Here is a 229954-nt window from a genome sequence, read left to right as displayed (position 1 = left end):
GGAGTTTGAGACCAGCATGGCCAACATGGTGAAACTTAAGTCTCTACTAAATATACAAAATTAGCCGAGCATGGTGGTGGGCTCCTGTAATCCCAGCTACTGGAGAGGCTGAGGCAGGGAGAACTTGAACCTGGGAGCTGGAGGATGCAGTGAGCTGAGATTGCGCCATTGCACTCCAGCCTGGGTGACAGGGCAAGATTGTCTAAAAAAATAATAATAAAAAATAATGTAATCTCTCATTTTTATAGCTAACTGGCATATTCATTAAGAAACGAACTGGAATATTTGTGTTTCTCCGGTCTGTTACTAATATTTTGAAGGAATCAATGATCTAGGTGTGTTCCAACTAAACAGAAATTAGTTTCTGCTCTATGGGAAAGTTCTACTGCATTATATAGTCTCCATGAAATATAAAGTATCTGAGAACCCAATTTAGCTCTTTGGGTACTTCTAGTTTCAAATGCGAATCCATCATTGAACCACTTCAGTTCCATCACAGATTCCCTCCCAAGACTATAAGTCATAATAAAACCACTAAGACAATTTTAAAATTGACGTATACTACATGCATATGAAATGATAAAAACTCCTGACCTAGTGCAAAGAATGTGGGCAGTAAATTTACAGAAAAATATACCCCACAGAAGAACAGTAACCGTAGACAAATAGCCCTTGTCCTAAGACTGAGTAAGGTATTTTTGTTTTATTAGAATCAGAAAGACTGAAAATAATCTATGGCTACAGATTGTTCATTAACCTAATTTACTATAGCCATTTATCTGACTCCAGATTTTCAGCTTAAATAATTTATTCTGGCAAGCTATTTTACATTAGGGGATAGTTTTAACACAAATTCCCTCATTTCTATAGGTTCCTGGGTGTTAGACAGTAACGGCTTGCTAACAAGATCTCTCAAATATGGAGTAAAGGAATCTTGTATCTTTCAGTTTCGTCAGAATCTTAATCTTGTTAAATCCCAACAAATAACTTAGTTTATACGGGCAGTTTACCTTTAGTGGCATAAACACATTTATTTATTTAGAAAACTTTGTTATAAATCTCATGCTTTTTGGTTAATCTGGCAGTCTTTAAAAAGGGGGGAAAACAGGCTGACACATAAACTATCACCCAGCATAATACCTGGCATACTGTAGGTACAGTGTAGGTATTGGGATATGTTTAGAAATTAGAGAAGATAATGGTCAAAATCAGAACGTGAAAACTGAATATCTTCAAGGCAATCCAAATTTTCCTAAACGACAATCTACATTCAAGTAATTAATCATTAAATGCGTTATGTTTTGCATTGCCTCACTTGAAGCATGAAACTGTATTGCATTACTTGAACCATAAAAACTAGTTTAATAGCTTATTGTAAAAGTAACAATGCAGTACATGATAATCACTATATAAAATAATTACATGCTTATAATGTAATGATTTTGTTCTGATCATTTTCTTATAATGACTGGATGCTAAAGGCACAGTCACTGAAAAAAACTTACCTATTATATACTCCCCTTGACTTAGTGTTTAGCAGTGAAGACAAAATAGCTTCCATATAATTAGGGAAAAAATTTACAAATGCATAAAATACAAACCAAGGTAAATTCTCATGCTGGTAATCAAATAAAGGCTTTTTACTTAACCCAAACAAAGAAGGTGCTTCCTCAAATTATAGAAACCAAATATTACAAAGCATAAAATTGTAAGTTTCTGGTGATATATTTTAAAGAATCTTTATCTTGAACTGTATAAAAGGTCTTAAAGTTTCCATATTGGAAACTGTTTAAAAACAATGAATATCAAAGTAACTCACCATTAACAGCAGATGCATTACAGGTCAATTTATAGTTATTTTCAACATTGACAGCAAGAGAAAACAGCCTTAAAACACACAATGTTTAGGCAATTGAAATATTTAAGAAATATATATACATATTTATAAAGATTTATAGCATAATTCTTTTTTACAATTTAATGTCAGTAAGAATTATGCACTGGTTATAAAATGAATAAGAAGAGAACAATTATAATAACAACCATATGACAAAATGGCACTGCAACAAATAAATAACTTAACAGGTTTCTCTGATGTTCCTTGACCATACAGATTAATCTAAAAATCATAATAATGGAACAACCTTCAAACTAGGAAACATTTTACAAAATAAATATTTATGCTTCACTTTTAAACACCAATAATCGTATATTATTTACACCATCTTATCATGAAGGCCCTGTCTACATATAAAATAAGTAAAATGAGGAACTGAAATACTGTTTTTAACTGTAGCTAAGTACACTGCCTCTCCACCTGCCACCCAACACCAAAAAAGTGTGTATGTGTGACTTACGAGTTTTAATTTCTACCCTAGGGGAAAGTAATTAAAACCACAAACCAGAAAATAGCTTTAACTAGGTTTTTTGGTTTGTATTCATTTTTAAGTGTTATAAAAACTAGATAGATTAGGAAACAAAGCATCCTTCTTATTGACATATTTGGAATAAAAACTGTATGGCGAGTTGGAGGTTTATATTAGCTATTCAAACTCTTTGATAATTGATCCTTCGATTGCTATGGATAATCCTAAAGAATTCAACCAAAGACAAAGAAATGCCTTGTTTAAGGTTCTTAAATATTTCCAGTTAAAGTAATACTTTAATTTGCTAGTTATATTAGTGTATGGATTGAAAAAGACATGACGGAATAAGAAAAGTACACTAAGATTATTTAATTTTTCTTTGGTAATAGGAGATGTATTATTTCTATCAAATCTCTTCTGTTATTTTTCTTAAAAGTTATGAATAATTTAATATTTAAGGGTGAGAATATGACAACAGCTGATACCTGCTTTGCATATTAAGAAAAATGTGGTTAATTAAAACATTCTACTTCCCATAATGATTTACCTTTCATAATGATTTACTTTTGTGGAAACTGAGCTATTACCTCATTTATAATTGATAATGGATTAAAGACATCAGACATTTTTTTCCATTTTTTCTTTTGTGGGAGTATAAATACGGGGATATGACTATGGGAATATATATCTTCACATTGTTAGTAGGTAATTTGTTACTTTTAGGTATTCTTTGTCTTTTAGCACCATTATTAAAGTTAAAAAATAAAAGAAACCTAAGTAAAGAGTTTATAGAAGGATACATAGAAACACAGGACTTAGATCTTTGAGTGGTGACATTAGAATGGGTTTTTCATTTTGTTCTTTTTACTTTATTTATACATTGCTTATATAACAGATATCATTCAAGAAGAATGAAGATAACAGTATAATGCTATGGTGCCAACTTACCTTAGCATACAACCATCCTGATAATAAATAATGGTCAAATGGCCAAACTTACCAATCCACAGAGATCATTTAAATACCTAAAATGATTATGGATCCAACATACAGAATACCAAACATAAGATAGAGAAAAACAACAACAACAACAACAAAAATTTCCCACTATTAAAGCCAAGGCTTTTAAAGGAGACACACTTTCTTAGGTATTTTCAACCATACGTTATCAACCCCAAAAGTGTTTAAACTCATGGAATGTCCACGGATTCCAGAAAATTTGTGCAATTCTGCTTTTTTTTTTTTTTTTGAGATGGGGGTCTTGTTATATGGCCCAGGCTGGCTGAACACCACCCGATTCTCCCACCTTAGCCTCCCTTGTAACTAGGATTACAGGCACATACCACTGTGTCCAGCTTAATTCTGTTTTTCATATAATACTCCCCAACTAGGCATAATCTAACTGCAGTGTGGGTCATCTTAACATAAATCAGTAATCTAATAAATCTTAAACAACTAATTTGGTGCCATCCTAGAAAAGCATGCATAGAAAAACAACCCCCACCCAGAATATATGTCTCTCATTTATATAACAAAATTTAACCAACTAGCTTTTCTACTTAATGCTTTAAAATAAAATGGGGGATAATTTGAAAATTGAATAAATCTGGAAAAACGGTGGCATTCTATATGTAATCCTAATTTACAAAAATAGTGAGTAAAAAAGTTTTTACTTTTATATACCGTGCTACCATATCTAAATAAAATCCATACAACCATTTTGAGAGCATTTCAATGAGGTTTATGAAGTATGTATATCAAGAAAATGAGAAACTATCACCCATTTTGACTAGTAAGCTTTAACAAAAAGTTTTTTTTAGCCTAAATGTCCGTAAAATTCCTTTATGTTGATATCATAAATTTTAATAGGCCAAGAAGCTAACTAGTTTGTTCAAAGTGATGATGAAAAGATTAGTGAAACAAAAGTCACCAATAGCAGCTTTTAAAGAAGCTTCTCTTTGTTCAAGGTAACATTTTAATGTCCAATGTAAGGAGAATTTTCTTCCTTTTCTAGTCTTAGAGTGTTTCTTATGGCAAAGTCCATATTTTCTTGAAACTCTTTATATGTATTGGTAATCGGAATTGCTAAAGAGTTATTACACTTGTTTCCAACAGGAAAATCCATATGCAGGCACTCAATTGAAGGAGTGGGTTTAAATCCAGCTGGAGGAATGGAATTGCAACCAGTTGCAAAAATCAGAATGTCTTCCATTGTTGTTGTAGATTTGCCATCTGAAAAGTTTACCAGTAAAAGAGAAAAAGAAAGAAAAGTAAATCCATGTTACATATTGCTATCATCATAGATTCTTCTCCAAATAGACTTGGAATACTGAAAGGCACAGACACCACATTTGTGTTGGGCAAACTAAATCACCAAGTCAGGTGTAGTAACAGGCAAACAGTACACTCAATAAATGAATCTCAAAACACAAGGACTAATACAATTACTTATTGTATATTTGACCACTTCTAGGTCATCACTATTTGTTATACTAGTTCAATAAATACAGACAGAAAAACTAAATTGGTAAAAAAACCAAAAATCCAGCTAAATAAAATTTGAACTATTAAGTTAAATTCTCTTCAACTTTATTAAGCAGAATGAGTTTACACTGGTAATGCTCAATGATAATCATTGTTATAGCCCTAACAAATGGATAAAGAATAATTTAGTTTAACTCAAATTAAAAATGATGAAATAGATGATTAGGATTAAGACTGTTCTATGGTGTGACATTAATGTTTTCTATAAAGAATGCCTTTCACCTCAACTTATATACAGAAAAAAATTTGCAAAACATAAATTTACTCTGTAACCTTTTTTATTTTTAACTCAGTCATATACATTTGCTTTGAAATAACTTTCATTTGTAAATAGAGTTAGCATCTTAATATTAATAACAAATGGCAAAACACACACATAAACCCCCAACAAATATGCCGAAACAAATATTCTGAGATCGTTAAAAATAAAATAAAATACATACATACCTTCAACAGCTTGTAAGTAACTGTTCCAAAATCCCAAAGCTTTTACATCAGGTAATGTGTGTACTGTAAAAAGATCACTAAGGACTTTTGCAGAAAGACTGTCAGGTTTATGGCACAGGATACTACAAAATGCTTCTGGGTAAGCCTGAATTTTCTCCAAAACACCAAGGGCTTTCAGACCCTGCTTAAAACTGAACAGAAGAAAAATAATGAGCCAACATTCATACATGTGTGTTTGGTATTATATTAGGGAATGAACATTTCCAGCTAACATTATCTGGCATATTTTTCAAAACAGCTAATGATTTTCAAAAAACAACAACAAAAGAATCCCAAATGAGAAAATCATATTTTCAGATGTGAGGAAAAAGAGAAGATATGGATATACTATACATGATATAATACTTTCAAATCCATAACAAGCAACTACATTAATACAAAATGAATATTTTATATGCCTACATTGTTTGGCTTTACAGTTTCAAAACTAACAAGTTTTTATTAATAAGAAAGAAGAAAACATCTCAAGTGTTTTATACTCAAGCCTCAGTGGTGTCCATGTGGGTGCTAATTTTGCAGGCATACACAATGCAAGAACTGTGGGGGCATGGCTACCTCCACCTAGATTTCAAAGGATTCCATGGATAACCTGGGGGTCCAGGCAGAAATCTGCCACAGGGCTGAAGCTGTCACACAATGTCCACACTAAAAAAAGCAATGCTTAGCAGAGCTATGGGAGTAGGGCAGCCCCTGAAAAATTGTAGGGCTGCCAGCATGCAACTCCAGCCTGGAAAAGCTGCAGGTATAAGACTCCAACCTGAGAGAAATGAACCATGGACTGAGCACAGCAAAGCCACAGAAGCAGCAGTGCTTGAGACATTGGGGCTCAATCCTGCCCCAATGTGCCCAGGATGTATGATACGGAGTCAAAAGAGATTATTCTGGAGGTTGAAGACGTAATGTTGTTTTCTTTGTTGGATTTAGGACTTTACTTATAAAAGTTACCCTTTACTTCTTGCATATTCCTTTTTGGAGTAGAAACGTCTATCTTATGCCCGCCTCACCGCTGTATTTTATTAATAGAAGTACTTTTTTTTTTAATTTTGAAAGCTCCCAGCTAGACAAAATTTGCCTCAGGATGAATTTCCCTTGAGTCTTACCCACATTTGATTCAAATGAGACTCTAGATTTTGGACTTTTGAGTAGATGCTGTAACTAGTTAAGACTTTTAAAGCAACTGAGGTGGAATGAATGGATTTTGTATGTGAGTGGGATATGAGTTTTGGAGTGCCAGGAGCAGAATGTTATGATTTGAACATCTCCTTAGAAACTCATGTTGAAATTTAAAGGCCAGTATAACAGTATTGGGAGATAGGGTCCTTAAGAAGTGATTAGGTCACAAGGGCTCTGCCTTCATGGGTAGATTAATGTCATTATTGTGGGAGTGAGCTCCTGATAAAAAGGGATGAGTTCAGCCTGATTTCCAGGGTACATCTCTGTTTTGTGTGCTCACTTGCTCTTCCACAATGCTATGACACAGCAAGACAGCTCTCACCAGGTGCTGAGCAGATGCTGGCACTACACCTTTGGACTTCCCAGCCTCCAGAACTATTTCCTTTCTTTATAAAGTACCAAGTCTCAGGTATTGTTATAGCAGCATAAAATGAGCTTAAAACACACATATGTTTATCTGTTATCATTAAAAAGAAAAGCAAATAATAAAAGAATAAACCACAAACAAACTATCAAAATGGTTACTTCATAAAGGGTTGAATGGTGGCATAGTTAAGGATGAAAGCTATACTTCTTTGAATATATTTTAAATATATTCTTATTACAGATTTGACTTTGGAACTAAACAAAACCTTTTATATAATTTTAAAATAAAATCAAACTTTAACAAAAATTAATCACTAAAAATAAAAATAAAATTTATGGCCAATTTATAGCAACACAGAAAATATTCCAGTGACTTATAAGCACAGTAATTTGATAATTTTAGTGTTGTTTATTCTGATACTATTGGTAATGAAATGTGGAATAAATCACATGAATAGTTACTTCAAATTCAAATTTTCCAGTGTCCTTAAGAACTGGAATTCTCAGTATAGCACAAAGAAAAAGTTAAGTAAAAATCATGCAATGGGGAATCTGAATTAGAAGTATCAATATACACTCATAATGTACCTTTAAAAAAATTAAACCAAAACAAATAAATTAAAAAATCCTTTATTTTCTAATTTAGGTTCACTGAGAGGGCCTAGGTACCATGACCAACTCAGCAAAACTAAGCATCTCTAACATCCAGACTGTGGTTGTGAACTACCATTTCTCATTAAAAATAACAAAGGTTCCTTAGGCTAAAATGTACAAATAAGTCTGAAAGACTTTGTGATACCAGCCGGGCGCGGTGGCTCAAGCCTGTAATCCCAGCACTTTGGGAGGCCGAGGCGGGTGGATCACGAGGTCGAGAGATCGAGACCATCCTGGTCAACATGGTGAAACCCCGTCTCTACTAAAAAAACACAAAAAAGTAGCTGGGCATGGTGGCGCTTGCCTGTAATCCCAACTAGTCAGGAGGCTGAGGCAGGAGAATTGCTTGAACCCAGGAGGCGGAGGTTGCGGTGAGCCGAGATCGCGCCATTGCACTCCAGCCTGGGTAACAAGAGCGAAACTCCGTCTCAGAAAAAAAAAAAAAAAAAGACTTTGTGATACCTTATAGCAAAAAAAGCTTACAAAGACCATTAAGGCCACATCAAAGGAATCAACAACAACATCAAAAAGAGACTTATACTGGTCCAAGATATATATGTTCACACTTCAGTAATAAAAGTAACTATAAAGATTTTAAACACATCAAATATATTTACATATATGGATTACTGATACTACTTTTTTTTTTAAATGAATTGATGATGTTTGGGACGATATCTGATATCTGGTTTAAAATAATAATGGAGTCAATAACAAGGGTAGGATATAGATGAACAGACAGACACAGGTTAATAAGTGGTAGATCTGGATGGTAATTACAGGCTACTTTCATATGGATATTTCCATTATTTAAAAAAATTGTAAGAGTGTAAGGAGATACTTAAGTTTTCTAACTTAGACCAGTGTTCTAAACTAAAGGAGAACAAGAATCATATACACGTTGTTAATCAAAGAATAGTCAGTATATATATTACCCAGCAGATAAAAGGTACCCAATAAATAGTTATTAAATGAATACACAGAGACAGAATAGTTGGCTCATGTGGTAAGAGTTTTAAAAATAATATTTTTTAGAAAAAATATCATAATCTGAAGTAGTGATTATTCCTACAAAAGCATCATACATTTACACTATTATTTTTTTTATTTTGAGAGGGAGTCTTGCTCTGTCACCTAGGCTGAAGTGCAGTGGCGCAATCTCAGCTCACTGCATATTATTTTTTTTATTTTGAGAGGGAGTCTTGCTCTGTCACCTAGGCTGGAGTGCAGTGGCGCAATCTCAGCTCACTGCAACCTCTACCTCTCAGGTTCAAGCAATTCTCCTGCCTCAGCCTCCCAAGTAGCTGAGACTATAGGCATCTGCCACAATGCCTGGCTAATTTTTGTATTTTAGTAGAGATGCGGTTTCATCATGTTGGTCAGGCTGGTCTCGAACCCCTGATCTCAAATGATCTGCCTTCCTTGGCCTCCCAAAGTGCTGGGTTTACAGGTATGAGACACTGTGCCTGGTATAGAATGCTTATTAAATAATTAGAACAGCAATCATCCTAAAAAGGCTTAAAGTATTGGTTAAAAATAGCATTTAGAATTTTTTTGGAGATAAACATCTCATTTATTACCAAATATATCTCACATTACAAAATAACCACTTTAAACATGTAATTTAAGAGAACCATATAATAGTAACAACTTACCTTTCGAAGGGTTCTTGGACTCTCTGAATTACATGGTAGACAAGTATGTCTTTTGCTAACATATATTTATCACTTAATGATGTTATAAGTCTGAGACATCCAATAAACTCAAGGTAGTTAGAGCATTCATTTACTACCGATTTCAAGTCAGCTACAGTTGTTGTAGTATTTATCTGTAACGAAGGAGAAAATACAGCCACTTTATCCATTTACTTTTGAGTGTCATGCACATTTCAAATGGTACTTAATTTATAATCAAATTTCTGAGTACATATGGGTACAGTGAAAGTAAACCAAGAACTATTTTTCTAGAATAAAATGTCTGATGATCCAGTTCAACAAATATGTGTATTTCTGCCTTCAAGAAATCCAGAGTATAATGCCACTTTTCTACATGAAACTACAAAAAAGGAAATAACTGACATTGAAAAATTATATAGCACTATGTAAGACTAGCTACTAGGGAGGCTAAGGTGGGAGGCTTGCTTGAGGTCAGAAGTTCAAGAACAGCCTGGACAACACAGCTAGTACCCTTCTCTAAAGAACTTTTAAAACAACAACAACAAACAAGGCCTGGTGTGGGTGGTATGCACTGTAGTCCTAGCTGCTTGGGAAGCTGAGGCAGAAGGATTTTGAGCCCAGGAGTTGGAGGTTCACTGAGCTATGAACACACCAATATACTCCACGCTGAGTGACAGACTGAGATCTTATCTCTTAAAAAGAAAAGAAAAAAAAAAAAGAGGAAAGTTACCTAGCACTAGATAGGCAAGAAAGATGACCTGATAATTCATGAAAAAGAGTATCAGCTGTGAATTAAAAGATGGACAGAATTTTATTGTGTATTTTAGTGAACAGCATAAAAAAAGAAATACTTGGCCATTTATGTGCCACTTTCATATAGGTTAGCTCTTAAAGGTACAGAGGGAGAAAGATAAAAATAGAGAGCAATCAATCCATTAACAGAAAATTTACTTGCAATTTCTTTTTCCTAAAACATTCTTAGAGATTTGCCTGACTTTCTTTCATTCATTCCAAAATTCTGCTGTAATCTCATAAGTTTTTCTTAACTATTCTGCTCAAAATACTACCTTTACACCCTGTCAGAGTAATAATTGGGCATATGTTGCCTCATCCCTGCAAACCCTCAAGCATGCAGTCTTTTTTAAATAAATGAACAAACGCTGGATAAAAAGTACAGAAATTGGAGTAGATAAAGCCATGAAGATAGCTGAAGGTCTTAAGTGCCCTAATGAAGAGCTTAAACTTTGTTCAACAGGCAATGAGAAGCCATAGAGGAGACCTGAGGAAGAAAACAATATGGTCAAAACTGTATTTCTGGAAGAATTGTATTAGAACAATATTCTAATTGTCTAAGCCTAGGGAAAATTTGAGTTTGGTAAAATAGGCATACTAGAAATAGGAAAGAAAGGTTGATGATAAATCGGTCTTAGATGACTTGACATGTAACTGGAAAATGGAGGAGTAAGGAAAAATGGGAACAACTCTTTCTCCAGGACAGCTTGTAAATAAGACATCTCTTGGAAAGAAAAGGCAGACAAGCAAAAACAAAACATAAAAACAATCACACAAAAAATTCTGGGAAAAATATTAGTTTTATCTTAAACATGTTGGACTCAATGTGCTAGCAAGACCCAGGCCTTATATGTAGATAAAACTCCGGGGGCTCAAAACTAGAGGTCTGTGAATCATTTTAGAATGATTATGAGAGAGAAGAAGCTCTCTAAACAATAAAGAATAAGGACTGTTAAGACAACACTGAAAAATGTTAAGTTTCAGGGGTAAAAAGTAAGAAGCATTAAAGACGACAGAATCATCAAAGGTAGGAGGAAGTACATTAAATAAAATATTGCAGAGAAATTCTAAGTGGTAATTGCAGAAGTCACAGCAGATGGAAAATTAGAAAAGGCCTTTAGACATGGATATTTAGATACCTGGATATAAACTATGAACTCGATAACTTGAGACTGGTAGTAGGGACAGAAGCCTGATTACAAGAAATAAATAGAAAATAGGAAGTAGAAACAACGAAGCTTAAGTACACTTTTTTTTTTTTTTTTTTAAGTAAAGAGGACACAAAAGGAAAAACAAAGAATTAAAGGGTCAATTTAAAATATGATGTTAAGATAAACAGTCTTAGGGCAAATAAACAGAATTGTTATAATACAGTATAGCAACTCACACTTCAATAGTGCTTACTCTGTCATTTAGAAACTGAGGTTTAGTAAGATTAAGATGCCCAAAGTGACATAGCATATAGTATTATAACAGTTGGCATTCAAACTAAAATCTGACTTCTGAGCCTATGCTTTTTTTTTTTTTTTTTTTTTTTTTTGAGACTGAGTTTCCCTCTGTTGCCCACATTGAATGTGATCTTGGCTCACTGCAACCTTCGCCTGCTGGGTTCAAGCTATTCTCGTGCCTCAACCCCCTCAGTAGCTGGGATTACAGGCACAGACCATCTCACCCAGCTAGGGCCTATGCTTTTAATCATTAAACAATACTGCCTGTTAATGGAGACAATGGATACAGTATGCATAAGGAGGAGGAAGATTAAGGAAGAAAAGTTAAATGGCTTACATTGTTTCAGTTTCTAAAGCAGTAACAACATGTTGGCAATGACATTTATTCACATTATTATAAATGAGTGTACATGTGACATGTTTAGTATAGGACCCACTGTAAGTGCTTAATAAATGGTAACTATTTCTAGGTGGACGCATGAAGTCCTCCCCGACCCCTACCACTTGTTTCCTTTCGGAAGAAATTCAGCCTTGTCTTTCTCTCCACCTATCATTCATACCTCCCTATAGAAGGAAGGATAAGTATTCTAACTGGTAAGCCAAATACTTCCTCTCTTCAAATCCACCAGCATGCAATGAAGTGCACTTTCATCTGCTTTCTAGCATGCAATATGGAACCTGCCTTACATTGTCTCTAGCAAGGCAGGCAAACCCACGTATTTCTGAGGAGCATTCACAAGCCATGCTGAACACAGATCAAAATCACATTAGCCCACTGGTTTTACCAACATTAAACATGGCACTTTAATCTCTAGCCATCTGACTTTTACAACTATCTCTTAAATGGTTCAGAACTCCACTGGTAAACAGAAATAAATGTTTACAACCCCTAACTCCTCCATAGAGAGTATTATTATTTTATTGCAGATCAGTCATTGCCATTAAAAGATACCTAGAATGTAGTGTGTATTTTAATAAACAGGTACATTTCTTACCCTGATTATAATCTGTGCCACATCAAAGTCTGAAACATCATCTAAAATTGGCTGGGTATTTTCTGGTCCATAAACAAGACAGTTAAACAGGGTTTTAGAAAAGAAACCAGGTGAAGGACCACCATGAACTAAAGAAATGGCAAGCATTCTGCCAGCTTCATAGTAAAGATTCTCTTTCAGAGCTGTAAATACAGATGAAAATACATCAAATACATTTCTATTAGTATAAGATAACCATTATTTTTAATACATATATATTAAAAATTAGTCTAAAAATCTAAGCATTAGATAAACCTAATTCTTAGAAGCTATTACATAGAAAACATAGATCTTACCTAAAATATATAAAAAAAGACATTTTTCTGAATATAAAGTAAAAATCTATTGTAGAAAACATAAAACACAATACACCTACCACCATAACAGCCACTGTAAACACTTTGGTGTACAGTCATGCACCATATAAGGATGTTTCGGTCAAGAATGCACCAAATATACTAAGGTGGTCCCTAAGATTATAATGAAGCTGAAAAACTCTTATGGCCTAGTGATGTTATACTGTCATGCATTACCTTTTGTATATTTAGATACACATATACTTACCATTGTGTTACAATTGCCTACAATATTCAATACAGTAACATGTTGTACAGGTTTGTAGTGCAGAACCAATAAGCTATACCATGTAGCCTCGGCTACACCAACTACGTTTGCATTAAGTTACACTTTATGACCTTTGTACAATGATAAAATTGTCTAATGCCACATTTCTCAGAACACACCCCTGTTAAGTGACAAATGACTGTATATGTACCACTTTGAGTATATAAATATACAAACATTTTGACTTATGCTTTATCCACTTACATTGTAAACTTTTTATTATACTACTTAAAATTACTCAAATCTACTGTTAATAAATGCATTTAGACTAACTTAGAGATGTACTATAATGCAAACCATCTCCCTATTACTGGCTCTCCTGGCTAAGTGACATTTCCAATTATATGAGACATAATGTTACAGTCAACATCTACTTACATATTCTTGTTTATATTTATTTGATTAGGATTCCTACATGTGGTATTAGTGGGTCAAAGGATAGAATCATTTTTTTTTTAAACAAGTTTATTAGGAAAATAAAGGAATAAAGAATGGCTACTCCATAGGCAGAGCAGCAGCTTCAGGATAGGAACATTTTTAACGTTCTTGATCTGTATCACTAATCTTTCCCAAAGGCACAAATTTACTCCCAACAGTATATGCTGTCGTACCTTACTGTCAGAGCTTGAATTAAAAATTGTTGTTTAAAATGTATTATCAACTTTGATGTGCCAAAAAAATCAAGTAAAATTTTCCTTAATTTTTAAATTAATTGTTGAAAGCAACTTACTAATAAGTAACATTAACTATACCTGTACAATAACCTTACAAGCTACATATTCAGTCACATTTTGTAGATAAAGAAACTGAGATCCAGAGAAAGTAAGCAATTAATCTAAGGATGTAAAGAACTAGATGTGTACAACGTTGAATTCAGATTTTGTGATTTAAATTGACATACACTCCACCATACCAAAGCTGCCTTGAGCTAACATTACTATTTGTAAAGGTTTTATTTATTTTATTCTACTTAATTTTAAAGGGAGTTTAGAATTAGACTATATAAACTATACAGAGTAAAAATGATGTTTTAGGCAATGGTGAGGATGTTTACAGAAAATATAGTAGGAAATTCAAATGAAACAAAATGTCTTCTCTTTCTTTAGAATTTCCTGTTGCAGCAAAAGTGGTATATAAGCCTCAAAAGAGAATGCTAGAATTACCCACTGCTTTTTGAAATGCCTGTTTTAATTACCTTAAGTTCTCACCAATAGTAAAGACAGAAAACTATCATATACATAACTGTGCAAAAAAACTCCAAAATTCTTGCAAACAAAAGTACACTGAAAAATTGATTACAGGAAGCTATGTTACAAAAACTCTGTGTTAACTGCAAATTCCAAATATACAAACAAGAAAAATTCAAATAATCACCCCCATTTGGCCACTCTATTAAAATGAAATTAGAGTGAAGATAAAGTTACACTTAATTATGGATTAATTTTAAGGAGAATACTGCTATAAAGAATGTATATTCTTAAAAAAAGTTTCACCACAAAATTTACTTTTTAAACTATCACTCCCCCTTCCCACTTTCCTGTAATTCTATCAGTGGTTTATTAATAAAGTAAACTGTATATTTAAAGCACAGGTATTAAATATCAATTCTAACCAGCTCTCTCACTCTCTTTTTCTATACATGTGATATTTGGTATATATAACAGTAAATAAAATAATTACCTTGAGAATTTAGAGACAAGTTCTTTGACAAGGACCCTTCGAACAATGATGAGTTCTCAAGATGTTGCATTAAGAGACTCAGAAATTCTTGCTTTGATCCAGGTTGCTCACTTCCAAAATTATCATTTTCAATAACATATGCTACTTCAATTGCATATAAAGGATTAAAGTTTTTATTTCTGAATCCATCTAAGGCACTATTCCAGATATTGGCTTTGTTGATATATAATCTTTTAGTTTTTTTTTTAATTTGGAATCCTAACTCTATTAATAGTGTTGATACATTTCTTCTAAATTTGCTGCCTTGCCTATAAAACATGAATTTAAACAAAGAGATAAGTACTTTAAAGTACTTTGCGTGAAACAGCAGTTATATAGCCAATAAAAACAAGACAAGGAAAAGAAAGAGTAACAGGATATTCTTCCCCAACTCCTACCCAAAATCTTAATACTGGCTGCTACCAGAACCAAATAACTACTAGTTATTTGATAAACTTCGTTTTAAATTCTTAATTCCTCACCTCAATCTTTTACCAAATTAGAATCATTTGCAAGAATGTTGATAGATAATCATCTCAAATTTGACCAACCAGTAAATTTAGGTTTATTAAGAATCAGAAGCTCAAATTCTCACCTTCCTTGCTAATGGCTATAATAAACTTCCTTAATTGTAGTTTACTTCACATTTACTATATCCTTTTTTTAAAAAAAGCAAATGTAATTTCTGCTTACTATATAAGAAACTTAGGCTTTGAGAGATTACACAGTGTATTTTAAATCATAAAGTCATAATTAATAGTAGAGCTAATATTATAAATGGAATTTACAATTCCTCAAATAGTACCCTGTAGTCTAGACAGTAAGTCACGAAGTGTGGTCCTAGACCAGCAGCAGCATCACCTGGGAACTTGTTAGAAATGCAAATTATTGAGCCCTACAGCATATCCACAGAATCAGAATCCCTGGGCAGGAAGCCCAGCAGTCTGTTTTAACAATCCAAGTGACTATATAAACCAGCTCAATCACTCCTTCCCTCAGTTTCTCCATCTATAATTGGAATTAATTTTCTCAAAAATAATCTTGTTTTGGGCAATGCCCATTGATCATTTTCCATACCAAGTATGAATCTGTCCTACCCCAAGACATTAGAGTGTCCTAGTGTGGGCCAGGTTTTGCTTTTTCTTTTTTCATATGATCCTATCTTCATTAACTCATGATGAATAAAGGCCAAATTCCTTTGGAAGTAAGATAATTCTTTAGAAACATATCTTTTTATAGCAGGTTGATTCCTTGCTCCTGCCTGGATCAGGGGAATGCTGATGCTATTCTTCTAGAATATGACTGCATATTAAAGCAGGAGCAAGGAGTCAAGCTTCCCTGGTGTAACATCTTCAGAAATCTAAATATTAAAATTATTTTAAAATAATGTGAACATCTATTGATACTGAAACAGATTTTTCAGTCGAGTGGCACATTAAAGCAGATACTCTCCATATTTTGAAGAGTACTTAATATTCTACGTGTCTGCAAATCTAGTTATCAAATGTTTTCACAAAAATTCTCTTCAGTATCTTGTAAGGTTTTAAACTTGAAACTTTTTTTTTAAGAGATGAAATCTTGGTGTGTCACTCAGGTGGCAGTGTAGTGGCATTACCATAGCTCACTGCAGCTTGACCTCCTGGGCTCAAGCGATCATCCCACCTTAGCCTCTTGAGTAGCTAGGACTACAGGTGTACCCCACTATACCTGGCTATTTTCTTAAAAATATTTTTGTTGAAACAGTCTTGCAGAATTGCCCAGGCTGATTTCGAACTCCAGGGCTCAAATGATCCTCCCACCTTAGCCTCTCAAAGTGTTGGGATTACAGGTATGAGCCACCATGCTCACTCAAACTATTTTTAACAAGAAAGTATATCATCATGCTTAGCTACTGATTTTCTACTTCTTCCCTTTTGGGTAAAGCAAGGTTCTAAAAACTCTTTTGCAAATCTATATAAACTTAAAAATCTTAACTACAAGCTGAACAAACACCTGACATTATAAAGATGTAATTCCAGTCTTATTTAAATGTTTAAGATTTTGAAAGTAAATTATTTTGCTATCTTATGGAAACAGAAATTAGTATGATAATAGTATGCATGCCTTAAACTTTCTAAAGGGAAGAGCTGACATTTACATTCCAGACATTGACAGTAAACAAGCAAACAATGATTATAACATCAAAAAATGGTAAGGCATAGTGGCTCACACCTGTAATCTCAACATTTCGGGAGGCCAGGAGTTTAAGACCAGTCTGGGCAACACAGCAAGATTCCATCTCTAGAAAAATTTAAAAATTAGCCAAGCATGGTGACAAGCCTTTGTAGTCCCAGCCACTTGGCAGGCTCAGGTGGGAGGATCACTTATGCCCAGGAGGTTGAGGCTGCAGTGAGCCATGATCATGACACTGTACTCCAACCTGGGTAACAGAGTGAGACTTCATTTCTAAAAAAAAAATTCACAGAAAAAAAAATTTCTATATTAAATAGGATTCTTTTATTTTAATAAAGTGACATAGTACACTTGACATTTTAATTTCCTGCCTCACTCTATAATCACATAACATTTTAAGCACATTTTCCAGGTCAGTGTTTTTCAAACTATTTTGAAAGTGATCTATAATAAAAAATATATTTTACATCATTACTCGGTACACAAAAAATAATTAGGATAGATACACTTTTCCTAAGTATGATGCATTTTGGTATTTGGTATTCTATTCTATCCCATTTCATTTTCTTTAAAATGCTAGTTGTACTGATTTCATGATCAAATGTTGGGTCCTGAAGGTTGAAAAATACTCTTCCAGACTATTATGTGATCACCTAATATTCTAAGTGTACATGGCATTTCCCATCATACTTTTCTCCAAATATGTTTTTATGTAGGTTTTCTCCAATTAAAAATACATACCTCAGTAGATCTTTACTCTGGGATCCAGGTGACTGTCTGGGTAATTTTGGTGATGACTCTTCCAACAAACAATCTGTAATCCCCACATTATTGGAGCTGGGTAAAACATGTTTTTTGGCTTTTCGGAACTCTCCTACAGATTTAAATTTCAGTGTTAGCATAATTGAGATAAAGGTAAAAACTTTTAAACATACATTTGAATAAAAACTGTATTGAAAATTACAAAATATTACCTGAATTGTAGATAATACCCCTACATTCCAAACACTCCCAATTTTGTTCCCATGACTGTAGTGAAGAGCAGGCTAAATGTGTGCCACTGGAGCCACAACACTGACAGAGCTTTATTTCCCATTTGCTGAGGACATAAAGAAAAGCAGATACTAATGTTTTGTGATTATTCTAGTTTCAACCACTAGCAATGTCCACAGGCCCTACCTTCTTACACACACACACACACACACACACACACACACACACACGCACACGTTTACTAAACGAGGAAAAAGATTATCTGCTCCAATAAATATCTCTAATGTAAAAACCAAAACTAAAACTTATCACACTCATATGCACATACACAAAGAATATAAACATCAGAAAAAATAAAAACGGAGAAAATAAATTATCTTTTCTATTTCAAGATAATTATGCTTAAAGGAAGATTGCTGTGTCAGTGTGTCTGATATGCATGAAATATTCAATACATTTCAAGGTGAGAAATATTTCCTAAAATAAGCCTGTTCAAACACCTCAGGTATTGTGCAGTTAAACAGAATCTGGACCTCCTACCTGGCTCATATTTATATTCTCTGTCATCATTCCCAGCTCCATGTTTCCCCACTATGTTATGTGATATATGCCAGTCCATATTCATATTTTCTCCATGACTATGGGTATAAGCTATAGTGTGGGGCTCCAGATTTTTTTGGGTATGACTACACCTTCTCATTTAGAAGCAGAGTTAGCTACCCGTGTGTGTGAAAAGTGTCAGTGGCAAGAGAGGTAACTAGATATCATCCCTCTGTGTAGGTGTGCATATTTTTGTGTGTTTCCTCTGTGTGTGTGTGTGTGTGTGTGTGTGTGTGTGTGTCTACCCACTGACAACGACAAGGAGGAAGCAGCAGCTAACCTAAGTGCTTATTATGCTCCAGGTCCAGTTCTCACTGTGTTCATAGGAAAAGTATAATCTTCACAATTGTAGAAGATAGAGAGAACCACTGTCACTTCCATTTTAAAGGCATAGAGGGGTCAATAACATGCCCTCTCAATTTCACACTAGCCAAGTCTCAGAGTAAGGTTTCCAACTCAGTTTATCTAGCTTCAGACACATGCTCTTAAGCATTAACCATGCTGCCTTTCACTAAAACTGCCTTCCTCTTACTAGGATGAGAGGTCATGAGATTACAAAGCAGTCATTCAGTTAGATAGCATCTTTGTCCTTAAAAGAAGAGTTGTAGCTACAGATTGAGAGACCAATGGTATATAAGAAATATATATAAGTTAAATAAGAAGAGCCTAAAATAAATTTGAAAAATATCATGAATGTATTGCTTCTTAAAATCCTATATACATTACTATATCTGTGCCTTAGCACAACTCTTGAGGGAGGTATTATGAGTGTTAACAAATGAATAATCAGGGTCACTAGATCAAGTAACACAAACAAGAATACATGTTACTTGACACTTTCAATGAGATCTCTGCCTTTTAAGAATTTTTGGTTTAATAGCATTAATTTAAATAATGCCAACTATATTGTAACAAGCACAATGAAGGGAACCCCTAGCCCAGAGTAGGGAATCAGGAGTGAGGAGAGCTGCTTATGGGAAACTTTCTAGAGCAGGCTAGACCTCAGCTGAGTCTTCACAATTAAGTAGTAGCTGACCCAACCAAATCACTTTTTATGAGAAACAAGGCTCCCAATATTCTGCTCTACATGCTGAGCTTACTATGTTAAGTAAGATTACGTAACAGTGATAACAATTTATTGACATTTCCTACATAGGTTTTGTAAACTGGATGTTACTTTTTATCCTACATCTTAAAAAATGAAGACACTTTTGGTTCCTACTATCTAACAGAGTATAGTGTACCTAAAATGCACAAAATAACTGTTGAAGAGCTGTATCCACTGACATTACAAAAGAATAATGAATATATTTCAAATGCCAAACCCTTTTTATAGTGGTCTAAAAGAAACAGTGCCAAATGAATCTAATTAAATTATCCTCCAGAACAGTGCTGTCCAACAGAAATACAATGTAAACCAAATATGTAATTTAAAACTTTCTAGTAGCCACATTAAAAATATAAAAAAGTAAAATTAGTAACATATTTTATTTCCAAAATATCATTTTGTTCAATATGTAATCTACGTAAAAATTATTAACAATAAAGTTCTTTGGTCATGTAAGTTCTTTAACTCTTATTAAAATAATATGACTATGGGCTGAAATGTGTCTCCCCCACTTCATATGTTGAAGAGGTAATTACAGTAAAATAAGGTCATATGGGTGGGCCCTAAACCAATATGACTGGTGTTCTTAATAAAAAGAGATCAGGACATAGACAACACACTGACAGAGGGACCACTCGTGTGAGGACATAGCTAGAATACAGCAAACTGCAAGCAAAGGAGAGAGGCCTCAGAAGAAATCAAACCTGTCAATACCTTGATCTTGAACTTCCTGCCTCTAGAATTATGAGAAAATAGTACTATTTTGTTAATGGCAGCCCTAGTGAACTAAGCCTTTGGTATGTATTTACAGCACCCTCGCAATTTGGAAAAAAGAAATTTCAAGCGCTCAATAGCCATATGTGGCTAGTGACTACCAGATAGGATAGTGTGACTCTAGAAAATAGAGTCTCGTGATAATAATACACCAGAGAAAGAGGTTACAACTATACTAACTGCAAACATTTCTCTGTAAACAGACGTAAATGTGCGTTAGAACATATCCCTCATCTCAATTTAAACTTCTAACATCCTAAGAGCAAAACCACATTTCACTAACTAGAAAACCTACTTTCTAAGCAGAAGGGTTAAACAAGGAACCAGTAAGCACAACTGAACTTTCAGAAATACCTGTCAGGTGCATTATAGTCTCGCCCTTCTTTGCAACGACATCTTCGAACATCACAACGCTCATGGTGCTGCAAAAGGTCTTGATAAGCATTTTCCTCTAATTCCCAGGATGCATCTCTATAAAAGAAGCAAGATATAAAATATGCTTTGACTTATAAATAATGTTATATAAGAGGATCAGGAATGAATCTAAAAATAAAAACTTTTATATACTTAGGAAAAAATTAGTAACACTTGTCCTATTCAGGATTCTCTTTAAGATATAAAGCCATTAGTGTCATTTTATCATACAGTTAATTAGTCTCACAATGAAATGCTAAATGAAAAATTAACAAGAACTTTTCTACAACACATTTTTCCTAATATTTCACTTTCCATTTTTAAGTTCACTATCATTATTTCTGGATTCCTGTGTTTAAATGTTAAGAAAATTCTTACACATTTTAAAGCACATCTTGATTCTCTTAATTTATACACACTATTTTGAAGCCTATTATAACTGTGTATAAAATCAATCAACTAAAATTGGACATAGCTGAGCTACGTATTAAGAAATTAAAAATCAACGAATGAGACATTTATGACACAGTCCCTGCTTTCCAAGAACTGGCAATCTAGGGGAGGGGGAGGTTTTGCATTTCAGCATTTGAAATGACTACCAGTCCATGCTCACTGAATCAGATGTAAGTGATCATTTCCATTGCTATTAAATCCTACCTTTAAAATCTCTCTCTCTCTCTTTCTCTCTCTTTATTTTTTGGTCAAAGGGCTAAATGTTACTCACTTTTCAGGAATATGAATTCCCATTCTCAACATCTCTTTCTGAAAGATGTCACTATTATTGCATATTGTACACCTAAAAAAAAACACTCCCGCATTTATTGCTTGAACCTATAGTGGAAAATAGAAAGTCTACTGTTAATGATTTAAGTCTGTCATCAGGTTATGTATTATATAACTAACAGAACATGTCCTATTTTTAACAATATATTATGAAAACATTTTCTATGTTAGTGGGTTCTCAAACTTTGTCCTTATAAACTAAGTTATCCTACTGCTAAAATCTAGAATTCTTATTTTCCTCAATGGTTAAAAAAAAGCCAATTAATAGACTGTTCTTAGCTTTACATCACCCATATATTTTTCTCAATCTTACTGTGTAATGTCATTCGTTGCTAAATATTGTGTTGTCCTCCAAAATGTGAGAAAAAATTGAAACTCTTGAGTTACTTCATCTAGAAATGGTATTTAAATGTTACATAAAAATCATTACTGTTTCTCTTTTTAACTCAATCTATAAGATAGCTTTCTTCCCCAAACGGGAGAAGTGTAAAACCTATCCTCACTGCTACAGCAAATACAGATACAGAAGCACCAGACAGAGAATACTCAGAAGGAAACAGGAAACTGTAAGCCTACTGGAAAGACTAGCCAGTCCCCAGTAAAAACTACTACCATACATTTATTTAACAGACAGTTAATTCCTGCTTTATAGATGCCAAACGCCACACTATGCACCAAAAATACAAACAACATTTGGTATTATATACCGAAAATCAAAATACGACAGATTCAACTTGAAGGAATTCTACTGAGTTAGGTATACAGGTATAAAACTACAATACTGTGTGTATTTTAAGTATATACATGAAAGAAACAGGAAGAAGTACCTAAGACTACACTGATAAATATGTCAGAGGGTTAGTAAAGCAAAAGCTAAGTTTAAAAGAATAGAGGTTTGCCAGGAAAATAGGACAGAAGACATTCCAAGGATGGGGAAAAATATATATGAAGTTTCCCTGGCAAGAGAGAGAATGTGTGATTAGTAAAGTACGATTAATAATATACTTAAGGATTACATTCTTACCAAACTGGACTAAGGAGAGGCTAGATAGGTAAGTTAAAGCCAGTAGTATGAAGAATAATTTTTTTTTTTTTTTTTTTGAGATGAATTCTTGCTCTATTGCCCAGGATGGAGTGCAGTGGTACAATCTTGGCTCACTGCAACCTCTGCCTCCCTGGTTCAAGTGATTCTCCTTCCTCAGCTGCATGAGTAGCTGGGACTACAGGTGCATGTCACCGGCTAATTTTTTGTATTTTTAGTAGAGATGGGGTTTCATATGTTAGCCAGGATGGTGTCGATCTCCTGATCTTGTTATCTGCCCACCTCGCCCTCCCAAAATGCTGGGATAATAGGCGTGAGGCACTGTGCCTGGCCAAGAATAAACTGATAGGGAATAAGGCAACAGAGAAAGACCAACTAGAGAGTAGGATTACAATAAAAAGGATACACAGAATATACTAAGTAGACTTCATCGCACCTGGGGAATGATTTATGGATGGTGAAGAGAGAAGCTAATAAAGAGGATTCCAGGTTCAGACAATTAGCAAGTGACACAAACACACTCATTCACACACACACACACACACACACACAAACACACTCTCTCTCTGTCTCTCTCACTCAAATACAGGAGGGAAGCAACAAGTTACTGAAATCAAGTGACACAAACACACACACTCTCTCTCTCTCTCTCTCTCTCTCTCACTCAATCAAGTATGGGAGGGAAGCAACAGGTCACTGAAATCTCTGAACCTAAAGGATATTTGAGCAACTGCAGACAGATGCCAAGATCTTACTAAATATGGTACAAAATACAAGGAAGTATCTGGTACAGAGGGGAAAAAAAACAGTATAAGACACATGGAAGATATCAAGAAGACTAGGGTAATGATAGAGAAATCCAAAGCTGAACAAGAATAGTGACAATTCTCTAGACACAGAATGGAAAGTTTTTAACCAATTTCTGATATTAATCTCTAGTCTGTTCTCCTAGAATCCCAATGTATAGCATTTGTAGTGGTTACAAGTAATGACATTTGTTTAACCACATACAGCTATCTAGATTGGGTAGACTTCATATACTGTTTCAGTTAAGACTGATAACAGAGTACAAAAGTTACTGGAACTCCTTTAGAGAGAGTGACTCAAGAATTAGCCCCATCTTAGTATGCGCTAATCAAGTATAATAATTGCTTATTGATATTATATCCTAGACAGGTGTCCATGTGAGTGAGATATGAAATTATATTTGCATGAAGTAGACCTACTTTTTTATTCGTAATATTATTTCTACTTTTTTAATGACAAAATTAAAAACTCAGTATTTTCAGTGTTCACAAAAGGCCTTAATACTAGGTCAAGTTTGAGAACCTTTCTTTAATGCTTAATTATTAACATATAAATGAGAAAAATCTTATGAAAAATAATATTCTGTTACGAAACTAACAAGATGACACATTTGGCAGCAATTATATTCATCCAAATACAAACCCTTAATTAAGACAAATTATGCTTTTTAAAGATTCTCATACAATATGAACTTCTTCCTCAATAGGTAAGGATAATACTTCATGATGTTGTTTATTAACTGCACTCTCTAGGATCCTTTTATAAATACCTCTTTGTAAGTATTAACAGAATTTCTAATATTTCCCCAACAAAACAGACTTCATCCTGCACTTTTCTTTTTTAAGACAGATTTTTGCTCTGTCACCCAGACTGGAGTGCAGTGGTGCTATCTAGGCACACTGCAACCTCTATCTCCTGGGTTCAAGCAATTCTCCTGCCTCAGCCTTCTGAGTAGATAGGATCACAGGTATGCACCACCACACCCGGCTAAATTTTTTTGTAGTAAAGACAGGGTTTCACCATTTTGGCCACGCTGTACTCAAACTCCTGACCTCAGGTGATCTGCCTGTCTCGGCCTCCCAAAATGCTGGGATTATAGGCATGAGCCACTGCGCCTGGCCTTCATCCTGCACTTTTAACTAATAATCCTAAATTTAAAATTCAAGGCCCATACAAAAAATAATAATAATAATCAGTCAAGCTTTACTACTTTTAGTACTGTTAGTATTTTTAAGATTTTACTGAAATAGGAGAATTTATGTTTTCGAACTTTTAAAAATATGTCTGTGAACAATTAGTAATAATAACTTTTCATTTCATTAAACAATAATAAACTTAAAAAAAACAGTATTAGGCTGGGCACAGTGGCTCACGCCTGTAATCCCAGAACTTTGGGAGGCCAAGGCAGGCAGATCACGAGGTCAAGAGATTGAGACCATCCTGGCCAACATGGTGAAACCCTGTCTCTACTAAAAAATACAAAAATTAGCTGGGTGTGGTGGTGCACACCTGCAGTCCCAGCTACTTGGGAGGCTGAGGCAGGAGAATTGCTTGAACCCGGGAGGCAGAGGTTGCAGTGAGCCGAGATTGTGCCACTGCACTCCAGCCTGGTGCCTGGCGATAGAGAGAGATTCTGTCTCAAAAAAAAAAAAAACAAAAAAACAAACAAACAGTATTAAACTTAAGAAAATCTTTTGTTATTTGGCATTTTACTATCAACTAGCACTTTCACATATACATATTACATATTTGATGTTACTAGTAACTGAAATCTTTTTAAAATTTTCAAGTATTTTCAGAATCCAAGAAATACTAAATTGTTTAGTGTTGTGTGTTTTATTTGCTTGAAAAGTAGTAATCAGGTTTGAAGCATAAGATGACTCCAAAGAACCAATATTTTTAATTAATTGACAGTAATTAGCTCCCTGTTAAGAAGTTGTAAAGTGTTTACCATAGGGGAAAAAAGTCTACTAACATTTACATCTTAACTTGCTATCAAGCTTTTTATCATTTCAAATATCCTGGTTTTCAGCTTAAAATGTAAATGGAACTTAGGAACTAAAATCTAGTTTATTCATTGTGAAAGCAAACAAAATCCTTAGGTAAAAACAACAAAATTCTGTAAGTATAAATATACATTAAAAGGTTTCATCTAAAGTATGCATGTATGTATTTATTTATTTTGAGATGGAGTTTTGCTCTTGTTGCCCAGGCTGGATCTGGGCAATGGCGTGATCTCAGCTCACTACAACCTCTGCCTCCCAGATTCAAGTGATTCTCCTGCCTCAGCCTCCCAGGTAGCTGGGATTACAGGCATGTGCCACCCTGCCTGGCTAACTTTATATTTTTAGTAGAGATGGGGTTTCTCTGTGTTGGTCAGGCTGGTCTCAAACTCCCAACCTCAGGTGATCCCCCTGCCTCAGCCTCCCAAAGTGCTTGGATTACAGGGGCGAGCTATTGCGTCCAGCTAAAGTATTTACTGAATCTGAATTGTACAATTAAGGTAAATTTTATATGTAAAATGTGCTTCAAATTAAATGCTTTAAAGCTGTTTTTACAAGGTAACAGGTAGTAAGAGCTAACACACACGTTAATTCTTTCTTATTTAAAATTTATATCACCAAGCCATAATTTTACATCAATCAGAGAAAGCTTACAGAATGTGTGTCTTACCTGTAAACAGTCTCTATGAAACCAAGCGTTCTTACAACAAGGACTTCGTAATATGTTATAACTTGGAATAGGCTGAATAAATTCCAAGCAAATGGTGCATGTTAAGGAGTCTTTATAATTATTAGATGTAATTTGAACAGGTCGATGGTTCCAACAAAATGACCTAAAAATGTAAATTATTTTTTAAAAATCGAATGAACTGCAAAGCAAAACTAGGACAGCACCATATAAAAGAAAATTCATTTGTGTCTGTGTCATAATTCACCTACAACAGACTGGAACCTTGGCACTAAAAATTAAGTCTCACAATCTATGACCAAGGAGAGAACTGGACATTCAAAATCTGAACTTTTCTGGTAATGAGACTTACTTACACAGAATTTCAGAAACTAATTATTATGTTGAGAATCCTATATAATATTGTTAGCAATGCAGTGTACACATTATTGTACTCAACAAGTGGGTACATGCTATTGTGCTCAAAATCATATGAAATTAAAGGAGGCAGGAACTTACACCTAAAAATTACTTTAGTCATATAACACATAAAATGCAATTAATAACCTATTCCCAATTCACTTTATTTCCATTTGTATTTTCTAAACTGTAATTTTTTAACATGATAACAATCCATTAAATAGGCCAAAAACACAAATACTAAAAGAAGTAGAATACTCATGATAACAAATGCCAAAATTCAAAACATTCTGATGTTTAAAGTTGTATGCAGGAAGCAAATATTTTCAGGGACATCCTAGGGCATAATATTTGTTTTGTGGACTCGAATTTATATGTCTTTGATTTACTCAGTGAGAAATGCATACAGCCCTGTGAAGGATAAGTCGACAATAATTCTAAAGAGTGATATAAAAATCCAGAATTATGTAAGATGGAGATTGTCATTAAACTATAAATAAATTAACAATTTCATGTTATATCCAAAAGCTGAAAACTGAAGGTGAGTACTAATCATTAGGTCCATCCTAGACATGGTAATTTGCAAGATTTGGCACATAGAAATGACCCTGTAAGGGTGGGCAAGAGGGTAATATATATATATAAAATGTTATGACAACCCTGCTGCTCCAAAAAGAAAATTTACAGGAGTATTGTATCATTGGGATATCTATTTTTCACTATCCTTTAACAGTTGACTTTCATATTTAGTAGCTAAATAACTCACGCAAAATTGCCAGTAAACTGGAAAATACATTCTCTCTGAAGTCCACAGGGGAAATGATAACTTCGTTTACATCGGGGTGCAACACATCCAATTGAAGCACCATTTTTCTTGCAAATACAGCATTTCTAGAAGAATATATGAAAATAGGGATCACAACATAAAACAAAAAACTGAGTACTATAATATGATCAAGATATAAATAAATACTCCTTGTGGGAAATCTGAAAATTATTTCATCATGTAACAGCTGTGATAATGGTATATTAAATATCCTGAAAAAACTGTTCTACCCCGAAACAATCTCAAGACACTGAAGATTCACTCCTGTAACATTTTTGATAAATTAAACATTTCTAGCCTAATATGTGAATAAGACAGAAAGGCTCTTTTCCTCCCCACTAAAATGTTTTAAACTGAAGCATTTATAAACATAAAAGCTATATACTTGAACAGCTCATTGAAATCTCAAGAGAAAGTACATAAATTAGGCAATACTCACCAAAAAGAATAGGAAAATATTATAGACCAATTTGTAAAAAAAATGGCTAAGATCACTCTTTTCGGATCAAATGAAAAGATGTTAAACACCTGTAGAGAATCAGAGTAGCCCACCCCCTCTGGGTGGGGTCAGCAGCAAGGCTGCTGTGAACTTCGGATGAACTCCAAAGAAGCGAAACCATAATAGGGGCATGAGCATGTCTCAGAGAAGAGCAGTCAGACCTAGCGAAAGATAACCAGCTTTCACTGACTTTGTTCTAAGATTAACTGAAGTATGAGAATTATAACTACAGGCTGTTCTGAGTAACTGCACTCTCCCTCTGCTGTGTGCTTTGTAACATACAAAATAAAGTACTCTGAGGCAGAACGGGGCCAGAGAAATTGATACTTTCACTTTCCCGGACAACCTGGCCCCACTTTTCTCTACGTCTGTCTTTGTGCCTTTCTTCATTTCTCTACCATTCCCTCTTGTCTTTGAACCCTTGTGCAGTGTAGGACACGGCACACGCTAGGGACACCTATAGTTGATTTAGAGTCTTCAAAAAATTATGCTCAGGTCCCAACTCCCAGTACCTATGAATGTGAACTTATTTGGATATAGGGTGTTTGCAGATATAATTAAGTTAAGGATATTGAGATGAGATCATCTTGGATTTAGGTAGTCCTTTAATCAAATAATTGATGTCTTTACAAGAGAAAAAAGAGAGATTTAAGACAGGCATATACAGAGAAAGGTTCATGATGACAGAAACAGATTGGAATACCTGCCACCAGCCAAGGTACTCCAAAGGCTGCCAGCAGCCATCAGAAGCTGGGAGAGAGGCAGGGAATCAATTCTCTCTCAGTGCCTCTAGAAGGAACCAACCTTTCTGACACTTGGATTTAGAATTCCAGCCTTCGGAGCGGTGAGGGAATAAATTATTTTAAAGCAGCAAATTTGTTATGGCAGCCCTAGGAAATGAATATACTAGCAGTGCCTCTAACTGAAAAATAATAGTGGTACATAAACACAAAGATTATTATATGAATCAATCATTAGCAAAATATAGAACAGTACATAAAATGCCTAGGAATCCTTAAAATGGCTATTAAAATGGTCACTGATTCAGGGATTACAGAGTTACTGCTGACCCCTTTGAGTACCACCTAGGTCACTGGAGAATACATGGACAGCCTGAAACTCTCCCAACGAACTGACACAAGGAATTCTAGTTTGAGTTCACAACCACGGCTCTTCTTTTCAAGGGTTCACAATATACATGGAGAGGATTCAGATGTTTTACCAAAACAGGTACAGGTTGAATATCCCTAATCCCAAATTCTAAGATCGAAAGTCCTTCAAAATCAGAAACTCTTTGAATGCCAACATGATGCTCAAAGGAAATGCTCACTGGAATGTTTTGGGTTTTGGATTTTCAGATTAGAGGTGCTCAACTGGTAAGCAAATATTCCTAAATCTGGAAAAAACAAAAACAAAAACAAACAAACCTCAAATCTAAAAGCTTCTGGTTCCAAGCATTTTAGATAGGAGATATTCAATCTGTAGTTCCAAACCATAGGGGGACCTTTAGAGACCACCTTTTACCACAAACTCACCTATCACCAGGAAGTTGAGGAATTACAATATTAATATCTTACATTTAATATCTTGTGCAGTCCTTAGATTCATGCTTTCTCCCAGGGTTTTTCTTTGTGCCCTAGAACCTCTCTTTTCACCATTAACTCTCCTACCTTCTTGATACTGTCAAAAGTAAGTGCCTGCACTTCTTTGCCTCAACTAAAATAAATGTTCCTATGTGCTTTCCTTTTAGACCTTCTTGAATAAAGCTGCTTATTTTTCCATCCTCCTTAATTTCCAGACTTGGTATGGGGTGGGACATGGACAGGGCAGGAAAGGGGACAAAGAACATTATTTTAGTTCTCTGTTCAATACTATAGGCCACTACTCAATTTTCACACTTTGAAAAATCTGGACCTTTAAGCCGAATGACATTTACCCATCTGTTATCTGCTAACTTCCTAGTCACTCCTCCACCTCACGACTTTGGCACCAGTTGAAACAAAGTCTAAACAACTCCAGCATTTATGGGACAATCTTTGACTTTAACTATAACGTGTTGATGCCCTTCATTTCTCCCCCAGTGTAATGATTAATCCCCTCAATATCACCCAAAATGCTCCCCAATAAAAATAATCAATTCTGGTATCACATTCTCTGAACAGAACTCCGTATACTTCCAATAGTCTCATTCTCTCTCATTATTTTTACTCAGACCTTACGGAGACCTTTCCCTGCATATAGCATAGTGGTTATTACATAGAAGATGGCCAAAGTTTAGAATGCCTATCCTAGAAAATAGAAAGGGGCACCGAATATAACCATACAATGTCAGAGAAGTGTCATGAGATATAGAGATCATGAATTACCAGTCTGCATAGCTGTGTAATTTCTAACTCAATCCAGTATTACAACGTAAGCAACTGAGGTATAAGAATAAAAAAGGCCAGGCGCGGTGGCTCACGCCTGTAATCCCAACACATTGGGAGGCTGAGGCAGGCTGATCATCTGAGGGCAGAGGTTCGAGACCAGCCTGGCTAACATGGTAAAACCCCATTTCTACTAAAAATACAAAAAATTAGCAGCACATGGTGGCATGTGCCTGTAATCCCAACTGCTTGAGAGGCTGAGGCAGGAGAATCACTTGAACCTGAGAGGCAGAGGGTGCAGTGAGCCCAGATGGCACCACCATATTCCAGCTTGGGTAACAAGAGCGAAATTCTGTCTCAAAACAACAAAAATACCACCACCACCACCACCACCACCACCACCACCAAAGAATAAAAAAGCAAATGGTTGGGTGGACTCAGGATTGAAGGTTCAAAGGTTTGCAGAACAGCAGAGTGGAGTTACAATCATAATTCTGATAGAGAAGACTGACCATCAGATCTTAATTCTGATGGACAAGTTGAAATAAGATAAAGAAGTGAAGCCAGTATTGTCACATGTATTATCCAGTATTGTCACATGTATTATCCACGTTCAATTAAGCTTTCTTTCAGGGGCAAAAATAGAAACTGTTCTCTTAAGTTTTAAATGACAAAAATATGCACTGACACATATAGTCATAAATTTCTAGTACAGAAACTGACAGAAAATACTTCCCAAGTACTGACAATATTTATGGCATTTAATGTAATAATAAAATAATTTACTTACCAGTTTAGAAGCTCTATTTACTTCCTTCCTGATATCTTCTATTAGAAAACCATAAACTCCTTCTTCTTCTTTACCTCTCTGCCAAATTCCACTTGACATCAACTATGAATATATTCTCAATTAGAAAATAAACTCTATGAAACTAGTTAGGAATTGAAAATACATGTCCATACTATTCAGCCTAATAAAAAATAGATACAAAATGGCCCAAATTTCAAGTAGCTCTCTATAGCAGTTATTTTTCATGGTCAAAGTAAGAGGCTACTCACATTGTTTGATTTAGAAGGCACTATATATTATCAGTTTGTATATCCTAGTTTCTAAAAGTATTGCAGGAAGTAACAAAAAAGAAAGAAAAAGAAAAGAAGATAGGAAGGAAGGAAGGCAGTGAGTGGTTAGGTGGGCTAAATGAAGAAAAAAAGAAAGAACACCTACAATGAAGCTTACAAAGAAGTGGTAAATACAGATGGAGACGATTCAGATTAATTCAGTGATATTTCAGGCTAACTTTAAATCTAGCTAAATTCTGAATCATTAAGGCTAATTTACGAGAAAACCTATTGAATTCTAGTTAACATAAACATATGATTTAAAACAATTTTGTCCTTAATCCCCACTGTGACAGTAATATATGTTTGACTTTTAAAAAATTTGACTTAAGCTTCATTGTTTATATATGTTAAGGAAGCCTGAATCAAGAAAAAATGTAGAATGTGAATAAGAAATCCTGGCTTGCAAATCAGGCTCTGTTGAAACTTCTGAAACGCAAGGCAAATAATTTAAATCTCAGACCTTAAACATGAAAATAAGAACAATGGATTAGATTGTATCTAAGTCCCTTTCTGCTCAAGTATTCTATTACCATTTGTAATATCACTATACTTTTCTGTTCATAATGAAATAGAATATTAAAAGAGTTAAGTCTGGGGTCAGTACTTTTTGAAAAAAGTATTACTGTCATTGAATAAGACAGAACATAATGGAAATTTTGATAGATCAAAATGTATTACGTAATTCAAAAACACTTTGTAAAGCAAATTTGTGATTAGAATTTTAACCAGTATACTGTAGAGAGAAATAAGTGATATACACTAAGAATTTGTTATGAAGCCATGACCTGCAGACAGATAAAATGGCTCTCCTAATTCTACTGCATAAAAAGTATAATAATATAATCTTCCTTTTGTGATTGAAAAAAAGTAAAACAGACTTAGAAAAATGAAAAGATTTTCGTTTTACTGCAAAAGATAATTAGACTCTAACTTATAAACAAATTTGGAATGACAACTTTATGTTCTCTTATAAACAAGCTCCCAGGCCAGTTTACTATTCTATTAACCTATGAGGTACTGAGGCACAAGACTGTAGTCTCAGAGGACCAAGGAATACTTTAGTTGGTTTCTCAAAGAACCATTAAAATAATTATAACATAAATGGTGGTAGATTTAAAAATATGTCCACAATTTGTTGATACTCCTTCAAGAAGTGAGGCTTAATAGCCCTCGAGTGTGGGCCAGACTTAATGATTTGTTTCCAACAGAATTAAGCAAATGTGACATTAGTGTGTGGCTGTGATGACTAGGTCATTTAGTTCCATCATGATTTCTCTCTCTCTTTCTCTCTCTCATCACTTGCTTTCGGGGAAGCCAGATGTCATGTCATGAGTAGTCTTACTAAGAGGCCCAGGAGGTTGAGGTTTCTGGACAACAGCTAGAACAAATCGAGGCCAAAAGCCACATGAGTGTGCCATCAGAGGTAGATGGATCGTCCAGCTTCGTAAAGTCTTCAGCTGTAATCTGACTGACATCTCAACAATAATCTCATGAGACTCTAAGCCCGAACTATCCAGCTCAGCCAAATTCCTGACCCTCAGATACTGTGTGAGATGACAAACATTTGCTAAATTTCACAATAATTTGTTAAGCAGAAGTAGATAACTATATAGCATCAAGAAACACTGTTTGTACTAAAGCAAGCCTGGCATGATAAGGTAATAATGTGCCACTAATACTAAGGCACAGATTCGGTGAGGTGAGAAACTGGAGGAGGGAATGGGGAATAGGGGAGGGACTAATTCTGCATATGAAATCACTCTTTTGCTTTCTTCTGGTAACCCATAAAGTTTCCTTTTGCATAAATCTTTATTACCTTTAGCCAAAACCTTTCTTTCCAGGTTCTATGTGAAATGAAATACTTTTATTCTACTCCCTGAAACTTCAAACAAGTCTTTCCTCAGATTTATCACTGGCAACAAATGAAATAAGAAAGTGGCAATAGAAATGCCTTCCTTATAGACCTAATCATTTTCTTTTTTCACTTAGGCCTTACAGATAAAAAAAAAAAAAAAAAAAAGTAATGATGATAGGTTTTTATATGTACCAAGTAATTTCAGAATCTTAGAATCCAATACACACACAAAAAAATTTTCTATTTTTATAATAGGCAAAATGAGATCAGGAGAAGCTAAATGACTTATCCAGTTCTCAGAAGTCAGTGTTAGAATCTTATTATCTTCTTTAGAACACCAAATATCTAAAATTTAATTATAAATTATACTCACCAAACAATAGTAATGTACAGTGAGATTCCATTTCTCATTAGTTTTCTTTTCTCCATATTTATTAGGACAGTCATCATTTTTTCGACAGAAAACACAAGCTAACAGTGAAAAAGTAAATAGATATAAAAATATATTTAAATTTTCAAAAAAAACTATGGAATTGGTGCTTCTCTCAATTTCTGTGTTAAATTCTTTCTGAGAGAGCAAATCATACTATGTTGATATCAGTAACTTAAAATTTCCAATACCTATTTCTGAAACATTAATATGACTTTATGTTTTTCACCAATTTTTAATGACGAATTCCAGTGTGTAGTTAAAACGGCAATTTGTAAAGTAACATCACTGAAAATAACTGGTTGGGGAACTACAAAACTCCATTCTTTCACTAAAGCAATGATTAAACTGCTAAAAACTGTTAGAATTTACTTTTTAGAAGCTCTGGAATCTAATAAAAAACTTACAAAAATTAGGAGAATGCTTAATGAAGAAACAAAACTACTAATTTTGATGAGAACATTTAACTTACCCACCTACCATTCCCCACTGCCCAGCTGGGCAGTGGTCTTAGGGTGGCCCATGTTCCTGATGCAGATTACTGGTCCAAGAAGGGTAAAATGAAATGGACCTTGTTCTAAAAAAAAAAGTGATTGTTTTGACCTGTATGATGGCTCCCTGAGGGATAAGCTCAGATGCTGCCTTTCTTTTGCCTGCCTCAGAATTCTCTCAGGGCTGGAGCCTCTGCTGTTTGTCAAAAAACTTTTAAAACAAATATACTAGCTGTAGCAACCTAGGGCAAGGGATAACATATAGAGAAAGCAGCAGACAGACTGAAAAGTGAAGAAAAGAAGAAACTGGGAAAAGAGGGTACATAAGGGAATAAAAGTTTGGAAAAGTGCCTACATAATACTGAAGAATCTAGAAGGTCACCTGTATGCCCAAGGGTGTACACATGGTCAGAAACAACCCAAGAAATCCTAAGCTTTCACTTCTGGCTGATCTTTAGGCTCATGCAAGCCTATGTTACAAAAAAAAAAAAAAAAAAAAAAAAAAAAAATCTCAAATCAATAACCTAATTTTATACTTTAAAGAACTAGAAAAAAGAAAAAAACTATAGAGGGAATAAAAAAAAAGTTGGTTCTTTTTAAAGATCAACAAAATTGACAAATCTTTAACTAGACTGACCAAAAAAAAAGGGGAGAAGATTAAAAACTTAAAACAAAACTACAGTAAGCAAAACAGTGTGGTACTGACATAAGGATAAATATATAGATCAGTGAAAAAGAAGAGTCCAGAAACAAATTTATACACCTATGGTCAAATGATTTTCAACAACAGTGCCAAGACCATTCGATGGGGAAAGAATAGTCAATTCAATAAATAGTGCTGGGACAACTAGCTAGTTACATGCAAAAGAACATAGATGAACCCTTACCTCACACCACATATACAAATTAATTCAAAACCAGTCAAGGACCTAAACATAAGAGCCAAACAATAAAATTCTTAGAAAAAAGAATAAGGGTAAATCTTTGTGACTTTAGATTTGGCAATGGTTTCTCAGAGTTCACATGACACTAAAAGCAAAGGTAACAAAAGAAAAAAAAGTGATTAACTGGGACTTCATTAAAATTTAAAACTTTTGTGACTTACAGGACACTACTGACCGATGTGGTGGCTCACACCTGTAATCCCAGCACTTTGGAAGGCTGAAGTGGGCAGATCACAGGGTCAGGAGGTTGAAACCAGCATGGCCCACATAGTGAAACCCTGTCTCTAATAAAAAAATATATATACAAAAATTAGCTGGGCATGGTGGCACGTGCCTGTAATCCACAGCTACTCAGGAGGCTAAGGCAGGAGAATTGCTTGAACTTGGGAGGCGGAGGTTGCAGTGAGCTGAGATCATGCCACTGCACTCCAGCCTGGGCAACAGAGCAAGAAAGACTCCATCTCAACAACATCAACAACAACAACAACAAAAAAAAAAAAAAAAAAAAAAAGAAAGAAAAAGAAAAAAGAAAAAGGACAGACACTCTACAGCATGCAGAAAATGTTTGAAAACTATGTATCTCCCAAGGGTCTAGTAACCAGAATACATTAAAAAACTACTCAACAACAAAATCACCAATGATCCAATTTAAAAATAGGCAAAGGATTTGAATAGACATTTCTCTAAAGAAGATACAAAGAGCGATTAAACACATTAAAAGATGCTTGATAACACTGGTTATCACTTAGAGAAATAAGAAATGTAAATAAAAACCACAGTGAGATACCACTTTACACTCATGAGGATAGCTATAATCAAAATGCCTGACAATAACAAGTGCTAACAAAGATCTGAAAATAAAAAAACATCACACACTGCTGGTGGAAATATAAAATAGTGAAGCGCTTTGGCAAATAGTCCAGTGGGTCCTCAAATTTTAAACAGAGTTACCATATAACACAGCAATTCTATTCCTGGATATACATACCAAATAACTGAAAATAGATGTTCACACAAATACTTATAAACTAATGTTCATAGCAGCACTGTTCACAACAGCCAAGTAGAAACAAACCAAATGTCCATCAAAGGATGGACAAATGGATAAACAAAATATGGTATGCCCATATGACAAAATATTATTCAGCAATAAAAAGGATGAAAGTAGTAATATACATGCTACAGGATGGATAAACCTAGAAATACTATGCTAAGTGAAAGAAGTCAAGCACAAGGAGTCACAATATTACTCAATTTACTTATTTGAGTGGTAATTACTTATGGATTACAGTATCTAAAATAAGTAAATCCACAGGGACATACAAAAAACAGACTAGTGGTTACCAGGGGCTGAGGACAGGGAAAATGAGGAGTGACTACCTAATAGGTACAGGGTTTCCTTTGAGGGTGATTAAAATGTTTTAGAACCAGATGGTGGTGATGGTTTTACAACACTGTAAATGTACTAAATGCCATCAAATTGTACATCTCAAAATAGTTAAAGTGTGAATTTTTTATATCTATTTTATCCACCCCTCCCAACACACACAAATACAACTTGTAGAGTCAGAGAGATCTGAGTTAAGATTCAACTAATGCTTTTTTAGAAAACTGTATATACTTAAAATGTATAACATGATGTTCTGAAATATGTACATATTGTGGACAGCTAAATAGAGCTAATTGTCATATGCATTACTTAAATATTTACCATTTACTTGTGGTGAGAATACTTAAAAACTACTCTTACTAATTTTCAAGTATACAATACATTGTTATTAACTATCGTCACCATGTTGCATAACAGATCTCTTGAACTTATTCTGCCAGTCTATTATAAAATTTTGTATCCCCTGACCAACATCTCCCAACCTTCCCAGCCGTTGGTAACCATCATTATACTCTGTTCTCACCATGTTGCTTAACAGATCTCTTGAACTTATTCTGCCAGTTTATTATAAAATTTTGTATCCCCTGACCAACATCTCCCAACCTTCCCAGCTGTTGGTAACCATCATTATACTCTGTTCTATAAGTCTGACTTTTTTTATATTCCACACATAAGTGAGATTATGCAGTATTGTCTTTCTGGGACTAGCTTATTTCACTAGTGCTTTATGATTCAATTTCCTCATCATAAAAATGAGGATAATAGTACCTGCCTGAAACTATGCATTAGTGAGGACTAAGACAGTGTATATTAAAATAATTAACAGGATATGACATACAGATAGAACTGAATGTTAGTATAATAACAACTAATCTTTTCTGTTATATGTTTATTTGTACAGAAAAGTTAAGATGCTAATGAAACAAGTAGAAAATCACTAGCTGAAAAGAAAAGACAGGACTCCTAAGCAGCAGATCCCTACAGGATGAAGGGTGCCTGCATCTCTAAATGATTACATGCAGCAAACTCCCTAACTGCCCCGTCTTCCTTAACCCAGGAACACTGGACTGTAACCTGACCAAGTAATAAACTTTTATTGTTTTAAATCATTAAGACTTCAGCATTTACCAGTTATGGAAACTAGTATTATTTATCTTAAATAATTCATGTAATCAAGAATGGATGTTACATGTTAAAAGGTGCTATATTTGTTAACAGGCTGCTCACCAAATAAATTCTGGAACTGAAAAGAAATAGCATGATCTTGTATTTAATAGAGTGAAATATCCTAACTATTCTGCCCTCCTTTACTCCAGTTTAAAGGGATAAATCATAACTCAAAGTCTCTCTCCTAACCCTTTAAAAGATATCAGCTCCTCTTCCTTCCCTTCCATACAAGAGAGCTGTTCACATTAACTCCAATAAATTGACATTTGCTCTGGACATCCTACTCCAGCAGCTCCACCTTAACTCCATCCACAATACCTACACTTTTACCTATTAGTGTGCATAAAACTCAAGAGAAACAGGATTATGTAGAATTAGCTGATTCCACAAAAGAGGAGTCCTTGTGAATTGGCTGAAACTATACAAGAGGGGAAATTCTTGCCATGAACCCTGGATGGAGGTGCACCTGCTGTATGCTGTGGACCTGTGGTTTTCCATTTGTTGCTCTCTTACCCTGTCTCCCTCTATCCACTATGGAGGGCACTGAATGTAGAACAGAGTAGGTTTCAAGCATGTATTTTTATAAGTAGATTATTTTTATATTCATTTGCACCTTGCTGCTTTTAAGTTTTAACGTTTAAAATTTAGAATTGTGCTCATTTCATTATATTTAAGATTCCCATCTAGAGTAGTAATCGACACTGGTTTCTATAATGAAGTAAAAGTTTCCACCTTAAATACACTAATGTAAGCAAAGTAACAGCCAATCTTAGGAAAAAGTATCAATAGTAGGTGAGTATTTGCATTCGGCAAATGCATAGAGATAGCCCATGAAGTACTAGAAGTTTCAGAACTACTAGCAATAATTGATAGAAGTCTGGAGGTAGAAGCAGGGAAGGAAAGTAGAAGAGGTTTAGGAGCACAAATTTCCTTGTACAACGTAATCTGGTGTTAAGACACTCTAAAAATAATGGTCAAGATACAGTTTTAAGTTTAATATTTCAATTTTAGAGGGAATCAAAAAAGCTCTAAAATACAGTGGATGAAGGCAAAGTAGTGGCAGAAGAGTATAAAGTAATCATTTAAATTCTTCATCTTTCATGGTAGCAAGTCAATGGATACTGTTTATAACTAACAAATGAAGAAAACAACAACTAAAAGCAAAGGTCAAAAGGGACTGCATCTACTGGGAGAGACTGTTATGGGCAGGTAGAAGTGTTTTCCTCTCCTTCTCCCTCTGTCCCTCTCTCCCTTCCCTCTTGCTCTGTTGCTTAGGCTGAAGTGCAGTGGTGTGATCTCTGCTCACTGCAACCTCTGCCTCCTGGGTTCAAGCGATTCTCTTGCCTCAGCCTACCAAGTAGCTGCGCCTCCTGGCTAATTTTTCTATTTTTAGTAGTGATGAGGTTTGTCACATTGGCCAGGCTGGTCTCAAACTACTGACCTCAAGTGATTTGCCTGCTTTAGCCTCTCTAAAGTGCTGGGATTACAGGTGTGAACCACCACACCTGGCCAGTTTTCCTTTTCATGTTAAGCTTTTATGCATTATTTAAATTGTTCTCACCTGCATTTTTTCCTTTAAGTAATTATTTTATTCAGATATAAACCATATCTGATAAACATATATATAATAGAAATAAAATTTGGCAAATAAATTGCCTTCTGATAGGATTTTGTTGAAATTCATATATGCAGTATTACGCTTTAGTACGTGGACATACAAACTAAGGATGTGCCAGGGAATTCATTCCTCTTCATTCCTATTGTTTGAGTAACGTCCTAAAAAGACTTAAATTGTAATAAAATTATTTTAAATACAGTTACTTACCAAGGTTCTGTGAGTCACCAGGTTTATTTTCATTCATTTTACTATAAAAAAATAACATAATACAGTCACCTTAATTGTAGAAGTCTCAAATTAACACCTTTTATTAAATGCATTCAATGCATAATGACAAGTAAGTCATATAATACTCCAGTACTTAAATTTTCTTACCTTTAATACATCTAAGACCAGTAGTTCTCGATGAGGGTGTTAGAGTCTGGGAACATTTTTTAAATTGAAGGGAATGTTTTTCAGTTGTCAAAACAATTAAGATGACGACCGGTATTTAGTGGAAAGAGACCAGGATTACAGGTCATCTTGCAATGCACCAAATAGTCCTACATGACAAATGATAGTCTAGACTTTCAAATTTCCATCTGGACAGTCAAGTAGGTCAAAAAAATCTACTTGTAATTATCTTAACCTAGAATTTAAGCCCATTTTATACATTAACAAATTGTATTTCCAGAACTACAACTCCTATTTTAATCAAGGAATTTCTATTTAATTTTTACCCAAAGCTTTACCCAGAATTGTTCATCATTTAGGGGGGAGAAACAAGCACATCATCAATAGCAATGTCATTTGCATTTGTATAGCCTATAAAACAATCCTTTATTAGTCTACACCATGTTTGTGGCTGTTGCATTTACTGAGATTCTATACAGGTCTGCAAGCACTTGACTGTCTCATTACCTTTTCTAGTACAGTAGTGCTCAACCACTTACATGCTTTTGAAAGACACTGGTCCCTATCTCCTCCCTCCCCACTAGTTAAACAAATAAAACTACTTAAAATCATTGCTTTTTTCTAAAAGATCAAATAAAGGAAGACCAACATCTTAATAACATCAAGGTTTCACTTCACCAAGGGTGTATGAACAGCCTACTAGACATGTTAATGAGATTTAAGTAAAATGTACATGCCGTCTCTTGGAATTTAAGCAGAAAAGAATAAACATAATAATGCAACTAGGTAAATATAATCTCATTAATAGCTGCAAAAACTACTTTTCAGAAAGGTTAAACACCTGTCCAAGGTCACAGAGTTAAGTAGGAATAGGCTAACCCATAACCGAGTGATTACAGGCTATACCATGGGCACTTCACATGAAAATAATGAAAGAGCACACAAAAAAAATACAGAATATTATATATCAAAGAGCAAAAACTACAAATAAAAATTGCTGTCAGATTTCGTCAAACCTAAGACACCACAAAATGTAGGGCATAGATTATTTCATGAAGACTGATTAACCAAATTAAACTTATACAATGCTTCCTTACAATTAGAATTTATCTTTCATATTATTAAAGATGTTTTGGATTTAAACATAAGATTTGCTCATACACATTTCTGTGCTTTCCTAAAGTCACAGTCCAAACCTCTTTAACGGTTCTGACTTTAAACCTTGAACATTTTGTTTATTCCTTACAAAATCATATTGCATGCCATCAAGATTGGTATTCTTAAAAAATATATATATAACAACTAAGAGCCTAGTTTTAAGGGGGCTTTGTAATTAAGTAGGTCTAGACTACTATTTTTCCTAGCTCCTCTTCACAACCATCAATGTAGGGTTAAAGGAACACTCCTATATTGTCTCTTGGATTTTTTTTTTTTCTTTACTTTTCTTTCTTTTGGAGGCACTGTTATTACTCTACAGGTATATGATGGCACTTCTGATATTTATACATGCTCAAACAATAACTACAGAACTGCCTTAAGTGAACAAATTGATTGAGATCACAACCTACAGAACATAGTTTTAAACATACTGATACATCTGAGATCACTAGTTCTCAATAAAACTCAGAAACAGATTCATATTTTTCCAGTCATTTTCAACAAAGACAATAAAGCAATTCAACAAGGGAAAATAAAATATTTTAAACAAATGGTACTAGAAAAACTGAATATCCATATGGTAAGAAGTGTGTGTGTAGAAGGGGTGAGTCCATCTTAAAATTGACAAAATAGAAGATAAAATGCCTCTTCTTAAAGGACTTCTCTACAATTCAGCCTGTGGTGATGAATTCAACATATCATAAATCCATCCATATACATGCATTCATTGCAGAAAATTCCATAAATACATAATAAATAGCACTTCACTTAGAGTAAACATAAAGAATTTAATGTATAAGTGAATGGATATGGATACTTGTCAAAAGGTATTCTGAGCATCCTCCACGGCTTACTTCTAACTGATCAGTCAGTAATACTCACAGTTTGACACTTCTCCCTTCAGAAGGTAGACAGAAGGTAGAGCCTCCCCCTCTCCTTTATTGTAGATGTGCTCAGTGCTTGCTAACTTGCATCAACCAAAAAGACTGTAGCAGAAATGACAACGTCATAAAAGGCACTGTGACTTATTCCTCACTTACCATGGATTACATGCTATGGAGGAAGTCAGTTGCCATGCCATAAAAATTTTCAATATACACCATAGAGACACCCAGTTGGTAAGGAATGGAGGTATTCTACCCTCTGTCATGTGAATAAGCCATGTTAGAAGTGAATCCTCCAGCCCCAATCAAGTCTTCATATAACTGCAACTTGGCTAACAGCCTAACAGCAATTTTATAGGAGATCCTAAGCCAGAACCACACAGCTAAGCTGCTCGCAAATCCCTGACCAACAGAAACTATCAGTAATTAGATGTTTATTGTTTAAAAACAGCAAGTTCTGGAGTTATTTGCCACACAGCATCAGAACACTAATACAAGAAAGTAAGTCAAATTCCTTCTCATTCCAGCTGGTGGCTAACATTTGAATAAATAAATGGGTTCTAACCATCCAACATTTTCTAAAGTGCCTAATCTTACTGAAATAAAAGGTGACATTGAATACAGAGAAAACATGCTGGAATCAGTAACTTGAAAGAGAAATAGATTTTTTTAATCTAGCATTTAAAAAAATGAATATTCTTGCTATAGAAATGACTTGATTTAAATCACTAATCGGAAAGGTTCAACTTAGTCTATGCATTATTCGATGTACTCTAAATTCTTTCTCTTTACAATTCAGAAATGTTATCTTTGGATGCCCTATATATAGTAAAGAATTAATTTATCTGATTCAGCACTGCATAATAAAACATGATGTTTGTCAGATGCATAGTTTGCAAAAATATTTTCTCCCATTCTGCAGGTTGTCTGTTTACTCTGTTGGTAGTTTCTTTTGCTGTGCAGAAGCTCTTAAGTTTAATTAGATCCCACTTGTCAATTTTTGCTTTTGTTGTGATTGGTTTTGGAGTCTTTGTCATGAAATCTTTGCCCATGTCTATGTCCAGGATGATATCACCTAGGTAGTCTTCCAGGGTTTTTATAGTTTTGGGTTTTACATTTGTCTTTAATCCGTCTTGAGTTGGTTTTTGTGTATGGTGTTAAGGAAGGTATCCAGCTTCAATTTTCTGCATATGGGCTAGCAAGTTATCCCAGCATCATTTAATAAATAGGGAGTTTTTCCCTATTGCTTTTTTGTCAGCTTTGTCGAAGGTCAGAAAGTTGCAGATGTGCGGTCTCATTTCTGGATTCTCTATTCTGTTCTGCTGGTCTATGTGCCTGTTTTTGTGCCAGTACCATGCTGTTTTGGTTACTGTAGCCTTGTAGTATAGTTTAAAGACAGGTAATGGGATGCCTCCAGCTTTGTTCTTTTTGCTTAGGATTGCCTTGGCTGTTTGGGCTCTTTTTTGGTTCCATATGAATTTTAAAATAGCTTTTTCTAGTTTTGTGAAGAATGTTGCTGGTAGTTTGATAGGAATAGCAGTGAATCTGTAAATTGTTTTGGGCAGTATAGCCATTTTGATATTGATTCTTCGTATCCATGAGCATGGGATGTTTTTCCATTTGTTTATGTTTTCTCTGATTTCTTTGAGCAGTGCTTTTTAATTCTCATTGTAGAAATCTTTCACCTCCCTGGTTAGCTGTATTCCTAGGTATTTTATTCTTTTTGTGGCCATTGTGAATGGGAGTCACCTTTCTGATTTGGCTCTCAGTTTAGCTGTTTTGGGTGTATAGGAATGCTAGTGATTTTTCTATGTTGATTTTGCATCTTGCAACTTTGATGAAGTTGTTTATCAGCGGGAAAAGCTTTTAGACCAAGACTAAAGGGTTTACTAGATATAGAATCATGTCATCTACAAAGAGATAGTTTGACTTTCTCTCTTTCTATTTGGATGCCCTTTATTTCTTTCTTTTGCCTGATTGCTCTGGCTAGGCCTTCCAATACTATGTTGAATAGTAGTGACAGAGGGTATCTTTGTCTTGTGTTGGTTTTCAAGAGGAATGCTTCTAGCTTTTACCCATTCAGTATAATGTTGGCTGCTGGTTTGACACATGTGGCTCCTATTATATTGAGGTTTGTTCCTTCAATACCTAGTTTGTTGAGAATAGCATGAAAAGATGTTGAATTTTATCAAAACCATTTATAATGAACTTTAATGTACAAGAGAAAAATAAACCTCCCCATTAAAAAGTGGCCAAAGGGCGTAAACAGACACTTCTCACTAAGATATTGGCCAACAAGCATATGAAAAAAAGCTCAATGTCACTAAATATTAGAGAAATGCAAATCAAAACCACAATGAGATACCATCTCATGCCAGTCAGAATGCCTATTATCACAAAGTTAAAAAAAAATAACAGGTGCGAGTAAGATCGTGAAAAAAAAAGGAAACATATGCTGTTGGTGGGAGTGTAAATTAGTTTAACCATTGTGGAAAGCAGTAAAAACCATTTTACCCAGCAATCCTGTTACTGGGTATATAGCCAGAGGACTCTAAATCATTATACCATAAAGACACATGCAGACGTATGGTCACTGCAGCACTATTCACAATAGCAAAGACATGGAATCAGCCTAAATGCCCATCAATGACAGACTGGATAAAGAAAATGTGGTACATACACACCATAAAATATTGTGCAGCCATAAAAAAGAATAAGATCATGTTTTTTGCAGGAACATGGATGGAGGCGGAGGCTAATATCCTTAGCAAACTAACGCAAGAACAGAAAACCAAATACCGCATGTTCTCACTCAGAAGTGAGAGCTAAATGATAACTTATGAACACAAGAAGGAAACAACAGACACTGGGGTTTACTCGACAGGGGAGGGTGGGAGGAAGGAGAGGAGCAGAAAAGATAACTACTGGCTACCGAGCTTAATACGTGGGTGATGAAATAGTATGTACAACAAACCCCTGTGACACGTTTACCTATGTAACAAACCTTCACATGTACCCCCAAACCTAAAAAAAAGTTAAAAAAATATTTAAAATAAAAGATGAACTATCTTTTATTTACTAAAAGTGCATGAAGGATCCTGGACTGTATCCTGCACTGGAGAATAAAACTGCTCCAAAGAACATCATTGAGGCAATTGACAGAAACAATATATAACTGAAAGTATTATATTTATGCTAAGTTTCCTGAATTTGCTATCTACACTTAGATTATTTAATAGACTATCATTGTTCTTAGGAAACACTGAAGTATTAAGGGGTAGGAAAACCAGATATATGCAACCTACTCTCCAATGGTTCAGAAAAGGGAAATTACATGCAAATGTACAATACCACAGAATGATAAAGTGAATGTGGCAAATACTAAAAAGTGGTTAATCTAGGTAAGGGCATATGTAGTTCTTTGTATTTTTCTTTCAACTTTCCTGTAACTTGGCAATTATTTCAAAATTTAAAAAGGCTTAAAAATAATTGAATTAAAAGTAATATAAAACATTCCCCAAAAATTCAAGATCAAGACTAAGTGTGATGGTTAATTTTATATACTACCTTTACCAGGCCACAGGATGCCCAGATAACTGGTTAAACTTATGTCTGGGTATGCCTGTGGACTGTTTCCAGAAAAGATCAGCATTTGAACTTGTGAACTGAGTAAAGCAGATGGCCATCCCCTGTGTGGGTGGATATTATCTAGTCCACTGAGAGCTTGAATAAAACTGAAGGTAGGAAAAGGTTAAACTTGCTCTCTGACTGCTTGAGGTAGGACATCAGTCTTCTGCCCTTGGTGTTTCTTGTTCTCAGGCCTTCAAATCAGGACTGGAATCTACACCATTAGCTCTTTGGCTCTCAGGCATTCAAACCACACTGCTGCGCTTTCCTGGGTCTCCAGATTGCAGACAGATAATGGGACTGTTCACACTACGTAACCATGTGAGTCAATACCTTGTAATAAATTAATCAATCCTCCCCTCTCTTTCTCGCCACACACACACACACACACACACACACACACACACACGTATGTATATCCTACTGGTTGTTTCTCTGGAGAACCGTGACTAATACACCCACGCTACCTCAGACTAGTTATTACACTTTATGTGCTCCTACAAATTTGGAGAGAAAAAGATATACTCTTAAAGATTTGCTAGTTACTTTGGTTCACAGCAACAGCAAAGATAAAATGAGAAGATGTTCAATGGTAGAGGTTAAAAGTTATTAGAACTTATTTTTACGAATCAATTATTTACATTCTAGGAAGTAATATACATATCTCAAAAATGTACACAGTGGTGTGCACCTGTAGTCCCAGTTACTTGACAGGCTGAGGCAGGAGGCTTGCTTGAGCCCAGGAATCTAAGTACACCTTGAGCAACAAAGTGAGACGTCCCATCAAAAAAAAAAAAAAAAGTAAATGAAACATCAGTATGAGCTTCAATACTCTTTAACTATAAATTATTACAAAAAGTAGTGTGGCATAGTAGAAAGAGTAATAGGGGTATTGAAGGTTTCCTACATGTTCTATGTTTTTTCCTGAGACCTCAACCTCAATTTTATCATCCTCAAACCAGAATAGCTAATTACAAGTTATTGTAAGAATTAGAAACAACACATAAATGCCACAAGAGTACCTGGCATATTTAGGCAATCATTGGTAGTTTTCATTTAATTAAAAAAACTAACTAAAATAAAAAGGATAATGTATCTTAACTGAGTTTATTTCAAGAATGTTAAGATTGGATATCATCTGAAAACTAATTAAAGTAATATACCATGTTAATAAAATAAAGGGGAAAAAATGTATGACCATCTCAGTAGATGCAGAAAGAGCATTTGACAAAATCTGACAGCCATTCATGATAAAACTAAAACCAGAAACAAATGGGAATTTTCTCAACCTAATAAAGAGCATCTACAAATGTGCATTAATTTCAACATTGTACTGCAAGGTAATCTCAACAGATACAAATGTCAATATCGATTCATAACAAAACAGTAAAGCAAACTGTGGGTAGAATAAATTTTTTCAACCTAGCAAAGGGAATCTACAAACGCTCCCCTTAATCTCTGATTCAACAGTCTACTCCAAGGGAAAAGAAGACAAAATTGTGAAGGATGAAGTAAAACTGTTTCCACATATGGTCATCTACATTAAAAATCCCACCAAAACATTTATAAAAACAAGTGACTTTAGCAAGTTCTAATGATACAAGGCAAATATACAAAAACCATCTGTATAACAGCAAGAATTACTCAGAAAATTAGAGAACAATTCTATTCACAATATGTAAGAACTTAGTGAAAGATATACAAAAAGACTATAATTTGAAAAGCTATAAAACATTGCTGAGAGAAATGAAAGATCGAAATAAATGAAGAGATAGACAATGCTCATGGACTTACTATTGTTAAGATGTCAATTTAACACAATCCCAACCAAAATTCCCAGTACTTTTTTTTTTTTTTTTAAGAAATTTGCAGGCTGATTCTAAAACATATATAAAAATGCAAAGGCTCTGTAATAGCAAAAGACATTTTTAAAAAGAAAAGTCAGTGGTCTCCAATTATGAGATTTCATGACTTCTTTTAGAGCTCTATCAATCAAGATAGATATAGGAATAAAGACAGACATATAGCTCACTAGGACATAATGGAAAAGCCAGAAACAGACCCAGACAACTGCTTTTCAACAAAGGTACCAATGTAATTCATGGTATTCAAATGGTAGTCTATTCAATAAATAGTACTGAAATAATTGAATGTGTTGGGTGGAAGGTGGGGGGAAGAACATTGACCTCAGATATAAAACTTAATTCAAAATTGGTCACAGGAAAAAAACCTTCTAGAAGAAAACATAGGAAATAATCTTCATGATCTTGGGTTTGACAAAGATTTCTTAGATAGGACACTGAATTATAAAAAACTCTGATGAACTAAACATCAAAATGAAGATCTTTCTAATCAACAGACATTGCTAAGAAAAGAAAAAGGCAAAATACTGATTGGGAATAAACACTGGCAAAACATACACCTGACAAAGGATTTATATCCATAATGTATAAAGAATGCTTACAACTCAAATAAAAGGCATCACAGTAAAATAAACAAAATGGACAAGAGATTTGACTAGACACTTAAAAAGATATAACATAGATGGCAAACAAAAGAAAATATGAACATCATTCACCATAAAGAAAATGCAAATTAAAATAGCAAAAAAAACTACACTACAACACCCACGAGAATACTTTAGTCTCAAAAAAAGGAACTTGAACTGAATTACAGCTCTAAATACAAAATGTAAAGCTACAAAATTTCTAGAAAAAACACATGAGAAAATTTCTGTGACCTTATGTTACATTAAGATTTCTTAGATACAATACCAAAAGCACAAGACAAAAAAAAAAAAAAAATGATAAACTGCACTTAAAGTTAGTATCTCCTGCTCTTCATTTTTTTTTTTTTTTTTTGAGACTGAGCCTTGCTCTGTCATCCAGGCTGGAGGGCAGTAGCATGATCTTGGCTCACTGCAACCTCTGCCTCCTGGGTTTAAGCAATTCTCCTGTCTCAAGCAATTCAAGGGCAATGGCAGAAAAACCATTACACTTGAATCATACATTTCTGTGTTTGAACTCCTGACTCTGCCTTGTGTCCAATGGAGATAATACTTACCTATTAGGGTTCTTATATGCAAAGTAGAAGTAGTAATTTGAAAGAGAGAGGAAAGCTAAAAAGAATTCAGAAAGATCAGAGGTTTCTGAGATCAAGAAAGACCATGAAGTTTCTAGGTCCCTCCCAACTAGCTAGAATTACAGGCGCACGCCACCACGCCTGGCTGATTTTTGTATTTTTTTAGTAGAGACAGGGTTTCATGATGTTGGCCAGGCTGGTCTCAAACTCCTGACCTCAGGTAATCCACCCGCCTCGGCCTCCCAAAGTGCTGGGATTACAGGCATGAGCCATGGTGCCCAGCCTTCTTCTGCTCTTCAAAAGTAACTGTTAAGGAAACAAGCCTTAAACTGAGAAAGCATCTGCAAATCATAATCTGATAAGGGACTTAAATCCATAATTTATTTTCTGAAAAACTCTTAAAACTCAGTAATACAGGCCAGGCATGGTGGCTCATGCCTGTAATCCCAGCACTTTGGGAGGCCAAGGCAGGTGGATCATGAGGTCAAGAGATCGAGACCATCCTGGCCAACATGGTGAAACCCCGTCTCTCCTAAAAAAATACAAAAATTAGCTGGGCGTAGTGGCACGCGCCTGTAGTCCCAGCTACTCGAGAGGCTGAGGCAGAAGAACTGCTTGAACCCGGGAGGTGGAGGTTGCAGTGAGCCAAGACTGCACCACTGCACTCCAGCCTGTCACCTGGCGACAGAGTGAAACTCTGCATCAAAAACAAAAAACAAAAAACCTCAATAATACAGAACACATCAGTAAAAGTGGGGGAGCAAGGAGCTCTGTGTACCTCCCCAGAAACACAAAAAAACCTGGCAAAAAACTCACAGTCAACAATGTCTCAACAGAGAATGTCAATAAAGAAATAGAAATGATAAAAAGGAAACAAATTCTGCAGCTGAAAAGTACAACTGAAATAATAAATTCATTACAGAGCTTTAACAGCACGTTTGAGCTGGCAGAAGAAAGAATCGAACTTGAAGACAGGTTAGTCGAACTTGAAGACAGATTAGTTGAAATTATCCAGTCTCAAGAGAAGAAAGGAAAAAAATGAAAAAGAAACAAGAGCCCAAGAGACTATGAGACACTATCAAACATAACAATATATGCTTTATAGGAAGTGCAGACCAGAGAAAGTGGAACAGAAAGAATGTTTGAAGAAGTAATGGCCAAAAACTTCCCAAATTTCACGAAAGACTGAAATCTATACATTTTAAGAAGCTCAAAGTCTTTAATCAGGACAAATTCTAGGAGATCCACATTGAGACACAGTATAGTCAAACTAACAAAAGCAAAGAGAGAAAGAATCTTGAAAGCGGCAAGAGAGAAGTGACTAACACATACAAGAGATCCCCAATAAGATTAAAAGCCAATTCCTCATTAGAAACCATAGAGTGCAAGAAGGCAGTAAGATGATATATTTAAAGTGCTGAAAGACCGAAAAAACCCAAACCTGTCAGCAAAGAATCCTATATGCAGAAAACTATGTTTCAAAAGTGACGATCAGTACGCATACTCACATGGGAGGCAGGCAAATAAACAAATATTTCACACACATGCAGTGTAGCCTCATAGGGGTGGTGACATTATAACATAATTGTGAAGGATACATAGCAGAAAAAGTATTTCAAGTACAGTGTGTGTAAAGGCACAGCAGTGTGTGAAAGCATGGTATGTTTGGGGAATGTCAGGAATTTATTCTGGAAATTGCTCTTGCTGATTCTGCTTTTTGGTTAGATTATATAAATCTCCTTGAATTAGATAATCAGATAATAATATAATCCCCCCCTTCAACAGCTGGTCCTAACCCTGCCTCAGTGGGCAGGTCTTATTCCAGTCCTAGCCCCTTCCACTGACCAAGTCAGGCTCTAAATAATTAGCCCAATCCAAACCACCCTTCTTAAAGCAAATGGCATCTTTTTACCAAAGTTCAGGCAATAAAGGCTCTTCTGTCACAGTACCCACAGGACCAAGTCTTCTCCTGTCTAAAAAAGAAGGCCTTAATTATATTTCAACAGGACAATTTATCTGCTACCTTATGTGACACAGCAATTAAACTCTAAGATTCTAGACAGGACCCAGGCAGAGGAACATGGCAGAAAGAACATTACACTTGAATCATACATTTCTGTGTCTGAACTCCTGACTCTGCCTTGTGTCCAATGGAGATATTAATATTTACCTATTAGGGCTCTTATATGCAAAGTAGAAGAAGTAATTCGAGGGAGAGAAGGAAGGGCGAAAATAGAAAGATCAGAGGTTTCTGAGATCAAAAAAGACCATAAAGGTTCTAGGTCCCTAACTGTTAACTGTGGTTATCCCTGGAGAGAGAGAATGGGGTAGGTAGGGGCTTTTTCTTTTAATTTCTGATAAATGTTGGCATTGTTTGATTTCTTTTTTTTACAATGAACATGATTTTCTACCTAAAATATATTTGGCATATATATTATACCTCAATAAAAAGTTTCTTAAAAACTTATATTCTTTGGAAAATCATCCAGGAGACAGATAAGAATGGTTGTTTCTCAGAAGTACTGGTAGACCTGAAGTCTAGAGTGAAAGGAAGACTTAGTAGATCTGCCCTACTAGAGATGCTAATGGGACACCAGACAGTGACTCAAAGCCATATAAGGAAACAAAAACACCAGTAAAGGCAACTACAGAAGTAAATATAAATAGTGTTATTGCATTTTTGGTAATTCCCTTTTTCTTATATGATTTAAAAGAAAAACTCATAAGATAATTATAAAGCAAAGTTATCGGGCATATTATACATAAATGTAAAATTAGCACAAAATATAAATATGTAAATTGACACAATAACATTTAGAAGAAGGATGAGATATATGGAAGTGTAATTTTTGTAAACGATAAGAGCTAAATGGGTATTAATTCAAACTAGGTTGTTACAAGATATTAATTGTAATCCCCAAGATAGCCACTAAGAATATTACTAACAAATATGTACAGAAAAGGTAATGAGAAGGGAATCAAAATGGTACGCTATACAAGTCAATTAAACAAAAGGGAGTAATGAAGGAAATGAGGAACAGAAAAGATATGACATACAGCAAACAAATACTAAAATGGCAGAAACCCTTTCTTAACAGTAATTAAATATAAATGAATTACACTCTCCAATTAAAAGACAAAGGTTGACCGAATGGATTTTTTAAAAATCGATACATATACTACCTACTAGAGTCAAGCTATAGATCCCAAAACACAAACAGACGGAAAGCAAAAGGACAGAATAAGATACTTCATACAAACAGTAATCAAAAGTAAGCTTGGGTATTTATACTAGTATCAGACAAAATAGGCTCTAAGTTGAAGACTGCTATAGGACTCAAAGAAGGACATTAAAGACAAAAAAGCTCAATCCATCAAGAAGACAAGACAATTACAGACACAAACCCACCTAATAAGAGCCCTAAAATATATGAGGCAAAATTTTACAGAAATGAAAGAGAAATACATTAGACTTAACAGACATATACTGAACACTCCACCCTACAACAACAGAATGAAGCACTCTTCTCAAATGCATTTAGAACAATATCCATGGATAGACCACATTTAGACCACAAAACAATACACTTTAAAAGACTGAAATCACACAAAATATCTTCTCCAGAGACTATGGAATGAAATTAGAAATCAATAACAGAAAACTGGAAAATTAAAAAACATGAAGAGATTAAATAACAACTTTAAACAGACAAAAGGTTAAAAAAGAAATCACAAAGGAAATTAGAAAATACTACAAATAAAATCAAGCCCCCAAAACAGTAACCCAATTTTATGTCCAAAGAAACCAGAAAAAGAGCAAACTAAACCCAAAGCTAGCAGAAGGAAGGAAATAATTTAGAGTGCAGATAATGTAATAAAAAACTTTTTTAAAATTGAGAATCAATGAAATAAAAATTGCTTCTTTGAGACGATCAACAAAATTGAAAACATTAAGTTAGATGACCCAGAGAAAAAGACAGGACTCAAATTACTAAATCAGAAGAAATGAAAGTGGGACACTGCTACATACCTAATAGAAATAAAGAGAATTAAATGGAACTATCATGGACAATTGTATGGTAAGAAGTTAAATAGTTAATAAATTAAACAATAAGTTAAATAAATAACAAGTGACTCAAGAAGAAATAGAAAATTTCAACATATCTACAGACAAGAGATTGAATCACTAATGAAGAACCTCCCAGCAAATAAAAGTCCTAGCACAGATGGCTGCACTGGTGAATCCTACTAAATATTTAAAGAAAAATTGGCACCAATCTTTCTCAAACCCCTCCAAAAGATACAAGGGGACACTTCCTAACTCATTTTATAAAGTCAGCAATACCCTGATACCAAAGCCAGATAAACACATCACAGAAAATAAAATTATAAGCCAATCTCTCTTACAAAAATAAATGCATATATCCTTAACAAACTACCAGCAAACTGAATTCTGATTAAGAAAATTTTGTACCATGACCAAGTGGGATTTATCCCAGGAATGCAAAGTTGTTTCAACATATGGTAATCAATTAACGTAATATACCTTATTAGTAGAGAAAAAAGAAAAAGGACACATGCTCATCTCAATAGATGCAGAAAAAGCATTTGACAAAATTCGTTGATGATGAAAACACTCACATTTAGGAATATAAGGGAACTTCCTCAGCATCTATGGAAAAACCTTTAATTAACATAGGGATTGGTGAAAGACTGCACAATTTCCACCTAAGATCTGGAACAAAACAAAGATACGTACTTGCACCACTGCTACTCACCACTGAACCAGAAGGTCTATTCAGAGCAATAAAGCAAGAAAAGGGATAAAAGGCACCCAAATCGAAAGCAAGAAGTAACTCTATTCACAGAAGGCATAATCTTATATGTAGAATTTTCTAGAGAATTCACAAAAAAACTGTTAGAGCTACTAAACGAATTCAGGTAAGTAACAGGATGTAAACTCAATACACAAATATCAGTTGGATTTCTATGCAACAATGAAGAATCCAAAAAAAATTAAGTGAATAATTCCATTTACAATAGCATACAAATTACTTAGTAATAAATGTAACCATGGCGATAAAAGAATTGTGCACTGAAAAGTACAAAACAGTGCTGAAAGAAATTTAAAAACCCTAAATAAATGGAAAGACACTTTGTATCCGTGGGTTGAAAGTCTTTATCATTAAGATGGTTATACTCCCCAAAGCAATTTATAGATTTGATACAATTCCAATCATAATCCCAATGGCCTTTTTTGCAGGACTGGAAAAGCTGGGCCTAAGGTGCAAGAAATCCTGAATAGTCAAAAGGATCCCCAAAAAGAAAAAGCGGATTCAAATTTTCCAATTCCAAACTTACTACAAATCCATAGTAATCAAGACAATGTGGTACTGGCACAAGGACAGACATATACATCATGGAAAAGAAGAGTCAATAAATAAACTCACATTTTTTATAGTAAACTGATTTTTCAATAAGGGTGCCAAGACCATTAAATGGGAAGAAAACAGTCTCTTCAACAAATGGTCTTAGGACAACCGGATAGCCATGTAAAAAGGAATGAAGTTGAACCCCTACCTCAAATGCTATTCAAAAAAAATCAACTTGAAATGGATCAAAGACCTAAATGTAAAAGAGAACTATAAATCTTCTAAGTAAAAATGCAGGAGTCAATTTTCATGACTTTGTATTTGGCAATGGTTTCTGAGATATGACATCAAAAGCACAAGCAACAAGAAAACAATAAATTGAACTTTACCAAAATCTAAAACTTGTGCATCAAATGACAATCCACAGAATCGAGAAAATATTTGGAAATCATATAACCTGATAAGGGTCTAGTATCTAGAATACATCAGAAATGCAATGCAACAATAAAAAGACAAGTAATCCAATTTAAAAATGGACAAAAGGTCTGAAAAGACATTTCTCCAAAGAAAATATTCAATTGGTCAACAAGCACATGAAAAAATGCTCATCATTACTATTAGGGATAAGTAAATTAAAGCCATAATGAGATTCCACTTCATGTCCACTAGGATAGCTATAATAATTATGTGTTAAAAGTAAAGAGTAAGTGTTAATGATGATATGGAGAAATTAGAACCTTAACATATTGCGAATGGGAAAGTAAATGATGCAGCAAAGGAGGAAAAGAGTTTGGCAATTCCACAACATATTAAACAAGGCTACCATATTACCCAGCAATTCCCCTGGATATATACCCAAAAGAATTGAAATACTTCAATTCAAACAAAAACTTGTATACATATGTTCATAGCCACACTATTTAGAAAAAATATCACTAAATCACTACATCACAAAGGATCTAATTATACATCATTGGTAAATGGCTATACAAAAAAAGTGGTATAGCTATACAACGATCACGTGGCTATAAAAAGGAATAATGTACTGATATATGCTGTAACATAGTCACTACATCACAAAGAAACAATCTAATTATACACCATTGATAAATGGCCATACAAAAAATGTGGTATAGCTATACAATTATGTGGCTATAAAGAGGAATAAAGTACTGTTTTTATGCCCAAACATAGATAAACCTAGAAAATATTAAGTGAGAAGTCAGACATAAAAGGTTACATATATTTTGGAAATAGGTAGAGGTGACGGTTGAATAACATTGGGAATGTACTAGAAGTCACTGAAATGTCCACTTTAAAATGGCTAATTTTTGACCGGGCATGGGGGCTCACACCTGTAATTCCAGCACTTTGGGAGGCTGAGGTGTAAGGATTGCTTGAGGCCAGGAGTTTGAGACCAACCTGGGCAACACAGTGATATCCCGTCTCTCCAAAAAAAAAAAAAAAAAAAAAATTTAATTAGCCAGTCTCGGTGGCACATGCCTGTAGTCCTAGCTGCCCTGGAAGCTGAGGTGGGAGGACTGCTGGAGCCCAGGAGTTGGAGGCTGCAGTGAAGTATGATTGTGCAACTGCAACTCCGGCCTTAGGTGACAGAGTGAGACTTTAATTTATAAACTTAATAAAAATAAAACAAATTTTATAAAATGGCTAATTTTATAAACGTGAATTTTACCTCAAAAAAAGGCCAAATGTACACCTATCATATGATGCAGCAAAGAGAAATAAGACATATGTCCATTGTACACAAAGGTTCATAGAAAGTTTATTTGTAATAACTAAAAACTATAACAACGAAAATGAATAAAATAAACTGTGGTATATTCATAGAGAATACAGTTACTAAAACTCATTGAACTATACCCCCAAAATGGGCGACTTTTATTGCATACAATGTTTATGAACAATTTTATTTAAAACAAAAAGATAAGTTTAAGATAAAAGGCAACAAAGTTACAAGTTAACGGTAAGTTATAAATACATAACTAGTCCTCAGGAAACAGGTGTCATCCTCTCCCCTTCCCCACTCCGCCACGCAACGCAACGGGTCCATATATCCATTTTCATGTTTCTTCATGATTCCACTGCCATAGCAATACTTAAGACCTTTCTGGCTTGGCGTCCAACAGTCTTGTGATATCCCAACCCCAAAATTCAAGAAATCACACGGTCTAGCCTGTATCAGATATGCAGCTCTGATGTAAATACCTGTACCACTTTTGTTGGAGAAGTGGTATGGGATGGGATCATATTTAGAACTCTATGTTCCTTAGACCAACCCTACCCCACTGGTCGTCAGAATGATGTCCCTACATTGTTGGGCAGGTTTTTAAAAGAAAAGCTGTGGGCAAGGATATTAGGTAACTGTCTTAACTGCTCAAACCGAAAGGGAAAACTTTTCTGTTTTTTTAATTCCCTAACATTTTGAATTAAGATACTTTTCATTACACCTAATACATATCAATCTTATAATTAAAAAAAATAAACTCTGTCAAGAGGAAATTAAATATTTAAAAAATACATTTAAAGTTACTAAATCTTTTGGTGCTTCAGTTTCTTCATCTTAATATAGAGGTAATAAAATGGTTGTGAAGATTAAGTGAGAAAATATGTATAAAGCATTAAAATTCATGAATATTAACAAATATTGCTCCGGAATTTTTTCCCACTTGAAATGTCTTCTGAGCCTACAATTTCAATACTTATTTTTCCATATTAAGTTTATAAACAATATGCTATCACTAATACCTCTAATAAACTACAATTACATACTATCATCTCAGAAAAAAGCCAAGCCTTAAAAAAAAAAAAAAAAAAAAAACTGAGTCATTAACACAAGACAAAATGTGTTAAATTGTTAAAATAACAAGTACTCACTGAACATATACAGTTTCAGATTATCAGGACACTCACTGTTCTGCTCTGTGCACTGCAGACATAAAAATTAAAAGGATAAGGGCAGTCTTGCGCTGTATATTTATAAGCAAATTACACTGAGGAAGAAGCACAGCCTGGTCAAGTCTTTAAACTCATTTGGGTAAAATCTTATGTGGAAAGAAAAAGGCCAATGGCTAAATATGCATAAAATGTGATAAGAAATAGATTTGGAGAATTCTAGTAGTACTAATGGAACATCAGCAGGTTGGAAGAGAGTGGCAGAATATTACGAAGATGTTCCTTGGAAAGAGAAGTTGGTACCAGACTCTGAAGGGCTCTGTAAAAAGAAAAAAGGAAAGCTAAGAAATTTGGATTATATATGGTAGACAATGGGAAGCCATCAGAGATTTTTATGGAGCAACATCTGGAGGGAGACTGCAGAGAGGCAAAAAACATTACTTTTTTAAAAAAGCATAAACTTTTGAGTTAAATCTAATTTCCGACTGTAGTTCCAATGTGTTAGTTGTGTGAGAACAAATCACTGAGCCCCTCTCAGCTTGTTTTATTCGAAGATAATAACCACCTCAGCGATGTTGTAAAGATTAACGAGAGAATGTATGGGATGTGATTTTTACAGTTTAGTAACTATGTAATTGGAGACTTATGTATCATTTGCTCTGTGCCACACACTATTCTAAGGTCTTTGTATATATTAACTCATTTAACCCTCACAATAATCCTACAGAGTAGGTAACCCCTTTACATGGTAGAGGGAAATGAAGCACAGAGAGGTTAAACAGCTTGCCCAGGGTCACCAGCTATCATATCAAGTGGTGGAGATGGGATTCAAAACAAGGCAATCTGGCCCCAGTTTCATGGCTTTAATCAACACATTATAATGTCTCTCTAGGAAAGATCAAATCAGTGTTTGTAAAACTCATACCATTTTCTAACCTTTCAGTTAAATATGCAGACTCTTCAAAATACCATCCTCCAGACCTACAGATTCAGAAACTGAGATTTGAAGTGCAGGAATCAGCATTGAACAAATCCTTCAAGGTAATATATACACAATAAATTTTGAAACTCACTGATTTAAGAAAGCAAAAACTCAAAATAATTCAGGTAGGAAAAAAAGAAAGATTAGGATATAGAGATCAATTTTTTAAAATTAACATTTGCTGATAACACACATGAAATGAGCAGAAAAGCTTAGAGAAGGATAGCCAATGTCTTTGTTTCAAAGACAATATATGAAAAATGTTCATATTTCAACTATCCTCAACACCGAGTATTTAAATCTATACTTCCTGGCTAACACTGAAAGCAAAAGTTCAACAGCAGGAAGAATGGCGGTGTTGGAATAGCCTGCAGTGGATGAAGGAATGTCTCTATTTTAATATTATGAAGTCCCACTTTTAAAAAGATATTTATACCTTTATATGGTACAATACCCTGGTGTTAAAATATTAAGAGGAGCTTAAAATATCTTTTCATTAAGCTACACAGTTAAAACTGACTATTTTTAATAAAGCAAGGTATAAAACTCGTACACATTTAAAGTTCCCATTTACAGTTTACATTTATGGAACACATTTAAACTATTCCAGAAAGCATGACTTTACTACTGGGTCAAATTTTCATATTTCAGATAGTTTATCATTAAAAAATAAATTTTAAAAAAGGAAGCCCAAAATAAAATCCAAAGAAAACAGATGCTCAAAGCATTAGTGGAGTACTTCCAAAAAGACTCCATAATAACCCAGTTGGCCAATGAATGAAGGAGGCGAAAAGCCAGGGCGATGGAACTAAACCTTATCCCTATTGTTTGCAAACTAAGACCCTCGTGAATCACCACCACTGTTACTATAGCCGGTTTAAATAAGAAAGAGTCTCGGATTTTTGCGGTACCTGAAAAATGTCAACCGTGAAAGAAAAATATCCGGGTTTTAAATACAAAGGATACTCGGATTTCAGTTTAAATCCCCACCAGGCATTTCAAAGACTGTCACTTCCCTGTAGCACAGGGTTAATCAACACTGCCTTGGTATCTCTCTTAAGAGGAACCTGGAGCCAAGTAAAGCATCTTTTCATTCTAAATCTGCCCCAACCTTCCATCTTCATAAAAAGAGGTTCGTTTTTACGTGGCAACTCTTTCACAAACAAGATTTAACGACCGAATTGGTGGAAATAAACTATGGGTTACCAATAAAAAAAAAAAAAAAAAGCCACGGAGAACGCGTATCAACAAGGCTTACTCGCGGGGGGGCAGGCAGGGCCTCGGAATCCCCAGCACTGAGGGCTGGCTGGTGTGTGCAGTGGTCGAGAGAGCTGGTCAGGCAGACGCCCCCAGTGCCCCGAATTCCCAGAGTCTCCAGGCCGGGCCCCAGCGCCCGACGTCCCAAAAGCACTGCGAGGCCCCCGCTGCGCTGTCCGGCCTCCCGACACACTGTCCCACCCCACCGTTCCGCTTCTCTCCCTGGAACACTCGGCGTATTCCCGTTCCCCATTTACTCACCAAGGTGCGCCGGGCAGAAGTTCCAGAGCGTCTGCGTCACTTTTCCCTGCCCGCTCAGCGCCGCGGCACGCGGACCGCGAGCAGCCACACTCAACGGCCCACAAGATTCAAATTCGCCCACTTCCGCTCCCAAACCCGGAAGGAGCGATAAGCCCTGCCCTCGAGGGGGCGGGACCCCCGAAGGTGCTCGCGGTGAGGAAGAGCGCGCGCGCTCCCGCCCGCTTGGCGCCCCAGCCGTGCTGCTCAGTGCTGACTTGCCTCTGTCGCCTTCGCTTGTCTTGCCAGGTCCCTCTTCCCGATCTCACAAAAACTCCGGGCTCAGGGTCGTTGTCTTCGCCTGTTTGTCCTTGAGGGGATTCTCTTGTTTCTGAACTGGACAGAGACGTGCTGAAGTTTCGTCACCTGCGAGGAATGAGGCGAATGAAAGCACCAACAGCTGCGAGGGTTTTATCTTTCCTCTTATCCTCGAGCAAACAGCAGCAACAGCACGAAGGAAAAAAAGCAAGCCCTCCAAATACTTAGTGCAGCCTTTCCTGAGCCTCCTCAGTCCTATCCCGGCACAGTTAGGGCTTTTAACTCTTTCTGTCCCCGGTTTGGGGAAAACAGAAAGCCAAGTTCACCCGTATTCAGCCAGAAGTTGAAAATAAGTGCTCAGACCAACTCCTGGTCTCAAACTGATGGCAAGTGTTAGAAAGCAATAAATCTTATTCCCGCCCCCCGCATAAGGGCTCACTTTACGAGATTATTAAGTATTGTCCTGTGAGATTATTGGAATAACACTATCTTCTCGTTTATTGAGGACCACAGTACATCTTTGATCCAAAATGTCTTAAGCTTCTGAAGAGACATGTGGGAGCTTCCAGAAACTAAAGGAAGGACTGGAAATGCTAGGGATTGAGGGGCACTAAAGAACTCTGACTTTTATAGCTGTAATTGATGTTGCCACCAGATCATCCTCACATCTAATATTAGCATTGAACCTAAACTGATCAGTTCACACCAATCCATGACGGCATACCTTTAGTCTTTATAAAAGATACAATTTGAAAGGTTTACTAGATTTTTAGGAACCTATCCTACAGGTAATCTGACACAGAGAGTAGTAAACCTATTAACTGATGTACTGTTTTTAACAGTGGAAGATAGAAAATAACCTGGGTCTACCAATAAAGAAGTGGTTTAAGGCAAGTAAGTTATGATACTTTAGCATCTACTATGCTGACACTGTGGGAACTAAATGTAATCAAGTAGATCAGCAGGTACTGAAATGAAAAATTGAAAAAAGTTTAAGAAGGACTATAGTATCCTACTTTGAAAGTATACGTGTGTATATGTTATACAAAATTGAGGGATGGATACCTAAGCTGTAAACATCTCTGGGAGCAGGATTGATAATTGGAGTAGGAGGAGATGGATGGTTTTACCTTTCATTTTTATCACCAGTTGAATTTTTAAGACAATAAGCTTTTTTTTTCTTTTGCAATTTTGTTCTTTAAGGAAGATTGTTAGAAATTGAATATATTCTAGATATAGAATCAGGTTTATTAAGCATATAAATTTGTTTGGATAGTCCATGTCCATTCATTCATTCAGCGATTCATTCAATAATTACATATAACAATTTAACCACACATTTTGTCATTCATGATATATTGTATTATTTTATGTTCTACATATCTAATATGACCCCATTAAATATATTGGTCCTTGAAGTTTCTTGAAGGCAGCAACTATGTCATATATTTTCCTATGTCTTTCATAATTCTTGGCACCTTCCCAATATTTTTTTTTTTTTGAGACGGAGTTTTGCTCTTGTTACCCAGGATGGAGTGCAATGGCGCAATCTCGGCTCACCGCAACCTCCGCCTCCTGGGCTCAGGCAATTCTCCTGCCTCAGCCTCCTGAGTAGCTGGGACTACAGGCACGTGCCACCATACCCAGCTAATTTTTTGTATTTTTAGTAGAGACGGGGTTTCACCATGTTGACCAGGATGGTCTCGATCTCTTGACCTCGTGATCCACCCGCCTCGGCCTCCCAAAGTGCTGGGATTACAGGCTTGAGCCACCGCGCCCGGCCGGCACCTTCCCAATATTAAGTGTTATTCTTCACAGGAATTAAATTCTCAAGTCAACCTGTACACAAAAGTTAAAATTGCCCTGGAAAAGCCACCCAGAAAATCATATATATATATATATGATTTTCTTTATACAACTCTATGGGCAAGTTTTTAATTTTTTATTTTTTTGTTTGTCCCCTGAGTTGTCCTTGGTCAGTCCTTCTCTGCAACCCTAAATGAATTCTTCAGTTTCTTCCACTAAAATGTTGACAAAGTCATTATCACCCCACAGCCTGGCTATCACTTGGGAAAATGAGATTCAGTTCTCATCAGTAGTGGAGAGCCCTGTAAAGTCATTCACATTTTTTTCCATAAGATTAGCCAGGCTTAATTGTATTAATTGTCTAGAGCTAGAGTTCACTGAGTGGTCTATCTGGTTATTTGTGCTATTTAAAATGTTGTTCTTTTTTTTTTCACCAGAATGAGTATAGGTGATTTTGAATACAATCAATATTCAAGTAATGTTACAGCATTTCATGAACAAAAAAGATCTTTAATAAATACCCACTGATTAAATCAAAGAGCCTGAGTAAATACAGACTTAAGGACTTTTGAAAGAAAATAGTCATTGCAAAATATACTTAAATCTAACAAACCTGGCCATCAGACTGGGCATTCTGATAGCTTAAAAACATTTTTAATTAAGTGAAATTAATATAAATATTCTGCTTAATAAATGCTGCAAAAATTGAAGAATAAAATTAAGAATTTTATTCAGTCTCTGATAATCCTTCAGTAATGTGAACTAGTTGAGAACTGAATTCTTATAAAATTTGAGTCATAGCTAATATAACCTTCTCTCCCTCCTGCTTTCCTCTTCCTATTAAATGCATATACAGCAGAAAACAAGATAAAAACACTTCTGGGACCAAGGGTCATCAATTTTACATGGAAGAAACAACATAAACTGCTTTGGCAGAAGAGTTCCTGTAATCTACTCTAAAAGGTTCTTACCACAATCAACATGAGTAACAGAAATTATAAAATGCTTAGAAATAAATTTTAAAGAAAATACACAAAATTAAATTAGAATTCAATTTAATTTTAATTTAAAATTTAAATACAGTTTTAAATAAATGTTCTTTCTAAAGAAAGATATAGAACCTGCTACTTTAAAATATAATTGGAGAACATAAGTGATTGCAATATTCAAATAGGAAAATTAATACATGAGAATTCTTAAAACAGAAAAAGAAAACAGAGGTCAGGAGTAGAATTTGTCTTACTAGATAGTAAAAACTTACCACAAAGCTGCTACAAAGAGTAGTGAAAACAACAACAACAACAAAAAAACCAGATGAAAAATGTAGTATTAGCACAAAAAAGAAAAATACTTAGAGAATCCAGAAAAATTAAACTATATATAGAGAGAATATTAATATAAAGGTGATATTTCAGTTTTAGGAAAAGGATGGCTTCATTCATAAATAAACAAGAATTGGCAGTAACTGGCTGGTTATATAGAAGATAAAAAGTTAAGCCTGTACCTTTTATCATATAGCAAAATTAATTCTGGAAGGATTAAAGATTGAAATAAAAAAAATAAAACAAGAGTATATTGGGGAAAAGTTTAGAACAGTAACTATGACTTTTAGTGGAAGAGACTTCTTAAACAAGGCAGGTAGGTCTAGGTGCAGTACCTCTTGCCTATAATCCCAGCATTTTGAGAAGCCAAGGCAGGAAGATCACTTCAAATCAGGAGTTTGTGACAGCCTGGGTAACATAACAAGACCCCTGTCTCTATGAATTTTTTTAAAAAATTTATCTGTGTGTGGTAGTGTGCACCTGTCGTCCCAGCTACTCAGGAGGCTGAGGTGGGAGGATCCCTTGAGCCCAAGAATTGGAGGTTGCACTGAGCTATGCACCACTGCACTCCAACCTGGGTGACAGAGCAAGACAAGAATCCTAGAAGCCATAAAATAAAAGATGAATATGTTTGATTATGTTAAAGTTTAAAATATTTGAAGAGCAAAGTCACCATGACACATTGAAAGATAAATGAAAGACCATGATAAAATATTTATAAAACATAGGACACTACATTAACAATTCTAATAGAAAAAAATTTTATAATTTGTTTTCAAAAAGCAATCGAAATGGGCAGAAGAAATGAACAAGTAATTCATTGAAAAAGAAGTGAAAAAGGACAAGACACAAAAAATACTCAACCTTACTAACTCACTTTTGGGAATGTAAATCAACCAACCAAATACCAACTTTCCTTTATTGGATTAGCAGAAATTAAAACAATTCATAGTATCCCATACAGGGAGGGTGTGGTGGTAAAATATACACGCTTAACCACAGGAGCATACATTGCTACAACTCTTGGAAAGTAACTCAGGCTTTTCTCAACTTTGGGATTCTCCTATAGAAATAAGCATGTTAGTGCTTTTTGAACCACTGCTTATAATGGCTCCTAACTGGAAATGACTATCAAGAGGAAGATCATTGAATGAGTAAGGTAGGGCACATCCATCCTTTTAGGAGACTATCTAAACTTGTGTTACTTTGCCCCATAAACCATTGCCTCCAAAATTAGGGCTATTGAACCAAGACATGCAAATAAGGTATGATATTCTTTAGAGAAATAACAATACTCTGTTATATAGTAATGCTGATAAACCTGGCACTCATTCTTAAGTTAGCACCTACCTAGAATTAATATATATTTTTGGGCTAAATTATCCTTTACAGGAACTCATTCCTCCCCTGGGTTAGCCATATTGAACTTCTGGTAACCCCTCTTGCTTTTCAAATGAGTCAGATTTTTTTGATCCTCATTACCTACCTACATTTGAAGCAAATACTTGACTGATACTTAGGGCAAAACCAACCCTGAATGTCTCTGTTTACTTTTCTCTTTCACTCTGAGGATAAATTTCTAGCTTTCTGTCTAGTCTCTCTCCTCAGCAATACCTATTAATATTCTGCCCGGTATTGATATCACCTCACTTTATCTGTTGCCTTGATTAGAGAGCATCCCTGAGATCTTAGAAGGAAAATTTTTAATTAAGTTTTCTGATACTCCGAGCCCATTTTCTATGTACTTGGATCTTTTGTCCTTAAGTGTTCATCTAACTGCTGTTCAGTGTCTTGTAAGTTAAACACACCTAATAGAGTCATACTATAAGAAGTGTACTTGGAGTCTGGGTGCAGTGGCTCACACCTGCATTGTATATGGCTCACATAAATGATGTCACAATCATTTCCTCCTCAGAATACAGGGCATTGTAGAACTCTATTCCCAAACTTCTTCACTAACCTCCAACAATAATGTAAAAGCATGAAATAGAGGTAATTCTCTTCTCCCCAGTTGACTTTACATATTAATCATTTCTACTCTACTTATGATCTCATTACTGCTCCCGTATTTACTTCAGGTTTGTTTTTTTACTTCCTCCTTTAATGGTCTGCTTTTCTTCTTCCCCTCTCTGTGCTCACTGTCTTTATCTGTTACTTAGGCTTCATCTAGGATTTGCAGCAATATTTGAATACTTTGGAATATACTTAATATTTATAATTATGGCATTAATGCTACAAAATTTTCATCCCATGATTCCAAAATATATTAGCCTATATTATCATTATTAATTATTGAGAAAGGATTTTGTTCTGTCACTCATGTTGGAAGTGCAGGGGTACGATCATAGCTCACTGCAGTTTCAACTGCCTGGGCTCAAGTGATCCTCTCATTTCAGCGTTTCAAGTAGCTGGGACCGTAGGCATGCACTGCCATGCACAGCTAATTTTTTAAAAAAATTTTTGTAGAGATTAGGGGGTCTCGCTATGTTGCCCAGACTGTTGAACTCCTGGGTTCAAGTGATCCTCCTGCCTCGGGCTTCAAAAGTGTGGAGATTACAGGTGTGAAACACTGCCCCAGCCATAGCCCATATTATTGATCACCTACTGTGTAGAAGTTATAATGATAATATCATACAAAATAAGTACATGACCATTATTAGTGTATGACCCCATGGGTAATACAGATTTGCCACACTTCTGCTATGCTGTCAGCAGTGCTAATATGTTTCTGAATGGAGTTGTATTCATTTTACCAAGCCAAAAAGCCTTGCTGCCTGATGCACTAAAAGCCAATATATGACAAAACTGGGCTTTTGAGAAAAGAAAAGCTTGTTATTATAAGTTGACTCACAAGAAGACAGGAGTCCAGCTCAAAACTGTCTCTCTGTGCTAGTTTTACTTTTGTTAGAAAAAGTTTAGAGGGTGATTCTAAGGCTAGCAGGTGATTGGTGGAATAAAAGTGAAGGTCTGGAAAGTCCTCAGGCATGACTAGTTATCTCTTTGTGCCTCCTCATGGGTCGCTGGTGCAAATTTAGGGGAGTTAATATGAAACTTGGTAGAAATTCAGACTGTGACATCAACAAACTTGCTCTATACAAACTCCTGTTGGCTCACAAGAAGACAGGAGTCCAGCTCAAAACTGTCTCTCTGTGCTAGTTTTACTTTTGTTAGAAAAAGTTTAGAGGGTGATTCTAAGGCTAGCAGGTGATTGGTGGAATAAAAGTGAAGGTCTGGAAAGTCCTCAGGCATGACTAGTTATCTCTTTGTGCCTCCTCATGGGTCGCTGGTGCAAATTTAGGGGAGTTAATATGAAACTTGGTAGAAATTCAGACTGTGACATCAACAAACTTGCTCTATACAAACTCCTGTTGGCTCCATTGGTTCCAACAGATTTCATCCAGTTTTTTAAAATCTCTCATGTAGACCAGAGGGAGTTTCAGCTTTTAATGTCGTTAGTTATTGGTTTCTTTAACCCTTTGGTGCACAATTTCATTTATATGTTTACTAATATGTTTCTTATATTCTTTTGCCTGATCAGTCTTTTTATATCAATTTTTGAACTTGAATTAAAATACATTTTCAGAAAAGTCGGTTGCCTGCTATCAAACAGAAATCTTTCTTATTGTCTATTTACTTGGATCTTTTGATCTAAGTGCTCACCTAACTGCTGTTCAGTGTCTTGAAAGTTAAACACACCTTTTCCTGGCAGCAGGGAGCAGCACCCAAAACAGCCAATTTCGGGCCTTTTGTTTCAGGATTGTTTGAATAATAAGTAGCTATATAATAACCACAGTGATTTGGAATGGCATCATGCCTGCTGGGTAACTGTACAGATTTTACAAAGGATTCAAAGTTTGCTTGTAGCCAGTATGAAACATGGTGTTTTAATATAGGTCAAAGATGTGGTATGTTTATGTTAACATTAATCCTAAGCTGGTGTTTCAAACAAATGGTTGTCTGTATTGCTTTTTTAAATTGCTGTCTTTTGGCCTGAAGTGTTTACATAGAAATCAGAGCCTCTTTACAGTTAAGAGTAACTCCAAATGCAGAAACACACATTGGTAATGCCACCCAGAATAAATCAAGCAATGAACAACATGCTTGAACTGAATCTTTAACATTCTTGGATACAATTGCTGGCAATCAAAATTGTTTTCAGTTTATTCTGTATACTTTGATTTTTTAATCCCTCCCAGAATACTTGAGAAAAATGACTCCGCAACTGAACTGATAAAGCAACTCAGTTACAATAAGCCCAATTCTTGCCTGAGTGTTTTGTTGGGGGGTGAAAGAAAACTTCAAATTCTCACAAAGGTCTAGGGCACCGAATTATCACTTAGGAAGCAGGCACCTGCTCAAAGGTTAGCTTCAACCCTTAGGGCCATTCTTTAGGAAACATTTTTCAAAGATAATAAGTAGTGCAATGTTAAGAGCCAGACTTGAAAGCAAAACAGGCTGAGATTTAAATACTAGCTCTATTACTTACAAGCTAAGTATGAAGGACCCAACCCTTTGAGCTTCACTACACATTTCTAAGATGTAAATGATAATAACTATCAGACAGGTTTCTTGTGAACTCTAAATGAGAGGACATTTAATGGTAATTATAGTTAGGCAAATGGGTAAGACATATAGTTAACATCCCCTTCCTTCTCCTTTAAATGGCATTTGACATTCCATTCTCAGTATCCTTAGGCTGGTAAGCCACTGAAAGTCACAAAGGAATTGTCCTCCCAGGTGTATCATCTTCCCTTCAGAACATATGATACATTCCTCAGTGACCTGCTGTCTACTTTCCACCTTGGTAGTGATTTGAATTAATCCATGTTTATAGAAAGAGCTTAGGTCATGTTTGCAGCTGAAATAGTGAGAATTTCAGGGCAGTTTGATGTAATGTTTGCTATTTAACCCCTGAACGATTTTTTAAATGGTTTGGGTTTGCAAATCTAGTATCTCCAAGGTGACTCACTTCTTAGGTATTGTACAGTAATAGGTATTAAACTTCAGTCTTCCAAAAGAGGTCATGATGGGGCAATGAGGATTCCTGTAGGTAAGGTTAACCAGCAAAAGGCATATGATTGGAAAAAAGAAAGGGAACTAACATTTGTTTAATACTTTCTACATTCAAAATACTGTGCTAAAATTAAATGTTGATTTAATCTTGACAAAGTAGGTGATGAAACTAGGGCTTAATGAGATTAAATAATTTGTCCAAAGCCACAGCAAACAGAACTGGTATTTTAACAATAGCTTGTTTGGGTAGACACAAAGCTTGTTTGGTTAGACACAAAGCTTGTTCTTTTTCCATTACAGTATTTCAATTAACAGACCCCAGAAGAGCTATGAGCAGTGATAAAACCCAAACATTAATCTAAAACACTCAGCTAATAGCAAAGTTTGTTTTTTTTTGTGAGAAATTTTCTGGTTCATCTATAGAGTTATAGGATGTTAGTTTGATAAGGAACCTCAGATATCATCTAGTTTTAGGTAGAGGCTTTGTTAATATTAGTACAGAGACGACTTCAGTACTAGACTGAAAGATGAATTAGATAAACAATTTTCAAAATGTAGCTCATGAAGTCAAACTATTTTCAAAATAATACTAGATGGTTTGCTTTTTTCACTTGTATTCTCTTGCAAGTATACAACAGAGTTTTCCAGAGGCTGGATGGCATGTGATATTGCAACAGACTGAATGCAGAAACTGATATGAAAATCCAGTGATTCTCTATTAAGTTATCCATCAGAAAGATTTATATAAAGATAAAACAGCTCACACCTGTAATCCCAGCACTTTGGGAGGCCGAGGTGAGTGGATCACAAGGTCAGGAGTTCAAGACCAGCCTGGCCAACATAGTAAAACCCCATCTCTACTAAAAATACAAAAATTAGCTGGGCCTGGTGGCAGGCGCCTGTAGTCCCAGCTACTCAGGAGGCTGAGGCAGGAGAATCACTTGAACACAGGAGGCAGAGGTTGCGGTGAGCCGAGATTGTGCCATAGCATTCCAGCCTGGGCAACAAGAGCAAGACACCACCTCAAAAAAAAAAAAAAAGGGTGAAACAATGCCACTTTTCTCTTCTCACTAAAATTTTTTTGTTTTAGAAAACACAAATATGTATGTTAACATGTAGTTTCATAATGTTATTTTAAATAACAGTCCTACCTTTCAGCCCAATGTTGGGCAGCTGTGCATATGTTCCTGGAGCAGCTTACACACAGCTTGCAGGAACCAGGATGGGCAAAAAGGACCACGTCCTACAAATAGTGGGGATCTGTGCTATGATCATTGATTGCTGCATATGATCACAGAGACAGGCAAAGAGGTGGTGGTCATTATGGTTGCACTAACCCTCATTGTTGCAAACCCTCCCACCCCTCTGGCTAAAGAAATGTCCAGGAGAGTTAAAGAGGCAGTGCCTTTTCTCTCCCATTATTTTTTTTCTCTCTCCCCTTATGGAAGCCAGACATTGAAGACTAGAACATTCAAAAGCAATGGCATATGTGAGGAAAATTAGAAAGTCACCACACATGCCCAGATGAAGCTGCAGGCTCAGCAAAAACCAGAGAAGGCCTTAAGTTTAAACCTCAGGCTGATCCTCAGCACAGACACAACCTATAGCAATAATGGCAACAAAAATGATAATAATAAAATGCAAAACACCAACAAAACCTAGGGAAGGGAGAGAACCTGATTTCCAAAGGTACCACATTATCAGATTCAAACGTTCAGTTTTCAACAGCTATGACAAAATCACAAAGCATACAAAGAAACAGGAAAGTATGGTTTTTTTCAAAGGGAAAAGAATCCAATAAACTGTCTTTGAAAAAGATTGGATGGCAGATCTACTAGACAAACAAAGACTTTAAATCAACTTTCTTAAAGATGCTCAAAGTACTAAAGGAAGAAATGAGTCAACAAAATGATGTCTGAACAAAATGGAAAAATCATTAAAGAAATAAAAAGCCTAAAAAGAAACAACAAAAAAATCATGGAGCTGAAAATTATAGTAACCAAAGTGAAAAAATTCACTAGAAGTATTAAAAAGCCGATTTGCGCAGGCGGGAGAAAGAATCAGTGACTTGAAAATGGAACAGTGAAAATTACTGAGTCTGAAAAACAGAAATAAAAAGACAAGAAAATGAAACTGAGCCCAAGAGACCTATGTGACACCATAGAGCTAAACAACACAGGCATTATAGTATTCCTAGAAAGAGAAGAGAAAGAAAAAAGAGAATATCTGAAGAAGTAATGGCTAAAAATTCCCCAAATTTGATGGAAGACATGAATATAAATATCCAAGAAGCTCAGCCAACTCAATGTATGCTGAACTCAGAGACCCACACCAAGATATTATAATCAAAATGTTGAAAGACAAAGAGAATTTTGAAAGCAGCAAGAGAAAAGTGATTTGTCACATGGGGTCATAAGATTAACAGCAGATTTGTCATCAGACACTTTAGAGGCCAGAAGACAATGCACTTATGTTTTTTAAGTACTAAAAGAAAAACAATTGTCAAAGCAAAATTCTATTATAAAACCTAGTATTATAACAATGATACATAACTTCGTTTTTCCTTAATGATTTAAAAGACTGATACATTAAAAAATAAACAATTATTAGTCTAAAAGCTGTTATGATAACCTTGGTTTTCAACTCCATGCTTTATTCTCTATGTAAGTTAAGTGACTAATAGGCTAGAAAATTATTAGCTTATGTTTTTGGACAGTGTATAAAATATGATTTTATGACATTGATAATCAAAAGGGTTGGAGATACAGCTGTTAAAGAAGAAGTGTTTGCATGTTATTGAAGTTAATCTGGTATAAATTCAAATTAGAGTGTTAAAACTTTAGGGTGTTATGTAATCCCATGGTAACCACAAGTAAATAGCCAAAAAATGCATACAAAATTATATGAGAAAGAAATTTAAACATTTCACTACAAAATATCAACTTAACACAAAAGACAATAATGCAGGAAATAGACAAGTTATAAGGCATATAGAAAACAAATAGCAAAATAAAGGAATAAGTCCTTTCTTATAAATAATTACTCTAAATGTAAATGAATTAAACTCTCCAAACGGAAGACAGAGATTGGTAGAATGGACAAAAAAAAAAAAAAGATCCAACTGTATACTGTCTGTAAAAGACTCACTTTAGATTCAAAGACACAAGTAGGTTAACAGTGAAAGGATGGAAAGGGGTGTTCCATACGAATAGTAACAAAAGGAGAACGGTAGTATCTAAACTAATATTAGAATGGCTCAAAATAAGACTGATTATATCAAATGTTAGCAAGGATTCCAAATAGAGGAGCTGGAATTCTGATACACTGTGTGGGAATGTAAAATGATATGACCACTTTTGAAAACAGCTCCCTAGTTTCTTAAAAGTTAAATACACATTTACCTTGCAATCCTGTCACTCCAACAAAGACTTGCATACAAATGTTCATAGAGACCTTATAAATAACCAAAAATGGAAAATGTCTAACAACTGATAAATGTATAAACAATAAATTATAATAAATCAACTATTGATATATACTATTATTTCAATGAATCTTAAAATAATTATGCTTAGTGAAAGCCAGAAAAAAATATATACTATATAGAATAACTTATGTAAGATTCCAGAAAATACAAACTAACTTATAGCGACAGAAAGTAGATACGTGGTTACCTAGGGATTGGGTGGGGAATGGGGAGAAATTACAAAGGAGCACAAGGAAATTTGGGGGAGTAATTATATTCAATGTCTTGATTAAACGTGGTAATGGCTTCATAGGTATTTACATATGTCAAAAGTTATCAAATTGTACTCTTGAATATATATGACTTATTTTAAGTGAATTATAAATAACATTGCTAGTAAAAATAGAGTTGGGGATTTTTAGGTAACTATATTTGTCTCTTATTAGTTACAAAGTTGGCAGATTATAACAACACACATTATTTTCTTACAGTTCTGGAGGCTAGGAGGCTTCTTCCTTCCTTCTTTCTTTCCCTCCCTCCTTCCTTCCTTCCCTCCCTCTTTCCCTCCTTGCCTTTCTTCTTTCCTTCTTTCCCTCCCTCCTTCCTTCCCTCCCTCCTTCCCTCTTTTCCTTCCCTCCTTTCTTCCTTTCCCTCCCTCCTTCCTTCCCTCCTTCCTTCCTTCCTCTTTCCCTCCTTCCTTTCTTTCCTTCCCTCCTTCTTTCCCTTCCCTCCTTTCCTTCCCTCCTTCCTTCCTTTCCTTCTCTCCTTCCTTCATTTCTTTCCTTCCCTCTTTCCTTCTCTCCTTCCTTCCTTTCCTTCCCTCCCTTCCCTTCCCTCGTTTCCTTTCCTCCTTCCTTCCTTTCCTTCTCTCCTTCCTTCCTTTCCTTCCCTCCCTTCCATTCCCTCCTTTCCTTCCCTCCTGCCTTCCTTTCCTTCCCTCCTTCCCTCCCTTCTTCCCTCCCCCTCCTTCCTTTCCTCCCTCCCCCCTCCTTCCTCTCTCTCTCTGTCTCTCTGTCTCTCTCTGTTGCCCAGGCTGGAGGCAGGGGGCATGATCTCAGCTCACTGCAACCTCCATCTTTCAGGTTCAAGTGATTCACCTGCCTCAGCCTCCCAAGTAGCTGAGACTACAGGGTGGTGCCACCATGACCTAATTTTTGTATTTTTGGTAGAGGCAGGGTTTCACCATGTTGGCCAGGCTGCTCTCAAACTCCTGAACTCAAATTATCTGTCTGCCTCAGCCTTCCAAAGTGCTGAGATTACACATGTGAACCACTGGACCTGGCCAGCCCCAGTCAGTTTCACTAGGCTCAAGTCAAGGTATTGGCAGGGCTCATTTCTCCTGGAGGCTTTAAGGGAGAATCAGTTACCTTGCCTTCTCCAGCTCCTAGAGCTGCATTCCTTGGCTTATGGTCCCTTCTTTCATCTTTAAAGCCAGCATTATCATCTTCAAAATTCTGTTTTTGTTATCACATGGCATTTTCCCCTTCTGTTTCAATTCTTCCTCTGCCTTCCTCTTAAGAAAGATATTTTTGGCAATTCTCCTGCCTCAGCCTCCTGAGTAGCTGGGATTACAGGCACAGCCTGGGTAACAAGAGTGAAACTCTGTCTCAAAAAAAAAAAAAAAAAAAGAAAGATATTTTTGAATATTCTTTTTGGATTTAAGCCTTCCTCAACCAGTGGAAAAGGACACAGACCATTGGCTCTTTGGAGTTATGTTTTATTTTTGCCCTTAAATCACCTCTTGACTGAGTAACTTTGTTTATGTCAAATTGCATCAAATGGCTACCCTAAATCTAAACTACACTTGGTAAAATTATGCCATATAGATAATTTAGCACACAAATTTGTTATAGTATAAACACATGTAAAAACCAGGAGCCAACCCAGAGTTGTTGCAAATACAGGTCTAGATTGAGAAAAAGCCTAAGAATGGTCAGTTGAAAGTATTGCTTATATGTTATAAACCGTTTCCCAGCCTAATGGCTATCATCTCTATCTGTAAATCTCACTAATTTGCAGCTTCTATATATCAAGTTTTAATAAAAAGTTTCACCAAACCACACATCCACAGATTAAAAAACAAAAACAAAAACAAAAAGACTCAGGAAAATTTACATTAAGTTTTAAGTGACACAAGGAAGAGTTTGTCTAAAGAATGCCTACACTGTTGTCCCCAGGTACAGATTGTGAAAACAGACATTTATTGGGGTCTATACCCATTCTTTCCCTAGGAATGTTCCTCTGAAGGGCATATTACAAAGACATATTTGACAAGGACAGACAAAGACAAATAATGTTATTAGTATAAAGACAGATTTCCATCAAGATAAAAGTTACCTTATCAGATAATAAAAAGGTACCTAAAACTAGTTTCTAATTACTAGGAGGCAAAAATAAAGCTGAGATTTGGGAGCTCAGCGAAAGTATTCAGAGGTTGGCCCAGTGCAATGTTTATCTACCTGTTATGGTCAGAGATGCCCTTTGCCCACCAAATGGGACACTCAACTGATTTCTGAGGAATGAGCTGTCCAGAGCCTTGGGGCCATTGTGAAGAGCCTTGCAGCCCTTCACTGGTTCTTGGTAAAACCTGTAAGATCGCTGAATTTGGCCTCCCTGAAAAGTTCTCTAAAACAATCTGTTAGTAAGACAAGACTAAGTTTATTCTTACCGTGGTGAGGGAGAGCACTGTCTTGATAGATATTTTTAGTAATACCTGAAAGTGGAGAGGACAAATTCAGGATATTTATAAAGTTCTGGAGGCTCTTTTAAGGTACTTTTTTTTTAATATAAAAACTTACGATTGGATAAAAATTATGATATAGTAGAATGGAGAGCCCAGAAAAGTGAGGATTTTAAAGCAAATCTTTGACGTCTTTGGGAGTAAATAGTCATTTGTTGCTATTTGTTAAATAGGTGAAGAGTTTGACATTTACTTAAATGAGTTTTCAGGAAATTCTTGAGAAAAATGAAAGGGTTTTATTGTGTGTAGCATACGAATAGACATATAGATAGTAGAATCAAACTGAGGGTCCAGAAATGCCCTTATATTTAGGATCAATAGATTTTTAAAATTTTTATTGAGGTAAATTTCATATAACATAAAAACCACTTTAAAGTATACAATTTCATGGCACTTAGTACATTCACAATGTTGTGCAACCATTACCTTTATTTCCAATATATTTTCATCATCCCTAAAGCAAACCCCATAACCATCAAGCACTTACTCTCATCTACCCATCCCTCTATCCTCTTAAAACCAGTAGTCAGCTTCTTGTCTTCATAGATTTACCTTTTCTGGAAGCATCATAAAAAAGGAGTCATATAGTCTGTAATCCTTTATGTCTGACTTCTTTTACTTCAAATAATATTTTGGAGGCTCATCTGCATTGTTGCATGGATCAGTACTTTATTCCTTTTTATGTCTGAATAATATTCTATTTTTTGAGATGGGATCTCACGATGTTGTTCTTGAACTCCTGGGCTCAAGTGATCCTTCTGAGATGGGGAAGGAAATAGAAGAGGAAAAACCCTGATCTGGGAATTTCATATTATACTGCTGCCTAGGTATGCCAGTATCACTGGTTGACCAAACAGATCAAATCTGACATAGAAACGAAAACTAAGAAAACTATGGACAGGAGTTCTACCCAATATCCGACTGTCTTCTTCACAGAAAATTTGCCTTCCACAGAGGAAATTGATAGGGTGCTCATAGATGGGAAAAGCAAATTGAAGCATGAGGCAAATATAGTCCAAGACATCCCTATAATAATGATGCAGATATTGACTACATTAATGAAATGAATGCTAAATTCAGCAAAAGGTAGAAAGATTCTATGGAAAATATATAAAGCTGAAACATGTGTAAAGCTGAAATTAAAACATAGAAAGAGGAATAGCCATCTTAATCTCCTTTAGAAACTGTTTTGATTGCCAAATTGTGCCAGTAAACCAGGACTCTGTCTATACCTTTCCTTTTATAAGTTGTAGAGAGATGTTCTATGAATGTCCATATATTTTTATGCTTACATATTCTTATTCACGTATTTTAGAAAAGACTTCTATTTATGTGTTTAAAGTGTGTGTTTAATGTGTGAAACCTGCTGGGCTTAAAATTCTTAGCTACAAATATATCAGTCATTATTGTCCTGAAATCTGTCATATGTCTGACTTGAGCTAGAGTTGAATTTGGCAGCTTCAGGGGTGGGATGCTAAACTAATTTTTCTTACGAGCGATGGTAGATGGTGAAAGGAGGGTAAAAATGGCTACTGGAAATTCACTCTGGCTCCTCCTCTTCTACAGAAATAGTCACAATTACAGGTGCTTGCCTGTTCCATACTCTACCCCACAGCCCATGTGCATTTATGTGGGCAAACATAAGGTATAGGAGCCTGAGGTAAAATGGACTTCAGTAAAATGTTACCTGCCAAAAAGCAAATATCCTTGGAAGAAAGTAAGTGAAAACATTTGGTAAAAGTAGTATTTAAAAATATATATAATACAACGTGGCAGAGAAATAAAGCCTAACTGGAATTTAAACCTTATTTCAACTGTAACTAAAAAATTAGAACACGTGGCTTGTGTAGTAATTATGGGAAATATAGGACAGAAAACTTGAAGTTACTGCTATGCCATAAAAGTGAAGGAGATGATCTATTTTCATCATTTTTTTAAAGAAATTTGCTATTTCAGAAAGGCTTTATTTCTACTTCATCATGATTTCATATAGACTCAGAGGCACCATTAAGTGTTTCAATTTGTTATCCTCTTGACTTTCAGTGTTTTTCCTTAAAGAAGAAAATTTTGAGTAAACTCTGTACATTGCAAGTTAAGCCGTTGACAATAATTAAAAATGTTGTTGTTGTATCATCGATACAAGAACACCAACCCAACCATATAAGTATAATACAAGGAAATTCACAAGGTATTACAGTAGAACAGACCGAGTCACATTTAGGTGATGGCGAGGATATAGTAGTAGTATATACATGCACCCAAAGATGTGCAAAGCAAGTAGAATAATGTATGGATTACACAGAATTTTCTAAGCCCATCTGAAGAGTTAGTACCTTCTCAAAAATGTCCTGTATCCCCTTCAGTTTACAGAGTATCTTTCTTGTCTACTGTGTGCCCTGTTATATCATAAAAGCATGACTGGGATGAAAGAGATGAATGAGTCAGTCATACTAGAAGGAAGCTCTGATTTAGTAAATAATGGATGGATAAGTCAAGATAGTAATAGAAATGCATGTTAATAAAGGTATGTATATACTATGTTTTTTTAAATTGCATTTTAGGTTTTGGGGTACATGTGAAGAACATGCAAGATTGTTATATAGGTACACACATGGCAGTGTGATTTGCTGCCTTCTTCGCCATCACCTATATCTGGCATTTCTCCCCAAGCTATCTCTCCCCAACTCCCTACCCCTCACTGTCCTTCCCCTATTTCCCCCTGACAGACGTGTGTGTGATGCTTCCCTCCCTGTGTCCATGTGTTCTCACTGTTCAATATTCACCTATGAATGAGAACATGCGGTATTTGATTTTCTGTTCTTGTGTCAGTTTGCCGACAATGATGGTTTCCAGGTTCATCCATGTCCCTACAAAGGACATGAACTCATCGTTTTTTAAGGCTGCATAATATTCCATGGTGTATATGTGCCACATTTTCCCTGTCCAGTCTATTATCGATGGGCATTTGGGTTGGTTCCAGGTCTTTGCTATTGTAAACAGTGCTGCAATGAACATTCATGTGCATGTGTCCTTATAGAATGATTTATAATCCTTTGGATATATACCCAGTAATGGGATTGCTGGGTCAAATGGAATTTCTATTTCTAGGTCCTTGAGGAATTGCCACAGTCTTCCACAATGGTTGAACTAGTTTACACTCTCACCAATAGTGTAAAAGTGTTTCTATTTCTCCACATCCTCTCCAGCATCTGTTGTCTCAAGATTTTTTAATGATTGCCATTCTAACTGGCGTGAGATGGTATCTCAATGTAGTTTTGATTTGCATTTCTCTAATGACCAGTGATGATGAGCATTTTTTCATGTTTGTTGGCCTCATGTATGTCTTCTTTTGAAAAGTGTCTGTTCATATCCTTTGCCCACTTTTGAAAGGGCTTATTTGTTTTTTTCTTGTAAATCTGTTTTAGTTCTTTGTAGATTCTGGATGTTAGCCCTTTGCCAGATGGGTAGATGGCAAAATTTTTTTCCCATTCTGTTGGTTGCTGATTCACTCTAATGACTGTTTCTTTAGCTGTGCAGAAGCTGTGGAGTTTGATTAGGTCCCATTTGTCTATTTTGGCTTTTGTTGTCAACGCTTTTGATATTTTGGTCATGAAATCCTAGCCTACACCTATGTCCAGAATGGTTTTGCCTAGGTTTTCTTCTAAGGTTTTTATGGTGTTATGTCTTATGTTTAAGTCTTTAATCCATCTGGAGTTAATTTTAGTGTAAGATGTCAGAAAGGGGTCCAGTTTCTGCTTTATGCACATGGCTATCCAATTTTCCCAACACCATTTATTAAACAGGGACTCCTTTCCCCATTGCTTGTTTTTGTCAGGTTTGTCAAAGATCAGATGGTTTTAGTGTGTTGCTTCCGAGGCCTCTGTTCTGTTCCATTGGTCTATATCTCTGTTTTGGTACCAGTACCATGCTGTGTTGATTACTGTAGCCTTGTAGTATAGTTTGACATCTGGTAGTGTGATGCCTCATGCTTTGTTCTTTTTGCTTAGAATTGACTTGGCCATGTGGGCTGTCTTTTGGTTCCATGTGAAGTTTAAGGTGGTTTTTTCCAGTTCTGTGAAGAAGGTCATTTGTAGCTTGATGGGGATAGCATTGAATCTGTAAATTACTTTGGGCAGTATGGCCATTTTCATGATATTGATTCTTCCTAACCATGAACATGGAATGTTTCTCCATCTATTTGTATCCTCTCTTATTTCATTGAGCAGTGGTTTGTAGTTCTCCTTGAAGAGGTCCTTTACATTCCTTGCTAGTTGTATTCCTAGGTATTTAGTTCTCTTTGTAGCAATTGTGAATGGGAGTTCATTCTTGATTTGGCTCTCTTTAAATCTGTTATTGGTGTATAGGAATGCTTGTGATTTTTGCACATTGATTTTGTATCCTGAGACTTTGCTGAAGTTGCTTATCAGTTTCAGATTTTGGGCTGAGATGATGATGTCTTGTAAATATCTATGTATTATTAATAGGGAAATTATAACATTATGATACATTCATACAATTGTAGAATAAGGCAGATTTATACTGACATGAAAAGATGCTTATGTCTATATAAAAAGGCATTTGTAACCAGGCATGGTGGCACATACATGTAGTCCTAACCACTCTGTGTGCTAAGGCAGGAAGATTGCTTGAGCCCAGGAGTTGGAGGCTGCAGTGAGCTGTGGTGGCACCACAGCATTCTAGCCTGGGCAACAGAGTGAGATACAACCTCTAAAGAAATATTTTTTAAAAATTTAAAAAATCATTAAAGGGTACCCATTTTAATTAATTTAACAATGTAAGAAAGACTGCATCAATATGGTTAAATGTCCAGAATCTTCTGTTCTTTAGGGTTGGACCAAATGCCTAGTATCATTGCTTACAAAAGTGACTCAAACTTGATGGAGCATATGTTAAGAAATACTTTGGGAGGCCGAGGCAGGTGGATCACGAGGGTAAGAGATCAAGACCATCCTGGGTTAACATGGTGAAACCCCATCTCTACTAAAAATACAAAAATTATCTGGGCATGGTGGCGCATGCCTGTAGTCCCAGCTACAAGGGAGGCTGAGGCAGGAGAATTGCTTGAACCTGGGAGGCAGAGGTTGTGGTGAGCCGAGATCATGCCATTGCACTCCAGCCTGGGTAACAAGAGCGAAACTCTGTCTCAAAAAAAATAAATAAAAATAAAGTTTACTACTGAGACCAGCTCAGCCATAGAGACCCTCACCCAGGCAATGCTGTAGGTATTGAGAAGCAGACATCCAGAGAGAACAGCAAAGTGGGACTATCTGGGGGCCAACATCCTTCTGAGCTGAGAGCCTCAGGGTGCTGACAGCATTCTGGGCTGAGGTCTCCAGCAGATTCTGACCCATGTATTTATTCTCACTGAACAGGTGACTATTAACAAATAGGTGTTCTGTGTTTTCTCACGGAAGCAAGATAAACAAGGAAGGCAGCTGGTGCCTGCTGACCACTGATCAAGGATAAACTTGAAAGTATTCTCCAGGAGGGAGCCATGGGGGCAGGATCACATATCCCATGTTTAAAGAATTTTTTTAACTGGTGTATGATATACACATACTGTTTTGCTACTTCAGAATGCTCCAAGTAGTTTTCCACTTGGGGGCAGGGGTGGCTAGGTTTTCCTTGCCATCATTCTTCTTAGCAAACAATATAATTTTATGGTACACTTAGCCTTTCTCAGCAATCATACACTCAGCATTTCTCAACATTTTCCCCTTTTTGTTTTGACAAAGCTAGGTAAGCAAGCACAGCTTTATCTTGGTAAACTATTTCTCAGAGGATTCAGGATCTGCACCTGCAGACTACGCAAAGCAAAACAAGGCAAATCAGTAACATAATCACAACAGCAATCATAGATCCTCCAAGTGTTTTCACCCAAGTCACTGGATTTAGGGCTGCCAATCCAACAGCAGCTCCCTTAAGCACCTCTGATTCTGGAATTAAAGTTAGATGTGCTTAAGAAGCTTGAAAAACTTGTTCTTTTAATTTTCTGATATCTAGTGATTGGTTTCCAGGTGACATTTTATTCTTTTCCAATTGCATTCACTCTCATTACACTTCAGAGTTAATAAAAGTCAATCTGTAACTCTCCCACCACCAAAAGATAAGGGAGGCTTAACACAGCTCTGAATCTGAAGAGATTTTATTTCTTATAAATTCTAATGAAGAATTGAATATGGCCAAATAGGAACAGCTCTGGATTGCAGTTCCCAGTGAAAATGCAGAGGGTGAGTGATCACCATATTTCCAAATGAATTTCCCTGCCCACAGACCAGGAGATTCCCAGGTGGAAAGGTGCCATGAGTCTCCAGCACAGCTGTTTCAGCCAGTCCAGTGGATCTCCACACAAAAACTCACACAAATCCTGGCGCCATTTCAACTGGCAGCTGGAACACCTGGGAGATGGAGTTGCCAGTACAACTGAAAAAAAGGGGGCTGAAACAGGGAGCCAGGTGATCTGGCTCAGCTGGTCTCACCCCCACAAAGAGCAGCAATCTGAAATGCTCTGGACTGAGAGTTTCATAGCAAGCACAGCTGGACCTGGGATGGTCCAGTTATGTGCAGGGAAGGGTGTCTGCCACCACTGAGGGAGACCGCCATGATCGAGGCAGTTCTAACTATACCCTTATAAACAAAACTGCAGGGAAGTTCACACAGCAGCTGGGCAGAGCCCACTGCATCTCAGCAATGCCTCTGCTGGCAGAATGTGACTAGGCTACCTCCTTGCTGGGCAGGGCATCTCTGAAAAAAGGCAGCAGAATGACAGGAACTTACAAATAAAGCACCACCTTCCTGGGACAGAGCACCTGGGAAAAAAAAGGCGGTTACGAGTTCCGCTGCTGCAGACTTAAACGTACCTGCCCGTCTCCTCAAGCAGCTCCCCAACACCCATATAACCAAAGAGACACCTCACAAAGACAGCTCAGGCTGACATCTGGTGGGTATCCTTCTGGGACAAAGATAACAGAAGAAGAAATTGGCAGCAACCCTTACTGTTCTGCAGCTGCTGCAGGTGATACCCAGGCAAGCAGGATCTGGAGTGGACCTCCAGCAGTCCTACAGCAGAGGGGCCTGACTGTTAGAAGGAAAACTAAGAAACAGAAAGAAGTAACTTCATCATCAACAAAAAAGATATCCACTCAGAGACCCCATCTGAAAGTCACCAACCACAAAGACCACAGGTAGGGAAGTCCACAAATATGATAAGAAACCAGTGCAAAAATGATAATAATAATAAAAAAATACCCAAAACCAGAATGCCTCTCCTCCTCCAAGGGATCACAACTCCTCACCAGCAAGGGAGAAAGGCTAGATGGAGAATGAGTCTGATAAATTGACAGAAACAGGCTTCAGAAGGTGGGTAATAACAAAGTTTTCTGAGCTAAAAGATCATGTTCTAACCCAATGCAAAGAAACTAAGAACATTGAAAAAAGATTTGATGAAATACTAATGAGAATAAACAGCTTAGAGAGGAATATAAATAAATGGATGGAGCTTAAAAGCACAACACGAGAACTTTGTGAAGCATTCACAAGTTTCAATAGCTGAATCAACCAGGCAGAAGAAAGGATTTCAGAGACTGAAGATCAACTCAATGAAATAAAATGAGAAGGCAAGATTAGAGAAAAAAAAGAGTAAAAAGAAATGAACAAAGCCTTCAAGAAATATGGGATTATGTGAAAATATCTAATCTACATTTGATAGGTGTACCTGAATGTGACAGAGAGAATGAATTCAAGCTGGAAAACACTATTCAGGATATTATCCAGGAGAACTTCCCCAACCTAGCAAGGCAGGACAACACTCAAGTCCAGAAAATAGAGAGAACATCACAAAGATATTCCTCAAGAAGAGCAACCCCAAGGCACACAGTCATCAGATTCACCAGGATTGAAATGAAGGAAAAAATGCTAAAGGCAGCCAGAGAGAAAGGTCAGGTTACCCACAAAGGGAAGCCCATCAGATTCACAGCAGATCTCTCTGCAGAAACCCTGCAAGCCAGAAGAGAGTGGGGGCCAATATTCAATATCCTTAAACAAAAGAACCTTCAACCTAGAATTTTCTATCTAGTCAAACTAAGCTTCATAAGTGAAGGAGAAATAAAATCCTTTATGAACAAGAATCTGCTCAGAGATTTCATCACCGCCAGGCCTGCTTTACAAGAGCTCCTGAAAGAAGCACTAAACATAAAAAGGAACATCCAGTACCAGCCACTCCAAAAACTTACCAAATGATAAAGAACATCAACACAATGAAGAAACTGTCAATTAATGGGCAAAACAACCAGCTAGCATCAGAATGGCAGGATCGAATTCACACATAACAATATTAACCTTAAATATAAATGGGCTGAATGCCCCAGTCAAAAGACACAGACTGGTAAACTGGATAAGAAGTCAAAACCCATTGGTGTGCTGTATCCAGGAAACCCATTTCTCATGCAAGGATACACATAGGCTCAAGATAAAGGGATGGAGGAAGATCTACCAAGCAAATGGAGAGCAAAAAAAAGCAGGAGTTTCAATGCCCTATCATCTCATCCCCAAATCACCTTAAACTAATAAGCAACTTCAGCAAAGTTTCAGGATACAAAATCAATGTGCAAAAATCACAAGCATTCCTATACACCAATAACAGACTAAGAGAGCCGAATCAAGAGTGAACTCCCATTCACAATGGCTACAAAGAGAATAAAATACATAGGAATACAACTAACAAAGGATGCAAAGAATCCCTTCAAGGCGAACAACAAACCACTGCCCAACAAAATAAGAGAAGACACAAACAGATCGAGAAACAGTCCATGCTCCCAGTTAGGAAGAATAAATATCATGAAAATGGCCATATTGCCCAAAGTAATTTATAGATTCAACACTATCCCCATCAAGCTACCAATGACATTCTTCACAGAACTAGAAAAAAACACCTTAAATTCATATGGAAACAAAAGAGAGCCCACATAGCCACGTCAATTCTAAGCAAAAAGAACAAAGCTGGAAGCATTATGCTACCTGACTTCAAACTATTCTACAAGGCTACAGTAATCAAAACAGCATGGTACTGGTACCAAAACAGAGATATAGACCAATGGAACAGAACAGAGGCCTCGGAAGCAACACCACATGTCTAAAACCATCTGATCTTTGACAAACCTGACAAAAACAAGTAATGGGGAAAGGAGTCCTTGTTTAATAAATGGTGTTGGGAAAACTGGCTAGCCATGTGCAGAAAGCAGAAACTAGACCTCTTTCTGACACCTTACAATGAAATTAACTCCAGATGGATTAAAGACTTAAGACCTAAAACCATAAAACATAAAACCTAAAACCATAAAAACCTTAGAAGAAAACCTAGGCAAAACCATCCAGCCCCTAGGCATAGGCAAAGACTTCATGACTAAAAGACCAAAAGCATTGGCAACAAAAGCCAAAATAGACAAATGGGATCGAATTAAACTCCAGAGCTTCTGCACAGCAAAAGAAACAATCATTAGAGTGACCTGGCAACCAACAGAATGGGAAAAATTTTTTGCAATCAACCCATCTGACAAAGAGCTAATATCCAGAATGTACACAGAACTAATACAGATTTACAAGAAAACAAAAAAACAAACTCATTCAAAAGTGGGTGAAGGATATGAACAGACACTTTTCAGAAGAAGACATTTATGAGGCCAACAAACATATGAAAAAATGCTTATTATCACTGGTCATTAGAGAAATGCAAATCAAAACCACATGGAGATACCATTTCACACCAGTTAGAATGGCTATCATTAAAAAATCTGGAGACAACAGATGCTGGAGAGGATGTGGAGAAATAGGAACACTTTTACACTGTTGTGGGGAGTGCAAATTAGTTCAATGATTGTGGAAGACAGTGTGGTGATTCCTCAAGGACCTAGAAATAGATATTCCATTTGACCCAGCAATCCCATTATTGGGTATATATCCAAAGGATTGTAAATCGTTCTATTATAAAGATACATGCACACATATGTTCATTGCAGCACTGTTTACAACAGCAAAGACCTGGAACCAACCCACACGCCCATCAATGATAGACTAGACAAGAAAAATGTGACACATATACACCATGGAATACTATGCAGCCATAAAAAACAATGAGTTTGTGTCCTTTGTAGGGACATGGATGAATCTGGAAACCACCATTGTCAGCAAAGTGACACAAGAACAGAAAATCAAACACCACATGTTCTCAATCATAGGTGGGTGTTGAACAATGAGAACACATGGACTCAGGGAGGGGAGCATCACACACTGAGGTCTGTGGGGGAGGGGACTAAGGGAGGGATAGTGGGGAGAAGGGAGTGGGGATGGATAACATGGGGAGAAATGCCAGATACAGGTGATGGGGATGGAGGCAGCAAACCACATTGCCATGTATATACCTATGCAACAATCCTGCATGTTCTTTACACGTACCCCAGAACCTAAAATGCAATTATATATATATATATATATATATATATATAAAGAAAAAAAAAGAAGAATTAGGGCTTGATCTTCTATCATGTTTTCCTTCCTAGACTTTTATTGGTTTTAGGGCCATAAGCATTTTCCAAAGTTTTTTCTTCAGCTCTTATTGTTGGCCATACCATTTTTGTTTGTGGTCCTACTAATCCTCCATTTACATTTACTGGGGGGATCTAATCAAGCCGTGGGCTGCAATAAAGGAGGGAAAGGAAGATATGCCCAATATGTGAAATTTCCTTTTATTTCTGCTCCAACTCCAGGAGTACTCACTCCAGTTGTGATAACTGCCATCAGGGCTACCATCAAGTTACTCATAGTGACAGGCTGTCCTGCTTTCTTCAGGTTTTCCTCAGCCATCTGTGAAAGCTTTAAATGTCTGTATGGTACTCACACCAGTTGCTGATTTGGACCTGGAGAAACACAAGCAAATTCTCGACCCCATATTATTATATTGCCTTTCCCTAAATTCTCTGTGAGTGGATCTTGCCACCAGGTTAATTGCCTTATAGTTCTTCCTTGGATTGTTTATTCAGGTATTGTTCAGCCACTGTTAATTGTCCTCCCCTTGGCAAACTCAAAAAATTTAAAGTTAATCATGCTACATTTAGTTGCATTTGTGGAGTTCTATATTCACTATCTCCTTCCACAATTAAAACAAGCTCCAGGACCTCCTTTATTTTTTTTAGTTTTTATATTTTTTGAGACAGGATCTTGCTCTGTTGCCCAGGCTAGAGCGCAGTGGTGCTATCTCAGTTCACTACAACCTCTGCCTCCTGGGTTCAAGCAATTCTCCTGCCTCAGCCTCCTGAGTAGATGGGATTACAGGTGCCCACCACCTCACCTGGCTAATTTTTATATTTTTAGTAGAGACGGGGTTTCACCATCTTGGTCAGGCTCGTCTCAAACTCCTGACATTGTGATCCACCCAACTCAGCCTCCCAAAGTGCTGGGATTACAGGAGTGAGTCATCGCACCTGGCCCTCCTTTGTTTATCTTTAAACCTGCCATTGCTTCTGCCAATAAGGTAGTTTTGTGTAAATTTCTTCCTATTCCATCACATGCCTTAATATAATTCACCAAGTGAGCTTTCCCTTTAAGTGGCTGTAAAACAGCCTGGCATTCAGAATTAGCATTGTCGAATGCTAGTAAGTGTAATATAATATCCTGAGCCTCTGTTTCTGATATGGCCTTTCTTATGGCTTCCTGCAATCCAGCTATAAATTCAGCATATGGCTCTTTCAGCCCCAGCTTCACAGCTCCTAAAGAAGGAATTTTTTCACTTCCTGATATAATTTTCTCCCAAGCTCTCAAATATACTTTTCTAATTCTCTCTATGGCTAGATCAGCCATAGTGGCCTGTGCATGTAAAGGAGCCTACACACCAGTTCCTGTGAGCTGTTCAATGCAGTATTAATTGGAAGTTGAACATTAACATTTATATTAGCTTGAATATTAGCCTTGGCAGCCCACCAGTTCTTAAATTGTAAAAATTGAGAGGGAGATAAACAAGTTGGGGTTAAAGTATCCTAGTCTACAGAAATCAACCGAAATTGCCATGCTTCCAATCTCCCTTTTTTCTTGCTTTTTGAACTTCTGCCTGAATTGAACCGGTTACCGTAGTTTTAGGAGTACAGACAGCAACAGAAACAACTAGTTTTACTTTCTAGGTAGCTTCCAATTTCTTTAATGGAGAGATGTCAGGAGGATCTGGCCATCCCTCAGCAAGATACTGAGAGGGGGCTGATGGGCACGCCTTTCCCTCATTTGACTTTTCATCCTTTTGCTCTTTCTCTGCATGCCTCATCACACTCTCTTTCCTCTCTTAAATGTTCTTCATCTTCTGTCTGAAACAGCTCTAAGACAAAATGCACTAAAGCCCAAACAGACCACACCAAATAAGTCTCCCATTTGCTTGATCTTTATCCCATGTTACTTTAATACTACTGAGCTCCCCCTGCTCACCCTAGGAGATTTTTTCAAGTACTGAGCTCCCCTAACTAACCCTGGGAGATTTTTTTCAAGAGTTCTCGCACTGCTGCTGGGCTCCCCCAACTCACCCGGGAGATGATTCTTCTTCTTCTTCTTCTTCTTCTTCTTCTTCTTCTTCTTCTTCTTCTTCTTTTTTGAGATGGAGTCTCATTCCGATGCCCACGCTGGAGTGCAGTGGCGCGATCTCGGCTCGCTGCAACCTCCACCTCTCAGGTTCAAGCTATTCTCTGGCCTCAGCCTCCCAAGTAGCTGTGACTAGAGACTAATTTTTTGTATTTTAGTAGAGATGGGCTTTCACCGTGTTAGCCAGGATGGTCTCTATCTCCTGACCTTGTGATCCGCCTGCCTCAGACTCCCAAAGGGCTGGGATTACAGGTGTGAGCCAAAGCACCCAGCCAGGAGATTCTTTCAAGAGTTCCTGAGCTACTTCTGAGCTCCCCCAACTTAACCTGGGAGGTTTTTTCCAAGAGTTCTCGGGCTAATTCTGGGCTCACCCAACTTATCCTGGGAGATTTTTTTCAAGAGTTCTGGAATACCTTCAGCTTAGCTTCTTTCTTCATCGCTCAGGTTACCCTTCATCCTGAGTTTGAGTCCCATGTTTGGGTGTAACTTACTGAGACCAGCTCAGCCATAGAGACTCCCACCCAGGCAGCACTGAAGGCAAGAAGCAGACACCCAGAGAGAACAGCAAAGTGGGACTATCAGGGGACCAACAGCCTTTCGAGCTGAGAGCCTCTGGGGGCTGATAGCATTCTGGGCTGAGGGCCTCAGCAGATTCCGACCCACGTATTTATTCTCTCTGAACAGATGATTACTATTAACAAACAGATGTTCTGTGTTTTCTCACAGAACCAAGATAAACTAGGTAGGCAGCTAGTGCCTGCTTACCACGGATCAAGGATAAACTAGAAAGTATTTTCCGGGAGGGAGCCATGGGGCAGCATCACATATCCCATGCTTAAAGCATTGTTTTTTTTTTTTTTTTTTTTTTTTTTTTTGAGACGGAGTTTCGCTCTTGTTACCCAGGCTGGAGTGCAATGGCGCGATCTCGGCTCACCGCAACCTCCGCCTCCTGGGTTCAGGCAATTCTCCTGCCTCAGCCTCCTGAGTAGCTGGGATTACAGGCACGTGCCACCATGCCCAGCTAATTTTTTGTATTTTTAGTAGAGACGGGGTTTCACCATGTTGGCCAGGATGGTCTCCATCTCTCGACCTCGTGATCCACCCGCCTCGGCCTCCCAAAGTGCTGGGATTACAGGCTTGAGCCACCGCGCCCGGCCAAAGCATTGTTTTAACTGGTGTATGATATACATATACTCTTTTGCTACTTCAGAATGCCCTAAGTAGTTTTCCAATTGGGGGCGGGAGTGGCTAAGTTTTCCTTGCCATCATTCTTAGCAAAATATATAATTTTATCATACACTCAGCATTTCTCAGCAATCATGCACTCAGTATGTCTCAACAGTTTACTATCTTACAATTCCCCCTCAAAAGAGAGTGATCCTTTCTCCTCAGTGTCTTGAGTATTTGGGATTACAGGCACGTTTGAATAATGTTCTATCATATGGATATATCACATTTTGTTTATCCATTCTTCAGTTGGTAGACACTTGGGAGTTTCTACTTTTGGCAATTGTGAAGTGTTGCTATGAATATTTGTGTATAAGTATTTGTTCAAATACCTGTTTTTAGTTCTTTTGGGTATATACCTAGAAGTGGAATTGCTTGATCATGTGGTAATGATATGTTTAACTTATTGAGGAATTGCCAAACTGTTTTTCACAGTGGCTGACCCATTTTACATTCCCACCAGAAATGTGTGAGGGTTCTGACATTGTCTGCATCCTCACTAACACTTGTGTTTTTCTTTCTTTCTTCTTCTTTTTTTTTAATAGCTATCCTGATTGTGTGAAGCAGTTCTTCGATATGGTTTTGATTTGCACTTCCTTAATTATCTAATCATGTTTAGCATTTTTTCATGTGTTTATTGGCCATTTGTATACTTTTAGAAAAATATCTAAGTCCTTTGCTCATTTTTAATTTTTTTTCTGTCGAATGGTTAGAATTCTTAATATATTTTGGATACTCATAGACTCATATTAAATATATGATTTGCAACTATTTCCTCACATTTATTGTTCATTTTTTCTCTTTATCATGTGGTTTGATGCATAAAATTTTAAAATTTTGAAGTTCAATTTATTTTTTCTTTTGTTACTTGTGCTTTTGATGTAATTTCTCAGAATCCATTGCCAAGTTCAAGGTGATAAGGCTCTATCCCTTTTTCTTTTTCATAACAGCTTTATAGTTTTAGCTCCTACATTTAAGTCTTGAGTTTATTCACTTCCAGTAAATTTTTGTAGATGGTACAACATAGGGATTGAACTTCATTCTTTTGCATGTGGCTATTTAATTTTCCCAATATCTTTATTGGAGAGACTATTCTTTCTTTATTGAGTAGTTTTGTTACTCTTGTCAAATATCAATTAGCCACATATATATGGGTTTTTTTCTAGACTCTCGGTTCTATTCCATTGACCTGTACATCTATCCTCATGCTTTTCAATTATTATGGCTTTGTGGTCGGTTTAGATGTGAGGAAGTATAAGTCTTCCAACTTTATTTTTGTTTAACAAGATTGTGTTAGCCATTATGGTCAACTGACTTTTGACAAAGGTGCAAAGACAATTCAATGGAGGAAAAGAGAGTCCTTCAAATAATTGGTGCTCGAACAACAATTGGCTATCCACTTGCCAAAATGATTTGGATGCCTACCATACACTACACACAAAAACCTGGACTCCTATTATACACTACACACAAAAGTTAACTCAAAATGGATCATACACCTAAATACAGGAGATAAAATTTTAATGCTCTTAGAAGTAAACAAAGGAGTAAATTGTGACCCAGGGTTAGGTAAGGATTTCTTAGATTCAACACCAAATCATAGTGATAAAAGAAACATTTGGTAAACTAGACTTCATCTACATTAAAAACATTTGTGCTTCAAAGGACATGACCAGAAAAGGTAAAAGACACACCTAGAGGCTGGAGGAAAACATTTCCAAATCACATAATTTGATAAGGGATTTGTATCCAGAATATATTAAGAACTTACAACTTTAGGGGCAGAAGGTCTTTTTTCCTCTGCCCTTCTCTGGCTTGTGTCCTGTAAATTAAATGGACAAAAGAGAGATTAACGAGACAAACAGAGTTTATTAACATGTGCATTGCATATACCCATGAGAACACTTAGTGGCGAGGAACTCAAAGGGTGGTTAGAACTTGGGCTTACACAGCACGTTAATGAAAAAAACTATACTTTTTAGAGAAGTGACAAGACAAGCAAAATTACTTTCAGCTTCTGGGGTGGCAAGTTTTGGGAAGGCAAATATATGGGGAAACTAATGGTAAATAAGGGCTAGTTTTAGCAAGGTTTGTTATGCAGATTCCATTGGTGATATCCCTAAGCAGATAAAGGTCTAGAGTTGACTCTAACAAATAACTTCTGTCTTTCTTGGTAGGGAAATTACAAATTTATGCCCTGCTTTTCAGTAACTAGGGCAAGAGCAGAGAGCTTTCTTTGTATCTGCTTCTTCCCAATTGCCTTCAGCTCAAAATAATCATTATGCCAATATGGCATAATTTGGGTTAGCAAATTCTGCTATCCTTTACAATTCAACAAGAAAAAGACAAATGACTCAATTTAAAAACAGACAGGGGGTTTACATGGACATTTCTCCAAAGAAGATACACAAATTGCCAGTCAGCATATGAAAGGATGCTCAATATCATTGCCTATCCCTATGGGCTGAATGGTTTTGCCTAAGTTTTCTTCTAAGGTTTTCATGGTGTTAGGTCTTATGTTTAAGTCTTTAATCCATCTGGAGTTAATTTTAGTGCAAGGTGTCAGGAAGGGATCCAGTTTCTGCTTTCTGCACAGGGCTACCCAGTTTTCCCAACACCATTTATTAAACAGGGTATCATTTCCCCATTGCTTGTTTTTGTCAGGTTTGTCAAAGATCAGATGGTTGTAGATATGTGGCATTGCCTCTGAGGCCTCCATTCTGTTCCATTGGTCTACATCTCTGCTTTTGTACCATTACCACCTTGTTTTGATTACTGTAGGCTTATAGTATAGTTTGAAGTCAGGTAGTGTGATGCCTCTGGGTTTGTTCTTTTTGCTTAGAATTGCTATGCGGGCTCTCTTTTGGTTCCATGTGAAGTTTAAGGTGTTTTTTTCCAGTTCTGTGAAGGTCATTGGTAGCTTGATGGGGATAGCATTGAATCTATAAATTACTTTGCTCAATATGGCCATTTTCACAATATTGATTCTTCCTAACCATGAGCATGGAATGTTTTTCCATCTGTTTGTGTCCTCTCTTATTTCCTTGAGCAATGGTTTGTAGTTCTCCTTGAAGGGATCCTTTGCATCCTTTGTTGTATTCCTAGGTATTTTGTTCTCTTTGTAGCAATTGTGAATGACAGTTCACTCTTGATTTGGTTCTCTGTTAGTCTGTTATTGGTGTGTAGGAATGCTTGTGATCTCTGGACATTGATTTTGTATCCTGAGACTCTGCTGAAGTTGCTTATCAGTTTAAAGAGATTTTGGGCTGAGATGATGGGGTCTTCTAAATATACAATCATGTTGTCTGCAAATAGAGACAGTTTGACTTCCTCCTTTCCTAATTGAATACCCTTTATTTCTTTTTCTAGTCTGATTACTCTGGCCAGAACTTCCAATACTATATTGAATAGGAGTGGTGAGAGAGGGCATCCTTGTCTAGTGCCAGATTTCAAAGGGAATTCTTCCAGTTTTTGTCCATTTGTTATGATATTGGCTGTGGGTTTGTCATAAATAGCTTTTATTATTTTGAGATACATTCCATCGATATCTAGTTTATTGAGAGTTTTTAGCATAAAGGGCTGTTGAATTTTGTTGAAGACCTTCTCTGCATCAATTGAGATAATCATGTAGTTTTTGTCTTTGGTTCTATTTATGTGGTGGATTATGTTTATGGACTTGTGTATGTTGAACCAGCCTTGCATCCCCAGGATGAAGCCTACTTGAATGTGATGGATAAGCTTTTTTATGTGCTGTTGCAACTGGTTTGCCAGCATATTATTGAAGATTTTTGCATCTATGTTCATCATGGAGATTGGCCTGATGTTTTCTTTTTTTGTTGAGTGTCTGCCAGGTTTTGGCATCAGGATGATGTTTGTCTCATAAAATGAGTTCGGAAGGACTCTCTCTTTTTGGATTGTTTGGAATAGTTTCAGAAGGAGTGGTACCAGCTCCTCTCTGTAAGTCTGGTAGAATTTGGCTGTGAACCCATCTGGACCTGGACTGCTTTTGTTGGTAGGTCCTCAACTTCAGCCCTTGTTATTGGTTTATTCAGGGTTTCAACTTCTTCCTGGTTTAGTGTTGGCAAGTATCCTGGAATTTATCTATTTCTTCCAGGTTTACTGGTTTATGTGCATAGAGTTGTTTGTAGTGATCTCTGATGGCAGTTTGTATTTCTGTGGGATCAGTGGTGATATTCCCTTTACTGTTTTTCATTGCATCTATTTGATTCTTCTCTTTTCTTTTTTATTAATCTGGCTAGTGGTCTATTTTGTTGATCTTTAAAAAAAAAAAAAACCAGCTTCTGGATTTATTGATTTTTTGAAGGTTTTTTTTTTTAATGTCTCTGTCTCCTTTGTTTCTGCTCTGATCTTAGTTATTTCTAGTCTTCTGCTAGCTTTTGATCCTTTTACAATTATGTAATGCCCTTTTTTTTTTGTCTCTTTTGATCTTTGTTGGTTTAAAGTCTATTTTATAAGAGACTAGGATTCCAACTCCTGCTTTTTTTTTTTTTTTTCTCTCCATTTGCTTGGTAAATCTTCCTCCATCTCTTTGAGGGTAAGTGTTTCTTTGCCTGTGAGATGGGTCTCTTTTGGGCTTTATTTATAATTTCCTTATGTGCTTTTGCCTTTTTTGAGAGATGCCCTGTTCAGCAAGTAGGTAGTCTAGTCTGCCAGCAGAGGTGTTGCTGAGCTGCTATGGGCTCTGCCCAGCTGCTATATAAACTTCCTTGCTGTTTGTTTACAGAGGTAAAGTTAGAACTGCCTTGGTAATGGTGGTCTGCCTCAGTAATGGCGGACTTCCTTGGTAATGGTAGACTGCCTTGGTAGTGGTGGGCTGCCTTGGTAATGGTGGACTCCCTTCTCCCCACATAGCTGAACCTTCAGATTCCCTAGCAATCTGAAACTCTCAATCCAGAGTGTTTTTGATTGCTGGTCTTTGTGGAGGTGGGACCTGCTGAGCCAGATCACCTGGCTCCCTGCTTTCAGTCCCCTCTTTTTCAGTTGAATGGGCAGCTCTGTCTCCCATGGGTTCCAGGTGTCAGTTGAAACAGCTGCCCAGATTTGTGTGAGTTTTTGTGGAAACCTGTGGTGCTGGCTAAAACAGCCATGCTGGGAACTCGTAGCACTTTTTGGCCTGGGAATCTCCTGATCTCTGGGAGGTAAAAACTGTGGGAGAAGTGCAGTATATGAACTGGAGTGTTGGAGTGGATGGAAAAGCCCCCAATGGCCTTGGTTGGGTAGGGAGGCGGGTCTTCCAGGGATTGCACTTCCCGGGTGAGGCAGCACACTACCCTGCCTAGGTTCGCCCTTCTTGGACTATACCCACTGTACAAACAGTCCCATTGAGAGGCACCTGGTACCTCGTTTGGAAATGCGGTGATCAATTTCCCTCTGCATTGCTCTCACTGGGAAATGCACTTCAGAGCTTTCCTATTTGGCCATCTTGGATCTCCCCCCATGTTTATTTTTAATCATAATCACATCAGATCATGATAACTGCAATGCAAGAATTAAAATATGGTATGTCACAGAGAGTGAATGGGTGGCTATTCTAGATTAAGCATTCAGAAAAAACTGTTATGAAAAGATGATAGTGAACCTTAGTTATGACTGCTAGAGAGAAGCCATCCTTGTTAATATGGGGGTGGGAGTGGGTGGAGGAATGGGAAGAGCATTCCAACAAAGAAAATAGCTGGTACAAATGGGAGCTCTTTGTTAGGCAGTAACAAAGATTCTCATCTAACACTTCAATATCCATTTATTTCTCTAGACATAAGAACAACACATTTCTCTACTTTGCCAGTGCTCAACAAACTTCAAATTATCATGGTCTATCTTTGTTTCTTTTTGTTTTAACTTTTTTTTTTTTTTGAGACAAAATTTTTGCTCTTGTTGCCCAGGTTGGAGTGCTGTGGCATGACCTCGGCTCACTGCAACCTCCATCTCCCAGGTTCAAGTGATTCTCCTGCATCAGCCTCCCAAGTAGCTGGGATTATAGGCACCCATAGCATGCCCAGCTATTTTTTTGTGTGTGCGTTTTTAGTAGAGACAGGGTTTCACCATGTTGTCCAGGATGGTCTTGAACTCTGGGTGATGGACCTAGCTTGGCCTCCCAAAGTGCTGGGATTACAGGTGTGAGCTACCATGCCTGGTGGTTTAACTTTTAAAAAACATCTTTCAGCTATAATTCACATACTGTAAACTCACCTGTTAGGTGGACAATGCAATGGTAGTTAGTATATTTACAGACTTGTGCAAAAATGACCAGGATGTAATTTTAGAACATTTTGATTACTTCAAAAAAAAAAAAAAAACCTTACAAATAATGCGACTCCTCTTTTTGTTGCTCTCCTTTTATTTCTTTCTCTCTCTCTCTCACCAAGTAATGGTTGAAAACTTCTCACTTTTCTATATTGGCCCACTGACCAGTAATTGGGTAAAACTACTTAAGAGCATCTTCCAACACTAACTTACGCATTTTGTCTTTGTGGTTTTCTTTCTTTCCTGAACTTCCTAACTTGCTCTTTAGTTGACAGTGTTATCTTCATTATCCTGGGGAAAACTAAAATTGTTATAGCAATAATCAATGCAAATTTTACTATTTTTGGACTTCAGGTAAGTCTCTTAAGAATAAAATAGGCTGGGAGGGGTGGATCACATCTATAATCCAGCACTTTGGGAGGCCAAACTGTGAAGAGCACTTGAGCCTAGGAGTTTGAGACCAGCCTTGGCAACATAGTGAGACTCCATCTCTAAAGAAACAAAAAAAAAAATTAGCCAGGTGTGGTGTCACATGCTTGTAGTCCCAGCTACTTGGGAGGCTGAGTTGGGAGGATTGCTTGAGCCTAGGGGTTTAAAGGTGCAGTGAAATATGATTGTACCACTGCACTCCAGCCTGGGGTGACAGAGCAAGACCTTATCTCTGGAAGGAAAAAAAAAAAAAAAAAAAAAAAAGAAGAATAAAATGTGAAGGTCCTGAAAGGATAGAAGAAAGTAATTAGTACTAAAACAAAGCTAAGAAACTAAAATAGATGCAGATGTACCTGATCCCTTCCAAAGCCCCTACCTACCTCCTCAGGATACCTACTCTGCCTGAGACTTTGTTAACGATCCAAGTTAATGCATAATGTGTATAGAACAGAACACTAGTAAGGTCCTCTTATTAACAGAACACTAGTAAGGCCCTTCTCCTATGGGAACATGGGGTCTTCATTAGGAGGGTGCTCCTTTAGGGACCTCCTAGATTACCCCAGCTATGGCAATATCAAAGGGAAAATCCTGATGGTATCAGAGAGAGTCAGCATGGTGGGAAGACCTCCTCTGATTGTAATTCATTCACTGAACATTTATACCAGGCACTCCAGACTCTGACTGTGCTGTGACTTTATGACAGTAAAATTTAAGTGAACAATGCACTGTAAAGAGTCATAATTTGGTAGATTTTGCAATAAATATTTATAAAACTTATTGTTTATAATATTCCTGAATAAAAGTTTCACTATGTTTTCATCTATTCACATAAATTAATGTCAATAGCCCTTTTCAATGTTATTACACCAAAACTAAGCTCTTTAAAAATGATTAAACATTCCACTAAATAACTCCCATACTTCTTCATTTGCTTTTTGAAAATAGTAAAGTCAGCAGGAGGGGAGTTCTTGCCAGCGTTTATTCAAGTTCCCTCCTGTTATCCTTCCCTTGCTTCCAATCAACTCTTGCTAACCCTTGCAAACATTTTGTTCACAGAGAGAAGTTGTAAATAAAAATTTTCATTATAGAAGCAATAATAGGCTTATTTCAATAAAATTCTGATTAGAAGCCAAATACTATACACATGGTATTTCTCCAGTCTCTGAATTTTAAATGAAAATATTTTAGCAGATTCTTCTAGACAGCTAATATATTGGATCTTCATTAATAATTGTTTCTTATCTAGAGATGAGGTTTTGCTTTGTTGCCTAGGCTGGAATGTAGTGGTTCATAGGCACAATCACAGTGCACTGCAGCCCAAATTCCTGACTTCAAGTGATGCTCATGCCTCAGCCTCCTGAGTAACTGGACTACAAGCATGTACCATCACACCAGTTCTATAATAATTTATAGTTAAATATATTCTAGAAAAACATTTCCTTTATTTTTACCCTACTGTACTCCTTATATTAACTTTTTTTCAACAGGTTTATTAAACAGCTACACTAGCTAAATATTAGAGGGATACAAAGATACACAAATGCTGGCATAGCCTAGAGAGAATGCCAGATTCCTCTTCACCCTCATCTAACTTCCTGACTCTACCTAGGTGTCTCTTTCTTGAGTTCTAGTTTCTTATGAGATTTTCTCTCTCTTCACCATGGGACACGTGGGATAAGAACTGTATAGAATGTGCCTTAGAATTATATGCTGAAGAGACAGTGGCAGTATTTATTCTCAAATTCCTGTCCTATCTTAGTTTGTTTTGTGCTGATATAACAGAATACCTGAGACTGGGTAATTTAAGGTGAACCAAAATTTGTTCACTTTTGGCTCTGGAGGCCAGGAATTTCAAGAGTGAGGGGTCATCATCTGATAAGGGTGTTCCTGCTGCTGTAGGAACATCCCATGGCTGTAGGGCAAAGAGTGGGTGAGAGAAAGAGAAAGAGAGAGTGAGCACATGCAACGGGAAAGTGGTCCAAATTCACTGTTTTATCAGGAAGCCACTCCTGGATAAGTAACCCACTCCAGTGACAATGGCATTAATCCATTTGTAAGGGCAGAGCCCTAATGGCCTAATCACCTCTTAAAGGTCCCATCTCTCAGCAATAGATTATGTTTCCAACACACGGACTTTGGGGGGCACATTCAACCCATAGCACTTCCTATTTATCAATGGTTTGTTTCAGTATGCCAGAATGGCTGAGACTGCTCCTAAAGCTATCACACATGGTGACAGAAGTCTAGCAGAAAACAAGAGAGTCTTACTATGGCTAAAACGGGCTGCTTCCAGGCTGCATCTTCCTATGGTTTGTTGTAACAACAGCTCTGGGACAAGAAGTGGGCCAAGAGGATATCATATGAGATGTAAAGGATGCCCAATATATATGCCTGCTTCTGGCCTAGGCAAAATAAAGACTGGGTGATGCACATCTTGCTGGAAGACTTGAGTTTGGAGAAAAACCCTCATGGTAACAAAGAGTATACATTTGCCTGGCCTTGTCCTTCATGCATATAAATCCCTGGGAGCATCCGACAAGAATGTGTAGCTATAGCATAATGGGATTAGAGTGTGACTGTCACCATGGCTCAATCTAGCTAGTAGGCACAACTGAAATACACCATGAGTCTTGATCTCAAACAGTTTCATACGTGTTTCTGGCATATTATCAACTGAAATGTTTTATGATTTGGAGCTAACTGTTAAATAAAATATATTACAACCTTCTACTTGACAAACATACTTTATGTGTAAAGCTATAATTTTTTTTATGACTGAAAGGAATGTATCAATGATGAAAATTTAATTATTCTCATAACTGAGTTTTCTGTTGATGAGCTGGCAATATAATAAAAATACATATATTATATACATTCTATAATAAAAAATAAACATTTATATTTATATATTTATTCTGTAAAATTACCTCAATTTCAGATATTCATCTTCAGTCACCTAAACCCCTTTAAAAGAATCTTTCTTTAAATAATATCCAAGCTATTGTCTCTCTTGTTAAATCTATTTTTAGTAGATTTACTTAGGTCTAATTGACATACAATAAACTACCCATACTATGAATTCACCTGTAAAACCATCACCACCATCAAGACATGAACATAGCATGAACACACCCCCAAAAGTTTCCTCTTACATCCTTTTTTTAATCCTTCCTTCCTATTTCTCTGTCTCAAGGCAACTACAGATTTGCTGCCTATGGCTATAGATTTGTTTATATTTTCTGGAATTTTATAAGAACAGAATGAGTGGGTATGTTCTCTTTTCTGTATGGCTTCTTTCACACAGCATAATTACTTGGAGATGCATCCATATTGTTTTGTGTATTCCATTGTAGGAATGTACAATTTGTTTATTTGTTAATAGGCATTTGTGATGTTTCCAGTTTTGGGCTATTACAAATAAAGCTGCTATAACATTTAGGTGCAAGTAACAAGTGTCTGCTATAACATTTAGGTGCAAGTAACAAGTGTAACTATTTCTCTCAGGTGAATACTTAAAAGTGAAATGGTTGGATTACCTTGTTGGAGTATATACTACTCAAAGGCTTTCCAAAATGGTACAACCACTTTACATTCCATTAGCAATGTATGAGGGTCCCTGTTCTTCCATATCCTTGCCAATACTTAGTATGATCAGCCTTTTAAATATTAGCTATTATAAATATATGTGTAGTAATATGATAATTGAGGTTATTCAGGTTTTAAAAAATTCAGCCATTCTAGTAGATATGTAGTGGCATCTAATGGTGGTTTTAAACTGCAATTCTCTGATAATTAATGACGTTGGGCCTCTTCCGTGTATGTGAAATATGTGTTCAAATTCATTCATTTTTATTAAGTTGTTAATTTTCTTATTACTGACTTTTGAGAGATCTTCACATAGTCTATCACAAATGTAATTTTCACTTTTCTCAAACACTCTAACATTTTAATGTTTTTGTTAGTTTTTTGCATCAGGGTTATACTGGCCTCTTCAAGAGTGATTTTGGAATATTCCTTTCTCCTTGATTATATGTAAGAGTTTCTCTAGAATTGGCATTAATTCTTCTATAAAGATTTGATAGAACTCACCAATGATAAATGGGCTTTGAGTTTTGTTTCTGGGAGGATTTTTAATTACAAATTCAATTTCCTTAATAAATATAAGGTTATTCAGGCTATTTTGAATGACTTTTGACAGTTTATGTTTTTCAAGGAATTGTCCATTTTGTCTAAACTGTCGAACTTATTTTACAAAGTTGTTCATATTTCTTTACATATCTGTAGTATCTTTAGTGATGTCACATAAAGATATTCCTGATATTGATAATATGTGAATCTTTTTTTCCTTGTCAGTCTTGCTTATTTTCAGTTTTATCGTCTTCTCAAGAACCATTTTTTGTTTAATTGATTTTTCTCTATTGTGTTTGTTTTCACTTTATTTATTTTAGCTTTTTCTTTTTATTTCCTTTTTCTGTTTACGTTGTGGTTCTTCATTCTATTTTTAAAATTTCTTAAGACAAAAACCGAGGGAATTGGAGACTTTTCTTCTTTTATAGTATAGTTATATAATATAGTTGTTTATTTTCATAAACAACTGCTTAGTAGCTCCTATAAAATTTGATATATTGTTTTTATTTCCATTCAAAGTATTTTCTCTTCTTTTTTTTTTTTTTTTTTGAGACAGAGTTTTGCTCTGTTGCCCAGGCTGAAGTGTGATGGAGTGATCTTGGCTCACTGCAACCTCCATCTCCTGGGTTCAAGCCATTCTTATGCCTCAGCATCCCAAGTAGATAGGACTACAGGCATGTGCCACCACACCCAGCTAATTTTTGTATTTTTAGTAGAGACAGGGTTTCACCATGTTGGCCAGGGTGGTCTCAAACTCCTGACCTCAGGTGATCTACCCACCTCGGCCTCCCAAAGTGTTGGGATTACAGGCATGAGCCACCATGAGTGGCCTCAAAATATTTCCTTTTAAAATTTATTATTTGATCATAAGTTATTTAGAATTATGCTATTTAACTTCTAAATTTTGGGATATTTTCCAAGAAATCTTTCTGTTACTACTTTCTACCTAAATTCTCCTGTGGTCAGAGAATACACTTTATGTTATTTGCATCATTGAAAACTTATTGAGACTTGATTTATGGCCCAGTAGGTGGTCAGTAAATATTTCATGTGTACTTTTAAAAAATACATTTACTGTTCTTTCTGATATTTTAATAAATTGAATTGGTCAAGTCTGTTGATTATATGTTCTAATCTTCCATATTATTACAATTTTCTGTCTACATTTTCTATCAAATGTTGATACTGTAGTATTGAAATCTCTGACTGTTGTTGTAGATTTGTCAATTTCTCTTTGCTGTTCTAGCAAGTTTTCCTTCATTTATTTAATTATTTAAGGAGCATACTCATTTAGGATGGTTATGTTGTCTTTATGCTTGACTCCTTTATTGTTATGAGATGAACTTCTATGTCTCTGGTAGTCCTCGTTCTTAAGTCTACTCTGTATGATATAATAATATAGCCACATGACAGCCTTTTCACTGGCTTATTGCAAGCATCATGTACCTATATCCATCCTTTTACCTCTCTACAGAAAGTACACAAGCCAGAAGTCAGTGGAGCAACATATATAAAATACTGAAAGAAGAACACAACTATCAAACCAGAGTTCTATAGCTCATGAAAATCTTTTATAAAAATGAAAGTGAAGTGAAATAAAAACATTTTCAGACTTTTTCAGATTTTTATTACCAGCAAACCTGCACTATAGGAAATATTAAGATTACTTCTTCAGGCAGAAAAAAGATGAGTATGATACTAAATGCAAATTTGGATCTATGTGAAGAAATGAAGACTTCTGGAAATGGGTAAAACAGTGTTAAGAATGATCACAGCATTGTTGAGTTATTTTCAGGAATTACCATTGCTTGTGTGTCTTCAGACTTTAACTATAGTATAGAGTTTTAAATATCTTTGAGCAATGTTTTTGATAGATAAAACAAATGGAACACAATTTTTATTACATCCTCTAAAACATTGCCAGTTAACTTTTCTACACCTCAGCATTTTCAAGCTGTGTCTTTTAAGTATGTGGTGGTTTCATTGTATATATGCAATTCATGGTCAATGTTTCTTATTAAATTCACTTTACAAATTGATGTGTTTCTGCAAACAGAAACATAAATTATATGGCTAACATCATTTACGAATACCCTGGTGACAATCAGAATGAATATACTTCAAATTTTGACTGAACAAAATCCAATCCTACATGGTTTAAAATATTTATGTCTTGGTTCCCTTCTTTAAAAATATTTATTTGTTCATACAGTCAACAATAATTATCGAGTGCCAGGTGCTATTCTAAACCCTGAAGACAGAGCGGTAAACAGAATCGTCACTCTCATGAAGCTCACATTAAAATGGAAGAAGACACAAAACAAACAAGTAAACAAATATATATAAAATACATCAGATGATAAGTGCTATGAAGAAAAATATAACAGAGCAAAGTAACAGAAAGTAGGGAGATTTTATTTTAAATTAAGAGATCATTGAAGCCCTCCATAATAAAATAACTTTGAATATGAATGAAGTGAGGGAATGGGAGCCTGAGACAGAAAAGTGCTTGGTAAGTTCTAGGAACAGGAAAAGTGTCGACTGCTTGACGTAGAATGAGGGACAGAGCTAGAAGAAATGAGGTATCTGGGATGCCAGATTATGTAGGCCTTTTGGCGGTGATACAAATTGGAATGTTATTTTTTGTGAGATGGAAAGGTAGTGAAGGGTTTTAGGCAGGAAAGGAATAGTATCTGACTAATGTTATCACTCTGGATGCTGTGTGGACAGGAGAGGGCACGATGGTCAAGAGAGGAAGCAGGGAGACCTGTATCAAAGATAAATACCATAGCACAGAAAAGTCTTAGATCAACTTCATGTACCTTGTGTTCTGTTGATAATATAATCCAATTGTAAGTTTAAGGAGCAAAGGAACCAATGATAGTTTCGAGCTGTCTGAATTTTTAGTTCTTCAAAATGAACTTTGTATTTATTTGGTGGCTTCTCTAAAGAGCTGCTCTTAGCATTGGGATTGCAATTTATTTCGGCGTTCTAGTGATCCACTGCTACACAATTAATGGCCCCCAAACTTAGTGGCTTAAAATAATGACAACATTGGTTTTGTTCACATATCCATCATTTTGGCAGGATTCAACAGTTTGGCTCCTCTCTGTGCCGCTTGGCATCAACTGAGAGGTCTGGAGCCATCTGAAGGCTGGGTCGCTCACATCTGGAAGCTGATACTATAAGCTGTGTCCTCAGATGGGGCTGTGGTCAGAATGCTTCACTGTGACCCTTCCATGTAACTCCATGGCATCCTCACAGCATGGTGACTTGGTTCTAAAGGGCCAGAATCCCAATGTTACCTGGGTTCCAAGACTGAGCCAGGTGGAAGTAATAATAGCTGTACTAACCTAGCTTTGGAAGTCATGTATCATCCATTCTGGTGCTTCTATTCATTACAAGTAAGTTCGTAAGCCTGGCCCATCTTCAAGAGAAGGAGAATTAGTTGCCACCTTTTGATAGGAAGAATATCAAACTTCACTATAAGACGAAAGTGAATTGGCAGTCTGGGTGACCTTAGGAACATCTCCAGAACCAGAAAGGACAAATTTTCTTTGCCTGGTTTTAAGAGGACACAGAGGCTTTGAAGAAAAGCATGTAAAAGTCAAAGGAAGTTTTAAAAAACCACAAAAGGCAGCAACAACTGAACCTGATAATTTGTTTCTTCAATAAACAGCTGCATGCTTGCTATATTTTAGGAACCAAGAACCCAAGTCTTTAGGAAGTCTAATAAAAAAGATGCAAAAATAAGTCCTGAGGTCTTCTATAGAAGGGCCTATGCCTCATTCATGTAGTCTTGATGCCTAGCACTGTGTCTGCAACACTGAATAATGTTGGTTAAATTAAATATTCGATTATGATAAGTATTAAATTAAGTTATATATGAAGATTTAAGGAAGCACAGAGGAGCAAGAAACACATCACAGGTGGTAATGGAAGGCTTCACAGAAGATTTGGCATTTAAATTATGTCTTGAATGAGTGAGATTTGAGGTAAGGGGCATCAGAAATATCATATACAAAGGCATAGACCATGGTTGATGAAGAGAACAGCAAGTTTCTCTGTGGCTAAACACAGAGTAGGTATTCAATAAATATTGCTGAATAAATGAGTGAATGAAGAGAGCTAGATGATCAGCCTAGAAAAGTAAGTTTTATGTTGGGCTGTCCATTTTGTGTTGCTGTAAAGCAGGTGTCTCCAAACTTTTTACACAGGGGGCCAGTTCACAGTCCCTCAGACCGTTGGAGGGCTGCCACATACTGTGCTCCTCTCACTGACCACCAATAAAAGAGGTGCCCCTTCCTGAAGTGCGGAGGAGGGCCTGGATAAACGGCTTCAGGGGGCTGCATGTGGCCCGCGGGCCATAGTTTGGGGACGCCTGCTGTAAAGGAATACCTGAGGCTGGGTAATTTATAAAGAGGTTCATTAGGGTCATAGTTCTGCAGCCTATACAGGAAGAATGGCACCAGCATCTGCTTCTGATGAGGCCTCAGGAAGTTCCCAATCATGGTGGAAGGCAAAGGGCAAGCTGACAGGTCACGTGGCGAGAGGAAACAAGAAAGAGAGGAGGGAAGCCCCATACTCTTTTTAACAATAATCTCTTTTGTGAACTCAGAGAGTGAGAAGTCACTCATTACTGTGGGGAGGGCACCAAGTTATTCTTGAGGGATCTAGCCTCATGAGCCAAACACCTCCTGTTAGGCCCTGCCTCCAACACTGGGGATCATATTTCGACAAGAGATTTAGAGGGTGCAAATATCCAAAACATATTAGGTTGTGAATCTTTATGCCAGGCAAGGAATGTTGGAATGTAGCCCACACATGATGTGGCACTATATATGTTTACATAGGAAAATATTGTAATTAGAGGTGTGTTTAAGAGAAAGAATTTTTGTAACAACAAGAATGTATTAAAATGAAGAAAGATTGAACTCTGGCAGGCCAGACCAATTTGGAAGCTACTGCAAGGGTTTCCAAAAGTAAGACAGTAGAAACAGGGAAGAGAAATAGCAGACAAAAGATAGTTTTGATGATGGAATTGATAGATTTGGTAACTTGACCCAATTATTGGAAGTGAAAGTGAAGGAGAGGATACTTCTTAGTTTTCTGGCTTAGTTATCTCATTTGATGATTATGTCATCAAATGAGATAGAAAATATAGAGGAAGAATATATTTTGTATGTTTTGGGTTTTTTTGTGTGTGTTTGTCATATAATCTGTTCAGTCCTATGTGCCATATATGGTGTGGGACACTGAATGGGAGATGTCTGGTAGACATTTGGAGCTATGTATACATCGCCAGTTTTCCTAGGACCCACATTGTGGGTCATATAATAATATTTAAACAACAGACTTAAAATTGGACCTCATCCAACTAGCTGAAAACTAGCCTCATATTGTTTCTTCCTGGTTCAAAAATATTTCTGGGATATTTCATATGACAGTGGCGACCTACTTCTACCCTATAGCATTTTCTCTGTTTTCCCCTGCTGCTATCAATATTATGAACTGGACCCCAGGTTGAGCACTAACTTTTGAAGATAACTTCTGTTTCTGTTTCATCCCTTGATTCTTTACATCCCTCATGTGGACTTCAGATTCTTATGATGGCACTGAGATGACAACTCTGAAATTTCTGAAGGTGGCATGGTTGTTCTTCTGTTCTAACCCAGGAGACACTACTATGATGAAAAAAGAAAAAATACTCTTCCTAGCATTTGTGTGGTGGCCATGGAGGTGTGTCTCTCAGATCTCCCCTTCAAGAGAATCTGTTGTTGGGCTCCTACTAGACTGGCAGTCCTCAGCTGCTGCATCTTTGGATCCACCATGGCGGTTATGCTAAGGTCATGCTTCCTAGAGGCTTCTCTCAGTGAATAGCTGAACATGGCAGTGACACTAGAGCTGAGCTATTTCTGCCCAATATGGGATTTCTCTAATGACACTTTTGCTCATGGACACCCTTTGACTTCGCCAAGGCTTTCCTAGATGTGATCATCTGAAAACCTTCCTGCATAGTGCTCTGAAGTCTCTACCCCCCAACTCCTGCTCTCTCCCCTTTTATCCCTCACAGTTGTTTTTATTGATAAATTTCTCATATGTCTAATCCTGTTTGAGCATTTGATTTTTGAAAGACGTAAACTGACAAAAAATAATACCAAGAATGGGGTTGTAGGACTAGTGTGCTCACCACTTGGATGTCAGGGAAGACCCCATATCAAGTGGAATGTTGGGCACGTATGCTCTTTGGCACAAGGTGGTGACTCCATTGCTGAAGATTTTTCTAGTGGTGGCATAGACCCTGCAACTGAGACGGCCATATCCAGGGGACAATGGGCCACTTTTTCATATAGCTGTTAGACTTCCTTAACTTCTAATTTACTTCTTTACTGGATATACCATTTTCGTTTAATAATGGATACTTCTTGGCCAATTATCCTCTTTGTTGGTGTTTTCATTTCTGATCTTTTATTCATCTTAGGTAGCAGCAGATGAAATTGACCATCATTATGACTCCTGGTAGGATTATCAGGCTCACTTGGAGGATAAACTGTAGGCAGGCTCTCTGACAAGAGCAAGCCAGTTAAATGTCATTAATCCAGGTGCAGCAAGGGGTGTTGGCAGTCCATATACACTACTTGGACTGGCCAGCAGGAAGCCCAGGATACTGCAATGTTTTATTATATGTTGAACATTCCTAATCCCAATATTTGAAATCTGAAATGCTCCCAAATCCAAAACTTTTTGAGCACTGACATGGCACAACAAGTGGAAAATTATTCATGTGACAGGATTGCAATCAAAATGCAAATGTTTCTTTATGCACAAGAATATTTAAAATATTGTATAAAATTACCTTCAGTCTATATGTATATGAAGTATATGAAACATAAGTGAATTTTGTGTTTAGATAGGTTCCATCCATAAGACATTTCATTATGTATAGGCAAGTTTCCAAAATCTCAAAAATCCAAATATTGGAAACACTTCTGGTCCTTAACATTTCAGAGAAGGGAAAATCGATCTATACCACATGGGCTAGAGTGTTTAGTTTATGTGTGTCATGCCTGATCCACAGGCATGAATCTCATCCTACCTCAGCAGTAGCATTTCACTGATGTAGGTCTGGGTTCAATTCTATGAAGTTTTTCTCAACAGGGTCAGGTGGGGCATGGCAGGTACAAAAGTCACTAAAATTTAGAGCAGTTGCTATACTCTTTGAATAGGACGAAACCAAAGGGAATTCTATCAGTGTCCAGAAAGATAATCTTGTCTTGTGGTTTCAAGTGGAGAATGTTCATTCCTGGAATCAGTGGCTGCTGGGAAGTTTCTAATGGTTCTTAGATTAAAATTTTCTGTTGCCTGACCGTCAAGCTGAGGGTGGTGGTAGAAGTCTGGGCTAGATTAGCCAGGTGCTCTGTGATAGGAGTAAAGAGAGAGTAAGAGTATCTCCCCCAACTGCTGTCCTCCTGAGGTCTATATTGTTTCTTTCCCAACAACCAAGGTGGTTTCTCTCCTTCCAGAACCACCAGTCCTTGCAGTAAACACTTCATCTTTTTTGTAATCCTCCCCATGTCTTACCCACACCATATGTCCAGACTCACCTCAGGTGGCTCAGAAGTGTCTTCCTTATGTACCTTGCACCAGCCTAGAACATTTCCCATCCTCTGACATGTGGGCCACACAAGGACTACCTTAGGAGTTGCTACCTAACATTCATGATCATTTTCATTCTCCCAAACTGTCCAAATCCAGCAAGCATAGCCAGGTGGCAAAGGAGGCACTCAGTTATTCTCCTGACTCCAAGTCTTCTTTTCTACTCACAAATTCCAGTTGCCAAGGGTAGGCATGGGAGGAAGTAAAGAGAAGAGTTAATTATGTAGAGGACTTTTATAGATGGTCTGAGCTTCCTCCTCAACCTCACAATTAAACATTCTATTTAAATGAGAGATACTCTTTTGGGGAATTCCACTTGTAGACCCCAAACTGCCAAGACATTAGAGTCGTTAACATAAAGATCCAGAGCTCAAGAGAGTTCAGGGATGAATAAAGAAGTTTAAAGTCATTGGTATATAGGTAGTAGCCATGAAAATGGAAGCTGTTATTCAGAGAAAAGATATTTAGTAAGAATAGAAGAGGTCTGAAAAAAGTATCCAAGGAAACACTGCCAGTAGAAATCAAGGAGACAGCTAAGAAGACTTAGAGAGATTAGAGAAGATGGGGAGATTGGGAACAAAAGCTCTCATAAACATAAAAGGGGAGAATAAACTCCAAGGAAGGGACTGATTTAAAATTGCAAATGTCTCAGAAAAGTTAAATAACGTAAGAACAGAAAATTAGTCACTAGACACTTTAGAAACAATGCTATCTGACATGTATTGGAAAGTTTCAAATGCTATATATGTACTATGTATCAGGCAAGTCCCAAATGCTGAATATGTTCTGACTCATTTCACTCCCACAATAATCCCAGCAAGCATGTATAATTATAATCCCCACTTTACTGATGAGGAGACTGAGTACATGAAGGTTAAGAGCACTGTGCAAGGTGTTACACGTATAAGCTGGCTGCACTGTGATTCCAACCCGGGTAATCCTAACCACTATGTTCTCAGTATAATGATGAAGGTAGAAGCTGAACTGCAATAGCTTGAGTGGAGAAATAGAAAATGTGAGTCTAGTCTAATCTTCCAATACATTGACAGTGAAAAGATGTGAAGGCTGAATTAAATCTCAAAACCTGAAATGCTTTTCAGGTTTTTTGTTTGGTTTTGTTTTTTGATTTTCACAGGTAAGTAGGAAGCCTATAGTGCCATTTCAGAAGGCAAAGCATGTTTGATGTGGAAAAGTATGTGTTTAGTTTGTCAAAATTTAGTTAATAACTATATCCAAGTGGATCTACTTAGGAGGTAGTTGGACATAGTAGTCTGGTGCTCAGGAGAGACATCTAGATGAGAGATAGAGAAGTTGAAGCTATCCACGGATATGAGAACATGGTAAGAAAATGCTAAGAATGAACAAAAGGCCAAAGATGAAATTCTGTGAGTCACATATACGTAAAGGTTTGGCAGATGGGTGATTCTGTGCTAACAAAGAAGGAGGACAGAGAGGTAGAAGTCAATCCATGAGAGTGTTACATATTCAAGTTGAGGATTTCAAGTGCAAATGCCACAAGAGGGTAAGAAAAATAACTACTAAAAAGAGCTTGCTGTTGTCATTAGTGTTTTTTTCCCCAATATGTCAGTTCTGTACCTCCTGGGCACATGAAAATACCGTTCTCACCTGCCCTTTGAAGTTAAGCATGGAATTGTAACTTGCTATCGCCAATGAATTGTGAGAGAAAGTGGTGTATATAACTTCTGATAGAATCCTTTAAGAGTTGGTGGGTGATTCTCCATATCTATGTCCCTGCTGTTTCATATAGTAGAGGCTCCATCAATCTGAGCCCTTTGGTCAGGATAAAATGGAGCAGAGACCTTTGCCTAGTTGGAGAAAGAAATAAACATTGATAAATACATACCTTGAGCAAGAATTAAACATTGTTCTAAGCCACTAAAATTAATGGCATTATTTGTTACTGCAGAATACTACTAGAGGTTTTACAATTAAGAGCCCATTTTAGCTTTAGAAGTATCAGTAGTATGGCAGAATAGAATTTCACTTATTAAAGAATAAATGAAAAGGTAAGAAGTTTTGTAGTAAAGAGGAGAAGTAATACAGCAACTTGATATAGTTCGAGGGAGAGTTAAGATGAAAGGAACATCTTCATCTTAACTCAAGATTTGTATTGGGTTAGAACATGCAAATATTAAGGTAATTATAAAATATACCTTGTTATAAATACTTGAGATACTCCTCAAGTATTTATATCAAGGTAATTATAAAATATATATATATATATATATATATATATAAATATCAAAGTAATTCAAGAAACACTGGAGAGCTGAAAATATGGGTAGCCATTTTGGTAAAATGAAGATTTAAAAAAATATAAGCCAGAAAAGGGAGACCAAGATGGCCAAAAGGGAGCTTCTCTGGAGTGCAGCTCCCACAGAGTGAGACGCAGAACCAGAGCAATATCTGCATCTCTGAGTGAGGTGCTGGGTTTGTTCCCAAGGGGCTGTGAACAGTGGCATTAACCCAAAATGAGGCGGTGAGGCAAGGTGGGGCACTGCCTCACCTGGAAACCGTATCTGGCATGAAGGATGGGGGGTGTGGCATCACCTCCTTGGTACTCTGAATCAGATGCAGCACTACATTCTGAGATATTGGCAGCACACAGACCAGGAAAACACTGCCTGGCTGAGAAATCCGGGTTCCCCCCAACCCCCCGCAAGTTGCAGACCCAGATGACAGCCCAAGTCAGCAGCCCCAGCCAGACCCATGCCTTGTCAGCACAGACCAGGGCGGAGACTTGGTCTAACATTGAGAAAGCTTGCAAGAAGGAATCACCTGTCCCATAGAAGGGAGAGTTGAAAGCAGGGAGGCAAATATGCCCAGACAGGCCCCACTCCACAAGATCAAGCAACTGGAATCCCTCTCCCAGGAGAGTTTTGCAGTTAACAAATCAGAAGGAGCTCCACACGGGAGCAGTGGGCACGGCAGAGGGGAAAAAAACCTTGCTGTTGGGAAGGTGGGGCTAATCCCACCAGCATAAGCCAAAACCAGACGAAGAATGAACAGCAGCCTGGCTGAGACCAAGGCAGCCCAGCAGCGCCTCTGCAGGCAGACACAGGAGAAATAACCCCAACTTTAACAGAAAGGACGTCCACTCAGAGATCCCACCTGAAATCACCAACTTCAAAGATCAGAGATAGATAAAGAAGATGGGAAGAAACCAGAGCAAAAAGGATGAACACATCTAACTCCAGAATGCCTCTCCTTCCCAGAGAGATCACAACTCACCAGCAAGGCAACAAAACAGATCAGAAAAAGATTTTGACAAGCTGACAGAAGCAGGCTTCAGAAGGTGGGTAATAACAAATTTCTCTAAGCTAAAAAGAACATGTTCTAACCCAATGCAAAGAAACTAAGAGCCTTGAAAAAAGATTAGATGAAATGCTAACTAGAATAAGCAGCCTAGAGATGAACATAAACAACTTCATGGAGCTAAAAAACACAGCATGAGAACTTCATGAAGCATACACAAGTTTCAATAGCCGAATGGATCAAGCAGAAGAAAGGATATCAGAGATTGAAGATCAATTCAACAAAATAAAAAGGAAAGGCAAGAAAAGAGAAAAAAGAGTAAAAATAAATGAATAAAGCCTCCAAGAAATCTGGGATTATGTGAAAAGACCTAATCTATGCTGATTAGTGTACCTGAAGAGGACAGAGGAAATGAATCCAAGCTGGAAACACTCTCCAGGATATTATCCATGAGAACTTCCCCAAACTAGCAAATCAGGCCAAAATTCAAATATAGAAAACACAAAGAACCCCATAGAGATATTCCTCAAGCAGAGCAACCCCAAGGGACATAATCGTCAGATTCACCAGAATTGAAATGAAGGAAAAAATGCTAAGGGCAGCCAGAGAGAAAGGTTGGATCACCTACAAAGGAAAGCCCATCAGACTCAGCAGATCTCTCAGCAGAAACCCTGCAAGCCAGAAGAGAGTGGGGGCCACTATTCAACATATTTTAAAAAAAGAACTTTCAGCCCAGAATTTCACATCCAGCCAAACTAAGCTTCATAAATGAAGGAGAAATAAAATATTTTATGGACAAGCAATTACTGAGAGATTTTGTTGCCACCAGACCTGCCTTACAAGAGCTCCTGAAGGAAGCACTAAACATAAAAAGGAACATCCAGTACCAGCCACTCCAAAAATGAAACAAATGGTAAAGACCAATGACGCAAAGAAGAAACTGCATCAGCCAATGGGCAAAACAAACAACCAGTAATAAAATGGCAAGATCAAATTCATACATAACAATATTAATGTTAAATGTAAATGGCCTAAATGCCCCAATCAAAAGGCACAGACTGGCAAACTGGGTAAAAGGTCAAAACCCATCTGTGTGCTGTATTGAGGAGACCCATCTCACACACAAAGACACACATAGACTCAAAATAAAGGGATGGAAGAAGATCTACCAAGTGAATGGAGAGAAAAATAAAAGAAGCAAGGGATACAATTCTAGTCTCTGATAAAAGGGACTTCAAACCAACAAAGATCAAAAGAGAGAAAGGCATTACACAATGGTGAAAAGATAAATACAGCAAGAAGAGCTAACTATCCTAAATATATATGCACCGAACACAGTAGCACCCAGATGCATAAAGCAAGTTCTTAACGATCTACAAAAGACTTAGATTACTGCACAATAATAGTGGGAAACTTTAACATTCCACTGTTGATATTAGATCAATGAGACAGAAAATCAACAAGGATATCCAGGACTTGAATGCAAAACTGGAGCATGCGGACCTAATAAACATCTACAGAACTCTCCACCCCAAAGCCACAGAATATATATTCTTCTCAACACATAATTGGAAGTAAATCACTCCTCAGAAAATGCAAAAGAATGGAAATCATAACAAACAGTCTCTCAGACCACAGTGCGATCAAATTAGAACTCAGGATTAAGAAACTAACTCGAAACTGCACAACTTCATGGAAACTGAACAACTGGCTTCTGAATGTTGACTGGATAAACAAAAAAATGAGGGCAGAAATAAAGATGGTCTTTGAAACCAGTGAGAATGAGGACACAATGTACCAGAATCTCTGGGACACATTTAAAGCTGCGTCTAGAGGGAAATTTATAGCAATAAATGCCCATATAAGAAGCGAGGAAAGATCTAAAATCGACACCCTATCATCAAAATTGAAAGAGCTAGAGGAACAAGATCAAAAAAACCCCAAAGCTAGCAGAAGACAAGAAATAACTAAGATAAGAGCAGAACTGAAGGAGATAGATACATAAAAATCCCTTCAAAAATCAATAAATCCAGGAGCTGGTTTTTGAAAAGATCAACAAAATAGATTGCTGGCCATATTAATAAAAAATAAAAGAGAAAAGAATCAAATAGATGCAATAAAAAATAATAAAGGGAATATCATCACCGATCCCACAGAATTACAATCTACCATCCGAGATTACTACAAACAACTCGATGCACATAAACCAGTAAACCTGGAAGAAATGGATACATTCCAGGACATTTGCACTCTCCCAAGCCTATACCAGGAAGAAGTTGAAACCTGAATAGACCAATAACAAGGGCTGAAGTTGAGGCAGCAATTAATAGCCTACCAACCAAAAGAAGTCCAAGTCCAGATGGGTTGACAGCCAAATTCTACCAGACATACAAAGAGGAGCTCATACTGTTCCTTCTGAAACTATTCCAGACAACCCCAAAGGAGAGAATCATTCCCAAATCATTTTATGACACCAACATCATCCTGATACCAAAACCTGGCAAAGACTCAACAAAAATAGAAAACTTCAGGCTAATCTCCATGATGAACACAGATGCAAAAATATCTTCAATAAAATACTGGCAAACTGGTTGCAACAGCACATCATAAAGCTTATCCATCACTATCAAGTAGGCTTCATCCTGGGGATGCAATGCTGGTTCAACATATGCAAGTCCATAAATGTAATCCACCCCATAAATAGAACCAAAGACAAAAACCACATGATTATCTTAATAGATGTAGAGAATGTTTTTGACAAAATTCAACAGCCTATTCTAAAAACTCTCAATAAACTAGGTATCAATGGAACATATCACAAAATAATAAAAGCTATTTATGACAAACCCACTGCCAATATCATACTGAAGGGGCAAAAACTGGAAGCATTCCCTTTGAAGTCTGGCATTAGACAAGGATGTCCTCTCTCGCCACTCCTATTCAATATAGTATTGGCAGAACAATCAGGCAAGAAAAAGAAATAAACGGTATTCAGTTAGGAAAGGAGGAAGTCAAATTGTCTTTATTTGCAGAAGACATGACTGTGTATTTAGAAGACCCCATCGTCTCAGCCCAAACTCTTCTTAAGCTGATAAGCAACTTTGGCGAAGTCTCAGGATACAAAATCGGTGTGCAGAAATCACAAGCATTCCTATACACCAATAACAGACAAACAGAGAGCCAAATCAAGAGTGAATTCCCATTCAAAACTGCTACAAAGAGAATAAAATACATAGGAATACAACAAACAAAGGATGTAAAGGACCTCTTCAAGGAGAACTACAAACCACTGCTCAAGGAAATAAGAGAGGACACAAACAAATGGAAAAATATTTCATGCCATTATCATACTAAATGGGCAAAAACTGGAAGCATTCCCTTTGAAATCCGGCTAAAGACAAGGATGCCCTCTGTCACCACTCCTAGTCAATGTAGTATTGGAAGTTCTAGCCAGAGCAATAAGGCAAGAAAAAAATAAATAAAGCGTATTCAATTAGGAAAAGAGAAAGTCAAATTGTCTCTATTTGCAGATGACATGATTGTATACTTAGAAGACCCTATCATCTCAGTCCAAAATCTCCTTAAACTGATAAGCAATTTCAGCAAAGTCTCAGTATACAAAATCAAAGTGCAAAAATCACAAGCATTTCTATACACCAATAACAGACTAACAGACAGCCAAATCATGAGCAAACTCCCATTCACAATTGCTGCAAAGAGAATAAAATACCTGGGAATACAATTAACAAAGGATGTAAAGGACCTCTTCAAGGAGAACTATGAACCATTGCTCAAGGAAATAAGACACAAACAGATGGAAAAACATTCCATGCTCATGGTTAGGAAGAATCAATATTGTGAAAATGGCCATACTGCCGAAAGTAATTTATAGATTTAATGCTATCCCCATCAAACTACCAATGACCTTTTTCACAGAACTGGAAAAAAACACTTTAAACTTCATATGGAACCAAAAAAGGGCCACATAGCTAAGACAATCCTAAGCAAAAAGGACAAAGCTAGCAGCATCATGCTGCTGGACTTCAAGCAATATTCAAGGCAACAGTAATCAAAACAGCATGGTACTGGTATCAAAACAGATACACAGACCAATGGAACAGAACACAGGCCTCCGGAGCAAAACCACACATCTACAACCATCTAATCTTTGACAAACATGACAAAAACAAGTAATGGGGAAAGGATTCCCTGTTTAATAAATGGTGTTGGGAAAATTGGCTAGCCATGTGCAGAAAGCAGAAACTGCACCCCTTCCTGACAACTTACACTAAAATTAACTCCAGATGGATTAAGGACTTAAATATAAGACCTAACATCATAAAAACCCCAGAAGAAAACCTAGGCAAAACCATCAAGGACATAAGCATGGGCAAGGACTTCATGACTAAAATATCAAAAGCAATGGTTACAAAAGCCAAAATAGACAAATGGGATCTAGTTAAACTCTAGAGCTTCTGTACAGCAAAAGAAACAATCATTAGAACTAACCAGCAACCAATAGAATGGGAAAAAATTTTGCAACCTAACCATCTGATGAAAGGCTAATATCCAATATCCAGAATCTACAAAGAACTAAAATAGATTCACAAGAAACAAACAAACAAACCCATCAAAAAGTGGGTGAAGGATATGAAAAGACAGCTTTCAAAAGAAGACATATACAAAGCCAACAAACACATGAAAAAATGCTCATCATCACTGGTTATTAGAGAAATGCAAATCAAAATCACATTGAAATACCATCTCATGCCAGTTAGAATGGCGATCATTTAAAAATCTGGAGACAACAGATGCTGGAGAGGATGTAGAGAAATAAGAATACTTTTACACTGTTAGTAGGAGTGTAAACTAGTTGAACCATTGTGGAAGACAGTGTGGCAATTCCTCAAGGATCTAGAAATAGAAATTCCATTTGACCCAGCAATCCCATTACTGGGTATTTATAGTCCTAAATACCCAGCAATCCCATTACTGGGTATTTATAGTCCTACCCAAAGGACTATAAATTGTTGTATTATAAAGACACATACACATGCATGTTCATTGTGGCACTGTTTACAATAGTAAAGACCTGGAACCAACCCAAATGCTCATCAATGATAGTCTGGACAAGGAAAATGTACATATACACCACGGAATACTACACAGCCATAAAAATCGATGAGTGTGTGTCCTTTGTGGAGACATGGATGAATCTGGAAACCATCACTCTCAGCAAACTGACACAAGAACAGAAAATCAAACACCACATATTCGCACTCATAGGCAGGTTTTGAACAATGGGAACACATGGACACAGAGAGGGTATCATCACACATTGGGGTCCATTGGTGGGGGCTATGGGAGGGATAGTGGGATGGAGGGTGGGGAAGGATAAAATGGGGAGAAATTTCAGATATAGGTGATGGGGGAATGGAGGCAGCAAATCACCTTGCCATGAATGTACCTATGCATCACTCTTGCATGATCTGCACATGTACCCCAGAATCTAAAGTACAATAAAAAACATAATTGTAATAAAAAATAGATATATAAGCCATTGCCTTTCTTTTTGGTAATATGGCATATGAGAATTGTCCACACTACAGAACACAAAATAATATGAGATAAAATGCAAATTATATTTATTTAGGTGCACGGGTGACTTGTATGGAAGTTAGGGCATCTTTCGAAAGTCAAAATATGCGAAGAATGTATAAATCCAAAAATTACCCCCACCTATGAATCCAGTGACTCCTCTGGAGGCATCTGCCAGTCCTTGGTGGCCTAAAGGGTTTGTTTTGCTGGACAACATGTGTGGGAACAGAAGATAAAGTCCTAGAGTCTGTATGAGGTAAGATGTTGGATATGGACTTTTTCATAAGATGATACAATCAAGGAAAGGACAAATTAAAAACCCCACCAGCAGAATCAGACAGTAAGAACACTAACATGTTTCAGTCTTGGCTATAGGTGAAGGGATTAAAAAAAGTCTCATCTTAGTATTACTAAACATAAATTGGTACTTAGGTAGGTTTGGGACAGAATTCCTACTATCTAGTCTGCTCATAAAAAATCTAGATTGGTAGTTTTCAGAGGCACTTTTAGAAGCAAACTCAAATATTTCTAAATAAACTTACCTTAAATTCAGTCCCCAAATATATCTCCTATATAAGGAAGGCTCCAATAAGCATGAGTTTGCTATCACAAATCACAAAAGGGAGATGGCTGTGCTTTAGTTAGGAGTAGGCATAGGCCAAGGTGGCCTTCTGACAGTAGCGTAACTCAGTGGGTTTGGAGTGCAGGCGTGCAACTCCACACATTATGTAACCGTGCCACGTAAGACACATTGGGTAACTACTCACATAAGCTTGTGCTTAGCTCAGAGCCACTATTGTTTGTAAAAGGTATAATTACCCTGCTAATGCAACTCACACCCCCACAAAAAATAAAGCCATGTCGCAACCGCCTACAATTCCTCAAGTGTTTTTCTAGCTACCCACCACCTGCCCACCAACTCCCCTCAAATCTCAGCTTGGGCTAAAACCTAACAATTGGTGTAGTCAGCAGGATTCTGAGGTGGGTAAGCCCTTGGCCCGCAATAATCCCGTGTTGGATATTTAGCGGTGCTGCTCGAATGGGTCCCCGCGAAAACATGGGAAGGTGGTAGACTAGTCTCCTGTAAGCATGGAGAAGGCCCTGAAACACCTAAAAGTGCACAGCACTGAGAAGAAGTGTGCCTTTGTTGGTAGCCAGATGGGCATTTTTAGCAGTGCTAGGAAGTACGTGCCCAGTCCCTGTGGGACGCAGTGCAGGCAAGAAACCTTCAGGTTCTGGCTGAGTGCCTGGAGGCCCAGATACACAGCTTAAAACAACAATTGGGAAGTGCTGTTAGCACAGCTTAAAATAAAAGTTGGGAAGTGCAGTTAGCATGGGCTTAAGCCCACCAGTCCCGGATGGAAACTTCCACTGGGTCCAATATCAAGAAGAAAAAAAACCCCACTAAGTTGCGGGAGTTAGGCAAACAATGTCAGCATTCAAAAAAACCCCTAGCCATCTAAAAAGTGCTGCTAACTTTGTAAAAGCAATTGTCCCCAGAGCAGCAATTCCAGAAAATTCTCACAAGTGGGGAGAACAATACTACTCAACGAAGTCCCACATGGACGCTCCAGCTCAAAAATTACTTCCAAACGGGCAAGAAAAAAAAAAGGCTTTTGTTTGTTGGGTGGGGGGGATACCAAATAAGTGGAGGCCACATGAGGAGTTGCAATCCACTGGTCCCCTACCAATGTACAATATTGTTGGCGCTAGTAAATACTAGTGCAAATTGTAGCCTCATCTGTAAAAACCCAAATAAGTTTCCGGGCAAAGCTGCATACATAAATGACTATAAAGTCTGGTCAGTAAAAATAAAACCTGTATCTTTGCACCTTGGCACTGGCTGCTTGGCTCCCCATTTATATACTGTTTATGTCTCTATACAATACCAAAATACATTCTGGGGTAAACATTTTACATGGCCTGGCATTACAAACCATGGTCAGGAAATTCAAACTCCAAGTGCATGTGGTGAAGCCGGTGCTGCACAAACATAGGCAGCAGCAGCCTCAGGTCCTGCCAGAACCCTAATGGGTTACTTCCACCCATCAATACTGTTTGCTAGGTGGGCATACGGAAATAACTAAAACAATTGAAGAGCTGAAAAATGTGCAAATAGAGCAATGGTACCTATAGCCCTTACAATTATCTGGTGTGGCCAGTTAAAAAGCCTAATAAAACTTGGCAAATAGTAGTAAACCATCAGAAACTAAATAAAGTAATAACTCCATTTGCATGCAGCTGTACTGTAAAAATGGGTCATCAAAAAAATGTAACTATTTATCATGTGTCAAGCCATATGCTTTTGGCCACCCCGGCAATAAGGCAGATGACTTGGCCAAGGTCCAATGGCTAAAGTGGGCACCCACACAAAATATGGCCTCGTGGCTACACCAAAAACTGGAACACGCTGGGGGGTAAACTAATGCCACAAGTCAGTAAGCATTGGGGTCTGTCCCTGCCCATGCAAAATATTTGGGAGCCTTGTCAAAAATGCCCAACATGTGCTCAGGCATACCCTAAATGGAGGCAGTGGCTCAGTGTTACACAAGTAACAATACAGCAAGTGCCCTTAACACTTTGGGCCACTGCCAAAGTCACAAGGGTATACACATGCACTAATAGCTATAAACGTGGCCACGGACCTATTGTTCACCTGCCCTTCAGGGTGGCTGACCAACAGCACATCATCCGGGCCCTAACACTTAATGTGCTCTGTCTGGTTACCCTCTGGCTGTTAAAAGTAATAGGAAAACACATTTCACTAAATAACAGGTACAACATTGGGCACAACAAATAAACTTAAGTGGGAATTCCACGTGCCATACAACCTTCAAGCTGTGGGTATAATTAAACAACATAAGGGCTCTTAAAAAATAAGTTATGCTTGCATGTCACACCCCCATCTTTGCAGGGCTAAAGTTCCAGGCTAAACCTGATGCACCAAACCTTAAATAAACAGCCACGGAAAGGTGCTGGACCCCCATAAAGGTATTGTTACACGGAGCAGCCACCCCCATTCAGTTGCAAATACACACTAAAAATAGCCTCCTCCAACCAGGTATAAAACAAACAGTAACCTATTGTTGCCTTCCCCAACATGCCTAAAGGCAGGGAAACAAGAAATCTGGCTATGGCCATAAACCCTCCAAGCTCTCCACTACTGGTGGTTGGCCATCAAATCTCCCTGTGGGGAGAGCCTACAGTATAACTGGCATGTCACATCTTAAGTGTTCAATACATGGCCCCTGTGGTTAACCATTCATAGAAAAAGACAGGAAAAAACACTTCTCCGGGAAACATATGTACTATCTGTGTGGCCTGTTATAAGCTCCCTAGTAACTTTGGCACAAATACAAAACCCAAAGAAACCATGGGGAGCTAAAACGGTGTATGTAGTACCATCTCCCAGGGCAGAAGACTTTGGTGGCTGCATTTTTACCTAGGAATAAAAAGTCAGCCTGTATTTTACCTAAAATAAGTATTTTTCCCTCTGTTAGTACCTATGCCTACTCTGTCATTTCAACCGTTAAGTTGACATGCTCCAACTGCATCGTAGACTGGGCCCCATCTATGCTAACATAACCAATGTTTCCAACTCTTAAGGCATGTACATTCAGTGTCTGCAAAAAACTAAACACGGCTAAAAACTTGGGGTCCCAAGGCTAACGCCTGGAACACAACACAGCAAGCTTTAAACAAAGAAAGCTGCCAAACCTATGGTGTGCCGGACCCCTAATTGGCCAGTGCTGTTTAGCATAGGTGGGGCTGACTGGTTGGGGAACATAAAGTACTCCTGGCCCAGGTGCCGCAGTGCACAAAGCAACATGGGGTAACACCTCTGTGGAATGGGCAATGTCATGGCCTGTGCAAACATAGCACGTATCACCATACCTTTGGTGTGGTGAAACAAGTGGCCCCACCAAGATTGGGCCCCAGTACACTTTGTGCCCCCTGGGAGTGTATGTGTTTGTAAAAACACAGGATAGCCTTACCTACCAGCAAACTGAACTAAACATTGTACCCGGGGGTGGCCTTATGTATCTGCTACTGTTCTCCCCACATTGCCCAAACACCCACGTAACTGGAAAACACTATGCTCTTGGTTTTTGCAAATACAACAAGCCCTTGGTGGTTCTACTCATCGGCATTAACTATCCCTAAAGCAGGTGTTGTAATGGTAAAAGCACAAGTTACTGCTCTTGCAAAGCACACTGTGTGAGCTCTAAATTACACACAAGTGGTCTTTCTCCTGTTAACAAAATTAATCAAATCAAAAGGTGGTGTTTCCTTTTGGTACCAAATGGCTTTAAACATAGTAACTGCTGCCCAAGAAGGTACCTGTGCCCTTTTAAAAACACAATGTTGTACTTTTATACCTAACAATCAGCAAAACATAACAGCATCCCTGCAAGGGGTCCCATGAAAAATAGGTGGTTAAAGCCTAACTAACAACTCCCCTGCAAAAATGGCAAAATGCTTGAGTTCTGGCCTACGCTGGGCCCTAACAGTCACAAGCAGCATAGCTAAGATTCTGGGAGTAAGCTATTGCTCTCTGTATTGTTGTTGTAGGTTATAAATTTAGGGCTCTGCCCTATGAGCATGTGATGCTACCCAAAAAATGCCCTTGGCCTAAGTGGTGGAGTGTAAGAGAGATGGCTGCACTTTAGTCAGGAGTAGGCTGAAGTGGCCCTCCGGCGAAGAATAACTCAGTGGGTTTGGAGTGCAGGTGCACAATTCTACACATTATGTAACCATGCACAATTCTGCACATTATGTAAAGGGCATTAGGTAACCACTCACATAAGCTCGTGCTTATCTTGGAGCCACTATTGTTTATAAATCATATAGCTAATGCTATATATACAGCTCATGCCCTGCCAAAAATAAAGCCATGTTGCAACTGCCTGCAATTCCTCAAATATTTTTCTAGCTACCTGCCACCTACCCACCAACTCCCCTCAAACCTCAGCTTGGGCTAAAACCTAACAACATACAAAATATGCTTTTCGGTAATGGAAGTTATGCCCCTAATTAAGAACAAATGGAGGCAATATATTCATATATTAAAATTCAACACAATTTATAGTTTGATCATTCATATAAATAAAATAAAAACAAAAGCAAAAATTATAGACAAGTTTTTCGTAAAAGAAGCTAAAATTTCTTGGTTTGATATTTTAGTTCATCACAACTGCATGCAAAGACCCTTGTACTCTAATTTTTGTTAAAAAAAGAAAAACATCCAACATGGGATGATAATGAGAAACAATAAATAGTAATGTTAGTAAATATTTCAATGCTTAGAAATGTTTGGAAAATATATCCCCAGAAATATATTATGCTCTTCAAATAATATTTTAAAAATCATGTCATAAAACTTATTTTCTTTTAAAAATGGGTTATAATTTTATATTTGCAAAAGTTTTGACACTGATGGCTCTAAGAAACCTAATACCCTTGAGACTGGTGTAACTAATTAATAAAATGATCTTTGCAAACAAAATAAATTCAGAAGAATTCATGCCACAATTATAACATTGAGATAAACATTTGCATCAGAGCAATCTGATTTCAGATGTTGCATCAAATAACAAGCTGAACACTTCACACTGTATTTATAGACCTTCTAAGAGACTAAATTATGCATAATTTATTGTAACTTTGAGATTGCCACTCATTATGTAGTGCCAGCAGGAAATAGTTACTGTGGGACACATATAAGTATCAAAATAAAATTAGACAAGTTGGGAGACTGTGTCTTTTAAGACCAAGAACCTCATCAGCTCTTTTAGTATTTTCTACCATTCAAGAATTAAAGCACTATCCTTTAAGTCATCACATAATGGTAATAAAAATATTCTTATCATAATTCCTTCTACAGTTTTTTACTGCAAAGATTGCTGTTTCTCCAGGTGAACTTAACAAATACTTTAGCAAGCTTGAAAGCATGAGGTTTTTTCTTGTTTTTCTCTCTTCCATTTTTTGGGTCTGCTTTCTCCAGATGCCCCTGTTACGGACTTCAGCTGAAAGCAGCAATGCAGGTCCTGGTTGTATTATGAGCACATGGATATTATTGGATCCCTTGAGCCACACCACCAATAGCAGGCCAGTTCATTGGCCTGGGCCATTCTTTTTCTTTTCTTTTTTTTTTTTTTTTGAGACAGAGTTTCGCTCTTGTTACCCAGGATGGAGTGCAATGGCGCGATCTCAGCTCACCGCAACCTCTACCTCCTGGGTTCAGGCAATTCTCCTGCCTCAGCCTCCTGAGTAGCTGAGATTACAGGCACGCGCCACCATGCCCAGCTATTTTTTTTTTTTTTTTTTCGTATTTTTAGTAGAGAGGAGGTTTCACCATGTTGACCAGGATGGTCTCGGTCTCTTGACCTCGTGGTCCACCCACCTCAGCCTCCCAAAGTGCTGGGATTACAGGCTTGAGCCACTGCGCCTGGCCCTGGGTCATTCTTTTCAGATGAAGCAAATGTGGGACCAGGCCTCTCTGATAGCCCTAGGCTATCCACATCCAGTAATCTCATTGGGGATGAAGAAACAGAGAGAGAGAGAGAGAGAGAGAGAGAGAGAGAGAGAGAGAGAGAGAGTGTATGAGATTAGGGCTGTGCAAATTGCCTGATATTAATGTGATTTTCCTTACTTATGAAGGCATGGGTCAGGTGAGGTGGCTCATGCCTGTAATCCCAGCACTTTGGGAGGCCAAGGTGGGCAGATCACCCGAGGTCAGGAGTTTGAGATCAGCCCGGTGAAACAACATGGTGAAACCCCGTCTCTACTAAAAGTACAAAAATTAGCTGGACGTGGTGACACATGCCTGTATTCCCGGCTACTGGGGAAGCTGAGGAGAGAGAATCACTTGAACCTGGGAGGCAGTGAGCTGAGATTGTGCCACTGCACTGCAGTTTGGGTAACAGAGAAAAAGAAAAAAGAAGGCATGGTAGCTGTTTCTAAGAGCCCCCCTTGTTCAATTCAGACTTTGGTGCCAGATATGCAGAGACCAGTGAAAGGTAGAGAAAACTTTAAGTTTTAAATATTTGGGATATAGATGTGAGGTGGAGAATGGGGTTTCGGTAAAGAAGTTTCGAGTGGAGGCACCAGAAATGCAATTTCTAAAATCCCAAAGAAAACAGGAAAGTTTCAATTACCCTCTGAGAACGGCAATGTGCATAAGCATTGGAGTCCCCACCTGCTCCCCCATCCCTCAGATTTGGAATTCTAGGGTCACGGTTAACCTCCTTATGTGCTCTACCTTCCAAGTGAAATTTACCTTCACAGGTGGAGCACTGATGACAGCTGGCATAGATTGGTGAGCACCCCACTGAAGGGGAAAGCAAGATTTTTTTCTTTTTTTCTCTTTGATTTTTTTCTTTTTGTTATAGTTTATGGCTGGTAAGAATCATGTAGGTCTGGAAATTGGTATTTCTTGATATGATTACATTGGGTTTGTTTGGGAAATCATAGTTAACAAGCAATCGATGCTCACATTGTAAAGAGCTGAAGTAGTGATCACATTTAATTTGTGTTTTTAAATATTTTGTGTGAGGCTTGTACTCATTCTCATGCCTCATGCCGAATCTCTAGCATTTAGGACAAGTGAACACATGAAACCATGCAGAAACTCAAATTTGTAATTGCTGAAGGCTTTCCTCCAGTGGAACACTGGAAAAGGCCTGTTGTTAGCATTGTATCCTGTTACGGTGATAGCCACTGTTTCCCAGACATGGAACGTTATTCTGCTCAATATTAGGAGTTTTATAGTAAGAAAGTTCTTGGTCAAAAAAATTTGAGAAAAGCTGTCTTGAGCAGATTTACTCATCTTTCTCTTCCTGTGAGGTTTCCCAGTTTTTAATCTGTTAATGTTCATATTTAAACCCCAACAGCTACCTATGCAGTGCAGTACTTTGCTGATGTTTTTTGGTTATGAAATACTTTAATTTTGCATACTGATGGAATTTAGGACACGTTACCCTAACATACGACACCTTGGCGTTTGAGAAAAGAGCACAAGCAGAAAGGCCATTTTCACCTTCCTCTTGTCCTTCTCCCCGGAAACAGATCATAAAGCTTTCATTCCAGAGGTACCCTTCCCTGTATCTGGAGAAAAGGAACATCCTTAGCCTTGAAAACAGAGACACTGAGAAGAATCTGAACAAGCAGGCCTTGCTAAGTTTATTATCATTCGATTTTACCCTCTTTGCTCAATCATACTTCTACATAATTGCCTACTCTTCATCAAACCTAACCAATCAAGTTTTCTGTTTCTTTGGGTCTTTATTTTTGAAGGCTCCCTATGTCACAAAAATTTAAATTTGTAAACTTTTCTCTCGTTACTCTTGTTTTGTTACAGGGGCCTCAGCGATGAGCCTTGCAATGGGTGAGGAAAAGATAGTACTTTTTTTTCACAATACCAGTTAACATCTTTCAGATAGTTTATTAGGAAAGCAGTCTGCAGACTACCAAGCTATGAAAAGGGCCTTGGCCACTGATTCCTGATTAGTTCAGACACGGGATCTTTGGGCAAAAGCATCATGGTTAAAAAGGAACATTTACCTGGCTTTGGGCCCTGTGTGTATATTCCCTGGGCATTTTGTTATGTCTGGGGGCTAGGAAGGACAAGGGTAGGTTGGAGGTTGGATGGAGGAAAGGAAAAGGAAGGAAAGGTAAGGCAACAGTAGGACAAGATACAGGCATTCAGAAATCTTGCATCCTGGCCAGATACTTTTTTAGTTCCACCTTTGACACATCTTATTGAATCAAAAATATCTCTGTTGAAATCAAAGCTGTACTAGCTATTAAAAAGGTGACTGCGAATGTTGCCCAACTCCTCAACTTCAGGTTCCTCATGTATAAAATCAGGGGAATAAAACTCATTGGATTATTGTAAGATTTATGACCTATCTTGCACATATAAAGGAATCAGTAAGTATTTGTTGGACAAATATACTTAATTTTGTGCCTAACATATAGTCTTCAACAAATGGAAACTTTTATGATGACTGCTGTCATTATAAGGCCAGAATCCCAAATATAAGTGCAGACAAAAAGCACCTCAGTGTTGAGAAAAATACATGGCACTCAGCAAACCAAAATGTTATGCATGCTTATGGCCATTTTTTGATGAGATCATGTGTATGGATCTATAGATTATTATAGAATTAAATACTTGAAATATTTTATAAAGAAATACTGAGTGCCCAGAGAGGGGAGAAGTGAAGTACTATGTAACCAGGGCAGTATATTGCTCTGGGGGAATGGAGCAGCCTAAATAAACAGTAAGTCCTCTGCCCATATCAAACTATCCTATACATCAATGTCAGAGGAATCTTTCCAAAAGTCAATGTCAGTTTGCTGTTCAAAACCTATTAACAGAGCAATGATCCCCACTGAGAATATGATAACAATTGTGGACATTCTTTCTAGAGAAATTCATATATGCTCTTGTAAAGATAATTTTCTCTATTTCAAGAAATTTTTGGACAAACCAAAGCCCATTATAAACCATGTATGTTCCATTGAGGCCACCATTAGACTTCTGAGGTTCATCTTAATAATATATAGTCCAGCATTTTTATCTTGACATTTAAGACCCTCTACAAAACCTCTATATCATGTCTACAATAGCTATGACTTTACTTTCTACCCCATTCTCACCCCTCTTGACCAAACTCATAGACCCATTTTTGCAGAACACAACTTATCCATTGTCTTCCCAAAATTTCAGAATCAGACGTATTTATCTTATCTCTCAATCTTGTTTGCAGCTTTTCCTTTTTTCTGCAATGTCTTTTTCAGTCTTAACTGGTTATGTAATTTCTTCCATCTCTTTGATAAAGTCCATTTCAGTCCCATATACTCTGCCAAATCTTTTTCAGTCAATGATGACCATCAGAGTCATGATCTATTGGTGATAAACCGGTGCGAGGAGGAGAGGGGAGGAAACTCAGTAAGGCTTGTTCAGATTCTCTTTAGCGTCTCCGTGTAATATTTCTTCCCTCCAGTACACCTGTCACATGAAGGTCTTCAAGAGAGAAGGTCAGAGAGACTTTTCTGCTTCTGTGGTTTTTTCAATTCCCTTCAGCTTAAAATAGTACTCCAAGATGCCGTTTTAGAGTACTGTGTTCTGAGCCTTGACATTGCCTTTATCACGCATTTGAGAATTCATGTTATTTTTAATTTATCCTTTCATATATATATGTCAAATCTCCCTAACTCAATTGTAAGCCCTACAATAAGGACTGTGTTTTATGGATTTTGGCTCAGAGATAAAATAATGCAGAGAATAATGCCATGTTTCTTCAGACTGTAGTAAAATCTTTAAGAAAACAAACACAATGTAGCTTAATTTCCCACATAAATGTAATTATCTGACCCAAGCATGGATATAAAAACAAAACGACATTTTTTAACAGTTGAAAAGTATTCTAGAATTCGGTAGAATTACTATCAGTCACCACTAGATGGAGGAAGTGATTTTCTTAGTTGGAGTGAATTTGAAGCTTTTTATTTGAAGAATCACAAATGCTTGCTTAGGCCTCAGATGGTTATTGTTGGCAGTTTATCAGATTATCAATATCTTCCAGAAGATTTTCTTGAAGATTTTCTTTATGATTTTATAAAAAGTATTCTCTACCTTCCTTTTTCAAATCCCACCCCTCAAAAGGCAAAACAAAAATAAAGCAACAGACATAACCAGTACAAAATAAAACATATTAAACAAGTGATTTTAAATATATCTTGAGACTTGGAGTGAGATTTCATATGATTTCATCACACATTAGCATAATTAATGCCTTTTTATAAGAAAATAAATATGATATTTGTAGACCTTATAGACTTCATTGTCTTTCAGAACATCATGCTGTTTGACTGCTATTGTTACATGTTTATAACATGCCTGCATCAAGTACAAAAACTTTTGCTTCAATTGACTTTTGTTTTGAAAAGCCCTGTTTTGTGTTCCTTCCAAAAGGTAAATTTGAAACTCAGAAAAAATTTAAATTTATATAACTGTGAAAATCACTTTTCACTAAGGACAAAATTGATATCATTGCAATTGATTAGAAAGTGAAACCCTTCACCTTTCTTTCTTTCTTTTCTTTCTTCTCCCCCCCTTTTTTTTTGGTGAATGTTGTTAATTTTCTGTAACTGTAGCAGAAATGTTAGAATTATCATAAATGAGCTTTTGCGCATGCTGTTATTTCATCTTCTGTAAAAAAATTTCAATCATATTCTTAATGTTTCTGTTTCCAAGCCAACTGTTTAATGCTCAAGGCTTTATTTCAGACTGCAGTTCAGACTATTCATTTATGCTAACAGTAGAGCTTGAACAATACTGTAAATTAAAGAAAATGTAATTTTGGGATTTGTCTTATAATTTACCATTTTCAAAAAGCACTCTCTGAAGAAATTAATAGCTTAAATATTACTGGAATAATGAGGATCAAGTTTGAGGAAAATATAGCTTGAAAGTCTATTACTGAAAATGATGGAAATAGGCATTTTTGTATTGCTATCCAAGCAAATATAATACCATACCATTTATCTCTAATTATCCCTAAGAAAAAGAACAAGAAGCACTGAAAAAACAAAGAGTAAAGATTTAAATGGATCTGTTATTCTCCTGCTTTCCCTCACCTACTATTTCTGTTATTATAAATATTAACAAAAATCAGCAAATAGAACTAGAGAGTAAAAACAGAAGGCTGATATATTCTTTGGGTCAACAAAGAACTTCTATGCAGCACATCAAAAATCTTGGGTCTATTATTCTGGGAAAATATCCTTGCATATAATCCAAATGTTCATTTTCAAATCCATTCATGTTCAACGAAGTGTGTGATTTTTCTATTCAAGTTAAAGAAAGCCAGATTGAGAATTTATTTAAATTCAGTTAATTATATTTGGTCAAGCATTGTCCTTGGCACAAATATTCTCCAGATCTAAAATTTTTGTACTTTTAATCAGCTATGGCTACAGGGGTCATTGGCTGCAAAAATAGAAATTTTAATTACCTCAGCGTACCATGCTATAACTAGACCTTTATATTTTGTGTTGTTTCTTCCTGTCCAAATAAATGGTTGGGTTTATGCAACAAATGTATCCTACAGAGGTAAAACAGGGACAAACAACATGGAACAGTTCAGTGAAATTAATTTGTATCTTAATGGAGCTTTGTGAAAGTTTAGAGCTTCATTTCTGAATGGTAAGTAGCTGCTGTCAGCCATTTGCATTGTATCTCTTATGGCACAGTCATCATTTGGGCTGGGTAGCTTCACCACCTCCCAATTAATTTTTTAAATTATACCACAAGAAATTGACACATTGTCTTGATGCATTTATATCTGTGATCTTGGAACTTTGATGCCTCACTTATCACCACCCTCCCCAACTTGTGAGAAAGACTTCTCTCCTTTGTAAAGGCAGGGATGTGAGACAGAAAAGAAGCAGGCAGAATTTTTACACCTCCTCTTGTCAGTCTGGATGATTCACTAAGCTTGGTAGGCTGTATGCCCTGTATCAATACAATTACATAATCATTACCTGTAAGTTAAATTACTTCACACACCCACTGGCAAAAATGTAACAATAAAGCTATTTTTATAATTTTTCCCCTTCAAAGTAATTATATATAGTTGAGAAACTAAACTACATTCAAACTAATGTAACTTCAAACATTACCTTTCTCCTTATAAAACTTTTTGCTCTTCTTACCTTGTACTGTACTGAGTTTAAAAACAGAAAAAGAAAAACTAGTTATAGTGGAGAGAGAAATTGTTCAGCTATGCAGCAGATACGTTCAGAAAAAAAATAATGAAAACTGGTAGCATTTTCACACTGCCTAACAGGTAGTAGGTGCTCGAAAAGCATCCATTTAAACAATGTTAAATATATAAATTTTTTTTCAAAGTGACTGGAAAAATCACCAGTTTCCAAGAATAAAAGTGTACATAGAGAATCATTTTTTGACAATAAATGCAAGCATCACAAAAATTTCCATGAATTAAGGGAAACAAAGATGATGATTTTATAATTAGCTAGTTTTAAAAATTAATGTCCCTAACTTCTGGGCATTTAAAAGATTTAGTGATAAGAGGAAGCCATGTAACCTCAAAGGGCATGGGTTTGAATCCAACACAGGTTGTCAGAGAAAGTTGATACCATTTGACAACTGCTTTGTGAAATGAGCTGGTCTGAGTCCAGTGGACAGATGTCCATATCACAAACTGCTCTAATTGGCAGTCTTTGCAGAGGAGCCAAGAATTGAATAGGCCTGGAATCTGAACCCTCTTCTCACTCTTTAGAGGGGCAGACAGAGGTACACTCATAAGGGAAGCTTAGAATTGCCGGTGGCAATCATATATATGTTTTATGGATAAACAGAGGACTTTGTGTTTCAAAGCTGTCAGTCTAATTTTTCAATATATTGAAGTACTTTAAATAAAGCACTCTTAAGTGGATGAAAGTACTTAGTTTTGCTGTAAATTTATTATTGCAAGCTTGCATATTGTTAAAGAAAAAATAGAGCTAGACAGTAAAGTGGTAAGAACAGATTTTATTTGGGAATGATTGCGGTAGAAGAAAAGAGACCTCAGTATACAACTGGGCTCAATTTTGAACACAGCATGGACAAGTGGGGACTTAGAGTTGGGTAGGGCTCATTGGATGGAAAATTAGTCAGAGGAAGCACCAGAGGTAAGGAGGGGAGGGGATTCTGGCTAAACCAAGGTGACCTGAAGGCAGGCTACAGTGATCTGATATCATTTGGGGACAATTTGGGTATGAGGAATTTGCTCAGATATCCAGGTGATCAGATATTGAAGGCAGAGATTCTCCCTAAACTGACTTGGCAGCATTTTTGCTAAAACAGGGTGATGCAAAGATGGACACAGAAGTCCAAAGGTTGAGGTCTGGTAGAGGTGAGGATTCAAAGGAGTCTGATTCAGGTTTGATCAAGGAGACAGTCTTTGTCAATATCCTGCGTTTCTCCTATAAAATGTGTACTGTTGTTGGATTTAAAGACTATCACTAGTCAGCTAAAAATATCACACATGCCATGAAAACTGGCAAGTAAAATTCGGTAAATACTTGAACTTAGAATATTTTGCCTGTGGCTCAAAATGAGCCCAATCTGCTATAGCTTGTGTGCCACATTGAAGCAGACATTCCCAAAACTTGAGAAATCAGAGGGACTGAATTGCTGGACATATCCTTTTTAGAATTAATGACATAGCAATAGGCTTGATAAGGGATAGTGGATAGTGACAAATAACTGTCTACCTGATACAATTCCAGCAGCTATAAGAATGCCTACTGTTCCCACATGCTTGAAATTCCAGGCCTGAAGTATTATTGTTTAACTTTGTTTTTAATTTCTTGGGAGAGGTTGTTTTCTAAACCATGATTCACAGAACACTACTCGTTCTATAGGTGTTCTGCTAAAAACAAAAACAAAACCCCCAAATCACTAAAAAAGAAAAACCCAGATATTAGAAATGTATACTTGTGTATGTGTGTTTGGGGTGGGAATTCCATAGTTAAATAAATTTGGGAAATATTTGGTTAAGTAATGTTAAGTAGATTTATTTATTCAGAATTTGAAGAGCCTTTAAAGTACAAACCTGTATGTTGACTGTCAAAGCAGGGAGAATATGCAGCATTTTATATAACAGATATTAACACTGCAGGAAACTAGTGTTCCCAGGAACACAGATTAAGAAATGCTCTTCTTAGTTATGTAGAGTTTAATGTTCACTAATTGCTAATTATTACCTGATAGGATTTTCAAAGAAAAGGGGAGATGTAGGCAGAATCTATTACCAGTAGTTATTGGAGCCTAATTGTTTTTCCACAGTTTTGCTGCCATCACAACACTGTTAAAAAATAAAACCTTCTTCAGAGTGGAAAATAGTTTGCTCTTTGAGAAGTTGGTGGATTCTCATAGAGCATTGCTCCTGGTAAACTTTTCTCAGAAAATCTTGAGGCAGTACAATTTCTTGCCACATTCAAATCCCTTGGCGCCCTTTCTCTTGAAGCCCGTTGTGTTCCTTTTCTGCTTGCTTGGGATTGTCATGGAAGGCCAGAGAGTAAAAAATATTTGAAGTCATACAATTGTACAACAGAATGCTAACCCCAAGGGTCAGTTAACGTAAAACTGAGTGCTGGGTTGTCTGACAGCACTGACTTACTAGTTTTCCAAGGTGAAACCAGGGAGTGGTTCTCAACCCTGGCTATACAAAATAATATTAAACAAACAAACAAACAAACAAAACAAAACAAAAGAAAACACAAACACTGGTGCCTGGGTCCTAGGCTTACAGAGTCAGATTTAATTGATTTGAGAGTAATCAAAGCATTGAGATTTCTGAAGTCTCCCAGGGAGTTTTCCGTGTAGCCAAGATTGAGGAGACATGCTTTTGTGTTGCTAGTTCTCACAAGCCCTTAACCAGCTACAGATCTATTTAAAATTTGGTCAGGAGATTCAAGAATGATCTCATTTGTGTTGGAGTCACTTGAAGAGCCTAACTACTGCATCCTTTGGCACCCATATGCCATGTTCTACTCCCCACCAGATGCACAATTGTAGCGAATAACATGAGTGTGAATAAAAGGAAAGCCTTTTGATAAGTGTCTCTGTGATTTTTGCCTTTTTTAAAAGGAAAAATACCCTAAACATATTATTTTATATTCAAAATATACACTGCACTGAAACAACCAGGAAATTACCCAATGTTATCAGGGCAAACAAAAATTCCAATTTAGAAGCCAGTGCATTTTTATTTGTAAGAGTCCCTGAGAATTCATTGAGCTTAGTGTAAGGAGATTCATATTTATATGGTCTGCAACCACTTCCAGATATAGTTATATTTCTAGCCATTCTGGTGTAGGGATGGCTGTCAGGAATACTGTGCCAACTCACTCCATGTTACAGTGTAAAGTTTCAGGGCCAGAGTCTTATCATTATATCAAGGTGTCTTATGAAACTGCCACTGGTAATCTGTGGGTAGTGGAGGAGAAAAACACTTTAGAAATGCATTAAACCAGAGCTAGCCTGTGGAAAATTTTTCCAATCATCATACGTGGAAAACCGTAGGATTTCATTCTCACTGACTCCAGTTAAAATAGAATTTCTATCCTGTCAGGCATATACATCATAATAGAGCAGAGTTGATTATAAATGCACCACTAATTTTTCTCTTTATTGATAGGAATTGCATGAGATAGGACTCATCTCATATTCCTGTTTATCAGGCACAGGCTTGTAGCACTACTGTTATTCTTTCCATGGAGAATATTGCAAAATTATTGCCATAGGACGGATTCAAATGATATCTAGCCAAAAACATGGGAAAAATAATATAAGTGTATCAGACAGTTAATTCACAAAAATAATAAGATACTTATAGCATTTATCAGCTTTAAGAATTTTTCAATTCACTTTGTTTTGATTGTGCTTATTAAAAACAGGCATTTGCTTTTATACTTCAGTTTGTGCTATTTTGATTAAAGATAGTACCTCCAGATTATATAAGATTTACGGACCACAAAACCTGTATCTACTCTTGTTATATTGCTCACAAAATGAATTACAGTAGTATTCTTTTGTATGATTTTTGTTATGTTGATCTAACATGCTTCAGGTAAAAGAACAGAAGATAATAATCCCCCCCCTCTCTCTGTAAAGGGAAGTCTTGGTTGATGGGAGTCAACTTTAAAGAATGGTGATGGGTCTTCAAAAAGGCATTGATTTGGGTGAAGAATAGGAACTAAAAATAAGAAAAGACTAGAAATCAGAAAGACAAGAGAAAGACTAAAAGAAAGACTGTGAAATTTGCAAAGGAAAAGAAAGATAAGGCACAAAAGAGGAAACAAAAATAAAAGAATTAATAGAAAACAGAAAAATGAAAGGCAAGAGAAGAGAGGGTGGACAAAATACCAGGTGGCTTTATAATGGTTACTGACAACTGATATCCCTTTTGGATCCTTACTGAAGCTGACTGACATGTGGGAATATCTACCTTTTCTTTAGAAATGACCCAGCAAAACTAAAGAGTATTGTGCTAGCTGCTTGACCACTATGAATTCAAAGTAGGTGTTAAACACAGAAATTCAGCTAAAGAATGTGGTCCTCTAGATTTCTGAAGACAGATCACTAAAATTATACAAGATTCCATGGGGTTTCGATAGATTCATGTTTAAGTTATAATCTCTTAGAAAAATTTAGAGATTATCTCAATCTTCATTCCATACAATAGTTATTCTTAAGAACAATATTCTGAAAAATAATGTATTCAAGTGAACAGGTGCAAAGACTGTAAGCTTGTTTCTATTTAAGACATCAATTTCATTTTGGAACAATTCTACTTGTTAGAAAAATATTTTGCTTGTTGAGCCTGAAATCCACTTTCCTGTAACTTCAAATCGTTGGACTTAGTGTTGTTTTTTGCTTTTGTTTCTTTGTTTTGTTTTTTGAGACAGAGTTTCACCCTGTCACCCAGGCTGGAGTGCAGTGGTGTGATCTCAGCTTATTGCAACCTCTGCCTCCTGGGTTCAAGAGATTCTTGTGCCTTGGTCTTCTGAGTAGCTGGTGCTACAGGTGTGCACCATCATGCTTTGTTAATTTTTGTGTTGTTTTTTTTTTTTTGGTAGAGACAGGGTTTCACCATGTTGGCCAGGCTGGTTTTGAACTCCTGGCCTCAAGTGATCTGCCCACCTTGGCCTCCCAAAGACATCTCAACTGGGATTATAGGCATGAGCCACTGCACCTGGCTGGACTCAGTATTGTTATTTGCAACAATACTGTTTTCATTAAACATCTTCAAGTATTTAAAGACCTCACCTACACTTGGTATGATGTGGTTTACCCTCATGATTTTCCATCTCTGGACATAATCTTGATGATATGGTTTGGCTGTGTCCCCACCCAAATCTCATCTTGAATTCCCACCTGTTATGGGAGGGACTCAGTGGGAGGTAATTAAATCATGGGGGCAAGTCTTTCCTGTGCTGTTCTCATGATAATGAATAAATCTCACAAGATCTGATTATTTTAAAAAAGAAGAGTTCCCTTGCACAACTCTCTTTTTGCTTTCTCCCATCCATGTAACATGTCACTTGCTCCTCCTTGTCTTCTGTCATGATTGTTAGGCCTCCCTAGCCCTGTGGAACTGTAAGTCCCATTAAACCTCTTTCTTTTGTAAATTGCCCAGTCTCAGGTAGCATGAAAACAAGCTAATTCACCTGGATAGCTCTCAGTGCATTTCAGGCAGAGATGAACGTGGTTCTCTGAGTAGAGACAGACTTACATAGGGACTATTTCACACTGTAATCCCAGTCAGTAGGCTATGTTTGAATTAACTTTAGTCACTTTGGCAAAGTGTTGGCCCAGAGTAAGCAAATCTAACAGAACCACCTAATTCCTACCTGCTCGGATTTTTAAATTTGAACTTCTAACAGGGTAGGTTTTTCCTTGAATGTTATATTGAGCAATTGCATTTTGAATTTTGAATCTAAGTGCAAGGGTTTATATTTATTCTTATTAAACTTAAGCTTTTCAGTATATGACTAACATTCTTACCTGTTATGATCTTTCTCAATCTTGACCTTTAAATTCATTTATTAGTTATTTCTTCCAAAATCACCAATAACTCCTTTCCTGACTAGTTGGTAACACTGTGGATGAGGAAATTGGGGCATAGCTCTAGACAGTGTTCCAATAGATTTTCTGTGATGATGAAAATGCTATATCTATGCTGTATAATATAGTGAACATTAATGATGTGTAGCTATTGAGTATTGAAATGTGGCCAAAGGACAGTTTTAGGAACTTCCTTTTGAGAGGTTGACATTGTTACATTAAGTAGCACATTTACTTTTTTTATTGATACATAATAAATGTACATTTTGGGGTGCATGTGATAATTCAATACATTCAGATAGTTTGTATAATTGGGATATCTGTCAAAGCAACACACTTTTAATATGGTTTTCCAAATTTGAATTTCCCTATACTCTGCTGCCACAAGGTTCAGCCTATCCATCTTATTCACGAAGATAACGAGATATTCTGTCAAATATCTTAGGGAAATATCTGATGCTGCTTTAACAGCAGCTAAAAGTAATATATTGGATGTATGCTATCTGCATGGTGACATGGATGAATGTTACAGATATACTGTTTAATGAAGAAAGTTGTAGAGTTTTACACATGTGTGTGTGTGTGTACATGTGTGTGCATAATTATGTGCAAACAAAAATCCGTTTGGAAAGAACATAGACACAAAAAATATATATTCAAATAATTAGAATAGGTATTATGGGGTTGAGGAGACTGGGAGAGGAGTATGGGGATGAGAGGAAAAAATAAAACAACAGAAAACAAGACACAAGGCTTAACCATTGATGATAAAATGCTAGGAATGAAGGAGTGTGGTTAATTCAGTCCTCTACGTCTGCAGACAAAAAGAGATACATTCAATTTACAAGACCTTTTTGATTTTTCCAGGCCAGTAACTTTACAGCTGGGGGTGGGGCAGGGTGAGAAAATTAAAAATCAGATTAATTTCTTCTAATTACTTATTCAGTCATTTCCTAGCAGCATAGTTTCTCAAAGAACTCATACTGGCTCTTAGTAGTCAGTGCACAGTTTGGGTTTTTTTTTCCTTTGGTGTAGTTAATAAAAGGCAAGGAAAACCTTTTTTGAACATTATTTACTTAGCACCTGGCAAGCCAAAACAGTGTCTAGTTATCTATTTTGTCTCATATATATATATATATATACATATATATAAAATTAGGGTCACAAATTCAAATTTGAAACCAATTGCTTGGGAAGTTGTATAAGGGCAGTGATTCCTGAGTTTCTTTTTATTTTGTTTTATGTTTTTAGTTGCTTTGGTCTTATTGCTTGGTCCTTTGCATATGGGAGCAGACTGCTTTAATATTTTTTATAATAACTTGAAACAGGATATAGACAGTCAAAATTTTAGTATGCTGCTATGGTCTGAATGTTCATATTTCCTACCTTTCTCCAAATCATATGTTGAAATCCTAACCCAAAGGTGATAGTATTAGGAGGTCGGGCCTTTGGAGGTGAATAAATCATGAGTGTTCTTCACCTATGAATGGGATTAGCGCTCTTATAAAGGAGACTTCAGAGAGCTGCCTTGCTCCTTCCACCTTGTGAGGATGAGTGAGAAGGCACTACTCATGAACCAGGAAATGGGCCCATCTCAGACGCTTAATCTGCCAGCAGCTTGATCTTGGACTTCCCAGTCTCTAGAACTGCAGGAAATAAGTTTCTGTTGTGTATAAGCCACCCAGCCTCTAGTATTTTGTTCTAGTAGCTGAAACAGACTAAGACATTAGCTGATGACATTAAATTCTTCCAGGTAATAGAATAAAAAGTACTGAAGAACTAATGAAGTGTTATGGCATATACCCTTAAGTATTAGTAAAGACTGTTGCTTAGATAACAATTATTCAAACTAGCAACCTGTTGAATGCTAGATTAAAAGTTGCACCTCAAGAAAGACATAGTGAAACAATTATAAATCTAGAGAATAGTAACTATAGAGACAGCAGAACTAATGTAAGATTTGAAAAAAAAAAAAAAAAAGCAAAACTATCCTATCTGAGAAAATGAACGCCTAGAGAAGATGGCAATAAACTTTGCAGAATACTAAGGAATATGAATAAAACGAAACTCAATTTAATAAAGTACAGCCACTATAACTAGGCTACATAGACTGATGATTTTCTGGGGCTTTATTTATTTTTGAATTTCATCCTCTCTGTTTTTATACTACATGTTTCATCCTCTCTGTTTTTATGCTATACACACCCCCTCTCACAGGATCTAATAGTTATTCATACTAAAATATTGGAGATCAAGTGTGTTACATAGGAATTTAGGAATTATCACATTGGGTTGCATTTATGGTTCATCAGCCCAGCATTCTGTTTAAATGAGACTTCCAAGATATGGAAGAAAGTGCTTTTTACACTGGGTGTAGTAGGTTTAAAGCAGCTAGAAGCACTCTTTATTTAAAAAAGTCTGCAAAGAAAAAGCTAAACCAAGGGAACCTAAAATGTTCTGTTCATCAGGGTAAACTAAAATGAGACTTGCGAGTTAGTTCGTTTATAGCTTAAGTGAGCAAATTCAATTTTCTGTAACATAGTCTTCAGATTAAGTGAACAAATACAATTTTCTATTGAAAATATGTTCATTATATAGTGATTAAAATATTTAATGTATTATAATAATTGAATTAACAAACCTGTAATTCATGACCTGGTCAGATCATTGGATCACTGATCTCCTCATCCTCTTTTTCTTTTCATTTTTATTGATCATAACCTGATTTTTCTAGTCACCCGAATTATAAACTTTGGAGTCCTCTTAAATTTCTTTCTTTAAAACATTTTTATTACTTTATTTTTTTTTATTTTTTTTTAATGTTTATGGGCACATAGTATGTATATATATTTATGGGTTACATAAGGTGTTTTGATACAGGCATGCCATGCAAAATAGGCACACCATGGGAATGGGGTAACTATGACCTTCAAGCATGTATTCTTTGAGTTGCAAACAATCAAATTACACTCTTTAAGTTATTTTAAAATGTACAATTGAGTTATTATTGACTATAGTCACCCTATTGCACTAGCAAATGGTAGGTTTTATTCATTCTTTCTAGTTTTTCTTGTACCCATTAACTATTCCCACCTGTCCCTGAGTCCTCCACTACCCTTCCCAGCCTCTAATAACCATCCTTCTACTCTCTATGTCCATGAGTTCAATCGTTTTGATTTTTAGATTCCACAAATAAGCGAGAACATGCAGTCTTTGTCTTTCTGTGCCTGGCTTATTCACTTAATGTAATGATCTCCAGTAATATCATATTGCAGCAAATGTCTGGATCTCATTCTTTTTTTATGGCTAAATTATACTCCGTTGTATAGATATATCATATTTTCTTTATCTGTTCATCTGTTGATGAACACTTAGGCTGCTTCCAAACCCTAGCTATTGTAAACACTGCTGCAACAAACATAGGAGTGCAGGTATTTCTTTGACACACTGCTTTTCTTTCATTTGGGTGTATACCCAGCAGTAGGATTGCTGGATCATATGGTAGCTCAGTTTTTAGTTTCTTGAGGAATCTCCAAACTGTTCTCTATAGTGAATTAATATATTCCCAGCAGCAGTGTACAGTGTTCCCTTTTTTCCACATCCTCGCCAGCATTTGTTATTGCCTGTCTTTTGGATAAAAGCAATTTTAACTGCGGTGAAATGATACCTCATTGTAGTTTTGATTTGCATTTCTCTGATAATCAGTCATGTTGAGCACCTTTTCATATGCCTGTTTATCATTTGTATGTCTTCTTTGGAGAAATGTCTGTTCAACTTTTTTGGCCATTTTTGGATTGGCTTATTAGATTCTTTCCTATAGAGTTGTTTGAGCTCCTTATATTACCTGCTTATTAATCCCTTGTCAGATAAAGAGTTTGCACATATTTTCTCCCATTCTGTGGGTTGTCTTTTCACTTTGTGGATTGTATCCTTTTTAACTTGATGTGATCCCATTTGTCCATTTTTGCTTTGGTTGTCTGTGTTTTGTGATGTATTGTTCAAGGAGGTCCTCCTAAATTTCTTCCCCAGTAGCCACAAAATCCAACTGGTCACCAAGTCTTCCTTAATGTTTCTAGAATTTTCTCCTCTGTACCTTCCTTTTCTCTGCTCAGATTCAAACTCTCATTATAACTCACTTGGACTATTGCAGCAGTTTTCTAGCTAATTTTGTTGCTTTGGGAGGAATCATCTATTCCAGAGGTTGGCAAACAATATGGCTTATGGGTCAAATTCCATCTGTATCAGCCTCTGATGTAATCCATTCTCAACTCTGCAGTCAGAGTAATATTTCAAAACTCAAATCTCATTATGTTATTTCTACTTAAAATCTTGCAACAACTCCTCATCATCCACAGAATAAAATTCAGATACTTCTATACCAAATATAATTCAGAGGACCATTGTTTATTTGTCCCCTGCTTGCTTTTCTAGTTTTCATTGCTTACTATATTCTATTATGACAAAATACTTGCAGTGTACCAGATGTGTGGTATTTCTCCTCAAGTTCCTGCTTCTGGCAAACACAGTCAGTTTTCAAGATTATGCACAACTGTTGATACTTAAACAGACTCTCTAGATCTCTCCAAGCAGAAGGAAATACTTCTGTGAATTTATCATTTCTTCTTCTTATCCTTATAACTGATAGTACTTATTTGAATGCATTGTTATTTTAAATGACTTCTCTATTTTTGTTTAGGGATTATAAGCCTTTGTAGGCTCTGAATGGTGTTTTATTTATTCTAATATCCCTTGTATCTCCCATAGTGTTTTACATGCGATAAACACTTATGAAACATTTGCTGAATAAATGAATAAAAAAACTTTAGCTTAGTCTATCTTAAATACACTTTCATGTGATCTGTAGAAAAGTAAACTTTTTGCCATAATAACACCAAAATGCTACTAATTACTCTTATGCTACAATTTGTTGAGAACAATAAAAACACAGCACTTCCCCATAAAGTTACACAATGGAAGAAGAAAAATCAATTTTTTAAAATCAGAGGAATGCAATATTTTTTTACAATGAGAAAAACAAGGAAATGGCTTTGTTATTGACTGTGATTATAAACATGTTGCCTCTGAGTCTGCTTCTGAGGACTTCATTTTGGAGTCTTGTTTTCTGAGCCCCCATAATACCAATCTGCATGGGCTCTGGGTAACAGAAAGTTGCAGTTTTACTGGCTCGAGGTAAAAGAGGAATAAGTTCTAGGCTGGCAGAAAAGCTGGAAGGATTGAGGGGGAAATGCTTGGAAGGGAAGGAGCTGCGGAGGAATCCACCTTAAAATTTGTATGTAAATTCCACCCAAACCCCTACTTGACCACTACATATGCTCAAGAGACTCCAGTGTCCTGCTGAAAATCAGCAGCTGGAATATGAAAGAATTGGGCAGAAATTTTAGCTGCTGCCCACTATAAGAGAGATAGAGTTTGGATTCTGAGATTAACCAAGTTAACTACCTGCTAGGACAAAAATCAGGACTCTAGAATAACGTAGATTCCAGAGTGTCTATTATAAAGCTATTGTAATGTCTAGAATATGATAAAAAACTTGGTGTGCAAACTTACGGGAAAATGTAATCTATAGGAGAAAATGCAATTATTCGGATCTAGTTCCCAGATGATTCAGATGCTACAATTAAAACATAAATATTTAAAAGCTGCTATTATAAATACATTAAACAAACTTAAAGAAAAAATAATTAATTAACAGATAGAAAATTTTGGCAGAGAAAAAGAACCAAAAAAAGAGCCAAAAATTATAGAAAAGAAAAATACATTAATTAAAATTAAACATTCAGTGGGTGAGATTAAAAGCAGATTAGAGATGGCAGAAAACAACAGTCAGTAAACTTGAGGGTGGATCAATACAAATTACTAACCTGAAGAGCAGAGAAAAAGAAGAAAAGAATGAACGAAAATGAACAGTGTCTCAGAGGCTAATAGGACAATATCAAGAGGTCTCTTACATGTGTAAATAGATCTTCTGAAGGTGAGGGGATAGAATAAGGAGGGAAAAAACATTCTGAAATATAATGGTTGAGAATTTATAAAAAACAAACTTTCAGATCTAAGAAACAACAAACTCCAAAGAGAATTATTACAAGGAACACCACACATAGACACATCATAGTCAAAATCATAAATCTTAGAGAGAAAAATCTTGAAAGCAGCCAGAGAAAGACAATGTGTTATAAAGAAGGAAATAGCAGTAAGCATTCTCATTCCACTGCCTACTCATCTGAAATCCTTGAGGCCAGCTGACAATAGAACAACATTTTTAGAGCACTGAAAGAAGAAAAAAAAAGTCAACCAAGAATTCTAAAACAAGAAAAACTACCCATCAAAAATGACGATGAAACAAAGACCTTTGAAGATAAACAAAAACTGAGAGACTCTGTTGCCACAAGACTGTAATATAGAATTACTAAAGGGAATTCTTTAGATGGAAGAGAAATGACACAATTGTAACTTGTATGTACAGGAACATATAAGAAGCATTAGAAATGATAAATATTTGAGTAAATACAAAAGGCTAAACATATTTTTCTATTTTCTCTTATTATCTCTTCTGGAAAACATTTGAAGAGACAGGATCTTGCTGTGTTGTCCAGGCTGGACTTGAACTCCTGGGCTCAAGCAATCCTTCCACTTCAGCCTGCCAAGTAGCTGTGACTATGGGTATGTACTACTGTGTCTGGCTCTCTTAATTTCTTTAAAAGGCATTATTAAAAGCAAAAATTACAATACTGCTTTCGACTGTAAATATATTGTGATGAGTTAAAGATGCATCTCTCTAGATCAACCACTAGAAATGGAGGTATAGCTAAATAGCCAATAGAATAATTAAAATAAAATTACTAAAAATATTTAACCCCAAAGGGGTCAGAATAGGAGGAACAGAGGAATAGAAATGACAAGAATAGTTTGGGCATGGTGACTCACGCCTGTAAACCCAGCACTTTGGAAGGCTAAGGCAAGAGGATTGCTTGAGCCCAGGAGTTCGAGACCAGCTTGGGAAACATGGTAAAATCCCATCTCTCCAAAAATGCAAAAATTAGCCAGATGTGGGGCCGCTCACCTCCCAGCTACTTGGAAGGCTAAGGTGGGTGAATTGCTTAGGCCCAGGAGGCAGAGGTTGTAATGGGGCCAAGATTGCACCACTGTACTCCAGCCTGAGTGACAGAGTGAGACTGTCTCAAAAATAAAACAAAAACCAAACAAATGAAAAACTGAGAAAACTCCCAGAAATGACAAGAATAGGATGAGGAAAATGGAAAATAGCAAAATGAGGTAGATCTAAATCCAAAGATGTGACTATACTAAATATAGTTGGATTTAGGTATGCCATTAAGTATCATTCTTATGCTGAATACTGTAAGAAGCAAAGATTGTCAGACTGTTTAAAATAAGTAAGACCTAATTGCATGCTGTCTGCAAGATATGTATATATATAAATATGTATTGCTTTTTTATAAAGGACCAAATAAGTTGTAAGAAAAGGATGTAAAAAGTATATACCATGCAAACAATAAGCACAAAATGTGTAATAGAGTAAAATAGTGTCAGAAATAGTGTTGAATGAAACATTATACAGCAATGAAAATGAACAAATAACTATGCACAGCAATATGGATGCTCCTCACAAATAATATTGAATGAAAATCCAGTCACATATAAAAATGCAATTGAATAATTTCATTTATATCAAGTTAAAAAAAACTAATCTATGGTGTTTGTTGTCAGGATGGTCATTTTCTTTGGGGGAAGATTGGGTAGTAGGTGCTGGATAAGTGTACAAGGGGACCCTCAAAATGCTGAATAATGTTTTTATTTGTTGATGTGGGTACTGTTTATATCAGTGTGCTTACTTTGTTATTACTTGAACAGGACACTTATGATTTGTGTACTTTATAAGTGCTATGCTTCAATAAGAATGTTTGTTTTAAAAGATGGGCTGAATTAGGCTATGTAAAATCTAGAGAAACACTACACAATTAATTGATTGTCTCATCAATAAAATCATAGTGCAAAGAAAGAGTATATTTTGAGGGAAATATGTAAAAGAAATGTTTAGCTATAAAAATTTTAAGTTTTTGCAAACCTCCATAGTTTGGAGCTATCGATAGTGAATCATAATTAATGATAACACTATAGAATACTTTGTAAATGTTTTTGAAGTTTATTTAAAAAATAAACATAGTACCATAAATAAGGAGATACACGCATCACTTTATATATCTTGAATTTGCAATAATGTTTTTATCACCATTCCCATGCTTCAAGGTCTCCTTCCTTTTACGTTCTTTTACAAAATAAATTTGTTTTGCTGTGTTGAAGAAAAGATGCATAAGAAATATTACATTTTTCTGCACTTTGTGATATGACTCAGAACTGAATTGTTGACTCCAACTTGCAGGGTTGTATTTTTGGTGTCAGAGATCTGTCATTATTTGGATGTTTGAGGTAGAAAAATCTTGGGCAACGTTATTTAATTAACTCAGCTTTGTTGGGCTGGTATTTTTCAAACCTCCTTTCCAACATATGAGGTTATCTGATATTTGGCTTAACAATATATTGCTAAACTTCCTGCCTTTAGCTCCTTTCCCCCCCTCAGTTCCCTTGAACTAACAAATGGAGGAACACTATTCTAACTTTGGAGTTTATTTTCTTCCAACTTTAGCTATCTTAAAACTTCATTGCTCTATTAATTCTTAGCCAGTTTCTTTACTTTTCCTTCTGAATTCCAAGTTCTTCTTTTTCTGATATTCCCATTAGGAATGGCTTCAGTCTGAGTATATATTGAAATTTCTATGATTTCTAGAAAGATAAACTAAAACAAATCCAGATTTATTAGCATTCAACATTAGGGTTACTTGTGGTAGGCAGTGGTACCATGTCCCATATTAACAATGACATCATTGGGATTTCTAGCTTTTAGAATTCTAGACTATTGTTTTCCACTTCATTTTACTTTTAATTGTTTTCAATTTTCTATGCTAATTACCTTTATAGCTAGAAAACATTACTAAAATATAGCAATCAATTATGGTGTCTTGGAATTGGCTCTTATTGGTTCAGGAGAACAGATGATGTGCATCTTTTCCCAACTTCCTGTTCAGTGACCTCATGTTGATATCATCACATCAGCCATGGTGAGAACATTTACACCATGGAAATTGGCAACACTAAATTCAGGGTTTTGATTTTAGAGAATCTGCTTACCAGCACTCTACAGGCAAGCAGCATCTCCACATAAGTTGAAGGAGTAGTCAGTTGACTATAAACAGCAACTGTAAACACATAAATACAGGAGCTGGGGCATGGCTGCCTTCATGCATCACTCATTTTGGCAAAAACCAACCTTGGAGAGCTTGGTGAATGGCTTATGGAAAATGAAAACATTAACTTGCTGGCTGGTTGGAAGTGAATTCTGGGATGGGAAGAACAATTGAAGCCCTCAATTCTTTGGCTTGCAGTAAACAAGGCCACAAAGGGTCCGAGAATTATTTTATTCCTTACATAACAGGACATCTTACTAGCTTTATTGAGGGCTAAACAAGAAATGGTAAATTTATGTTTTAGCTGCATTTGAGATTTGGGTTACATATAAGTGTTGTGAATCATTGGAATGTGTGACAAAGTAAGTCACCTAAAGTCTCCTTCTTTGGTGACTTTTCAGAGACTAGAATGCTGTTTTTTTTTGGGGGGGGGGTGCGTGGTGGGAGGTTGGTTTTATTTTTCCTGAAGGCAGAAGAAAAATTACATGGTGTTTTCATAATTTCTTTTAAATTTCTGTGGCTGTATTAACTTCTTTTGGTGGACACATTTTTGTAAGAATTACATTCACCTAAAAATAGCGAGGGAAGTGCTACTTTCTCTTCCATCAGAGTTACTGGGTCTTACTATAGTGTTTTTCGCACTATGAAAGTGTCAGGGAATGAGACTACTGCTGAAGATGCATTATTACTATTCATAGCAGTATTTAAAGACACAAAAATAGAAATGTTGATATTGCATTTTAATGCACAAATCAAAGCAATTGGAAATTGCTTAAGTGGGCCAGTTTTAAATCTTTTAAATGCAAAAGACTTCTAACTAATACCAAGCAAGAAATGTGCTAGAAACTAATTGGAATATTGTGCTCAAAAGTGATTTTAGTTGGGGTTCAATTGGATTCAATTAAGCAGACATTTGTGATGCATTTTTAAAAAATGTGGTGGCCACTATTTTGGAAATTAGAGCATACTAGGAAGACACACAGTGTTGGCTCTCAGTGTTGACCTCAAAGAGGTCAAAGCATTGTTGGAGGGGTTGTTACATAAACAGAATAGCCATCATTGTTAGAGACCCACCAAAATCCCTACAACATTAGATCCATGTTATTTTATAAAGTATGCCTGGTTGCTTAAGCTCTCAGACTCCTGAAATAGGTTGCCTTGCTGTCTGCCATAGTCATGTAATAATTACTACACTGAAAACTATTTTCACATGACAAAATAGCCAGTCAATTGAGGAAAAAGAATCCAGTTCTACTGTACAATTAAAAAATTACTTAAATTGTTTGTTTTGTAAAATTCAAAGAGAACAATGAATTATTTTAATAAAATGTTTGTTAGAGTTTGTTACAGTGTTTTCATGATTGCTTTTCTGATTCTGTACCTGCTGTTTGATATAAGTAGAATGAACCTCAGAATCCTGAAAATACTGCCACTATCAAGCTATGAAAAAGGATATAGGAAAATAAACATGCCATCCTGTGCAGGTAAAAGAAAATAGTGGCTTATGGGTGTGATGAGTACAACTAATTTGAAATTATCTAGACAGGAGGAGTCATGGCTAGGCTTTGCTTCCACGTTATTTTAGTTTTAGGAAGGTGAGGCTATAGCATTAAGGACATTATTGGCATAATGAGAAGAATTCCATTGCTATACAACTGAATTGTTATCTGGGAAGAAAATGCTAGTTTAGAAAATTATGAATTTATCTTTTGACATATTTATGAAAAAGGCCTTTTAGTTGTTTTCTTCAGATAGGCTGCTATATTCAAAATATTTTCAAATTCTATTGAGTTTTATTTGATCAGTATAGTAATTAACAGAATTCTAGATTCTAAAGTAGGCAACAGAGTAAAGAAATCATTTAAAAAAGGAACCAGAGACACAAAAGGAGAAATAATTTTCATAAGAAACCAAAACATCATCTAAAAAGTAAATTGTGATCTGTCTTGATCAGATTCTTCAACAGTCTGCATTGTGAGGTTCTTTAATGTCAAGAACTTTTCCTTCTGATGGCTTCCTGTTCTATATAGAAGCCCCCTGAGATGGACAATTTTAAAAGATGATAAGGTTCTATGCAATAAACCAGTTTTGTTCCTTTTGAAAAATGGTATATGAATAAACCAGATCAATAGAGACTCTCCAATCTCACTGTAGATATTACTTTTATTTCCCTCCTTTTCTTCTAATCTGGTAACTTTAAGTAAAGTGGGTAGGAAAAACCACCACCTTCAGCGTCAGACTTTCTCTCCCAGTTCTTTCTGATCTGTTCTTGATTGTAAGAATTAATAAGCAGCAAAATGAACAAAAGCTGGGTCCCAAAGAAGGCAAGAGCCAGAACAAACAACAAACCTAAAAGTCTTACCCTAAAAATGAGACACTTCTCAACAAATGAGAGAATAAACAGTATCTTAATCCTGTAGCAGTGTAGTTCACCCCACGGCAGAACATCAGCAATGCCTAGGTCTAAAACAAAATAACCTACTCATGACAACAAAGTGTTTTTGATACAATACCCATGAAGGCTTTAGGGGTAGAATAGCATTTCAAATTGAAGAAGGTATCAGTTTCAATATCTCTTTCAGAAAGTCTTTTGGTGGCTTATTGTGTAGGTGTGCTATGGATGTAAAGATATAAATTAAGTTCCTTCTGAGTTCAATTAATTAGTTTTATAGGGAGAACTTAGAGTTACTTAAAAAGAAGGCCTTGGGTTTTTTTTTTGTGTGTGTGTGTTCAGTGCAGGTGATATTTATTAACAAGTAGGCTGTGTATAAAGAATATGTTTGTATGCATGCAAAGTGGTATTTTATTGAAGAATGCAAGATAGGTTGTCATGGAGATTAAAAGCCTTGAAGTGCTATTCACTGGTGTTAGTTATGGTTGCTGGGCACTAGGATGTTAGGTTCTGGCACCCTGAATGTTTCATTGTTGTAATAATAATTACACTTTTATCTTCACTGTAAGGGTTATTTAAGTAGGATAAATAAATACAGACACACGAACAAATCTAACTTAAAGGTAAATACAGCAACCCTATGACCCATCCTGGTGCAAAATTATGTAGCTGTGGTTACTATACCATCAAAATGCTTGATTTTCATTGCAGGGTCACTGAAGCTGTTTATAAGATGAAAATCTTACATGCTCAAAATCTACACTTACATTAAAAAGCAGCAGCAGAATGAAAGCTATTGACAGTTAGTGTAGTCACTGGTAAATATAAAGGTTTCCTTTAGAAGCAGAGGAAACAAATGAAAAGCTTGTAATATGTTTTGCTAGCATTTTCTTGAAATACTGTATTTATATGAGATTTCCCACCTGACTTTGAGCTCTATGAAAAGCATAAAGTGATTTTTCTGGTGTTCTTTTCTCTTCCATGATTAGAAGAAATGATCTTGACAAGTTTACCTTAGTGAGAAACTATGTATTTTCTATATAAAGAGAACACTTATGCTTGGCAGAATCAGTATGGACATTTTCTTAACCAATATAGTAATAGAAGGAGTTGCAATATAGCAAACTATACAACATACACAATACAACATTGAAATTTGCAGCAGTAAGTAATGTGGTTTTCAAAACTGCCTTAACTGATGATTAACTAGAATTATATATATTTATATTTAAACTGACACCACAGAATTCTTTGAAGTCTTGACAGATACATGGAATATTTAAATGTAGTAATTGCAGTTGCTAAACCTCCTGGGATTAACCTGCTGGAGAGACAGTGACATCTTATACAGAGAAAAATGATTTGTACTGTGGGGGAAAAACTGAAAATGAAGTAATTCCATGTGTGTCTTATGCAACTCTTTGGAAAAGAAGTTTATTGTAACTAATGAATTGGTAATATTCTGTAATAATCCACCATGTGAACAATTATATAATTTGTATAAATGTAGGCATATAATTTAGGTTTTTCAACATTGATTGTAGGTTTCATAATATAGCACAGTTCACAAAAAGTAAAACAGACTGTGAAGTAGATCAGCATTGGATTAATGTTGATGGTAGGAATCTTGGGTTTTTGTTTAAAGGTAGGTTCCATATTACTTTAAATCTTTAGATTTAACCTGACCAGATAATAATTTCTTCCAGGGTGGGAAAAGAGAACCCACTTGCTGGTTGGAAGAGGAGTCTGATACTCTCATTGCTATTTACAGTTTGTTTCAACAAATTCTTCAGTCCATAGCCTTACTCTCCACCATTCAAAGGTGCTTCTAATTCCCAGGCTTGAGAGCATATGAACCAGCTTGGCTCCTATTGGCATCATTCTCCAGATTCAAGTTTATGCTTTCTCTGATCTGCCAAATCAGCACCATCATCCCTCTATATATGCTTTGCAGCTTCCAAATAAGTGTCTAGTGGTGTGTTCTGTTCTGTTTGTCTTTGCAGGCTTTCTTCACTGTCATTCAGGAGGGAGTAGAAATAAACTCGCGTTTAATCTGTCATGTATAACAGTAATGCAATTTCTAAAAAGTGCTTGACTATAATGATTTTAAGTACTGTAAGATAATAGCTTAACAAAGTACATAATCTAATATTTTCTTCCTATAATTTCATAATTCTTGTTGTAAAGAAATACTCCATAAACTCAGACAGTATTTTGAGCTTCAATTATTTTACAATTGTTTTAGTGCCATTAGTGCCTTTCGTTCCTTCATGCATCCTTTTTCTAAGTCCATGTGCATCAGATCATTGCTAAATTAATGAAAATATATTTACATAAAACTGTTTATAGAGAACAGGCTTACCATGTTAAAAAGAAAAGCTAAAGCTGTTAGAAACAAAAGGCACAAGGACAAAAATGGCTATATTTAATTAATATTAAAGTTGTGAAATCAACCATCAAAAAGTAATGAAATTGAGAATTTATGTTGGTACCATGGATTTAAATATAATTTGAGCATGAAGACTTAAAATGAAGTCCAAGAATGACTTCTCAAAATCTCAAGTTAATGGCGGCTTTAAGGAAATAATGGAAGATTCTGTCTTTTTTGTCCTTCTCTCCATTGCTTCTTCTATATTACCAAATCTACAGATTATTTCTTCATATCTTTGTAATCAAATTTTATGAAAAACAGAACAAACTAAGACTTTCACAAAAATGCTCCTTTTTTTTTGTATTTTATAATCACAAATTCCCATTAGTAAAGATAGGCTCATTCATTCAATAAATATTTTTTTGAGCACTATTCTTCATTTTAAAATATATTTTTATTGCGTTTTAGGTTTTGGGTACATGTGAAGAACATGCAAGATTGTTGCATAGGTACATACATGGCAATGTGGTTTGCTGCCTTCCTCCCCATCACCTATATCTGGCATTTCTGTCCATGTTACCATCCCCAACTCCCCACCCCTTGCTGTCCCTCCCCTACTTCCCCTCACTCAGATTCCAGTGTGTGATGCTCCCCTCCCTGTGTCCATGTGTTCTCATTGTTCAACACCTGCCTATGAGTGAGAACATGAGGTGTTTGATTTTCTGTTCTTGTGTCAGTTTGCTGAGAATAATCGTTTCCAGGTTCATCCATGTCCCTACAAAGGACACAAACTCATCATGTTTTATGGCTGCATAATATTCCATGGTATATATGTGCCACATTTTCCCTGTCCATTCTATCATCCATGGGCATTTAGGTTGGTTCCAAGTCTTTGCTATTGTAAACAGTGCTGCAGTGAACATTCATATGCATGTTTTCTTATAATAGAATGCTTTATAATCCTTTGGATATGTACCCAGTAATGGGATCACTGGGTCAAATGGAATTTCTATTTCTAGGTCCTTGAGGAATCACCACACTGTCTTCCACAATGGCTGAACTAATTTATACTCCCATCAACAGTGTAAAAGTGTTCCTATTTCTCCATATCCTCTCCAGCATCTGTTGTCTCCAGATTTTTTAATGATGGCCATTCTAACTGGCTTGAAATGGTATCTCATTGTAGTTTTGATTTGCATTTCTCTAATGACTAATGATGATGAGCATTTTTTCATGTTTCTTGGCCTCATATATGTCTTCTTTTGTAAAGTGTCTGTTCATATCCTTCCCCCACTTTTGAATAGGCTTGTTTGTTTTTCTCTTGTAAATCTGTTTTAATTCTTTTTAGATTCTGGATATTAGCCCTTTGTCAGATGGGTAGATTGCAAAATTTTTTTCCTATTCTGTCAGTTGCTGATTCACTCTAATGATTGTTTCTTTTGCTGTACAGAAGCTCTGGAGTTTAATTAGGCCCCATTTGTCTATTGTGACTTTTGTTGCCAATGCTTTTTGTATTTTAGTCATGAAGTCCTTGCCTACGCCTATGTCCAGAATGGTTTTGCCTAGGTTTTCTTCTAGGGTTTTTATGGTGTTATGTCTTATGTTTTAAGTCTTTAATCCATCTAGAGTTATTTTTAGTGTAAGGTGTCAGGAAGGGGTCCAGTTTCTGCTTTCTGCACATGGCTAGCCAGTTTCCCAACACCATTTATTAAACAGGGAATCCTTTCCCCATTGCTTGTTTTTGTCAGGTTTGTCAAAGATCAGATGCTTGTAGATGTGTGGTGTTACCTCCAAGGCCTCTGCTCTGTTCCATTGATCTATATCTCTCTATTGGTACCAGTACCATGCTGTTTTGATTACAGTAGCCTTGTAGCATAGTTTGAAGTCAGGTACTGCGATGCCTCCAGCTTTGCTCTTTTTGCTTAGAATTGACTTGGCTATGTGTGCTCTCTTTTTGTTCCATATGAAGGTTAAGGTGGTTTTTTCCAGTTCTGTGAAAGAGGTCATTGGTAGCTTGATGGGGATAGCATTGAATCTACAAGTTGCTTTGGGCAGTTTGGCCATTTTTATGATATTGATTCTTCCTAACCATGAGCATGGAACATTTCTCCATCTGTTTGTGTCTTCTCTTATTTCCTTGAGCAGTGGTTTGCAGTTCTCCTTGAACAGGTCCTTTGCATCCTTTGTTAGTTGTATTCCTAGGTATTTTATTCTCTTTGTAGCAATTGTGAATGGCAGTTCATTCTTGATTTGGCTCTCTTTAAGTCTGTTATTGGTGTATAGGAATGCTTGTAATTTTTGCATATTGATTTTGTATCCTGAGACTTTGCTGAAGTTGCTTATCAGTTTCAGGAGATTCTGGGCTGAGATGATGTGGTCTTCTAAATATACAATCATGTCGTCTGCAAATAGAGACAATTTGACTTCCTCCTTTCCTAACTGAATACCCTTTCTTTATCTTGCTTGATTACTCCGTCTAAAACTTCCAATACTATATTGAATAGGAGTAGTGAGAGAGGGCATCCTTGTCTAGTGCCAGATTTCAAAGGGAATGCTTCCAGTTTTTGCCCATTCAGTATGATATTGGCTGTTGGTTTGTCATAAATAGCTTTCATTATTTTGAGATATGTTCTGTCAATACCTAGCTTATTGAGAGGTTTTGGCATAAAGAGCTGTTGAATTTTGTCAAAGGCCTTCTCTGCATCTATTGAGATAATCACGTGGTTTTTGTATTTGGTTCTGTTCATATGGTGATTTACGTTTATAGACTTGCGTATGTTGAACTAGCCTTGCATCCCTGGGATGAATGCTTCTTGATCATGATGGATAAGCTTTTTGATGTGCTGTTGCAATCGGTTTACCAGTATTTTATTGAAGATTTTTGCATCTATGTTCATCATAGAGATTGGCCTGAAGTTTCTTTTCTTGTTGAGTCTCTGCCAGGTTTTGATATCAGGATGATGTTGGTCTCATAAAACGAGTTGGGAAGGATTCCCTCTTTTTGGATTGTTTGGAATAGTTTCAGAAGGAGTGGTACCAGCTCCTCTTTGTATGTCTGGTAGAATTTGGCTGTGAACCCATCTGGACCTGGACTGCTTTTTTGTTGGTAGGCTATTAATTGCTGCCTCAACTTCGGCCCTTGTTATTGGTCTATTCAGGGTTTCACCTTCTTCCTGGTTTAGGCTTGGGAGAGTGCAAGTGTCCAGGAATTTATCCATTTCTTCCAGGTTTACTGGTTTATGTGCATAGAGTTGTTTGAAGTAATCTCTGATGGTAGTTTGTATTTCTGTGGGATCGGCGGTGATATCCCCTTTATCGTTTTTTATTGTATCTATTTGGTTTTTCTCTCTTTGCTTTTTTATTAATCTGGCTAGTGGTCTGTCTATTTTGTTGATCTTTTCAAAAAACCAGCTCCTGGATTTATTGATTTTTTGAAGGGTTTTTTTGTGTCTCTATCTCCTTCAGTTCTGCTCTGTTCTTAGTTATTTCTTGTCTTCTGCTAGGTTTTGAGTTTTGTTGATCTTGCTCCTCTAGCTCTTTCAATTTTGATGATAGGGTGTCAATTTTAGATCTTTACTTGCTTCTCATGTGGGCACTTATTGCTATAAATTTTTCTCTAGACACTACTTTAAATGTGTCCCAGAGATTCTGGTATGTTGTGTCTTTGTTCGCGTTGGTTTTGAAGAACATCTTTATTTCTGCCTTCATTTCATTGTTTATCAAGTCAACATTCAAGAGTCAGTTGTTTAGTTTCCATGAAGCTGTGCGGTTCTGAGTTAATTTCTGAATTCTGAATTCTAACTTGATTGCACTATGGTCTGAGAGACTGTTTGTTATGATTTCCATTCCTTTGCATTTGCTGAGGAGTGATTTACTTGCAATTATATGGTCAATTTAGAGTAGGTGTGATGTGGTGCTGAGAAGAATGTATATTCCATGGATTTGGGGTGGAGAGTTCTGTAAATGTCTATTAGGTTTGCTTGGTCCAGGTCTGAGTTGAAATCCTGGATATCCTTGTTAATTTTCTGCCTCATTGCTCTAACATTGACAGTGGAGTATTAAAGTCTCCCTGTATTATTGTGTGGGAGTCTAAGTCTCTTTGTAAGTTATTAAGAACTTGCTTTATGTATCTATGTGCTCCTGTATTGGGTGTGTATATATTTAGGATTGTTAGCTCTTCTTGTTGCATTGATCCTTTTACCATTATGTAATGTCTTTCTTTGTCTCTTTTAATTTTTGTTGGTTTAAAGTCTATTTTATCAGAGACTAGGATTGCAACTTCTGCTTTTTGTTTGTTTGTTTGTTTGTTTGTTTGTTTTTTTTGCTCTTCATTTGCTTGGTAAATCTTCCTCCATCCCTTTATTTTGAGGCTTTGTGTATCCTTGCATGTGATATGGGTTTCCTGGATACAGCACACCAATGGGTTTTGGCTTTTTACCCAGTTTGCCAGTCTGTGTCTTTTGACTGGGGCATTTAACCCATTTACATTTAAGGTTAATATTGTGTGTGAATTTGATCCTGCTGTATTGATGCTAGCTCATTGTTTTGCCTGTTAGTTGATGCAGTTTCTTCATTGTGTTGATGCTCTTTACCATTTGGTATGTTTTTGGAGTCTTGCTCAGTTGGCAAGGCTGGAGTGCACAATCTTGGCTCACTGTAATCTCTGCCTCCTGGTTTCAAGTGATTCTTCCACCTCAGCCTCCTGAGTAGCTGGGATTATAGGCACCTGACATCATGCCTGGCTAATTATTGTATTTTTGTAGAGATGGAATTTCAGCATGTTGGCCAGGCTGATCTTGAACTTCTGACCTCAGGTGATACACCCACCTCAATCTCCCAGTGTTGGGATTACAGGCGTGAGCCACCACACTTGTCATTGAGCACTATTCTGTTGGGCACATTTATAGGTTCCCGCAGGTACAATAGTGAGCTAAGGGAAATACGGCCCTTGTGGTCAGATAAATTTTATTCAAGGGGAAGAGACAGACATTAATTAAGTCTACTAATCAGATAAATGTCCTCCTGGAAAGATACAATTTTTCTTGGCAGGTATTTAATGAAAGAGTCTTTCCTGCACTGGAGGGATAGGAAAAAATAAATGACAGTTGAGTTCTTAATGCCAGTTTAAGCTAAAAAGATGCCTATTTAAAGTGGATGGTGGGAACACTATTTACTCATGTAGTAGGAAGGATTACAAAATATTCAAGGAACAGTGTTGAGACAAGGCCAGTGTGGGCAGGAGTTAAAGAGGACCGTGACTAGTCTGGAGAAGTAAAAAGAATCAGATCACAGAATAATGGGAAGCCTGTAATATTTGGGTAAGGAATTTCACTTAAAGGTAAGTGAAAACTTTTTTGCCAAATAGTAGTACTTGCATGAGAAATATTAAAACTCACTGCTGTGTTTTCTCACATGTGATTCCACCACATGAAGCTAATAAAGGACCATGAACTTGGGTCCAGGGACCCACAGGGTATCAGATCCTTACAGGATCTAATGAAGACTCTTTCATGACCAATGAACAATGGAACTCACTTGTTTTAACTAACTATGTAAAGAACAATGGAATCTTTAGCCAATGCAGAGTGCTAGTTTCCAATGCTTAATTAGCACAAACACCGTAACTCTCCCTTTCTGACACCTGAGCACTTCTGAGTTTCCCCTGCTCAGTGGACTACCTGGGAATTTTTTCACTTGCAAGTGTTTCCTTGTTTGGCAAGAAATATTTACCTCCTAATGTATTTAGCTTAAATGTTTTCATTTTATTTTTTGATAGCAAAATATGAGGATACGGATAATACCACATTTGAATCAAGAAAGTTCTGTCCTGCTGTAGTTTGGAGAATGGCTTGAAGAATGAAGCAGTGGGTCCCAGGAGACAAGTTAGATTACTGCAGTAATCCAGGCCAGGATGATAATGGCTTGCTCCAGAATGATGTTGGTGGAGACAGACAGTAATGGACAGATCTGAGAGCTATCCAGGAGATGAATTCACAGGACTTGGTAGTGGATTGGATATTGGGATTGAAAGGTATCACAAATGACTTCTGGGCTTAAAGGGATGTTGATGTCAGTCACTAAAGTAGGGAATCCTCAAAGAGGCCTAGATGGAGAGTGGGAAAAGGGAAGATTAGAAGTTCAGTGTTGCTTTGTTTATTATCTTCCAAATTGTTTGTATGGGAATCAGAAGCTTTAAAAAGAAGAACTCTAAACAGAAATAGCTTTTAATGTGTATCATATTTCAGAGTCATTAGAGCTACAGTTTTTACTATATATAAATACATTTGGTTTATTTGTTATGTATCTCTCTAGATTTTCTTTGGGCAATCCTACTGGCATTTTCCATTTATAGCAATTGCAGTCATTTCAAATTGCATTTTAAAGGAAGTTATGCATAAAGGTGTTTGCTATAGATAATTTATGCAGAGTGGAGCAGAGAGAGTTCAATTCAAAAATAAGGCCAAAAGGCGAAGTCTTTCTTACATTGGTGAATTGTAATGTGTGAATTTGGTGTGGATGAATGTAACTGTCGAAATCAAATACAGCCATGTGGAAATATTACCTATTGCTCACTTAACATTGATTTTTTGTGGCAGCAGGTTTAGATAAAAATATGTGATCAATGGAATGTTACAACTAAACAGTCTGTTTCATTTCCAAGGGAGGAGATGAAACACTGATTATTTTCTGGAAATAGTTTTATTTTATTATTAAAGCCATATGCTTTCAATATATAAAAACACAGAAAACAAAATTTTTGATTCTGGAATTTGTATTTTTTTCCAGATATATGCTGGCAAAACTTTTTGCTCACTTGCTTTTTTTTTTTTTTTTAAAGATATACGGGGAATAGGAAACCAAAAGAATTTAAACAGAATCTCTAGTTCTAATTGCCACCCACAATTCCAGTTGTTTTAAACAATTTAACTTTCAACTAGATTATCTACAACACCAGAATATAACTAGATTAAGAGTAAAATAACATGCTTAAATATGTTATTTCCCCAGCCTAATATATCACAGATTTTTTAGAGATAGGATCTTGCTGTGTTGGCCAGGCTTGAGTGCAGTGGCATGATCATAGCTCATTGCAACCCTGAACTCCTTGGCTCAAGTTATCCCCACTACATCAGACCCACAGGCAGCTAGGACTACAGGTGCATGTCACCATTCCCAGCTAATGTTTTTTATTCTTTTTTAATTTTAATTTTAATTTTTTTTTTTAAAATAGAGACAAGGTCTCACTATGTTACCAAGGCTTGTCTTGAACTCCTGGCCTCAAGTGATCCTCCTGCCTCAGCCTCCCAAAGCACTGGGATTACAGGTGTGAACCACTGTACCCGGTCTCTGCCACTGATATTAAAGTAGCTAAAGTTGGTCGGATATTTTTGTAAACCTCTAATGTTTTCTTTTGTGGGATTGGTCCAGCTCTTCTTAAAAAGTAACTTCTTGTTCCTGTTTTATATCATCTGCCACCTTATCTCTTTAAGAATATTTATTCTGTTTATTGTATATTCTTGTTATGTCTACTTCAATATTTTCACTTCAGGTGGTGTGTATTATTCATGATATTGACCTTTATTATAATAGGTGATCTCCTTAGATGTCTAGGTATGTGGCATTTGAGCTCATGTTCTTTTCTGTTCTTTTTTCTTTTTTCTTTCCTTTTTTTTTTTTTTTTTTTTTTGAGATGGAATCTTTCTCTTGTCACCCAGGCTGGAATGTAGGGGCACGATATCAGCTCACTGCAACCTCTACTGGGTTCTAGTGATTCTTCTGCCTTAGCCTCCCGAGTAGCTGGGACTACAGATGTGTGCCACGACACCCGGCCAATTTTTGTATTTTTAGTGGAGATGGGGTTTCATCATCAGGCTGGTTTCAAACTCCTGACCTCAGGTAATCCACATGCCTCAGCCTCCCATAGTGTTGAGATTACAGGCATGAGCCACTTTCTTTTCTTTTCTTTCTTCTTCTTCTTCTTTTTTTTTTTTTTGCAGAGCTGTAATGCAGTGGTGTGATCTCAGTTCATAGTAACCTCTGCCTCCCAGATTCAAGCAATTCTCCAGTCTCAACCTCCAGAGCAGCTGGGATTACAGTCATGTACCACAATGCCTGGCTAGTTTTTGTATTTTTAGTAGAGACAGGATTTCACGATGTTGGCCAGGCTGATCTCGAACTCCTGACCTCAAGTGATCTGCCCACCTTGGCCTCCCGAAGTGCTGTGATTATAGGTGAGCCACTGTGGCTGACCTTGAGCTCATGTTCTTTTGAGGGAGAATAAGCTACCTTGTCTATGGAAGGACCAAAGGTCATTCTGTGATCTTTTAGGAGAGTTTGGGGTGAGAAGTGTTGAGCCCTGTGGTGGAAAGCCCTGGGAACTACAGGCCTCTTCTTGACCATTTCTGTTCATTATCTGGCAAATCCTCTCTTTAGGGATGTACCTCCTGACTCAGGATTTTTTTCTCAGTCATTTTGCAAGCTGGGGACCTCTGGCTGGCAATGTCCCACTCAGGCCTTGTTCAGTCATGCTACCTACTGCAGGACACAGCCCATCCATTACGCCTGCCTGGGCTGAGTCTGGCTTGCATACTGGTTCCCAAGTTCTTGTCCAGTACCCAAGAAGAATTAGGATGCACAGACAATCAAAGACTGAGCAAGGTGGGGAGTTGTATTGAGTGATGAAAACAGCTTTCAGTGGACAGGGAATGTGAGGGTAGTCCCCCTACCTGAAGATGGGAAAGTCCCCCCAGTGTGGCTGAGTTTGGGGCTTTTATGGGCTCAGAATGGAGGAAGAGCAGGCTGTAGGTAGTATTGGAAAAGGTAACATTCAATTGGTTAAAAGGCATTATTCAGAAAGAATCAATCAGAAAAGCATGGGCAAACAGGAACAGAAGTTCTTACTGACCAGCAGTCCAGTTGATTGGCCTTTAGGCTATTTTTTCACTTCAAGGTGGGGTTTCACCAGGGACCTGTCCCTACGTGCCTAGGCATTTGGCTGCCTCCTGTTGCTATCACTTCTGTTGTTAGAAAGAAGCCAGTCTTCACCAGCCCTTAGATTTGGAGGGGTGGGGTGAAGAGGATGTTTGATTTCATACCTGTTTTTATTAACTTCCTCCCCAGAAGTGTTTTTGCACTGCCCTAATATTTCCTGTTTACTCTGTAAGACTGAGCTATTGTTCTCAATTCTGCATTGATGGGGCAGGCAAGGATTCTTTTGAGGAAAGGAGGGGTGGAAGCAGTAATAAGTTTTGCAAAGGAAAATATCCTCTTAATGCTACAGTTGTCTAGGAGAGATCTCTAACTATTGTGTTTTATTATAACTAGTTCTAACCAGTGGAAGCTGATAAAGGACCATAAACATGGAATGATGCTCACATCCCAACTGCCATGACATCAGATCCTCACCTGGCCTGACAAAAGACTCTTTACTGACTTATAAACAATGAAGCTTATTTTAACTCCTGTGTAAAGGAGACCCATAGACTCCTTTCAATTTTTCATTAGCTTAACTACCATAAACTGTCCTGCCTCTCCAATTCCTAGCATATATAAAATCCCTGATTTTCTCCCTCAAGGGTACTCACTGAGTTTGTCCTAGGACATGTATTTCTTTGCCTGGTTGAGTTTGTTTGATAATTCCAACCTTTCCTTTCAGGGTCTCCTTGTTACTCTTCTCCAGGCTACAGTCACCTTTCCCCACCCAGTTTACAATTGCCTTTAGTCTACTGTAGAATTTCTTGTAATTTTCCTCTTATTTTTGTGAGTCTTCCTATCCTGTTTGCTTGTTTAGTTTTTCCAGAAATAACTGGTGACTAGTTCACTCCCTTGAGAGGAACTGGAAATCCTTGGCCCAATTATTAAAGAAAAGATTTCCTCCTTATGTTCCAAAAAGTTTTGTAAATAGCATCTTCTTAAGAAAAGTGTGTACCAGAAAAGTAAATATCTAGTCTCATACACTGTTTTCTTTAGGACCACGAAGCACTATTGTTATACTACTTGTAGTGCTTAGATCATTATGGCTGTTGATGTATTTGCCTATTTACATTCTTGTAATAATTACCTGAACTGGCTCATCAGTACAGCCTTTACATCTCTTTTTAATACAATTTTGCTCAGCATCTAAAATTACTACTTCTAGACTATAGTATTCATGTCATTTAAGGGCCACTTGGCAAACATGTTGATTGAATTCTAGTGGATACTCTTTTTTTAATGAGAAATTTCAATCTAGCTTTAGATTGAATTACACATATCTATCTTGTTTATGTATGAACATTAGAAATCTAAGGCCCAGACTTGATTCAGGGGCTGCCTCTGCTATGTTATCGTGCACTTCTGTATTGCAAAAACAAGTGTTAAACTTAAAGGTATTCTTGAATGTTAGCTCCCCTAAAATACTGCCAAAATAGTCTATTTGAAGTACATCTGAATTTTTTGCTTATTTTAGTAAGGGATATCACTACCTTAACAGAGTCTTAGCAATGTCTTGAAGGGTGGAAAGAAAAGATGGGATGCTGTGAGCTTTTGGTTTAATACAGGTTTTTCATTGTGGGGGGCTTGGTTAGAGGATTGGCCAAAATTATAACATCATAGTTTTAGATCGACAGATACAATGAGGTGAGGGTTTTTAAGTGAGTCTTGAAGGGTAAATAGCAATTTGAAGAGCTTGGCTGAACTATTTGCCATCTTGAAAGGGAGTATTGTATTAGAGTAAGTTGAGTAGTTTACTATTTGAATTACGTTATTTGGAACTTCATCGTCCGCAGCAAGAGTTTCCTGGAATAATAGTCACATTATTGCAGACAGTAAGCTGTGGGTACATGTGGTTTCAATTCTGGTGTTTCTTCATTGCCCAGTGGTTATTCTTTAGTCTGAGTACAAGAATAGATCTGTGATCAGTTTAGATGTTTATTGCTGTATGAGGTGTTGTGACTACATATAAAGTTTCTAAGGGTGGCCACTTCTACTTGTATCAGAGTCATATTTTCCTATTCTTTTTATTGGATTTTTTTAGGTCCTTTGATGGAATGACTACTACACAGCAGCAGTTAAAACTAGAGATCATATATCTGAGCACTGCAACACAAATACTAGTGGAAGGATAACAATGAGAATTTATAATACCCTTCTCAATTAAGAAAGAGTGGCCAAATTAAACCAAGGGAGTAGACTCTATTCCCAAACCAGCAGATACAGGGTTATTAGACCTACATTATCTAATGTGGTTTTCACATTGTAACTTCTGTGTCTTTTAGTAATATTAAACATCCCAAAGAATGTATGCATAGCATTCTTCCCTTAAAACAGCACGTGTTCCCCTTGAGTAGCCAATGTTATATCTAAAGTGATTCTATTTTGAACCACTGCCTGACCAGTTCTATAAACATTTCAGGAGAGGAATTCCATAGCCTCGAGGTGTTGTCTAGCTCCCTTGTTTTCTGCACTATAGTAGTACTTTCTGAACCTCTTGTAAAGCATGAAGCAAACAGCCTTGAGAAAAGAAAGTAATCTAGAAATTCTTTTGAGTGAGTAGGGTTTTGGCTATCATACTTTTTCTACTTCTTAAATTACCTTATACAGTTGGCATTCCATATCTGCAGGTTTCACATCTGTGGATACAACCAACTGTGGATCAAAAATATTTGGAAGGAAAAAACCCAACAAAAATAACACAACAATAAAAAAAAATACAAATCAAAAATTATAAGTAAAATCAACTATTCTCCTAGCATTTTTATTGTATTAGGTATTGTAAGCAACCTAGAGATAATTTAAAGGATATGAGAGGATGTAAAGGTCACATGAAAATAGTATGTATTTTATATGAGGCACTTGAGCATTTGAGGATTTGGGGGTCCATGAGGTTTCTGGAACCAGTTCCCTAGAATACCAAGGATGACTGTAATCTCTTTTCCAGAGAGGGGGAAACTGATGACTTGAAATGACCCTGGGTAATATCAGGAATTATCCTGAAGTCAGGCATTAGTTTATTGAAGTAACTAGGCCCTGTCCAATTTGCAACTAGTAGTCAATGAACTTCTATGCAGCAAATCCAATACCAGGTGTTGGGGGCCACAGTTAACATGTTTTTGCCCTAAACACTCATATAGTGTTTTAAATAATATTGTAACATTTTGGTGCCACTTGTCAATAATGGTCTGGTGCCAGGCAATAAATATGTGTATCAAAACCATTAGGTCTATCTAAAGCAAAATAATTTGTTGTGCAGTATGTAGTGTGTCTCATTTGAGAGTAAAAGTGAGATTACTGTAAAAGTGAAATTACTTCCAAATACACAGTTTTAGTTTTCTTTAATATTCTACATCTGTGCAATTTAGTTGTAATATCTAGCTATCACAATAGGTCCTCAAGTATTTGGTGGAGACAGGAACCTCTCTTTCCTAATGCAATGTAATAGGGCATTTTAGATTTCTGGATTTCTGGCCTGTTGTGGTATTTGCCATCTAAAGTTCCTTAATTATTAGTTGAGTTCAATTATTCACTAAACCAATGGTCTAGTACAAAGACCTGGTACCAAGGGAAGCTGGGTGGCTTCCAAAGGAAAATGTCTACAAACACAATAATCAGAGTAGTTTTGGGCTTAGCCAGTTCACAAATAAATTTGAACTGGGTGACTAAGACATGTAAAAAAAAAAAAAGCATTGAATAAAGTTTTGTAGGTAACATAGTTAAAGACAGCTTTAAGACCAGCAAAAGAAGAAATAAATTACTAGGAAAATAGAGCCAAAGAATGAGTATTAAAGTTTAGGTGGAAGCTGTTGACATCTAATTTAGGCATTTATTTGGTTCAGATTTTGGGCAAAGCCATCTGTTTCTGAAGACTGTCTAGTTCTGTAGGGTTTCTGAGAATTATTATCTTGAGAGTTCTGGTTGGGACAGTCTGATATCTTGACTATACTGAGTTTTCCTATCCATGAACATGGACTATTTCTCAATATATTTGGTTATTCTTTTATTTGTTCATCAGAGTTTTATAGTTTTCCTTATATAGAACTGTACATATTTTGTTAGATTTATACTCAATTGTTTCATTTTTGGGGGCTGTTAATGTAAATAGTATTGTGTTTTTATTTCACATTCCATTTGTTCATTGCTGCTATACAAGGCTATACCAAAGTTGCTGGATAGCAAAGTTGCTGGTTGCTTTTGTATAGTACCCTTCCAGGAACTAGAAGCTTGAGTCAAATGTATTTTTAAATGAAACGCTTTTGGGTGAATCTCCAAAAAACCTTCTCCAACATCTATTGCTTTTATCAGCAACTTGGGTTACCTATGAAATTTAGGGACCTTAAGTTTTTGTTAGCGTCTTCTCATTTTATTTTTTGTATCTTTTTTTTTTTTTTTGCATATAAGTTTCTCACAAAATATGAACAAATTGCTATAGATTTGGGAGCTCTGGAGTTTATATTCCTAAAATCATATGAAATTCTTCTATAAATTTCTATCTGTTTTAGTCTATTTTCACACTGCTACAAAAATGCTACTTGAGACTGGGTAATTTATAAACAAAAGATATTTAATTGACTCATGGTTCTGCATGGCTGAGGAGGCCTCAGAAAACTTACAATTATGGTAGAAGGCAAAAGGGAAGCAAGGCACATCTTACATGATGGCACGCAAAATAGAAGAGTAAAGTGGAAACACCAAGCACTTTTAAAACCATCAGCTCCCATTAGAACTCACCCACTATCACAAGAAAAGCATGGAGGAAACCATCCCCATGATTCAATCACCTCCTAACAGGTCCCTCCTACCACACCTGGGGATTACAATTTGAGAAGAGATTTGGGTGGAGACACAGAGGCAAATCATATCATTCCCTAACTTATCTAGACTCTCAGAATTCTTTAACAATGGTTCTTCACTTAGATAATATCAGAACTTTTATTCAACCATTAGCAGTTTTCCTGTTCTGCAGGATGTTTAATTTTAAGAGTTAATTTACTTTGGGCAAAATAATTTACAGATTCAACACTATCCCCATCAAACCACCAATGACCTTCACAGAACTGGAAAAAACCACCTTGAACTTTATATGGAACCAAAGAGAGCCAGCATAGCCAAGTCAATTCTAACCAAAAAGAACAAAGCTGGAGGCATCATGCTACCTGACTTCAAACTATGCTACAAGGCTACAGTAATCAAAACAGCATGGTACTGGTACCAAAACAGATATTTAGACCAATGGAACAGAACAGAGGCCTTGGAGTCAATGCCACACATCTACAAGCATCTGATCTTTGACAAACCTGACAAAAACAAGCAATGGGGAAAGGATTCCCTGTTTAATAAATGGTGTTGGGGAAAACTGGCTAGCCATGTGCAGAAAGCAGAAACTGGACCCCTTCCTGACATCTTACACTAAAATTAACTCCAGATGGATTAAAAACTTAAAACATAAGACCTAACACCATAAAAACCTTAGAAGAAAGTCTAGGCAAAACCATTCAGGACATAGGCGTAGTCTAGGACTTCACGATTAAAACACCAAAAGCATTGGCAACAAAAGCCAAAATAGACAAATGGGATCTAATTAACTCCAGAGCTTCTGCACAGCAAAAGAAACAATCATTAGAGTGAACTGACAACCAACAGAATGGGGAAAAATTTTTGCAATCTACCCATCTGACAAAAGACTTATATCCAAAATCTACAAAGAACTAAAACAGATTTACAAGAAAAAAACAAACATACCCATTCAAAAGTTGGGGAAGGATATGAACAGACACTTTACAAAAGAAGACATATATGAGGCCAACAAACATGAAAAAATGCTTGTTATCACTAGTCATTAGAGAAATGCAAATCAAAACTACATTGAGATACCATCTCATGCCAGTTAAAATGGCAATCAATAAAAAATCTGGAGAAAACAGATGCTGGAAAGGATATGGAGAAATAGGAACAGTTTTACACTGTTGGTGGGAGTGTAAATTAGTTTAACCATTGTGGAAGACAGTGTGGTGATTCCTCAAGGACCTAGAAATAGAAATTCCATTTGATCTAGCAATCCCATTACTGGGTATATATCCAAAGGATTATAAATCGTTCTATTATAAGGACACATGCACATGTATGTTCACTGCAGCACTGTTTACAATAGCAAAGACTTGGAACCAACCCAAATGCCCATGGATGATAGACTGGACAGGGAAAATGTGGCACATATACACCATGGAATGCTATGCAGCCATCAAAAACAATGAGTTCGTGTCCTTTGTAGGGACAGGAGGAACCTGGAAATCATCATTCTCAGCAAACTGACACAGGAACAGAGAATCAAGCACTGTATGTTCTCACTCATAGGCAGGTGTTGAACAATGAGAACACATGGACACAGGGAGGGGAGCATCATACACTGAGGTCTGTGGGTGGGACTAGGGGAGGGACAGTGGGGGAGAGGGAGTTGGGGAGGGATAACATGGGGAGAAATGCCAGATATAGGTGATGGGGATGGAGATAGCAAACCACATTGCCATGTATGTACCTATGCAGCAATCCTGCACGTTCTTTAAATGTACCCTAGAACCTAAAATGCAATATATATATATATATATATATGAGTTAATTTAGCTTTGGGTGCTACTGGGTGGCTAGAAAGGAAGGGAGATAGATTAGGAGGTGTGTTGGGAACAGAAGGAAATGTAGAAGCATAGGATGGGCAAGAATAGTAACGGTCATTCACTTCAAATCAAGATTTGAGCTATCTTGAAGAGATCTTGTTTTAATTTTTTCAAATTTTTGTTTTCTCTTGGCCATGGAATCTCTTATTAAAGCAATTTTGCAATCTGAATTTCTTTGGCATACTTCCTTGTATCAATAAAACCATGTAGACCATTGGTTCTTTGCTTTTTTGTTCTGTGATACCCTTCAAATGAATAATTTTGTTCATAGCTAAGCTTACCAACATGACTACCATAAATTTGTTATTGTGAAATTATGTTACTTGGAGAGATAAGTAGAAAAATTTGAGCTGTAGCATAAATACATGAGAAGGAAGAGTCCAGCCTAGGGTAAGTAGGGACATAGATTTAGATGGAGACTAAGCTATAGGGATTTGGGAACAGTCTGCTCACATACTTTGTAAATTGGATCTCTAGCCTAATGGTGGTGCCATCTCCAAATGAAAACTCAACTTATTTGTAGCTCCAAGTGGATGAAAATATTTAGAGAGGAAATATCTCTTAGAGCCAGAATCTCAGGGACAACTCAGGACAGAGGAAAGTTCTCATGATGTTTTGATAATTGACCCAGGACCGAGTTTGTCCAAAAGACACCAGTCTGAGAAAAAACCCTGAAATTCTCCATTTCCAGAATAGCTTGATGGTCTTATCGTAGACCTATCATTGGGAAGTTCTCTTCCCAATGAACTTCCTCTTACAGCTTTATATAAAAAAGGTTTATCACTAAGGATAAAAGTTTTATAAATCTTATCAGATAAAAATAATTATATAATATAATACATAATTATATAAAATAATTCCTAAAAAGGGTTTTATTTTTGGGGAGTCAAACTCATCACGTGGGGAGGTTAAAAAATAAAATAAAATAAATTGAAGCTCAAACCTAAAGTAGACTTACCTCACTACTATTGTCATGGAGATATCTGAGGAGGAGTTCCAAGAGGCTTTTGAGGAACACTCTGGTTTTTTGTGGAGAATCTTAAGCCATTGCAGTGAGCAGGTCTTGGTCACATATTGATGGAAACTCCAAGATTGCTGAACGCTAGCTTCCTGCAAATACCATCGAAATACCCTGCTGATAAAACAAAAGCCAAACTTATTGTTTACTGCAGTATAAGAGACTACTACCTTGACAGAGTCTTAGTGACATCTCTGAGAAGGGAGATTAAGGGTAGCATATTTATGAAGTTTTGAGAATTTGAGTTAAGATGCATCTTATAATACTTAAGACTGGGCAGAATTCATGATATGATAGTTTCAAATGTGAGGGTTTCAAAGCAAACCTTAAAGAGTAAACTGTCATCTGAGGAGCTTAATTAAGCTATTGATTATCTTGAGAAAGGAGTATTTACTCTAATAATGATAAATTGAGTTGTCTAGTGGTTGGATAAATGGGATTTTGGGAAGTTCCTGAAACAAGCAATGGTTATTGCAATTTTAATCTTTCTTGGCAAGAACTTCCTACAATAGTAAATTTATGTTAATGCAGACAGTTGAATAGTAACATCATGTTGTAGACTGTAAGTTGTAGAGAGGGTTTCAGTTGTCAATACTTCCCCTCAACATACACACATTTTATTTCCTGTTGAAACTTTGGAAATTTAGGTTCAGGAGCCATATGAAATGTTGCATCAGTTTGCAAAGTTCTTTCTGTTTGCGGTGACACTTTTTCGCTTAGTTGACTTAGAATTTGCTTTATTCTGTTGTCAGTTGGGATTTATTTTGTAAAATGAAATTAAAATGCCAACAGAGAATTTAAAGTGCATAATGGCCTCTAAAAACGAGAACATTTAGCCACAATCAACATAACTTTTTCCATTTTAAGTCATGGTCAAAATTGGAAAGAAAAATTTACAAGTATGATTTCTTTTTTTTTTCCCTCCCAGCAGGCATTATTAAATATAGAAAACTTGAAATTTCAGAAACAGTCTATGTTAACATGATTTAAATAAAATCTTCTGTTAAGATCATTTAAAAAAATAGAAATCTGGGGTAATCTTAGTGCTATATTTTCATTGTACACTTTTAAAAAATTTTCTTTTGCCACATTCAAAATCAGTTAAAAAATTGCAGAGCATACTTATTTTTTGCTTCCAGATGATTTGTTGAAAATAACATCTTTTGATTTTAAAAGCAAAGAAATTCTCATTATAACGTTTTAGAAAATTTAGAAAAGTACAAATAAGAAAGGAAAATTTGTACAAATTACTACTTTCTAGAGACAGTCACTGTATTCATTTTCTAGGCTGTGTGATAAATCAACACAAACTTAGCAGCTTAAAACAACAGCACACATTGATTAGTTCACAGTTTCTGTAGGTCAGAATTCCTGGGATGTATAACTGAATAATTCTGTGCTTCTAGGTTTCACCAGGCTGTAGGCAAAGTGTTGACTGTGTTGTGTTCTTATCTGGAGGCTTCTCTAGAAAAAAAATATGCTTCAAAACTCATTCGGGTTGTTGGCAGAATTCACTTCTCTGCAGCTGTGTGACTGAGGGCTCTAGTTTCTTACTGACTATTGGCATGAAGGCTCCTTTCAGACCCTAGAGGCTGCCCACAGTTTCTTGCCATGTGACAGCTTGATTTTTCAAGCCAGTATGATAATCTCTCTCTCCAGTCTGCGTCCATCACCTTGCTATATTCTGTTGATTAGAAGCAAGTCATTAGTTCTGTCTTCACTGAAGGATAGAGGATTACACAAGGGACTGACTCATTGAAGGTCAGTTTCTGGTGTTCACCACAGCTGCTTTATTTTTCATGGGGGAGGTCTACTCTTCCATGCTTCCTCCATGATTCAATAAATACAGTATATTATAAATACAGTATAAACTATTTTTTTATTTTGTCAACATTCTTTAAAAATGTATTTTTAAATTTAATATATGTGTATGTATAATACATATATATATAGCACGTGCATATGTACTGTAATTAAAATAGTGCCATAATTTGTAATAAAATATATACTAGTTTACAGTAGCAAAATTTATAATAGAAAAACTGCATCAAATCTAAATGCCCAATAAGAAGAGATTGCTTATACAACTTTTAATTTTAAATTTCATCTTACTGTAAAGATTATTTATAGTTTTAACTATTACAAATAATTCTGCATAAATCTTTGCATAGAAATCTTTGTGTATTTTAAAAAACATTTAGAAGCAATAAATTCAAAAACTTAAAAATCTTTAGTAGCAATAAAATTAGTAGGTCAAATGGCAAGACATCTTAAAGGCTTTGAACTTATAGTCCCAAATTAACTACTGGAATGGCAGTACCAATTTAAATTCCTCCTACTCTTTGACATTTTATCAGTTTTATTAGAGGAGAAATAGTATCTGGTTTTAATTTTTCTTCCTTTCCCTATAAATGAGCAAGACATTTTCTATATGATTTAGTTCTTATTTATATTTATTCTTTAAAGATTACCTGTTTATTTGCTAATTTTCCTACTGGCAGGTAGTAATTTTTTAATGAAGAAAATACATTAAGAGCTATGAGGAGCATTTAAGTTTTTTGTGTTGCAAGTGACAAATCCTTCTAAATAAGCTTTAAAATATATAGATAGTATTGATGAATACTAGCACCATATAACATTGCCCACTGAAACACTAAAAAGTACAAAAGTTCACAACATATTGTAAGGGAAATTCATCAAGAATCTGCTCTGTTATCTTGGAGGTACCAGACATACCATATGCTGTGTCTAGGAGTTGCTATGGTAACTACTTTTAAAATTTAAGAACAGAGTAAATTGTTGCCTAAAATCTCCATAACTTAGTGAGTCAATTAAGATCTTGTCAGAGCAGTGCATTCCTTTCATTACCTGGTAATGCTTGGTCTTTTGCAGTTCTATAGCATGTAATGTCTCTGGGTCAGAGAAGAATGTGTTTATTTCTAGCTATTTAAGATCCTGGAGAAGATGCTGTTCATTTAGTATTTTTATGATTAGTTAGTGGATCATTGTTAAGGGAGATCTCAAGAAATAGAAGATGAGTAGGTTTGAGCATGAAAGTGTAAAGATGAGAAATTTTTAGAGCCCTGACCTCATATAAAGACATGGAAGTAGAGAGACGTGGCCACAATCTTTTGGAGCTAGAAGGACTGGGATGAGAAGCTACATTTCTTGCCTCTCACCACTACAGTGGTGATATAATGGGAGTATTTAAATGCTGTAGTATTTTCACAGTTTTGTCACTTTTTAGAAAATTAAGTTATATTTTTATCAAGGTAATACATTAACTAACCCATCAATGCCCCCAAAATGAACTCAAAGTTTTATAAGAAAATGATGAGTTTCTGACCCTTCCTCACCTCCTACCAACCTTAATTTATCAAATTTTGACATTTACCATTTCATCATAATGGTAATGTAACCACACAACGGATTCGCCTGCTGCCTAGACTGACAGGGGAATTGCAATACAGAAAGAGTTTAATTTACGCAAGCCGGCGTATGGGAGACTGGAATTTTATTATTACTCAAATCAGTCTTCCTGAAAAGTTGGGAGGGAGGTTTTTGAGGATAATTTGGTGGGTAGGGGCCAGTGAGTTGGGAAGTGGGGCTTGGTTGGGTCAGAGATGAAATCACAGGGAGTCAAAGCTGCCCTCTTGCAATGAGTCGGTTCCTGGATGGGGACCATGAGATCAGATGAACCAGTTTATTGATCTGGGTGGTACCAGCTGATCCATCAAGTTCAGGGTCTGCAAAATACCTCAAGCACTGATCTCAGGTTTTACAATAGTAATGTTATCCCCCAGGAACATTTTGGGGTGTCAGAATCTTGCAGCCTTCAGCTGCTTGACTTCTAAGCCATAATTTCTAATCTTGTGGCTCATGTGTTAGTTCTACAAAGGCAGTCTACTCCCCAGGTAGGAAGGGAGTTTGTTTTAGGAAAGGATTGTTAATTGTCTTTGTTTCAAAGTTAAACTATAAACTAAGTTCCTCCCCAAATTAGTTCAGCCTATGCCCAGGAATGAGCAAGGGCAGCTTGGAGTTTGGAAGCAAGTTTAGTCGGTTAGGTTAGATCTCTTTCACTGTAATAATTTTCTCAGTTACAATTACCATATAACAGTGATTTCAGTAATGGAGGTTTTAACTATTTTATACTCTCCTCTGCCCTCTTCTCATATTCTAAAAAAATACATACACAGACACACACACACACACACACACACACACATAAAACGGTTTAATTCATTAATCAAATTTGTGAAATCATGGTCTTGTAAAATAATATTGACTGCAGAAGCAAGTAGATTCCTTTCTCATGCAACTTTTTGTTTTCCCTGGAGTTAATACTTGTCTCTTCTAAAATTTTCTAATTTCTATGTACTCTTTAGTATATTTTTTGGTTGTATACTATCAATTAAAAAAAATAGTCAAACACAATTTTAAGCACTAAGTCAAACAACACTTTAAGCTCTTACCCTGAGACATTCCTTCTGAAGCTATTGTTCTTCCTCCTGCTTCCAGCTGGACTAGTTGTTTTCCAGGCTGCTACATAGCTGTCGGTCTAGATTTCCCTTCATTGTTCTCATGTGTTGAAGTGTCTCCTTTTTGAAATCCATGTCTTGCTCTTTTTCCTCATGTTGGTGAAGTACATCCTCCAGTAGCTTCCTAGAAAACAGGATATGAGAGACCAAAAAAAATTCTGTAAATTCTTGCATATTTGAATGGCTTTAGTCTTATATTTGACTGATAGTTTGAATAAGTACGCAATTATAATTTAAAAATAATTTTCTCCCAGAATTTTGAAGGCATTGCTGCACAATTTCCTAGCATTTATATGCTACTGAATAGTATTTTCTTTACCCCAGTGTTCTGAACTTTCATGATGATACCTTAGTGTGGCTCTTGTTCATTCATTATGTGGTACCTATGTTTTTCAGTTCTGAGAACATTTCTTATGTTATATCTTCGAGAATTTCCTCCCCTTGGTTTTCTCTACTCCCCCTGGAATATTTTATGGAAGATTTACCCAAATTGATTTCCCTACCCTACAGTTAAAAATTAAAAATTTGGCTTAATTTCTAAGAAATTCTTCTCTGAATATGCTCTGACTTCCCTCTTTTCACACCCTTCTGTTCTTCTATTCTTATTTCATGAATATATAACCTTTCATTTTGTTAAAAGATACTCATTGTAAGTTTTTAAAGGAGTTCTTTTTTCTTTGGCTATATGTTATGTGTATTGCCTCTCTTTGCCTCAAATTCTTTTTTTTATTATTAGAAACTACAAATATACTTCTTAAAGATAAAAAATATACAATTATGAGATTTAAGTTTATCTTTTCTACCTTATTTAATATTATGACAGACAAATACCAAGCTACTGAAATATGTTCAAAAACCATCTTTATAAAGTCACTAAATGGCAGTGATTATGCATTTTGCTTATTTATTTTCCAAAATACATACATGTAAATAAGACTTTTAGAGTGCTTATGGATGTAGAAAATCTATTGTATCAGAAATTACTTAGTCAGCTTTCTAGTAACTTGTAAATGATACTCTCTGTGTATCATCTAATTTTTAAAAATCTTCCTTCTCTAGGTCTCTTACTAAAGCTTCCTGTTCAAAGTCTGACTGGGAATTTTTACCGCTTCTTTCTCTACCTTCTCATTTCCAAAGGTAATTCCCTAATCAATCTCTTTGTAATAAATTATATATATGATATCTAATTAAAAGGTCAGGGCAAACCAGTTAACAAATCCTCATATAATTGAATATGAAAAGGAATATTTCCTACAGGAGTCATTGTAATAAAACATTGCTAGGGTATTTTTAAATATAGAAATACATGTCTTCAGTAAGTCTGAGGAATGAACAGATTGATTATGGCTTATATCACACAAAATGGGGGAAAACTTTTGTTTTACTTTTTTTTGTTTTACTTTTTTTTTTAACTCAGTGAAATTCTAATACAAACCAAAATATTGAAAACTAATATGTTCCTACATTGGTAATCAAGAAAGAATAGTTTATAGTAGTGACCATCACTTCTGATTTGTTTTCCTAGCACTTGAACTTAGCAGTTTGAATCTTATCTTTAAGAGGATTAAATTTAACAACAAATATTTTGAAACTGGCTATTTAGTTCTTTGATTGTTATTTTAAAACTTTCTAGAAAGCAGAGACCAATATCCCTTTCTGTCATTAGTTGTTTTGGTATGTTTACAACTGACTCCTTTGTAAATGTGTGATGTTAAAGGTTTGATTTTTTTTTTAAATTGCATTTTAGGTATTGGGGTACATGTGAAGAACATGCAAGATTGTTGCATAGGTACACACATGGCAGTGTGATTTGCTGCCTTCCTCTCCATCGCCTATATCTGGCATTTCTCCCCATGCTATCTCTCCCCAACTCCCCACCCCACGCTGTCCCTCCCCTATTTCCCACCTGACAGACCCCAGTGTGTGATGCTCCCCTCTCTGTGTCCTTGTGTTCTCATTGATCAACACCCACCTATGAGTGAGAACATTCGGTGTTTGACTTTCTGTTCTTGTGTCAGTTTGCTGAGAATTATGGTTTCCAGATTTTATTTTGAACTCTACTTAAAAATTGAACTGCATTAGTTTTTACTACTTTTCTTTGATTTGATCCGTGCAAAAGATGCAACTTCCCCAATTGTAGCTGATCTCTGTGGTTCACTGCTTCTCCTCACCTTTCCTAGGAGGTGCCTCTCTGGTATCTCTGTTGAACATTTACTAAATAAAGTATGGATGAAAAGCAATAGAGGAGGGATATATAGAAAACTGTAAGGCTGAAATAGAAACTGGCCACAGCAGAAATTAAAGGTAGGTAAGCATGTATTCAGAATATACCCATATACTCAGACAAACTGTGGCCCTTCTGGATCTTGGAAAATCTTGAGCAGAGCATATTTATAACAAGATCCAAGTATATTTGCTTTTCTAAGCAAGCAATCTTAGGCTATGGACTATTCATAGTGTAGTTAGTTGGGTTATTTTAAGCAAATGTTTTCACCTTCTCCATGCACTCTGCACTTGTCATTTGTCAAATGGGGGTAATGCCTACCTTAGCCCGCTTTTGAAGATTGCAATTAGCTAATGGATTTGAAAGTACTTTAGCAAGTTAGAAGTGTTCTACAAAGGCAAGGCATTTAACATATTCTTCAAAGGCTCTGTGCTGTTCTAATGGGTGGAAGGGGAGTTTCTTGGGCACCCTGCAAGGCCAAGATCAGTGGCAGTTTCCCACAGAAATCACTGGGTGTGTGGTTGCTTAGGTAATGTGAAATTGCACATGCCTTTACTCAGGACCTGGGACCCCTAAGGTTATAGGCAAGTGTATTATTTCTTTGTGTTGTTTTATCTTGATTTCAGAGATGTACTAATACAGTTCTCAAAATGTGGGGAAAAGAGGATGCTACATAATTAAGTATAAGAGTAATTCTTCCTCCCGAACCACCACTTCCTATTCCTCTTACCTTTTACCATCTTCTTTTGAAATGATATTTCTTTCATGTGATCAAACCTATGAAAATGCTTTTAGTCTAGGGTGGTATGCCTGGGTTCAACTATCACAGAAAAACATTGTGTTAAGATACTTTCTGTAGCAAGTTATAAAAACAAAACAAAACAAAAACCCCAAACAAAAACACTTTGACTCAAACAGGCTATTGTATAATCAGCAGCTCACCAAAGTCATTGAGGACCCAGGTCCCTTTTATCTCTCGCTTTGCTGTTCTCAAACATGGTTCCTTACAGAGGCTTATGTCAAAGAAAACCAGAGGTGGATGGTAAGTAGTTACAGAAGTAAAGGCAGATTTTACTGAGAAATTATTGCACTAGGAGAAAGAGACCTCAGAATAAAAATGGGCTCAATTCTGAATTCAACAAGGAAAAGTGGGGATTTATAGCAAAGAAGCAGGGCTGGGGTAGACGGAAAATTATTTAAAGAGGAAGCCAATTCTTTGCTAAACTGACCTAATAGGATTCTTGCTGAAGGCAGGCCAGGGTGTTCAGATATTACCTGAGGGAAGATGGGTGATAAATAATTTGGTTAGATATTGAGGATGATCAGATATTGGGGGTTGGGGGAGGATTCTGACTTCACAGGATTCCTACTAAAACTGAACTCTCCAAGGACAGAGACAGAAGACCAAGGTTGTACCTAGTAGAGGGTTCAACGGAACCTGACTAAAGTTTGGTCAAGGAGATAATCTTTGTCATTGGCTTTATATTTACAAGATGTATAGTATATATAGCTGCAATAGTTCCAAGCTTCCTATCCAGACCCAGTAACTTCCAGGGGAAAGTTAGCTACTGTCTCTTTCAGAAGCTCCCTATTGATCTCTCTCACATCTTCAGGTCTGTACTGAGTCATGTGTGCTTTTAAACCAGTAATTGAAATGAGAAATGGGTTACCATGATTAAGTTAGACATACCGTCTTGCTAAGTCAACCATGATCACCACCATGAGAAGCATGCTTCTTGCTTGACTTTGAATTAGATATCTTATAACTTTTCTGCATTGGATTCAAAATTCTCTTTTGATTATTAGATCGATCTAGTAAAACTCTGCAATTACACTCACAATGTGCACTCAGATGTAACAACAATTGGCAATTGTCTCTCATTCACAAATTGGGTGGGCTAAATTCTTGTCTTTTGAGCATGGAGGAAGAATGTAAGGTGTGAGAAAGAACAATATTGGGTGGAGATATCCAGGCAGTTCTTGGGAGGTGGAGGCGAAAAACAGACCCCTACATTCTCAGTATTCTTTTTACTCAATCTCTTTAGATCAGGTTGTTAAACTATATGCCAACCAATTGGGTATTCCTGGAATCACTGCCACTCTTTTGTCAATTCCTGCTAGCTACAGGGCTCCAAATTATCTCCGCTTAAATTTAAGGTAGAGTGGAAAACCACAATGTTTTGATGACAAAATATAGCTAGAACCAGATGAGCTTGAAATGGATAGCCAGATTTCTAAGAATTTCTGTTTGGCTGGGTAGGCAGTAGCCACTCATGGTGTATTTATTTATTTCACAATAATGCAGGTGCGTTTTACATGATTATATTTTTAGATTTTATTTATTGAGTCTTACTAGAATTTTACTGCATTTGGTATCTGGTCTTCATACTGGCACAGTGTGGCACAGTGGGGAGAGGCATGCTAAGCACAGTTGTTTCCCCTAACTTGAGGATATTACTGATTTCTCCTGTTTGTCTCAGAAATTCTGAACCAGGTGAGAGAAGAGGAGGTAATAGGACAGAAGAAAGAGAACAAATAGCAAGACACAAATATGCAGAAGTTATGGGGCATTGTTCTGGAGAGATTATTACAGACAGAAAAAGATTTTCTTTTAAATGTTCTTTCCATATAATCAATTAGTAATGAAGAAACCATAACTGAACACGGCTAATATATTGAGAGTAAGAAAACTTTTACCAAGTGATAAAATACAGTTTATGTATTATATTATTCAGAGTTCTCTAGAGAAATGGAACCAATCAGAGATATATAGATATATAGAAAGAGATTTACTATGAGGGATTGGCTCACACAATTATGGAGGATAAGTCCTATGATCTGTTGTCTGGAAGCTGGAGAAACAGAAAAGCTGGTGCTATAGTACTAACTCCAGCCCAAAGGCCTAAGGTCCAGAAGAATCATTAGTATAAGTCTCAGTTTGTGTCTGATGGCCTGAGAACTAGGAGCGCCAATTTCTGAGGGTAGGAGAAGATGAGTGCCTCAGCTCAAGAAGAGAGAGCAAGTTCACTCTTCCTCTGCCTTTTTGTTCTACTAAGGCCCTTTCTGGGTTAGCTGATGCTCACCTACGCTGATGAGGACAATCTTTATTTAGTTTGCTGATTCAAATGCTCATCTCTTCTGGAAACACATTCACAGACTCACCAGAAATAAGGTTTTACCAGCCATCTGGGCATCTGTTAGCCCAGTCAAGTTGACACTTAAAATTAACCATTACAGGTATGGATATGAATAAGCTAGCTGGCATAAGCAATTAAACAGAAAAGTAACTAACAATGGTATTAACTAAAGTGCTGTCATGGGTTGACGTAACAAAATGCTCTTAATTTTCTTCATACTTATTTTCAACCTTAGTGAAATGTGGTTTTTACACTGCTGCAGAACAAATAGAACAGAACTTATGGTACATAATTTATGTAACTGATTTTATGTGGTTTTTTTTTTTTAGAGTTTTAAAATAATTCTTTAAAAATAGCTCCATTGAGACATAATTTACATACCATGAAATTCACCCATTGTAAGTGTACAATTCAATGATTTTTTAGCAACTTTATGGAGTTTTGGGTAAATTTTACTGTGATTCAATTTTAGAATGTTTTTCTCACCCCAAAAAGTTTTCTTATGCTCATTTGCAGTCAATACCCACCCTCCTTCCCAGCTCCAGGCAGCCGTTTATCTGCTCTCCATCTCTATAAATTTGCCTTTCCTGGAAATTTCATATAAATGGAACTGTACAATATGTAGTTTTTTATTTTTGACTTCTTTCACTTTCATACTGTTTCAGGGGTTCAACCAAGTTGTAGTATGTATCAAAAGCTCATTCCTTTTCATTGCTCAATAGTGTTTCATTGTATGGATATGCTTACCACATTGGTTTTTTCCATTCATGTGAATGAACATTTGTATTACTTCCAATTTTTGGCTATTATAGATTATGCTATGGACATTTGTGTACAAGTTTTGTGTCAATGCATGTTTTCATTTCTCTTAGGTATATGCCTAGGTGTAGCATTGCTAGGTCATAGGGGAGCTTTAGGTTTAACTTGTTAAAAACTGCCAAAGTGTATTTCAAATGTCTGTCACATTTCACATTTTTTCCAGCAATGTATGAGGGTTCCAATTTCTTCATATTATCACCAATATCTAGTATTGTCACTCTTTTTGATTGGTCTTTTTAATGTGTTAACATGGCATTTTGCTATGATTTTAATTTGTATTTCCGTAATGACTATAACATTGAGAATGTTGTCATTTGCTTATTATCCATTTTTTTTTCAGACATATGATTGGAACATATTTTCTTCTAGTAATTTGTCTTTTTATTTTTCTTATTGGTAACTTTTGAAAGTAAAAGTTTCAGTTTTGCTGAGGCCCAATTTGTCATTTTTTTTTCTTTTCTGAATCATGTTTTCAGTGTGATATGTAAGCATTTTCCCCTTTAATCCTGAAGTTTCTCCTATGGTTTCTTTTAGAAGTTCTATAACTTTTCCTCTTAAAATTAGGTTTTTTATCAGTTTCAAGGTAATTTTTGTGTATGGTATATGGTAAGGATCTAAATTCCTTTTGTTGCATGTGAGTATCCATTTGCCCTAGCAACATTTTTTGAAAAAAATCATAGTACTCCTAATGACTCAATTAACCATAAATGTTAGAGTTTATTTCTAGACTCTGAATTCTTTTCCACTGAATTATATATCTGACTTTATACCTATCACACTGTTGTCATTATTGTAGTTTTATATTAAGTTTTGAAGTTGAATAGTATATATTTTCTAAATTTGCTCTTTTTAAAAATTATTTTGGCTACACTGGGTCCTTTGAATCGTTATATGAATTTTAGGATCAGCTTGTCAATTTCTACAAAAATGACTGCTGGGATCTTGACTGGGATTGTATTGAATCCACAGAATAATTTAGGATATATTGCTATATTAACAATATTGAGAGTTCTAGTTTATGAACATGAAATATAACTTTATTTACTAGATCTTTAATTTTTTCAGTCTGTTTTATAATTTTCAGAGTATAAGTCTTCCAATTCTTTAGTCAAACTTATTCCTAAATATTTTATTTTTACTGATTTTATTAGGAATGAAATTATTTCTTAATTTTACTTTTGGGTTGCTTGTTGCTATCACATAGAACTAAAATGTTTATTTTTGCATGTTGATATCATATCTTGTGACCTTCTAAATTTATTTGTTAATTATAGTAGATATTTATGAGGCCAACAAACGTATGAAGAAAGTCCAACATAACTTATCACAGAAATGCAAATCAAAACCACAATGAGATCCCATCTCATGTCAATCAGAATGATAATTATTAAAAAGTCAAGAAACAACAGATGCTGGTGAGGCTGTAGAGAAATAGGAACGCTTTTACACTGTTGGTGGGAACGTAAATTAGTTCAACCATTGTGGAAGACAGAGTGGTGATTCCTCAGAGACCTAGAACTAGAAATACTATTGAACTCAGCAATCCTATTGCTGGGTATATACCCAAAGGAATATAAATCATTCTATTATAAATATACATGCATATTTATGTTCATTGCAGCACTATTCACAAGAGCAAAGACATGGAATCAACTCAAATGCTCATCAATAATAAAGTAGATAAGAGAAAATGTGATACATATATACCATAGAATACTATGCAGCTATAAAAAGGAATGATATCATGTCCTTTTCAAGGACATAGATAAAGATGAAGGCCATTATCCTCAGCAAACTAATGGAGGAACAGAAAACCAAACACTGCATGTTCTCACTTGTAAGTGGGAGCCGAACATAGAGAACACATGATGCAGCAAAGGGAACAACACACACTAGGGCCTGTTGGGGGTGAGGGAGAGGGAGAGGGAGAGCATCAGGAAAAGCAGCTAATGTTGACCAAGCTTAACGCATAGGTGACAGATTGAAAAGTGCAGCAAACCACCATGGCACACATGTGCAGGTTTGTTTACCTATGTAACAAACCTGCACATCCTGCAAATGTGTCTTGGAACATAAAATTAAATAAATTAATAAATAAAATAGATCCCTTAGGATCCTATCATTTATGCATAAAAACAGTTTTACTTCTTTCTTTTCAATCTGTGTTTTTTTCTTCTTTCTTTTTAAAATCAAATCTGTATTCTTTACTTGCTTTTTCTTGCCAGACTGCACTGGCTAGAACCTATTGTATTATGTTGCATAGGAGTGGGAAGAGTGGCTATCTCATCTATTTCCTGATCTTGGGGGAAAAGCGTTCAGTTTTTACCATTAAGTGTGATGTTTGTAGGTTTCTCATAGATATCTTTTGTCAAGATAAGGAAGTTCCTTTCTATTTCTAACTTGTTGAACATTTTACATTCAGATGTCTTAATGAGGACTTTGGCTTTTATTTGACAATACAGGGTCAAATGTTTTTATCAAGGAAGTGGCATGATCAGAGTTATTCTGTAGAAAGGTAATTCTTAGAGTGGCATAGGAAAGAAGAGATGAGACAGGAAGGCCAAATAAAAGTCATGTGTAATAATCTAGGTTCTCAAATTTTAGTGCATATCAGTCATCTGTCTAGTTAAAACACAGATTGCCGGTCTCACCCCCAGAGTTTCAGACAAAATGGGTATGAGGTGAGGTATGAGAATTCTGTATTTCTTACAAGTTTCCAGGTTAATTCTGATGCTGTTGGTTCGCTTTGTTGACTACTGGTCCAGGCAAAGAAAAGGAACCCTTGAACTAGAATGGTGGCAATATGATAGAAAGATATCAGAGTGGAAGAGTCCATGTCTCAGGAACTTATAGGATGTGGAGAATGAGACTGGGAGTTCATGATGACACAAGTCCAACTTATATAATTGGTGGTCATGTTAATGGAGGTAGTTGTGGAAGGTTACTTAAAAAGTAGATTGACAATGCATTTATTTATGCAGTAAGGCATATTGGATTTGAGATGCAAGAAAGATACTTTGGTGGAGATTCTCAGCAAACACTTGGAAATGCGACTTCTTATCTAAGAGAGGTTGGGGTCAGAAATGGAAGTTTTGAAGCTATTAAGCCATCATCACTCATTTCCACCCATATAGCGGGACTGAAAGGCTTTTTTTTTTCCACAAGAGAAAATGCCTTTATTATTTTCATGAAGTAAGTCAGAGGCCAAAAGCACAGGCCCCAGAGACTAGGTGTGCAGCAGGGAAAGTCCTCGTGCAGCAGGACGGCTTCTCAGACACCTTGTCTTCCAAGCCAGGCTTCTAACACATCCAATTTTCCGACAAATGCAGTCATTTAAACAAGGCCATTCAGAACAACTTCATTTATTCAAAAGCTCTTCTGAGAGGATCTCTGCTTAACTGCACCAAGGATCTCTCTGCCAGTGATGGTTCTTCTGTGGTTGTAGAAGGACAACCTTCTACAACCTTCAACAATCTGTGAAAGGCCTGAGCCAAAAACAGAGCTGTGGAGATTCTTACCTTCTCAAAGTGGGATAAGTAGGAAACAGGAGTGGTTAGGAGAGTGCAGTGTTTCAGTGCAGAAAGGAAGAAAAAGAGTCAACAGAGAGCCAGCAGGGTTCAATCCTGTAGAAAATGACGAGTAACCTCCAGTGTCATTAGATTCTGTGATGAGGAAGTAATTGGTGACATCTAAGAGTGAAATTTCTGCAAAGTAGAAGGGCAGAGACAAGATTATAAAAGCTTAAGGAGTAAGTCAGTGGTTACAAAGGAGTAAGTCAATGGTTACAAAGTGAAGACCACTAGGACAACCAAATACCAAGTTGAAGCTGTTGGGGCTCAGAAAATGATACCCCAAATTAGTGCACTTTGACATGCTGAGTACTTTGAACTAAAGGAAACTGGAAAGCCTCAGAAGCAGCCCCAGAAACACAGCCTGTCTCTGCTCTTCTGCCCAGCTGCCTCTCCCCTCCTTCTTCCCTGAAATGAGTCATAGAGACCAGAATTCCTTTTCCCTAAGGCAGGTCATAGAAATTAGAATCATGAGAGAACTCCCATTTAAAATTGCTACAAAGAGAATAAAATACCTAGGAATACAACTAACAAGGGATGTGAAGGACCTCTTTAAGGAGAACTACAAACAACTGCTCAAAGAAATAAGAGAGGACACAAACAGATGGAAAAATATTCCATGCTTATGGTTAGGAAGAAACAATACTGTGAAAATGGCCATACTGCCCAAAGTAACTTATAGATTCAGTGTTATCCCCATCAACCTACCATTGACCTTCTTCACAGAGCTGGAAAAAACCACCTTAAACTTCATATGGAACCAAAAAAGAGCCTGCATAGCTAAGACAATCCTAAGCAGAAAACAAACAAACAAACAAACAAACAAACAAAAAGAACCTGGAGGCATCACACTACCTGACTTCAAACTATACTACAAGGCTACAGTAACCAAAACAGCATGGTACTGGTACCAAAACAGAAATATAGACCAATGGAACAGAACAGAGGCCTTGGAAGTAATGCCATACATCTGCAACCATCTGATCTTTGACAAACATGACAAAAACAAGGAATGGAGAAAGGATTCCCTATTTAACAAATAGTGTTGGGAAAACTTGCTAGCCGTAAGCAGAAGGCTGAAACTGGACTCCTTACTTACAGCTTATACAAAAATTAACTCCAGATGGATTAAAGATTTAAACATAAGATTTAACAGCATAAAAACTCTAGAAGAAAATCTAGGAAATACCATTCAGGACATAGGCATAGGCAAGGACGTCATGGCTAAAACACCAAAGCAATGGCAACAAAAGCCAAAATAGACAAATGGGATCTAATTAAACTTAAGAGCTTCTGCATAGCAAAAGAAACAGTCATTAGAGTGAACCAGCAACCAAAAGAATGGGAAAAAAATTTTGCAACCTACCCATCTGACAAAGGACTAATATCTAGAATCTATGGAGAACTGAACAAATTTACAAGAAAGAAACAAACAACCCCATCAAAAAGTGGGCAAAGGATATGAACAGACACGTTTCAAAAGAAGACATTTATGCACCCAACAAACATGAAAAAATGCTCATCATCACTGGTCATTAGAGAAACGCAAATCAAAACCACATTGAGATACCATCTCATGCCTGTTAGAATGGTGATTATTAAAAAATTTGGGGACAGAGGGATCCAAGATGGCCGAGTAGGAGGAGCTCTGGATTGCAGCTCCCAGCAAGAGCATGGAGGGTGAGTGATCGCCGCATTTCCAGACGGATTTTTATTTTATGCTTCATATTTTATTTTGCCTCTGCCCTCCCATCCCACCCTTGGTGATGGTTGTACCCATTTGAGCATTTCTGAGCACATGACCGTAAGTAAATCTTGAGAGAGGAGTGGAATTCTTGTCTAAAGAGTAACAGAAGGGGATTAGCTGAAAGGATAGCATAACTGTTGTGCAGGAACAGAAGCTGCTCATATCTTCTTGGTGGACAATGAATATAAGACTTAGAATTATGGAACATCTGTCCCCATAACTACCCTTTCCCACTCGTCTCCCAAACCCTCACTCCCACCCTATACCCCACCTCATTAATAGTGTTAACAAAAGCTTAATCTTCCAGTTTCAAATTGCAAATGATTTGGGTATGACTGCTGTTGCAACAGGTCCAGATGGATTTTTATTGCCCACAGCCAATATCATACAGAATGGGCAAAAACTGGAAGCATTCCCTTTGAAATCTGGCACTAGACAAGGATGCCCTCTCTCAACACTCCTATTCAACATAGTATTGGAAGTTCTAGCCAGAGCAATCAAGAAAGAAAAAGAAATAAAGGGTATTCAATTAGGAAAGGAGGAAGTCAAATTGTTTCTATTTGCAGATGACATGATTGCATATTTAGAAGACCCCATCATCTCAGCCCAGAATCTCCTGAAACTGATAAGCAACTTCAGCAAAGTCTCAGGATACAAAATAAATGTGCAAAAATCACAAGCATTCCTATACACCAATAACAGACTTAAAGAGAGCCAAATTAAGAATGAACTGCCATTCACAATTGCTACAAAGAGAATAAAATACCTAGGAATACAACTAACAAAGAATGTAAAGGACCTCTTCAAGGAGAACTACAAACCACTACTCAAGGAAATAACAGAGGATGCAAACAGATGGAAAAATATTCCATGCTCATGGTTAGGAAGAATCAGTATTGTGAAAATGGCCATGCTGCTGAAAGTAATTTACAGATTCAATGCTATCCCCATCAAGCTACCAATGACCTCCTTCACAGAACTGGAAAAATCCAACTTAAACTTCATAGGGAACCAAAAGAGAGCCCACATAGCCAAGACCATTCTAAGCAAAAAGAACAAAGCTGGAGGCATCATGTTACCTGACTTCAAACTATACTACAAGGCTACTGTAATCTAAACAGCATGGTACTGGTACCAAAACAGAGATATAGACTAATGGAACAGAACAGAGGCCTCGGAGTCAATGTCACACATCTACAACCATCCGATCTTTGACAAACCTGACAAAAACAAGCAACGGGGAAAGGATTCCCTGTTTAATAAATGGTGTTGGAAAAACTGGCTAGCAGTGTGCAGAAAGCATAAACTGGACCCCTTCCTGACACCTCACACTAAAATTAACTCCAGATGGATTAAAGACTTAAACATAAGACCTAACACCATAAAAACCCTAGAAGAAAATCTAGGCAAAACCATTTAGGACATAGACCTGGGCATGGACTTTATGACTAAAACACAAAAAGCATCAGCAACAAAAGCCAAAATGGAAAAATGGGGCCTAATTAATCTCCAGAGCTTCTGTACAGTAAAAGAAATGATTGTTAGCGTGAACAAGCAACCAACAGAATGGAAAATTTTTTTGCAATCAACCCATCTAACAAAGGGCTAATATCCAGATTCTACAAAGAACTAAAACAGATTTACAAGAAAAAACACCCATTCAAAAGTGGGCGAAGGATATCAACATACACTTTTCAAAAGAAGACATATATGAGGCTGACAAACATATGAAAAAATGCTCATTATCACTGGTCATTAGAGAAATGCAAATCAAAACTACATTGAGATACCATCTCACACCAGTTAGAATGGCCATCATTAAAAAATCTGGAGACAACAGATGCTGGAGAGGATATGGAGAAATAGGAACACTTTTACACTGTTGGTGGGAGTGTAAATTAGTTCAACCATTGTGGAAGACAGTATGGCGATTCCTCAAGGACCTAGAAATAGAAATTCCATTTGACCCAGCAATCCCATTACTGGGTATACATCCAAAGGATTATAAAGCGTTCTATTATAAGGACACATGCACACATATGTTCATTGCAACATTGTTTACAATAGCAGACTTGGAACCATCCCAAATGTCCATCAATGATAGACTGGATAAAGAAAATGTGGCACATATACACCATGGAATACTATGCAGCCACAAAAAGGATGAACTCATATCCTATGCAGGGACATAGATGAATCTGGAAACCATCATTCTCAACAAACTAACACAAGAAAAGAAAACCAAACACCGCATGTTCTCACTCATAATGGGTGTTAAACAATGAGAACACATGGATATCGCACACCAGGGCCTGTTGGGGGGTGGGGAGCTAAGGGAGGGATAGCAGAGGGTAGGAGGATTGGGGAGGGCTATTATTCTATTATTAGAAGAAATAGCTAATGTAGATGACAGGGTGATGGATGCAGCAAACCACCATGCATGTGTATAGCTATGTAACAATCCTTCGCAATCTGCACATGTACCCTAAATCTTAAAATATAATTTAAGAAAATAATCTGACATAAAAAAAGAAAAGAAATTAGAATCCCTCTCCCCCAAAGCAAGCCATCAAATCTAGAAAGGCTCCTCTTTCCCTTTTCTATTATTTCTTGAAGGCCCTCATTCCATAAGGGTCCTGGCCTAAATCTGCGAGGAAGAATGCTGTGCAGAGAGGCCAAGAAGAATCTGAACAGGCAGGCTCTGCTGGGTCTCCTCCCTCAGTCTGTGACCCTTAGATCATACCCTTTTGTCTAATCACATTTCTATACAGCTGTCTATTCTTTATTGAAACTAGGGATAAAAACAAATTATTTTTCCTGGGTTTTTACATACTCATTTCTGTAGCCTACTATGTCATGTAGAACTTTGATTAAACTCATTTTTTTTCTTGTTAACTTGGTTTTTATTATTGGAGTCTTGGCTGTGATCATTATGATGGGTAAGGAAAGGTATCACACCCTTCAGCCCTTACAAAACTAAATGGGAATTCATAAAACAATATTTAAAACATTCCAAGAAAACTCAATGGGGAGTTTCAACATGCAATTCTTGGGCAGAGAGAATGATCTCTGTATTTTTAGAGATTTGAAAAGCTTGTGTGTGGGAGTTTGGTGAGGCCAGGAAGGAGTTGTGATTAGCAATAAGATGAGAATCAATGAACATCAAGGAAAAAAAAGGAGTGGTGGCTTAGTAAATGGAACGCCACTGAGGCACGGGAAGAAGAGAGATGTGGATAGAAAAATAGAAAAGGAGGAAAGCAAATGGACCAAAATGTGTCCATGAGGATGTAAGGGAGAAAAGATGTATTTTTTTCACACATTGCTAGGTTCATAACTGAGACCCTTATAACAAAAGATAGATTAACAAGAGCAAAGCATAACAAATTTATTTAACACAGCTTAAGGGTGAAGTGAAATCTTTAGAAATGGAGACCCAAAGAAACAGATAAAATTGTGTATTTTTATGCTGAGTTTGATAAAGAAGTTGTGGGAAAATATGATTAGACAAAAGGGGGTATAATCTAATGGTAATAAACCAGGGGGAACTTGCAAGAATCTGTTTACTCAAATTCTTCTCTGTGTCCCTGTGTGATATTCCTTTCTTCTGGGTATAGGGCATATGAGGGGTCTTATGACTTACTTTTAAATTTTTTAATTTTTTTTAGAAATGGAGACAGGTTGTCATTATGTTGCTCAGGCTGATCTCAAACTCCAAAGCTCAAGCAATCCTCCTGCCTCAACCTCCCAAAGTGTTAGACTCAAGGTGTGAGACACCGCATCTGGCCTTGTGACCTACTTTAGAGGAAGGTCAGAGCATTTGTGGTGTACTTCAGAAAATCAGAGAGTTTTTTTTTTTTTTTTTGAGATGGAGTCTGGCTCTGTTACCCAGGCTGGAGTGCAGTGGCATGATCTTAGCTTACTGTAGTCTCTGCCTCCTACGTTCAAGTGATCCTCATGCCTCAGCCTCCAAAATAACTGGGACTACAGACACCCACCACTACGCTCGACTAATTTTTGTGTTTTTAGTAGAGATGGGGGTTTCACCATGTTGGCCAGGCTGGTCTTGAACTCCCGACCTCAGGTGATCCTCCCTCCTCAGCCTCAGAGAGACATTTTTGCTCCTCCTGTTTCCTCAAATGCCAAGGTGCCACATTTTGGGAGAGCAAGGGATATATTTAGGAATGTCCTAGCAGGGACAGCATTGTCTTACTTGGTTACTCAATCCTCTAATGACAAAAGGAATGTTCATGTTTCCTGAATTTACTCTTACGTACACCTGTTTCTTTCTTAACAGCAAAAATTAATGGCAATCTCTCTCACCTTCAAGTGAAGTCCATAGAAGTCTAAAGTGTGCAACAAGATAATTATTACTGAGATACTCTGTATTTTTCCCAGTGCCACAATGTAGTAATGTGATAGGACTTTACAGGTGTCCCTGAGAGGCCTGTGAGGTTGGGACTGATGAGAACTGAGAAAAACTCTCACATAACCCAATGAAAGAGGAGTCCAAATGCAGTTCTTATAAAATTAAACAATCCAAAACAGTACTTTTGTCATCAGGTGCACCCCTTTCCCCTCTTTTAGGTCATTTGAAACAATAGTTAGAAACATATGTGATTTCACACCAGACCTTGTACCTTGTGATATATATATATTTTTTGGCACAGAGGAGAAATTTCTTTAGCTGAACTGCTTGCTTAGTGTACATTAAAGAACTGGTGTTCACAGTATAGCTGATAGCTAGTGGAAATGAAATAATCTGTATTGACACATTTGGAAGTTTCACATCTTTTTCCACTTCACATACTAACGTGATAATTGCTAGACTGATGATTTTTCCAGTTACAAATCTCCCTTTGTCAATATTTAGACCTGTGTATAGAAAGCTTAGCTAACACACCTGGCTAATTTTCACTTCATTTAAAAATAAATGGAAGATGTTTAGCTTGCTGGGTTAGGACAATAAAGAAAAGAGTTTTCATAAATAATTTTCTCAAAACACTTTTACAATAATAATTGCTATAAAAATAATTTTCTTCTTTAAATGTATTTGATCAGATTTAAAATCTTAGCTGAAGCATATGTGAAGATCATCTTAAGGATTTTGAGGCTATTCTTTTTTTCTTGAGGAAAATTCTTTGGAAACTCAAAAAAATCACTTGGAATATCCAAATATACTCTGATTTGGATTTTGTAGCTTTGAAAGCCTATCCCAGAGTTTGATTTACTTGTTATTGTTTTGAGATGCTCCACTTGTAATCAATCACCAACACATCACAACTTCCAGAAACTCAGAATAATCTTGATCTTAATTTAGGTGTCTTGGAAGATTAAAACTTACTCTAGATAAACTCTCCTAGATAAGCTCAAGGTTACCAATTCTTTTTAAGACTTCTGGGAGTTACCTAAGAAGAGAAGCTACATAAGAGCCTTTACTCACGTCATTGGTTCCTCACTGTGTGATTGGCCTTGTTTTACTTGATTTTGGAAAGGAGAAATTTCCATTTCACATATGAACCCCTTTGGCAACCACTGGTGCTACCTGCCCTGCCCACCACCCTCCAGGTCCTTGCAAGACTGATAAGAGTGCCAAGAATTAGAAATGCTCAGTTTGAAAAGCTGAGGTGAATGGAGATCTTAAGTTGTTTTCTGATTGGTTTGTCATCATCCATGTTTTTCGGGGTTTTGATGTTCCTCTCACTCCCTCTTTTTTCCTTTTCATAAAATATAATTGCTGTTTAAAATGTTAACCTGACTTTCTTTTGAAAGTAGAACCACACTGACAGTAACTGGGCTAACTGTATTGTTAAGTTTTTCTGGTTTCTAAAGGATGCTTCAAAAGTGTAGAAATAAAGCTCTTTTTCTTTCCTTTGTTTTTAATTTTTTTTAATTTTTATTTTTATGGCTAACAACTTCCCAGCCTTCTCATTTGCTGTCCTGTTGCATAGGAGTTCATTATCTTTTTATTACAATTTAGTCATTCTGTTTGAGTTCCTATCGTTTCTCTTTTGAGTTCTTGCTGAAAACGGCAATAAAAGTAACACAGCTGAAACTAGCAGGCTAACCAAAGACATAATGAGAAGAGAGCTTTCATAGGAATTCCATTCTGCATCAGGGATTTCATTTGCAAATATTCAGAATGAACAGGATACTTAAAGTTTATTGAATTATTTCCCTCTCTTCTCTTTCCATATAGACTCAATTATAAAATAAAGCACATCATTTTTGTCCTCACTTGCCTGTAGAGGGAACCAGGTAATTTAAAGCCTCTGAAGATTTGGAGTAAGGGCCCGAGAAAACATGAAATATTATCATTTTTGTTGAGCCAAAGTGCAAGATATTGAAATATCAATATTTTAAGTTGTAGAATAAAGTAAATTAAAGCTGAGTGGCTAGACCTTGCTAGTTATTCTGGAAAATTAACTTAAAAAACTGACCATTAATTGTAAACTTGCAAGCAAATGCAATAACTAACTAAGGGCAGCCCACAGAATATAGAGCATATAGAAAATTTTGACTTAACGTCAGGATACATTCCAAGAAATGCATTGTTAGGTGATTTTGTCACTGTGGGAACATCATAGGGTGCACACATACAAACATAGATGATATAGCCTACTACACAGCTAGACTTTATGGGACAGCCTATTGCTCTCAGGCTTGCATATTACTGTATTGAATGCTGCAGGCAATTGTAACATAATGATAAGTACTTGTGTATCTAAGCATAGAAAATGTACAGTAAAAATACAGTATTGTAATCTTATGGGACCACCATGGTATATGTGATTTGTGATTGGCTGAAACTTTGTTATTCAGTGTATGACTATATCCCATGAGAAGAAATATTCTAAAAGAGCGCCTATATATTTTTTCTGTGACCTCATCACGACACCAAATAATTAAAAATAATGTACACTTTAAAGCAGTAAGTCTAACAACTCAGTGAACTTCATGGGCTTTCATTCTTTAACAGAAATAGAAATCTCAGCATTTGTAATTAACAAGACTTGGTTTTCTATTCACTATTTTGGTAAGACAAGATTCACAATAAAATTATATGCAGTTACTTCATAGAATTTAGTTTTGATTGGAACATGATGGGTCAGGCAATTAAAGAAGGATGGAAAATAAGTAAATGTAAACATTTCAAGAAATGGATAGTGAGTTAAATGAATAGCATAATTTGAATGGATTCAATTGTGTATCAAATAAAGTGTTTTTCATGCTCTTATAGGATATTACAGAGTATTTTTTCTTTAGAAATGATTAATCCCTTCCTATAGGCAGAAGTATGAGGAAAACCCAAAATATTATTGCAAAGTTGCTTGGAGAACAGGGAATTGAATAATTGGAATGAGGTTTTATTTCATGTTTAACGGAAGCCGGAAGATAGCCTGAGCTATCCACCTTAGGGGAGAATTGGTTTGATGAATACAACCAGAATATTGGAGGTCCTTTGAGGATTGTTCTCTCTGTCCTGGAAAAGTTGTGTCTGGCTGCTTGATCCTTCTTTCTAGTTTTTTGGTTTTGTTTTGCTTTTCCCCATACCACATATTCTTTGTTTAGAATGAGTTGCATAATTTAATCAACGTGTAAGTATGATGGCCATTTGGCCCCTTCAGTTCACTTTACATGTTTATATTTTGGTCCAGTTTATGCTCATCTTATAGTTTAACCCTCTGATCCTTTAATTATGTATTTCACTATTATCTGGTGACCTTTAAATGAAGATTCCTGGGTTCCCAAGAGATACACCTTTTCAGTGGATCAGGAAGTAATAAATGTTGAATGAGGTAATGAAGGTGAGAACCTAATTCAACAGGACTGGAGTAATTAGAAGAAGAATAGACACCAGAGAGGTCTCTCTCTTTACAGAGAAGAGGCCATGTGATGATGACACAGTGAGCAGGTGGCCACCTAGAAGCCAGAAAGAGAGGCCTCACCAGAAACCAATTCTGGTGGTACCCTGATCTTGGACTTCTAGCTTCTAGAACTGTGAGAAAAAAAAACAAAGACAAACAAAAACCACAAAACAAAACAAAACAAAACAAAAACTCTGTTGCTTAAACCACACAGTCTGTGTTATCTTATCACGGTGCTCCAACCAGGCAAATACATCTGCTTTATTGTTTTTGCAACACTTACTACCACATGACCTATGAGTTTATGTATCTATATGGCATGTAAATTGGGATTTTTTGGTTTGTTGTTGTATTACTGCCTTGCAGGTAGTAGGCAGGCAATAAATATTTGTCGAATAAACAAATCATATGAGCTTACCCAGGGAGAGAGATAATAAACAAAGAAAACACCACATTTCTTGGCATGTGATGTCTCTGACCCACATAATTACATTTACCATACAATAGATGTAGCTATTTCATCTCTTCTCCTGTTCTTTTCTAATCTCATCTTCCTCATCAGATTGTGCAGTCTTTGAAGGGATGATACCTGTCTTTGTTTGGGTTCTCCCAGAAGTAGATCCTGAGACAAAGACTCTAGATGCAGGGAGTATCTATAGAGGAATAGGGAGGTGATTAAAGGAAGGAAAGGCAGCCAATAAAACTTGTGGTATTTAACCAGCTACTGTCACGGGCAACTGGAACTTAATCCGATGGTGAACTCTGGGAAAGGATGGAAGTCAAATGTGCAAATAATCTTTCCGAATGGGTGAGGGAGCTGAGGTAGTCATTTACTGACTCCTGAGAGAGTCATTGTCCTGCTACTATAGCATCAGAGTCTGCCATAGCTCCAGAAAGTCACTAGGTATAGAGATACTGACCCTGGCAGCTGGAAGCCTGCTGCTGAAATGCAAGCATCCTAGGAGCATGGTTGGGGCTTAAGGTCTCTGCTGTTGCACTCATCCATCTGTCTGCATAACTTAGCAGCATCCAAAAGTGTATTGATACAATATGAAGTATCAAGTCTTTCCTGCTGTTGGGGCTCAGAAAACAATATCCCAAACTAAAGGCCTCAGAAGAAGTTTCAGAAGCAGAAGTTATTCTTGGACCTCCTCCTACTCATGCCTGACTGCCTCTCAGTCTTATTCCCCACAAGGCTAGCTATAGAAACTAGAATCCCTCTTCCCCAAAGCAGGTATAGAAACCAGACTCCACTTTTCCCAACCCACTTTTCCCAAGTCATAAAACCTGAAAATAGGAGATCCAAGATGGCCAAATAGGAACAGCTCTGGAGTGCAGTCCCCAGCGAGAACAACACAGAGGATAAGTGATCACTGCATTTCCAAACAAGTTATTACTGCCCACAGACCAGGAGATTCCGGGTTGAAAAGTGCCACAAGTTTTGAACACTGCTGTTTTAGCTGGCGCAGAGGGTCTCCACACAAAAACTCACACGAATCTCGGCATTCATTTCAACTGGTGCCTGGAACACCTGGAAGACAGAGCTGCCTATTCAACTGAAAAAAAGGGGGGTTGAAACAGGGAGCCAGGTGATCTGGCTTAGCAGGTCCCACCCTCACAAAGACCAGCAATCTGAGATGCTCTGGACTGTGAGATTCACTGCAAGGGCAGCTGGAACTGGGATGGTCCAGCTCTGTGCAGGGAAGGGCATCTACCATTACTGATCAGTCCACTACTACTGAGGCAGTCCACCGTTATTGAGGCAGTCCACCATTATTGAGGCAGTCCGCCATTACAGAGGCAGTCTGCCATTACTGAGGCAGACCACCATTATCAAGGCAGTTCTAACTATACCTCTATAAATAAAACCAAAAGGAAGTTCACACAGCAGCTGGGCAGAGCCCACAGCAGCTCAGCAATGCCTCTGTTGGCACTCTGTAACTAGGCTACCTCCTTGCTGGGCAGGGCATCTTTGAAAAAAGGCAGCAACACATCAGGAACTTATAAATAAAGCCCCATCTTCCCAGGACAGAGCACCTGGGAAAAAAGGCAGTTATGAGTTCCACTGCAGCAGACTTAAATGTACCTGCCCAGCAGCTCTGAACAGAACAATGGAGCTCACAGCTCAGCACTTGAGTTTTATAAGGGTCAGACTGTCTCCTCAAGCAGCTCCCGGACCTGCATATATCCAAAGGGACACCTCATAAAGGAGAGCTCAGGCTGACATCTGGTGGGTATCCTTTTGGGATGAAGATAACAGAAGAAGAAACTGGCAGAAATCCCTACTATTCTGTAGCTGCTGCAGGTGATCCCCAGCAAGCAGGGTCTGGAGTGGACCTCCAGCAGTCCTGCAGCAGAGGGGCCTGTTAGAATGAAAACTAAAAAACAGAAAGAAATAACTTCATCATCAACCAAAAGGAAATCCACTCAGAGATCCCATCCAAAAGTCACAGGTAGATACAAAGACCACAGGCAGATAAATCCACAAAGATGGGAAGAAACCAGTGCAAAAAGGATGAAAACACCCAAAACCAGAAAACCTCTCCTTCTCCAAGGGATCACAACTCCTCACCAGCAAGGAAACAAAGCTGGATGGAGAATGAATCTGATAAATTGACAAAAACAGGCTTCAGAAGGTGGGTAATAACAAAATTCTCTGAGCTAAAAGAACATGTTCTAACCCAAAACCTTGAAAAAAGGTTTGACGAAATGCTAATGAGAATAACAGCTTAGAGAAGAATATAAATGCCCTGATAGAGCTGAAAAACACAACATGAAAACTTCAAGAAGCATACACGTTTCAGTAGCCAAATTGACCAAGCAGAAGAAAGGATACCACAGATTGTAGATCAACTCAATGAAATAAAATGAGAAGGCAAGATTAGAGAAAAAAGAGTGAGAAGAAATGAACAAAGCTTCCAAGAAATATGGGATTATGTGAAAAGACCTAAATTTGATAGGTGTACCTGAATGTGACAGAGAGAATGAATCCAAGCTGGAAAACACTCTTCAGGATATTATCCAGGAGAACTTCCCCAATCTAACAAGGCATGCCAATATTCAAGTCCAGGAAATAGAGAGAACACCACAAAGATATTCCTCAAGAAGAGCAACCCTAAGGCACATAATCGTCAGATTCACCAGGGTTGAAATGAAGGAAAAAATGCTAAGGGCAGCCAGAGAGAAAGGTTGGGTTACCCACAAAGGGAAGGCCATCAGACTGATAGCAGGTCTCTTGGCAGAAACGTTATAAGCCAGAAGAGAGTGGGTGCCAATATTCAACATCCTTAAAGAAAAGAACCTTTAACCTAGAATTTCCTATCCAGCCAAACTAAGCTTCATAAGTGAAGGAGAAATAAAATCCTTTATGAACAAGCAGTTGCTCAGAGATTTCGTCACCACTAGGCCGGCCTTACAAGAGCTCCTGAAAGAAGCACTAAACATAGAAAGGAACAACCAGTATCAACCACTCCAAAAATGTACCAAGTGGTAAAGAGCATTGACACGATGAAGAAACTGCATCAATTAATGGGCAAAACAACCTGCTAGCATCAAAATGGCAGGATCAAATTCACACATAACAATATTAACCTTAAATGTAAATGGGCTACATGCCCCAATCAAAAGACACAGACTGGTAAATTGGATAAAAAGTCAAAACCCATTGGTGTGCTGTATCCAGGAAATCCATCTCACATGCAAGGACACACATAGGCTCAAAATAAAGAGATGGAGGGAGATTTACCAAGCAAATGGAGAGAAAAACAAAACAAAACAAAACAGGAGTTGCAATCCTCATCTCTGATAAAATAGACTTTTAACCAACAACGATCAAAAGAGACAAAGAAGGACATTACATAGGATCAATGCAACAAGAAGAACTAATGATCCTAAATATATACATACCCAATACAGGATCACCCAGATATGTAAAGCAAGTTCTTAATGACCTACAAAGAGACTTAGACTCCCAAAAAAATAGTAGTGATAGACTTTAACACTTCACAGTCAATATTAGACACATCAGTGGGATAGAAAATTAAGAACGATATCCAGGACTTGAACTCAGATCTGGACCAAGCAAATCTAATAGACATCTACAGAATTCTCCACCCCCAATCCACAGAATGTACATTCTTCTCAGCACCACATCACACCGACTCTAAATTGACTACATAATTGGAAGTAAATCACTCTTCAGCAAATGCAAAAGAATGGAAATCATAACAAACAGTCTCTCAGACCACATTGCAATCAAATTAGACCTCAGGATTAAGAAACTAACTCAGAATCACACAACTTCATGGAAACTGAACAACCGGCTCTTGAATGTTGACTGGATAAACAAGGAAATGAAGGCAGAAATAAAGATGTTCTTTGAAACCAATGAGAACAAAGACACAATGTACCAGAATCTCTGGGAAACATGTAAAGCAGTGTCTAGAGGAAAATTTATAGCAATAAATGCCCATATGAGCATCAAGGAAAGATCTAAAATTGATACCCTATCAACAAAATTGAAAGCTGGAGGAGCAAGATAAAAAAAAAATTCAAAAGCTAGCAGAAGACAAGAAATAACTAAGATCAGAGTAGAACTCAAGGAAATAGAGACACAAAAAGCCCTTCAAAAAATCAATAAATCCAGGAGCTGGTTTTTTGAAAAGATCAACAAAATAGACTTCTAGCCATATTAATAAAAAAGAAAAGCGAGAAGAATCAAAGAGATGCAATAAAAAACGATAAAGGGGATATCACTGCCGATTCCACAGAAATACAAACTACCATCAGAGATTACTTCAAACAACTCTGTGCACATAAACCAGTAAACCTGAAAGAAATGGATAAATTCCTGGACACTTACACTTTCCCAAGCCTAAACCAGGAAGAAATTGAAACCCTGAATAGACCAATAACAAGGGCCGAAGTTGAGGCAGCAATTAATAGCCTACCAACAAAAAAACAGTCCAGGTCCAGATGGGTTCACAGCCAAATTCTAACAGACTTACAAAGAGGAGCTGGTACCACTCCTTCTGAAACTATTCCAAACAATCCAAAAAGAGGAATCCTTCCCAACTCGTTTTATGAGACCAACATCATCTGGATACAAAAACATGGCAGAGACTCAACAAAAAAAGAAACTTCAGGCCAATCTCCATAATGATCATAGAGGCAAAAATCTTCAATAAAATACTGGCAAGCCTATTGCAACAGCACATCGGAAAGCTTATCCATCACAATCAAGTCGGCTTCATCCCGAGGACGCAAGCCTGGTTCAACATATGCAAGTCTATAAATGTAATCCACCACATAAATAGAGCCAAAGACAAAAACCACATGATCATCTCAATAGATACAGAGAAGGTATTCGAAAAAATTCAACAGCCTTTATGCTAAAAACTCTCAATAAACTAGGTACTGATCAAACATATCTCAAAATAATAAAAGCTATTTACAACAAACCCACAGCCAGTATCATAACAAATGGGCAAAAACTGAAAGCATTCCCTTTGAAATCTGGCACTAGAGAAGGATGTCCTCTCTCACCACTCCTATTCAATATAGTATTGGAAGTTCTGGCCAGAGTAATCAGACTAGAAAAGGAAATAAAGGGTATTCAATTAGAAAAGGAGGAAGTCAAACTGTCTCTATTTGCAGACAACATGATTGTATATTTAGAAGACCACATCATCTCAGCCCAATATCTCTTTAAGCTGATAAGCAACTTCAGCAGAGTCTCAGGATACAAAATCAATGTGCAGAAATCACAAGCATTCCTATACACCAATAACAGACTTAAAGAGAGCCATATCAAGAATGAAATGCCATTCACAATTGCTACAAAGAAAATAAAATACCTAGGAATACAACTAACAAAGGATGTAAAGGACCTCTTCAAGGAGAACTACAAATCACTACTCAAGGAAATAACAGAGGATGCAAACAGATGGAAAAATATTCCATGCTCTTGTTTAGGAAGAATCAATATCGTAAAAATGGCCATGCTGCCAAAAGTAATTTATAGATTCAATGCTATCTCCATCAAGCTACCTATGACCCTCTTCACAGAACTAGAAAAACCACCTTAAACTTTATATGGAACCAAAAGAGAGCCCACATAGCCAAGACAATTCTAAGCAAAAAGAACAAAACTGGAGGCATCACACTACCTGACTTCAAACTATACTACAAGCCTACTGTAATCAAAACAGCATGGTACTGGTACCAAAACAGAGATATAGACCAATGGAACAGAACAGAGACCTCGGAGCCCATGTCACACATCTACAACCACCTGATCTTTGACAAACCTGACAAAAACAAGCAATGGGGAAAGGATTCCCTGTTTAATAAATGGTGTTGGGAAAATTGGCTAGCCATGTGCATAAAGCAGAAACTAGACCCCTTCCTGACACCTTACACTAAAATTAACTCCAGATAGATTAAAGGCTTAAACATAAGACCTAACACCATAAAAACCCTAGAAGAAAACCGAGGCAAAACCATTGAGGACATAGGTGTAGGTAAGGACTTCATGACTAAAACACCAAAAGCATTGGCAACAAAAGCCAAAATAGACAAATGAGATCTAATTAAACTCCAGAGCTTCTGTACAGCAAAAGAAACAATCATTAGAGTGACCTGGCAACCAACAGAATGGGAAAAAAATTTTTGCAATCTACCCATCTGACAAAGAGCTAATATCCAGAATGTACCCAGAACTAATACAGATTTACAAGAAAACAAAAAAACAAACCCATTCAAAAGTGGGTGAAGGATATGAACAGACAGTTTTCAGAAGAAGACATTTATGAGGCCAACAAACATATGAAAAAAATGCTTATTATCCCTGGTCATTAGAAAAATGCAAATCAAAACCACATGGAGATACCATCTCACACCAGTTAGAATGGATATCATTAAAAAATCTTGAGACAACAGATGCTGGAGAGGATGTGGAGAAATAGGAACACTTTTACACTATTGTTGGAAGTGCAAATTAGTTCAACCATTAGTGTGGTGATTGCTCAAGGACCTAGAAATAGAAATTCAATTTGACCCAGCAATCCCATTACTGGGTATATATCCAAAGGATTATAAATCATTTTATTATAAAGACACATGCACACATATGTTCATGGTGGCACTGTTTACAAAGCAAAGACCTGGAACCAACCCAAATGCCCATCAATGATAGACCAGACAAGGAAAATGTGGCACATATACACCATGGAATACTACGCAGCCATAAAAAATGATGAGTTTGTGTCCTTTGTAGGGACATGGTTGAATCTGGAAACCATCATTGTCAGCAAAGTGATGTAAGAACAGAAAATCAAACACCACATGTTCTTAATCATAGGCAGGTGTTGAACAATGAACACATGGACACAGGGAGGGGAGCATCACATAGTGTGGTCAGTTGGTGGGGCATAGGGGAGGGACGGCGGAGGAGAGGGACAGCAGAGGTTAGGGGCAGTGGAGGGTAGGGAGGTTGGGGAGGGATAACATGGGAAGAAATGCCAGATATAGGTGATGGGGGGATGGAGGCAGCAAACCACATTGCCATGTATGTACCTGTGCAACAATCTTGCATGTTCTTTACATGTACCCCAGAACCTAAAGTGCAATAAAACATATTTATATATATTTAAAAAACACCTGAAAACATTACTCTAACTTTTCATCAGTCTTTTTGTGTAGAAACTGGCCATAAAGAAATTATCTGATCTACCTTCTTGACTGTAGGTGATAAGGCCCCCACTCTAGAGAGGGTCCTGCCCCATATGCAGAAGGAAGGAAAGCGGCTCAGAGAGGCCAAGAAGAATCCAGACAGACAGGCCTTGCTCTGTTTTCCCTCTCAGTCTATTGGCGTTAGACCATACCCCTTTGTCCAGTCACATTTCTACATGTCTGTTTATACTTTATTGAACTTAACTGTAAAAATGGATGATTTCCCTGTATCTTTGGGTCTTCATTCTGGACTTTACTGTGTATACATATTAAATAAATGTGTATGCCTTTTTCCCAATTAATTTGTCTTTTTGAGTTGATTTTTCAATGACGCTTCAGAGGCCAAAGGGGCATTTTAAAACACTGGAGCTTTAGCATTAAAAAGCAATTAAAATAGACCTAAAATATTCACAAAACCATTTCATCTTATATTTTTATCCACACATGCAAAACGTATTCCCATTATCTACATATATCCATGAGATAGATGGGGTGTGCTGATATCCAAGTTAAAGGTGATGGGATCAAACTTGTGGGCTGTATGGCCTTGGTTTGACCTCCTGTTTAGGTATTGATGTTTTCTCTTAAGCTCAGTTCTGGCATTGTTTCAACCCTGGATGTCATTCAATATGAGGTTTTACAAAAAATTCCACCTCCTTTCATTTATTTTTTTCTTGGCTGAAGCTTTTAAAAAATGTTAATCTATAGATCCTCCTCCTTCACAATTACGTGTGCCAGAGAAGTAGGAGCCAAACAATCAAATTCCCCATAGGTTCTGGGTGTAATAATTCCTCATGAATCAGAAGATTAAGCATGGCAACAACAAATGGAACAAGATGGTCTAAGCTCTGTTTTTCCTACAGAACAGCAAATAGTTGCAAATCAAAAGGCAGTTCTCTTTAATTACCGCCGTATGAGGCAGTAGGCTAAAAGCAGGCTCATTTGGTCATGTTTTCTATGTGGCTACGGTATGTACACAGAGTGCAGGCCTTTATGCACTGTCTAATAGACAATATTATAAACTAGGGTATTGCTGACATTCGTTTTTTTGTGGAGATACAACTGCTATGCCCAGGACACTGGCCTCCAAGCTGTGTGTGCACTGAACTAAAGGAACAGTTTTGGTTGCTCAAGCCGGGCAAGACTATTTATACTTAAACACATTCTTCACTGCTCATAACATGCTGTACTAGGTGACAGTCCGTGAGCAGCACAGGCTGAAATCATGGGCTGTGATCTCAGGGAGTCCTGCAAGCTGTAGCTTGTAGCGAGCTTCACCAAGTTGACACATTTTCTCTCTCTCTTTACCATAGAATCAGCTACCCTGCTGATCTAGAGGCCTTTGGGGACATGAACTCTTATAGCAGGAATCAAAGAACTGGTGTAAGAAAATGAATAGCAGAGCCATAGTGTTTTATCCCCTCTCTGCACTCCCTAAATTAGACTGCTTGTTTATTGAAATTGGTCAAACAGTTTAATTAGCATTCCATGTTTGTTATTTCTTTAATCAAGGTTTCAAACAGAACAAGGCAACAAGCCAGGCCAGTAATGAGTCTCCTCCACCTACTCTTAAGTTAAATACTTGCTGAGATACCCATTGGTTTCCCAGAGACATCTCATCACTGATGTACTTTCACTTATCATCAGGGTTATTGGGCACTGTTCATAAATGCGTACTAATTGGCAGTAGGCGATGTATATATTTATGTAAATTTACAGTTATATATAGGTACCCATAAACGTGGTTTCTTTTTTTTTTAAGTGAGAGAAGTTGAGTCTTTTTCTGATGGAATTTGAGAGATTGTGAGGGCCATCTATGAAGAAAAATTATTGACAAGATCTACTGACATGTATGAAAACTCACAAATTAACCTTCTTCCTTTTATAAAGTTCACATGAGACATAAGAAATTTTTTAATTAATAAAAATTCTCTGAAAAAGGACTTAAGTATTTAATTACTTGGGTTCCCACAATAAGTTGAGGTATTTGTAAAAGAAATGTCAAAGGTCAGGCAAATGGCTTTCATCATTTTGTTTCATCCAAAATACTGCCCTACTTTTAGCTGCAAATGTAGATGACTTAGGCAGTGTTAAAGAAATTATGCAAATCCTAATTGCAAACAGTTTTCTTCTTAGCATTTTTAATTTAGACTAACTGTAGTAATTATTTGAAAACCTTTTCAAATCTTACACTTAATAAAGGGAAATTTTATGCAAACAATGAAAGAGAATTTCAAAGCAATAAGTGAGGGCGATGCTGGTTTGCCTTCAGGGGCTAGTTAAGCTAGAGGAGTTTATTTCTGATCTCCATACTTTTAGTATCATGATCTACCAAGGTCTTGGCAGCTCTACAGAGAATAGCAAAGGGATAGAAGACTAGTTCCTATTATCATATTCGAGGCACAGGGTTTGAAGGAGGAAGGGTCACATTCCACTAGGTGGCTTATGTGACCATTTCCCCAGCTTTGTAGATGTACTATGCAAAATAGAATAGTGGCTAAGAAGGATTACAGAAACTAGAGTCAGACTTCTTGCATCCAGATCCCAGCTCTGCACTTTGCTGTGTGACCTCACCTCTCTAAATCTGTTTCCTCATCTGTACAATGTGGATAATATTTATATCTGCCTCATATGATTGGAGGATTTAGTGTGTTAATACAAATGAAGGGAAGCCCTTATAACAGTACCTGGCATAAAGCAAGGGCTCTGCACCCATTATTACAAGGGATATTACTTTTAAAATGTGAACTAGGCCAAGTGCAGTGGCTCACACCTGTAAGCCGACGTGAGACGCATTGGGAATTAGAAGCAGGCCAAGAGGTCAAGACCAGCGTGGGCAACACAGCAAGACCCTGTCTCTACAAATACATTTTTAAAAGTTAAAGGGGCAGTAATGTGTGGCTTCAGAGCCAGGTTGATTTAGGTATAGTGACAGGCTCCCCGTCATGGGCTGTGTGGCTTTGGGACAAGTTACTTAAACTCTGTAAGCCTCTATTGTCCTTATCTGTAAAATGAAGAAAATAAAATAAAATAAAATTTACTTCAAAACTTCTTGTGAGGCCTCAATCATCCTGTGAGGATTAAATGAGATTAAGCATGTGAGAAGCATTTGGCCTTAGTATCTGACACACAGTGCCAGGTAATGGAGAACAGGGTGTCTCAACCTCATCACTGTGAATATTTTAGGTCAGAGAATTCATTGTTTGGGGGCTGTTGCAGTCCTGTGCACTATAGGACGTTTAGTAACATCCCTGTCCTCAATCCACTAGATGCCAGTAGCAGCCCTCCTCCTCCCCACTGCCACCTCAGCTGTCGCAACCAAAAATACCTCCAGACATTGCCAAGGAGCAGTGGAAATTTGCCCTTGGTTGAGTGAGAATCAACACTATAGTAAGGGTAAGGCTGAGAGAGAGGAATTGTAGGAGGAAACAGGACCATCCACTTGTGATTTTCCTCTCTGATGAAGCTAGCTGTTGTTAATGGGAAGATGAAAGGGAAGGAATAAAGTCAGAGGAAGCAACTGTTGTGTCCAGTTCCTTCTAAATCCTGGGGTGCTCTTTAAGAGGTCTGTAGTTACAGTGTCTAGAGATTCTTTAGATGCCTCAGAGCTCTATTTCTTTCACAAGCTTTCCTCCCAATTGATGGGGGCCTCCTGAGCCCCACTCCCTTGGTCTCAGAGAGCATCCTTTGTTAGAGGAAGGCCTCTGAAATAAGACCTTTATCTTTTGTCTCAATTAACACAGCACATTGCAAGAGTAAAATTGCTAGCCTCTGTTTCAAATCTTGGAAGAAGGTAATGAAATCAGGGCTATGCCTTACATTTCCGCCTGTTTTTATTTGGTCTTACTTCCTCTTATTAATGGGCCTTTCTGGTTATTTCAACTGAAATGAAGATGGAATGATTTAAGGATTAGAATGGCAGGAAACAGAGTAAAATGGTTTTGTCATATATTCAACTAATATTCATCAGGAGTTTATCACAGGCCAGGCACTCTTCAGAAGGTTTGGAATACATCTGGGGACAAAACAGGTAAAAATCCCCTCCTTCACAAAAATTAGCTAATCAAATGTTTAGAGTCGTAATAGCCCTATTGAACAAGGATGTGCATATGGGCTAAGATTGATCTCGAACCTTATTGACTCCAATTTCCTCCTTCACATCCATTCTGCTACCAATTTTCCTTCTCTTCAAGACTTCTTGCCCTTAATTTGCTGTACTATGGAACAGAAATGCAATAGGTGAGCTGAATATAGCTTTTTGAATGTAACTCTTAATCTTTTTTCTGTCAGTTGCAGGCTTGAAAGATGAAAAAGAGCCATCCTATATTGATCAAAAGAGATATTTGCTCCCAGGTTAAGAGCCTGGTGTTCATGTCATAGGCTCCAGGGTGCTTGAATCTCTATGCTTCTCACAGTCACAGTTTTGGGGGTAACAAATGCTAGTAAATCCTCCCCACTTCCCACCTTTGTTGCACAGCACATATAGGTGAGCCACCCCTTGGATTGTTTTCTGCCCAGATTTTCTCTGCTACAGTGTCTCTATGGCCACATAAAAAAGTTTTGACAGAACAAAATGAAACTCCAGTTAACAGGCCAACCTCTGAGGCTAGGATTCTAGATATGTAGGCACATTAGTCTCCAAGGAATAGCACATATTCTTGTGGAGAACGATCCATTATTTTGGATCAAAAGCTTGTCTACTTCTCTGTGGGCTAGGTATTGAATATAAGTGGGAACTAGATTAAAAAAGGAAAAGATGTTTGAAACAGAATTTATTGCCATAACTAGGCCTCTTGTTTGTAGGAACAATTCCTGGGGATTCATTGTTGGTATGCCAAGCAATTATGGGTTGCATTTCAAAAGAAACTTAAGGCAGGAGACATACTTGGACCCCAAGTTTAGGGGTGGAAAGAAATGAGAGACTAACAGGTGTTTGATTTTGTGTTGCTTTTCAGATTCTGGGCTTTTTACTTTGGCATTTATTTTATGACAATATTTTTCTACCGTAATGTATAACCTACTATGGAGAGAAACTTTCCTTTATAAACTCATAGAGAACACTGAATTAAAAGGTCCTAATGAAATTTTTTATTCCACATTGCCCCTGACATACAAAACACAGTTTCTACCATCAAAAGGGTTATTAGTTGGCTTGGAAAGATTTGAAAGTCATACTGAGTACATAGATTTATAGTTCTGTAAGTCAGTTTAAAAATATTATGTGGTCTTGCAGTCTTAGCATCTAGTAATTAATCACATATGGCCATTCAAGCAATCACTGAACTTGGTTCACAAATGTGCAATACTTGGGATTATTTCCTGCAAACTTAATTAAGGGAAAGCAAGTTTAGACAGTCTGTACAGGAGGAAAATGTGTATCTTTTCTTCTGAGCTTTTTTTATTCTGTGACTCATCTAATATTTTTTCTGAATATTTGAGAAGTCAAGCTTTACTTAGCTCTTTGCAGCAAAGCCAAGTGGTCGAGGTAAAGCTTATACAAGATGATAGGCCGTGGTGAGTAGAGAGGGTATAAAGGATTGTGCTTCCTGTAGGGAAGGGGAAAGTCAGATTTTCAAGCCAAACAGAAATTTGCTGCAGTAATTACCCTTTATCATTAATGACAGGCAATTGCCATAGCAACTGGCTGCCACCTGTCTCTCACATACCAGCTCTGCACACTCTGAAACAACATAGGAGCACACTGTCTAGCCAGTTGTGGAGCCACAAGTCTGAAGTAGGGATGGAACTCTATATTGATGCTAAGATTTAGCTAGTGCCATGCATAGTTCTTTGTGCTCGTGGAATAATAAATAACAATACAATTTAAGAAAAATGATTTTTTAAAAAAGGAAACAAATAAATAGTGACCCAGGATGGTGTAATGGTTAAAAGCACAGCTCTGGAGTCAGAAGAAAGCAGAGTTTGAACTCTAGCTTCTCTGCTTACTGGCTGAGTGACCCTGGACAAATGGCTTAACCTCCCTAAGCATCATGAGGTCAAACTCATAGGCTGTTGAAAGGATTAAGCTGGATAATGTTTGTTAAGCACTTAGCCTAAAGTGAGCACTCTATCCGTGGTAGCCGAAAACATTCGCTGCCTAGCAGCAACGTGCACTGGCCACATGACAAGGGCACGATACATAGTTGTTGTTGACTTGGTGAATTAGATCACTAGTAACCATTACTCAGGGAATTCAGATCTCCAAGTTACACGCTGTACAAGCTATTTCTCTGCTTCACTTTATATGTATATAGGTGCACAGAGGCATGCAGAGACAGCCTTTGAGTGATATAATTTTGATATTCTCCACATTTTAGAAATGTGTTCTCAATACCAAAGAGTTCAGCGGGTCATTTACTCTTTCTAATGACACTCTATATAGACAAATCTCAGTGATGGTTGAAATTAGTTTTTCTTTTGAATCTCCTTGATTGTGTCTCCAACCTCTTTAGCACTCTTCTTACCCCCTGAGTCTTGGCACTGTGCTAAGGCCAATTAGAGACGTTAACCACTCGGTGCCTACAGTAGAAGCATTTCTTTTTGTCATCAAGGTGGTGAGAATGTACCAAATTTTCTTTTTCTTTGACCTCTATGACAAAGAAAATGTTTAGTAACTAGAATTGGTGTTATAAGGTGTGTATACCCTTTCCCTAATATTTATCATATAATGGTAAAATAAATTAGGATTTGTCCAATCCTAAACTATATAGAAGCACATAATCTAAAAATCATGAATTTCTCTTTTAGCTAATAATTGCCTGAATGCTGTTCTAGACATCAGTCCCCTACACCAGAACTACAGTCATCTTTGGCACCTCCTTCTCCGTCACCCAGCATATTTGAACCCTGCAGTTTGTCCTGTCTTAAACAGCCCCTACTCTCTGGTTTTCTGTTTAAATTCACTGCTTTTTCTTAGTTCAGGCCTTACTGTCTCCCCTTGAATTTCCGCAACAGCCACTAGCTGGTCTTTTCCTCTGCTATTCATTTTCCCCACTTCAGTCAGCATAATTTTATAAAATGCTAATGTAATCATGTTACTGTCCTTAAGAAAGAAGTTTTAGTGGGTTTTCATAACCTTCATGATAAAGATCTTCAGCCATCTGCTTCTGCTCACCTTTCTAGACACATCTTCTGAAGTGATGACTTTTCTCCAGGGATACCAGCCTACACCAGGCCATTCCTGCTGCTTGTTTTTGTCTAGGCTTTCTTCTATGTGTAAAATCCTTCATTCTTACTCACTCTTCCAAGTCCTACACAGCCATTAACTTCTGTTTAAAGATGTTCCATTTGCCTTTCTTCTAAATACCACAACTCCTCTCTTTGTTATAGTTCACACGTTGATCATAATTCCATTGTCTTTTAAAAAAAATTTCTTACTTCACATGGATCACTTCAAATACTCAGATCAATTGTCTTAAATAATATTTCATTATACTCTATTAGACTCCTTGTGTCTTATGGTAAATTCTGAGCCTTACTCATTTATGATACCCTTAGTGTCTGATAACATAGTAAGTCCTTAAAATTTTGTTGACATAAAACACATTTTTTAAACATTTCTATGAATAACATGGTCTTTTGTGTAGTGTGCTAATAAAAGAAATTTATTGGAACCATGTTTTTCTATTATTCATGGATTGCAATTTAGGATTCATAAAACTGTAGGCTTGTCACATCCTACTTTGAAAAAAAAGTGACAACATAGTTCTCTGCCTCTCATAACTAAGATTATTTTTATATTTGATAAATAAAAAAACTACTCACATAATGTTAAAAATCAGGATATAAGCCTGGGTGTAGTGGCTCAAGCCTATAATCTCAGCATACTGGGAGGCTGAGGCGGGCAGATCACAAGGTCAGGAGTTCAAGACTAGCCTGGTCAATGTGGTGAAAACCGTCTCTACTAAAAATACAAAAATTATCTGGGCATGGTGGCAAGTGCTTGTAATCCCAGATACTTGGGAGGCTGAGGCAGAATTGCTTGAACTGGGAGGAGATGGAGGTTACAGTGAGCTGAGATTGTGTCACTGCACTCCAGCCTGGACGACAGAATGAGACTCTGTCTTAAAAAAACAAAAACAAAAACAAAAGCAAAAAACAGGAACAATGACAAAAAACCCAGGATATAAAATTTTATATTTATAGTAACCTAACTTACAAAAAAAACCCAAAAAACAAAAAGCACCAAAATGAATATATAAAGCTTAGAAGAAAAGACATACAATTTCACTGGTGTTTACTTGTGGGTGAAAGTATTATAGATAATTTTCATTTTCTTGTATGTTTTTGCATATTCCAAATTCTTTACAAAGACCATGTATTTTATAATTAGAACAAATTTGTTCACAGTAATTGAGGTGGATGTTATTTTTCTTCAGAAGGCTTAGCTAAACTCGCTCTCTTGTTACTTAGCAAAGAAGGTAGGGAACTGATTAGCCATCTTCTCAACATTTTCCCTTTGCTGTAGGATTTAAAGTTAACTCAGAAAGGTAGGCTGAAGTCACTATTTCCACTAGATGTCACCAAACTACTGGCAATAGTAGCTCAAATGCTCTGTGCATATTTAGTTTTTAGAAACATTTAAATCCCATTATTCAGTATTCCTCGTTATCACACAAAGCATTCAAAATTTGAAGAATTAGTAAGAAAATGCATATTATATAACATTCTGGCCCTTTATATAACAAGTGAAGGCTTATATGGCTCCTTTGACTTTATGTAATCTATATTTTATTAGCTTCTTAACACAAATGTGAGGAGAAAATTGATATCAGGGCCCTGTTTAAAATGTTTAAAAATTATTTCCAGGTGATTTTCAGCTCTCCTTTTTAATAGTACATGGAGCAAAAAAGGAAAGAATCCTGAAACTCCTTTCTGAACAATGTTTTTTAGCCTAATATAGCTTTCATCATTGAATGTCTTTTATTCATGGTTAATGAATAAACTCTCTTATAGTATTGGGATGATTTTCAGGACATTTTAATTTATTATAGCAAATCTGTTTACAGTTCATTTCATATGTCAGAAAGCAAAGCAAATAACTTTTCCTTGAGGAATGAAATAGGCTTCCCTTCTCTAATCTAACAAAGGGCAGCTAAGAGAGCCATGTTTCTTTAAATGTAAGAGCCTATTTACTGTGTAGATTAAAAACCAGCCTTTTTTTCCCTGATTGGCTCAGTTAACAACTAGAGTGAGAGGTTAGAGGAAGCTTGTTTCCAATCATTTTAGCTTACCAATGAAAATAATTGGCCAGTTAAAAGACATTTAAATTAGGCAGTGGGCTCTTGGAAAGAAATCTCTGTACTATATTCTACGTTATTGCTCTCTACTGTGGTGTTTGATTTTTTTAAATGTGTTGTACTATTTTTCTTAAACTTCACATGGGACAAGCCATAACACAACAGTTTGTAAACAAAAATCTGACTAAAGTTTTTAGACTCTTTTTCGAAATTTTTTTTTTCAATTGCTACCCTTTCAAAATAGCAGATGCTATTAAATAATTCCCGTTCACAGTGTTAAGGATTTCTGATTAATGTCTAATTTTAAATTTCTTCTGTCCTTTTTGATGGCTGTTATAACATATTCTCAGTGTAAAAACTCAAAAACAGAGAACATTACTGATGATAACTATGGGTTTACTTATGAGAAAATAGCCATTCTTCTTTCAAAAACGATAAAGACCAAACCAAATTAGCAAGCTTCCATCAGAATCCACATATCTTAGGTAATTTCTGAAACATTTTTAAACAGAGGAAGACAAATGACATTGATCATCACATTTCAAATGTTAACAGCCCCAAACAAATTAATCTGCATTATCTGAACTTCCATATACTAGAGAATATTAGGGTTAATATTAACAAATTAACAAATCTCATCTTACTTTGTTTGGTGCAGAAACCATGAATTATAAGCACTATATAGATATCATGGAAGGCAGAATAACTTCAGTATTATGGGATTCTAGCTTCTGCAAGTATTCATCAGTTACAACCTGAAATTTCTGTGGTTTGTGTCCTAAACACTGTTTTGCTGATTATACATGTAGTTCCATTATACAAAGAAATCAGATCTGTGTTAGATCCTCTTGCAATATTGTAGTATGTAATTGCAATTGAGTTCTGCTGCCCCAAGCTTCTCCTTCAAATTTCTTTACCTGAACCTTTCATATGAAATATTCATCTGAGTCACTCTGATATGGTGACAAGCCCCAGTTGTAAAGTGGAGAAGCCATTTTTAGACATCCTTCTCCAGATATTCGAATTTGCTTCTCCACGGTACTTTAAAGATGAATAGCCTCCATCAGCTACATACAAGGCTTCATCAGCTCACCCCCTCCACACATTTTAAAATGTTATCATTCAATGCCTTCCTTTTCTGTGGCCACCAAAACTCCTCTATTTTAACTCCAAAGCATAGTGCATTTACTCCAATTATGCCACTTTTGTATTCACCATCTCTTTGCTGCAAATGATTATTGCAACTGTAGGTGGAGACAGGACTTTTACTGGTCGGCTCTCATCCATGAAATTACATAGGCCCCTCAGAGTCTAAAATTGCAACTTCACATCTTTTGAAACAAAAGTTCATTTTAAGGTGGGTTAATTTCTTTAAAGTTATCTGTGGTAATTTGTTGCAGATCTTTAACTTCCTATGTTTTAATGAATGCTCCAGGGCAAACTTGACTTAAGGGGTTAGTTTTTATAAATGAAAGGTATTATTATCCACTCAATGTGGTAAAAAAAGAAGTCCAGCACAAATTTTATATTATTGTTTGCTTTGGGAATCAGCCATGAAAATTTGCTCAGCTCATTGCTAAAGGATATTGAAACACATTTCTTGCCAACATGGTGTCATCTGTAGTGTGGACAGAGCCTTCACACTGACAAATACTACATGAATGGCTGTTGGAGCTGGTAGGCACTCCTGATGATTAACTATAAAAATGCTTTTGACTATGGTTGCTGACAGGAATGACAATGCTTTGGCCAGACTGGCCTCCTTCTGGACACCGAAGGATGTTCCAGTCTTGGTTTTACCATCTGGTTTCAATACAAGCCAGGAGCAATGAAGAGAAGTCTTTTAAAGAGGCAGCAATATACTAATTATTCTGGCTGTATAATCTTTCTTTGATAAGTGAAAAAAGTGTACTTAGGCCTGGAGAACAATGCCATGGCTTCTGAAATTCTGATTTTTAGGCTAGATAAAGGTGTTTTGAGCATCTCATAAGGCAAGGGGATCTGACGGTATGAGTTCCAAATAAGTCTTATGTGGAAATGATAGTTAAATGCATGAGTTGTACTATGGTGTGGTTTAGTGCCTGAAGGAAGACCAAGCATGCATTTTATAAGAAACGTGTTCTTCTAAGCAAACCTTAATCTATATCGTCAGTGGGTACAAGAATTCTTAGCCCTGTAAATCACAGTGAAAGCAGCAACAATGATATTTATTGATACCTTAAAATTTCCAAATGACGTTTAACTGGATTGCTTTTTGATCTTCACAAAAAAGTATAACAGTATAAACAGATATTCTTATACCTTCAAATTAAATACAGAGAAAAAATCAGAGAGATGAAATAACTTATCCGAGGTCACACAGCAAGTGGCAGGAAGCAGGGGTCGGGTGGGGGCAGTGAAGGAACGCTAACTCTGGGGACTTGTTGCCAAAGCCAGTGTACTTTCTACTTCATCACATTAATTTTCTTCCAGCAATGGTCTCACGGTTCAAGGGCAGAGTGAATCCATGACTACAACTTCAATAATAAAATATTGCTGTATTCTTTATGTTACTTGCCATAATTTTATATAGAATGGTTTCTATATCTGAGTCTCCAATGTATGGACTATTTGTTATATCAATAGGATGATGAGAACTTGAATTGTGTAGGTGCGTGGCATAGACTAGAATTGATTTGGGGGTGAAAGTGTGGAGAGGGCCTGGTGTGTTGGGGTCTCAAAAGGGCTTATTTGTAGAGTAATATTGCCTGAATAGTGCGTGGAACAAATCTTAACATTTCTCTGTCCCAGAGTTGCCTCTTTTCTTATCCCTGTCTATTATATCGTACATCTTTAATGTAAATTGAATGGTACTTTCCTAAAAGAGAGAGAGTAATGATAAAGGCAAAGCTATCTGAGCAAAAATGTTTTCTTTGATGAGACACTTAGCTAATATCTGGGTTAAATGATTTCCTGCTTATTACTATAAAAAAAAAAAAAGCAGGGGCATAATGAAAACACTGGCATCCCAGCCAACAGTGACCTGAAACTACCATATACTGCCCTCATTTGTTGAACCACAATTAGACTCCTCTAGAATATTCTTTTAAAACTTAGCTATGGTAGGGGAGAAAAGTAATATCTTTTTCCTCACCTACCACAAGGCTTATGGCTGAGAGGGCTCTATAACAAAAGATGGATTAATGAGAGAAAAACATACAGATTTCTTTAATATAAGCTTCATGTGATGCAAGAGCCTTCAGAAATGAAGACCCAAAGACACAGGAAACTCTGTGCATTTTTATGGATAATCATGTAAAAATGTGATTGGAGGATGAAGTATAAGACCTTATACTAATAAACTGGGGGGAATTAGCAAAGTCCCCTGTTCAGATTCTTTTCTGTGCCTCTGTGTCTTCAGCCATTTATTTCCTCTTGGTATAGGGAGGACCCCTTTGGAATGGGGGTCTCATGACTTACTTCAGGAGGAAGTCGGCTAGGTTTTATGGCTTGCTTTGGGGGAGAAGAAAAGAGGAGGATTCTAGTTTCTATGTCCCATTTCAGGGAAGAGTGGACAGGAGGTCAGAGAGACTGTCCTGCTTCTGCTGTTTTCCAAAATGCCTAATGCTAGATTTTGGAGTACTCTATCCTAAATCCTGTCACTAAACAGGGAATCAAAATTTCTCAAAGCCTGTTTGAATGTTGTCAAGTATAGATTTACATGTATACATCATAATATATTATATACACATAGGTATACATACATATTTACTTACATTTATATGTTTCTAGATTGCAAAGCAAAGCAAATCTGGGGTAAGCATTAAAGTGTTTTTTGAGCAAGTTGAATCAAAACATAATTTTCTTTTAACTTAAGTCTCTGCTGTTTAAAATGGGCATTTTTATTTGCCAATGTTTAAGATGCTGCATTTGAAGGAAGCTTCATTCTCTCTGGAGGTCACAGGCAATAACTGGCCCCCTGTGATCTGGAGGAGTTCAACCTCTGAACATCATCTCTTCAAGCAACTGCCCTTATAGTAAAAAAATGAATCGAGTGTCTGAAATGAAAAGGATCATTTTAAAGAGATTCTTCTAAGCTTGTTGGGAAATTTTGATACAGAGCAACATTTACTCCTCTCTTGGGGAGCAGTGGGGGAGGATGGCGACCTCTCTCACACCTGAATCACCTGGACAGAACAAGGAGACCTGTCAGGTGATAGATACCAAAGCCTAGTCTCCCTCACATCTGCATTTCTCTAACCAGATCAAGGAAATCATTGAATCTCTTCTTGTGGCTGACAGTCTGTAAAACCTGATGTCTTCATCCCTGGTACTAGGTTAGCATTTGGGCTCCTTGGGCTTCCCTCTCGCTATGAAATCTCAGTTTTAGCCACATTCACCACCCCATGGTTTCCTGACTATGCTGGTCATTCCTGGTTCTGATCACTTGGTGATGCTATTCTGCTCTCTTGTAAGACTCCCTGCATTTTCTCTGTATGCAAATTATTCTCATATTTTAGAAAACAGGTTTTGCTGTCAACCAGACCTTGGGTGGATTTTCATTTATATTGCTTACCAACTGTGACCTTGGGAAAAATACTCTCTATAAATCAGTAAATGAGAATAATAATACTTAACTATTGGGTTGTTTTGAATATTGAATAGAAATAATTCTTGTAAGGTATTTAGTATAATTAACACATAGTAAATAATCAGTAAATGTTTTTATTTCAGAACTAAGGTTAAACCATGATGACTCCTCGAGACCTTCTCTGGAGATTTGGGCTCATAGATTCCTTCTTTCTCTGAGTTCTAAAGTACTTATGGAGGATTCAGCAGATAATTTTTAATGAATTAAATTCACACTACCTGACTTTAAAATATACTACAAGGCTACAGTAACCAAAACAGCATTGTACTGGTACCAAAACAGAGATATAGACCAATGGAGCAAAACAGATTCCTCAGAAATAATACCACACATCTACAACCATCTGATCTTTGACAAACCTGACAAAAACAAGAAATGGAGAAAGGATTCCCTATTTAATAAATGGTGTTTGGAAAACTGGCTAATACGCAGAAAGCTGAAACTGGACCCTTTCCTTACACCTCAAATAAAAATTAACTGAAGATGAATTAAAGACTTAAACATAAGACTGAAAACAATAAAACCCTAGAAGAAAGCCTAGGAAATATGATTCAGGACACAGGCATGGGCAAAGACTTCATAATTAAAACACCAAAAGCAATGGCAACAAAAGCCAAAATTGAAAAATAAGATCTAATTAAATTAAGAGCTTCAGCACAGCAAAAGAAAATGTCATCAGTGAACAGGCAACCTACAGAATGGGAGAAAAGTTTTGCAATCTATCCATCTGACAAAGGGCTAATATCCAGAATCTACGAAGATCTTAAACAAATTTATGAGAAAAAGACAAACAACCCCATCAAAAAGTGGGCAAAGATATGAACAGACACTTCTCAAAAGAAGACATTTATCAGGCCAACATATGAAAAAAAAGCTCATCATCACTGGTCATTAGAGAAAACCACATTGAGATACCATCTTAGGTCAGTTAGAATGGCAGTCATTAAAAAGTCAGAAAACAACAGATGCAGGAGAGGATGTGGAGAAATAGGCATGGTTTTACACTATTGGTGGGAGTGTAAATTAGTTCAACTATTGTGGAAGACAGTGTGGTGGTTTCTCAAGGATCTAGAACTAGAAATACCATTTGATCCAGCAATGCCATTACTGGATATATACCCAAAGGATTATAAATCATTCTGCTATAAAGACATATGCATACGTGTGTTTATTGTGGCACTGTTCACAATAACAAAGACCTGGAACAATCCAAATACACATCAGTGATAGACCGGATAAAGAAAATGTCAAACGTATACACCATGGAATACTATGCAGCCATAAAAAAGGATCAGTTCATGTCCTTCCCAGGGACATGGAGGAAGCTGGAAACCATCATTTTCAGCAAACTAACACAAGAACAGAAAAACAAACACCACATGTTCTCACTCATTAGTGGGAGTTGAACAATGAGAACACATGGACAGAGGGAGGGGACTATCACACACTGGGGCCTGTTGGTGGGTGGTAGGTTAGAGGAGGGAGAGCATTAGCAGAAATACCTAATGTAGATGACAGGTTGATAGGTACGGCAAATCACCATGGCACCATGGCATGTGTATCACTATGTAACAAACCTGCATGTTTTGCACATGCACCCCAGAACATAAAGTATAATTTAAAAATCATTATTTATTTATTTTTTAGAGACAGAGCCTTGCTTTATCATCCAGGCTGTAGTGCAGTGGTGTGATCATGACTCACTGCAGCCTTGACCTCCCAGGCTCAAGCCATTTTCCTGACTCAGTCTTCAGAGTAGCTGGGACTACAGATGTGTGCACTCACACCTGACTAATTTTTTATATTTTGGTAGAGATGGGGTCTCCCTATGTTGCCCAGGCTGGTCTCAAACTCTTGGGCTCAACCAATCATCCTGTGTTGGCTTCCCAAAGTGCTGGGATTATAGGTGTAAGCTACCACACCCAGATAAAACATGATTTATATTTTCACTATATACTCCATAACAAATATGCTGGTATATAATCATGTTTTCAACAAATCATTGTTGGCTATTTAAAAAGTAAGACATAGGAATCTGTCATAGGAATATGCCTAAGGAATATGTGAACTAGCAGGTCTATTCAGATGCACAGAGATAGAGATTGGGGTAAAGATGAGGTGAGGGTAGAGAAGGAAAGAGAAGAAAAATGATTTACCACCAGTATTTTCTAACAGGCACTCTGCCAAGTCATCTAATGTAATACTCCCAACAACTCCATCCTATTTTATATAAGACAAGAGTGATGTGACAGCATCTCTGTTTTCTCATCTGAGGCTCAGGGTAGTTGGGTAGTTGGAAACCATTCTGAGTAAAACTGAATTTAAATGTACCAGGAACTATACAAGCCCAAACTGCATGAACTGGCAGTCAAGTTTAAGAGCTTCTCTTTACTAGCATCATTTGTCGTTTAGCTCTGCATGCTTCTTTCTTGGATTTGGCTTCTGGGTCTAAGTTGCAAAATGAGCAGATAGTTCTTGAGTTTTTCCTGCTGACCTTGAAGAACTTTCTGAGGGCTGCCTTCTTCAAACCTTTACTTGAGTCTTTTAGTTTTGGAATGCCCCTTAAAGGACAGCAGGTGATGGGGACGCTGATTATTTCTGCCTTCATGGGCTTTGATGCTGGTGGCCTCTATGGAGGCCACTCCTAACCCTTGTCTTTGGAAAATCTGGATCAAACAAAATGAAACTGATGGTAGCATAGTTTCTATTTTCTGTGAAAATCAAGCAGATCAATTCAGTTCTTACCATACTATGAACAAATAAATACCAGGATGAAATTTGGCTGTGTGTGGACAGGTACCAGGATGAATTTTTCATCCTTATGTCATCTGTTTTCCCCCCATATCAAGAGAAAGCCTATCTAGTTTAGCAACAATGAATCTTCTACTAATCATTAAATATTATGTATAAATTATAAGCATTCTGAGTTTATTCTGATTAGTCATGTTTTTAGAAAATGCATTATAGATTCACAGAGCTGGAAAAAACTCAGAGAATTCTGGTATTATGAGGTAAAGATTCCAGAGACAGTGCCTATAAAAATTGAAAACACACACTACCTATATCAGGAATGGTGGTGGTTAGAAGTTAATAATGAAACATTCAGATGCTTGGGTTCTTATTGAGACTTTCCCAATTAGAATCTCTGCAAGTAGAACACGGGAATCTGCATTTTAAAATAAGCTCCTCAGTTGAGAACTGTTGCCATTGACTATGTCACCCACTTGATTCTGTTTACCAGCAGTGGCCTCTAGAATGAATGAGAAGCAGGGTCTTCGCCAAAACTCTGAAAATGTGGTGCTGTTTGAAAAATGGATGTGCTGGTTGGGCACAGTGGCTCACGCCTGTAATCTCAGCACTTTAGGAGGCTGATGTAGGTAGATCACTTGGGTCAGGAGTTCAAGACCAGCCTGGCCAACATAGTGAAACCCCATGTATACTAAAATTACAAAAATTAGCCAGGTATGGTTGTGGGCACCTGTAATCCCAGCTACTTGGGAGGCTGAGGTAGGAGAATTGCTTGAATCTGGGAGGTGGAGGTTACAGCAAGCTGTGATTGTACCATTGCACTCCAGCCTAGGCAACAAGAGTGAAACTCCATCTCCAAAAGAAAAAAGAAAAGAAAAGAAAAGGATGTGCTTATTCATGTTAGAAGAAAAAAAACAGATATTTGTTAAACAAACACTGATTGAGCATGTGTTGTATATCGGTCCTTGTGGTAGGCAGAGGACAGAGATGAAGTAAGTTGTAGAACTTTTTAAAAGTACTTCTCAGATTAGTTCTAGGTAAAAAGTCAATTCACAAAAAGTTATGATACAGTGGGATATTGCTATTGGGAATTGTGTATATTGAGGACAATTAGAAAACATGCATCAGGAGCCTTAAAAATATACATGGGTAATGTAATTTCACTTATATGAATTTATCCTAAGGAAATAGATATAGTTAACTAGATGTTTAAGAGAAAACTAAAAATTATTTACTGTATTTATACATGTACTTTCTCATTGGAGTCTTACAAGACCCTGAAGAATTAGGAGCAATTATATTCCTTTTAAAGATGAAGGAGCTAAAGCTTTGAGATGATAAGTGGTTTGCCCATGAAAACACCAACTGACAGAATTAATGTTGGAACTTTAGTCTGCTGCGTATGAATGATTATACTCTTAACTCCTGAGCTTTATCCTCTAAAGCAGGGGTCCCCAAACTATGGTCCGCGGGCCGCATGCGGCCCCCTGAGGCCATTTATCCGGCCCCCCACCGCACTTCAGGAAGGGGCACCTCTTTCATTGGTGGTCAGTGAGAGGAGCACAGTATGTGGTGGTCCTCCAATGGTCTGAGGGACAGTGAACTGGCCCCCTGTGTAAAAAGTTTGGGGACGCCTGCTCTAAAGAGTACAGCTGTGTGGATAGTAGTTGCAGAGCTACTAATTTAATGTAAAAATGGGAAACACCAAAAATGGTCAGCATTGGGAGATTGGTTAAACAATTATGTTATAGCCATGTATGGGATAATATATTCAAATATCAAAAATTATATGAGTGATGAGTAGTGTGTCCCAGCCAGGAATTTAAGCCAAGATAGAATATCTTTTCACGTGGTTCACTGTATTTTATGTGAGCCTCTTTCCATGTGGTTGTATTAAGATAGAAATCCAAGGTTAGAAAGCTGATTATTTGTCCAGGGTTGCACCAGACCCTTCCAGTTCTCTACAGCATAGGACCTCTAGATCACTGGATTCAAGCTGTCTCCATTGAAAGCCCTGAAATCCCATGGTTATCTCTGGTGGTACAGAGGTAACCATAAATAAGAGTTGTGTTCCTGTTAGTCTACCTAACTGTGAATGCCCAATAACCACCAAGGAGCTCAGCAGGATAGCTCTGACTTTGAACTGCTATTTAACTGAATAAAGAATGATGGAGGGCAGCTCCAAAGCTCAGGACCTCGTTGGTGGTCACATTGACCACCAGAGTGCAAGCTGTTTCTGCAGACATGAGCTGATGGGGTGATAGATTGTCAGGTCAGCAAACATCTCGCTTTGCCGTTTTAATTTGTATCTGATTTTGACATAAATGGTAGAACACCTTGAGTTCTCAGTGGACCAGGAAGAAGACATTAATATAAAAAAAACACAAAATTCTGCACTTGTAAAATGTAAGATTAATTGAACAGCTGCATACTTATAGTATATTCCAAATTTCCTGGAGTTTAACTATTTAGAGTCCTCTATTAACTGATTTGGATGTGTATGTCCATGGACATTCTCAGCAATATTATGAGAAAGAAGTGATTTATATCAGCAAACTTGTTTCAGGACTATAAATTTTCTTTTAATAAAAAGACTAAGATATTAAGGTATAATAAGTTCAATTCATCTTTACTGAGGATGGAAGTTAATCTATACATTTAATTGAATTGTTCATATTTTTAATTTCATGGCCTAAAATCGGAAGTATATATTGGTTTATGCTGCTGAATCGATCAGTCTATTAAGTTAGCTAAAAGATTTCAATTCTGTAAACATTCTCAATAATTGAAGTTTTATTATCCTAGCCATATTTATTGCCCTATCAACAATCTGTTTTTGAGAAATAAAAGATGGGTATTAGGGATTTATGTCTCAGGTATGATCAATGCCCACTAATAAAACACTGACAATACCTCAGTGTTTTATTTTCCTTTGCCTATGAAGAATGTATGTATGTGTAAATGCAAACATGTATCTCTTTGTTTTCAAGATACAAACGTAAAGACATAGAGAGCTTTCTTTCTAATTGTAAACTGTAGCAGAACTGAACTTTCTGTGACTTAAGATGAAGCACATTATCATCTGTGTTTAAACTGTGCTTAGCTGCATCTAAAATGAAATACAACATATTTACATTTCTCCCCTAGTTTATTATAAAGTTTACACTTTAAAATTTTTAAATAGAAAACGTTTCCCAGAACTAGGATTTGTATGTGTTCCTTTGACTTAGCTGCAAGAATCAATCAGATCATGTTAAGGTGCACAATAAAGCTCTTTTTGAAGCCTGTTATTAAATATACATAAGAATAGACTTTTTTATGTGTTCAGAAATAAAGAGAAAGAAAGTGTTCCATGTTTTTGAAGATTGAAATCCTTCAAAGCTTTTTTCATTTGCAAGAAAACAAAGGGCTATTGTAAATTGAAGTGCTGAAACAGCGACAGCAGTGAAGTAATTAATTGCTCATTCATGAAAGAAAAAGTATAATCGAGAGGCAAAAGTTAACCCCTCAAAATAAAGTGTGTGGCTAACTAAACAGCCATCAGCTCCTCTGTGTTTAAACACAGTGGTCCTCTTTGTGCTGCAGGTTGTTTTGTTTTGAGCACTGGTGGTAGTTGTTGATGTCACTATACATACTTTGGGAAAAAGACACAAGCATACATCTACAGATTTAATTTTTTTTCTCAGATGAAGAACTTACTGGCTATGGTACTATATTGTGAAAGCCAAGGTAAGGAAGGAATATTCTATAACTAGTGTCTAACACTTCTAATACATCATATTTATGATCATCTCTGTGATTAGATTATCTAGTTGAAATATATGTGCAGATACATACATATATATGGTGGAAATGATTAAGCTTCCAAGGGGCTGTGCACAAGTGCCAGAAATGGAAGACTACATAGGATTTTCTCTAAAACAGTCAAATTAAGTGATCGATCCTATTTAGAAAGGTTTTTCAATATATTTTATGCCCCAGGGAATCTCGCTCCAACCAAGAGCTGTGGCTGATGGCTATCATGTCTACATTTGCAACAGCTTGAGCTATGTCATCTCACAGGGTTTAGGGAAATTGCTGCCAGCATAAAGCAAATAATTCCCTCCCTTCAATCCTCAAGAATTGCAGGAAACTGTAAATTTTTCATTATTAAACCTTCTGCCCTGTCCCATCAGGGTGTACCTTCGAACTGTGAGTCTTAACAATCACCTTTCCATCTTAAGCATAGATGTATACATATTTTGATGTGAAAAAAATCACACCTTGTCATCAGCAGTATAACATCTTCCTAAGGTGATGGGAGAAATCCGAAGCAGATTGAAGAGTGGCTAAAAAGTTCTCATAATTTTAATATTAAAACTTTGACTGACTTTACCTACAAAGGTTCACAAAATTGAGTTAGTTGGAAAATCAAATATTCATTTGTGTTTCATCCAAAATATTTGTTCACTTTACCTGAAAGAGTCTAAGGCACAGTCTCCTGAATTTCAACTCTAAACGTTAATTTAACTGGGGAGGTCTTTCTTGGATTGCACTGATTTAATCTCTTAAGCTACCAATAGCAACAAAACATAGATATAGGAATTTAGGATCAAGTATAATAACAATAAAGGTAATAATAATTCTATACCAGGGTTCACACAGTTCCCAATATATGAATATTTTGTCATATAATTAATTTCATTTGTAAATTTACATTTAAAACTCAGAAGCCATTTCTTCCATGAAAACACTGTGATAAATGGTTATTGAGTTTCTTGGCCAGTAGGTGAAATGTATTTGAAACGTAGAAGGTAATTATTATTTGAAATAAGATTTTTATAGGAAAATGTATTTTGAATGCCATTGAATATCAGGGCAGGTCATTTTCCCCATCCCCAAGTGGAACAGGAGAACGCCCTCTCCCATCTGTGGGCAATAGGACGTGGAGTGCTACGGGTCGAAGGCACTGGTGGTGGCCCCTGTGCTGGAGAGGAATTTTTGGCAGGAGAGGGGTTAAATGAAGATGGCCTGAGGGATTAAAATGGTAGCCAGATAAGTGAGTTGTGCAGGGTGAAGGGAAGGAAGGGGGTGGTTGGGGAAAGATAGGGATCACCAGGGGAGTAAAGTTCTGATCTTATCCTGACCAATGTCCTGTCTATTGCAGTAAAGGGAGAGGAACAGCAATGTTTTTTTCCCTCTAGAGGGAAAAAAAATTTTGTGATAATGGTACTAACAAAGAGAGAAGGAGGCTTTCTGTCTTAGTCTAGATAAGGAGCTAGTTGCATAAGATATAAGTAAGGTGGGGGCCTGTGATGATTATTTTATTTTTTTGAATATTTTAAATTCTGGCTGCAAATGATCGGCAATGCTTAAGAGAGAAATTCTTTTTTTTTTTTTTTTTTTTTTTTTTTTTTTTTTGAGACGGAGTTTCGCTCTTGTTACCCAGCCTGGAGTGCAATGGCACGATCTCGGCTCACCGCAACCTCCGTCTCCTGGGTTCAGGCAATTCTCCTGCCTCAGCCTCCTGAGTAGCTGGGATTACAGGCATGCACCACCATGCCCAGCTAATTTTTTGTATTTTTAGTAGAGACGGGGTTTCACCTTGTTGACCAAGGTTGGTCTCGATCTCTTGACCTTGTGATCCACCCGCCTCGGCCTCCCAAAGTGCTGGGATTACAGGCTTGAGCCACCGCGCCCGGCGGAGAAATTCTTTTAAGACAAATTAAGATCACTGGAATATTTTGTTCATTCAACAGACAGCTATTGAGGATGTGTTGTATATAAGGTGCTAGCTAGTTTAAATTCCTGGAGGAACTAGTTGGGTAAAAAGCAATGCAGCAGAAATTTTAAACTGGAAAATACATTTCAGTGATTATCTTTCTTGACTCCTGGGCTTCCAGGGGTGGGGAAGAAAGTATTCACTGCTTTATTTTGTGGGAACAGTGAGACTGAGGACTTTCGCTTTGTTCGGTTGGGCAGGCGCAGTCAGCAGTAGAAAATGAGGGTCTGTAGCAGTGATGAGATGCTGGGGCAAAGAGTTTCAACAACTCCAGAAATCATGAGTTGGACAAAATCACCTGGGGTTCCAGCAGATAAAAAAGTTATAGAGGATTTGGTGCAGGGGCTCATGCCTGTAATCCCAGCACTTTAGGAGACCCAGGTGGGCAGATAACTTGTGGTCACAAGTTTGAAGTCAGCCTGGGCAACACGATGAAACCCTGTCTCTACAAAAAATACTAAAGTCAGCCAGCCGTAGTGATGTGTGCCTGCTACTCGGGAGGCTGAGGTGGGAGCATTGCTGTAGCCTTGGAGGTCAAGGCTGCAGTGAGCTGAGATCGTGCCACTGCACTCCATCTAGGGCCACAGAATGAGTCTCTGTCTTAAAAAAATTTTTTTAAAGGTCTAGAATATGTCTTTGTGGGGATATCTATCACTTAGGCATCAGGAAGAGGAAAAAAGGTGTTCAGGGAGGCAAGGAGCAGAAAATTACAAGATAAAGATGGTCGTCATGGTAACCACATAAAAAGTTTTATTTACTTGGGCACAAACAAACATCTACCCACTAGATAAGTAACAAGAAAGTTTTGAGTAACTCTTGAGAGAAGAATTTTAGTGTAATAAAGCTGGGTGCCAGATGGCAAGGAGCATGTGACTGGTCATAAAGGGGGGCTTGGAGAGAAGAAAGGAGACAAAGGTCATTGAGAGAGTAATAGGATCTTAGATAAGAGAAACTTAAGCATGATGAGAGGCCAGCATTTCCCAGTGTGTGATTTCTGTGGAACTCTGTGTTCTTGAAAGATAAGAGGATGAGGATGCTCCATGGTCAAGTGAGTTTGAGAAAATATTTGTTGAACAAAATTAAATAGATTTCTTTATTGCACGAATGCTAGGGCCATTATTGCATTAATATAAATCAGAAATATTTGATATAGTTTTCCAGCTTTTTGACTATGGAAACCTTTTTTTTTTTTTGCTAGAGAATTTCATAGCATTAAACTATTCTAGGCACACACTGTGAGACATGCTATTACAGATCAAGGGATAGGTTAAGGTAAAGAGATGCATCAAAATGCAAACATGAGCATGCCACTCTCCTACCCAAAAATCTTCAGTAGCTACATAAGGTCTAAAAGCTATATTAATAGTTCATATTTCTTTCTCTTATTGTATATTTTTTCTTATTGAGAAATAATTTATATAGCATAAAATTCATTATTTTAAAATGTATGATTCCATGGTTTTTAGTATATTCACAAGGCTGTGCAACCATTACTAACTAATTCCAGAACATTCCTTTTTCTCTTTTTTTTTGAGACAGGGGTCTCAGTCTGTCACCCAGGCTGGAATACAGAGGTATAATCACAGCTCACTATTACCTTAAATCCCTGGGCTCAAGTGATCTTCCCTCTTCAGCCTCCCAAGTACTGGGGACTACGGGCACACACCACTACACATGACTAATTTTTGAAAAAATTACGATTGGTAGAGACAGGATCTGTCTGTATTGTACAACTGGTTTTGGACTTCTAGGCTCAAGTGATTCTCCCACCTTGACCTTGCAAAATGTTGGGATTCCAGGCATTAGCCACTATGCTCAGTCTAATTCCAGAGCATTTGCTTCATCCTCCACCAAAAAAAAAAAAAAAAAAAAAAAAAAAAAAATCAATCCATACCTGCTGACAGTAACCCCCTATTTCTCCCTCCTCCGAGCCACTAGGAACCACTAATCTACCTATGTCTCTATGCATTTGCCTATTCTGGACATTTCATATATGAATGGAATCTTACAATAAATGCCTTTGTGTGTGGCTTCTTTCACTTAGCATAATGTTTGCAAGGTCTGTACATGTTGTAGCATGTATCCATACTTCATTATTTTTATGGATTAATAATATTCCATGGTATGAATACACTACATTTTCTTTATTTGCTCTTCACTTGGTGGACATTGGGGTTGTTTCTGTCTTTTGACTATTAAGAATAATGCTGCTATGAACATTTGTATACAAGTTTTTTTGTATGAACATGTTTTTATTTTTCTTGGATATATACCTAGGTATGGAATTGCTAAGTCATATGGTAATATAAATGTAAATTTATGAGGCCCTTTTATTTTGAGTTTTTGAGGACTGCCAAAATGTTTTCCAGATTGGAATATGATTTTACATTTTACAGCAATGTATGATGGTTCTGATTTCTTCACATCTTTGTCAACACTTGTTATTATCTGCCTTTTTCATTATAGCCATCTTAGTAGGTGTAAAGTTTCATTGTAGCTTTGTTTTGTATTTCCCTGATGACTAATGATACTGACATCTTTTCATGTGCTTATTGGTCCTTTGTATATATATCATTTGAGGAACTGTCTCTTCAAATAATTTTTCCTGGGAGGGCATGGTGGCTCACACCTGTAATCCCAGCACTTTGGGAGGCCTGAGGCCAGTGGATCACAAGGTCAGGAGTTCAAGACCAGCCTGGCCAAGATGGTGAAACCCCATCTCTACTGAAAATATAAAAATTAGCTGGGCATGGTGATGGGTGCCTGTAATCTCAGCTACTCAGGAGGCTGAGGCAGAGAATTGCGTGAACCTGGGAGGTAGAGGTTGCAGCGATCACACCACTGCACTCGAGCCTGGGCAACAGAGTGAGACTCCATCTTAAAAACCAAAATAAAAACAGATACTTCTCCCCTCCAATTTAATTGGGCTTTTTCCCTTATTACTGATTTTTTTTAGTGTTTTTAAATATATTCTTGATATTAGACCTTTATCAGATATATGATTTGCAAATATTTTCTTCTATTCTGTGGGTTGTCTTTTCACTTTCTGGGTAGTATCCTTGGAAACTCACATTTCTTAACCATCTAAGATCCTCCAGATCTGCTCTCATTCTGTCTTACAGTATGATCTTTTGTGATTGTTTATGCTATCAATTCTAACTAGATACATTTACCTTCTATTTTTTACAACCATCTCAGTATGCTCACTACACTAACATCACTCTTCCCATTGAAAAATACCTCCCAGTTCCCCTATGGTTATCTAAATCCTACCTATCCTAAACACCCCCCTCAAATTCTGCCTCCTTTTTGAAAAGTTTGTGAACAATCTTAGCCCAGAATGGTTTCTTCTTTAAAACTCTTGTGTTCTACAGTTTCTAATTGTTGCTACCAGACATTTGGCACTTAACACAGGATATCTCTTATTCTCAATACTTTTTCAGCATGCTTTTTTACCCAGATGAAGTTGGATCCCTTGGTTTGCATATTTATGCTTAAATATTTGTTTATGAGCTACAAAGAGAGAGAGAGAGAGAGAGAGAGAGAGAGAGAGAGAGGTAGTTTTTTGCTTTATTTAAATTTGTTTTGGATAAAGCTCTCTAGTTTCTCTTTAAAACAATGATATATGATTGGTACTAAATAAATTATCTTTCTCATAAATTCATATTTATTCCTGACATTAAATATGTTTAGCAAGCTACCTCTCTTCAGTAAAAATAAACATTTGCAGTTTGTAAGTTCTGAATATGATTCTCATAGAATATTAGTAGAAAAACTGATTCCACTAATTTTAATACCAAAAATAGATACACTGCAGTTTCTTCTTTTTATAATTATATTTATTATTATATATAAGACAATTAGAGAATCATCTGAAAACATAGTTATTTTCAGTATTATGATGAAGCTGTCTTTTTGAAAGGAATGCTATAGAAACCACCCGCAATATAGAGATTGCAAAAGCTATCTGAATATGTGATATCTCTCAGCAGGATTACTGAGAAAGGAGTGAAGATTAAAACTAGGCTATAGTTCTAGAGAAACAGGTTACCTATGGTTACAGTCATGACTGACATTGTCTAAAACAAAGGGGATATGTCACTAAAAAGTGACACTTAACCCATGGACAAGTATAGAGAAGACAGAATCTGAAGATTCTTGACAGGATCAAGAATCATGTCAGAGAAAGATCAGAGAAAATAGACTTCCTTTCATATTTTTACATTTTAACTAGAAAGAAAAGCTTTTATGTTATATTTTGACACTGGTGATGGATGAATCAAGTGAGAAGTTATACACTTGCTTGATTTGCTGGAGAAGGAATAGAGATAAATTACAGCTGGGGAGGCCACATAGGAGCCAACTGAACTCAAGACCAAATCACTGTATAAATGATGGATATGAAAGATACTTATGAAACCAGGCTCTGTGCTTCCCCACTCACCTATAGTCCCAAGATAAAGAGGGAAAATAAATACTTTCTTTGGGCTGGGGAAGAGGGAAGTGGGGAGTTAGAGACAAAACCAGAGCCCTAGATCACTGAGAAGGGACCCCACACAATGCCACCTCCTCAGGAAGAGTCCAAGGCCGGGGAATCAAACCCCAAGAAATAGTTGGCAATCAGAGTGAAGGGGATGCATACTTTATCTTCTGGCAGTGAACCATTACTTTTTGAGGGATAGTGGGGCTGCCATTGGTTGCAAGTTTATGATACTCTAGTCTTTTGACTGGATCCTATTAGGGAAGAGACACCAGCTATGTCCCAGAAGTTCCTTCTTTGCTGAATAGCCATGTGACTCCTCATACATTTAACAGTGTGCTCCAAAAGTTTCTAAGAGCTAAAATGGGCGGCCATAACCCTTCGACTTTTTATGATACCAAGATATTTAGCTAACAATAAGGTTCCTTAAAGAGTGAGTCTCTCCATCCATGGTGAGGTTTTTCCATTGACATACTGGAAATGGGAAAGCTAGGAATAGAAGATACCAAGTTATGTAATGAAAGTGAGTGGTGAATTTTATACACACTCTCTAAAAAGCAGCATTATTTCCCTGCCATATTTCACAGTATTAACAGGAATAAAAGACTAATATGTTATAATAAAAGGGTAATAAAAGACAATTGTATATTTACCAGGAAATTAGTTGGGATGATTCATTTATTTTCTTTGTTATGATATTAAAAATACATCCAGTATTCCTTACAAGAGTACCATAAAAGATGAATGAGTTAAATTTCTCTAGGCAATTTTCAGCACTGAGAAAAGAGATGTCTTTTCAAACTAATGACTATTTCATGGATGCAATGGAGAGATATTCAGAATCTGTAATTCTCTTTGGCCCAAGAGTGAAGAGATAAGTGGTAATCATGCCTTCAAGGTAGAATTCATAATCAAATCCTTAATTAAACTCAATATGGAAAGTCTTTAATAAATATCAAAATCTGACTATCAGATTTTCTGGCAAATATTTAATGCTGTGTTTAGTATCTGCTATCTGAACATCACCATGGAAAAAATTAAGCCTTTCTTTTTATTTACTGGGTACATAGGACTATCAATGTCATATTTAAATGGAGAAGAATCCTATATTTTAATAACACACCTTCATATTATTCTTCTTTTACTTTACACATACTTAACAGTTTCTGGAGGAATTTCAATTCATTTTACTATCTTAAAATTTATAGTCATTATGTATTAAGTGAATACCATGTGGCTGATTCTTTCTCCAAGGAGTTTTTAATCAACCCTCTTATATTTCTTCCAACCAAAAATGTCACTGTCTTTCTTGACTCCTTTTTTGTGTCATACCTCACATCTGTCAGCAAACCCGTATCAGTTCTATCTCCAAAACAGAATTTTATCAATTCTTACCTCCCCTATTGCTACCATGTAGTCCAAGCTACCCCCATCTCTCACCTGAACTACTGTGCTAACCTACTCCAGGCCCCCTTTTCTCCTTCCCCTTCCCTGCTGCCATCTGTTCTCAACATTGGTCAGAGGATCCTATTCAAGCATAAGTCAGCTCTTGCCACTTCTAGGCTCAAAACCCTCCGGTAGCTTCTCAGCCCACTCTTGAAAGCCAAACTCTGTATGATGGCCTAAAAGATTCTTCATGTTCTAGATCCCCCTTCCTACTTTCTCCCCTGCATTCATGCCTTTATCTTCTGTTTCCATCCCTATCACCTTCATCTCAATCCCCATCCCTGCTGCATTTTCTCTTCTCTGCCCACACTGACTTTCTGGTGTTGGTGGAACATGCCAGGTTGATTCCAAATGCAGGCTGTCCCTTCTGCCTTGAGTGCTCCTCTCCTCCACAGCTTCTTGGCCCAGCCCTCCCTCCTACAGGTCTCACTCAAAAATCATGTTTTCTGTGATGCTTTCCCTGAGTTTGGCATCTAAGGTTTCATCTCCCTCTCTGGCATTGCATCTCTTCCTTTTTTGCTTTATATTCTCATTCGCATGTGTCATCACCTAACATACTGTATCATTCATATATTTATTTTGTTTATTATGTCTTCCCTACAAGAATGCCAGTGCCATGAGGGTAGAAATTTTTGTCTTATCAGTGCCCAGAACAGTTTTGGAAATACTTGTTAAATGAATGACTAACTGAAATATTTCATTCATGTGGATTAACCTTTATAAAATAAGTAAGGTATCTAAATGGTACAAGATTACCTGCTACATTTATATTGTTCTGAGAGGAAGGAGAACAAGTAAGGGACAAGTATTTTTATCCTTGGAAAGCAGTTGTTGGAGTTTCTTAGGAAAAAAAGTCATCTTCCTTGTACCAAGTATATGTAGGCTTCTAGAAAGAGACAGTTTCAGATGCTCATTGAAACAAGGGAATAATCCATTATAAACATCTTCTTTGAGTTTGAGAACACTCAAATTTTGGCAAAACGTCTACAAATTAGAATAGCCTGACTGGACAGGGAGTATAGCATAGCAGTTAAGAGAGAAACTCCAAAGTGAGAAAATCAGAATTTATATTGGACATTTGGGATGTTATGTCTATGAGAATTTGTGCAGGTTATTACATTACTTGCCTCAATTTCCATGTATGCAAAATGGGCATATTAACAGTACCTGCTTGTAGGATTGTTGTGAAGATTAAATGAATTAATTCATGTTGACAACTTAGAATAACGCTCGAATGTAATGTAGTGCTGATTATGTTGGAATTAGTATTTTCATCATATTGTTTTGACTGTAGGCACAATGTACTGGGCCATCTGGCATACCAAGGGAGATGGTGCCTTGGAAAGTGAGGTCAGAGAGGATGTGGAATTGGAAATGAATCACTGGTATTTAAGAAGAAACACAGAGTGGGGCCAAGGTGGTGAGAGGTTGAGGAACATGTCATGGTGGACAGCTCCAAAGCCAGATTGGAGAGTCATAATTGGACTTTCTGACAATCAACATGGCCTGTCAGGGGAGGCTGCAGGAAGAGGGGATTCCCAAAACTCCTGTCTTGATTATTCCTGCATTTCTGGTATTCCCTTAGAATGGTAAAGTGAAGTGGTGGGTGGAATCAGAGGAGGGGGAGCTGGCAGAGAAAGAGAAACAGTGCTTTATCTGTGACTGGATAATGCTATTCAGTAGGAGGAGTGTATAAAATATTCCCATTAAAAAATAGAGAAGCTGAGAATCTAAGAAGTAATTTGAAATAAAGCTGAAGATAGAGTTGAACATCCAGATGAAGTGGCAAAATTCTATCAGCCATTTGATGTTTCTGAATATCTTGGTGTCTAGCATTGTGTAGGTAAACTATCCAGCTGCTTGTCTAAATTCTCCATTTTTCATCCAGATGTTTCCATTTCTTATTGTACATGGATATATTTAATAATATTTATAGTTTAATTAGGCATTTATGAAAGCAATTATGAAGTTTGATTGGATATTCATAGTTTTGAAACTATAAAGAATGGCATAAAATGTTTGTACTGCTATAATAAAATTCTATTTTTATTTTGCAAAGATGTACTTGATTTTTCAATAGAGGAAAGAACTTTAAAAATTCAGTGTAATAACAAATTTGACGCATCTGTTCTTCCTGCACAGAATCCGAGACTTGTGGGGCTGACATGGGCCTTAGGTCACAGAGTGCTTATAAAAGAGGACCACTTCCATGAGACAAAGAGATCGCGGTAGAAGTCGTTTAAGATTTATACTGAGCTGAAAGCTGCCTTCCTGAAGGTTTTGCCAATGAAGACTTTCTCAGATTTTTGGGATTGTTGCTCAGAATCTATTTTCATCCCTCTCCATCAGGCCAATGCTTTAACTATTTAGAAACAACTCTCGTGTCTCTCCTGACTTCTCTCATGCTCATTCAATGTATCTTCTTTTTCTTACATCATTCTTCATATAATCTGGTATTGACACTCTCCTCTACCCTAATCTCAGTCTCCTGTATATACAGTTCTGTATTTTAATTTCCGTTGTAAACAGTAACACTGGTAACTAAATCTGATACTCTCCCTGGAGTCTGACCAGGTCAGAAGACAATGAGACTATTACATTTCTTATTTTGGGCACTATTGATATGCATGCAGCCCTCGTACTCAACAGTGCTTTTGAAGTTACATTTCCCTGCTGATTTCTATTATTTGACGTTAACTGAAACAGCTAGATTTTTAAAAATGTGAGTGGCTCTCTTTTTATCTCCTTCACCCTGTTTGGAGGCTTTGACTTTGCAATACTACTGAAAACATGACATTACTTTTCTCCCTATTGAGTTTTATCTTGTAAGCTTCTGCGCATCATTCTGCCTGTTCAGAAGTTTGAGTCTGTATCTAGTATGCTACCTATCCTTTCCATCTTTGAGTTAGCTGAAAACTGAGAAAGCCTGGTTTTAGTGTGTTTATTTAAGTATTTGATTAAAATTTGAATAAAACAGTGATAGACCTTTAGTATGTCCTCGGAGATATCTCTCCTGGTTGATGACAGACAGTGAGAACCTTTGAGCCATTCCTTGAATGCAACCCCTGGAGGATATCTGTGTTTATTTAGAATTTGTGGAATATCTTTGGGAATAAACATGTTTTATTTTGGAGTTTACAATTTGAGCACCTTAAGGGTTTCATTTATTGCTAAGAATTAGCATCTAATTAATTTGTTAAAATGTTTCAACAACAGCAAAGTAGGTAAAGAAAAAAAAGAAAAAAAAATGTTTGTTGCTACATGCAAGAAGTGAAGTTGAATTGTGCCCTGATTAATTGATTAAGGATGGTTCCTGTGGTGAATAATTATGTTCAATAACTGTCAATATAATTTGCAATCAATTATCACTTATAAAACCAGCCTATAGCAAACTCAGTTTTACGTGCATCCTAATGCAACTGTCACATTAGGAAGCGTGGCTTTCCATTTCTTTCATAATGTCCTTTGTTCAACAAATCATAATTGAAAGCTTTCACTTTATATCCAACAAGGTGCCTCTCTTCCACTTTCAGAAATTGCCTTAAAGCTTGTTTTTTCTTTTTTCTAGAAAGTCCACTGTGATTATGGCTATGGTCAGGAGTTAACCAGCCTGTGATAGATTGAATTTCTCACTATTCTTCACTCCCCTGTAGGGGGATTATACATCCATATCTTTGCCATGGCCTCATTGTGGGTGAAGAATAGTTTCCTATCCTTTGACTTTGGGGTTTTGGCATGTGACTTGCTTTGGTCAATGGGATGTTAGCAGACATGCCTTAGCAGAGGACTGAAATGTGCTTAAGTAGATGGGCTTGCCCTGTTGGAGATTACCATGAGAAGAGCTTCCCCAGGTACCTGCTACTCTTTCAGCCTAGACCTCAGAATGAAGACACACGGAACAGACCTGAGCCCAATCTGCGGCAGAGTCACGTCCAGTCAGACCCTCAATCTGAAGCAAAGTTGCCTACTGAGCCTAGCTTAGATGAGTTGAATCCTAGCTGACCTGCAGGCCTATGGGCATGGGAATAGATGTTTGTTCTTGTATGTCACTGAGTTTTGGGGCTGATTTTTTTGTTTACACAGCCTTTTCCTATTAAGTACTATTTCTTAATTCAAGAGGGAAATTTGTTGTTTATACTATTGCTTAAGTTTAGTAATAATTCATCTAGTCAAAATTTAGCTTCCAGGAAACTTTACTTATTTCTGGTGTAGTCAAGGACACAGAAGAGAGGATTACAGCTATAACCAGTGGCCCAAATAGATATAATGTTCACACACTAATACTCATATTTATTCCTAGGAGAATTCTTCTTCTTCAGACACTCAGGTATACTTATTCTAGTCCTTACATTCAATATAAAATCTTGGCTAGGTTGGTTTCCTCATCAGAAAAAATGTAAAAGTGAGATAAAATCTGTTCCAGCAGGTACATGAAAAGAAATATAGACAGTCTATGGCTAGATAGCAAGTGGGAAAACCTGCCAAGTATAACGGTCTGGGATTTTCAGTGTGGAGCTAGGAACCCACCTACTTCTGGAGGTTCTGAGAGCATTGATGTTATACAGCATGACCCAAAGCTGAGGTTCATAAAGATGCATCCTCTTGGGGCATAAGGCAGCAAGCTAGGGGGTATAGAAAATACAGGACTCATGTGTACACCTTTCTGAAATGTCTTTTTTTTTTTTCCAGCTTCATGATAAAATGGAACAGCAAGTCCTGGTTTTTCCTTTTTTTAAATGTACTAGTAGACTAAAAGGGGAGGAACCCCCCCTTTTTTTGGTCAAGTAAGGGCATTTCTCAACATCAGTTGATAAAGGAAGGCTTTTAAAAATATTAACTAAATGGGAGGAATGTAAACTTCCTAAAAGAGGTCATTTGGCAAAGTTTCAGTTTGAACCAGTATTAGGGAACCATTGATTTAAATTATTGACCTCATTCTTCAACAAACAAAGATACAGTATTAAATATAAAATTTAGATAATATTTTAAGATAAAAGTGGGGCATTTCGTGACTCTTGTCTTGGAGATGGATGTTGTCTCTTTTTCTGCTGGTAGCAGAAGTTGTCTAGAATAATTTGAGAGATTTTGTTCTGTTATTAAATCAAGCTGATGTTAGCCTATTTAAGAAAACAGGAAAATATACATGAAATGTATAATATATTATAAATTTATATGAATTAATGTAGCAAACCTTTCCTCAAATGGTTAAAATGTAAAAGACAATGACGCTTTAAATTCAGGAGTAAACTGTTATTTACCTGGAAATGTAACAGTGGAATCTCATTTGTTATCCATGTATTCTAGATAGCTGAGTCTCTATTGTATATCAATCAAGCAAATCTTACCTTTTTCAGGAAACTTCTAGTGAGATGTAGCAGTAAGTTGATTCACGGTGATTCTTAGAGCCAAAACATGTGAGCTTGTGTCCATGTCTGATCTCTATGTGGAAAGAAGAGAACATAGCATACATGAAGAATTCTGAGGGCCAACTCATCTT

At 36.8% G+C, this 229954-nt stretch overlaps 1 protein-coding gene and 1 long non-coding RNA gene across 4 annotated transcripts; one reads left to right on the top strand and one right to left on the bottom strand.

The window, feature by feature from the left end:
* Nucleotides 1-861: 861 nt before the first annotated feature.
* G2E3 (G2/M-phase specific E3 ubiquitin protein ligase) lies at nucleotides 862-59447 on the bottom strand. 3 transcript variants are annotated; one of them, XM_074393284.1, is made up of 16 exons: nucleotides 59323-59447; nucleotides 39602-39642; nucleotides 35381-35503; nucleotides 33728-33825; nucleotides 31168-31269; nucleotides 27453-27577; nucleotides 26270-26432; nucleotides 21689-21795; nucleotides 20905-21021; nucleotides 18050-18174; nucleotides 17817-17949; nucleotides 14865-15172; nucleotides 12522-12703; nucleotides 9266-9438; nucleotides 5358-5548; nucleotides 862-4598 (listed from the first exon to the last, which is right to left on the bottom strand). In XM_074393284.1, exons 5-16 carry the CDS (start codon nucleotides 31264-31266, stop codon nucleotides 4342-4344), a joined length of 1980 nt encoding a protein of 659 aa, XP_074249385.1. In that variant the 5' UTR covers nucleotides 31267-31269; nucleotides 33728-33825; nucleotides 35381-35503; nucleotides 39602-39642; nucleotides 59323-59447; the 3' UTR covers nucleotides 862-4341. The 3 variants fall into 3 exon arrangements, with proteins under 3 accessions (XP_074249385.1, XP_003924285.1, XP_074249386.1); XM_003924236.3 differs by lacking the exon at nucleotides 35381-35503; XM_074393285.1 differs by lacking the exons at nucleotides 31168-31269; nucleotides 33728-33825; nucleotides 35381-35503.
* On the top strand, nucleotides 45649-210262 carry LOC141583565 (uncharacterized). Its single transcript, XR_012516221.1, has 3 exons — nucleotides 45649-45777; nucleotides 57766-57863; nucleotides 210106-210262. It is a non-coding gene; the product is annotated as an uncharacterized LOC141583565 (long non-coding RNA).
* Nucleotides 210263-229954: the final 19692 nt, after the last annotated feature.

This window comes from Saimiri boliviensis, chromosome 2 (genome assembly GCF_048565385.1).
Source record: "Saimiri boliviensis isolate mSaiBol1 chromosome 2, mSaiBol1.pri, whole genome shotgun sequence".
NCBI classification, from domain to species: Eukaryota; Metazoa; Chordata; class Mammalia; order Primates; family Cebidae; genus Saimiri; species Saimiri boliviensis.
The sequence above is the reverse complement of the archived record's forward strand: the minus strand, read 5'-3'. Positions and strand labels throughout refer to the sequence as shown.

Coding starts and splice junctions, on each gene's coding strand:
- G2E3 (XM_003924236.3), bottom strand. CDS start 39,638: ATGAATGAAAATAAACCTGGTGACTCACAGAACCTTG. Junction 33,826..39,601: donor TGGTGACTCACAGAACCTTG/GTAAGTAACTGT, acceptor TTTCACTGTTAG/CTTGTGTTTTCTGTCGAAAA. Junction 15,173..17,816: donor CAGAGTAAAGATCTACTGAG/GTATGTATTTTT, acceptor CATGTTTTATAG/GCAAGGCAGCAAATTTAGAA.